The 288,358-nt window shown below is 39.7% G+C and overlaps 1 protein-coding gene and 1 long non-coding RNA gene across 7 annotated transcripts; both read left to right on the top strand.

Moving 5' to 3' along the window:
• The first annotated feature begins 61,018 nt into the window (after positions 1 to 61,018).
• LOC113123303 (partitioning defective 3 homolog B-like) lies at positions 61,019 to 267,422 on the top strand. 6 transcript variants are annotated; one of them, XM_026295230.1, is made up of 27 exons: positions 61,019 to 61,279; positions 61,971 to 62,197; positions 72,428 to 72,529; positions 117,927 to 118,080; positions 125,236 to 125,330; positions 132,467 to 132,537; positions 140,207 to 140,290; positions 142,329 to 142,454; positions 146,263 to 146,521; positions 147,458 to 147,566; positions 149,099 to 149,238; positions 149,465 to 149,593; positions 158,897 to 159,088; positions 159,625 to 159,783; positions 161,546 to 161,699; positions 165,595 to 165,697; positions 166,248 to 166,357; positions 173,117 to 173,161; positions 181,155 to 181,370; positions 183,200 to 183,425; positions 191,457 to 191,567; positions 192,043 to 192,420; positions 209,662 to 209,782; positions 247,773 to 247,849; positions 262,716 to 262,931; positions 263,200 to 263,343; positions 263,530 to 267,422. In XM_026295230.1, the coding sequence occupies exons 2-26, from the start codon at positions 62,081 to 62,083 to the stop codon at positions 263,312 to 263,314; spliced, it is 3,609 nt and encodes a 1,202-aa protein (XP_026151015.1). In that variant the 5' UTR covers positions 61,019 to 61,279; positions 61,971 to 62,080; the 3' UTR covers positions 263,315 to 263,343; positions 263,530 to 267,422. The 6 variants fall into 6 exon arrangements, with proteins under 6 accessions (XP_026151015.1, XP_026151014.1, XP_026151013.1 ...); XM_026295229.1 differs by having other exon boundaries at positions 166,248 to 166,384; positions 209,665 to 209,782; XM_026295228.1 differs by having other exon boundaries at positions 166,248 to 166,384; positions 263,200 to 263,310.
• Positions 76,939 to 77,664, top strand: LOC113123304 (uncharacterized). Its single transcript, XR_003294951.1, has 2 exons — positions 76,939 to 77,019; positions 77,197 to 77,664. It is a non-coding gene; the product is annotated as an uncharacterized LOC113123304 (long non-coding RNA).
• Positions 267,423 to 288,358: the final 20,936 nt, after the last annotated feature.

The following is a 288,358-nucleotide window of genomic DNA, read 5'->3' as shown; positions in this document are numbered from 1 at the left end:
GTCTGATTTATAGGTCACAGGATACTGGTGCTGTTTATGCTGTGGATAGCTCCCTTTCTCATATGAGAAAACCATGCCTGTTATGACTCTGACACTCATTCTCCTATTTGCAGATGGCTTCATTTTATCAGACTCCAGACACACACACACACACACACACACACACACACACACACACACACACATATCCAGAGAGGCATATGGAAGTCCTTATCTGTGTCTGTGCTTATGTGTGTTGGCCTAAGGTTCAGTTACATGCTCAAGAAGGCCATGTTGAATATCTTCTTAACACTGTGAGGATCAATAATTGTAGTGGACCACAAGAGTTAATGCTGGAATGAATTTCAAACAGGGCACATATGCTAAAAAGGTATAGCAAACTAAATGCTAAATTAAGCTTATCAGTCAGAAATTCATCATTGGTACAGTCCTTGTGAAGTCCAGTACAATCAACCAACAGATGACAATGCAACATAACCTTTGGAGAATTCATTTTTATGGCATGTTTTGATTTTATAGATTTTGTGACTATGTCAAGAGAGCAGCTTTGTTGCACTTTTCACATGACTGCTTTGAGCAATAACAATGCTACTATTATTAATTGCTCTATAAAGAATATTAATTCAAGCAGAGGAATGTTAATTGACGAGTAAGGATGCTTTCTGGGGGGTGCACAGAAAATCTTCGGTATTTTTATGGTTAGATTTTAACCCTGGCTTTCATGTGACAAGATTGCTGCAAAACATAGTGATCATTTTGATGGGACAGAGGTCATATTGACAAACACAGCAGGTACAGTTCATGTGGGCTTACATTCATTAAGTAATTTAGAGGCAGCGAGGTTGACGTCTTGCAAACTAATTGCAGTGTGATAAATTTATCTTGGAACAACAAGCAGCATCTCAATGCTGCCTTGACTGATTATACTGAACTACCTCCCCCATCATCCATCAAGCACTTTTATTGGCTTCTTTGGGGCATAGTTGTGAATAAGTACAGAGGTTGTATGTGTTTGTTTGTAAGGGTCTTTTTGTGTGCAGACATTTCTATGTACATGTGTTGGGTTCTTCTCTAGTAATTGTGTGTGTGTGTGTCAGGAGAGGAGTGGTCAGGCAATTAACCAGCTGTGCTAACGATCATCTCAGTGCAGAATCACACAGTGTTTTACAGCGCCATACAGGCCTTTACTGCCTTTGTTGTCACGGTGATATAGCATTCTCCACCATAAAGTGCTGATACTGGTTGATTGTTTTGGCCTCTTCAGGCTAGTTCTTTTACGTACATGCATGCACATACACAGTGCAAATTTATTCTCTGTCTTTTGTACACACACACACACGCACACACAGACACATTACCATTCTTTTATGGCTTGTGTATTTTTTATGGCTAGTGTCTACTGGTCTGCTCTGGGACCAATCTCAAGCCGTAGATCTCCCTTATCATAAAATGAGTGTAGTGTGGCCAGTGTAGCCATGCTGGAAATCCTCCACTGTGCTTCTCTTCTGCAGATATTCCCCATTAATACTGTCCACTGCAGCCCATTTATTTTGAAATGTTGATAGGAACAACGGTAAAGGGACTCAAGTCCCACTTCACTGTCAAGCAAGTTTTTTGAAGTCATAACGTGTAGCTGCTGATGGTATAAACAGCTTTTTAGAAATGGTGAATGCAGCTGAACCAGGTTGGTGCCTATAGAATATGGAATCCCTAATAAGGAATAAAGTTTAAAAGTATAACAAATAGATGCACTAAAAGAATAAATGAAGTTATGTCATAGAACTTTTCCCCTCTACAGTATGGATATATAGTTGTAACTGGAATCAACACTGTATAGGGTTAGTAATGTATGTTTTTTTAACCTTGTACTTGACACAGGATCGTAGCCACACATGCTATAATTGCCAATAAACATGATATACATTTTTTGAGCAGTGAACCTTGCAGGTAAGGACTTGTCTGTGGCTTTTTTTAGTGCTCTTATTGTGAAGGTTTTTTGTACATCAGGCCATGTAAAAACAAGGTGACATTTTAATACGTACAATCTGAGTGTACTTTAAGAAATCATTCTCTTCATACACACACACACACACACACACACACACGCACACACACACACACACACACCCTCACACACTTATATATACACACACACAAGTGCAGCTGCTTGAGCAGTTGGATATGACCCTTTTGTTTTTCCATACTCACACATGCACACACATGCACACTTGGCATGCTGCAACAGATTGCTACCCCTAACAAACCATTACAGCATCATAATCCCTACCATAAACAAACCCTCATAGTAACATCAAGAAAAGTTTGCTGACAAAGGACTCCTTAATGTTGTTTGTTAACTTCTTGTTGATGCAGTTTACTGTACATGTAGCTGGGAAACTCCTTCTTTATCTGCACAAACAAGAGTTATAAGTCAAAATATTCCCTTCCTACTCCCTCACCTCTGGAGTGGGTGCTAACAACTTATTGTGTGTCTGTGCATGCATTTGTGTGTTTGAAAAGTGTGTGATAGAGCAACAGTATTTTTGTCTTTGTGTGCATATATTGACTTCCATCCATGTGTGTGCATGTGGTGTATGCAATTATGTGTTTATGTTTTTTTCTGCCTTTGGACGTGCATGTTTTGTGTGTGTGCATGTGTGATGCATGGTGGTCTTAATTAATCTCTGTCATTAATAATTTAATCACGGCTTTTTGTTTAATAAACAGTTTGGCAGTGATGTATTGCGGCTGGATCAGGTAATTTGATTGGCGGTGGAAATGAGCTAGGTATGCATCTCTCTCTCTCTCTCTCTCTCACTCTCGACCAGAGATATTACTGCTGGCATTCAGGACTGGTGAGTGTGCACACATGACAGGGGGAGGGCAATTACACTAAGATGCCATAATGATCAGTGATGGATGCAGAGAGAGGAGGTTCTTTTAGAGCACATTTCAGCTAATGGAACAACACCGTGAGAAAAACAGCAAAGAAATTTTTCAGAATTACTTTATATTACAAAGTACATTTCCATCAGTGTCTCTTCAATTGCTATTCAGAGACACAAAATGGGGCTGTGGATTCCCTAGTTTGCCCAAATAAGTTTAATGAATATGGGTCCTTATTCAATGTTTCTGCCTGTCAGCACTAGATGGCACTCTTGAATAGATAGCTTCAAACTGAAGCACTAATTCACAACTTCCCCTGATGTTTCTATACTTCCTGTCTTCATCCATTCATCCTTCCTGTCATGATTTTTTCAATAGTTATTTATTTTCTGCCACGTGCATCTGATGTAGCCAGTAATCATGGCGTGAATGCAACATGAACACCTCTGCTAGTCAACTTGCTGTTTGGGTAAGTACATTAACCTATTGTAAGATCACACTGAAATTTTCAGGAGCCCATTCACAGAAATACAATAAAGGAGATAACATTGTATGGTATAGTTGCTGGACATGATCTAATTTAAGCAAGTCCACCTTTCAAAGACTAAACACTGCCTACAACCAGGGATATCCATCAGTTTAATGCTTTTTTACCACTCTCCTCTCCATAATCGTAGCCCATGAGTTTGTCAGCTGTCGTTAGAATAAAATATTGAAATAATGCAGAACAGGACAAAATTGGTGTAGCAGGCCTCCATGTGTCATTTTAACCGTAGAGCATAGGAGCTGTGCTATGAACTAATCTCACATTTATATTCTGGAGTTCAGCAGACACTGAACACTTTATGAATATTTTATACTACTGTTAAAAAGTAGCACAGTGGAAATTAGTTTACTTGGTCTTATTTTGTTAAGCCCAGATAGTGGCAGCTACAGTGACGTGAACTTAGTATGCATCATTTTCTGTGCCCAGCCTCCCTCACTGTAGAACCTCAACTATTAATCAAACATACAGTCTTCAGTCTTTCTGCTGACCATCTATCCATTCTGCAAAGAACTGTGTATCGTGTTTTGCAAAAGTTGTGATAGAAAAACACAATGAAAGAAAAGGAAAATATTGTTTTATTTCAGTAGAGCTACTTTGGCATCAGTCTGGGTTTCATTGCATTGGAGTTCCAGCACCAGCATGAGTGTGTAATAGACTATAGGGAGGCAGATAGGCATGCTATGCCCTTGTATGGTCCATTTGACTTGCTAAGGTTGCAATACCGTGGTGTATGAAAGTCATTCTGTGGGTTTTGTGTGCATCCTTTTGGGAGGTGAGTATAGCTTAAACGTGTGTAAAGACACAGATAGTAATAGGGAAACCTGTGTGTAAAAAAGGATTAGGATTGCTTGGCCTGGCAGTTATGTCTGTGTATATGTATGTGTTAGATATGTTTATGGGACCTACTTTCATAGCAGCACAAAACCAGCACATTTGTTTTTTTTCCTTTGCTATTTTAGTGCAGGGAAGCCCCAATGATACAGAGGCAGAGAAGCAATGACATAAAGTTCCATGTAGATTTTATCTTGAAGTTGGTTAGATCACTGAAGGCAGCCAGATAGGTTCACTACATGTCCAAAAGTATGTAGACACCTGGGTTTTATACAATTATTCAACATCTCTAACATCTGTGATAGACCGTCATAACAGGATCTAACTTGTAGTTGGTATTCCAGTTTATCCCCAAGTTATTGGATGGGGTTGAGGTCAGGGCTCTGTGCAGGTAAGTCAAGTTCTTGCACACCAAAATAATTGCCTCCATTGCTGTGGCACTGTTAATATATAGATAGCCAGAGTCTATGTGCTGATACATATTCACCATTTCTTTCACTAACCTGCTCTTACACACAGGCGGAGACACACACAATCACACATATGCATGTACAGTGTGTGGTGGCAAGAGAGAAGAGGCTGAAGCAGTGCATGAATTTAATATCTTCCATTACTGGAGTTACTGTATATTTCACTCAGGAAAAAAAAAAAGTACCTAAATCTATTTAAAAATGTATTTGACTATGATCTTATTAATATGCCTACAGTTACCCTATCTTCCAGACTATAAGTCGCACTTTTTCTACTACTCTGGCTTGGAGTTCGACTTATATAGCGAAGCGACTTATATGTGTTAATTTACAGTCATTCTGTCAGGTAGTGATTAGCATTAGATGCCACTCTTGACTCAATTAAAGATAATACTGTACCGCCGAAAAAGTAAAAATGTCTAATTTTCAGGCTAAACTATAACTGCTAGTGTGACACAAGCGAAAATGCCGCCCAAAAGAAAGAGCTATACTGCAGACTTCAAAGTGCAGGTAATAAAGTCTGCAGCTGAAACAAAGTCTGGAGTGAGTTTCAGCATTCAGACAACCTGAGAGAGGAGGAGGACACACCATTTCACCTTCTGCCCTAAGTAGGCGGAGTTGTTTAACGTTACTCGAAACAGATGATTGAATTCGGTAATGCAGTTCTGCTTGTTGTTATGCCTAACCTATGTTCCTCACAGGCTAATGTAGACTATAATTAGTATAATTAGAAATGTGACTTATACACCAAAGCAACTTATATATGTTTTTTTTTTGTTCATCAAGGCTTTTTTTGCTAAAAGCAAATAATATTCCAGTGCAATTTAAATATACAGTTTGAGAGCAGAGTGTGACTCAAAAGCCTGCAGAAATTGCACCATGCCCAACAACCTAGGACAACTACAGACATGCTCATGCTGTAATGTGGTACTCTGTAATTGTTGCTTGGCAACACACACATCAGGGCTTTTTAAGTAATATATTTTATGTTTAAAACAGAAAATCCTAATCAAAAATATCTAAGTAAATCTAAGGATATTATAATTATGGATTTTGCTGAGGCAAAGTGAAGGTTTCATTATGAAGACCTCACCAGGTATGTCCACTTATTTAACTGAGTTAAGGTAAAGGTAAAGACACTTCGTGGAATGGTGCATAAAGGAGTTATTACTTTACAACCTCCTGAATAATGTTTGTGAAAAGATGGCAATATCAGCTATAATTATCATAAAATACAGGATTGTCCGCACAGTTATTTTCACATCAACAATCCCAGTCTTTTTTTAAGTGTGACAACTGTCTAGACTGGTGTGTAGCTTTGTATAAGATTTGTTATCATACCCATTTTTTCCCAGAAATTATAGGTCTAACTTTTGGAAATTTCTCTGTGTGTGTCTTTTCTCTGTGCAATTACACCTTGTCCTGCTAGTGGTCAACAATATTGCATTATTATAAGTAGTAAATCTGAGCCACAATTTGATTAATTTAATAAACTTTCACTAATTTGGCACTTTTTGTCATGATCCATGTTCTGGACTTCCTATGTTGGGGCTTTTATTTTGGTTCTATTTCCTGTCTCACCTGTTATTAGTCTCAGGTAGTTTTATGTTCATTTACTTGATTAGTTTCACCTGTGTATGCTCTGCACTGTAAAAAGAAATCCTAATTTTACGGTAAATGAGTGAAAATCTTTAGAGCAGTTTTCTGTTTTTTTGAAATGGTGTACAAAATTGTAAATTTACCTTATATTATTAACAACCAACATTTTCTTTTAGGTATTAATTCAATAATGACAAAAAAAGTTTATTTCTTGTTTTTTAACAATAAATTTACTATATTTATTTTACATAATATTTTTCCATTTTCTTAAATTACAGAAAAATGTATGTAAAATTAAGCTGATTAACAGAAATTAAATATGCTGCACATTATATAAGGGTTTATATCCATACTAAACATCTAAAGTTTTTCTTATTTTAAAGTAAATCTGATTTATTTCACATTCATGTGTAATTTTACATTTAAACCATAATTCAATATGTGACACATTATATAAAGGTTTATGTCCTTAGTAAAAATCTAAAGTTTTTCTCTGTAATTTTAAGATAAACTTCATTAATTTGATATTTTTTTCCATAATTTTTTGTTATTCATTTTTTATTTATATGTGAGTATCTGTATAATTTACAGCAGTCGCTATGTTGGTGACACAAGTCCGCCTTAACTCCCTAATAACCCAAACAGGCGAAGAGGGGGACCACAGGGCAGATACAGCAAACTTACAGTATGTGTTTGTAATTATGTATTCAGATGAGAGTGAGAATTTCTTCTACATACAAACATGGGCACACATATCCATACCCTGAGGAAGAATGTGTGAAAAAAAAAAAAAAAAAAAAAGTGACGTCAGTCATTTTGAGGCTTACACTAGCCAGACAGAGCAGAATACTTTTAGACTGAAGGCCAATTTATGTTGTTCATTTTAGGGAAAAGAACAGAAAAGAGATTTTTCTTACTGAATTACTATTGTCACGACGCCAGCCCTCTGCTCCCGTGGGCCTGTGTCTGTGTGTCTTGGTTTCCCTTTCTAGATGTTGCAGGTCCTGGTTGGGGTGGAGCTGTTGGCACCTGGGCAGACCTGGGCAGTCCTCCAGAGGCCTTAAAGCTGGGCTGTGGCAATCAGCCCGGGCTCTCTCTCTCTCACCGATGGCAGCCACGTTTCTTTGTTTGTTCTCTTTTGCACCTCTCCTTCACCTGACATGCAACACTTCTCTCATCCATCATCATTTACAGATAAACACTGATTCATACAGCTCATTACTTAAGTTGGAAAGTTAGTCTGATTAAACTTTCTTATTATTTGAACTTCATCCTGGTCTCCCCTTTGTTTGTCAAGGCCATTAATGAGCCGGTCGTGACACTGTTCAGATTAATATTGATTAATGTTCACCAGTTCATACACTTTATCATATCATTTTTACCATTAAAACACAATTAATATATATTTTTTGATAAATCTGAATATTTTGTGCAAGTCATACAGTGGGTGTGCTCAGTGCTGTTTCTCAATATACTAACTCCTAATTGTTGGTTGAATGTTGTGTCTTCATGCAATGCTATTATCAGTAATTCTTATTGTTATTGTACCATTAATTTTGGCTTTAACACCCAACAGGTGTGTATTAATGAAAAGCTAATGGCCATGTTCTAACAATGACAGCTCTGGGTCTGCAAACAACTGGAAAATGCAACACATGGAGATAAAATTATATATCCCAACATGTACTGTGGAAAAGCAGAGTTAGTCCATCACAGAGCTAACACACCACAGACTTGAAAAACTATAGATACATTAAATGAATTTGATAAAACTTGGTTTGAAGAAGAATCCAGGTTCTTCTTGGTCTGAGCTGACATTGCTCATCATTTAGACATCATGCTGCTTTAAGCACTAATACATATGATATTCAAGTATGTTACTACAGTGTTGAAATGAATGATAATGCATGCATTATCAAACTACAAATTGCTGCAGCAAGGCCAAACAGGGTTCATGGCACCCACCCACCCACCCAAGCATATAGACCAAATACAATTATAGTAGGTCATGGCTTTGCACAAAAATTAAATATAAACCCAAAGATTTTGATTTTGATCTCCCAATCTTGTTAATCTCATCACAGCTCACTCATTACTGCCCTGAATGATTTTGTATTAATATGCTTGCAACAAACACGTTTCTAGATTCAATTTATTATTTGAATATAAATAAATATTATTAATATTATGTGCTTGTTTTGTGCACTAGATATGTCCTATTAAGTTCTAATTCATGCATGGTAAGCATGTTGATTAGAAATTGAAGTGACAGAGAAAGGAAACTATGGATATTGATAAAACTCATTACATTATTAGATTTTAATATTCACACTAAAGCATGAGAAAGTTCAAAAAAGTGGGCAAAACAGTTACTCTGTTGAAAGAATTGCTATTGGCCCTCTCACCGTAATCCTGTATAATATATAATAAACTCCAACTGAGCTCTGTGTTAAGTTCCATGTACTTACATAATATATACATCGACTATACTTATTCTCATTCCACAGACATGCTTATCAAAGCAAAGGGATGACAATGGCAGAGGAAAAGTAAGTAAAGAAATATATAGCCCATACAGCTCAAGTCATTCTGAGAAAACAAAAGGTGTAAAAGCTTTCTAGGTATTTGTGAAGCTATTCGTGAAGTTTGTAGACCAAAGACCATTTCATAAACATGACCCAATATATCTTTGTCTCTCAGCATTTCCAAAAGAGCAAATACAGCATCTGCTGAGATCCAGAACTTTGGAGTTACGTTTTGTTCAACAACTTCACTTCAGGCCTTGATTTTGCCTGCAGGTAGCACGCGTTTCCTCTTTTCACAACACCCAAACAGATATTAACACATAAATTGATTAATTTACTCAAAGGTATGAAATATTTTCAGCTTGATCTGAAGTTAATGTAGGCATTGGTGTGTGTAGGGTAGATGGAAGATTACATAAGCCACACTAATAAATTAAATTCACATACTTGGTAACCAGTGCTACCATGTTCAGTGATTGTTATGCTAAGTAGACAGTCACCGCCTCAATAAACTGAATGTAAAGTTTTACATTATATATAATAGTCTTCACTTTGTGTCCATCTGTACTTCACACAAAAAAGGACCCACAGCTGTTCATCGACATCATGTGGGATCATGAGAAGGCTGAATAACATGGGCTGGCAAGATATCACTGCTTGGTGGGGTGCAGAATTATACCCAGGTACAGGTAAGCAAACAGTCAGAGATTGGGTTTGTTGCATGAAACCAAGTTTAGATCGGTCATAATGATAATGTTTTGTGTGAAGCTGTTGAGTAACATTTTGCATGCCTATGTCACTAGAATTAAGCCACTGTTTAATATTGTTTGTGTATATTGTGCATTTTACCCTTTATGATCCAGACTTTTGGGATTAGGAATGAAAGTCTTCAGAGAATGTGAGTATTAATGTTATCCTGATATAAATAAATTTCTATTAAATATAGTTCACTGTAAATGATAATCCAGTCATCTAATCACTAATGTAAAATCTGACTTTATTTAAATTCGCACACACTCCTGGAATTTTACATGAAAATGACATGCAAGCTCCTCCCAAACAACTGAAGTTGAGCAGCTTTGTTCCAAACTTTAGAGCACAACTTTAAATTGTGTTGTTATTGTTTATTGACTTGGAAGTTGTAATTATGTCTGGTGTCATGGACAATTTTCCTCCAAACTTTTGACAGTCTCACTATATTGAAGGTGTTTGACAATAATAATACTGGTGAAAACCGTAAAATAATATTTTCCAGAAGAACTTTGGGCATTGTCACTTTATTTGAGGTGTTTAATAATTTAGCAAAAATCTTTAAACTAATTGTATTTTACTGCAGAAATTTTGACATTGTCACTATATTGAAGGTGTTTAATGATAATAATAAAGGAAAACACAGTGTTTTCCACCAAAACCTTCACTGCAAATTTCTGTAAATTTATTGTTTTTGCACATTATTTGAATTAGGATATTCTACTTTAATTTCATGTTTTTTTTTGGCAGCCATACTGTTTTTTTTACAGATTTTTACAGTGTAGATTAGTAGTCAGTGGCAGGTGTATATATATATATATATATATATATATATATATATATAAGAGCTTTGCCTGCATTTTGTGTCAGCAACTTAATTCAGAAACCACGTGACACTTTTTCCTCTATATTTAAGTTCAGAAGTTGCCATGCATCTTCCCATCTGGCTATTTCTGAGGGCACTCAGAATCTTTGAACTGCACTCAAAAATATTTTCTTCCTTTTGCAGAGACACAGTACAAAGATTGTCACAACAGTAGCAAAAGAAACATCCCATGGTCAGTGAATTTTATCCACTGAACTAGCCAGAACAGGGGCCTCTGTTACAGCCCCTGCTTTTTGGTTCAGATGTGCTTTGCATGGCTGCATATGTGTTACCAGAGCCCAAGTGCCTATATATTTAGGCACCATATTTTGAACAATCCTGAAGGAATTGTGCTATGACTCGCTGTACAAGATACCCACTCTTAGCCTCATGTGCTATGTTTTTATGTTTTTTGCCTTTTTTGCACTTTGGAGTCCAACCACAAATTAAAATCTCCAGCATTGCTTTCAGAAGCGTACTTCTCTGACCTTGACCTTTAAGCACACACTTCAAACTTAAAAGGTACTCTATGCATCAAAACACTGGCAATTTCAGTCTGCACTTAGCATAACTGCGGTGTCAGCTCAATATAGTATCTTTTCTCACTTCAATTTATGGAGTGTAGCAGTCTTATGCATGTACAGTAACTTAATTATCCTTATCTCCGTACATCCATTTCTCAGTTGTCACAAACTAAGCACAGTAGCTCTGAGATACATTTTGTCAACCATATCCTCCATGGGGACAGCCTGCAGCGTTTCCAGACCATATGCGACATGAAATCCCAGTGTGTGTTCTGGATCTGCCCCAGGATCTCCTCTGTGTGGGACATGACTTGCATAACTCCACAGGGAGGCATCTGGACAGCATTGTAATCGGATGCCCAGAGCACCCTGTTAATGACGGTGTTTCATTGAGTTGGGCCAAAGACACTGAGAAACACAACAGTTTGTTCCAGTGTCCCTGAACTACCCCCCACGTCCATTTGCATGCACCCACACCCCAAAAATGGTTGAACAACCTACCTAGTAGGCCTTAAGGCTTCCTTAGAGATTACTGCCAGCTTGGACAGCCTGCTCAGCAGCAGAACAAACTAAGCTAGTATCAGAAAGCTAACCTATTAGCCCTCAAAGCCGGTCTTATGCCCAAACATTATAATCAAATATTTGCTTTAACTAGGATTGCTGTTGCTGCTTGAACAGCTCACTCAGCAGCATAGAAAACAGCACAAACCAACAGCCAGACCTTGCCCCTTATTCTTGCCCCAGTGACACACCTTTATTCTCTTCCAGGGACATTCACTGGAGCTTGCTGCACTGTCAGTTTAACCCAAAAGACTTTGCTGTGTCTCCAGCTATTATAATGTGAACTCAGGAGCAAGCAAACAATATACAAATCACTGGATACAATATTAATAGTTATCAGTGTATCAGTGTTAATTAATTAATGTGGTTCAAACGTTAACACGGAGTGCACCATCAAAGGAAATGCTGCCGCTATAGATTAGATAGGTTAGAGTGCACACATACACACATACATCACATATAAAATACACAAAAGCATCACAATCCAGTTACACAAATGACAACTGTAGGACAGCATCATCTTTACTTCTCTTATTGTCACATGCTTAAGTGAGAACAAAACAGTGTTAAGGGAAATACTTGTTCTGGCTGTATTTGTCACAGCTGAACAGATTAAGTGACATATTCTTCATTCCCTCAAGTGAGTTGACCCGGTTTGTTGAACATGTGATTAATTAGACACATAGTGCACTGGAGTTTTAACTCGATGGTGATGATGCTGCAGAATATATAATGTACTGATAGGTGGGTTTTCTCCTACAGAAAGAATATTTTCTGAAGCTTTCAGGGGATTGAACATGCATATGATTACTGTAATATGCATCTATGTGTGTATAGGACTGTGTGTGTGTGTGTGTGTGTGTGATATAAACAAAAAAGCACATCATTTCACAGTCTTTTTTTTAAAAAAGAGCACAAACAGTATATGTAGCTAATATTACCATTTTGTAGAATATTTCAATATTCTTTCACCTTTACTTGTTCCCAAGTCCTAGTGGGTCCTGTGGTGGCTCTAATATAAAAGATTAAAGTGATTTTGAAAATGTAAAAAATTAAAGTGCATCATATATACTGTAATAAGTGATAAAAACATCTAACACCGTCACTACTTAAGCATTTAATTTGTCTGCAGCTTTTTGCCAACCCTCTCTCCTGGCTTTTGCAGCCATGTTCTCTGACGTTTTAATTCAATCTTGGAACCCGCCATAGCCCTAAGAGTTCTTGTTCTATCGCTGAGAAAAAGTGGGCACGGTCCCTTGGCCATTATGGGCAACCAATAGCACCTTGGCTGATCGGTGTTTTTACTATTGATACATAGCCCCATATCTAAGCAATGATCAAAGTGCTTTACAGAAATGAAAGACTAAAATACGACGAGTCAATAAAACATATAAAAGACAAAATAAATAGGTCTTAACTCTGCGAGTTGATTGAAAACTGAAAAGATGCTTTCGATCGCTACACACATGCTACCATGCTAACTCAGTGCAGTGTGATGATACAGAGAAGGCATAAGCTTAAAGTCAGCGTGCTCAGCAGCTGCCAAACTGATGATACTGGCAATATTCCCAAAGCCAATACAGGGCACTGCAGCAACTGGTAACATAATGATGCCATTAGTCAATGATATGCTAACTTGTTAAAGCAGATAAATAATAAACCTAATTATATTTACTTAGATTTAGTATGTTAAGAGGATAATTACTGTTTGGATGAGGATAAAGAATTTATCAAATGGCTACTTGGCAACATTTGTTGCATTGTGTTCATGGTTTTTCAGAAATGCCAACTTTTCAAAGCGTATACAAACAGACATTGGCTGACACAAAGATAGAAGGAAAAAGAAACATCTCACTTTGCTTAGTTTTGTTGTTACTGTTCGATTTGTTTAAGTTCTTTCACTAATTATATAGATTTCTTGGAAATGGTTTCAGGAACTTATGCAGGGGTTCATTCCACATTTTGGCCACAAAAACTATGAAGCATATGATAAAGAGAAGGAAGAAAATTAAAACTTTGTCAGCAATTTCAGATAATTAAGTCATGCTGCTGGGTCATCGCAAGAGCTAGTCCTCTGTGCTCTGATTGGCTTAATTAGCTTTTGAAGTAGGAAATTACTCCTTCAATGAGATTGTGTGATGTCTGAGAGCGTGAGGAGAATGACTTCATCAAATACAATCAGAATGGAAATAATTAGGATTTATCTACAGCATAACAATGCATGGAATAATCTTTACAATGAGAAATATTAGCTTATGGATCTGAGGCTAGATCTTTCACGTAACGCTTTTGAATTGACTGATGCCTGTAATATATATGTTATGCTTTTTTTCTTCATATGTTGAACATTGTCTAAAGTAGTTTAGTGTGCATCTTCATCTTTGTCACATATGGAAGAAGTCTCCTCACATTCAAAATGTGAATATTGAACTGGTATTGCTTTAAAGGTCTCAAATGAATTGGCAGCTGCTCTCACAAGACTATTGAATATTGAACAATAGAGACCAGCATAGGAAGCCTGGTGAGTGCACACAGACGCAGCCTGAGTCAACATCAACAGTGCCTTCTCAAAAATGGCAGCCACAAAATAGATTCAGATCTCTAATACATGTACTACATCACACCAGATAATAATGACAGCAGTTGCACTGGAAGAGTGTATTAACAGGTGAATGAGCAAGCCTGCTTGCACACACACATACACACACCTCAATGGTCCTGAGTACCCAGCTACATAAAATAACCGTTGGTCTTTGTTCAAAAACCTGTACTGCCCTATGTCTCATATTTTTCTGTATTCCTTTGTCTTTTCTTTATTTCCTCTCACCCTCTATCACCTCATTCAGCCACCCTTCCACAGCTTCTATGCAACATTAGCTTCACAAACTATTGTTCCCACCTCCATACTTCTTTTTTTCTAAATAACTTATTGAACTGGACTCACCTATTTCTGAACACTCACACGAAAACACGAGCTTGTACATACACACTTTTAAACACAGAAATAGACACAAGCCACAAGCAGCGCACACACGCAGCCACACACACACAATGAGGACACACAGAGCAAACACAGTGCCAGTCCACTTAACCAAACTACTCTCTTCCTGAAAACGGCTGATTTGAGCCCCCGCAGCCCTTAATCATCCAATCAGGAGCAGAGCAATTTCCTCCCCACTGGGCCTATCAGAGCCCTTCATTCAGGTTCCACTGTTCCTGCAGCGATGGCAAGACAGAGTCGTGTTCAGAGCGTCCTGCCACTCATTCTCGGCACATTCAAAGGGGCTATCCCCTTGCTAGGACTTTTCAGTTCATTTATATAGTTCTCTGAGGTGCACCAGGCTCCTGTAAGAAGTGCACATTGCCACTGTTCAGCCAAGATCACAAATCTCCAATCTAACAGCATCACCTCCCAAATACATTATATACAATATGTAATTACCTGATTCTCAAGCCTTATCACAGTTAATATATTAGGCTAATTGCTAACTGAGAAAGAGTTTGAATATGACATATACATTATTTTGTATGTTTTCAAATATAACTTCAATGCAATCTCTTCTTAGTAAAATCGACTAAAAAAAAGTTTCTCCTGAATATGTACATATTCAGAGCAAGTAAAATTACCTGTACCGAAAAAAAAAAAAAAAAAAATTCTCACTTTGCTAGCAATTTCAGGTTGGTGCATGCAGTACATGCTGGGTCATGGCTACAGCCATTCCTTTGTGCTCTGATTGGCTTAATTAGCTTTTGAAGTAGAAAATTACCCCTTCAATGAGATCGTGTGATTTCTGAGGGTGTGGGGAGAAAGACTTAATCAAATATAATCAGAATGGAATAATTAGGACTTTTATCTGTAGAATAGAGTTACAATATACTATGCTTTTTAATAAGAAATGCCCCAGTTACAGGGCTTCTTATGCACGGTGGTAATATTATGCTTCATATTTGAAGCTTATGAATGGAAACAGCTCAGAATTTGCATTGCATTTGTGATATCTTACATCTGTACATTGTGTTTCAGTTTACTTTAATGGTATTGATCAAAGAGGTGCCTTTATAAATGACCAACATTCTGTATCTGTCTATAACCAAAGGCAGCATAGATGCAAGATGATGGGCTTTTAGCTACCACTAATTACACCGACTTCGACAGAACAGAAAAGTACACTGTGCACTGTATAGTCAAGGGGTGTTGTCACGGTGATAGCAACCCCAAAATGTCTCTTTTGTTTGGGCTGATATTGCTATCTGTTCATTTCGGTGTCATGACAACAGCCTCTAACATGCTTCATGTGAAAGGGGGTAAAGAAAACGAGTACAGGCTTTTAGAAAAAAAAAAATAGAGATGAGAAGGAGGGCCACTACAATTAGATTTATATCTGGCTTTGACCATGAAAAGGGACATAATTAAGGAAAAGCTATCTCCCTTCCATATCTCTGTCTTTCTCTACCTGTACTTTCACTCAACCCCCATCTCAATCACTCTCTCTCTGCCCATCTCAGATGTTTTTGTCCATTTGATTTTCTCCTTTTAATGCTCCATAATGGCACATTGAGAAACCTTCATTCACCCTCATTTCCATTCTCCTCTTCTCTTCCATTATCCCGCTTTTTATCCTATACTCTTCCTCCTCCTCCTTCCCGCCTGTCCTGTCTCTCACTTTCCACCTCTCTATATCTCATTACTCCAAGGGTGCCACCATGCTGTGATCCTGGCCATCAGTAAAGGCTCATGGCCTAGGCGGATGGAAGATTGCAAATGTAGCACAGATGAAATATTAGGTGGTGACTGGGATTGTGTAAATCAGTGGCTTATGAAGGCTGACCAGGCTCCTTCATCCTCTCACACATACACATCAGAAGCTAGGCCTGTTCTTCCCATTACTTCTCGCTCCATGGGTGACTCTCCCTTTCTGTTTGTTGGTAAATCACTCCTTCACTATTCTTTCTCTCTGTCGGTTTATCATTAACATCATGGTATTTTATCTCTTGTGCATTTCATGAAAACACCCTCGCTTCCTCTTCTGTCTCCCACTTAGTCTGTTTCTCCCCCACTGATGGGATTTGATAATGAGGGGCAATGACTTAGTCTTCATTTTTAGCCTCCTTCCTCTCTTTCTCTTCCTCCTCCTCCCCTTATCTGCCTCTCTTTGCCGCTAAAGGTAGATAATGAGGATCAGAGAGTGTGTGTCTCTTCCATTAAAGCCCCTGCAGGTTCATAAACCAAATCACAAATCAAACAAAAGTGCAGAGCTGGAGAAGGGAAGGACTCCAGATTATAGCAGCCAAGGCTCCAAACAGGGTTTAGTAATGTCTCCATGAAATTAGTGAGGGAACCATCAAAATGGCATTTAAAAATAACTACAAGGGGCTCACAAATGGCTTTAATGTGGCTGTTGCAGTTCTTGCAGTAATTCGTGCAGGTTGTATATTTGAAAACCAATAGCCGTGTATGTAAGTAAAAGTCAAAAATCATTTGTGCCTTCCAGTCCAAATCCTTTTTTAGAATTGAATAACGACCAAAAAACCTTTTCTCATTTTCAATTTAAAATACAAGAAAAAAGAAAACATATTTTCTGTTTTATCCATTCATATACTTGACAAAATTAGCAATAGCATTTTTCTATTTTGAAATTAAAAATCACATTTTTGAATGAGGAGTTGAATTTTGTCATCAATGTGCATAGTTTCATTTTTGTCAATTTTTTGTCAGAAAATTGAATTCTTCGCATTCAACACTGTTTTTTTTTCTTTAAATAAAAGGAAAAAATACTATTTTGCAAACTACATCAGCAGTTGAATTAAACCAGAAAATGTTTCAAAAGTGAAATTTTGACTAAATTTCAGATACAGCACACAGTGCAGTGTAACCCTCTGTTAAGGTCAAGCTCTTCAATGCAAATCTGTAACATGCCTGGTAAAAAAGGCAACAAAAAAAAAACTATGGGAGCTGCCTTCTAAAACAATGATTTAGCAATTAGTTTGGATACTATAGGCCACTGGGCTTACGTTAGAGATAACTGTATTATTTAATTAATAAGAGAATCATTAATTGTACATTTCTGGCTGTCTTTGTTCTGCTAGTCAATAAAAAAGGTTAATTATACTGTGGAACATGCTTTGCATAATAAAGCAATTGTACAAACATACATTACATATTCATTATTGCAGATACACATTCAGAGGCAGAATTGGTTCAAACATTTCTAAAAACAAAGCAGACAGGGTAGCTAAACAATAATGTCAAAGTAATGCATGTGTGCCATTGTCAGATACTACATGCTGAAAAAGGTTTTAAGCACCTTGGCCTCAGTAAAGCTGCACTGGCATCACACTGAACTGATTAGCTCAACGTGTGATTGTACAGGTGAAAAAATGAGAAAGTACCACTTTGCAAAGATTTGCATTGTTTAGGAGTCTTGGGGCTGAGTGTGTGCTAGCGTGCCTGTAGCAAATGTACTCTCCTCTTTTAATTACACATCTATTTTACCTGTTCTTATGTTAACAGATTTAACTTTATAATAACTTTTGTGGCCCACACACCTTTAAAATGCCCCCAATCTACTCCCCTCCCAAATAACAATCAATATGTTCTTATTGCACAGTAGTAAAAGTTTAACAATACTCTCGTAAGAATGAAATGTCATTGTCCAAAAATAACTTTAGCATTCTCAAATGTCACCATATATTTGTGTTAGTATTGCTCTATGTTCAAATCAGGCTAAATAGTCACAGTGCTTTGTGTAGTTAATCAGCGGGCAGTTCCCAGTCTTTGTGAAAACTGTTGCACTTTAGGCAATTCACAAAATTCCAGGCACACGCAATTATTGATTCCCTGGAAATGTCAAGAAAAGGCTATTATGATTGCATCCAATGCTTCCGCAAAACACAAAGAGCCTGTGGCCAAGGAGAAAATTTTAAACTACTTATTGACCGATCTTAAAAAAAAAAAAATTTTAAACTAGACTTTGTAAATAGATTAAATATTTAAGGGTAATTTCAAAGTAACAAGTGTTCATCATTGTTCATTAGTGTCATATTTAGTGGTGAAGTCCATAATATCCTGGATGAAAAACTCCAAATCTATTTGGCTTGATGACTATATATCTGTGTAGTTGCACTTATATCCATTGAGGTTTTCAAAAGCTTCATTAGCCTAAGAGGTGGGAAAATTACATCCAAAGAAGCATTTATATCATTCAGCTTTTTTGTAAATGTGAAAACCACAGTGGAGTCCCACGGCTGAGTTGGGATACGTTCGCGACATAAATGAAAAGCCAGACCTCCACAGAGGCCTCATATTGAACAGTGGAGTCTAACAGCTATTTTTGACGATGGGCTCTTAGTGCCTGTGTTTCCACATGGCTTTCTAGACACAGCATGGGAATTATTTTAGCGGTGGCTGTGTTTGTTGTTGATGGTCTGTGAAGATTCCCTGTAGTCAGGACACTTTGTGTTAAATTTGACATTGGCTGGTGTCTGGGTACAACTAAACCAATATTATTATATACTATATAATAATAATGATATATTACAAATATCAGCAATACATTCTCAAAGTCAGAAAACAGTTTGAAGTCTTCACCTGAATTTATGTTTGCTGAAATACATGACCAGTAAAGTCCAGCCAGAAGTTGTGAAACAACTTAATAAGCCAGTTGAGAATATGCTGGTGCTAAGTGGTCACAAAACCTGCTTTTTTCTTCTGTAGTCATGTTACTCCACCCCTGGCATGTTGTTGTCAGGCTTCAAAATTCAAGAAGATTTATTTTTTGTCATATAGTAACAAAAAAAAATCTTCTTTGATGCAATTCAACAGAACAGTAAAACAATGAAAGCATCACAGTTAAAAGGCAATATGAATGCTGGCATTGTTACTGTTCAAAAACAACTTTGGAGGTATTGGGTATTAATGGCTAAGCAGATGAACATTTTATAGTTCCTGTCTCAAAGACATCCTGTCTCAAAATGATGCTGAAAAACTAGTCCATGCGTTTGTTTCCTCAAGGCTAGATTACTGTAACTCATTACTATCTGGATGTCCTAATATCTTAATAAAAAGCCTCCAATTAATCCAGAATGCCGCAGCCAGAGTCCTGACAGGAACTAGCAAGAGAGATCATATTTCTCCTATATTGGCTTCTCTTCATTGGCTCCCTGTAAAATATAGAATAGAATTTAAAATCCTTCTTCTCACATACAAATCCCTTCATAATCAAGCTCCTTCATACCTTAAAGACCTCATAGTACCATATTATCCCAATAGACCACTTCACTCTCAGAGTGCAGGCCTACTTGTGGTTCCCAGAGTTCTCAAAAGCAGAATGGGAGGCAGAGCCTTTAGCTATCAAGCTCCTCTCCTGTGGAACCAGCTCTCAGCCTGGGTTCAGGAGGCAGACACTCTCTGTACTTTTAAGGCTAGACTTAAAACCTTCCTCTTTGACAAAGCATATAGTTAGGGCTGGCTTCAGGCAACCCTGAACCATCCCTTAGTTAGTTATGCTGCTATAGGCCTAGACTGCCCGAGGACCATTGGTGCACTGAGCTCCCCTACCCTACCCGCCCCCCCCTCCCCCTTCTCTCCGACCTCATGTATATTCCACCATTGAATGTTACTAACCTTGTGCTCTCTCTCTCCCCTAGTTTGTGCTCTCTCCCTCCCTCTCTCTCTCTCTCTCTCTCTCTCTGTACCTTCTGCAGGTGTCCCTGGTCCTGGAGCTGTTTATCGCTGATGTGCAGTTACTGGCCCCACCAACTTGCAGTGTCTATTTGTTGTTTATTGTTGCTGTTCTTTTCTCTCTGCTCTATCCACTCACCCCAACCGGTCGAGGCAGATGGCCGCCCAAACTGAGCCTGGTTCTGCTGGAGGTTTTTTTCTTCCGTTAAAGGGAGTTTTTTCCTCTCCACTGTCGCCAAGTGCTTGCTCATAAGGGAATTGTTGGGTTTTTAGTTTTAGTTTTTGTAAAGTGCCTTGAGATGATTTGTATTGTGATTTGGCGCTATACAAATAAAATTGAATTGAATTGAATTGAATAGTCTTCCTTTAAATGTACAATGTTTAAAATTCAGAGCAATCTATTGGCAGAAATTTAATCTAGTATTCATAAATATTTTGTCATTAGTGTGTGATAACCAGAAAATACCCACCGTGGCACAGTTGGTTTTTTTGGGGTTTTTTTTTATTGGCTGCTTCTGTTCGGAGGCACCACAGTGGATCAACTGTTCTGCATGATTGATTTGGCACATGTTTTATGCTGGATGGCCTTTGTGGCGCACCCGCTAGTGTTCTAAGGTCCAAGCACGAGTCTGCTTAGCTTCTGCTAGCAATCGTGCTATGGTGTGGCCGTGCGTTCTTAATCTTAGTGAGCCTTTTAATACATAGGGAGCAGGTTTCCTCACAGAGGCAGACATGTTGGGTCATCATGTTTCTAAAGTAGCCCAGAAAGGACAAACCAAACACAGGCTCTAGACGGGGTGTTGTGTTTTGTTTTGAAGGTGATGGCCATCGTACCCTCCTGTTGTGTCTGGAAAGGGGCATGGGGTGTGAGGGGTGCTCAGAAGGTTGCAATCTGCAAACTCACCACCAGATGGTGCATACTCTTTCACATTTTACATATTGTACCTTTAACCCTCTGGGGTCTGAGGGTGTTTTGGGGCTCTGGACATGTTTTGACATGTCCTGACATTTGTGCTTTTTTTAGTTGCTCATAAACATATTACACGAAGTGTTTATGCATGGTTAGTGAAAAACTGCAATTTTTAAGTCACTGAAATAAGGCCATAAAACACATTCAGAACATTGGTTCCCAAGACTTTGGAGAAATGCATCTTGTAGGTTAAAGTGTTTGCTTCAAAATGATCTAAAAGTCATCTTGTTCACTCATTCACAGTAAACAATACACTGATTTAAATTTTCTAAAACACATTTTGTTTAGAAAAGAAATATGCAGGAAGGTGTGTCTGAGGATGAATAGTCATGTGATTTACCTGAGAAGACAAAGACCTGCATAAAGAGCCTTTCAGTCAGGAATGTGGCTGAGAGGGAATTAGTGTAATGCAATGCAATGCTGATGCAAACGTTCATTTGAGTCGCAAGGACAAAGTAAACTCTTGGTCAGTGTCTGGAACCATCCGAAACGCTTCTTCACCTGCGTAACGTGCCATCATCCAAACGCACAGAAAAAGTGAGTAAATTCTATTATGAAGCTTGACATTTATGTCATTTCTCGGGGATGTGTACAGAACCACCTGGATCACCTCAAATTATTTCCATCTGTACACTGCGCTCAGTGCAAGGTGGGATCACATTAGCTATAATGAGGTGAGACAGGAGAAACCGTACCGCTCCTTACATTCATACAAATTAAATAAAATGTGCTGATTTTTTTTTCAAGCTTTCTAGCCATATATTTCTCATTTTTATGAGGCAAGTATTCGCTAAGATTCAGGTTGTTTTATTTACATGTCTGTGAAGAGAGGTGACAGAAACAGAAGACAGAGAGCGCACCCTTTCTGCTTTCTTTATTTTTCAAAAGCATAGCATTTTCTTGTTATTACGAGTGTATACAAATAAAACTAAACCCTTTACAGAAATGATATATTGCTTTTATCTGTACGATCAAAACTGACAGAGTAATTTATGTTAGTTTCAGCGTTAACAGGAGAAGATGCCACAAAACGCACCAGCACGTTCGTTGACCCCTGAGGGTTAATATAAATGTTTTTAAGTTTATTTTAGTAGGTGAAGCCTCTGTTAAGCTTCTTTACACCCTGAGTCAGCATGCTAAAAGAAGAAGAGGAACCGTGTTTATTTCCCAGGTTTTTAAAACTCTCCCAAATGACTGCCCTGCCCTGCCTGACAAATATCCCCTGCTTCTATAACAGCTCTTTGCTCTTGCTTATGTTAAATCCAGATTTGGTTGTTCACCGACTGATTGTATTCTGACAGCAGGTTTGTATCAGTACGTGGTGCCACCACCATGTCGTCTGAGTATTTAAAGAGAGCCATTTCCTCACTGCTGCATTATATTCCCCTTTTGTAGATGGAAATGAAAACAGTATATTCAGCCCATATCTGTATGTAAAACCACTTCATGCTGCATGTTCATGACTAAATTACCATCAACACATATGACGTTAATTTCATTAATTGCAATGCGGCTGAAGTTGAAATTTTCATTTGAGATCAACATGTTTAATCACACAAATCATCATTGGAGTCACTGTGCTGACAGCCAGACAGATGTAGTTTTTATAAGACAGTTTTGCATGCTTGTTGCACTATTGCAGCTGTGATAATTCCAGAGGGATGTGCCATTCTGAGTTCTTTAACACTGGGAAAAGGTGTAGTGTTGTGTCTTTGTTTTCTTGCTGAAAATGTAATAAATGACGTACTAGGCAATCTGTTAAAAAAAAAAGTATGATGAAAAAGTAGTTTTTTAAATAATGCCATTTTACTCACACACACAGTATCTCTCACACCCTCTTATGTTTGTCTCCCTCGCTCTATCTCTCTCTCCCCTCCCTCTCTTCCTATCCCCAATGTTCATTGCCACATTGAGTTTTCACAGGAATTTGAGCATGAATCTTTAATTAGCAACAGCTGCTGTTCTTGTGTGCGTGTGTGTTTATGTGAGCGAGTTTGCATGTGTCTGGTTGGTGCTAACTATTCTCACGGGCTCACTGTCACGTCAGTCACAGTTTCACCCAAGTACCCTGCCAAACAGCATACACATTCACTCACACACACACAAACTTACCATCCAAATTCACATATATATGCACACCCACACAAGTGCACATGACACTTGCATCCATCACCATGCACACAAATGTTTTCTATGTATATTTTTCAGCCTCCTTGGCCCTCGTCCTCTGTTCTTTTCATCTCTTCCCCTTGTTCACTCTGTCTCTCTTTTTGTCCTCATTTGCTCAGCTGTTAGCTATGAATTATGTATTATATCCTTATGGAGTGAGAAAAGTTAGCTCGGGGCTATCATTCCCCACTTAACGATCATTAGTTGTGTCTTTGCACCAATTAGAGCTTGATGGCAAATCAGGTCCTTTTTTCAGTGATCCAGCTCCTGCATAATGCAGTTCTTTGCACCTGTTACTGTTACAGACTCCACTGAAAACAGTGTGCAAAAATGAAGATTAACTTCTGATTCAGACCAAGTCAGGCTGGGTTTTCCATATCATTGATGAAAGAAAGGGTGAGGTTGTGAGTATATCTGTACCTATGACTAACCGTGACTAACTCAATGAGAGAAAGAGATGAGTGGATTAATTCTTGCCTCTTAAATCTCAACTTTTACAAAAAAAGTAGTATCCACTCACATAGGCAAACTGTGTTTCTGTCTTCTGTCATCAGTGCATCAGCTTGTCTGGTTTGACTTGTTTAGCTGGTCAGCAAGTCATGCTGCACTTCAAAGTAAAGACACTGAAAACTTAGGTCGTCTTTTCTGGCAATCGCACAGATACAAAAATCAGCAGTTCTCAGAGTTTGACTGTCAATACACTGATTAGATGAATTTGATTGATTTAGAACAGCCTTTAAACACACTATTCTTCCAGTGCCGAAATAAGATTCTCATTTTTGCTTATAATCAAATTCCCAGCAACTACTAAATTTCAACACTTTTGAATTTGCATTATTATCACATCAAATTTTAAATCTGTCCAGTTCTTTTGGTTTTTTATTCCCTCAAACCTCAGCTGTATGGTGGTAATTAGCTAGTGTTTACATGAACACATTATTAAATCTGATCCAGTACTTTTACTTTTGGTACTTACTTTTATTTTGGTACCTATGTATTCAGCTGCTAATACTTTTGAACCTTTACTTCAATGAAATATTGAAGACTTGTAACAGTATTAAGCCTGATACATACTGCGTGAGAACAGAGAAATGTGTTCGATTCCTTGAGGTGGCGACATCAAGAACAAAGTTAGTTCTCACCAGGACATTTCATACTCCACGAGAACCTCAAGTGCAGAACTCCTGGGAAGTCCCTCCCACTGCAGCACACGCATGCTAAGCATTGTGGGAATCTGACAGAAACTATAATACAGCGGATAAGAGATCGGATATCTCCATCTTTTACAATAGATGCTCTCCTCCGTACACAACGGTCGGGCTATTATGACTTATTAGCCATTTGTGGAATTATTTACTAGGAATTATTATCCATTTGTGTGTTTTTATATGCCTCAATAAAGATGTTCATACTTCATTGTCTCTGCCAGCTGTTCCTCAAAACTATCCACATTAACCACACCCACTTCAAATTTCTGACCAATCACACAATAGTTGTCGGACACCACCCGAGAAAAGAGAGGCGAGCAGAGCAGAGCAGGGCAGAGGGGAGGAGGCACACTGTGGCAGAACAAAACACAGAGCTATCAAGATTGCAGGAAACATTAACAATTGGAACAAGTTGCTTTGTCAGCTGGTGAGGTGGCGTAGAAATATTACAGTTATTCACACATATTTCTATAGCCACCATCCTGTACAGGGATCAACAGTATCTCTTGGCAGCAAGAACCCTCCTGCATGATATACAACTAAGACCATGAAGGTGTTAGATGTTAAAGATATAGTACCTACGCTAGTCCTACAAAGGTTGGATTGAACCTGTTCAGGCAAACCTCAGAGGGTGACACTGGTTGCATATGTCCAGTTATAATTAAAGAGCACTGTCTTTGTAGGAACCACACTTACATATTTACAAACACCTCATAGAATTTCTCTGTCTGCTTCCAAGTAAAGCAAAGCAGAGAAAAATCAGCATAATGTTGTATTATAATGTTGTATGGATGTGTGACGTATAGATCAACAACAAAGTCTGCAGCCATGTCACTGGGTCTCCCTCCTCTCCTCTCCTCTCCTCTCCTCTCCTCTCCTTTCCTCTCCCTGTTCTCCTTTCCTCCTCTTGTTTCCTCCTTGTTCTCCTATCCTCTTCTTTCCTCTCCTCTCCTCTCCTCTCCTCTCCTCTCCTCTCCTCTCCTCTCCTCTCCTCTCCTCTCCTCTCCTCTCCTCTCCTTTCCTCTCCCTGTTCTCCTTTCCTCCTCTTGTTTCCTCCTTGTTCTCCTATCCTCTTCTTTCCTCTTCTTTCCTCTCCTCTCCTCTCCTCTCCTCTCCTCTCCCTCTCTCCTTTCCTCTCCCTGTTCTCCTTTCCTCCTCTTGTTTCCTCCTTGTTCTCCTATCCGCTCCTCTCCCTCCTCCTCTCCTCTCCTCTCCTCGCCTCGCTCCTCTCCTCTCCTCTCCTCTTCTCTCCTTTCCTCTCCCTGTTCTCCTTTCCTCCTCTTGTCTCCTCCCTGTTCTCCTCTCCTCTCCTCTCCTCTCCTCTCCTCTCCTCTCCCTGTTCTCCTTTCCTCCTCTTGTTTCCTCCTTGTTCTCCTATCCTCTTCTTTCCTCTCCTCTCCTCTCCTCTCCTCTCCTTTCCTCTCCCTGTTCTCCTTTCCTCCTCTTGTCTCTTCCCTGTTCTCCTCTCATCTTCTTTCCTCTCCTTTTCCCCTCCTTTCCTTTCCTCCTCTCTGCTCCTCTCCTCTCCTTTCCTCCCTCTGCTCCCCTCCCCTCTCCCTGTTCTCCTCTCCTCTCCTCTCCCTGTTCTCCTCTCCTCTCCTCTCCTCTCCTCTCCTCTCCTCTCCTCTCCTCTCCTCTCCTCTCCCTGTTCTCCTCTCCTCTCCTCTCCTCCCTCTCCTCTCCTCTCCCTTTCCTCTCCCTGTTCTCCTTTCCTCCTCTTGTTTCCCCCCTTGTTCTCCTATCCTCTTCTTCCTCTCCTCTCCTCTCCTCCTCCTCTCTCCTCTCTCCCTCTCCTCTCCTCTCCTCTCCCTCCTCACCTCTCTCCTCTCCTCTCCTCTCCTCTCCCTGTTCTCCTTTCCTCCTCTTGTTTCCTCCTTGTTCTCCTATCCTCTTCTTTCCTCTTCTTTCCTCTCCTCTCCTCTCCTCTCCTCTCCTCTCCTCTCCCTCCTCTCCTCTCCTTTCCTCTCCCTGTTCTCCTTTCCTCCTCTTGTTTCCTCCTTGTTCTCCTATCCTCTTCTTTCCTCTCCTCTCCTCTCCTCTCCTCTCCTCTCCTCTCCTCTCCTCTCCTCTCCTCTCCTCTCCTCTTCTCTCCTTTCCTCTCCCTGTTCTCCTTTCCTCCTCTTGTCTCCTCCCTGTTCTCCTCTCCTCTCCTCTCCTCTCCCTGTTCTCCTTTCCTCCTCTTGTTTCCTCCTTGTTCTCCTATCCTCTTCTTTCCTCTCCTCTCCTCTCCTCTCCTCTCCTTTCCTCTCCCTGTTCTCCTTTCCTCCTCTTGTCTCCTCCTGTTCTCCTCTCATCTTCTTTCCTCTCCTTTTCCCCTCCTTTCCTTTCCTCCCTCTGCTCCCCTCCCCTCTCCCTGTTCTCCTCTCCTCTCCTCTCCCTGTTCTCCTCTCCTCTCCTCTCCTCTCCTCTCCTCTCCTCTCCTCTCCTCTCCTCTCCTCTCCCTGTTCTCCTTTCCTCTTCTCTCCGCTCCTCTCCTCTCCTTTCCTCTCCCTGTTCTTCTCTCCTCTCCCAGGATCAATTTCTTCTTCACCAGACAGCCTTTTTGCCAGATTTTATTTTGCTGACTTCAAGGCAATTTGTAGTATAAATCTCATCCTTTCCATTATGCTAAGATTGCTGTCCTTCTTGCCTTGCCCTACACACACACTCACACATGCACACACACATATTCAGACACTGAATGCATGTGAGCCTGTTCCCTGTTAGCACCCTAGCCAGATGTATAGTAGGTGTCATTGTGATGCCATGGTAACAAACAATAAACCAAGACTTGTGTCTTGCCTGTACTGCTGTCATGTCGTCTGTTCTCTGTTCATCACATGCAGCAGTTTTTTAAAGATGAATCAGAGAAGAAAACGCCCTGTAATCCACCATAATATTGGACATAATTTAGATATAATGTTGCAGCATCTAATATTGTTTGACATACTGCTGCTGGATTGTTGAACAGTGAAAAATCCTCATAGAGTGACAAACAGTCCTCTGTAGTTAAATACAAAAGCCACCCTGACATTCTATAGAGACTTTTTGTAGGCTACTGTATCATCCTTCAAGCTTTTCTCTGTGTGTCCACACTGTACCCCACCGTGGCTTACAGGCTTAGTGGCTTAGCTCATTACACACCCAACTTGGCACTCCCCTAGAAAGGGGAGTGTAGCATTTCGAGAGAGAATTTAATGGAAAGATTGGTAAAGAAGTGACAGATAATTGATGAATTTAATTTAATTTAATTCATTCATGGAAAGAAATTTAAGGAAGAAATGTGAGATAATTTAGGATGAGAGGTTGCTATTCTTACAGCAGGACAAGCTGACACAAGGTGGAGAGGGAGAGCTGTAGGGATGTATGCAGGGAGAAAAAAGCAGTGAAGAAAAATAGTTTGAAAGGTCATAGAGAGGCTAGTAACCATTCTCTCCAAAGATAAATGTGAACAAACCTTCAAAAGAAGAGACCTGATGCTAAAATAACTTTTTTTTCTTCTTTGCGGAAGGTATGTTATCATTTTTATGTTCAGGGAAACTAAAAAAAAACTCAAGAAAATCATATTTATCTCTTATCTTTTCACTTCTTTTATTTATCTGCTTCCTAATATCCCACTTCTCTCCATATTTGATTCCTTTCTCCTTTTCAAGAATTTATGTTACCAAATTGTTATACAAACATGACAGCAATAGGAAATTAAGGTGAAAGAATAATATTTAGAAAGTTAGAAACATTAACTGGGCAGAACAAGTTTAGCATGAAGGTAAAAGGACAAGGAAAGGGTGGACTAGAGAAAATAGAGCTGTAATAATGACAGGAAATGAAGGGGTAAGGGAGATACAGAGGCTCGCCAGTCTATCCACAAAACTTCTTTGGAAGCATGTCGGTTATGTGCTCATCGTCATGTGTTTCCATGTGATGCTGTGATGCTGTGGGAGGTCAGCCTCTCACAGTTATTCAAGGTCAAACTGAAGTTTCTTATCCATCCATCCATTATCTACCGCTTACCGTGGCACATCCAGGTCTGGAGCCAATCCCAGCTGACACTGGGTGAGAGGGGTCCACCCTGGACAGATCACCAGTCAATTACAGGGCTGACACATAGAGACAGACAAAAACTCACATTCACACCTACGGGCATTTTAGAGTCACCAGTTAACCTAACCCTAGCCTGCATGTTTTTGGACTGTGGGAGGAAGCTGGGGTACGTGGACAAAACCCACACAGGTACATACAAGCTCCACACAGAAAGGCCCTCAGTTGAGGGGTTTTATCAGTGACTAATTTTATTTCAAGCCTACAAGTTATGCCTAAACATTGCAGAAGTCTAGCTAAAAAAAACCTATTATTGCCAGGAGCTGTTTCCAGGCAACCAGCAAAGGCCTTAGTCTTACTTTCTGCTTAGTTAAGCTAACCAGCTGCTGATTTCAGGTATGTATTTAGCGTGCAGAAGACAGAGTGCTATCAATATTCCCAGCCAAGTCTCAGATAGAAAATGAATAAACATATTTCCCAAACTGTCGTAGAATTTCTTTAAGTAGGGTTAAAATAAATCTTCTAAAAGCAAATTCACATTTACCATGGCTAACAAAAATAATATACGAGGTGAGTGTTTTTCTTAAGGTTAAAGAGAGAGATACGGGTTTGCCGATAATTCAAGACTTTTCTTTCTTTCTACGTAATGTTAATTGCCCTTTCAGTAAAAGTTAGGAGGAAATGTCAATTTGCTTTACGGAAAATGTAGTGCCTCTATTTCTTCTAGAAAGTTAAAGGGTCAAACTCCCAGAAGAAACTATTGATCCGTTGAAGAATTAACATTCATGCTGATCACTTTAAAATGCAATGCCTGTCAGCAAAATATACTGTATGCCATAAGGCCACGCTGGGACACAGGCACTTGGGCATAGAATTACAATGGATGAATAGGACATTTTCTGCTGTAATGATTGTCATCTTCTGTACTCCATTTCTAAGAGCTGCTTCAAAATGAATAGGTTTCTTTTCTTTCTCTCTCTCTCTCTCTCTCTCTCACTCTCTTCTCTCCTGACTCCTAACTCCATGTTTTTTTCATCAGTATTTTGGGTGTGATTTAAGGAAAATGACCCTCAGCCACAATGAAAGGAAAGGAGGGGGTGAAGACCACATTATCAAAAACTGTGGAAAACTTTGAAAGGTCAGTGTGTGTGCGTGCGTGCGTGCGTGCGTGCGTGTGCGTGTGTGTGTGTGTGTGTGTGTGTGTGTGTGTGTGTGTGTGTGTGTGTGTGTGTGTGTGTGTGTCAGGCAGCAATCACTGAATGCCAGATAAAATAGATGTCTCTTTTTAGTTATTTCATTCTCTGTACAATACAGCTAAAATCCTTCATTTAAACATCATGGTCCTGTGACCTGTTCAAACCATGGTCCAACCATGGTGCCATGATGTTTCTCTCCATCCCTACACCCCACCCCTCATCATTACTACAAGCTAAAAAGTTCACAGACCAAACCTTGACTCAACACACACAACAGACTGCAGAAAAAGAAAAATGCTTGACAAAAGGACAATTTGACAAAGGACTGTAAAGAAGGAGGATATGATTTCTGTGGTTTCAGGGTTGCCAGAGTCTCAGGCCAATCATATATTATTCATTTTCATGAGGCACACTGTAATATCTCACACACTGTGGAGCCAAGGTTTCTGTTTCACCAATGTGAACAGAGGAATGGAATTTTATATGAGGGGACTATGAAAATATTGTTTCTAATAAAAAGATCAGTTGGTGTTTTATAAACTTGCTGTAGCTTTGTAAAACCACACCACCACAAAAAAAAAAGATTTCCCTTCCTTTCACAGTAATTTCCCTTCCTTTCACAGTAATCTCATTGAATAATTTTCTCTCTTGTATGTGTGTATGTACCTGTATGTGCATATATGGGAGAAAGAGAGAGAGAGAGAGAGAGAGAGAGAGAGACTTAAAACAACATTGAAAAATCTCTTTTCTGACAGAAATACTGCCTTAGTAACGTTGTTTTCAAACCTCAATGTTAAGAGGTAGAGAGTGAAACAACTCTGAAATAACTCTAGGGGGAGCGCTTAGCACAAAGCACAAGACATTCACACTGAAAAAATCAAGTATGTAATGTCCTATGACTTGATTTTAGTGGTAAATTATTTAGCACCCTATTTTTTGTTGAAAAAGAGGGAAGGTGGCATGTTAACCATACAATGATTAAAACGAGAGAGATTGAATTTGAATGTTATACTTACTGTACATGCATATGTCTCTAGCCCACTAAGGTTTTAGCTCATCTGATGATTTTAAAGTCAAAGGAAAAAAACAGTTGTTACATGTGTAACGTAAGGCTAGGTTTACTTCATTTTATGAATTACCCTTGATATTACCAGCACAGTCTATGAGAAATAGGCTTTTGTGAGTGTTGTAGATTCCTGGGATTATTCATTTGAACTCATGTTGGAACTATGAACAATTACAGTCACACTTGAGAATGCATTGATTGTTTAGCAAGTTTATTTCTTGAATCATACAACCAGTATTTGACCCAACAATGGCAGTAGTATTAAATAAAGATGATGTGATTCCTCAGGGATCTATTTTAAGCCTTTAACTTGTAGATCGACCAGAGAGACATAGAGATTTTGATAAAAAAAACAAAATATATTTTTTTCCCTTGTTTTTTTTTCTTAGTGGGGATGTTAAAGGGTTAAGCCCTCTGCTTTCACTCTCTACATGCATGTAAATGTCTGTCTGAAAGTGAAAGTTCGGCATATACAGTGTACAGTGTGTACATATACAGTACTTGTACATACTCATGTCCTAATTTGACTTTCATGTTTAAATAAAACAAACACAAAATATGTGTATAATATGGCAATTATATAAGATGTATCGTAAATAAGTGTAATTTTACTCAAGGTCATGGTATATGTACAGTTATTTGGGTTGTAGTAGTCATCATTTTAAATGTAGTGCTGTTATGTACTCCAAACAGTGAGAAGCTAACAGAGATCACGCACGTGAGCAGCTGACTTGTTTTTACTTCAGTGCCTGTTAACAAAGCCATTCTCAGCCTTCGTACTGTAGTTCCGGTTTGAAAAGAGACTTACCCCACCCGTTTTGTGAGGGAGAAACATATCACCTGCACTTAGTTGTAAATCAATGGTGTTTTTGGACAACAATGGAAGTCTACAGCACAAATATATAATTTAAACCAGGTTCCCAATCCCCAGACATGAGGGTGAGTACATGAAATCATTTTGGTTTCAGTGTCAGAATAGGTTTTCTGGGAAATAAAAGCAGACAATAGAAACATTTCTGGCCTTATTTTTTTCATCTAGTGCTTAAGCTGGACAACACCACCCTTTTCACCAACTGTCTCATTAGGAGTACTAATCCAGGAAATGCTCCCATGGCCATTTATGGGCAGTTTACTGTAGGATGGAGTACTTGCTGGTAAATTTGATATTCAGACTTCCATTAGCTCTGTTCCACCAGTCTGTGAACAAATATTTATAAATCATATTGTTGTACTTACAGCAGTAATAATCTTAGGACATACCCATTCTTGTATTCAATAAATGCATACATACTAACCTTGTGCTTTTTGAGATGAACTATTAGGTGAAAGTACCAATGCCTGCAGTGGAAACACACTGTACTTAAACACATTTTTGTTGTGGATTTAACTTCAGCGCTGCACGTACTGTATATGCTTTAATACTTTATATACTTTAAATGGAGTGTTCTATTTGTATATAGGAAAAAACGATTCCATGTAATGGCGGCTGTTACTAAGATAGCTTACGGTAGGTGGATATCTAGAAGTGCATATACATAATATTCTCCAGCTTAAGAGCATCAGCACATTGCATTCTGTGTAAAATTCTCTGAACTGCTTTGGGATTAATCCTAAGAAAGAGTCTGTGCCAATCTACGCTATTATTCACAATGACAATGTTAGGATGAATAAAGCTGGCAAAGACGTTTCTAGTGAGATGGCATGTTTAACATAACAAAAGGATGTTTTCCCTGCATCTTATTCTGTTTTCTGAAAAACCTTGATTTCATTCGGGCAGTCAGTCAGTCTGCTCTCATCTCTTCTTTTTATTGTCTGATTGTGGAAGCCCACGTATGCCCTGATCTTTTTACCATTCCCAATATTTCTTTTTTTAATTTTTGTCTTATTTTATTTTTCTTTCTGTCTTTCTCATCATATTTCCTCCTCTGTCTTTTTTCTCATCTGTTTCTCTTGTTTCTCTCCTAGGATTTACCCCAGACGTAAAATGCTTGTATATTCAATTAATTATTTGTTTCTTATTTGCATAAGGACAGGAGATGTGATAGCATGCACATGTGTGTGTGTGTGTGGATAAAAGAGGTCAAAGTATAAGGATGATGTAGTTATGGGTTCGCAATTAATGAATTTACATACGGTAATGGGGAATGTTTGGCAGGCAGAATGCTGCTCCCAGATGGGAGCAATCCTGACCTCTGACAAATGGACTGATCATAGAAGCAGAGAGAGAGACAGAAACTGACCTTAGAGAAAACAGAATGATCTCCCACTTAATTTCACAGACACTCATTTACAGACGTTTTCATAAGAGAGAGAGAGAAAGAGTGAAGGGAAAGATTAAATTGCTTCATGCATTGATAATATCTTATATTTTGTATTAGAGGGAGACAGGATAGAACCAAAGAAAGAGCCAGGGAGAGATTGGCAGACTGACCAATCTTCGGGCAATCTTCTTAATTTCATAGACACTCATTTAGGGGTGTTTTCATAGAAGAGCAGGAGATTAAATTGCTTCATGCATTGAAAATGTCATATTTTTTGTGAAAGAGAGGGGAAGAAGATAGAGGGCATGAACCCATTGGTCTTTTGGTCTGTGATACCACTGAATCCAATTCACTGTCAGACTGATTCCAATTCCATAATCTTATTCATCAGTTCACATAAAATTCTTATTGCACTGAAAAGGCAGATATAACCAACCGTAATAATATTCAGCATTTCTCTCATTGTAAACAAAACCCACAGAAAGACTTAAACCAACTATTAGGTGCACACAATTATTGTTTATGTATCTAAAGTCTGATGTACTGTAGAGTTTTCTACTGGACAATTACAAACTTGTAAAAATGAACCATTCTTAGTTTTAGATCATTTGCACCTTCTACATACAGTATTTAAAGTTACAATAATGGAGTACTGTGTACTTTTTTTGTCAGTAGACTGGCTTTGAATACCTGGAATGGTTGTTCATCAGATTAGTGTTAGGAATGCAATGCAGTTATGCCCGGGTAAACAAGGTCCACATCAGGTGCTAGGAAACCAGGGCAATCTGGTGAGAAATGGGCTACTGGAACACAACACTCATGGATGAGGGCTGAGAATTGAGAACTGTTGGAATGCTACTACATGAGTAACCCCAGGTGTATGTGGAACCTATGAAAACTTCAAAACCCACCATCTAGACTAACACTGAAACAACAAGTAGCTCAGTGTTCTAACATTCACAAAAGGCAACTGTTATCACAACTTGAGATTGAAGAGACACAACACAAATGCTACTGGAAGGGGAGCCAGGACAAGAGGTCGGGGTAAGTAATGCTACCCCCACGTGAGAATGGGTACCAAGCCCCAGTAACAACAAGCTCCCACACGCTCAACACAAGAGCAGCTGACCTGAGATTGAAGATCATGAATAAGCTGGACACCTGGAACCTCCGTAGCCGGTTAACAAGACTAAGTGATGTACCCTCTGAAAGTGTACTAGATACGAATGCAGCATTACAAACAATACCCACTGTGACCATCACTGAGACCAACAAGTTGATATACACCACAGAAACAGTGATACTTGAGATTCTTGGTCACAGGATAAACATTGTGACGTCCCGGCCTACTGATTTTCAGGATCATGCTCTTATTTTGAAGAAATAACAGGATCCACTTGTTCTTGGCTGTCACGCTTAAATTAATTCCTAATTGAATTCACCTGTCTGCTCTTTGATTTCAGATAAGTAGTGTGCCTCACTCACAAACCAACCGCCAGGTTGTCTGTTGCTGAGCCCACATCAAGACCGCTGTACTTGGAACTTTTCCCGCGACCTTCTACACCAAGTGTTGGAAACCTCGCCAGGGGAACGCCCTTTTTGTTTTTGTGAACTGAGACTCATGATGACTTACAGATAAGTGCTACGGACTTGATTTTCTTTGTTTTCGGAGAATGGACTAACTCATTTTTGCCCAAGGGGATATCTCTAGGAATGATGCTATGTTGAAGGTTCCTCGGAAGATAATTCAAGATATGAAACCGGAAGAGGGTTTCTTATGAATTTTCTCTACCGGATAACGAGAAGAACTGTTTCTCTCTAGATTAACCTTGTTGCAAGATCACCACTCTCCTGGCTCAGGTCGGCAATAAACGGAACCCTGTCTCATGTTCATGTGGCTGCCCGATTAATTCTGTTTTTCTCCCCTCTCCCTGAGTTCCCGTCCAGAAACAAGAAGCAGCATCCTCTGACCAAGGAGAAAAAGTTTTCCGCCAGATTTTGCTCTGCGGGCACACCCCGGATCTTTAACCTACGTCATCTGTGATTACCACCGCAGAATTACCGCGCCTGGCCTTCACTGGAACCACGTTGACAATAACTAACCATCTGGCTCTTTTGGACCACCAACTGGTCCTCATATCATCACCTCCCTCTTCAGAACTTCTTAAAGGAAAAATAAAGAGAAAGAATAAAACTCGGTCTTTGACTCTTTGAAAATTGTGTGGATAATTTTGTGATCCAGACTTCTGATTCATGACAAACATCACCACTAAGGAGCAGTGGTGGACCTGAGAGTAGACCACAGCAACCTCCCAATGGCAGATATCCATGAAAGGGTCTCTAGCATGAAGAACTGGACAGCAACTGGACCTGACATGATCCACACCTACTGGCTAAGGAAGCTAACTTCACTCCATGAGTGCCTGGCAGCTCAAATGAACCAGCTGCTAATGGATGGGACTCACTCTGAATGGCTAACTGAAGGCATGACAGTCTTGATCCAGTTCTGATTCTGATCCCAAAAGGGAGCCGTCCCATCCAGCTACCACCTGATAACCTGCCTCTACACCAGGGGAATTCAACTAAAATTTAGAGAAAATTTCTTGAAGCAAAGGTCCGGAAGATCATAATGTCTAACTAGTTAGTGTGATATATATTTAAGTAGCCTAGCAGTTTTATCAACATCTGCATGTAATCAATACCTGACTGTCAAATCAAATGAATTGATAATCTTTACATTGTGTCTCATAATGGTGTTTCACATTGGCACTTTTAATAAGTGCCACGGTTTCTGAACATATGAGACACACTGGTTTAGTGTTCCCAGTGGGAAGTATGAACAGAAATGAGTCTGTCCATTCCAGATTAAATGCTCTATTTTTGCAGTCCACTTTTCTTTTTTTGGTGGGCGCCATTTGTTCCTTATTTTTCTCCCTTTCTCTGTCTCACTCGCCTGTTTCTCTCCCTTTGTTTTCTACATGTATCGCCTTTTTTTCTTTTTCTTTGTAACCGTCTTTTCATGTGTAACTTGCCTCTAGCTCTGTTTACACTGTAGAGTCGCAATGTTTACCGCCTGGAATGCACAGACTTGATTGGCTGAGTGGTATCACGTGGGATGGCTCAACTCGCATGCAATTGGTCTGTGCGTTTCCACTACTGTAAAGTCTACAAAAGCTGGTGGAAATAAAAGCGCAACTTGAAGTGCTTATAATCCTACCACCATGAAATGATAATATCTACAGTAAATCTGAAAAGAATTCAACGTTGTAGAGCGTTTAATGTTGGACATCAGGTTTAAAAGACGTCAGAAGGATGTGGCTAAAATGTAGTCTGACAATATGTTTATTGTCATCAATTTAAAATTCATACTATTATTCATTTATTTTTAGAGAATAAAGTAACAGACTCCTGGTAAAGGGCACAGGAAAAACAACAGTTATCTGTGCTTTGTGCCACACTGAAATCGCTTGAACGAAGCTCTTTGAAAATGAAAATACACACAGCGATAACTTTCAGCTGCAACAAAATTCACACACACACACACACACACAGAGGACACAGACAAACTTACTGTCATCACTATTGTCTTCAAATTATATAAGATGAATTCTCATAAATAGTTTACTGTGAACTGCAGAATTGGGCGGTAATTATCTGTACATTTGTCACTGTGACTCATTTACATTTACAGTAATCATGTGGTCCACACCTGAGGCACGGTGTCCCCCACCCAAAATAAAAAAGTAATAATAATAACAAAAAGAAGAAGTATAGTGAATAACATATAGTGTGCTCCTGTGCATTGCTTTGAAATCTCTAAGTGCCTGTTGTCGCTGATGCTCTGTTCAAAAGGCCAGAAACCTTCTGGAAGGGTCAAAGATCGGGGCACATATGACATCCTGTGTGGCATCACTGTCAAGCTGCTGTGAGATGAGAAATATTATAAATAAATATTATAGTCTGCGGAAAAACTGCTCTTGTTTGTGTTTCACATTGTAAACCAGAAAGATGCTTGGACCTGGAAGATGAAGCCCAGTTTTTCAGTAGAGGAGCAGCACAGAACCCATGTAGACACTAAGTTACATCCCCAGCTCCTCAGCTCCTACTGGGCTAAGGCAGCTGCTTATACACAGATGCAAATGATCTTACCTTACTTCCCTATTCTAATACAAAGACTATTCCCTAATATAGTTATATCCCAACAACATCTCATTTGGCAGTCAGCTCTGTATCCTGGGTGTGCACTTGTCTCCTTCTCACACCCAGTCTCCTACATCTCCTGAGAAACCTATTCCACAGATACCACACAGATACAGGCATACAACCTTGAAACCTTTGGGTACACCGTGCTCTGCATGTACTAGATAAGACTGGGTCATGAAGAACATAAAACAAAATGATGAATAATATAAGGCACTTTTTCCATTACAGCTTACAAAAGGCTCACTCTCAGAAAAATATCCCTTGTCTTTCCACAGAGAACCAGGACACTGCTCCCTTCAGTGTTTGACGTGGACAGTGGTGACTGCTAAACTTTCTGCTCCATCAGCACCCGAACAGTGGAGCGGTGCAGGACTCAGCACAACCACAAAGGATGGTGGTGCAGCCTGGGGAACCTCAACAGCTGTTGAGATGGACAAAACCAGTGCTACCCAGTAACATTGTCTCTGTGAGTAGGTAGTGCAGATACAAGCAGGTTCTGTGCAAACACTGGGGTGAGAAATGTGTAATTGAGGTGATTTAAAATTGTTTGAAGAGACTCTTCGAGCAGTTCCTGTAGATCCAAAGACTGTTGGTCCTCAGCTGTAGTGTCATCCACCTTTTGACTCCGTTTTCTGCCAAACACTTTCTTCCATGCTCTCCTAATCTGTTTGACAACCATCTTCTTGGCTGCTCTTTTAGGTCTTTATTAGAATCAATGGCCTCCAATGTCCTGACGGCCTGCTCAGTTACATGGGAGACGGTCCTGTTTGCTTCCTCCATGATGGGTGTGGTGATACATGAATCCCCTTCCCACACACACGCACACACACACACACACATACACTGACTTTAAAACTATGAAAATGTTCAGGTACCAAATGTAAATGACCAATATAGTTTCAACATGCAAATTGGAAATGTGCAATAAAGTTTGATCATGCATCAAATGTGAATGTGCAATAAAAGAAACAAAACGCACCAGAAGCTCTGGAAAATGATGTGGTTATGGAAAAATGAAATGGCTGATGCCACAGGCAACATATATCTTAACATTATTAACATATTTTCGTAATACCTCTATAAGAAAATAAGAAAAGTTTTTGTTTTTATTTATTTATTAAAATAGTCCATCAGTTTATAATTTAGGTCGCTGAATTGCTAAATGGGTTTTAAAACCGGAGCACCCGGAGTAAACCCACACCCCCCATTCGACAGTGTGTGAACTCAACAGTCAGGTCAGAGATTCAAACCCCTGTGTTACAACTGTGAGCTCCCACTGCTACCCCCTGAGGTGGTCCATGAAATCTCAAATCCTGCCCCGTATCTAAGTGACCTCCTGCTCCTCCAGCCTCTGTGCAGCAAAGACCAAAGGAGAAGGAAGTGACCTGGATTTGAGGCAGAGAAAAGCCCCAGATCAACAGCAGAGATGCTTCGTATGTGGTGTCTTTCTGAAGGGTTTTGTAATGACCCTGCTCACACTGGCGAAAACCCTGCAGATGGTGCTGCTTTTTTTTGGTGGGCTCATGAGGTGGGCTTTGAAACAGGAGGCAATATATTTATCAGCTGCTGGATAATCCAAAAACAGGGCAGAGAGCACAGTCTCTGCACAACCAAAACTGTTGCACAGCTCTTTGTAGATGGTCTTGTCAAGGTGTTTTAACATCTCTGTGGTGATGTTGAAATCTTCACACTTGACTTGATGCCATATTTTGTCAACTAGCCGCTCACTGATGGCGTAGTGGTCTTCCAAGGCTACGTCTATCTTTGTTTTCTTTAAGAGCCGTGAGTATAGCTTCTTGACAACAGTCTTGACTTCTGCTTTCCTGTACTTGGTTCTTGTGTTGTTTTCCCAGTTTGCAGGTACTGAGGAAGACACTCTTGCCCATGAGTCCTCCTCAATACATGCTATCACCCTCTCAATGTGGCTGTCAGCCTGAGTGTTCAGCCACAGCCTCATCTGTCCAATGAATTCCCGCAGTCTGAACTCTATGTCAGCGTATATGGTCGTATGTGGCGCAGTGACGAACACTCTGATGGGCGATGGGCTCTTCACACTTGGGTCTGTGACGTTCTTACATGCCAGCTCATCAACAAAGCTGATGAGTATATCAGTAAGACACCTTGAGAACTCCAGGTCTTCACCACTGGAAATATCTTGTAGCCAGTTGACCTCACTAACGTTGCCCTGTTGTCCCCCATCCCGATCTATTTGCAGCAGAGAGTCAACAGAATCCATGTGAGACTGCACTAACTGCATGTTTGCTGGGGTGTGATCGAAGAACTTGTTCTTCAGTTGTTTCATTATTTCAGAAACCGAGAAGTTTGCTAACATCTTTGCAAAAAAAATCTTGATCATTTTCATGAGTTCATGGAGGGAAACTGTAGTGGTCTCTACCTCTTCAAAACTTCTAATGTGACCAACAATGACCTTAGCAATGTTTTCTGAAATTAATTCTATCTGTTCAGAGACAGATTCCAGCTGCTGAAGGTCTGAGGTCTCATCTATATGAATCTTAATCATTTCCCCAACCTCCTTCTTGATTATCTCCTGGACAGACTTAGAAACCATAACCACCGTGTTGTCTCTGTCCTCTGCTGACGCCATGGACAATTTCTTCCTGGAAGGTAGTTTGTGCAGCGTTTCCACGCAAAACATCCGTGTCTGTCTGGTCTCATCCATAGTGTTCGCTAATCTTTAGCTAATAAATTCGCTGCTGTGTGTTTTCTGAGAGGTGTATTTGTCACGAAGTGTTGTTTTTGGTGTTGTTTCGCTGTGTGAGCTCATATACAATTGTGTGACTGTGTGACGTCTCTAGAATTTCACGCGCATCAAAGTAATTACGTCACCCTCGTAACTGTTGCTACGTAACCACAGCGTCATTTGACGCGTAAGTGGTTTTTCATTTTAATATAGTCAGCCAGGAAAAATAAATAAATAAATAAATAAACAAACAAATCTTTAAAAACACACAGTTACAATGCCGTGAAGTCTATTTATGTTAACAAGTAATCTGATGTAATGAAAAGAGAAGTGAACCAATACAGATCAAAGCTGTCATTAGCTTCCATACCACCATCCAAAATTAGCTTTTATTGTACACAAGGATGAAATGAATTAAACCTGAGGAAGAAAATTAATTTCAATGTCAACATATTACCTATAATCACTTTTTGGCAAAGGGGAATATTGAATTTTAGTGGTTATAGTGGGTGTTTAAAAGTACTTAAACTGGTACAAAGATGATGGTTGATAATATTTAAAAAAATATACACGATGAAATAAATGTAATCTGAGGCAGAAAGCTAATTTCAGTCTTATCTATCTTATCTATCACCTTTTGGCAAAGAGAATTTTACTGAGTTTTTACAGATACTTATATTAACTGTTACAAAGGTACTGGATGGTTTAGTCTACAGCAAAAAAAAATAAAAAAATAAAAAAATAAAAATAAATGAAAGAGTCAGTAGAATAATTTCAAAAGCTTTCTTTTTTCTTTATTTTATACCTAGCTCACATCTTTGTCGTTATAGTGTGGTGTCCATATAAAAAAGGCCATATACTACACAATGCATAAACTATAGATAAGCTTTACATGAATAAAGTGGTTAAATGTTTGGCTTGTGAAACAGTAACTACAGTAGAAAGAAATCACAGACAGACAAATGATGCATATAATTACCTCTGTGCAGACGAGAATCAGAATCAGTTTTATCGGCCAAGTTTGTGCACACAAACAAGGAGTCTGACTCCGGCTCACTAAGCTCTCTCTCTATGTACAGGAATTAAAATAAAGTTAAACTTTTTTAAAAAAAAGGAGGATAGGAGGTTAAAAATAAGGACAGCAAAAGATAAAAAAGTATATAACTGAAGTAAAACTTTGACAGTGGTGTGACCCCTCACATGAGGTAAGAACAGATATGCAAATATGAATACAATGTTATTTGTGTTATAGCGACAGGAACCGTTTCCTTCGCCATTATCACAGTTATCCACTAACAATCTTTGTAAAAATCACATTTCTGAGAAAATGGCTACTGAATAACTGTAGTAATATTTAATTTCCATCCTGATGGGGCTATAAACCCAACAAGACAGGAAATATTGAGCTAAGTGAAAAGGTTCTCAGTTTTGCACTGTTGCATTACCAGAAGAAATAATAATAGTATTCCTAATAATAACTAGGGGTCAATGTCACTTCCTGAGAATGATCTTCAGTGGAGCTGTAGTTTTTTGGAAGGTGGGTAAGTATACACTAACAGGGTGGAAGATGTAAATAAAGAAAGTGACCCATCCACACAGTTCATGTTTAAATGACTTCATAGCATCAATGCTAAAACAAGATGTAGTTAACAATCCTATGACATTATCAACAGAAAAATAAAAGGAAATAGGTCAAACTCATACTCATTTCCAGACCCACACACTCTCCTGTCTGAATGCTAAAGTGCTCAGAATCAGTTTCTTCAGCATTTAGCATTGTTTGAGGTCATTGTGTGTAATGTTATGTGGCCTGGTAAAAAAAAAACTTAACTTTACTTGATAATGTTTCACAGACAGCACTGACATGTGAAAGCAAACATTTGAGATTTTAAAAATCTTCAATCCTAAAAATCTTACCTGCACAGAAAACTGCTTCTCACATCTGTTATAATAATGTCTTAATAATTCTAGTTGTGGTTTAAGCCTCTCCAGGCTGGACATAGCATGTTTTTTTTCTGTAATACCACCAAAAACTAATCTTTTCATAATTTAAACAATACCAGGTCTCTGGACTGGGCAACCAATCAGAAAGAGTAACTAGCTAACAAACTACCAAAAAAAACTACAAACTACAAAAAAAATTTTTGTTGAATGAACGTAATTTAATCGTGGCACCCATTCTGCATCTAATCAAATCAAATAAACTTAGTTTGTTTTGAACATGTTATATGAACACAATATACATTTGTGGATAAAATATCATTTTAATGTGTAAATCTGTGTAAATGTGTAAATTCCGACTTGTTACATCAACTAGTTACTTTCTAGTCTGTTTTCCTAATGTAATTTTTATTGACTGAACTTTGGTAAATGTAATAATATCTTGTTTCAATTAGATTTGTTTTCGTTGACAGGACTCAGAAGCATAAAATGACTCAAGGCCCACTGATATACATGATAAGAACAGGAAAACAATTTAACATTTAACAATTGAACATTTTATTTTCACATTTGGCTTTTACAAGTTTAAATTGATTTCTTCCCTTCAGCCCTCTCACTCTATTTATGATTATTATTACTTATCCTCTTAGGCCACAAATTAAGACAACCCGACCATGCAAACTGTCACTATTGTTACCCTTTCTGTTCTAAGGAGGGATGATTTATTCAAATTTCAAGTTATTAAACAGCTGAGAGGGCTGAATAGGAGTTTAGCAAATAACAAGCAAGTTTACAACACTTTGATTCAAAAGGTGCACTACAGACAGGCACTACAAAACATGCAACATGAACTTTGTCAAAGCCACTACATGTAGGACTTCAAATTTGGACACTGAACTCAGTCCCCTTGGACATGCATCGCACTGCCACATACATGTCACTGAAAGAAAAATCTAATTTGGTAGTCAAAGATGGTTAGTTACAAGTTATGAGTGTTTATATAAAACTACTTACCATATAATATAGAGGAGACACACAAACAGAGCATGGGGACAGCTTTATTTGGTCATACATTTCTGGTAAAGAAAAAACAGAAATTCTAAATGAATTCAACTGTGGTAATTGTGGTATTTTGTAAACCTGACAACAATGTCTATGCAACAAAAACGTTTTTATGTTATAACTATATGGTTGTCCCGTGCTCCGTTCTAACATACAGGCCAAAGTTAGTCTGGCGGATAACAACAACAATACAAACATTGTGGCACACTAAGCGAATTTCTAATCGGCCATTGAACGTTAGCTTGACTGAAAAGACTTTGGTCATGATGTAAGTCAATGTACCCAGAGGACAGTCATAGACACATGAAGCTAACTGTAAAATAAACGAATAATAATGGATAATGCTACCAACATGTCAGAATATTTTTTTGTGCAGTTTATATTAAGCATTTACATTGGTGGGAGGGAGAGGAAGACATTTGGGACCCCTGGAGGACACATTTTTGGACTGATGTTGATGGCTCTAAAACAAAAAGTTTGTATTTTAGCATACAAATAAATGCTCAAAATGATATGTAGCAGATTGCTATCCATTGCTATAATTATTATATTTGAATCATCAAATACTCCTAAGCGTAAAACAGATATAACTTACGGTCTTCGGAAAACATGGAGGGGGGGGACACAATCTCCAGTAGGCAGGCTCATGGGCGATGGTGTGCTGCTGGGGGCAGGCAGCGAGGGACCGTGAGAGGTAACAGAGGGGGCCGTGTGGGCTGAGGGACCGACGATGGAACGGCCGGAGCTGGCAGCTGGTGCTTAATTGATTTCAGCCAGGAGGTGGGCCAGGTCTGCCGATATCCTGCCTGATGCTACCAAGGGATGGATCAGGTAGGGATTAGATGAGGGAGGTGGAGAAGGGGGGACAGTGGTCTGGTGGGCGGGTACACAGACTGTTAGGGGATGGGCAGCAGGAGAAGGATGAGAGTGGGGTGAAGATGCAGGGGCAAGTGGGCCTGAGGGTGGGGCAACACTAAGGGGGGAAACAGTACATGGGTGGGTAGCATCAGGCGCGGCCCAGGAAGATGCTGATGGGGCTGGCAGAGGTGGTGAGGTCCCATGACATGGCCCAGATGGCATGACCCGTGACCAGTCAATGGCCAATGGGTCCAGAGGGTAAAGGCCACACCTCCTGAACCCAGCCACTACAACCCTGCGATCTTTAAGCCTCTGATAAGAGTTTCTCAGGACCCTTGAAAACTCTTTTTTTGGAAACCAAACTGCCGACAGATCTCCTGTAACACCAGAGAAATCTGCCTTCAAGGGTCCGAAGAAACTCACATCAAGAGGCTGTAGGATGTGAGAAATGTGTGGTGACAGGCAAAGGAGAATGACCCCCTCCCTCTGTGCCGCCCGGACCAGCTCTGGATCCAGGTGGGACTGATGACCATCCATGACGAGCAGCAGCGTTCCAGGGTGGCGAACTTGAGGAAGTGCCCGACAAACCACTTCCTGAACAGCTCTCCGTCCATGTACCCTGCTGGCGACTTCCCATAAAGGGCATCAGGGACCCCTTCCTTGTTAAAGGGGCCCCCTGGATATCCCCCCTTGTAGATGATGAAAGGGGGGACATCCTCCCCAGCCGCGTTAAAGCAAGCCAGGACGGTGATGTGGTCCATGGTTCCCTGGGCCTGCCGGTATGTGTGTTTGGTCCCCCGGGGCACGATGACCTTTCTTCTTGTCTGAGCCAGCTGAAACCCCGTCTCATCACAGTTGTAGATTTGACGGGGCTTCTCTCTCAACCCGTGCTCCTCCAGGGTAGTGGTGAGGAGTCTGAAGTACTCTTCAAAGGGCCCCCTCTTGGCACAGGATGCCCTCCTAAGGCGATGTAAGGCGATGGTGATGCCGCTCCCTGAAATTAATCCACCATGTCTGGCCAAGCGCCGTTTTTGGTGCCTCTGGGTGGCGGAGGTTGTAAATGGCCAGAGCGTGGGCCACAACCTGAGGCTTTGTCAGAGGAAACCCATGACTGGCAGAATACAAACAGTACTCCACCAGGGAATTCTCATCTTCAGGGGTTAGAAGTGTCCTCTGACCCGGCGCACAATCAGAGGACACCCTTCCACTGACTCTGTTTCTCAGGGTGGTCTTGGGAATTCCCAACTGTTTGGCTGCCTGCCTCACACTGAGCCTGCCTGCTTCCACCTCCTGTAAAGCCAGTTCCATAGCCTCCAGGGTCCACTTCCATGTCTTCCTCTCCCTTTTCCTGAGCTGACAGATGTTGGGCATCTATAAATTAACAATATAAATTTTGGTGAAAAGACAAAATTCATGTACCAAACAAAATTTTAAATGGTACTAAACATAGCCACCCATATTTACCACATGAATAGCTATTGGTATTTACCTTAAAAGGGGGTCCACAGTACATTTTCTACATGCAGTTTTTCTAATAACATCTTGATGCTTCTGTGAAAAAAATAGAAGACACACACCCTCTCATACACACACAAACATACCTACCTTTCTCTCTTTTTAGTTTTGTTTCTTTTCTGTCTGTCTCTGTCTGTGTCTCAGCTTTTCCTGCCTCTTTTCTTTCTCTTTTTCTCTATTTAGTTAGAAACATAAAACAATAACTAGAAATTTAATGCATCTAAATTCATACAGCCTGATGTGTGTGTGTGTATATTTATTATCAGTGCTTCAGTTTTATCAAATGTTCACTGTGAACACACACAAAACATTTTCTTTCTCCTCTCACTCTCTCCTACCCACCCATACAAACACACAGCTTGTTATTTCAATTCAAATACCATTAAAAAAAGCTGTATTTGAGCATTATTAAGAACAAATTGTACTGGCTACTTATATCAGCTATATTATTTAAGGTTGGATATTTGTTCAATAGGCCTTTATGCTTCAATGATCGTTAAGAAACAAAAACGTCAAGTGGATTCTTTAAGAGCTTTTCCCGCGGCTGCAACTTTCCTCTTGTCATCCTACTTATCTCCTTCTTTCCAAGCAGGTTTATGTGACATTAGCTTGCGCATTAATTAGCAAGACAAAATAGCGTCAAGCTAGCTACAAAATGCACTCGTTTGAGAGGAGATCTTCCGAGTATAGCAAAAATAAAGGCACACTTTAGCCGGGAAAAGAGCGTCGCCCAAGCGCGAACTAGCTAAGCATTCTCGCGGCTTTTAGCCGTCAGTCACTTTAATATAAATTTTAGACAGTTAACTAAATATCGATAAAAACATATGAAATTTGGCATATAGTTAAATAGTTTAATATGTGTAGCTAAATTACTCCCACTTACCGGTTAGTTGTAACCGTTGGTGTCAATGCCAAATGGAAAGTGCATTAGACCGGATGTGGTCACAATTGGACAATAGCTGCGAGGGACGATCCGAATTGGACACAGTCACGCTATACATTTAACTAACGCTACTTGCGCGCATGTCCTCCATAACCTCCTGAAATTCGAATCCCGCTCGTTTGGATCTGCGTATTTCCGGGGCGTTGAACATGCGCAGTAGCTACCGATAGTAGAGTCATTGGTTTGATGCGCTTCATTCAAACTAGATCAACAGGTGTTGATCTAATTCAGGGGTAATCAACTAAAATTTAAAGAGGTCCAGTTAGAGAAAATTTCTTGAAGCAAAGGTCTGGAAGATCATAATGTCTAACTAGTTAGTGTGATATGTATTTAAGTAGCCTAGCAGTTTTATCAACATCTGCATGTAATCAATACCTGACTGTCAAATCAAATGAATTGATAATCTTTACGTTGTGTCTCATAATGGTGTTTCACATTGGCACTTTTAATAAGTGCTACGGTTTCTGAACATATGAGACACACTGGTTTAGTGTTCCCAGTGGGAAGTATGAACAGAAATGAGTCTGTCCATTCCAGATTAAATGCTCTATTTTCGTAGTCCACTTTTCTTTTTTTGGAGGGCGCCATTTGTTCCTTATTTTTTTCTCCCTTTCTCTGTCTCACTCGCCTGTTTCTCTCCCTTTGTTTTCTACATGTATCGCCTTTTTTTCTTTTTCTTTGTAACCGTCTTTTCATGTGTAACTTGCCTCTAGCTCTGTTTACACTGTAGAGTCGTAATGTTTACCGCCTGGAATGCACAGATTTGATTGGCTGAGTGGTATCACGTGGGATGGCTCAACTCGCATGCAATTGGTCTGTGCGTTTCCACTACCGTAAAGTCTACAAAAGCTGGTGGAAATAAAAGCGCCCCGTTAGGTTTTAAATCATAACCTTCTCTTTTGGCTGTAGGTACGGGTCTGTATGGGGCAGCTTTTGGGTCCTCACCTGGACCGCAGTCCGCCTGTTAGTGACCTAGGCTCTACACCAACATGGAAGCTCCTGTCAGGCATCATAGTGGCTATGATGAGTAAGCACATGGCTCAATACATGAGTGGGGCCCAGAAAGGAATGGGTAAGGACACCACGGGAACAAAATATCAGCTACTGGTAGATAACTGTAAGACTCGAGACTGTAAGACCAGACAGACCAGCCTGTGCACCACCTGGATTGACGACTACGACTCAATGCCTCACACATGGATCCTGGAATGCCTATAAAATATCAATAGGACTCTAAGAACCTTCATAAGGAATTCAATGGGACTGTGGAAAACAACCCTAGTGGCCAAGTCTCCATCAAGTGTGTCATATACCAGGGAGATGTTCTGTCCCCGCTGCTGTTCTGCATAGCCCTGAACCACCTGAGCCAGATCATCACTAAGACTGGCTTTGGATACCGACTATGAAATGGAGTAACCATCAGTCACCTCCTGTACATGGATGACATCAAGCTGTACACCAGGAATGAACGAGACATTGACTCATTGATCCACACCACCAGGATATACAACAACAATACTGAAATGTCATTCGGACTGGATAAGTGTGGTTGAATGATAACGAAGAGAGGGAAGGTTGTCAGGACTGAAGGAGTTGAACTTCCAGAAGGCAGCATAACAGATGTTGAGGAAAGCTACAAGTACCTTGGAATCCCACGGGCAAATGGGAACCAAGAAGAAGCCACAAGGAAAGCCGTTACAGCCAAATACCTACAGAGAGTAAGACAAGTCCTAACAAATCAGTTAAATGGGAAGAACAAGGTCCAAGCCATCAACACCCATGCCCCGCTGATCATCAGATACAGTGGGTACGGAAAGTATTCAGACCCCTTTAAATTTTTCACTCTTTGTGTCATTGCAGCCATTTGCCAAAATAAAAAAGTTCATTTTATTTCTCATTAATGTACACTCAGCACCCCATCTTGACAGAAAAAAACAGAAATGTAGAAATTTTTGCAAATTTATTGAAAAAGAAAAACTGAACTATCACATGGTCATAAGTATTCAGACCCTGTGCTCAGTATTGAGTAGAAGCACCCTTTTGAGCTAGTACAGCCATGAGTCTTCTTGGGAATGATGCAACAAGTTTTTCACACCTGGATTTGGGGATCCTCTGCCATTCTTCCTTGCAGATCCTCTCCAGTTCTGTCAGGTTGGATGGTGAACGTTGGTGGACAGCCATTTTCAGGCTTCACCTCAAATCCAGCACCCTGAGACTGTACACTAAGAGGAAGGAAGGAGGCCGAGGACTGGTGAGCGTCAGAGCCACTATCCAAGATGAAACAGCAAAGATCCATGAGTACATCACGAAGATGGCCCCGAGTGATGGAATACTTGTGGTTAAGAAAAAGTTGGAGTGGAAAAAGCTGGACTGAAAGACAACACAGAGGCACTAATCGTAGCAGCACAAGAACAGGCCCTGAGTGCAAGATTGATAGAGGCTTGGGTCTACCACACCAAGCAGGACCCCAGGTGCAGGCTGTGCAAAGATGCCCCTGAGACAATCTAGCACATAACAGCAGGTTGTAAGATGCTAGCTGGCAGGGCATACATGGAACGCCATAACCAAGTGACTGGTATAGTGTACAGGAACATCTGTGCTGAGCATGGACTGGAGGTCCCAAGGTCAAAATGGGACACACCTGCTAAGTTGGCTAACTTCTCTCCGCGTTGCCCTTATTTTTGCCTCTAACCTCCGTCTCCATGCAGAGTACTGCTCCTTGGTGGTGGAATGTATTTTGTGGCCAAGCATCTCAAGGATCACTGTTGCCATGGTGTATATCAGCTTGTTGGTCTCGGTGATGGTCACATTGGGGATTGTTTGTAATGCTGCATTCACATCTTCTAGTAGACTTTCAGAGAGTACTTCACTTAGTCTTGGTAACCGGCTGCGGAGGTTCCAGGTCTCCATCTTGCCTACAATCTTCACTCTCAGGTCAGCTGCTCTTGTGTTGAGCGTGTCGGGGCTTGTCATTGGGGCTTGGTACCCAATCTCGGGTGGGGGTGGTGTTGTTTCGCCCCTGACCTGGCGTCCTGGCTCCCCCTTGCCGTAGCATTTGTGTTGTATTTCTTCAATCTCTAGTTGTGATAGCAGCTGCCGTTTGCGGATGTTGGAACACTGAGCCACTAGATGCTTTGGCCCTAGTGTGGATGGTGGGTTTCGGAGTTTCCATAGGTCCCACATCTTCTTCATGTAGCCCCTATCGCTGGGGTTACTCATGTAGTAGCATTCCAACAGTTCTCTGTTATCAGCCCTCGTCCACGAGTGTCTTGTTCCAGTAGCCCATTTCCATATATATATATATATATATATATATTTGTATATACTGTATATATATACTGTATATATATATAGTTTCTTCAATTATTGGTAGAGATAATCCTGCCTTCCCAAAATATTGGTAGGAAAATGTCCCTACCATCCATTTGCAAAACTACACCTACACCTGTCAAGTCATTTGAAAAAGGAAATAGTCTAATAAAATGAAAATGTGTGAAGAAAGGGAACGTATGTAAGGTTTGTCTGTTCCACATAAAATAAAATTATATTACACTACTTTTCATTTATGTTCTTTACTAAACAGGCTGAGTGATATTCAATCTAAAATAGATTAAAAAAATAATAGAAAAGGAAATTACACACCTGATCCCTCTGAAAGATCTAACTCATAAATGTCCAAAAGATATGTGCCTATTACAGCACAATCTGTAGATATTTGATGTAATGATAAAACATATTAAGTCTATGTGGCATTTCAGAACCTCTATAACCTTCATTTTCACTGTGGTGGATGTCTGTGTACTCAAATAAATGGCTAAATAAATATTAGTAAGTATAATTTAAGATAATCTAAATAGTTCCAGCTCTATGTTAGCTGCTGGAATTCCCTGTGATGTTTTGACTGACCTAGATTTTGCTTGGTGTACCTAATGAAATACTAATTGAGTGTACAGTATATCTCGTTCTTTTCGTTACAGCAGTCTCTACAACAGATGTAACCAATCTGCTTGTGATTAAAAAAAACTCTGCATTCATGCCTGTTCTGATATCCCTATCTCCACTGGATGCAAAGGAGCCAACACATAAACTAAGTAACTGATGTATAGCAGCTTTGCTTTGTAACATCACTAGTGAATGGAGAGATCACAGCGCAGTCACATGATAAAATATACACATACAAACTCACTTAGACACACATTCTCCCCAAAACTAATAGGTCTGAGGAGCTGTCACAATAATTCTCTGCTTGTTATACACACATAATTAGTTTTCAAAGTAGCTTTCCGTGAATACACTATCAATTACTTCTTCTCTCTTCTCTGTCCTCCTTGGAGACAGGTGGATTAGTGGGCTTGTATTTTCTGATGTGGCAGTGTGTTAATTGAGCTATTAGCCAGAGGTGTGACTGTATGCCTGTGAAAGAAAGAGAGATGCAAACTAAAGGTGCATTCAGGTTGAATTCAGTGTAGGTGTGTGCAGCTTCACAGGTATTTTTGTCGTCCTGCCTGTCTGTTCTAATTAACACCTGCTACAGATAACATAAAAATAGGTGTGAAATACAGAACCTTACTATTTAGCCAGTCTATTTCTGTGAAAAAACGGAAATGTACATGTTATTTTTATGAAAAGAGTAGTTCTGATGACTTAAAATATTTTTAACTGAGGTGTTTTTTATTTCCCTGTTTTGCTCTGATATTTGCTTGTTTTGTAGGCTTCTCTCTCTTATGAACACTAATGAACATTGTCTAAATGTGTAGTTGCCTGTCCTCATAGAGAAAAACAGGAGTGTTGATGGGATGTTACCCATGGACATTTGCATTTTAGGCTGCCTGTAATGTAAGGAAAATTAAATTGAAGCAAGTAGGGTTTTTGAGTATTCTCTGATGACAAGGCTATTCCTTGAACAACGTTTTTTCCTAACCATGTTTTCTATTTAATCTGTATTATTAATCGGTATTATTAGTCAAACACTAGACATTGTCTTATTTTCCCTTGGTTCCTTAAGTATTTGTGTCAGTCTTTCCTTCTATTCTGTTGCATTTCATGCTACACAATTCCCAATATATTCAGGCATGTACAAAGGAATAAAAAAACAAACAGTTGTTTCTAATGACTGAGAACACCTTCTCTCAGAAAAAAAGACTGTAATATGCTAACCAGCCTGAAGAGTAATATGTGCAAAAGCATTTAAAAAACAGTTTTCAAATGTGGAGCACAAAAATTGCCATCTGAGTTAAAAATGTAGATGATCTTATTGTACAACATTTTGCACACATTATAGTTTACAATGCATGTATTTTTGAACCATCCGTCAGAGGCAGGACATGTTTATGCTTTAGTATATCTGGGTTTGATGTAGAGATACATTTTTATAATATGGTATTATAACATAGGACTACATCACTTTAATATGATTTGCAGTATTGTCATGATTACTGATTTACTTTTTACTTTTACTTTACTGTTTCTGCCCTGATGACAATCTGGTGAGGTTAAAAGTGGTCAGTAGTTTTACTGGTATATCCAAATAAATAAAGGCTAATTAATATGTTTAGTCTGTGCTCTGCCTAAAAGCACCTGAGGACTGTTATCATTTCTACAAAATTAAACTGTTCCCAAAATATAGTAACAAAAAGTTGCAATTTAAATGAACAAATCAACAAATAGTGCTATTCACTAAATACTATGGATTTAAGTTAAAAGACACATTAAAAGTTATTAGTTGGATCTGATAAAATTAGTCGGAACTGGTTTAGATCATTATTTAATTGCCTAAACCTAAATCATTGCACTCCTCTTGCACAATAACTCAGACCTGGGGAAAAGGCTATTTAAAATCCCTTTCATAATAAAAAAAAAAAAGAACAGGTATTGCAGTCTGGAAAATAAACACATTAGGCCAACATGTTTACTTTGGTGCAGAGGACCACTGTATTTTTCAATTTTCATTCATCCATTCAGTATAAGTCCAGGGTTCCTAGTGGTATTATAAATGTTTTGACTCTGCCCTGGGTAGCAAGACTAATACATACTGTATGTGACACACTGAAGATCTCTGTGGGGACAGGGATGATTGACGAGGCTACTATTACTGGTGTGTGTGTCAGAGCATGTAGTGGAAGGGTGTATTGACAGCCTGCTATTCTTTTCATTATGTAGGGGGATAATGGGTTAGATTGTTTGTGTATATATGTGTGTGAGGGCTAGGCTGTAGGGGTGTGGATTGAGTGTAGTTGATTGAAATCTCCCTGCTGTCAAGTCCTAGTATCGATCTGTCTGTATCTGTGGCTGACACATACCCCCCCTCCCTCCCACTGCAGGGTGTAGGAAAAATCTTTCAGTAACATATAACATGTTGAGCACTAGGGCAGGACATTCTGTCTGGGTTGGATTTATTTTTTAAATGTAATGTATGGGGGGGATCTGAACATTTAGAATATAACACAGAGCAGTCACAATAAGGTGAACAGGCAAAAGCAAAATGAAGACAACAAATAGGTACAGCACAAACAAAAACATTAAAATCACAAAAATGTCGACATAGGGCCATTTGATGGATCCTGGTTACATAATCCATTTTAATGTGCAGAGTATTGCAAGTATGTCTATTATAAATGCTGTATTTTTGCATACATGGAAAAGTACATTCATATATATAATTTATCATTTATAATTCTTTCTACGAATGTCTCTAATGTCTACTTTTTCTCCTTGTACCTTGTTTGCAAGTGGAAGCCACCTGTAAAAATGAATTTGGAGAGCTTGGATGGTCAAATGCAAACCCCAAAAAACAAGCCATCAAGCCAAATAGCTGCCCTCATAATATAGCTGGAAAACGAGCATTTGTGGGTGTTATTGTCTGTCTTATGTGTAGCAAACCAAAGGCAGGAGAATATGATCACATTCCTGAGTGAGGCAGGAAAGATATCCTCTGACAATTTATGACTCTGAACCACTAAGGTAAACAACCAGGGATGGTACAAGTACTGCAATGCCAAGACTCCACTTTTTGACAAAAAACAGGCCAACCGCCCTCACAAAGAGAACCCCTCTTAAAGAACAGACTCCCCCTACTCACCTCCTAAACACCTTAAGACTATTTACTTCTCAGGCAAGACCTGAAACCTATACAATGACTTATGAACCGGTCTTCATATCCTGTCCTTATATTCCTGCTTTGGTTGATAAACATGTAACATGTGTGACCAGACCTACAGAGCATCATTGTCAGACTACAGTGTGATACAGAAGGACTACAGTGTGATATAGAAGCTGTGCTATTGTTTATGTTATTCCTGCTTATAGTTAATCTCTATATAACTATGAAGTTTTATTGATTTCCATCTATGTTGTGCTGAACTATTCTGACTGACTCAGATTAGTTACTAAGTTTGTCATATGTTTAAATTTTGCTGGGTGGAAAAAGAAATTGTGTTCCCATCTTAGGAAACTTTAAAATTCTTTAAAATTACAACACTTAAAGAACAGGGTAATCTCTTGATTCACAGAGATTAGTGAGACTGCCCATCACAGTCAGGAGACTGAGCCAAATATGGAGCACTTCCTGGACCAATCACATCGTGTTATGCACAATGAAGGATGAACTAGATGGATTCCCCCGTCCAGCGCAGCAAGACACAAAAACACATTACACAAACAGACACACCCAAACTGAGAAAAAGAACAGAGAAAAGAACAAGAACTAAACCAGAACTGGAACTTGAAGCAGACTTGAGAATGAACACTTGGAACTGAACTCTGGGGAACTGAACACCCTAGAAATAGACAAAGTTCCAGACAGGTTCAAAGAAAGTTAAGAGATTTCCAGACTCTCAGGTCCCCTCGCTTTGAGAAGAAAGACTCTCAGAAAAAGAGCTACAGGAGAACCATGAAGTAGAGATTGTTTTACTGCCCAGCAGAAGAGAAACAAAAACATTCTCCTTGCATGTGGCTCTCCTCCAGCTGACCATTTCACATAAACCAACTCCATGAGACGACCCTGCAGCGGCCAGAAGGAGAGCGAAAAAGACGACAAGTGGACTCAAGCCACAGGAAGCCCAAGACTCTGGGGGAGCCCAAGACTCTGGGGAACGCCTAGTCTCTTCTACTCCTGCCAACAGACTGCAGCCGGACCAGCCCACAGACGAATGGGCCGAGCCTCAGTAAACCCGAGGACAAGCAAGTAACCTGTGGCTGTGCTGGTTGTCTCACACTAATCTCAGTTGGTCTCCATAATTACTAGAGCTTCCTCCTAAACTAACTTTAGACCTCAGACTCAAATACAGAACCTAAATTAATTTCAAGATTTCTTTTCCACCACTGCAAACAACCTGCTATTAGACTGTTATAATGTTTTATTCGTTAATTCAGCTAATTTCTCTGATCATTTCTCCCTCCATTTCCCCCAGTGTAAATATTGTAAATAGCTGAATAAATCTTAAAAAGAGAACTGTGACTGGCATCATTAATGTTACTTCACACAGTAAATACGTCACTGAAGCGGGAGAACTCTCTCTCAGATTGTAGACTGATATCCTGCATGATTAATTAATTGACTGGTTGATCCGCCAAAAAAAGTATCTGGTGCCCCAAATTATTCTGATGGTTTATGATATTCATAATTCATTAGCTAGACATAATAAACCTTCATGTTTAAAACATGTATATATTTAAATTTGCTATATATGCCAGATGTGCCTCTCTCTTCTTCTCACATCTGGTAATACATTTAATCCAAAACATGATGGATGATGCATTTGAAAAATATTGCTACATGCCTCTCAACTCAATATTGAGTGTTGTTTAAGCAATAGGGTATGATGGAAAGCCTAAATGAAGGACTAAAGATGCATATACAGTATTGTATGGGTCCCTTGTATATGAGTGTGTGTTTCCATCCATCCTGTGTTACACCAGCATTTTATAATGCCCCTCTCTTCTACTGCACCCACTTATTTTCCTTCTCTTTTTTATTTTAAGTAAGACATGTTCTACCACACATATCGATTTGTTTGCCAGGGGCCAGATGCACCTGGCTCAACAGCAGGGGAGCATTCACACCATAGCATGTTCACTGTGGTTTATAACAGTTCATAATGGAGAATGCATGACACAGAACACTGCTGGGGTTAGGACTTTACCATATGGGGTGAGGAGAGGGAATTACAAACATATGGATCAACTGGGTTGGACTGGAATAAAAGTGTCTGTGAGTAAAAAATCCAATTAAAGTACAAATTTATCTTGCCTCTTTGTTTGAGATTGGTTGTAGTGTTTGACTAGAAATATAGCATATGTTTGTCATAGATCAGTAGCAAAGTACTTTTTAACAGTTTTAAGATAATGTTATGTTATGTGAAGCCAGTATCTCAGTTTGGTGCTTTTATTTTGTTACTACTATACTGTGTTCTGTTGTTGTCACTATGATCAGTGTATGTGAATGTATCTAATGTGTAATTGTTTGGGAAATAACTAACCATATGTTGTTGTATCATAACTGTGACAATAATATGAAGTATTTGACATGGCGATAACTTAGGACTAAGGAGGGATGGGCCTTTTTGTGTTGGCCACCCCCAGATGTGACACAATGCCAGATTTATGCAAAATCTTCACCACCACTGTTGCCCCAGGTTCTTCACAGATGAGAACAGATTCACGCTGAGCACAGGTGTGAACTACTCGCCACCATGGTGAACGATATTCTGCCTGTAACATCATTAAGAATGACTGGTTTGGTGGTGGGTCAGTGATGGTATGGGGAGGCATATCCTTGGGGGGACCACACAGACTAGGATGAAATCCTCAGAGCAACTGTCAGAATATACACTGGTGCAGTGGGCCTTGGTTCCCACCTGGTGCAGGACAATGCCTGGCCTAATGTGGCCAGAGTGTGTAGGAAGTTCCTGGATGATACATTGATGCCATTGACTGGCCCTCACATTCCTCTGGCATAAACTCAGTTGAAAAGCTATGGGGCATTACAGTATGTCTCAGTGCATCCGATGCCACAATGTTCCACCACAAACTGTCCAGGAGCTCACTGTTCTACTGATCAAGGTCTGTGAGGAGATTTCCCAGGATACCATCCACTCATCTGGAGCGGCTCAGACATTGTTAGGAGTACATACAGGCACATGGGGACCATAGAAACTTCTGAGTCCCATTATGAAAGGCTGTGATGAAATTGACATAACTTGAAAGAGGCTGTGATTTCACTTACCCACTTTGATTTTCAGTGTGATTTTGAATACCATAAATAGTGGGTTGGTGGTTTTGGTATCCACTGAAAAAAACAGAATACAATGGACAGTATACAATTTCAACTTGAATAATTCATTCATCAGGCTCTACTGTGTAATTTAAGTGTTCCCTTAATTTTTGATCAGTAAATTCTTAAAGATTGTGTTACCTCCAAATTGGACTAAACCCAAGACTATCAGAAATAAAGAAACTCAAAATGTGGGTGCAAAAAGAGAAAAAGTTTTATTGTAAACTTGAATACAGGCTCATAACAACAGTACCTAAGTGGTGGGGGGAGGAAAGGGATGTTAAGGTTGTGCCAAATAATTGAAATGAACAAAACAAAACAGTACCTGACTGGCTGTCTCTCTCAAACAGACAAAACAGAACAAAGAAAATGGCCTCTCTGCTTAATCTACCAAAAGAGCTGTGCAAAACCATAGAGAGGAGGCATCATCCAATAATCTACTGTGTCTAGACAATATTCAACTAATGTGAGTGTAAAATGTAGGGGTACCCCAACTTACCTGTCCACAACCTCCCCCACCCCAGAGCATGTGTCACAAACAACCCTAAACCTCAGAGGACGCTACTCAGAGCCAGGCTAGTCATTAATTAATTACAGTACTTATTTGCAAATTTATATATAGAATTATAAGATAAAATATGAATTCCAAAGATCCATCATATAGCAATGTAATGCTGATATAAATATTTTAAAATTCATATCCTAAATAAGTTGTTATGAGGTGGCAGAATGAACTGGCCACAATGGACCCAGCAGATTCGCCTACGGAGACGTCTGCAAGCAGTGTCTTGCTCCACAAAGCACTGACCCGGCAGAGAGTGCTCTTGGGAGAACTTTGGGGTTTGGCACGGACCTGCCATGAACTGACATCGCAGCTGGTTAGCCTCACGGAGTTCATGCGGACACTAGGCTGAGTTCCCAGGAGTGGTGGAGACGGGTTCGCCTGGGACTGTGGCAGATGACATTTTTTTTAGACTGCACACGTTCCTCCGCGTGTTCGTGTATTTAGCCGACATCTTGGTGTTCTCCTGGACCCGGGAGGAACACCAGGAACATGTGCATTGGGTCCTGCAATGCTTGCCGGAGAACAAGCTCTATGTTAAGGCCCAGAAATGCGAGTTCTATTGCACCTCGGTTCCAATTCCCGGTCCTATTACAGAGCGTGGTAGAGTAAGGGCAGACCTGGAAAAGGTGCGCGCTGTCGCTGAGTGGCCACAACCCACTAACCGCCGCAGGTTACAACAGCTAGACTTTGCTAATTTCTACCGCCGCTTCACTAGGGATTTCAGCAGCGTCGCCCAGCCCCTCACCACACTCACTTCAACCAAGACCCCATACATCTGGTCTCCGGAGGTAGAGGGGGCGTTCAAGGAGCTGAGGGACCGCTTCACTACAGCACCCGTTCTCATCCAGCCGGATCCACAACGACAGTTTGTGGTCGAGGCGGACGCTTCGGATGCTGGTGTGGGGGCGGTCCTTTCCCAGCGGGCCGAAAAGGACAACAAGCTGTACCCTTGTGCCTTCTTCTCCCGGCGCCTCTCACCCGCAGAGAGGAATTATGATGTAGGGAACAAGGAGCTCCTAGCAATAAAGCACGGTGGGCCCTTTTTTCTTTAACTCCTTTAATTTCATGGTGACTTATCACTTGGGTTCCCAGAATCTGAAGCCAAATGAACTTTCACGCCAGTTCACCCCAGAGCCAGAGTCTGAGCCGGAATCCGTCCTGCCTCCCAGCTGTATAGTGGCTGCTGCACACTGGAAGATCGAGGAGCAGTGAAATGGGCACAGAATCTCGAGCCAGGAACGGGTCCCAATAACCGTCTCTTTGTACCTAAGAGTGCAGACGGCCAGATTCCCCTGCCACCTGGGAATCGCCCGCACCACAGATCTGGTTAAATGGAGGTTCTGGTGGCCATCTGTGGACCGGGATGTCAGGGACTACGTCTCAGTCTGTTCAGTCTGTGCCCAGGGAAAATCTTTGCATCGGCCAGCAGCGGGTCAACTTCTGCCCCTACCAACCCCTTCTTGGCCTTGGTCCCACATCACCATGGACTTTGATGGGGTTGGCCCCGTCTCAAGGTAACACAATTATACTCAACACTGTGGACCATTTTTCCATGGCTGCCCATTTCGTTCCTCTCCGTAAGTTACCCACCACGCTAAAGACTGCACTCTTGCTGACCCAGCATGTGTTCAGGGGGATCCTGCAGGACATCGTCACAGACCGAGGCACCCCGTTCACGTCTCAGGTGTGGAAGTCATTCTGCCAGTCACTGGAAGCCAAAGTCAACTATCATCAGGGTTCCACCCCCAAAGACCGAGCAACTCAGCCAGGACCTGGAGGTGGCCCTCTGGTGTGTCACTGCGAGCTGCCCCTCTTCCTGGTGCACGCACCTGGCTTAGATAGAGTACGTCCATAATTCCCAGCTCAGTTTAGCAACTGGGCGCACCCACTTCAAGGCCTCTCTAGGGTACTAACCCCCCCTGTCCCAGACCCAGGAGCAGGAGGTGGCCTCACTGCAACATCACCTGCGCCGCTGTCAGTGAGGCGAGTCACATGAGCGGTGCTGCGGAGGACAGCAGAACGAAACGGGCAGATTGCAGGCTGCCCCCGAGTTTCGGCTCCACCCTATCATCCAGGCCAGGATACTGTCATAAGGTGGTAGAATTGCTCTCCTAGTTCCTTCTGTCTCTCTCTTCATCTTCCTTGTGTATATTGTCTGTCTACCCTGTTATGTTTAATTAGCAGGTGCAGTAAGGAGATCAGGCAGCGTGGATGACTTGCACCTGCGCATAATCATTCACCCTGAGTATAAAGTGTCCAGCTTTCCTAGGATGTGCCACGAGTTCGTCCGTTTACCTCACGCGGTAGTGAAGTGCAGTATTTCTTTGGGCCAAAACCTATGTTTGACACATTACTTAACTGTGATCTCTGTGTTCTCAACTCAGCTGCTGCATCAGTGGATAACCTGTGTCTCATCTCTCAAGACTCCCTTCTTAAGGATTTACCTGGTGGACCCAGCGATTTTGTGTTACTTAATAAACACTTTACTTTCACCTAATCTGCACTTGGGTCCTGTCTTTCAGTCCGTAACATAAGTGCATTTCTAACTTCCATCAAAGAAAGACAGAAAAAAATACAAGGATACACAATATTCCTACTGTGCTGGGATTTATTAGTACCAGTGGAATTCAGTGACCCAGAAAGTAATCCAAGCCCAAATCAATTAGCAGACACACATATGCATACATTTGAACTGCTAATTACACAGCCTAACTGCACCTCACAGGGAGGGGTTTCCCCTTTGAAGATGAACCACACTGTGAAAAGCTAAAATATTTTGTAAACACAGTATTTCTGTTGGCTTCAGCATTAGAGGGCAGAACCCTTGTCAACCAGAAGAAGATGTTCAGCAATTGTTGAGACTTTCACACAGTAATGTAACTAAACATATTCAAACTTACAAAAAGTGAAGCATTTCAGCTTGCATTTAACTTAGTAGAGAGAATAGTTATTTGATCAGTCAGTCAAAAAGAGAATTAAAGTGAGCTTGTTTTAAAAAGACATTATTTTTGCCTATGATCCCTTAGTGAAAATGATTAGTGTATTTAAAATGATTAGTGTATTTAAACATAATTTTGTATTGTTGGCACATTAGATAAATAGGTCTATTCCAGTTTTATAGAAAGATAATATTCATAATAGACAGGTATATTATGTACTTTATATTGTCTTTCAGACGTATCTATTCCATGGAAAAACTACAACATAAAACATTGTATTATATTGTTTGAGTTTAAATAAACATAAAGTCTACCGAGGAGAGAGGGCCTTTTTTCATAGCAGACAGTTTTACTTAGTAGAAAAAGTACAGGAACAAGTACATAACATTAACAATGGCTCTGTTCCTCTCAAGTGTCCCAGTAAGTTATGATATTGTAACACTGGGCCAGCATGCACAATACTACTACTCTGAAAGCAAAGCATCTACATTCATTTTATTATTTACAGAGTACTATGCCACCACTATTTAAAAATAGTACTCTGATATTTGAGCCGGACAAAATTGAATGTAAAAGTCACAAATAGCAAGTGTAACGTGGGTTTAGGACGCCTACTGAAGAAACCCCCAACATTGCAGTTTAACCAGGGTATTAGCTAATTTCAGCTTGGATTTAGGTTGCTAGAAACACAGCTCCAAATGAACGCTAAGGTTGCTTTGTGTCTACTAACAACTTTCTATAGATAAAACACGTTCACGTTGTTCCATTTGCCCCAAAAGACCTAAAAAATGTTTGCTGGACTAACTTGAAGAGTGGGTCCATGAAGTAGGGTTCACTCCAGCAGTAATTGGAGCGCGTCCCCTTTAAGAAAGTGACAGCACCGAGTGGTGGAGGAGCTGGTCAGGAGCTGGCGAGGAGTCCACGGCAGTGAAGGCATCCCAAAACTTTTACAATACACACTTCACTGGTTTGCTTGTTGTTTCGCCTCGCCTCCAGTTTGTCCCCGGGTGTGAATACAGACTCTGTGTTGTTTTACTTTGTCTGTCGTTGATGAAGTGGATGCTAGTGACCGCTTGGGAAAAGGGAAACTTGCGAGAGGGAAAACTTATGGAATGATGCCCGAGCGACTGCATCCCTCCCTCCAAAGTTCAGCTAAGGTGGCTAACGTTAGCTAGCGTAGAGCTCAGCTCGTTTACTGTGATGGAAAGTTTGGATATGAGTGTTTATAGCTGTCGGAATAAGTTGTAACATGTCACCTGCTGTAGTGGCGAATGACATCAGGGTATTTAATGCTTGTGTCAGCATGAATGCTTCCACTACTGGCTTGTTAATTTAGCCCGGCCAGGTTACAATGTCAAGCTAATCAGGTTTAGCCAGCTGCAGCTAGCTGCAGTTAAGAGAAGTTACCAGTTCACTCTGTGAGAAATGGCACGACACATAAGTTACTTCTCATTTACTAGCTACAACTCGTTTTCAACGTTAGTGTTTATACATCGACCTGCTGAATAGTACGACCACTTGTTGGATGTTACCTGAGGAGATGTGACGAGATAAGAAAGGGAACGACTACCTTTGATAACCATAGAGCTGGATGTACTTAGTCCTGACAATACAGTCACTTGCGTTGTGGTTGTAAAATTTGGTAGGCACGGCATGGACAAAAAAGTAAACACATTCTGGGTCACTTTAACAAGCTGTGTGACTTTTTAAGAAGTTGCTTTGAGTGATGAAAGTTTTATTTGGATATGTTTTCAGCGTTTGACCCCAATCCACTCACTGCCTGTCCTGCTTTTCTCCCACTGTTCTCTGCCTTTTTTTTTTTGGTCACATCCCTGCCTCCTCACCAAGACTTTCTGGGGGGGTGTTCTACAGTTTGAAGCCTTCCTGCATTATCTTCACTGTTGTTCATCACCCACATCCAGAGCGTCTGTGTCTTGGATGAAGTGAAGAGTGCTATAATGAAGGTGACGGTGACGTTTGGGCAGACAGGTGTGGTGGTGCCCTGCAAGCAGGGCTGGACTGTGAGGGACCTCATCCAACAAGCAACGCAAAGATACAGAAAACTCCTGGAACAGGTACCACTCAGGAGCTTGAAATGTTCCTTTCCTTGTACACTAATTGTTAGCATCTTGGGATAGGCAGAGTTGGGTTATAAAAACTGTGGTGAATATACTGTAATTGTTTTATGTAAATGCTGTCTATTTATTAGAGTTTTGTAGCTGTACAAAAACATTTGAGTCATTGATATCAGTGCTCAAAAAATGAACAAAAGCAAGAACAAATGTAATTTATCTCTCTTTCAGTCTATCTGAACTTGGAGCCACCAGTTAGCTGCATTATTCATTGTATGAAGTAGTTTTGTAATAATCTGCGAAGATTTTTATGAAGTCCTGAAAGACTTAGAAAAATGGCAGGATAACTTTTATGAAACAGCACTTTCATAAGATTCAAAGTTTTCCCTGAAGTCTTTGAATGGTAGTCAAAATGTCATTTTATATCATGAAAGGGCCATGTGATTTCCACTTCTCAAAGTCTTGGGAAATTAGACAAAGCCAGGAGGTCCAGTTCCTTGTAATTGTTGCATAAAAAATGAAAACCATATCTGATGTGAGTTGTGATGGTTTAGACAGGAGTTTCCAGTTTTGCTGTGAGTGTAAAATGCAAATTACTCCTCCTTGTGATTCTTTTATGACTGCAGTTGATTCCCTGCATGGCTCTCAGGGCAGGAACCCTGTGACCCCCATCAGGCGACCAAATCTTCTCAGTGACTCACTTTATATTGGCTCCATTATTCAAAGAGCACACCAGTCATGCATTCATTTTCCACCCTCCTCTTTTTCTTGCTCTCTACCTTTTTTGACTGTCTGCTTTTATCTACGCATATACTACCCCTCCACCCTCCGCACTCTTGTGTTTTTTGGCCCCTTCATTTTATTTATCATCCTTTTTTTTTCTCACTAGTGCATCTTTTCTTCATGTGCCTACTAGCTCTCTGCATAGCAGCAACATTTGCTTCCCTTTTGATTAAACCTGTCTTCCTCTTTAAATGCTTCCTCCTTCACCTTCTGTTCCTTGTTTATGAGGTAACTGTTCTGCTTAGAAGTAGAGAAAAAAATCTGATCCAGCTAGTGTTTTTTTTATGTAGCTGAACTTAAAAATTTAAATCTTACTTTTTTCTGTAAGGAAACAGTTTTTTTTTGTTTTTTTTTTTCTACACAGTGGATATTTTGGTATCACGAAAATTACAGGTGAAACTGCTGACGTTTCAAACAACTGACATGGTATCATGAGCCATCATTAAATTTGTTTCAAGTGAACTTTCCGTACGATGACTAGATTAGATGTTGGATGTGAAAATGGACTGTTGTCTTGTGAGGAGATGCATTGGTAAATTCTGTGGTGCGCTGCCAAATTCAGCACGTTATACTGTGTAGGATACTAAGCATTCTTTTCCATTTTTTAATAAAGCACTCAGTGTTAATTAGTCAGTTGCAGTTCAAGTTAAGTCTCCCTTTAAAATATTGAACCTGTGGGGGGACTCAGTCTGCTGTTTAGTTTGTGTTCCACTTGGAAAGTGGAAGCTAGCAAACTACACTAACAAGCTTTAAATATGGAAGGTAGTAATATTTATCACTTGATGTCACTTTGTTCACTTCATTTAATCTACCTGCACAGACAAATTAACCTTCCACAGTGCAGCCCTAGTTCACATAAGTGTGAACCCATATATTGAGTTTTATATTGCATCATGCTAAGATTAAGGTCGATCTCGATGATAAGGGTTAGCCTTTTTTTTTTTTTTTATTCTGTTATGTACGGTTACCACCCACTTGTGATATAACTTTGCTCTAAAACTCATTCCATCATTGTTTTGACAGAAAGCACGAACGGCCAGTGCTGAACCTATCGTGGCTGGAAGAGAGTTAGGGCATGTTAGGTTGATGCACATAGCATGGAGGAGCAGCCAGCAGCACCTCACATGCTAATGTTTGGGCTGCTGTCAATGTTTAAGCCAGGATGTCGGGAGTGGGGCCTGATTAAAGAGAAGATGAACAGAAAATGTTGATGAGAACTCGAGTGTTGACGATGCAAACACCCAAACAGACACAGCCCAGGGCTCAAAAGAGGAGGGCATTGTTGAGAGCAAGGGTTTGACGACTTTTGTAGTGTGGAGAGATTTTGGATATTTAAAGTCTGACACGAAGCAGAATACCATGCACTGCAAAACATACACGCATATTTGACAAGAATATACAAATGTTCCACTAAAAACACTTAATGCCACTAACCTTTTTACCACCTAAGACAGTGCTGTCCTCTGGAGCACATAAAATGCAAGACTTTACAATCCCAGACCCAAGCAAGTGCTGTGGTCCCTTAAAACAAGTGTGACACTTGATGCACAACAACAGACAGTTTATTTGGAACTGACCAAAGAATTTAGAAATAAGATTTTATTTATTTGGAGTTGACCAAATTTAGTGTGTTCTCCTGTAACACTTCAGGCTTTTGACTGTTCAGAAAAAAGATTTTAGTTTATTTCAAATAAATAAAATAGTTATATATAATACAGTTGTATAACGTAATGTTTGCCATCTTCAATTCTTAGAAGAAAATAATGTTTAAATCAAAGTTAACGCTGTCTTTACGTGTCACTTCAGAGTAAAAAGGAACCTTTTAGTTTGACTGAAATTGAGCTTTGGTTTATATCATGATTTTTGAGTCACGAATCGGACCATTTTTCAGATCAGCAAAAAAGGCGAGGAGACAAATGTAATTTGCTACAAGAACAGTACAGCAATAAACTTTTGGTTTTAACAAAAATAGACTTTAGAACCTATGATTGTAACAAAAAGATGTTTTCAGTGTTATTACCATTAATTGTGAGACAAACTACGTACTCTAGGAGTGGAGTTTTCCTCCACTTGCAACGTATGTAATGCGCCTCTCTGTTCTATCGATTAGATCTCTGAATGTTTACATTTTTTTTTTTTTTTTTTTTTTTTTTTTTTTTTTTCTTCCTTTATGAAATGGCTTGTTAAGCACATACAGTGTGCGCTTTGGCCCACCCTCCCACGCCACTTCTAGTTTCTCTTCTTCGCTTTCTGTTTTGTTTCTCTTCCCACACCTTTTTCAGCACTTTTTAATCTCTCCTCCTGTTGATGTTTGTATCGTTACTTCTCCTTTCATTGATTTTCTTCTTACTTTTTGATAGTTTTGGCTTCTTTCTCATATTCTTGTTTGTTGTTTAGTATATTATATATTCTCACTTTTTATGTTCGCTTTTTAATGTCTGTTTTAAAGCAGTCCAATACCTAATCCTCCCTCCCAGTGCTGAGCAAATAATACTTTTAAATTGTCACAGACAACTTGCTCTTTGTCTGTCCCTTTCTTCCTATCTGATTCATCTGACTTAGAGAGTATGTTGCTTGTATTAAAACATTTTGTTATCTTGTGTGTTCCTGCCTGCAACCACTGTAGCTAACTTAACACAGGAAGTCTCATTTATCAGCTGCTTTGTTAGGAGTTCCCACATCAGGGCTTAAAAGGAGTTAACACTAAGAATAAGCATAAGCATTAAAACTCCATTTTGTCGATCATGAGAAGAGTTGGGCATCATTGAGGTTTAGTCTTGGTTTCAGAGAGGATTTATTTTGTGTTGTGATTGAGAAATTAATACTCCTTTTGCAGGAATCACAACAAAGACCATGAATAAAAAAAAAAAAAAAAAAGAGAGATAGCTTAAACAACAGGGCGAACAGGGAGAATGGGAAGAGAAAGAGGAGTAAAGGAGCTAAGAAGGGGTTGTTTTTGTGAGGGAGTTATCAGGAAGTTATCAACTTGTTGACAGAATTCTTAATTACCCTCAGCCAAACAGACAAGTGTGCAGCTGTGTATTTATAGATGCCTGTTTGTGCTTTCAGGTTTTGTCTCAGCTAAGAAATATGCAGCATTCCGAGTAATACCAACCTGGACAATCACATGAGCATATCGCAGTTGATTCCTTCAGTTTTAAGTGTGATTTGAGCTTCCTTTCTGAGTCACTTTTATTAGTCATTATTCAGACCTACCTTGTTGGTTGTAAATCTAAACTGAAATGGACAAAACTGACATTTTTGCCCATCAGTCTACATGTAACAAACCTTAATGACAAAGTAAAAATATGTTTTAAGAAATATTTGTGAATTTGTTAAAATCCAAGCACTAATTTCTGATTTACAAAAGTATTTAGAATCTTATATCAGTATTTGTGGAAATCCTTTTGGCAGCAGACAACAGTTTCTGGAGCACATTTTCTTTTCACATTTTCATGAAGGACCAGTTTCCAGGTTCTCATATAATGATGCTACCACCATTTGGCAGTGCAGGGATGGTGTAAGCCAGGTAATGGTCAGCGCCTGGTGACATACTGTTGGATTTCTGCTCAAAGGGTTCAGTTTATGTCACATCAGACCATAGATCCCCTTTACACATATTCTTAGATTCATATTTTCCTTTAAGTGCTATTTAGTAAACTCCAAATGAGCTGTCATGTCTTTTTCTTAAAGTGTCGTCTTTCATTCCACTCTACCATAAAGGTAGAGATGGTCGTGCTTCCAACAGGTCCTCCCGTCTTTGAAGGCTATAAAGTTCTTTCTGCACTAACCCATGGTGATGTCTGAATCAGTGTGAACAGGATGCACCTGAACACTGATATTTATTTTTTTTTTCTGTATGAGATTCGGGCATTTGATTTGTTAACGAAACATGTTTTCACTATTGTCATTATGGGGTTATGGTTAAAAATGGCATTTGTATGTATTTCAAATTATTTTAAAATTGAAACACAAATGTGCATCAGCTTAAGAGCTTTGGATACTTCGCAAAGCAACTCTACATACAGTGTACTGAATGTTTGTTAATCTGTATTAGGCTATATCTTATTTAACACAACGTTGGTAATTAATTGTTGTGTGCATAGCGCTGATATGTGCAAAATAATGAAAACAGTGCCCTTTCCCGGAAACCAGTTCCTTTTGTCAGCTGGTGCTGTATAGTATGGTATGCATGTGTGCTTGCACATATAAGTTGACGGGTGGACAGGGCTCCTGTCTATGTGGATTTTGTGGTGTAGTTTCATTAGCCAGGAGAGGAATGCTGATGAGGCGTACCCAAACAAGCTGATAAAATGGTATAACATTCTGGCCCCATGCCAGAGCACAGGCAATTACTTGTAAGGAGGAGGGAGAGACAGGGAGGTGTCTCGGACCACATTGTCTGCAGACAAACTGCAGGGCTTTGTTGATGAAGCTTTACAACTTTTTATTCAGTTTTCACACACAGTGTCACACATACTTACAACAGCATGACTACTTTGCCAAACCAGGCCATCAACACATAATGCATATAATCTTTGTTGATCAGTTCTAAAATTCTTTAATTTTACCGTTTTATGTTGTTCAAGGATATCTGCTTGCCAGGCAGTGTTAAAAAAGTTAACACATCCATTTTATATGACTAGAAATTAAGATGCTAATCTCATTTTGAACCACTGAGATAAACCTAAATTTGCTTAATTAGATGAGTGCAGAATCAGCTTGTGGCCATCTGAAAGGTTGACTCCTGAAATGTTAACATGGTGAGCAATGGTTACCATAGTGATTAATGGTTACCATGGCATTTTCTAGAAACAATTTTCTAGTTTTTCTTGTCATAGAAGATGAGCTTTGTCACTGGTGGGTCACAAGATGGGTCAAGGGATAATTTCGACTTTTTTTTTTTTTTTTTTTCACTGAATTGTGTGTTTAATCAGTAATTGCCGTTTCTACAAAATGGTGTTTGCTGGGAGAGCTTAAAACAATTTGGCATATTTACTTATTGTACTTTCTTATATTTACTGGCATATACGAAATGCTTGATGATGCCATAATTGCAGACATCTCAGTCTTGGTCTTGGACTGAAATACTGGAGATGTAGTTTTTTAATAGTGGATTTCAGTTGTCAGTTGTCTCAAATTCAACCTGTTCCAACTGTGTGTGGAATGAATGCCTTTCACATTTTGTGAAAGTTGGTCTAAAGTGAATCCTGAATCATTATTTTGCACTGTACCCATTCCTCTTCTTTGCAGTGCCTGCAGTTTTGACAGCAGCATTCATACCAGTTTCTTGTGTCAGCTGGCTAGAAAGGCTTACTTTTTAGAAATACAAAACTGGGGAGAGAGGGGTGAAGCACATACTTTACACAAGTAATCTAAAGTATTTTGACGATGACGGTTTTCTCTAAATTAATAATCATATCCTAAGTCTCAAATACCTAAAATTGCCCAAGATTATCTGTAATAGTATCGAGCACAACACTGTATTAGGTGCTAATCCCCATGTTTTTCAGATTAGATCAGTGTGTTTACAACTCTTATCTTTAGTCTTGTAATATCTAACGTCCCTCTAGATTTTTAAACTGGTAGACTTGAGGTACAGGGTTTATGCAGTTTACAAAAAAAATATCCAACATATTCATGCATTCCCTCTGAATATCAGATTAGATGTGTGCTCACAGCTCTTATCTGTCTCCCCATCTCATGTTCTTAGCTGTGTGCCGTTCGTGTTGTCACAAGGGATCAACTGAGGATTGTTGACCTAAAAAGAACACTAGGTTATAAAGGAACAAGACTGTTGGATGTTGGTATTCTGTGAACACCTTTTCTCTTCACCATCATTTAAGGTGTTTAATTTGGATGATTCCTGTGTTCTGGCTCAGATGAACAGTGGTCAGTTTTAAATAGAGAGAGAAAATATTTTTTCTCAGCGTGTTTATTCTTTAGTTTAAAATTATATTAAATGGGGTAGCACACACCCTTGCATTTGGGATTGTGTGCCTTGTTGTTTAGTTTATACTTTGTAAATGACTAATATGATTAGAATCAACTGCTTATGTCAGTTGACTAGAAGCATTCTGCAACATTGTGAAACAACATGCTGAATTACTAACATTGCTCATTACTCAAGAAGGGAACTGCCTTGAGCCCTTGGATTCCCGGATTCCATGCAAGCTCCATGTTCAAGGTTGTCAGTCGACTTGTTCATTTAAGTTGATAATTTGTTTTGGACCTTGCACCTTACACAATATTATGAAATGAAAAGCACAAATTATAGTTTGCCACTGGAATTGTATTGAGGGGCCACAAGGTGTCTCATTTTTGCCCGACAGCCACCTAAAGGCTTTATTGTGGGCATGGCAACTGAAACTAGCGTTGACATAAGACATTTTCTTACTTTGAATTGCAGTAGTTTACAAGCCCGTTTTTTTTTTTTTTTTTTTTAAATGTATATATTTTTTTTCTATATATTTTTTTATGGTTTGCTGTAGCCTTGTTTGTATTTTGTTTTTATTTATTTATTTATTTTTACAGAGAATGTAAAACATGGTAGAGACAGAGATAGAGGTCTTGTCTTTGCATAGCATAGTCTGTAAAGTTGCTTCTGCAGTAGTCCATGGTTTGCATTGAGATGACAAATTAAGGCATTTCTGTTAAACCAGTAAAGATAAAACTTTGGATCTATTGTAAATCCTGAAACCGAAGCGGTAATAAAATGCTGGAGTGGAGAAATGTTATGTACAAAGCCGAGATGAAATATAAAAAATTTTACGTCACACTTTGTCAGACAAATGTTTCCTAAAAACATTCCCTTGTTTTCCTGCAGTTAATATGCCTTCAAATCCTGATTGTTAGTGGCTAGGCTAAACACTGCAAAAGAGGAATCCAATGATGTAAATGCAGTGTTTGGCTCACTCTCTCTGTCTCTCTCTCTTTCATCTAACCTGGGTGTCGGCCAAGTCACTATTGCAATGGAGCTATACAATGAATTTCAGCAGAGAGGAAGAGGGAGGGATAATTTAACAATATAAACAGCCACTGTGTCAAGGTCCTGTGTTACAGCATTTGTTAAAATGCTTCTGAAATGTCTTAATTTGTCATAATTGGGGGGAAAAAAAAACTTTATGAACCCAGACTATGTTTAAGTACGGGGAAATATTTTATGTGAAATCAGCTAAGATGCTTACATATATCAGTCTAGACCAATTGGCAGTGAAGGGTGAATAAACTGAAGGTTGCTGTATGTTGAAGTGTATTTTTGTCATGTAATCCATACCATATTTTTCAGCCTGTAAGACACGTTGCTGGAGCTACGCTAGGCTAACTGGTCACTGGCTCTGAGCTACACGGCTAGCAGGGAGCTAGCAGCTACCGCCGTTATTAGTTTTGTTGTAGAGAGAGAGAGTACTCGTGCCCCATACACCGCATGATCCCCAGTGTCTCTGTTAGCTGGAGCAGTTGCTTGGACAAACCAGCAGGAGGCAGTGTTGTCTTCCAACACCTGATTTATTACACAACAAACAAGCATAATTTTCCTCCCTACATGCATGTGCTGTCACCAAGCCCCTTCCCCCACGCGTCTCTCTAAGTTATGGTGACAGCTACATTTTCAATAAACCCAGCATGAACACAAACCCAATTCCCACAACATAACTCAACCTAACACAATAACACTGTACATAATGGAACACAAACACTGTGTCAACCAACAACTAACACTTAACAACTCCCATAATGCACCCGGCCGTCAACTCCGACTGCTGGGTCATTACAATATATGTATGTATATGTCCATCTGTCCGTCCGTCCTTCCTTCCTTCCTCTCTCGTATTGCCAGAATGCCAACACTCACTCCAAACTTTGTTCCATCTGCATACTTTACCTGCACTTTGATGTCCACAGTATATCTTTCTCTTGTGTTACATTAAGAGTTAGAGTTTAGCGTACATAAACATTTAGTTTTTTGACTTACAATATTAACTTAAACTAAGTCAAGAGAGCCAGATTCAAATTTTCTGACTTTATTAAAGTTGCTGACCATATTGTTCCTTTTGGTTTATTTGTATTTACAATAGTGCTGACCGATAAATCATATTTTTATTTTTATCAGAATATGAACACGTATGATAAATACATTACAAAACACTGTCTCAAATGTGATAAATAAGAAACCTCATCCTCAATCAATTTTTGTTATAACGATAAAGTACCTTTTGGCTGCTTTGTGCTGTGAGTTTCTGTGGATAGGTATGGACCCACATATTTAACTTCACTGCCTAGATTACCAGAGTAATTGTGTGTGTAGTCACTTCCTCATCTGAGCAGCTACTGTCTGTCAGTTGTACTGCATTGCTGAGTTTTCTGAACTGTGTACCAATTAAAGCAGAAAGACATTGCAGCTTTATAGCTAAAATACACACTTAAATATTTGTCACTAGTTGTATCATTTGCAATATTAAGCTTTATTGCACATTGCAGATTTTCCTCATCATGCAGGCCTAATTTATTACACAGATCAGAAAGCAAGACATAATTCTGACCAAATGTAATGTAAAATGACAAAGATTGACAGCTCATGACAAATCTCATTTACATTGTCAGATTAAATAAAAAGTGGAAAGTAATGAATTTCTTGGAAAAAGTTTTCTTGCAGTATATAAGGACTGGTATTGACACTGACTTGTCAGACCAGAGAAACAGAGTGGCACGCTCCATCTTACATTGCTTTACAGAAGAGTTTTTGTAAAGCACTGACAAGCACCTGACCCTGAAAAAGTGATTTAATGGAGCGCCACCCATTAACATTTTGAGTCATACCGTTCCTTCGACTGTGTGTGGTTCTGTATTTGTGTATGTACTTGTGCGTATGTCGACTCAATATGTTGTTGAACAACCAGCTTTATGTAGTCATCTGTCCAGTGCAGTGTCGATGTCATTAATCACACACTCAATGTGGCGGAGAAAGGGAGTGAGCAGGGAGAGAGAAAGGGCCAGGCTGGGGTTGTAATCTTTACAAGGCACCTAGGGAGAGATGTGGAAGGATGTGTGAGGAAAGAAAGAAAAGAGGGAGCAGAGATGGGAGAAAAGGGGAATCGGACAGAGGGAGCTATATATATATATATATATATATATATATAAGTTTGTGTCAATCACAATGTATATGTGTGAAAAAATATAAGATATATAGACTGTAGTTTGTTTTTACCCTAAATGATAACGGTAGGCACTTTTTTTATTATGTAGTAAACTCAAATAAGTTTCATAAGGAATTGGTCAAACTGACTACAAAAATGTAAACGGGGTGTATGAACTGTCATGACATTTACAGCGACTCTTTTAAGGACTGGACACACATGTATGTTGATACATTTGTACACTGTAAGCAAAGTGTTGTGAATGATGGTTTTCACAAAGGAGGTTTATTTACATTGGTTGCATCCTGTGTTTTAGGAAGGAGATTTCCTGGTTCGGACTCACCATGTTGAATACTGTGATGGGGGGATTCTGGACCCAGATGACATCCTCAGTGATCTTGTGGAAGACAAGGACAAGGTAAAAACCTCTCAGGGCAGCATTTTATGTTTTGTGTGTTGCTCTTTTAAGTGTGATAGTGTGAATAAATAGAAAGCTTTCATTTAATTTTCTTATATTATCAAACCATCAGCACTTTGAACAGGTTTTGTCTTCTTCCCTGTCACAAGCAGCCATTTAACATTTATCTTCTTAATTATTGCTCATGAACTGGAACCTGAGCGTGTGAGGTTAGAATTTAACAACCATTAATTCAAATGGCCCGTTTCCTAAATGACCAACAGTTGACAGAGTATACAGACATGCTGTGACTAACCAAATATTGAGCCTGGCTGTTCATAAAGAAGAGGAACAAGTGCCACACACCTCGTGTTCACATCATAGAGTTCCAAAATAACTGAATTTATGTTAGCTGATTTTATTCCTTAGATTTTTTTGATGATTCTTATATAGTGTATATAAATCTTTTGATTTATACTTGCAAATTAGTCTTATTATTGTGAGAAAGGTATAAGTGCTTTTTTTAAAAGATTTGAACACTAACTTCTATTTTGTGTGTGTATGTGTTGTGTGAGTGTGTATGCTATATACTCTAGTGTATTGAGCTGCATTGGCCTATAAGCCACTCCCTTGGACAGAATATTGCCTCACAAGCAAAATTCAAAGGGAAAAGGTTTTAACTTGCCTTTAGCATAAGGCAGTGTCATTAGCAATTCACTTTAGGAGACTTTGCAAACTCATTCCATATATTCCCTTTTTTTTAATTTTACCCTCAGGAATGTGTCATTTTTAATTTTCTGCTTTAGAAAGTCTTATTTTTTCATATTCTTTTAGACTTGCATTGTTACAATACGATAAATGGCATAGTTAATTGCATTTTGAACCATATTTTGGACTTTTAATGAATATTGAGCCGTCTGTTAGTGGCTATGCACATTAAAACAGTATCAGCATGTTTTAATGAGCCCATTTCCTATGGTGAACAGAATTTTTCATTTAGGTCACAGTTGAAGAACCTACTGGCAAGAAAATGTTATATACAGTGTATTTCCCTGTCCTCGGCTCATACTGTATGCCTTTAAGGATGTATAAATACTGCAGGATTTGTTGGGGATTCTCTGACCTAATTAAGAATAAAGTTGCATTAGTTGGCAGTTTTTCTTGAGGCCGTATGAGCCTTCAGGACAAAATAAAGTTGTGCTGTAACCAAGACACAATCCATTGATTAGTGTTGTAGTCAAGATGACCAAGACTGAAGCGAATACAGACCAAGACTAAACCAAGAGCTTTACAGGCTTGAGAGCAAGTCAAAACCAAGGCCATCTGTGTGTTGCCTTGCCTTGTAGTCAATGAACCTAAAAATTGAGGAGGATGAACTGGAAAAATACCTTTTTTATATGGATTATGAACATCAATCACTTGAAATGGGGCAATCTTAAAAATAATTATTTAAAATGCATCGAAAGCAAAAGTATCAAAGCTTCAATACATTAATGTAAAATCTGTGCATTTAGAATACATATGTAGATCAGCACAGTTTTTCAAATGGTTGCACAATGTGGAACCATAGTATCGATATGGTGCATAGTCACATCAGTTAATTTTATTACAATAGACTAAACTAATCTTTTATTATTTATTTAAAAAAAAATTCTATATGTATGTATTTTTTTTTTTTTTTAAGTATCTAATAATTAGGGTGTGAAACACTGAAAGACCGATCAAGCTTACAACACTTAAAGCCCATGGGTTGAGTAGGTAAAATTATATACAGTGGGTACGGAAAGTATTCAGACCCCTTTAAATTTTTCACTCTTTGTGTCATTGCAGCCATTTGCCAAAATCAAAAAAGTTCATTTTATTTCTCATTAATGTACACTCAGCACCCCATCTTGACAGAAAAAAACAGAAATGTAGAAATTTTTGCAAATTTATTAAAAAAGAAAAACTGAAATATCACATGGTCATAAGTATTCAGACCCTTTGCAGTGACACTCATATTTAACTCACATGCTGTCCATTTCTTCTGATCCTCCTTGAGATGGTTCTGCTCCTTCATTGGAGTCCAGCTGTGTTTAATTAAACTGATTGGACTTGATTAGGAAAGGCACACACCTGTCTATATAAGACCTTACAGCTCACAATGCATGTCAGAGCAAATGAGAATCATGAGGTCGAAGGAACTGCCCAAGGAGCTCAGAGACAGAATTGTGGCAAGGCACAGATCTGGCCAAGGTTACAAAAGAATTTCTGCAGCACTCAAGGTTCCTAAGAGCACAGTGGCCTCCATAATCCTCAAATGGAAAAAGTTTGGGATGACCAGAACTCTTCCTAGACCTGGCCGTCCAGCCAAACTGAGCAATTGTGGGAGAAGAGCCTTGGTGAGAGAGGTAAAGCAGAACCCAAAGATCACTGTGGCTGAGCTCCAGAGATGCAGTAGGGAGATGGGAGAAAGTTCCACAAAGTCAACTATCACTGCAGCCCTCCACCAGTCGGGGCTTTATGGCAGAGTGGCCCGACGGAAGCCTCTCCTCAGTGCAAGACACATGAAAGCCCGCATAGAGTTTGCCAAAAAACACATGAAGGACTCCCATACTATGAGAAATAAGATTCTCTGGTCTGATGAGACCAAGATTGAACTTTTTGGCGTTAATTCTAAGCGGTATGTGTGGGGAAAACCAGGCACTGCTCATCACCTGCCCAATACAATCCCTACAGTGAAACATGGTGGTGGGAGCATCATGTTGTGGGCGTGTTTTTCAGCTGCAGGGACAGGACGACTGGTTGCAATTGAAGGAAAGATGAATGCGGCCAAGTCCAGAGATATCCTAGAAGAAAACCTCTTCCAGAGTGCTCAGGACCTCAGACTGGGCCGAAGGTTCACCTTTCAACAGGACAATGACCCTAAGCACACAGCTAAAATAACAAAGGAGTGGCTTCGGAACAACTCTGTGACCGTTCTTGACTGTCCCAGCCAGAGCCCTGACCTAAACCCAATTGAGCATCTCTGGAGAGACCTGAAAATGGCTGTCCACCAACGTTCACCATCCAACCTGACAGAACTGGAGAATATCTGCAAGGAAGAATGGCAGAGGATCCCCAGATCCAGGTGTGAAAAGCTTGTTGCATCATTCCCAAGACGACTCATGGCTGTACTAGCTCAAAAGGGTGCTTCTAGTCAATACTGAGCACAGGGTCTGAATACTTATGACCATGTGATATTTCAGTTTTTCTTTTTTAATAAATTTGCAAAAATTTCTACATTTCTGTTTTTTTCTGTCAAGATGGGGTGCTGAGTGTACATTAATGAGAAATAAAATGAACTTTTTTGATTTTGGCAAATGGCTGCAATGACACAAAGAGTGAAAAATTTAAAGGGGTCTGAATACTTTCCGTACCCACTGTATATTGAACGGTGTATTTGAACTCAAAATTGGAACCTTAACCAGTGTTTCCTCCCAGGCCACGCAGCCTGTTTGTTAGGTAAAATAAAAGCTTTCTTGCCCTCCGCTCTCTACTGTTAAGACATTGGCTGTTGATGGCTGATGCAACAAGTATACCCGCCGGGCGTCATTGATCGATCTCAGCACACATTGGTTGAGTCTACAGGTTCTAAAACCAAAAACAGAGAGCGCTGCCATGACTGCTATAACATGATTGCCTGTTACTGTAATGACTGTGATGACAAGCCATCCTTATGTGTCTTTTAGTGTCAAATTTTATCTCTAAATCAATATTTTTTTTAAATATATAATTACTTAAACATTTTTTTTGAAGTTTGACCGAATGACAGCCGAATCTGTGACACACCCTACCACACTTGGAAAAGATGAAATTAACTTAAACGGAAGAGAAGATTTTAAACTTACCTCCAACTTATTCCAACTTACTCATTAGTCTTCAGGGGTCTTCTGATTGATGTCATCACGTCACCTAACTCAACCCATGAAATTATAGCTCAAAATGACCTCTTAGCTTTGTTTTGCCAAATGACATTTGAGGAAATAGATCTTTGCGGAACAATTGTGTTTTTAAAAGGTCTATCATGCAAATAATTTTACAGGCTTGAGTCTTTAAAAAATATGCCAAAGAGAAAACTAAATTATTTTTGATAATGTTTTATCTTTTTACCAGCAGTTGTCTTCATTAACTTTAAGTGAGTTTTACCAAATGACATTTTACCACTTTAATCCTACGATATTCTGCCAATTTTGTGTTTTTCATACGATTATGAACAGGGATCTTGAAAATGATGTGAAATTAACCTTTTAAAACAATATTAAGCCGTTTTTCTTCAAAAATAGAAAATTAGTTGCTTATGGAAGTAAAAATCTAGGTGCCACGTCACTGTCCCATGTGTGGTGTAGCATGTTTATGCAGGTGCATCTTTGAAGTCTGAAAGAATAGTTTGCAGCCTTGTCTGGCTGGTCATTTCTCCAGCAGACGGCCACGAAGAGAAGCCTGAAACCAGAGGAGGTTCTTGCAAAGGGGCTGTTGACCACCTAGACCAGGTAAGCACAATTATACATGAATTATTTGCCAAATAATTTACTGTTACTCATGATTTATTATTGTCTGATATAGCCATAGACTTACTTAATTTTATTCTGTATTTTTGTATTTATCAAAATAAGAAGGATGTGTATAAATGTATTCATGTAATCTGATCATTCCATTTTCTTTTACAGGTTTGTGGCACCCACTCCTGCCGTCAGCAGACACACAAGTACTGGCCTGTGTCTACTCTACTACAATAGACATATCATGCTATAATGCCTATGTCCTGTTCACCTCTGTGGACCCCAGCTGGAACAGTGCCTATTGCTTTAGGTGGCGACTTGGAGCAGGTTGGCAGAGCTCTTATCATTTGCCCAGAAAACCGACTGCAGCCAGCCTGATTCTACAAGCCTAGGGCCGGGTCCATGGTCAGGAGGGGGAAGAGGAGAAGGAGGAGCCACAGCCAGGGCCCACCAGAAAGCGGAGGCAGGTGTCTTGTGCCCACAGCACAGAAGGGTATGGAACCAGTGTGCCAAATGTGGAGCACATGCATATAAAATGCACCCCACAGTGATCTGTGCTTTATGCCTTAAATTGTGAACACACAAAAGTGTGTATGAAAAGTTTTTTTTGAATAAACTTCCATTGGGCCTGAAAAATCAGTGTTATCAATTATTGACCTAGTCAAGGCTGTAATAACCTTATCCAGAATATTCCACTTTGCACCTCTTTTTTTTGGAAAATATTGCATATTCTGTGTTTTTTCCATTGAAAAAATCAGGGGTTCTTATGACAAAGGGCCTAAAAATAATAAAAAGCTTTATTGTTGGGTCTGAAGTTGTTGAAAAGATTTGATACGGTGAAAGTGAAAAAAAAAAATGTGTATAAAAGATTTTTATTACACTCTTATGAAAGCAACTGTTTTGGTACACAAGAGTAAAAAGTGTAACTTAATTTTTAAGGTGCCTCAAGGGTTAAAGAAAGTGTGCTCCTTTCAGCTCAGCAAGACTAATTTTAACTGTTTTGTTTGGCAAATTATATTTTCTAGAAAACTGTATTTGGGCTGTATTTCCAGATGTATTACCAAAGATCGTCGGACAAATTTGAATAAAGTTCAACATATCCTATATCATATGAAAGCAGAAAGTCTCACGATTCAAAGGGTATAAAGCAATTTAGGATTGAATTATCACAGTGACTACAGTTTCTTAATGTTTAACAGGAGTAAAACGCTAAGAAAAACACCACTTCTTACGTTTGCTGATGTGTACAGACCCACACCTGTACTGAAACAGCAAGTGTTGCATATCAGTTTTTTCACAAGAATCCAGGGAACATAAATGTCTCCAGGTTTTTAGTCCAAAAGACATATTATCCTTGAGTAAAAGCCATAAAACCATCGTCCTTCGCTTTTCAGTTCTCATTGAAAAGTTTTAATCCTGTTTGTTTTACGGTTGATTTTGCCGTTTATTCACTACAAAAAGACAAACAGACGGTAGATCTACATTCTGCAGGCTTCTGTAAATTACATGAGGTCAAAACCAAACTTGTGCGTTGCGTTTTACAGCTTAAGTCAGTATGAAAACCAATGGGAGTCACGACTCACAGGCAAAACCCACCCAGGGGGAGAGAACAACTTCTGTCAGTAAAATCAGCTAGCTGCATTGTTTATCATATGTCAAATGACTGACATATGTTGTAGCCAATGAAAAACTGTTTCCAACGATGTATCACACTGTAAGCTTTGACAAGGGGAGGGGGGATTTAAATAACCCCCACTCCTACAGTACTGTTTCCCTGACAACCCTGGGCACGCAGTGGGCGCAGCTACAGGGGAAGGGGAGTCTTAAGTCATAAGTCTAGTACAGTATGACCGAGCCATATTCTGACCTTTTCACAATAAACTACAAAGTGTTTCCTTTCCAGTGATACCAAGCTCATCAGTATAACCCTTAAAATGTAATGACAACAGCTAGTTTAATTTGGGTATGCATTTTTCTGCTTTTGCACAAAAGGGGGGGGCGGCTTTTATTTTTCTTTTTATCTTATCTTTTGTTTGCTTCATGATAAAAATATTTTGCATCTCAGAATCAATCCATTTCAATTCCAGGTTGTACAGTAACAAAATAGGAAGAAGGCAAAGGTGGGTGAATACTTTTGCGTGGCACTGTAAGTGCTCCACCTCAAAAGAGTCTTCTGCAGCATATATGCCCTGTGATTCTGTGTTGCTCTCTGTTTTTCTCTACTTCCTCACACATTCACACCTTGACCTCCTATTAACCCAATGCCCACCTTATTGACATTTTTCAAAACTATATGCAGTGGGTGAAGTTAGGATCAGACCAAGGGGGTTATTTACACTTTAATGAATCCAAAATTGTTAGTCCAACTTAGAATTGACTCCAAAAAAGAACCAGGAGCACATCCTTGGTTAACACAGACCATGACCTATAGAATTGAAGATATACAGTACAGCACATACTAAACCACAACTCAGGGGCCAGATGACTCTGTAACAGGAGTAGTAACAAAGTCAGGGGACTGGCAACTGACCAGGGGATTGCCGTTATGAGAGGCTGTTGCCATGGCGGTGTAGCAGTTAAGAGAGCAGCATGCACTGGTCCTGCTGTTGGCTGCTGTGCCACAGTGATCTAGTTTGTAGTGCTTTCTTAGTGGAGGTGTTACAGTTCCATCTGTAATCAGTCAGAGCAGCATGCAGATTGTACTGTACTGGTTTTAAGGCCAAAACAAATCTGTGGTTTGTAAATGAATCATTGTTTGATAAGTATTGTGCGACTGTTTTCTACTAACAATCTCACAGCAGAATGCTTCATATTTTATAGAAACAAGGTGAACAGTCAAGTGCAACAACACATTCATCAGTTACACCTAGCGTACAGCCCAAGTGTTCTCTTGCAAGACTTTCCAGGGAAAACAAATAACCCTGCCCCTAAGGTAGCTGTTTGTGCACTTACTGTTTAGATGAAGTGTTCCAAGCATGCCAGCCAGGTAGCTAAAATTAGTGCCAGCCAAAGTTATGGATAGCAAATGGGGCTACCATTTTAATTAATGGAGTCGATTCTGATCCACTAGGTCTCGATACGATTTGATTCAAAATTGACTCATTTAATGTTATTTCCATTTCCAAACCAATTCTGCTTGGTGATGTAAGAGACTGATGTTGAGTAATGTCTATTAAAAATGGTTTCGGAGATTTGTGGTATTTCCGCAATATTTTAACTGTGGTTGGCATAGCTTGCTTATGGCTTTGCTTTTTGTCCCACTCTTCTTTGTCGTGATACTTTTTGAATCTAAAATGCTGCTACACGTCTGCCTTCAGGCCTGACATGTCACTGTTGTAGCTTCTGTCATGTTGTGGTTCTCCTTCACAGGGGGATTAAACTCCTTGCGCAAGTCTCGCAAGCGTTGTGTAATGTGATTAGTCCACAGAGCATGCCGGAAAATATTTTAAAATCGATTCATGAATTTTATGAATCGATATCAAATCTTTCAATTGAAGGTCAATTTGAATCAGAAAATCTTTTTTTTTTTTTTTTTTTTTTTAAACCAAGCCCCAACACCAAATGGTAAATTCACATTCAGACAACAAAGAGAAAATTTATAGTAAAAATTAAGATTGAATTATTTTAGGCTGCAATTTATTTTGTTTTTTGGACTTTATAAATGGAGAACAAGGTGAAAATATTGACAGTGACATTGCTACTGTATAAACATTTCATAAGAAACATGTTAGCAAACACTTGTTCGTTACTTAATTCTATTCAGTCACACGTAATAGAGTTAGTCAACACAGTAACAGCAACAAGACAGTACTCAATTCATTGGCACCAAAAAGGCTCAGACAGAAGCAAAAGCTTATTAATGCTATCCTACTTCAACAATCTTAGCTACACTTCAAAAGAAGAAAATGGTAATGGGGAAAAAAAGTCAACATACAGCAGACACCTAGCAACTGTAGCATTCATGTCAAGGTGCAAATGTAAACCAAAGCTAACTCTACTTTTTGTTCAGTTTTGGTGATTCCTGAAGACAGTATTTAAAAAAACAAAACAAAACAAACAAACAAAAAAAACAATCCACGGAGTGCTTGATGTCAAAAAGGAGGAAACGAGTCAGTGAAATTATTAGATAAGCATTGGCTCATTTGAATAGTAGGTCAGTATTTAAAACCTGTTTAGCTGGTTTTAATATCGAGTTATAATGACTGATAAATATATTCTATATTTTTAGATATTTTGCATTTTTATCTCAAATATATCCAATATCCCTTTTTATGTCCTCAACTCTCATTACTAGTTAAATCATTTTAACATCCTGTTAAAATTGAACAAAACTTTGCTGCATAAAAAACAAATATAAAATCACATGCATACCACATTTTAATTAGCCTGGCCAGCCAGAGCCACCCCTTTCTTAGCAAGAGAATGTGGGTCTGGGCCACAGTCGTCATTTGCGTCATATTGTTCTTTTCTCTGATTGGTTTATTCTGCCTCCATTGGTCCGCCCCCTGGAAACCCATGACACTCCAGACTAATTCTTTGTATAGAATAGAAAAAGAGTTAGGCCAGGCTTCATTTTAATACTGGGATCAAATAAAATGCCATAAATGAATTCCCCAAAACACACATGGTGAGACGCACACACAGAAATAAACCATTTTTTCAGTTTGCTGAAGATCAGTACAAAATGATATTCAGCAATACACACCTCTGAGCACCAGATATTGCACATGAAATGAATGTGTGAAATATTCATTGAATTCTGAGGCAAGGCTCTCACAGTATTACTGAGCTGAGATGAATAAATGGCCCCTAATCCTAGATGAGTGTTTTACTGCAGGCAAACTCAGACTGCCTGGCTTAGGTTTATAAACACAAAGAAAGCAGAGAGGAGTTTTGAGTTCTGCTGAAGACAGAGGTCAGAAATACAGTTTCAGTAATCCATAGTTGAAATATATTTAGATGATGCAGTGGAGTGTGAGTGCTCAAATTTATGAGCTAATATTGGTGCTCTGAGTAAAGAAACAGCCAGCAGCACAGCATGTTAAGTGATTTCTTGTGTTTATTTACCATCATTTTACCTTTGGATGAAAGGGTTTTATCAATTCCATCTCTGTATGCTGAGGCCATAGATAGATTTAAATATGTTAAGCTTAGCTTAGCCCAAAGACTGGAAGCACAGCGAAATGTTTAGGTTTGTTCTTTTCCCAACAGTGCAACACTGGATTGTTGAAACTGATGGAATTAGTAATGTATTTGATTTGGAAATAAAATATATAAGATACACAGACTTTTTAAGACACCATTATGAAACGGGCCACTTAAATGTTGACTTGGAGGTTTGTTGTTTGCGTGTAAGTTGTGTCAAACTGTTCTATAAAAATATACACCTGCATATTTAGGTAAGAGGTGAACAGTAAAGACTGAAAACTGTTAATCCTTTTTGGAAATGTAACTTTACACCTCCCCTAACTTGACCCTTAACTTTATTATCCTAATGTCTCCCTTGCATGTTGTTTTTCAAGCACACTTGAACACAGCTTTATGCAAAGGTAGACGAAAAGTAAGCAGTAAATATGGATTCCGTTCATCATTTTCTGTGGAACTAGAAGGGTACTTCCTAATGTATTTTTCCCATTTTGTAGATATTGCAGAAATGGAGTTGCAGTGACTAGGCTTTGTTTAAATGGTTAGTTGTAACACTTTGTTTTGGACCATTAATATCTCATAGTCTACATTTGATCTAACACACCCACACATTTTACAGTCATCAATGCAATCATCAGTTAACCCTAAAATCTGAGTCATAACCCTCACAGCCCTTTGAAGGTGTGTCAGAAAATGAGGATCAGCTAAAATGTTGTCACTCCCATGATCTAAAACAGGTCCTCATGAAGATGGCCATAAAGGTAGTGGTGTAAAAACATTTTTCACAAATTGCCACTGCTTTGTGCAGAGTGCAGGGGAAATGTGGAAGTGTAGATTTATATGCTTCTGCATTTACTGACATGTTGTCTGGCCACATCGTGCAGCATTAGATGAGTCTAATAAACATAAATGTTAACCATACCATGCTCATTACAGAGCGTATCAGTTTCAAGAGTATTAATTCAAAAATAAAAGCTGGGTGATTTATTTATTTAATCCTAAACTCAATATACACTTATAAAATTGAATGGCACTCCATTAACACAGTGTGTATATACTTGAGGTCTCACAACCATGCTGTTCCCTTTGAACCATGCTGAAATAACCTTGCCATGGATTAGTTAGCTTTAAAGAAAGAAACATCAACATGAAGACACAAGCTCTTTGGGGTTCCTCCACCAGTTCCTTCTTCTGAGACATATAGTTTATTTAGGCCCATAATGGTACACCAGTGTAATTTGCTCAAGAACTGTTTGTAAGTTGTCTTGTAAATTCTGTTAAAATACACTTTGAATTGATCAAACTCAAAGCCTGTCTGGTGATTATACTGTCTGGCTGGCTGATGAGATGAAACAACCTTAAATGATCTGACTTGGAGACATCAAGATGGACAGTTGGTGTACATGAGCCAAGTCAGTGGAGGATTGTGTGTGTGTGTGTGTATCTTTTCTGTCTTGTGTGTGTCTGTGTCTTTCTGTTTTCTTGGCCTATGTTGCCTTCGCTTGACAGTTGAGTGGTTAGGAGTGTCTCAGTCTGAGGAAGTGAAATATTATCTGTATTGATGCTTTGATTGTCTCCAAATAACATACTTCTGTTTTTGTTTCCCCATTTGAATGTCTTACTCTAGCCTACATTTTTAATCAAAAGTGAGAACTAATTATTCATATCTGAATATTTGTAATCTCTGCTTTTATAATTTTAGGAAAAGCTGCTCAACCTACTTTAACAATCTAATCCTTCTTTGAAATGATTTATCTAGTAAACCTAATTAATTGAAAGGTCACCACAATACTAGGAAAGTAGCCAAGTCTTTGATAATGAGGAAATTATTCAGAGCAGGTTCTCTGTCATCAGTAGGCCCTTCCTTCCCTTCTGTACTCCCTCATGAATAGTTCTCTAAATCTGTGATCATACGAACTCTGCTGATCAGTGGTAAATAACAGTAGCTGTTGTTGCTAGCAGGTCTTTGTCTCTTCCTTAACTTAGGAGCATTCATGCACATTAATGCTATATTTCCATGATATTATAGTTCATGTTACAGAAGAATTAATTAAGGGTTTGCAAAAGTTCATTTAGGATGTGTGAGTAAAAAATGATGATGTGGAGCTGCTGTACGTTTTTTTTTTTGTATGTGCACATACACAGACATAAATGTGCATGTCAAAGTAGTGTGGCCCCATTAATGTATGTGTTGCATCATTTCCAGATTGATTGCCATAATCACTGATTATGTGAACGTGTAAAAGCATTTGCAGTGGAGCTGGAATTATAACTTTTTCATTATAAGTAATTTTAGTTGAACTTTTTATAAGGCAATTAACTGTAAGTTTAAAGCTCATTATGTTTCAATGCACATTTTTAAAATTTAAGTGCAGTTTTATGTTTGGAAAGAATTACAGCCAACAATGTACTAATATTTTGCCAAATGTGTGTTTATGTATAGTTATGTACTATATATACACTATCAGTCAAAAGTTTGGACACACTATACCATTGAATTGAATGAGAAATTATGGCCAAACTTTTGACTGGTACTGTATATAGTCCATGCAATGGATTTAACAGAGTCCATTATTTAATGCTTTAATTTAGATATTAATGTAATTCTAATCAATGCATGACAGGGAAAAAAATTACTTTTATAATTTACTGTCATTTAATTGGCTTTTATAATTGAGTATTATTACCAATTTCTCATAGTTAGAAGTTAGGATTTCTCATAACAATGAGACTAAGTACATCAGTATGAAATTTAAAAGTCTCCCTGGAGAATAAAGGTCTCCCTTGAGATAAAGTGCTCACCAGCTGGTCAAAGAAGGTGTGTTTTTGCTTCCTTAAGTGTAGTTTGGAAGGTAGTACCTGGTCAAGAACAGATTTTGCTGATCTAAAGTATGTTTTTGTTTGAATTACTAAACATAAAATCAGCAGGATTGATCTAGACAGTGTGGTTAATCCTCAGGGGTTGACGAATGTGCCGGCGCATTTTGTGGAATAATGCCAAAACAAACTTAAATTACTCTGTCAGTTTTGATCGCACAGATAAGAGCAATACATCATTCGAATCTGTAAAGGATCTAGTTTTATTTGTATACACTCATAATAACGAAAAAACACTGTGCTTTTGTAAAATACAGAAAGCAGACACCGTGCGCTCTCGGTCTTCTCTGTTCTCTCTATCTGCACTGTTCATATGGCGAGCCAGGTAATTATGTGCACGCCCCTGAGAAATGGCATCAAATGTCAAGCTTCATCATAGAATTTACTCACTTTTTCTGCATGTTTGAATGATGGCACACTTACATGGGGGAAGAAACATTTTGGATGGTTCTGGACAGCAACCAAGGGTTTACTTTGTCCTTACAGGGAAAATGCGACTCAGATGACGTTTGCATCTGCATTGCATTGCACTAATTCCCTCTCAGCCACATTCCTGACTGAAAGCCTTATTATGCTGCTCATTATGCGGGTCTTCTCAGGTAAATCACATGATTATTCATGATCAGGCACACCTTGCATATGTCTTTTCAATTCAAAAAAGTGTCTTTTTTGAAAATTTAAATTAGTGTATTGTTTTCTGTGAATGAGTGAACAAGATTTTCATGTCATTTTGAAGCAAACACTCTAGGCTACACGATGCACTTCTCAAAAGTCTTGTGAACAATCTTCTGTATGTGTTTTATGGTCTTATTTCAGTGACTTAAGTTGTAGTTTTTCACTAACCATGCATAAACACTGTTTTCTCAAAAACACAATCATGTATAAACTTGCTGCTCACATATTGTTTGTGCTGATTACAGTGTTATCACACTTTAGCTGTTTAAAAGCAACTGAAAAAAGCACAAATGTCAGGGCATGTCAAAACTTGTCCAGGGCCCCAAAACACCCTTTAGACCCCAGAGGGTTAAATTGGGCTTGCTTGGTCGAGAAAACATAGATTTCCAATTTGACAGCACAGTGAGGAATTGAGCAGCATAACAGGCAAGTTGAGTAGAATAAGTGTGTTCTTGTTTTTTGTCTGTACAATGTAGTAGTTGTCCCACTAGAAATCAAAATACAACTACTGTTGGAATTTGGGTTGGTAAAGGCTTGAGGACTGTTGTTGCTTTCAGAGGCTCACAGTGTGTTGACACAGGATGGGTTTCGACTGTGTTTTTCAGTTGTCTGATGGAACTGATATGCTTCTATTTTAATTACTACAGCTGTCTATGCAAGCTGCCTAGAGGTTTGCGTTCAGCTGGTGCTATACATATATAAATGTGCCCAAAAGCACAATTTTACACTTCAGGCCTATTTTCTTCCATCAGTTAGTGATTGTACATTGGGCTTGGAGTGCTGCCAGAATGCAGTGCCTGAGCGCATCCTGCATAGACACAGGGCTGCTCTGTTACTCTGCTAATACGCTGCTCTTGCCTACAGTGTAGATATGGTGTAACCTCAACATTTATGGTAATTAAAAGAAATTAATTAAATAAAAGAGAGAAAATGACCAGGTCTTTGCTATTGCCATTAGACCTGTCAGAAATTCATGCATACTGTATGTTGCATGTAACATGTAAAATAACCACTGGATATGAGTGGATGGGTGGAATACATGCGTACAGCACAGAGATCTTGCTGGTAGGCAAGCATGATTAGAGAAATACAGATTCTCCAAGGACAGAAAAACAAAACAAAACAAAAAAACCCAACAGAAACAAAATGAAACAAAAAAAAACCAAAGACTGACAAAGACAGGTGGATGTGGGTTCTGAACGTATCAAAAGAGCCCCAGGTGAAGAGTAAGTGAATTATTCAAAAAGCTTGTGAGATTTGGCATTTCTTGAGCATAGAGAAGATGTTTCGTTATTGCAAAGATGTTATTGGCTGGGTTTGGAGAGTTTTCCTCCTTTTACCCCTCTGTCTTACAACTATCAAAACACACTCTCTAGCTTTACCAACCCTTTTCAGTCTCTCTTTGTTGTGGTTTTTCCTGTTTTCAACTTCTTATCCAACTCTCCCACTGCTATATGTGTTTGCCCTCTTTTTCTCTATTCTCCTCACTCTCTTTCTCTTATGCATCTCTTCTCTTTTCTGCTCCACATCTCACCAGCTTGGCACAGTCATTTTGGGGAGCCAAACACAAGCCAATCTGAATGAGGCAATTATTACCCTGCTGAAAGGGTTATTATGCATAATGCCCGATAATCCTCCTCTGGAGTTTTCATCATAAGTGACATGTACATTAAGTCTGTGCAGTGCATACGTTCTGAAAGAAACTTCCTAACCTTTGATGAAGAGCGGTTCAGTCCTGGTTTTGAAAATGGCAGACTTGCAGACAGATATACAACCACTGAAGCATTGATCACTAGAGCTGATGCAGTGACAATGTGAGTATTCATAGCTGATTACTCTTGTGTGACAAGAAAATAAGGACAATAGCACAGACAGCCAGTATTTGATAGAAGTCTTATGTACACCACACTGTGTAAGTTATGTGCTTGTGTATGAAGGTACTTGATAAGGTTCTTGTAGCATGTTGTGTGTGTGTGTTGCTGTTTAACATGTCGACATTAATTGAACCGTGACCCAGATCAAAACATTGAGATTGAGAGGAATTATAAAAGCATGCAGACATATTGAGAAGCAGAACTTGCGTGGGTGGCCTCTGAGACAGTCCACCTTTAATAATGACATTTTAATCACAGGCAATTTACAAAATCCTGATACTTAACTGAAGCAGACAGCCATTTAACAAAGCCCATTGTTCACCTTTAACCTATGTGTTAAGCTAAGAAATCATATTAATGATGTGTTAAGTATTAATAAATGATAATTGTGTTTTTTTTTTTTTTTTGTAGCTGTGCTGATAGCATTAAGTCTAAGGGGATGAGGGACTTTTACTATAAGCTTTTAATAAAGAATGAATTCTTCATTTCTATTTCCTAGTCCAATAACAGTTATATGATTTATTTATTTATTTATTTTTTAATGCTTAACCACAGACTCAGTGCATCTGATAAAAAAGCGTACCTATTAAAGAACCGTGCTTTCTGTTGATATTTTACTGGGCCTGCACATCCATCCATCCGTCCATACCCGCTTATTCCTTAACCAGGATCATGGGGATCTGCTGGAAGGCAGGGGTACACCCTGGACCGGTCACCAGTCCATCACAGGGCCACTTAGATACACACACACTCACTCTTTCCTGGTCAATCAACCTAACACCAATCAACCTAACATGCATGTTGTTGGACTGTGGGAGGAAACCACAGTAAACCCATGCAAGCACAGGGAGAACATGCAAACTCCACACAGAAAGGCCGCGTTGTGAACTGAGGCAACAGTGCCTACCACTCAGCCACTGGTCCTGCACATTTAATGTGTAATAATTATATTAATTTTAAAGTGTAATTATTGATTATAGGTTAGATAATCTTAACCACTGAAAAAAACACATTGGCCTCTTGCAAGTAACTTGTACTGGCGCTTGTGTTTGTACCAGACCTTGCATTTCACCATTAACCTGACACTGAAATCAGTTATAAAGTTCATCTGGGATGAAAGAAAAAAAAGCTTTTATATAGTCCTGTTTCTTTTCTTTCAAATTTATAAGACCTGTTTGTTGTAATCTTAAGACATTTTGTGATAAAGATGCTTTATAAAACTATTCTTCTTTATTTCTCCTTTCTGTTGTTTTTCCAGCTGATCTAAATCATATTTATCAGTAGAGCAACTGAGTCCAAACATATTTTCCTTATAAAGTTTGGTGTCATCATGTTTCTCATACATGCCCGACACACACAGTGTGGTCATGCAATACTAACCGTTTTCTACCCACCTTTAACCCCTCAGCCCTGCATATGGCGTGGCAAACGGCCCGGAATAATGTTGACCTTCCATTAAAGAAAGCAGCGCAGCTTATTGCTTTCACACATTTCACTGCTTTAATTTACTGCACATCCTAGTGTGTAGGTATGTATAGCACCACACATAAGTAGAGGTGGGATTTATGTTTCAATGGTGTGTTTGTTGTGGTGTACCTGATGGCAGTGGAGTAGGTGTGAATGGTTTGATTACTTGCTTATTTTGGTCTTTTTTTTTTTTTATAAGTAACTGCAAGCACCCAGATTATCTGCTGTGCTTAAACAATATAAGTCATGATGAAAAATGGGGAAAAAAACAAAACTGAGGTTTAACTTGCAGAGATCAAGTTGGGTAACTGCCCTGCCTTTTCTCCCATTTTGATGCATTTCTAAAATGTAAAATTTTCAAGAGTTGTTTCCAGGTCTGAATTTCTTTGAAATGATAGTAATAATTCTATGTTATAAACATCGTTGCAGATCATAGAAGTATGACTTTGTAACACAAAAACATAATTTGTTCTAAATAGATCATCCTCTCTCATTAAAGGCATTCATACCAACAGAAACCTGCTCCAGGCACTATTTCAGCAAGTTTATGCCGTGACAAACATCCATAGCCAAAGCACTAAATAGATCTAAATGTCAGCTTGTGTGTATGTATGTGTTTATCACACATTACCATGTATGAATGTGATCACTTGCTCTCCTAGTCCTTCAAAAGGGCACAAAAACCATAAAATCCTCTGCCAGTCTGTTGGAGGTGTGACTTGAAAAATAATTAGTGTCATTTTTCATATTTAGCCGACATTTCTCATTGTGTAGTAATCATATATGTTGTTTTTTCTTCCCCCCATTGACGGATTGTCTTCTGTGTGTCTGTGTGTGTGTGTGTGTGTGTGTGTGTGTGTGTGTGTGTGTGTGTGTGTGTGTGTGTGTGAGAGAGAGAGAGAGCGAGCAGGTGTATCCTTGAGAAGGGTAGAAAGACGATAAACCTTCTTTCTACAGGAGCTGAGATATCTGCTATTACTTGAATTGTGAATTATATTTGATGAGGCTATGGCCTCATTGGTAAATTGTGGTACACTGACACATATATCAGTCTACAGTGACAGTCATCATATATTATGAAAGGACCCAGAACTATATGTGCATATGTGTATGTAAGTGTGTAGTGAATCATCAGCTTTTAGTGATATGTCTTATAAAACTGTATGTGACATGTTATGCAGTGATTTACAGTGGTGTTGGGCTGTCTATAAAATGAATAATCCTTTCTGTTTCTGGTGAAGGATAAAAGGGGATATGGTCATTACTGAGGGTTGAACCGGGATCCATTATAAAAGATAATGCTGCTTTTGCGTAATAACTGCGTCTGTGTGTGAGTTTGGGGGTGTGGCCTGTGGTCAGAGCTGTGGAGCGTTTTTAAATTTTTTTTTTTTTAAATCTTAATCTTGTCACTTAACCTTAATGGAGACTTTTCTGTGTGTGTGTGTGTGTGTGTGTGTGTGTGTGTTTTGGGGGGGGATTGGGGGATTTGTATCATGTACAGCATGCTGCTAACAGTGGCCACTTCCTGTATGTTACACACGAACCAAACCTCGCAACGCTTTAAAAATAGCCGTGAATGGTAACGTTGTTACAGATGTTTCACCACTGGGTAAGACAATATTACTTGTGTGGCATATTTTGAATGGCCCCATAATGTTCCATTAGTTTGATTGCATACAACCCGTCACACGTGATGGGTAGAAACGATAAAATCAGAAAAGAGCAATGCTCAATTAAAGGCTGTTTTATGTTTCAATTTAATGGTTTAATTTTAATATTGTTCATTTACGACACAGGTGATGCAAGTAGATCATTCCACTTAGACACAGATACATGGAAATTAATGCTCCACACACAAATGTACTTACAGACACACACTTACATACACACCCTCACACTCTTCAGAAGCAATGAAGTGGAATAATGGACAAGGCAATAGAATAGTGGGCAGATTTTATCATTCACACTCTCTTAACCACTGGCCATCTGCTTGCTAAATGCACGCATTCTTGTCTTTGTGTCTATGGATGTGTGTATGTGTACATGTGAAGGTGCATGCCCACATGCATATGAATGGATGAGTCTTTGAAGGCTTCGATGAACACTGATCATGTTAAACTGGGTGATAACAGTTAATTCACCAGTATAGTTTCATTCAAAGGGAAGTGTGTATAAAAAACAGTCAAACCACATATGTTACACACCTGAAGTTAGTAAATAACCCAAATATAAGCCAAGTATGCACAATCAGTGTGTATGAACATAGCAGTGTAGTTGCTTCTCATGTATGATCTTCTAAATGTGTAAATGTATAAATTTGCTCATTATAAAAGTAGAAATTGTTCGAAAGTATAAATTTGGACTCCACGAAAAGGGCATTAAAACAAAACCAAGGAGTATTTTTTTTATCATAAGATATGTTTAGTCATTAAGAAATGAATCAATCAAAAAAAAACAACAAAATAACCTAAAAATTGCGATGACTACTAGAGCAGACTTAAAAGCAATGGACTGATGTTTTATGATATGTGGGGGTCTGCCTCAAGTTTCCAATTAATGGAAATATTTCATAAAGGTCATCCAGGCTTGGCTTATGTATCATTATGTGTGTTATGTAGAGAGCTTGCTCATTATGGCAGGACAAAGAAGAGACAACAGAGAGAGTTCAGCCATAATGAAGCTAAATGCTCCCTCTCACCTTCACCTCATCCCTCTGTTTTACCCATCCTCCACCTCAGCTCCGACTCTTTGCAGCAGTCATCTTCTGTGCACTCAGTCTTCTCCTGTTTTTATCTCTTATTTTCCATCTTTTGAGCTTCTTTTCAATTTGTCCATTTTTTGGCACTTTTCTCCTGTTACCTCTGTCTTAATTAACACCCCCTGTCAATCTGCTAACACTGTACACACACAGCTGATAGCAAGCTTTGTCATTTTCTTCTCTGCAATAATTTATATACCTTAATTTTTTTGGCGGCTTTTGTTTTATCTCCTTTCATTCATCATAGATCTTTTGTCCTCTATGTATAATAATACTGCCTCTTCCACTCCTCCTCCTTTCACCCCTTCACCATGTACCTGTTTCTTTCACCCTCCATCTAATGAATCCAATCATTTCTGAGTCACACCTTTGTCTGCAAGCATGTGGAGTCTTTATTTGTCAAAGGGCACATAGAGATCTGATCCAGACCTGATACATATGTTGACCCTTAGCCAACAACCAGGGGGGTTAATTGAGCAATGCCGTCTCGTAAAGAGAATGAGAACACTTGGAGAACCGAGAGAGAGAAAGAGAAGGGTGAATGAGAGAAGAGGGCAAGAATGAGACAGATAGATGCAATTTGTAAGACCACATAAGGGGGGGAAAGGAGGGTGTGAGAGAGAATGGGGTTAATTGCTAGAGTGAATAAAATGAAAGACAGAGGCAGTTGACAATTAAAGAACTGTGAAAGACAGTGAAATAAAGACAAATGATGGGTTAATAATTAATGTGTTTGATGTAGACATGAGGGGACTGCATTAGGAAACCAACCAGCAAGTTATGGAAGATTGATTTTAAGTGATAGAGAAAGGGTTAACACAGGAATTGAAATTAAACAGGCAGGATGAAAGTGTAAGGGTTAACTGTGATTATAATATGTGATGAAGCCTCTTAATTAATAAAACCAGCTGCACCTGGGACCCACCTAGAAAAGATTGATACACGGTGCAGCGTGAAATTGTGGGTGTGGGTGTTACTAATTATTATTCTTATGAAGACCACCTCCTCATGGATTCATTGTGCTGATAAATGATCTTAATGAAGTGCCTGAATGTAGGGCTTGTTAGGGATAGACTAACTAAATGACCAAATGAATAAGATCTGGTCTATCATGTGCCTGTCAAATTGTGTGCAAAGACACACAGAATGATAAGGTGTATTGGGCAGGATGATAAAATGGAAAAGCAAAAAAGCACAGAAAATCCTTTTGGAGTAGTAGATTAAATGCTCACATTTTGATTACCCCTTCATTGCTGTTTTTTCCTCCTGTTCTTCCTTTTTTTTCTCTCTCTCCTCTGCTTTCAAGAGCTTCAACGGTTTGTTGCAAGCTTCTATGATTTAATGACATTTTCAGGGATTAAAGAAAAGTAGCTTTGTGTTCTGACTGATTGAGTGGCATTTTTGATACCATATTAGAGGACTTCAAATACAATTTTGTGGGCTCCAGATCATGAAACTAAGGCTACACATCAGTCACAAATTTCATTTGGCAAAATGTGAATCAGAAGCATTAATGCATTAGCATATTTGTTCGTATAATTGGACTTCATGTTAGGATGCAACTTTTACACATTCATTTAGCAGTAGATTTTTAACAGAATCAACATTTCCTGAAGTTGATTAAAAAAAAAAAAAAGATTGCTCTTGAAATGTCAGAAATATTTTAAGTCAAAATAATATATTTTTTCCATATGTGACAAGTTACATCAGCTAAGACAGTACACAGATTTATGTGGGTGAAAAACAGCTTGACCTGTCAGTTTTATTCTGTAGTTCATTATGGTTAGATCCTATAATGAAACAGCATAATTTGCTGCTTGATCCAATGTCTTAAAACGCATTAAACTAATCTTTGAAAGTAATATACATTTTTGCTACAACAAAATTGGGCATTTGTTTGAAACATCTGAAACATTATCTGGAGACTGTAGCTATGTTATATGTATTAATGTGGGTTTTCCCTTTGAAGTACACATAATTCAGTGTCAGGATGGATTTGATTCATGGACTTGTGGAGAGATATGATCTCTTAGGAAGACTAATGTAATCACTCTGTGTTGGCCATGAGCTTTACTTTTCACCTCAATCATAGAGATGCTATAAGGACCACCTCTCATGTCAACCTTTTAAAAAGAAAAGCAGCCTGTGTGATGTGTTCTCTGTGTACTCTAGGTAGTCTGTGTGTGCATTCCAAAGAGAAATTTTGCATACATATGTTGTCTTTCCCAAACACACACACAAAGCTACCAGCCGTTAGCAGAGATTTACATACATTAACAGAGTAATGTTCTGGATGTGAGAACCTTATAATGGGTGAACCTGTCTCCGAATGTGTGAGTGATGATAACAGGCTCATTTAATTGCCTAACCCTTACACACACACACACACACACACACACACACACACACACACACACACACACACACACACACACAGATCATCAACTCTCTGAGTAGGTCACATAATTTCTGGCATTCACCTTGAGAAGGTGGAGGTAAGGCAGTATGATGGAGGGGTGGGAGAAAGGAAGTACAACCCCAATTCCAAGAAAGTTGGGACGCTGTGTAAAATCCACATAAAAACAGAATGCAAATTTGCAAATCTAATAAACCCATATTTTATTCATAATAGAACATAGAAAACATATCAAATGTTTAAACCACTAATTGAAAATATTTGGCGCATCTTGAAACAATAAACATGACATAGAAGAACCAGGACCGTTGAGCAGTTAGTATACTATATCATGCAAGAATGGGACAACATTTTCCCAAAACTCCCGGAACTGGTTTTTCTTAGTTCCTTGACATTTACACTGTTGTTAAAAGAAGAGGGGATGCTACACCGTTATAAACATGGGCCTTTACCAAGTTTTTTGAGATGTACTTATGCCATAAATGTTAAAATTTGCTTCTTTTTTTTTTCCTTAAAATGGTACATTTTCTCAGTTTAATATCTTTTGATTTGCTTTCTAGCTTCTATTATGAATAAAATATGGGCTTATGAGATATCCAAATAACTGCATTCTGTTTTCATGTAGATTTCACACAGTGTCCCAACTCTTTTGGAATTGCAGTTGTAAAAGTCAGACGGCAAGAGAGAGAATTGCAGTCAGAGGTAATAAGAATTGTTCAGAGATGTTTTCATAAACTGTGTCAGAGCTTTATTTTTGGGAAGGAAACTAAACCTAGTTTATCTTGTCAATTGTCTTTGCAAGACTCTCACTTAACACACAAGGCCTAGTTATTGATACTTCTCATACAGTTGAAGTTCCTTTCAGTTAAAAAACATTTTTCTCTTCTATTTGCCGATTGCCAGAAATTTCATTCTTCCAAGCTTCATTTTGGCCCTGTTCATCCTGTCAGTGGTGGTTTAGAGTTGCAGTTAAGACAGCAACGTGTAAGACAGAGACACTGGAACTATTTTATTTTAGAGGAGTGCTGGATTTTGCTGTGAGTTGGGTGGTTGAACACATTGGACAGAGCAACATAGCAGTAATTATTATCGCTTTGATTTCACAAAAAAATGTGTTTATTCTCACCACCAGGTGGAGAAGGACAAGTACTGATCGCAGCTAGCTGCAGCTGCCTCCTCTGGGAGGGTCAGGGGTCAAATGTTCACCTGCTGTTTCTGTTTCTGTGCCTCTCAGGCATTTAACTGGCTCAGGGTCAGAGTGAAAAGTAGTTAAAAATATGTGCTTTTGTGCCATTGCTACTGCTAGCCTAATTTAACCGCACACCCTTTGTTTTGATGATGTTGTTTTTTAATACAACTGCCAAACAATTTATTTATTTCTAATTGGATAAATGCTACTTCAGGAGTAGGGATAATATTGATAAAAATGGCACAACCTCACTTGGACTCACTCTGCATTGGATAAAGTTCAACCATTGAATTATAGGACATCAACATAAGTTTAATGCAAGCTACTTGGACTGTAAGCAGCAATTTTGTATAATATAACATTAGGCCATATTATTTAATTTATAAAGATAGGCCTATAAGAATGTGAAAGTCAGGCAAATATAAGCTATATGTAAAAACTAAGTTTTGTATGGTAAAGGGAATTTGATGGAGGTGGGGCTGCACCCCCTGTGCCACCCTTTATAATGTCTATGGGGTAAGACAATATTTTTTTAAATAATGTATGAAGACTAGTTCAGTTTTGGCTGATGGCACTGAGCTGATGCTTAGGTGAAGTCCTGGCCATCTCACATGCTGTTGCTATGAAACTGTTGAATACTGGCTAGAAGCAGAGGTTTTATTGTCCACATATTTTTACAAACTTGACACATGCTGCTAAACCCATGTCCAGCTCTGCTGTGAAATACATCCAGCGGCAGCATCATTCCTTTTTTTCTTTCCCGTACATCCTTTGTTGATAGGACTGAGAATTCAAGTTTCCCTGAATAATATGGAGTCACCCTGGCCCGGAGGCAGAAAAGCAACCCCAGACCTTCACATTTCCACCACCATGCTTAACTGTTGGGAGGAGGTTCTTTTCCTAGAATTCAGTGTTGACTTTTCTCCAAACATGGCGGCTTTGATTATGACCAAATAAATCTATTTTGGACTCATCTGTCCAAAGAATGGACTTCCAAAAGGCCTCTGGTTTGTCCAAATGCTCTCTGAAACGGGCAGCTTTGTTCTTTTTGAGAGCAGAGGCTTCGTTCTAGCAACCCTCCCATAAATGTCATGCCTGTTCAATTTTCGCCTGATTGTAGACACATGTACATTTACCCCAGATGCTACCAGAGAGGTCTGCAACTCTCTAGAGGTGATGTGTGGGTTGGCCTTTACCTCATTTATTATTTTTCTGGTGCTTCTTGATGATAATTTTGATGGACATCCACTTCTAGGCAGATTTGTGTTCATGTTGAATACCCTCCATTTGTAGATGATTTGTCTTACAGTGGATGGATGGAGTTGGAATCTCTTGGAGATGGTCTTATAGCCTTCCCCAGACTGGTGGGCATTCACCACCTTCTTCCTGATGTCCTCGGATATATCCTTTCCTCTTGACATTGTGTGACTCCTTGGCACCACAGTGGTTTGGTTGGTTTCCACACTCTTTTAATCAGTGTTGCCCAATCACTTTCCTAACGATGTCTAATTTGATTGGTCTGCTTAACTGATTAATTAAGCACCAAAATGTGTTTCACCTGAATCTGTTACTCACTGGACTTTACCAATGCAGCAGGGGGTTCACTTACTTTTGCACATACAATAATTCAATCTTTCATGTAATTTTTTGGCTACTTACAAAATTCCCTCTAAAAAAACATATGCAATTGATCAACATACATCTGACATTTAATTTATAAAAAGCAGGTGATGTAAAAATAAGAAAATTATGGTAAAACAACAGAAAACTCTGAACAGCTCAAAGGGTTCATAAATTTTCAAGTGGCAATGTATGTGTATATTTACAGTAATTTTGTTGAGTAGTCACTAGTGTTAGATGACACTCTATGCACCTGGAACAAAGTTTATAGTGACTTGGCATTCAGGCAACCAAAGAGATGCCCCACCCCAATGTTGGGGCATTAACATTACTTAACATGGATGAATGAATTTTGTAATGTACTTCTGTTTGTTGTTATACCTGGTCTTCGTTCTTCATAGGCTTATTTAGACTATAATTAGTATAATTAGAAACATGACTTATATACCAAGGTAACCTTTTCTCTTCAAGAAGGTTGTTTTTGCTAAAATTTTTGGGAAAGAATGTATTTATCAATTAGTTAGACCTTGTGATGCAGTTGCTTGCAATGCCACACCATGACAGGGTGAGCAGCTGCAGAGACGAGTGAAGATCTTATTTTATTACATGGATAGTGGTAGTGCCTTCTTCTAGTTTTGTGTTATGTGATCAGATAATCAACCAGTATACTGTTCATGGTTCTCCGCAGTTGACACAGTAACTTGCGCATCTCACTGAGCAGACAGACTTCTGTTTTATCTAATGTCCACACTGACTCTGTCAAGTCTAAATGGGACACACACACACACACACACACCCCATTGTTCCTCTGACTGATGCAGTGTGGCAAACTATTTTTTTTAACATTAATATTTTGACAGTAAGATGTTGGAAACAGATCTCTTAAGGTATTCCCATACAGCTGAGGTCTTTGGCATTTTGCTTTCCCTTTAACTAGAAGCGTGATAGTGTGTGTGAGAGGTATATTAGGCACCCATCTGAGAACTGCAATTAAAAATGTGTTGGTGTTTTGCGTTTTGTGAAAGTAGCATACACTTAATACATTTCATCATAGTTTTCATTTTCAAAGTTTTTTTTTTTTTTGATAAGTAGGTTGTGAATATTTACCATAGTTTTTAGCAATTGAAAAATTAAAGTAAAAGTGACTTGTGTAGCCAAATATGGTGACCCATACTCGGAATTCGTGCGCTGGATTTAACCCATCCCAAAGTGCACACACTGTGAACGCACGCCCGGAGCATTTGACCCTCCAGGCACTGCTGCGCCCGGGGAGCCACCTGGGGTTTGGTGCCTTGCTCAAGGGTCTCACCTCCGTCGTAGTATTGAACACTTGGACAGAGCACTGTTCACTCCGCCCCACCGACAATTCCTGCCAGTCCTGAGACTCAAACCTGCAACTTTCGGGTTACAAGTCCGACTCCCTCCTGTATCCATTAGGCCATGACTGCACATTGCACATTGTTCTCTTAAGTCTAGTGTGTTTTCATGTTTGTGCGTATATCTGTGTGTGTATACGCATGTATGTGTATACGGCATGGATGCAGGTTTAGGACTGTCAGGTGACAGTTATTAGCCTAATGCTTAGCTTTTTGATGTGTCAATCCTCACATAAGGACCATCAAGACTTTGTGGGTGTGAACAGATAAGCCAGAACACTGGCCTTTTTGTGCGTGTGTGAGAGAGTGTGTGAGTGCGAGTGTGTGAGAGAGACATATGACAGATAGCAAATCCTGCGTCAAAAGCCACTCAGGCATCCATTGTTGTCAATTAAATGAGATAAGATGTTGAAAGGAAAGAAAGATGATGATAAAGGAAGGAAAGGCTGGATAACTAACTTATTATAGGATGTTAGAGCTGTAGACTAAGCTTTTGTTTATGGTTTCTCAGAATTGCTTTTATATACATGGTGTCTGACCATGTTGAAAATTAAATGTGTTTATAGTCGGTCCGGACCACACTCTTGGAAGATGGGTGAAAAAAGACCTGTGATAGAAAAGGGGAGATGTGATATTGTTTTATACACAGTGATAAGGTCTCTTATTTTCAGACAGTCTCTCCAGGAAGATGTTCATGATGTTTTATTTGGCCATGTAGATAACATAAATAATCGTGTAACACATGGAGAAAAAGAAAAATTTTGTACCTGGCTTTTTTCTCACGTCTGCACAGCTGGCTAGTTGCAGCGTGAAGTGGGTGTGAATCATGCGACCATAGGTTTCTGAAACTTAAAAATAAAACTAAGCCGTCTGTCTCTTAGTAATAGAAAAAGTTAGATGTGAAGTCAAAACAACTTGAAAAGCAAAACATCTTTTTTTTAAAATTATCCTGTTTAGAAAATATGTCTGGTGTAATTAGGTTTTAAGTAATAGATTTAATAACACTTTTATATGTTTAATGTGGTTTTCTTGTCTTTTATTTCTGTAAAGCACTTTGAATTACTCTGTGTATGAATTGTGCTATATAAATAAACTTGCCTTGCCTTTTCTATTTTTGGCCTACCCACAGATTCATGCTACAGTGGGGAGAAAATGTGAACCCTTTGGAAAGACCTGATTTTCTGTAGTAAATGGTCATAAAATGTGTTCTGATCTTCATCTACATCACATGTATAGTCAAACACTTTGTACTTTAACTAACACGCAATCAGGTATAATTTTTCATTTCTTTATGGAACACACAACATTCAAAATGCAGGTGGTGAAAGTAACTGCAGCCATGGATTTAAAAAAAAATAAAGTTGAACAAGGTCTTTCAAGTACTGTGGACCGTCACAACATTCAGGAGCAATGTGGGACCATTCTTTCTTATAGAGATGCTTCAGCTCAGACATAATAGGAGTATGTCTGGTGTGAGCAGCTATCTTGAGACCTGGACCTCATCTCTTTGAGTTGAAGTGTGTGTGAAGTGTAGTGCACTTCAAGACTGTTAAAGTGAAAAGTGACTGACTGGGGGAGGGGGGGTCACGTAGGCGTAACTGGGGTATTGTTCAGGAGGCTGACTGCAGTGGGGAAGAAACTGTTCTTGTGGCATGAGGCCCTGGTCCTGATGGACCACAGTCTCTTGCCAGAGGGCTGGGACTGGAAGAGTTCTTGTCCGGGATGAGAGGGGTCGGCTGCGATCTTTGCTGCGTGCCTCTGGGTCTTGGAGATTTACAGCTCCTTGAGAGATGGGAGACTGCAGCCGATCACCTTCTCGGCAACATGGATAACACGCTGCAGTTTGGCCTTGTCTTTGGCCGTGGCTGCAGCAAACCAGACCGTGATGGAGGATGTCAAGATGTTTTCATTGATGGCAGTGTAGAGGTTCACCAGCATCTTTGAAGGGAGGTGAAACTTCTTCAGCTGCCGCAGGAAGTAGATCCTTTGCTGAGCCTTCTTGGTGAGGGAGCTGATGTTCTGCTCCCATTTGAGCTCCTGGGTGATGGTGCTGTCCAGGAAGCGGAAGGATGACAGAGGTCACCAGAGTATCACAGAGGATGAGGGGGTGGAGTTTTGAGGGAGTTGAGCTCCAGGTTGTGGGTGCTGCACCATGACACCACATGGTCCATCTCCCTCCTGTAGGCTGACTCGTCCCCGTCAGAGATGAGGCGGATGAGGGTGGTGTCGTCTGCAAACTTCAGGAGTTTGACAGACTGGTGAGCAGATGTGCAGCCGTTGGTGTACAGGGAGAATAGCAGTGGAGTGCACAGCCTTGGGGGGATCCAGTGTTGATGGCCCGGGAGTCAGAGACATGCTTTCCCAGCCTCATGAACTGCCAGGAATTGTCAGGAAGTCCGTGATCTAACTGCACATGGAGTCAGGCACATTCAGCTGCGAAAGCTTGTCTCTGAGCAGAGCTGGAACGATCGTGTTGAAGGCAGAGTTGACGTCCACAAACAGTTTCCTGGCATAGGATCCTGGGGAGTACAGATGCTGGAGGATGAAGTGGAGGGCCATATTCACAGCGTCATCCACAGATCTGTTGGCTCTGTAGGCGAACTGTAGGGATTCCAGGAGAGGGTCTGTAATGCCCTTGAGGTAGGACAGGACGAGGCTCTCACAAGACTTCATGACCACGGAAGTCAGGGCGACGGGTCTGTAATCATTAAGTCCTGTGATCCTTTTTTTGGGGACTGGGATGATGGCTGATGTCTTGAAAGCAGGCTGGCACATGGCAGGTCTCCAGTGAGGTGTTAAAAATGTCGGTGAACACTGGGGACAGCTGATTGGCACAGTGCTTCAAAGTGGAAGGAGATATAGAGTCTGGGCCCTGTAGCCTTGCAGGGGTTCAGTCATTTATTCAGAGGTTTAAGGTCCATGGGACTGAAGCCAACCTCTCTGGATGTGGCCGTAAGAGGAAAGTTGATGACAAATTGAAGAGATGGAAAATATGAATGATAACCAAAGACCCTGGAACATCTTCCAGAGAGATTAGAGGTGAACTCCATGGTCAAGGTACATCAGTGTCAGATCTCACCATCCATCGCTGTTTGAGGCAAAGTGGACTTAATGGAAGATGACTGAGGAGGACTCACTATTGAAAGCAAATTATAAAAAAATTAAGACTGGAATTTGCTAAATGCATATTGACAAGCCACAAAGCTTCTGGGAATATGTCCTCTGTCCAAAACTCGAGCTTGTTCTGGGGCTGCTTTGCTGCATCTAGCACAGGGTGTCTTGAATCTGTGCAGGGTACAATGAAATCTCAAGACCATCAAAGGAATTCTGGAGTGAAATGTGTTGCACAGTGTCTGAAAGCTTGGTCTCAGTCGCAGGTCATGGGTCCTCCAACAGGATAATGACTCAAAACACACAGCTACACCACCCAAGAATGGCTAAGAACAAAACACTGGACTGTTCTGAGTGGCCTTCTATGAGCCTTGATCTAAATCCTATTGAACATCTGCGGAAAGAGCTGAAACATGCAGTCTGGAGAAGGCACCTGAGTGAGCCAAAATTCCTGTCAACAGAAGTCTCATTGATATTACAGAAATGGCTTGACTGCAGTGACTCAAAAGGTTGTGCAACAAAATATTAAGGGTACCTTCATTTTTGTCCAGGCCAGTTTCATTAGTTAGTTTTTTTTTTTTTTTTTTTTTAAATGCTTCTGTTGAACTATAATTCAATAGCAATGTCTGATGAGGCTGTGATAGCGTTTAATAGTTTGTGCGATCACCCTGCTGATGGAAGGTTGTGACAGAAGTCATCACTACTGCACTGTTGGATTTTTCCATTTGCCAAATACCTCAGTGTTGTAATGTCTTTCATTTCTGGCGTTAGGGCATTACTACGTTGGGAGAGAGAGAGGGAGATCTAATAAGTTCAACCACAAACATCCCATCGTAATCCAATCTGTAGCGTTTAATTAACTCACGATTGTTCAGTGTTTGGAGAATCTTTCTTCTTTCGGCCATTTTGTCCTATGCTAAAGAAATTCTTAAGCCTCTTAAAAGTACTCCTCTCTACTCTTAACAATTTTTACCTTACGAGCTGTTTTTAGGGATAAGATGTTTTGTGAATTATTTTTATCTTTACTAAGATTTAGTCCTAAATTTAAGGGGGAATTCTAAGAAAATGTCATAATTCTAAGAATTTTCCTCAGGATTTCATCACTAGGAGCAACTTTTAGGCTTAGGATGCTTGGTGAATATGGGCCCAGATGATTCACTTTTTCTTGACATTTCATGTTGGTCTGCAGCTATCGATTATTTTTTCAGAATTCTACTGAATATTACTTGAGTAATGGATGAAATGGACTTTTGCATTTTTAAACAATAATACTAATGTGTAATGGATGATGGAAACGACAGGTTATCTTGAAATGTTGTTACCTTGTGTCGGCTCAGCTGAGTGAGCCGGTCTGGTTCATAACTGGATGCTTTTTGTTCAGATGTTGAAGCATTGACGAAGTGCTGTTGTAGTATGCCACTTTTCTTTACAATACACGCATTGCACCATGTTATCATCTTTTTTAAGTTTGAAATGATCCCAAACTTTGGACATTTTCTGCCTTTTAAAGACTGTTTCGCGCTCTGCCATAGCGCCAACTTTTGATACTGAAATGCCTTGTGCGACAGTGATTATGGTCCGTGTGGAACAATGATCCCTAGGTGGAGCAGGTCTGTTAATGAAAGTGACAGTAATTAAACACATTATTTGTAATTAAATTCCTCGATTTCCTCAAGGATTCGTTGCAGCCCTAATTTCTTGTTCTGATATTGGAGATCCCGAAAGTGATACCCATTACTTCTCTGAATGGTCTGGTCAGAGAGTAGATTGACTTGCAGTCATGCAGATCACAACCAACAGAAAGAAGAACATGTCTGTGTATGTTGCTGGTGCTGCTTAGTGGTGTGGAGTGGTTGATGTCTGATGAAGATCTGTCTTAAATTGAAACGCTGATATAACATTTGCTCAGAGTGGAGCTTTTGTTTGACTTTTGACTCAAGTTTGTAATAAAACATCCTTAATTCTGATGCACTTCTGCACTCAGAGTAATAAACACAAACATTTAACTTCATTTAGCATGAAATGAGTGAATGACTTTTCTGAAGATTTGACATTTCCTACTGTTGTTAGCCATCAATATGTAGATAAACCTTAAGCCTAGATGTTACTGTGACCTGTTTTGTACTTTAAGTAAGACAACTGTGTGAATCTCAAAGTTAGAATGTCAAAGAATTAAAATCTGAGTATTTATGTCATGAAGTTTGTTGGTATCAAGAATTTTATTCTTTCAGACAAAAGATGTGAAGAAAGGAAAAACTGGAGCATTTTAAGAGCTTAGTATAGGATCAGACAGACAAGAAAACATTTCTCAGGAGCTACATTTCAGAACTATGAGAAATTGATCAAAGCCCAGTATTGGTGTTAAACATGCTTTAGTATGTCTAGAAGAGGCAATCTAAACAAAGATAAGATCTTTCGAATATTCCTCTCCTCTGGGAGAGCCTGTGCAGTTTTCTCTCATTAATAGACTCCTCTGGTTTATGAGTGCTGTCGCTTCAACCGCTTCTGGTGGATCATTGAAAATATGGCCTGCACAGAATGTGTCCATCTGTGTCACTGTCTCTCTCCATAATGCTGTTCCATATGGCCAAGTGTGGTCTACATGCAGCCTCAGGGAGACAGTGGTGGATGGTTAATGTACATCCACGCTTGTACTCGTCCCCATGCTCAAGCATAAATCCGCATATCTGTGAATTCAGGGACACAAGCATTCACACACATACATGCAAATATGAATGAAGACAAGTACACACACCATCTGCAGGACTGAGGAAACAGAAGTTGTCATTATATTTTGGCTGTGTGACAGACACCAAGTTCTGTCTGTCTGAAGTTCACAAAGTCACTGAATAGTTGCACTGCTGGTGCTGATGTAGGCTGATTTGCTTTTGACAACCGAAATTGTTTGTGCTTTCTAGAGCTAAATATATAATCTATAATATCTGTTTCTTTGTGCTTTTTTGCTCTCTGCTGTCTTCATGTAACTGTCTGTATTGTATGACTAACACCCCCCGCGTCTGTCTCATTCTTCACAGTATTTCTGTGTCCCGTTCATTTTTTTCTTGTCTGTTCTGTCTGGATTACTCTATTGAGAGGTAAGATGAGTGGAGATCAATAGAGGGTCAGCACACACAAGCACAAACACCCCCACACACACTTGAAACAGCTGAGCAGGGGAATTTCATTCATCCGTATTCTCCATACGGAGACACCACCATCCTGGTTATTGATTAGCACTGCAATGGATCGATTGCTGCAGAGGTCATAGTCAGAAATGTGCGTGTACTTAAATCTTTGTGTCATTGTGCCTTTATGCGATGTTTTTGCGAGTGTATTTATAGCATATGTACATCTCTTTGTGTTTTTTTCTAATCTGTACATAAATTTGCTGTTGCTGACGTTTGACTCTTTCTCACCCTTTCTCTGTATAAGAATTGTATGCATTATAAAAGAATGGAACAAGAGATAATGGGAGTGGCTGGGAGAACAAAACATTGGAATAGAATGGAATGGAACAGAATAGTGAAATTATGTGTATCAAGTCTGACCACGTTTGTATCAGGTTTATGCGTTAATCAATAAGCTCTTTGTTGCTTTGTAGATGTATCCGATAGACAGGGTGCTGGAACATGATGATTTACATCAGCTGATGTGTAAGGAACCTTCACAACTCAGGGGAGAGGAGGCCAGCTAAAGAGAGAAGCTTTGGAGAAAGTTATAGAAGGCAAAACAAAGAACAGGAACAGGAGAGAAAAAGAATCAAAAGGAGGCAGGGAAATGAGATGAAGCAAGATGATGAAGCAAGGAGGCAACCGGAAAAGAGGAAAGGCAAGAGAAGGCAGGGGAAATGAGTGGAAGCAAAAGAGAAGAGGCCAAGTAAAGCCAGAGGGGAAAACAGGGTTTGCAGGAATATTTGCTGATGGAATACGAAAAGGCCAACTTGTACATAGCTTAACACAGAAGAGCTGACCTGCCTCGGGCTTCATTCAAATTCTTTTTGTGATCTGCACAATTATTTTTATAGGCGTCACCCTGAAATGTGCAGTGCTTTTAAAAATTACCTCTCATGCTAGCTTTACAGAGTGCCTGTATGCCTAATCAAATGATGAGTTCTTGCTACATTAGCAAACCTTCACTGAATGAAAGACCTCATAGTACCATATTATCCCAATAGAGCACTTTGCGCTCAGAGTGCAGGTCTACTTGTGGTTCCCAGAGGTGAAGGTGTCCCTGGTCCTGGAGCTGTATATTGCTTATGTGCAGTTACTGGCCCCACCAACCTGCAGTGTCTATTTGTTTATTGTTGCTGTTCTTTTCTCTCTCCTCTATCCACTCAACCCAACCGGTCGAGGCAGTGGCTGCCCAAACTGAGCCTGGTTCTGCTGGAGGTTTTTTCTTCCATTAAAGGGACTTTTTCCTCTCCACTGTCACCAAGTGCTGCTCATCAAGTGATTTGTTGGGTTTTTCTTTTTTGTAAAGTGCCTTGAGATGATTGAATTGTGATTTGGCTCTATACAAATAAACTGAATTGAAACTGAATTGTGGTTTTAAAACAGTCTGGTGACAAAACAAGGCACAGAGCCATTTCCTAATCTTCTGCTGTTCTTTCTTTGAGTTGAGACAGTCAGGCAGGTATAGAGGCAGATAATAACAAAGCATTTGTTGCACTTTGTCTTTTTCTACTAGACAGAAAAAAATTATTTTGTTTACTGTGGATAGGAAACATGAATGACAGTAACAGACAGTAGGGACTGGGGGTGAGTATAGAGGTGTTAGGGTAGCAGCAATTTGAAGATGCACCTAAGATGCAGTTTATATTGTGTAGAGCTAGGTGGTGCTGTCATTCTATCCACTGTAAGTGTGTGTGTGTTTGCATGTGTGTCTGTGTCACTGAGTGATCAAACCTGGTCTTATGAACAACAGTTATGCCAGAGCTTTGTGATTTTAGATCTCAAAGACACTTTTATTATCCTCAATTTATAGTTGTATTTAGATCATTGGGCTTCACTAATAACGCTGTTTTTTTTAATTAAAAGACACCATGAAAAGCTGAAGTCACATATAGTTGGCAGTTATTTAGGGAGGGAGCAAAATTGAAAACTTGTTTTAGTACACTATCATAGCTTTCCAGAGTTTTCGAATGTACTTCATGAAAAACCAGTTGTTACCCTTAGAAAATAATTTGTATAAGACAGCATGTCTTAGGTATACACAGGCCTGCACACACATTTTAGAGATGATGGACAGCAGTCACCATGTGTGACCTTCTTCACTCATTCAGTTTGTTAGGGTTATGATGATGGATTGTCGACTGCTTAGGTGGTAAATACACAGGCACACATTTGAACATCATAGATTTTTTTTTTTTAATGGTAAGTGATCATGAGTGGAAATCAAAGCTCATTGGAGTACTTATAGCTTAAGCATGTTTAAAGATTGTGTGCCGGTCAGACGGTGTGTGTGTGTGTGTGTGTATGTGTGCTGTGAGCTGTGTATATGTTCGTGCATTTGGTTGGTTCTAACATTTTATTGATCCACTCCAACTAATCAGTCAGGCCCTAATCGACCCAATTAAAAGGGGTATGATGTGAAAAGATGATAGTGGTGAATGTGTGTGTGTACTTTTGCCATGTTATGAGCTTAAATCCTCAGTTGCTATTAATCTGCCCAGTTCAATTTCATCTGCTCTTTTAATTTTGCTAAAGGACACAATCCAACTCTGCAGTTTTTCTTTCCTGTATCTAGACTTGTATGTTGCAAGTCTAACATATTGCATGATGCATGCTACATATATGAAATGAGCAAACTATTTGATGAGCAATTTTTCAATTTAGTGGTGTATTTACTAACGTTTGTCATGTAAATGAGCACACCTGCAGCAGTGTTAATTTGAAAAAACTGGTGTTTGTATTGCACACGTGGACTAAATTGAGTGTAGAAGAAAGATGAATAACGTTGGTGTGCTGACAGCAGAACCGCAAGTTTTAAACCTGGTTTCTCCTGGTGTTAAATATCAGTTGCCGTTCCCTCTGCTGCAGTGACGGTAATTCAAATTCTCAGGGTATTTGAATACATTTACATTCTTTCTTTCTATATTTTGTTTCCCTGAATGGGAACGCCTTGAAATACATAATGGTTGCTTTATTTAGGCAGGTGCATTTTCCTGTTTATAGCACTTGTGTGGGTGAGGGGCTGACGAACGCGCCGGCGCATTTTGTGGCATCTTCTCCTGATAACACCGAAACAAACTTAAATTACTCTGTCAGTTTTGGTCGTACAGATAAGAGCAATATATCATTCGAATCTGTAAAGGGTCTAGTTTTATTTGTATACACTCATAATAACAAAACCCTGTGCTTTTGTAAAATAAAGAAAGCAGACAGAGTGCGCCCTCGTCTTCTCTGTCACCTCTCTTCACAGACACAAATAAAACAACCTGAATCTCAGCGAATACTTGCCTCAAAGACATGAGAAATATATGCATAGAAAGCTTTAAATGTCTTCTTTTAAATGAAACAATTCAAGTCAAAAACAAATAATCTCTTTTTATGGAATCCATATGAAAGTAAGGAACCGTACAGTTTCTCCTATCTCACCTCATTATAACTAATATGATCCCGCCTCGCACTGACCGCACTGGAAATAAGCTGAGGTGAGCCAGGTAATTATGTGCACGCCCCTGAGAAATGGCATAAAACGTCAAGCTTCATCATAGCATTTACTTGCTCTTTCTGCGCGTTTGGATGATGGCACACTACGTTGGCGAAGAATAATTTTGGATGGTTTTGGACAGCGACAAAGAGTTTACTTTCATGTCAGAGGAATAACGCGACTCAGATGATGAATGTTTGCATCTGCATTTCATTGCATTGCACTAATTCCCTCTCAGCCACATTCCTGACCGAAAGGCTCATTATGCAGCTCATTATGCGCATCTTTGTCTTCTCAGGTGAATCACATGATTATTCATGATCAGGCACACCTTACATATGCCCTTTCTACAAAAAAATGTGTAGAATATTTAAATCAGTATATTATTTTCTGTGAATGAGTGAACAAGACGATTTTCACATCATTTTGAAGCAAAAACTCTTGGCTACAAGATGCAGTTCTCAGAAGTCTTGTGAACCAATGTTTTGTATGTCTTCTGTATGTATGCCTTATTCAGTGACTTAAATTTTTTTGTTTTTCACTAACCATGCATAAATGCTATTTTCTCAAAAACACAATCATGTATAGCCATGTTTCTGACATATTATTATAGCCCAGTTTGTGCTTATTACAATGTTACCAGACTGTCATGCATTACCAGCATGGCAAAACTTGTCCCTGGCCCCAAAACACATTTAGACCCCAGAGGGTTAAATTAAACTATTGTTTATTTTTCCCCTTTATCACTCTTAGTGAAACAATGAGTAATACGGATGTCAAGTTATTTCCAGTAGAACTCTACCTGACAGTAACCTGAGGTCTGATCAGCTGGAATGATTGAAAAAGAGAAAAAACATCTTCTATATGTGGGGTTTTAACACATCACATCAATATTTTAAGATCATCACCTTAAGATATCAGTCTGTGTTAATAGTCTCGAGATTATCTCTGCAGAAAATGTAGCTCTAGGTAATTGGTTCAGTTTTCTAGCTATGGATGAACTTGACTCTTTGTAATGTTGAGTTTTAAATTAAATATTGATTAAATATTTATCAGTGGTGCTGTTAAGGTTCAGTGGAACAAAGAGGCACACATCCACTGTAGTAGTAACTCTGTGTTTAGTTGTTTTTTTTTCTCCAGTTTTACTTAGACAAGGTAGTAAAAGCTGGGCTGTTAAAGACTGCAAGTCAGTCAGTGTTCCACAGTTGTTCTCCGCCTCTGTGTGTTATCCCTGATCTAAAAAGCTTCTGAGATTCCCTCATGACCTGGGAATACTTATAGTTACTTGTAGAGCTAAGTTGGCTGATATGTCTAATATCAATTCTCATATTTTTTTCACAATATGCCAGTGGAGTATTCCATACACACCACCAGTTACCACCCACTAGCCTAAAGTCAACCTTTTACCGCCCCAAGAGCAGAAGAAAATAAAAAGAAACTCACTAAACTACCATAGCCAAATGACACAACAGATCCACTTTTGTATTTCAGTAGCAATATTTATTTTAGTTACTACCAAATATTTGTTGCAAGAGGCAGGCTTGAGGCCTACTAGTTAAGCCTAGGTTTTTCTGTAACTGAGCAGGTTGTCCAATCCAGCAGCAATTCTTGAGGCACGCTTAAGACCTACTAGGTTAGTTTGTCTGAGCGTGATGGTGGTGTGGGTGCAGGCAAAGACAAGAGTGGTTCTGGGACAGTGGAACACAAAATTGAGCCTTCTCAGTGTTGTGGGCCCATCTCAATGAAAGACCATTATTGAAAGCTTGCCTGCTTGATGATAATGCCAACCTGTCTGTGCTCCCACACCCACGCAGAACCTTCAGAGTGGTTGTGAACTTAGTCCAAAGAGATTGCTGTTTGTATTTCTGCTTAGGATAATGTAGCTCGTAGTATTAAGCCTGATACATACTGTGCAAGAACAGAGACATTTGTTCTTCTCTCGTGGTGGAGAAAACAAGAACAAAGTTGGAATATTTTGGCTTTTAAGGTTAATCAATGTCATCTGTCAACATTTGTTTCAAAATTTTTCCACTAGCGAGGTACAAATGCTTTGAAATCATCTAAAACTTCATAATGTGTTGTTTCCTTCTTTATTTTCATTATTTGTCAATTAATGAAATATTTTAGACATTTCCAGAAAATTTCAATGTTTTACTGTACGACACATTTTGTTTTACCAAATGACATAGTGCAATTGCAATATGCACTACATAAATCTATTCATAACATAAATATACATAAATATATTGATTGAATATAATTCTGTACAACACAAAAGATACAAAAGTGTCAACCTTTCATTCACTATGTAACATTTTCTAACAATTTTATAATGTCCTCCATCATACAAACAAACTAGCATTTTAGATTCAGTTCTTTAGTAAAACAGTCCTCACTTAAAGTTAATGAAGAAAACTGCTGGTAAAATGATAACCTGTGTCCAAATCTGTGACACACGCTACCACACTTGGAAAAGATGAAATTAACTTAAATCGAAGAGAAAATTTTAAACTTTCCTCCAACTCCATTGGTCTTTAGGGGTCTTCTGAGTGATGTCATCACATGTCACTTAACTAAACCCATGAGATTATAGCTCAAAATGACCTCTTATCTTTGTTTTACAAAATGACACTGAAGGAAATAGATCTTTGCGGAACAATGTTCGTTAGATACTAAAAATGTTTTTAAAAGGTCTATCATGCAAAAACTTTTACAGGCTTATCTCAAGACTTTAAAAAATATGCCAAAGAGAAAACTAAATGATTTTTAATAATGTTTTATCATTTTACCAGCAGCTGTCTTCATTAACTTTGAGGACAGTTTTACCAAATGACATTTTACCATTTTAGTCCACAATATTCTGCTGTTTTTCTTCAAAAATAGAACATCAGTTGCTTATGAAAGTAAAAATCTAGGTGTCACGTCACTGACCCAGGCCTTTGGTAGGATAATGAGGAGATGACAGAAAGCAACTTATGACATATACACGCAAGTAGTCAAGGTACCATGACAACCCGTGTGGCTGAACAGTGATAACACTGACAGTCATTGCTACTACGGGGCTTGAGCTGTCCTGTTGACACGTCCTTGAGTAGATGGGTACATGCCCAGCATTTTGCCCATTCTGTACTGAGGCCTATGAAACCATTGCATGCGCATTTTATCATAGGTTATGGTTGGAAAGTGGTTGTCATGAGGCCCTGAAAATTTATGATGGCATGGCCTGATAACCCCTGCTTTTTGGGCTACATGATAGGGTAAGAGTAGCTAGAGAGCTTTCATGGAAATGCTCAGTCATTTCTTGGCACATTCCATTGTGTATATTGATCTGTGCCATTGTTACTCTGTTTAAGACTACTTATTAAGCCCAACTTAGGATGAAATGAAACCTTATTTTTTGCTCAGGTTCATTTTTGAGCTCAAGTATTTAAGCACACTGATGCATAAAGGCATGTCTACATGAGGTTGTCAGCAATGTGATCAAAGTAAAATGTGTGTTTTGACAGTAAGCTGAAAATGGAAAAATAGGGAAAAAAAATAGAGGAAAATAAACAAAAAAAATAGAACTTTACTACCATCTTTATCTTTGAAATTCTCAAGGTTGTTGACAGCATAGCTGACAAGAAGGTTAAATGTTACATGTAATGACATGACGGTAATGCAGAATGGTAGCAGTAGACAAGAAATGGAAGTGTAACAATTATCTTATTACTCAAGCTGAAAAACAAGAGGTTTCTACTGTACCTGGTAACATCTTGTAAGCTCACAATATACAGTGGGTACGGAAAGTATTCAGACCCCTTTAAATTTTTCACTCTTTGTGTCATTGCAGCCATTGGCCAAAATCAAAAAAGTTCATTTTATTTCTCATTAATGTACACTCAGCACCCCATCTTGACAAAAAAAAACAGAAATGTAGAAATTTTTGCAAATTTATTAAAAAAGAAAAACTGAAATATCATATGGTCATAAGTATTCAGACCCTGTGCTCAGTATTGAGTAGAAGCACCCTTTTGAGCTAGTACAGCCATGAGTCTTCTTGGGAATGATGCAACAAGTTTTTCACACCTGGATTTGGGGATCCTCTGCCATTCTTCCTTGCAGATCCTCTCCAGTTCTGTCAGGTTGGATGGTGAACGTTGGTGGACAGCCATTTTCAGGTCTCTCCAGAGATGCTCAATTGTGTATAGGTCAGGGCTCTGGCTGGGCCAGTCAAGAACGGTCACAGAGTTGTTCCGAAGCCACTCCTTTGTTATTTTAGCTGTGTGCTTAGGGTCATTGTCCTGTTGAAAGGTGAACCTTCGGCCCAGTCTGAGGTCCTGAGCACTCTGGAAGAGGTTTTCTTCCAGGATATCTCTGTACTTGGCCGCATTCATCTTTCCTTCAATTGCAACCAGTCGTCCTGTCCCTGCAGCTGAAAAACACCCCCACAACATGATGCTCCCACCACCATGTTTCACTGTAGGGATTGTATTGGGCAGGTGATGAGCAGTGCCTGGTTTTCTCCACACATACCGCTTAGAATTAACGCCAAAAAGTTCAATCTTGGTCTCATCAGACCAGAGAATCTTATTTCTCACAGTCTGGGAGTCCTTCATGTGTTTTTTGGCAAACTCTGTGCGGCCTTTCATGTGTCTTGCACTGAGGAGAGGCTTCCGTCGGGCCACTCTGCCATAAAGCCCCGACTGGTGGAGGGCTGCAGTGATAGTTGACTTTGTGGAACTTTCTCCCATCTCCCTACTGCATCTCTGGAGCTCAGCCACAGTGATCTTTGGGTTCTTCTTTACCTCTCTCATCAAGGCTCTTCTCCCACAATTGCTCAGTTTGGCTGGACGGCCAGGTCTAGGAAGAGTTCTGGTCGTCCCAAACTTTTTCCATTTGAGGATTATGGAAGCCACTGTGCTCTTAGGAACTTTGAGTGCTGCAGAAATACTTTTGTAACCTTAGCCAGATGTGTGCCTTGCCACAATTCTGTCTCTGAGCTCCTTGGGCAGTTCCTTCGACCTCATGATTCTCATTTGCTCTGACATGCACTGTGAGCTGTAAGGTCTTATATAGAGAGGTGTGTGCCTTTCCTAATCAAGTCCAATCAGTTTAATTAAACACAGCTGGACTCCAATGAAGGAGCAGAACCATCTCAAGTAGGATCAGAAGAAATGGACAGCATGTGAGTTAAATATGAGTGTCACTGCAAAGGGTCTGAATACTTATGACCATGTGATATTTCAGTTTTTCTTTTTAAATAAATTTGCAAAATTTTTTCTTTTCTGTTTTTTTCTGTCAAGATGGGGTGCTGAGTGTACATTAATGAGAAATAAAATGAACTTTTTTGATTTTGGTAAATGGCTGCAATGACACAAATAGTGAAAAATTTAAAGGGGTCTGAATACTTTCCGTACCCACTGTACCCTGTCCTAATGCCAGAAAAGGGGTTTTCGTGTAACATAAATAGCAGTAGAGTGGGCAGCCTCTAACTTTTGATTTTCTCGAAAATGGACACGTCAGTGTACTAGCACTTGACATGGTGACACTCTGAGACAATCTTGAGTTTGAGGTTTGCTTTTTGTGCTTACTCTGACATTCCAAAGGTTTTTACACTACAGCACATCTGTCGGTCCTGTTATTATTATCATTATAATTTTCTGTCATCTTCTGTCTCTTACATGCTCCATGACCATTTCTCTCTTTTTTTTTTTTTGGTACTTTCAGTCTCTACAGTCGCACCTTTCTCTCTCTCCCTCTCCTCTCTCTCTCTCTTTTTCCCACATGCTCAGGCTGCAGTGTCATTTTGTTTGGCAGGTCTTTGAGTCCCCCGTCGGAGAGAACAGAGGCAAAGTCCTCCCCTCTGCTATCTTGCTGTCTTCCCTTTCTTTCCACTTCTGCTTTTTAAGTGACTTGGCAAGGCTATGTTGAATTTGTCTGCCCATTTTTCTCCCTGTCATTTTTTTTTCTGTTCTTTTTTAAGTTTGTTTCTATGGTCTTCCTATTGTCTCCTCTGTAGCCAAACTTTTAGTTTTGCTAGTTTAATTGCTATCCCTGCATGTACTGTAGCTGCTGGACAGTAGTTGTCAAAGGCTTGCACTTAGGGTGTACTCACACTAGGCATGGTTCAAATCGCCTAGTGTGAGTAAGCCCTTAATCAACTTGGCAGTAAAGTAACAAATGTGAAGAAATCATCAGATGAAATGTACTGTGGTTACATAGCCAAGGCCAAGGCTTTATTCTCCAACAATGAACATGACAGAGGTGTATATATGGAGTAATAGAGAGTTGGTAAGGGATGAGGAAGAAAAGGAAGAAAAAGGAGTTGTCTTGCTTTTACAGTAGCTGTCAATGTATGTTTTTGACATATGCAGTAAAGTTTTTTAATTTGTAAAATTGGAATCCTGGTGTTTTTCGAGTGGTTTTTATATTCCTAATTTAAAAAAATGAAAAGAACTATGAACTACTTTAGGTGCCTTTAATATAAAATGTTGGTAGTACTTTGCCTTTTAGAATTGCCTTTTCAAAATGTAATTGTTTTTATCTTGATGTGCACACGAGACAGCCAATAAATCAGTGATTTCGAGAGATTTTCATATCTATTGCGGCTGTTTGTAGCATGCACGTGTATTCTGATTTCCATTGTAGCAGGAAGCCTCTGGCATTACTGGCAAAGTCCCCTTTCTTTACTCTTGACCAGTATAGACACATCCCGCACATACATACACACAGGTCTATTCAGGTTGCGCGTGGAGGCCCCTAGAACACCGTGCTGTGTTCTGTGATGGGCTAAATGCAGACTCAATGCAACACTCAATACACATGGATTTTACTGCTGTATATAACAGTTCTAGGAGGGTGTCACACGCATGCAAAGGAGACACCCGAATGGAGTCAGCTGTTAATCACTAGACACACATTGTCAGAGGAATGCTCGGCTCCTTGGACATCCTTTATAGCGTGCTCATTCACAAGGTAACACATGATGTACATGTTAACTAGTTGTTAGTTACATTTTATTTCTTACTTTTTCAAGGCGCAGAGCACTTTATTTTGTTGTTGAAGTTATTTTGTTATGAGAAGATCCTGTGGTGTTTCTAAATTTCATTGAGGAAAAGAAGATTTTTGTTAGTATAACTGTATACAGGAACTCATACCTTTTTCAAGGCACAAAGCACTTTCTTTTGTTGTGAGAAGATCCTGTAATGTTTATTAATTTCTTTTATTATAAAATAAAAAAATTTGAGGAAAATATTTCTGTATATGCTTTCATTACAGTTCTTTAAAAAAAATCGGAATTGGCAGGTCACATTTACTGAAAAATTGGAATCGGCCAAGAAAATTGCAGTCGAATTGCAATCCAAATAAATATAATCTTAAGTTTATTAGACGTGTCTATACATCTCACCTTTTTCTCTCCACCTTACTTTGCCACTGTTGAATCAGTCATCTCATTGGCTATGCACACTGTTAGAAATGGAGTTGCGTTTGTGCTGTTTACACCCACCATACATCAGCATAGACATGTTTTGAAGAATCATAAAGTTGAAAAGATATGTAGGTTTCTGGTTGTGCCACTCGTGGCAGATTGACTGTGGTCATATGATTTCTCCTTGGCATTAAAAGCATTCATACCACGAAAATAATGTGCATATGTCAGTGTTACATTTATATATGCTACAAAAATCTAAATAAATTGCATGTAAGTTTTCTTACATTCAAATTCACTTTACAATAAAAAGTGCCTTAAGCTTCATCTTTATTATTTATGTTCAAGTAGCTACAAGTCTTTTCTTACTGAACTAAAATGTAGAGTTTTGTAAAAACAACACCAAGGCTGTGCTGGACTAAGCAGTCACTGACTCACAACTTACAATTTGGAAAATTCAACAAATCAAACTATAGCAGCTCAGGAGAAAAACAAAATTTCCAACTATGTTGAACACTAAATAACAATAAAGTGTATGTACAGGTTAGGCTTACATTCATATTTACTATAAACAAGAAAAAAGTGCTTTAAGCCTCAGCTCTTGCACAGAAGATTACAGATTTGGTGGTCTGTTTATTATTTCTCAAGATCTGCACCCTTATAGTGTTGTTGAAAACCCAGGCTCTATACCCTCTCCAGGGTGCTCATAGGTTCATGGGAGTTTGCCCAGCCGGTTCACATGTGCTTTGTGGAGTTGGAGAGGGCATTCGACCATGTCCCTCATGACATACTGTGGGAGGTGCCCCAGGAGTATGTGGTCTGGGGCCCTTTGCTAAGTGCTATCCGGTCTCTGTACAACTGGAGCAGGAGCTTGGTTCACATTGCCGGCAGTAAGTCATACCTGTTCCCAGTGCATGTCAGACTCTGGTAGGGCTGCCCTTTGTCCCTGGTTCTGTTCATTATTTTTATGCACAGAATTTCTAGACGCATCCAGGGGCCGGAGGGAGTCCAGTTCAGGGATCACAGTATCTCATCTCTGCTTTTTGCAGATGATGATGTCCTGTTGGCTCTGTCAAGCCAGGAACTTCAGTGTGCAACGGTTTGCAACCGAGTGGGAAGCAGCCGGCATGAGAATCAGCACCTCCCAGTCCGAGGCCATGGTTCTCAACCGGAAAAAGGTGTACCGGTCTGTCGTGGTGAAGAAGGAGTTGAGCCGAAAGGCGAAGCTCTTGATCTACCGGTCAATCTATGTTCCTACTTTCACCTGTGGTGAGCTCTGGGTCATGGCCGAAGATCTCGGATACAAACGACTGAAATGAGCTTCCTTCGCAGGGTTGCCAGGTGCTCCCTTAGAGAATAGGGTGAGGAGCAAGGGGAACCTGGGAGGAGCTCGGTCACCTGGGAGGAGCTCGGAGTAGAGCTGCTGCTCCTCCACAATGAGAAGAGCCAGCTGAGATGTCTCCGGCATCTGTTCCAGATGCCTCCTGGGACCTCCCTGGGGAGGTGTTCGGTACATTTCCCACTGAGAGGAGGCCACAGGGAAGATCCAGGACACGCTAGAGGAACTATGTCTCTCAACTGTCCTAGGAATGCCTTGGTGTCCCCCCCGGAAGAGCTGGAGGAAGTGTCCAGAGAAAAGGACGTCTGGAGATCCGTGCTTGGGGTACTGCTCCTGTGACTTGGCCACGGATAAGCGGAAGAAGGTGGATGGATGGATGAAAACCCAGGCTTGTTATGCCGGGTCCTTCACCACCAAATCTGTAATCTTTCATGCACGAGCTGAGGTAGATGTTAGCTTGTAGATGGCATTTGCCTCAGCTCCACAGATTGCGTGGTGGCTCCTAACTTTTCAAACTTGTCTTTGTAGGTGAACCCGCATGTTGGTTGTGCTACCTGAATGCTGAATAGGAAAATGGCTTGCAAATGACTTTTTTGTCCATGTCATTACTCCCATCTTCAACTTTAAAGCCAAATATAGCCAGAGATCTCTTTTTAAAGCCAAAGATGCTGCTTAAATCTTCAACATTTCACACATTCACTCATTTCGCCTTCTAGTGTGAAAAGACAAAGACATGCGTTGTACAAGGACTTGCCCCATCTACTGCATTGGCATGGGAAACTATAGCAACCCCTTATAGATGGAAGGAGTATCGATATTGGGGGAATATTGATATTGTATCTTTTTAAAAAATATGGATATATATATAATTAGCACTTTTTTCCCAGCCTTAGGAGTGTAAACTTTCTGATCAGATACTGTGGTCATTATGAATGAAATGAATAGAAGAAATTTAAGAATAATCAGCTGCATTGTGGTGTTTATTTTAGCTGATGGCGGTGTATGAGGAGCAGGAAGCCCAGCAGAGGGGTGTGGCTAACACATGTCTTGCCCCGAGTCCCGATCTCTACCAGTCCGAGCTGTCAGCCTTCCAGCCAATCACAGGAGGAGAAATTGAAGTCAATTCATCAGCCCTCAAGTCCAGTGAGTCATTTTTCTTTTTTTCTTTTATTAGAGGTTATTAAAATTCACAGCAGCATATTTAGAAATTTGATGAGTTATGTGTTGACTTGTGGTCACTTTGTTTTTCTTCTGATATTGTTTGCATATACTGTACTTAAAAGATAATTTATTTTTTAAATATTTTAAAAGCGTTATGATGTTATTTCCTAGAATGTTTTTACATATTATCTAAACCTACAGTATATACAAAGTTAATGCAACCACAAGGGGACAGAATCCAGTGTCTTCATGTGCCGGTCCCAAGTCCGGTTAAATGCAGAGGGTTGTGTCAGGAAGGGCATCCGATGTAAAATTTAAGCCAAATCAAACATGCGAATCACAAATATGACTTCCGTACCGGAACGGTCACGGCCTGGTTTAACAACGACCGCCACTGGTGCTGTTGACCTGCAGGGTGCCAGTGGAAATTGGACTGCTGTTGGTTGAAGAAGGAGAGGAGGAAGGCTGATGGGTGATGAGTCTGATGCTGGAAGTTGAAGGTGTGATGTTGAATGTTGTCAGTGGTTATGCCCCACAGGTAGGATGTGAGTTAGAAAAGAAGGAGAATTTCTGGAGGGAGATGGATGAGGTGATTCAGGGTATTCTTAGTGGTGAGAGAGTGGTGATTGGGGCAGACTTCAACGGGACATGTTGGTGAGGGAAACAGAGGTGATGAGGAAGTGATGGGTAAGTTTGGTATGCAGGACAGGTGGTGGTAGAGGAGAAAGGCGAGTTGGTGGTAAAATGAGGAAGTTCAGGAGTGTGTTAAGAGGAAAGGTTAGCTAAGAAGAAGAGCCAGAAGGACACTGAGAGGACAGATGAGAACAGACAGGAGTACAGGGAGATGCAGCATAAAGTGAAGGTAGAGGTGGCAAAGGCCAAACAAAGGGCGTATGAGGATTTGTATGATAGGTTGGACACTAAGGAGGGAGAGGTGGACTTGTACAGGTTGGTGAGGCAGAGAGACAGAGATGGGAAGGATGTGCAGCAGGTTAGGGTGATCAGGGACAGGGATGGAAATGTGTTGACAGGTGCCACAAGTGTGATGGAAAGATGGAAGGAATACTTTGAAGAGTTGATGAATGAGGAAAATGTTAGAGAGCACAGAGTAGAAGAGTTGACTGTTGTGGAACAGGAAGTAGCAAAGATCAGTAAGGATGAAGTGAGGAAGGCGTTGAAGAGGATGAAGAGTGGAAAGGCAGTCGGTCCTAACGACATACCTGTGGATGTATGGAAGTCTTTAGGAGAGGTGGCAGTAGAGTTTTTGACTGGGCTACTTAACAAGATCTTGGAGAGTGAGAGGATGCCTGAGGAATGGAGGAGAGGTGTACTGGTGCCCATCTTTAAGAACAAGGGAGAAGTGCAGAGTTGTGGAAACTACAGAGGAATAAAGCTGATGAGTCACACGATGAAGTTATGGGGAAGAGTAGAGGAGGCTTTGCTGAGGTCAGAAGTGAGCATTTGTGAGCAGCAGTATGGTTTCATGCCAAGAAAGAGAACCACAGATGCAATATTTGCTTTGAGAATAACAGGGAAGGCCAGAAGGAGCTGCATTGTGTCTTTGTAGATTTGGAAAAAGCGTATGACAGGGTGCTGAGAAAGGAGCTGTGGTTTTGTATGAAGAAGTCTGGAGTGTCAGAGAAGTATGTCTGAGTGGTGCAGGACATGTATGAGAGCTGTAAGACAGTGGTGAGGTGTGCTGTAGGGGTGACAGAGGAGTTCAAGGTGGAGGTGGGACTGCACCAAGGATCGGCTTTGAGCCCCTTCTTGTTTGCTGTGGTGATGGACAGGCTGACAGATGAGGTTAGACAGGAATCTCCGTGGACCATGATGTTTGCAGATGACATTGTCATCTGTAGTGAGAGCAGGGAGCAGGTGAAGGAAAATCTAGAGAGGTGGAGGTTTGCTCTGGAAAGGAGAGGAATGAAGGTTAGCCGCAGTAAAACAGAGTACATGTGTGTAAATGAGAGAGACTCAAGTAGAACGGTGAGGTTACAGGGAGTAGAGGTGAAGAAGGTGGAGTATTTTAAGTACCTAGGGTCAACAGTCCAGAGCAACGGAGAGTGTGGAAAATAAGTGAAGAGACGTGTGCAAGCAGGTTGGAACGGGTGGAGGAAAGTGTCAGGTGTGATGTGTGACAAAAGAGTGTCAGCAAGAATGAAAGGGAAGGTGGACAAGACAGTGGTGAGACCAGCAATGTTGTCTGGTTTAGAGACAGTGGCACTGAGAAAAAGACAGGAGGCAGAGCTGGAGGTAGCAGAGCTGAAGATGTTGATGTTCTCTCTGGGAGTGACGAGGATGGATAGGATCAGGAATGAGGACATCAGAGGGACAGCTCATGTTAGATGTTTTGGAGAAAAAGCCAGGGAAGCCAGATTGAGATAGTTTGGACATGTTCAGAGGAGGGACAGTGAATACATTGGTAAAAGGATGCTGAGGTTAGAGCTGCCAGGAAGGAGGCCTAGAGGAAGACCAAAGAGGAGGTTCTTGGATGTAGTGAAGGAGGACATGAGGATAGTTGGTGTGGGTGAGGAGGATACAGAGGATAGGGTTAAATGGAGGTGGATGATTCTCTGTGGTGACCCCTGAAAGGAGCAGCCGAAAGGAAAAGAAGAAGACAGTATATACAAAGTTGCTACATCTTATGTGTAATTCTAGTGTTGTATGGTGTAAAAGCTGTTTCACAAGACTTTCTTATTTAAGAAAAGGAAATATCCTTTGGGAGCCTCTTTAATTTTTAGGTGCAAAATGTAGGTCAGTGCTTACACAATGTCAAGGCAGATTTCTAATGTTTTTTAGATTTTTATGTTTTGTAGTGGGACACTGGTGAAAAGAAGATAAGGACAATGTTGGTAGTACTTTCTTTGAGATGTAGAATGAGATGGGGTTAAAAGAGAATCAAATGAGGGAAAAGAGAAGACAGGAAGTGCATGTGTTCTGTCAGACTGTAGAGTAAAAACTAATGTCTATGTCTGGTTACTGTTACCTGAACCAGACATATCCACATGGCCTTTTTGTCTCTGTATCTCTTTCTTTGTGCCTCTTTTTCTCTCCCTTCCATCACTTCTTTTCTGTCCTATTTCAAGTGCCTGTTCAGTAGAGGTACTGTAAATGTGTGTGTGAGAGGTCTTACAGCTCTCACAGTAACTTGTCTAAATTTAATTTGACTTTAACAAAACAAACCATGTGGATGATGGATTGTGTTTACCTACAGTTAGCTTATGTGTTACTTCAAAATACCTCCTGTCAATTACAGGTTCCACTTCCTTCCATTATGAAATGTTGTCTCTCTGTCTTCTAATACAAGAATTGTAATCTCTAGCTTTATTGCACACGTTGTACTATCCTTGACATTCAAACATAATCTGTCAAGGATGTTTTCTAAATGTCATTAATATGTCATTGACAAATGAAATGTGATAATGCTCAAACATCTATTCTAAGCTAGCTTCTATTAGCAGATTTCATTATTTGGATATCAAGTTCATTGAGCTCAAAGATTCCCACACAGAATTAGAAATCATTATAATTATGTTCAGTGGATTATGTGATTCATATTACACTGAAAACCACATGTGTTGTGTCTAAACTACTAGTTTTAATTCCAGCAGTAATAACAGTATTGACATTTCACCTTGTATGGCCTTCCTAAATTGTGAGAGTGCCTTAGCTGTATGATCCAGACGCTGTTAAGACAGGAAGTTTAGTCTGTTTCAGTATGGTCGCCTGTCAGTAGAGATTAGTGTTAATGTGTGACTGTCATAGGAGATTATAGTTAACAGAGCTCTGGAGACTATCACTGTCAGTGTGAAAAGGTCAGAGTTATGCCTCTATCATTGTCTAATGTTTTGCCTCTCGCTCAGACCAATTGTCTCTTTCTCACTGTCTTTCAAAGTCCTTTGCCATGTCTCTTGCTCATTGTTTTTGCTTCATGTCACCCCTGTTCGGTTTCTTCTTTTGACTTTTATCATTCTTTTATCCACACCACTTTCTTTTGTTACTTGCTTCCATTTTCTTAAGATTTCCTTCTTTTTTATGTATTTTTATTCTTTTTTTAATTCTAGACATGATGTTTTACACTTGAATGTCCATGAAGGACTGAAAAACAGGGGTATTGTAGTGTTGATGAGCAACATGCCTTAAAGTCAAGAATTAAAGAGCTGAAGTGATACACGATCAGTATTATTAGAAGAGATTGGAAGCCTGATTGCATTGGTCTTTAGAGTGCCGCACTTGCCATGAGTCATTTAGCTGCCTTAATTTTTTATCATGGCTACAATCATCTGCGTAATGAAAGGGCTGGATCCCATGTACTTTAGCTGTGTCTTCGGGATGCTGGAATTGTGCCTGCTGGCTCACTGTCACACTGTCATGACTTACTGGGACACTTCAAGTAGAGCAGAGCCATCAGTAATGCTAATTGTACCACCTGTGCCTTTGACTGCAAACATTGCAGAAATACTTATCTAAATACCTACCTAAATACTTATTAGTATTAGAAGTTGTTTTACCTTAAAGTGTTGACAAAATTATTAAGTTGGTTGCAGCAGTTTTTGTTCATTGAATATAAAATACACAGAAAAAGTACTGCTGTCTTTAAACAACAAAAAAACAATTTAAGGTAATATTTAAATAACAAAATTTGAAGACAATACCCAGTCTCATATATTGCTGTCAATATTACATTGTCCTTCTTTGTACTGTACAGTTGTATCACTGCAGGGAAATGGAGGGTAGTTGGGGATTTCTAGGCATTCTAAAATTGACTTTGCAGTTTGAAAGATCAGTGTGGTAAAATTTATTGATCTTGGAATCCCTACAGGCATAAAGACACAATAACAGCACTTTTAGTCCCCTGCATGGCTACTGTTATCCATCTTAATGCGCCACTGGACATGGAGAGCATATCCATTCATACAATGGAACATTTTTTTCACCACCTCATCTCTGGTTTTATGCCTTGACAGACTTCAACGTAAAACTGGGAGGGGGTATTAAAGAAGTGAAATGTAATAGAAGAGAATAAATCTGTCTTAACTCTTTTGTTATTTTTTGTGTTGTTTTATCCTCCTTTTCTCATCACTGTTTCAATGTCTTCTCTTTTAGTCCCTTTATTTATGTATCTCCTTCCCTTATCTCTCATTTTTATCTATTTTGGCCCTCTTTCATATATCCCCATTTCATTGCCTTTCTTTGAAGAGATGAATTGATTAGAGGTTTGATGTAATCCATACCCCCCGGCCATTCTTAAGAGCACCAAGGGTCCATTTTGTGATAATCAATATGTGACCTCGTAAATATAATTTGGCATGTGTTCTGAGTAGTCCACTCCCCTTATATAGAGTTGCCTCCACCCTCACTGCTACCTTTCTCCTTGAATTATTGAAGCTAAACTATAGAAGCTATCATGCCAGTGTTCTTTATATATGTATATATATATTGGGAGTTTACCACATAGATCACAATAATACCTCCAGTTATAAGTGGTATTTATTTGAATAGCTTTCTGCAGTTTTCTCTCCACGTCCAAGTTCCAGTAGCACAATATTTCATCTGCTGCTGTTGATGAAATTATGATTTTATGCAGTGGGCTGACTATCATATGCTACCAACATGTGCAAAGAGATCCACAAATCAGCCACTTATTGGCCATTTCAATGCAGGAACCAGCTCAGTCACAGAAAGTGTATTTAGGGAAGGGCCCATGCATTAACTTCATTTTCCTTTCCAGCTTTCAGATCTGCTCTTTACAGACCTATTGAGACCTAGAGACCATATTTCATTCACAAGTTCAATATTTTAGTCAGATGCCTTCTTTGTTGTTGCTACTTTATTTCTTGCACTATTGTTCTCTACAAAATGTCCACTGAGCCCTCTTTATTTCATTATTTTTAACTAGCTTAAACTTGCAGGCAACTCTCCATGGAGCTGGCTCAGTGCCAATTATGGCATCTGCTCCACAAAGCACAATCTGCACAGATAAATGTATGTCTTGGCATTTTAACACAACCTTCTGAAAAACCCAGAAAATTTGACACACAAAAAAAATCTTGTTAAATTAGTCCTAAATTAGGTTCAAGATACTGGAACTGCATTTAGAATAGAATAGAATAGAATAGAATTCCTTTATTGTCATTGTATGTAATACAATGAAACTTCTAAGCGCAAGGTGAAGGCACATCTCTTAAAAATAATAAAGAATAAAATAATAATAAATACATAGGCAAGATCCAAAGTCCTCAATAGTGCAATGAAAGCAAAAAGAAATATGCTTATATATGGTATTTAAAACCTGCTGCTGCCCCATTAATGTGCACACCTGCAAATACAGACATATTTATACATTTATGCTTAAGTGCACACATACTCTTTACTCTTTTATAGTTTCCATTTACACTTACACTTTGACCTCAGCCAGATGTTATATGTAGATTGGAACCACAGAGCAGAAATTCATTTAGTCAACTCAACTACATAAATATACTCTTTGTTCATCATCTTTGACACTCAAAACTCCTTTCTGTAGTGTGGCATGACTAGCTTAGGCTCTGTATCTTGTCACCTAAAATATTATTAGACATGAATTTTGTTGAACTGTGACTGTCTTAAGATAGCATTAGCAATTTTAAGAACAAAGATTTAATCATGTTTTAGAATTGGAGGTTATTAATATTAATCCAGGTCACACACAAGTTATTTTTCTGCATATTTCTCTAAAACTGCTAAGTTGTACCTCATGTACTGCTAAGTTGTACCTCATTAAAGCATAGACATAAGAAGAACTTGTTGGTTTACAGGCTATCAAACATCTGCTATAACATTTTTAGTAGTTATTCATTGTGTGCATGCATAATTTATGCACACACATCTCGGGTTCTGCTTTAAACAATCATTTTATTTCTTGCTGCAAAACTAACTGTAAAAGGCTGTAGTAAAATGTTCATATACTGTAGAAATGACATTGACTGGTATAAAGTTTGCATGGTGTTGATAATGGATTTGTGTCACAGCCGGAGAAGAATATATGAGGAGTACACACTATCACATTGCAGTTGATATTTAGGTATCTGGAATAAAGTTAAACACTTATATACGTGTCTGTGTCTGTGTGTCCGTCCGTCCTTGTGTTTTCTATAGACACCCCCCTCCTGGTGAGAAGCAGCAGTGATTCAGCCCTCAGCTCCCAGCCAACAGAGACTGAACCCTCCCTCAGTGAAGACACCACTGTGATGGTAAGAGCCTAAAGCAGCTGCATGAAAAGACAAGTGTGTCTGAATTTGAATTTGAAACACACAGGAAACGCAACACAGAGGAGCACTGCACCCATGTAATGGACACTTCGTTTTTGAGAACATAATGGACAGACACAAATACTTATAACCAAGTAATGATAATATGTGGTATCAAGTATATATAATAACCAGTTTTGAAACACTTAGAAATGTCTAGAAGCTCCTTATTTCCATAAGAGCCTGTAGTTTTTGTCTGTCCTCACAATAGAAAAATACTTGATGGAATGAACAGCATAACTAGTTTTAGTTTTAATTAACTGCCCTCTTTAAATATTTTACTGTATTTTGTCCCATTAGCAACAGAAGTGGGGTAGCTCATATTTTGTTAGTCCCTCATAGATAAATTATTCTTTTTGACATACATATTTTTTTGAGCTCCTGTCTTTGGCCAAAATTTCCACTTGAAAAGGAAAACAAGACACTAATAGTTGACATCCTATTAACTTTCCTCTAATGTGAGAAGGAAATCCTAATAATTGCTAGCAACACCATCCACCATTTTTAGCTGCTTATCAGTGCAATAGAACTTTGTGTAAAAATGTGTTGCTTTATTTTTGTGTAACCCAACAAACAGCATTTTTACACTCTTAGGTAATCATTTTTCAAGTAGTGTACAAAGCAAGCTGATTGTGTCATGTCATTTCTTTCATAAAGGTTTATGTCAGCTTCTCATGTTATATAATGTTCCTTGTTTTTTGTAAGATATTGATTTAGTATGATGAACCACCACTGACACTGCGCTATCCTCGTGTTTCTAAGGCTGCTGTAATCTAATAGGCAGAGTTTCATTAAATATGCTAAAGACATTAAGACTCCCAAGGGAATAGACATTTTTTATGACCTCATAGTGTTTTTTCTAGCGGTATTCCCAGGATTGGAAAGTAGAAATTCAGACCTGCCAACCTGTACACATTTAGTGTAGCATGTTACCATATTGATAGAGCATCGGTATTTTACAGGCCTTACTATGTCTAACCTGCTGAAAAACAAAAATAGTGGTGCCAGATTCCTTACCCTGGCCTTCACCAACCTAATGTTACATAAAATGTGCTCATGCAGGCATAATGGGAAATTTTCCTGTTGGTCATTGCGACTGGCTGGTTCATAACACCTCTACACTGACTTAAGCTGATGATCTTAAGGATGCCAAACTGACTGAGAAGGAGTGACTCTATTTTACTCTGTAATTTCCCTTTATGTTGTTAGTCCTCAGTTTTCCTCTTTTACCTCTGATAACAGTTAGGAGAGGGGTACGTCATTGTCATGCACAAATATTTACTTTCTGTTCTTTGACTGTAAATACCTCATCATTTTCTGTTTCCTCCTCTGTTTTCCTCTTCAACTATTTGAACATTCCCGTAAAATACTAATTGCTTAGTATTTTCTTCTCTGAGGGGGGCTTTTTGTATATGCAGTATTTTACATAAATACACTCCATTTTACTAATGCAGTCAAATCCTACACATGTAATTGCTTTTGAGAACCTGGTAATAACTGTTATTATAGTACAGTGGGCAAGTTGCATTGAGGTGCAGATTTGATTACTTGTTATGATAGTGTTACGGTTTCAAATTCCCTGTAGATGGTTGGACGCCACAAATCCCTCATGTTTACTGGTTAAAGGAAGTCCACAACTGATTGGACTCTTGAGTGGTGAGCCCACATCCACTGAGATTCCTCACTGGACAAACATCCCTTTTAACCCTTGCTGTATTCCCCATAGAAGAACTTGTTTGCATTGTTCAGTTCTTTTGGGGGATATGATTGGTTCTCAGAGGTGTCTACAATTGCTTCTTTATGCTGCTGAGGGTGATCTAACATGTTTGTGACTATCCAACATACTCTGTATATGTTCTGCAAAGTTGAACAACACATTGTATTTATTATATTGTTAACCACTGGTTATTTTCCACAATTATACTGATGCCATATAGGCCACTTCCTATGATGATCCCCCAAAAATAGACCTGTAGCATATTTTGATTTGTAACCTACAGCTACATGAAACACAGTTTACCTGAAATGAAACCTGGGGGCAGTTGTCACTAATAGATGTAAACTGCCAACACTAGGAACATAGATCATGTTGTTCTGAGCTCACCTTCCACTCTTTAAATCACCATAACACTATCACATCTGTGGCTGTCAATATGAAATATTACTCGGTGTCAGTTATGCATTAGGCCTGTCCACACTGTGCATGTCTTCTGCTGGTGCACCTGCATGACAGCATGCATATATGTGATCTCAATTTCACCAGCTGTGGCTTCTATTACAGTTCAGGTCAGCACCTCAGCTTTCCCGACTTGCTCCTTTCACATTTAACACTACAGCTGTGATCTTTAAGTTTCATTTGCCTTGGATTTACCTTGAACCAAAACTACTATCACAGTGTTTTGTTATAGTGAATAGTATAATGTTGTGTTAAATGGCTGTTGATTTTGATTGAAACATATTACTATAGCTTCACAGTACAAGAGGGCAGTTTTGTCCCATAGAAATGCATGTAGATATTTTTTTTGTTTCCTTTACAAATGAATTTTCACCATTGACCAATTGCAAACCGGTTTGACAAAGCTGAACAGTGAAGAAACATAGGAGATTGTAAAGCTTTTGGTCTTGTTTTTGCTGCTGTTATCATGATTGACCTATTCTTACATTTGTTTCTTGTAAAGAAATGGCTGAAAGGGAGCAGCAGGTGAGACAGTAATCTTCCCATGTTTGCTACTGAATACCTTTTATCAGTTACACAGACAACCAAGGCTGACAGCAATCAGATCCTTCCTGCACAGACCTCCACTTGAGTCATTTTAACTTGGACCAATTTTGTCAATACATGCTTACCATTCAAGGCAACAAGAAATCTGTCTTGACATAAAAACAGAATTTTTTGATAAAAAATTGCTAACATCCACTATTTACAGTGCTAAGGAAGCATAATATATTTTGGGACCAAGCCCTTTCATTTAGTGCATCTAATACTGACTAGTTTTACATTGTTACACTAAAAACTATAAAAAGCAAAATAATTTACATTTTATAAAATCTGTATTCTGATCAGTGTTTTTATTGGTAATGCTGATTTATATTTAGAAGTTGATTAACAGCTACATTTTATCTGTGGGAGAAAATGGCTTTTTACAATTTATAACATTGCAACTCATGTGTAAAAAGATGCCCCTCTACTGTTTTGCCCTTTCATCTTTCTCTCTGCTTGATGGTTTTCAGTGACAAATAACTACCATGTGTTATATTAGTACAAAGCTATGTGACTAAAAATTATTTATCTTTTTGTGTTTACTTCTCTTCTTCATTTTCTTCGTTTCTTTCACCGTCCCTCTTTCACACATGTACTCACTCACACAATCACACACTCACTCCCTCATAGGTCCATATCTTCTCAACGAGCCAGGTTCAGATAGAGGTAATAGCTCCAAGTTCAAATTGTCACTTGGCCTTTTGGGGAGAGCAATGAGGGGAAGAAAGTACTCTTCTTGCAGTAATTCTCTTTTCTTTCCTCTCTCTGTCTTTTCTCCTACTCCCTGTCCTCTCTCTTTATTTAATTCCAATCCAGAAAGATTTACAGCTCTTCTGTTCTAAATGCCAGGCACAGATGAGTACAGTAAGCCACAAAATCACTCTTTCCTTCTTTCACTTTTTATCATGCACACACACCCACACACACATATATACAGGGTAGTTATAATATGATAATCAAGCTGGGAGTATTTGTTTTTTCTGGAATACCACTGGGGCTAATAAGTCAGTACACTATTTACTCTTCATGCCACACCCGGGTGTGTGCACGTGTGTTTTTCTGCATGTGTGTCAAGGCTTTTGTTGTCTCACCTTGTATGAGTGTTTGTCAGTGACGATTTTATGTGCTTGGACATCTGCATTTATACTGGACATTAATGTGAGCCTTTTGCGACCCTTTGTGGTTTCCCCAGTTCCTATGTGTGGGATTTGAGAAGTTAACTTGTATTCATTATGTATGCCAAATGACTTTGACATGTACTAAACAAGGCTGTAACATAATAGTGTGCTGTTTTCATTGAGTCATGCTCTGGATAGCTGAAGAAAGTAAATGGGAATATGTTGGTGTTCATTTCCCACTCAAAGAATGCATTTATTCATTGTAACTTGGAAAAAAGCAAACAAATACATGGTACACTGACATTGTCATTCATCCTTAAATTTTAGGAAGTAAGTCCTGTAAAGAAGAGTTTTAACCATTGTTATTCTAAACAGTTAAACAACTAAATTTATTTAATAGAGAAATATGATATATTTTGACTTCTTTTTTTATTTTTCTGTTTAGTCATCTGTGCCTTTGACATGGTATTTATCAAAACGCATACCCATGCCCATTAATCATCCACATCTGCAAAGAGATATTTCAAGATAGATTACCTTCGGTTTATCACCTTCATACAGATGAACACACACACACACAAACAAAAAACACATACATATGGATAAGGACAAACGGTTTAGTGTGCATTTATATTGTTTTATCATACTGTCTTTGGGAGTGTTTTCAGGGAACACTTAGCCTGATTGGTTATTCACTAATTAGTAATATCATTGATAGGTTACTTTTTTAAAAATCTGCTTTTAGCAATTATTAGATTGGACTGAGGACTACATCCTTGCAGCCCATTTATTACTACCATAGTTATTCAAGGTGGGATTATCCATCACTGAGTTAAAATGGAAATTCTTCTTCTCTATTCCCCAGGTTTTGGAGGGCAACTAATGCTCACATATATTGATTGAGCTGTCCAGGGTTTGCAGACTTGGGAATGATTTTTCCTTTTTTTTTATTTCACACACGCATGCATGCACACACACACATACATACATATACACACATATATATACATATACATATATAGTCTTTTAATCATTCACTTATTCTAGTCAGTGTAACCAAAATTTTTGTCTATTTACTCTATATATTTGATGTAATTAATAATTGCTAAAAGCCATTAGTGACTGACAATAATGAGCAACCTTTGAACATATTTGTATTGGCATTTTGATTTCCCTTATTGTTGAATAAAATGTGTTGTGCAGTTGAACTACTTCATTAAAATAATAGCCACACTGGGTATTGACTTCTGCAGTTTCCACACTGTTGGAGATGGTTGTGGTCGGATGACCACTCAAATGTAATTTTTTTTTAATGCATAGAAAATGAAAATAAAAGGGTTGTTGTAAGTATTTTCATTCAAAACAATAGCGAACTAGCTGCTTTACTGTTTAACCAACTAAAATACTGTTGTATTAGCTGTGGTGTTGTAAGGTTAATATGAATAATGAGACATATTTTTTCGTTCAGACTCATTTACTTTTTCTAAATTACCTTTTTGATAAGTAATTTGTGATTAATACGTCGCTCTTCCAAATACAGAGAGAGACTATTTCTACATGCCGTTATTAAGTGAGACATACGATTAAGCACCACGGACTTTCCAATTAATGTATGAGTGGCTGTTGTTATGACAAAGCGGTTAGGATAATTAATGGTACCTGTCATCTCGTTGGTAATTAAGCCCACATGACAGCCTCTGCATCTAGGCCAGACTAATTGATTTTCAAGCCACCAAATCCTGAACATATGTTTACTGTATCAGGAATCTGTCATTCACTTTTGAGTTTGATCTCACCTTGTTTCTCTTCTGATGAACCATTGTCTGTGATTCATTTACTTTATTAATCTTTTTTTCCACTTTATCTCTTGATTCAACTGAAGCATCTTCAGCTCTCAATCTTTCTAATGTTTTACTCATCTGTCCTACTCAGTTTCACTTCTCGCTATCTGACAGGTGGTGTAAGTCATATAGCAGTAGGGTGAGAGGTCAGAGGTTAAAGGCCATGCTAAGAGCCCATTATTGTGTACTACTAACCTTGAGTCTTATTGACCTGCTTGTATTAGTCTGCATATACTTACGCACATGTACACCCAAGCTCAGATGTCCACGTTCATATGTGAATGTGCAACATGAAGACACATACTGTATGCAGATATATACAGATTTGCCCAATATTTTGATGCAATATTCAAGACAAATTTATTTACATAGCATACATCATAAATAAGGGATGTTATGATGCCTGATATCAGGAACAGAGGTGCTGTAGTGCTGGTGATCTATTTTTGATATCCAGATTATTTAAAATGTTGGAGAGTATTTTAATATTATCATCACATATGGACACAATCAGCCTTTATAACGATGTAAAGGTGGGATTTGTTGCAGGGCTGTATATTTGTATTAACCTGTACAGATTTTCATGATACTCTGTGGACTCACAAACAGACCTGTGGAGAATGTCCTACACATGAGAATGTGTACACACTGACATAGTCACATGTTAAATGTTAGGTGATTCATCACTACTTAACCCCCTGGTATGAAACCTTGTCCCTGTAGATCTCACCTTTCTGTCACTAACACAAACACACACACACACACACACACACACACACACACACACACACACACACTTCATGCAAGCCCTGTGTCATTGTATAAAGTAAAATTATTACAGGTCCCTTGGCTCACATTTATACTCTTCTTTCTCACACTTCTGTATGTATCTCCCAGCCACCTTGAGCATTGACAGTGTTATTTCACTGCTTAATAACAATGTCTTCTTGCTTTCATATATTGTACATCATCAATTTAGCAGCTCCTTCATTCTTCACTTCACTCATTTATTTATTCATTCACATTATGTATTCTTTTGTTTTTCAAATTGCAATGACTTAACTTGGTGAGCTCAGGATTTCATATGGAGTACAGCACATTAAAAGCCAGTAATCAAAACAGTGTGAGTCCCTTATTCCTCCACTTAGCCAGTCATTCACAGTTTTTGTTTATTTATGCTTTTTATTGGTTGATACATGCACATGTTCCTTAGTATCCATAATCCCTATTTAGTTTGGTCTCCCATTAGCTCTTCCATTTTCGGACAGTTGGACCTTGTTGTTTTGTTCTTGTATTGTCTTTTCTCGAAATGCCAATCACTGACTAACAGGAAAGCTGCTCTGTGTGTGTTCTCTGCAGGCAGCCGGTCCTGCTGTGGAGAGGCCTGTAGGGGTGGACCGAGCCCTTGGCAAACACACCTTCAGTGGCAGGTGAGTGCATGTGTGTGGGTTATAACTCTTGTACTGAAATCCACCATCATGTGAATTTATTCTGCTTTGATTCATTGTGCTGATAGTTTATTTTTATTATCTACCATAATGTTGATTAACTGATTTAAATAAGTGACTCTATCAGGAACTCCATGTGTTATGTAGTTGAGGATTCATCTTCCTCTGCATTCATGTTTGTGTTTGTGAGTACGATACTGTCCTACTTTCCCTTCATTAAAGCTGTATTCTAATCCAGATCAAGGCCCTTATAGATATAGTTAGTGTAAAGAAGATGCATCATTAGTCCCACTACAAAAGACTAAATTACGGTCAGGGTCATGCACACACACTCAGACACACACATAGACTTTGTGGGCTGCTATATAAACAGCTACACATCAGTTGTTTTTTTAGAAATGCAACTGAACACGACACACATGCATACACTAATGAGTGCGGCTTAATTAAGTGTTAGGGTGCAGAATGCCCTATAATGCCCTATGGCTCATGTGAGCCTTTTAAGTGTGTGTGCACACACTTATTTTGGCAGGGAGGTGTGGGACAGGGAGATGTGGGGGAGATGCTCACAAGCAAGGACAGACAATATCAAACATATCAAGCTGTTTGAGTAATTAAAATTAGTCGTTAATCATTTTAAGATATTTATATCTGCTTTTTGTAAAACCTGTTAATATTCCTTTTTATTTAATAGCATAGTGTAGTTTAATACAGTGCCTCTACATTAGGGTTCACCATCCAAATTTTCCTCTGGTCTTTGCATCGAAACCTGGCATTTTTGGTTTTGTTTGCACTTAAATAGCTTATGATATGTTATTAAAATATAATAATTTGACACTCTATGACTGAAAATCTCTGTAAAGCTTTCAGTATGATGTGACTTACCTAAGCAACCGAACAGTTAAGCTTGTTAGGGAAACCAGCACAAGTGTTCAGATTATCCAGTGTTTTTGCCGAATCCAGTGTTCAGCTTTAGTTTTTAAACAAATCCAACCAAGTATTTTACTGTAAATATGAAGTTTTGACCAGTAAGAAGCCAGTATAAAATAGATATATTTCATCAATTTTTATTATTCACTGTTTAACTTATTAATAGGTTGTTGAAATAGTTTGTTGATTTGTTTTTAACATTTCATACATACAGTTGTCTGAGTAGTTGTGTTTCTAGCCCTTGTGGACTCTGTTGTGATATTACATGCCACAAAATGAATGCTTAAAAGAAATCAATTTAGATGTGACCCCAAAGAGTTATTTCCCAACCCCTCCAACATTTCCATTAGTGGCCCTGGCACGAAGGTACATTACTGGATGTAATTTGAATTTTTTTCATTTATGTGATGTAACCTAAAGTGTATCTCAGACAGAAAAAAAGCAGAGTTGTCTACTAATGAACATACTAAGTGCCCGCATGACCACAGTAAGGCCAGTCTTTGATGTCGCGTGACTAATATGAAACCAAGGCAGTGAATGTGTCAGCTATAAATTTGTGAAAGTGGCTGTTGCATCACTGACCAGTGTGCTGCTCTGACCTCGGTTAATGGATAGTGTATTGTCAGTGTTTCACAAAATTAATCTGCAGTTAATTCATAAATACTAAAACAAAATAATATGTTGTTAACCTGTAAAGAGGACGTGTGGAGAGAGAGCTGGAGCTATGTGGAGAGAATAATTTTGACCTCAGTCTTGGTGGTTTTCGCCTCTCTCCATGGCAACCATCAACAACCGCAGGCAGCGATTAGATCACCCACACAAGTATTCATATACACTTGTATTCATTGTGTACTATATAGAGCCACTCTTCATGCAGGGTCTGAGTTATATCGTGATCACATTATGATATTGACTTACAGTGATTGTGTCACCTCAGTTACTGATGACTAACTAAAATAACTAAATGGAGCATAACATCAAAATTAATTTTACTTGAGTAATATAGTTTATGTAAATTTTATCACACAGTTTACAGTTGAAAACAGTGAACATAACTTCTTACTTTCTCTTATACATTTCCTTACATGTACACACACACATAGACCATCTCAGCTGTGAGTAATGTAAAAGTGATGTAATGGTTTTTGTGGTCCCTGGGGAAATGATCCTTGAAATTGCAAAAAAGTTCAAAATGAGTAGAGTAATGCAGCTATAAATACTGGAACAGTAAAGCACATGTTCTAAGAATATGTGTGTATGGCACTGTATGTAAGTTTCTCACTGTGTAGGTTTCACCCTATATGTGCCTTTGTGCATGTGCATGCACCTTTGAGTGTGAAGCTACACCTATAAATAGAGTAATGGCTCATCGTAATTTTAACCACACAGCATGCTCACTGCCAAACTCATTACCTCTGAATCAAAATGTCCTTTTTATACAGGAAAACAGATTTACTGTAAATTGGTTTATTGAAATAGCACTGCCAGCATATTATATTTCTTTGTGAAATAATGCACTGTATTGAAGGTGTTTTATAAGACAGGAGGTGAAAAGGTAAATAGTAATAACTGGATGCCACAAGAAAAGCCAAATGTGAAGGAGGTTTTCCATGGTTAATAGAGTTTATTCATATGTTTTTTTAGGAATGTAACGCTCCCATTCATCATCAGTGAGAAGCCCTGTTGTGTTAGTATGGCATGTCTTTCTCTGCCAGTCTTTCATGTTAGTCTACCTGGGGCTGGGCGATATCACCTGAAACCAATATAAATAATGATTGCTTGTCCTCAGAATTGTTCCATTCAGTGAGCGGGAATTCACCACCTATATAATTCCTCATGGGTCAGCTTCAGCAGTAATGTGGATATGATTTGCAGAAGGGTGAATAGTGCTAGTAGCCTGTAAGAGCACAGTGTTAATGTGCCGTGGTCTGTTAGTATCATGTTGTAACCTTGTTGCCTTTTCACTTTAATACCAAGCAGTAAATATAACTTGTCTTTCTTACGTACTCTAGAAAGATTTGTGGACAGGTGGGCCACATCACCAAAATCTAAATGTGAAATACAAACTTAATTAATAATGTTGTGAATAAAGTGAGATGGAATTTTTTTTTAATCTTTTGACATCTAATAACATACCACAAAATTGAATGGGTGTATCGAATAGTAATATAATACAAAACAGTTATTTCTTAAACAAAACTTTAAAAATAAATAATTTTTTGTAAGATAGTACAGTACACTAACTTATTCATGAGAAACATGTTGGTTTTAAATTTCATGTGTAAATATGTTTATTTCCGTCTTTGCATACATCAACCTCTAGCATTACTGTGTATTTTCCTATTTTGCCTTTGTTCTCTTTTTTTCCCCTTTATCCTGTGCATTCTGGTGCACTGTACTTTGAAGACCAGCTTAGAGAGAAAGATAGAGCGAATGGGAAATAATGAAGAAAAGGGATGAGAGGGTGAGAAGCAGTGAGAGGAAGAGTGGTTTGGTAATGCACATCCTCCTTTTTTGTTATTTCTCTTCTGTGTTTCTGTCTTTCATAGTGAGGATCAGTGAAGTGGCAGGTGGATAAAGAGAACACCTGCTCTCTTCATCTCTCTGCTTCTCTCTTTCTCCCTCTCCCTCTGTGTCCCCTCGCTCTTCTCACGTCTCACCCATTTTGTCTCTCTCTCACCCCCACTTCATTTTTTGCAATGATGCAGACTGTCAAACATCTCACACAGAAAATAATAAAAGGAAACGCAAATGGATCTCAAGTGCTCTGTGTGTGTGTGTGTGTGTGTGTGTGTGTGTGTGTGTGTGTTTGTGTGTTCTACTGGGAATGTTGGAGATCAGAGGTGCAGCAGCGGGAAAGAATAGAGGGAGGGCTGGATGTTATTTTTCCTTCCATATTAATGCTATTCATTAGCCTTGTCTAATTAATTCAGTGGCCCCTCCTCCTTTCATTTTACTGTATCTTGTTTCCAGACATCACTCACTACACAACATTATTTTCCCCTCTCTGTGTTTTCTTTTTTCTTGTCCTATGTACCACATACATGGGTTTTGCCATGCTAGTAGCTAGTCAGCTGGTGAAGACTGAAATGTGTCCATGAAATTGGCAGATGTTGAAGGTCTCCAGAAGAAGTATTCTGTTGATCTGTTGACTTTTCCTCTAATGGAAGTGTGAAGTCAGTCTTTCATTATTCAGTGTGAGGGCCAGACCTTGTTCTTTTATAAATGTGATCATTTTGTGGCTTGTTCCTATGTGCATTCAGATAATTTTCACTTTGTTAAATCAGTTTGTTTTATAAACCCAGCTCTGCCTTGTGTTTAATGCTAATAATTAGCAAATGTTAGAACACTAACTGGCTAAACTGGAGTCAACATTAAATCTGGTAAACATCAGCATGTTAATCTTGTTACTATTAGCAAAATGCCATGCTGACATTAGTGTTTAGTTAGAAAACTGCCTTAGTCTACTGCACTTTGTATTACAATAATTGATAAATACTATTTATAACACTCATTTTGAAAGTATTCTCACTTTATTTTCAGTGACTAGACTTTTTGTCCCCTGCCTATATATTTTTGCTAGTAACAGTAACAGTAACAGCTGCCTTAGTCTACTGCACTTTGTATTACAATAATTGATAAATACTATTTATAACACTCATTTTGAAAGTATTCTCACTTTATTTTCAGTGACTAGACTTTTTGTCCCCTGCCTATTTATTTTTGCTAGTAGCCCATCCAGCTGTCCATGTTCCACCAATCATCCTCTTTTGGTGGCTGCAAGCTAAAAAATGTTAACCCAGTGAGGGATTCCCAGGGGGTTCTAGGCCACAAGGAATCTACAAATCCTCCACCAAATTCTGTATCTGCTGCATGGTTTCCACTCACAGTCCCATCTCAACTGACTCAGAGGGGTAGTGGTTCTAGCATAAGCCCCTTCAGGAGTCTGTGAGGGTGAATCTGTGACGGTGAGGCCAACCTGGGTATAAAAATTTCAAAAATTTCTTTCCGCTTCCATGATCTTCAAGTCTTTACTCAAAGCTCTTGACCATGGGTGAGGATTTGTAGACTGACCGGTAAATCAAAGGCTTTGCTTTCCAGCTCAGATTAGTGGTCCAGTATAGTGCATGCATTGTGCACCTACTGGATGTTAGTCAAGGAGCAACTTCAAATTGCTGTTGCCACTTAAACTTCACAAAAAGTAAGCAAAATGTTTATACACTCACAAATATGATGTTTCACTCTAATATATATAAAATACTGCAGGTGTCATGTACAGCTCACTGAAGTATTTTCTCCAAAAGGTCTCTGATGACTCTGTAATTGTCAGCCCAATATCAGATTAGGGTGATGAAGAACAGAGAACAGATCCAGGACTTTTTGGACTGGTGTCTGTGAAACCACTGCCAGATCAATGCGGGAATGACCAAAGATCTTGTGGTGGACTTTTGCAGGCGAGACACTCCTGGACAACACTGGTGAACATTCAGGGGATGGACATTAAGTGTAACTGCATGTTCACCTCAACAATAAACTGTATGGGTCAAATAACACTGATGCAGTTTACAGGAATGGCCAGAAGAGACTAAGGTTGTTTGGAATGCAGGGGACACTCCTGAGGATCAACCATCTTCTGTAGAGTGGTCTGCTGGGACAGTAGCATCTCGACAACAGACAAGAAAAGACTGGATAAACTGATTAAGACGTCCAGCTCTGTCCTGGGAAGTCCCCTAGACCCAGTGCAGGTGGTCGGAGACAGGAGGATGTTAGCAATGCTCCCCTGCATGTGAGCACTGGGCACCTCTGTCAGTGCTACAGACTGCTACATCCCAAGTGTGTAACAGAGTGTTAAGGCAGAGCCTTTCTTCCTGATGCTGTCAGACTCTACAGTCAGCGCTGCTCCCAGTAGACCCTCCAGCTGACCTCACACAAATGGAAATATTAATTCCTTGTTTTTACTTTTTCACTGCTGTTTTTGTCACGTGCTTACTCTTTCCTGCTGTGACAATGTGAATTTCCCCATTGTGGGAAAAATAAAGATTTGTCTTATAAGATAAACTTTATTAATCACTGAGGTGAATTGGAGGATACTGATATACTGACTTAGATTTTGTACTGTATATAGTGTGGGACTAGAAATTCATCCCTGTACCACAGCAGTATCTTCTCCCCTTCTACTTTGCTCTCTTTTACTACCATCTCCCTTTTCTTCTCCCTCCATTTTTCTGCCTTTCTCCCCAGATATGCTACACTTTTCACTTTCCATCTTGCATTCTTCCCCTTCTGTCCTTGCTTTCCTCTCTCTCCCTTCTTTTGCAGTCCCTATTGTCTGAATTAACCCATATTGGCTGAGTGGCATTGAAGCAGCATCAGCTTTGTGTTTATGGGTGTGGGAGAGAGGGAGAACTTGTTTTGCACTTTGTATGTGTCCCCTGCTGCCATCCACCACCAGCCACCCTCTCTGCGGTGTTCATCGGCATCTGTACTCCTGTCAGTTCATGGAAGTTTAGGGATGGATGGTTGGTCCACAGAGTCAAAACGAGCAGACGTAGAGACAGTGTGAGAGAAATGAGGTTAGATCTAAAGTGCACAAAACTAAGTACAGACAAACTCACTTTGAAAAAAAAAAAACACACACACAAGGACCAGAAAGAAGGTCAGGGGAGGATTAATGGCTGTGCTCTGATAGATAAACTAATCAAACAAACAAAGACACACATTAAAGTGCAGACAGAATGTAAATCAGACACACATTTTAATAATCCAGGCTCGGCAGAGACTGATATTGCAAGAGAGGAAGAAACCCATAGAGATGAATGGCACCAAAATGTTTTGGCAAACATGCACACACACACACACAGTCAGTTTGTAGTTTTGTTGACTTTGAATAGTGTCGGCACTCCCTTCTGTATAGGTTTGGGTCACAGACATGGATTAAGTCCATGACCAAAACGCTTTTTAGCACAATTGATGCATCCAGGGAAAATAATGTGTCAATCTAAGATAGCATTTTTCAGAAGTATACCTCAGGAGACACATTTTCCAAACTGCTTTTATTCTCATATCTATGTTTGTGTGAGATATTTCCTATGTCATCATGCTTTCTTTCTTTTTTTGTCTCTACTACTCCCTTTGTACTTCATCAGTTTGTCTCTATCATGTTTTATATTCTGTGAATCGGTGCACAAGGACTGATCAGAAGCATGTTGTTGTAACATGTTTTCCAGGTAATTTTAGCTTGTGTCACAGATTTGTCCCTGGCAAGCTGATCATTATGCAGTGTGTTTCTGGGAGCAAATAGAAACTAAAAAGGAAAGATAAGTGGGGTTAGGTTGTTGACAGAGTTCCCACAGGACTAGAAAATGCTTAAAATGTTGTGGGATTCAGAATGCAAGGTTTCTTTTTAATGAATAGCTCCTCTTCACAGTACCTGCATTTCATCATTATGCCAAATCTTTGTCTGGATCCTGGGATCCACACTCCATAATTACAAAAGAACAGCCCGAAAATATAGTACAGTATATACTGATATAAAGATAATAAATGCCTGTTTTTTCCTCTGTCTACCATTGTCCAACACAGGCAGCAGTGTTAGTTTATCATGTTAATGCTGATTTAAAGCTGCTCTTTGTTTTAGTGTGACAGAACCTGTATTTTAGTTGACTAATATTTCATATCATATTTTTCTCCCACTGATTTGATTTTTGTGCTGTGTGTGTAGCTTGACCAGAATAGTGGAGATTGTGGGAGAGGACAGTCCCCTGGGAATCCATGTGATCCCTTACTGCTCATCACTCAATGGAAGGTGAGTTGTTTGACTTGCGCATATTCTACAAAAATGCAAGAATATGTTATGATTTAGAAATGTGGGCCCAAGTGTGGATTTGTGGATTCAAACAGAACAGTTTATTTTACTTAAACAACTTAAAATCACTGGAAAGGAACTGAGGAACAACTAAGGACTCCAGGACAGGACTGTAGCGAGGAAACCGAGGACTTGACTTGGTACAGGAGCTAGAGATGCCAGAAGGTGAGGCAGGTAGCAGGTGACCAGCGGACCAGACAACTGGGTGGATAAATGGACGAATTGGTGAAGAGAGGAACTGAGGCTCTTATTGGCGTGGTCAGTAGATTGGAAACAGGTGGAAATTTTTAAAGGGTGTCTGGTCTCCCGGGGGAAATGACACACAACATGACAGCACAACAGACTTGAGGGGAGGAGGGAGGAGAATCTGGGAAGTCAGGTACCTCCATTTCATGACAGAACACAGACAGATCTGCATCTATAAAAGCACAGATTCTGCTCTTCGAGAGTTTTTTTTAAACCAGTTACAGTATGGTTTAGATTTAACAGTACATGTTTCAGGCACTTCATGTTTGGAGCTGCATTTTAGCAAAATGAGTTGAGGATTTGGTCAGAATTAATTGTCTCCTCAATACTTAGAAGTACAGGAAAATTCTTATCCATTACACAATACCCTCAGGAACTGATGCATCCTGACTCATTCAGCAGCATGACACCAACCCCAAACATAAAGTTTTTCACAAACAACTGACCTCAGCAACAGACAGCATGGCACAAAGCCCTGATCTTAGCAGTGTGGGGTCATTTGGGTTTTACATGAAAAGTCATACAACAGTGATGCAGCCTAAATTCACAGGCGAACTCTGGCAAGTTCTCCAAAATGACTGGAACAACTTACCTGCCAAGTACTTTGAAGAAATTGTGTAAAAAAAAAAAAAAAAAAAGTGTACCTAGGAGAACTACTGTTGTTTATAAGGCAAACAGTATTTATGCCATAATATATATTGATGAGGTTGATGTTTTGTTTTTTGTTTTTTTAATTGTACTTTGCAGATTTTTTTTTTTCAACAGATAATTAAAACAGTCCTATATATTCTTGTAACCCAGTTCAACACTGCTCCACCAAACCTGGCAACCTTATCCACATACCCACATGTAATGGAAAAAAAAGAAGAAAAGGGAGATAAATTGTGCCCCATGGTGTTCTCCCACTAACCTTTTTATTTGGGTGTGTGACAGTCAGACTGGATGGGGGATTTCCTAAAAGAAAGCAGGATGAATTTTTATGGCTGTTCCCATGACTCACCTGACCTTACCTCCTCCTTAGATTCCTCTGCGTGCGTGCGTGTACACGTTTTCTGTTTTTCCTCTTTCACTTTTGTGTCTCTCCTGCCTCTTTCCTGAACACTTCCTTGATTTATTTCCTGTAATTTCTTTCATCCCTAACCAAGTTTCAGATTGCAGGTCCAGTTGAGGTCTTGCTTGTCATTGTTGTCATTGTTGTCCCCTCTGCTTTGTTTTGGTGAGGAAACAGTGGAGATTGTTGACTGAGGGTAGTAACATTGTTCTCAGTCCTACCATCTTGTTGTCTGTCAGTGAATTCGTGTGCCTTTACATCTGTCTCTTTATCATGTGTTAGTATACGTCTGCCTAACTTTTTTTTCTTATTTATAAATGTGTATGTATGTACTTGTCTGTGGTGACTGTGTTACTCTACCTCTTTGTCTTGTTATCTACTGATCAGATTGTGACCACTGTGCTCCCAGGTTGGCTTTTATCAGTTAGTGGTGGGTAAGAAAAATACTGATAGAAATTTCACATGGAATATTTACAGAACGTTTCTGTCATGACTGTGTAGCCGTATGATGATCTTTGCAGACTGCCTCATCAGTCTTCTGTGACACATACTGAAGGTCACTCTAAGACAATGTGTGCTTGTGTATGTGTACATGTTATAAGGAATGTAAAAAAAACTACACAAATGATAGGAAGACTCACAACTATCTATGCACATTAACCTCCCTCTCTTTTTTGTCAGGTCTCTTGGTCTGTACATCCGTGGAGTGGAGAAGGAGAGTCGCTCAAGAAAGGAGGGCTTGTTTCAAGAGGATGAGTGCATCGTCAAGATCAACAACACTGACCTCATGGACAAGACATTTAGCCAGTGAGTGCAACACTGCGTGCCTGTGCTGGATCTAGGAGGTCAACAAAAGCCTCCTGTTAGAGAGTAAAGTAAATGTACCTGTAGAGTATTTCTGATGTAAGTGCTGGAATTTTTAGATTTTGCTTCTCTGATGAAAATATATACTGTATATATACAGTGAGAAATGGCAGTACTATGAGCTATGAGTACAGATGGCATAAGGATTCATTTTCCATAGAACAGAAATAAGTTTGAAGAATTTAAGTTAAATTCAATTCAGTTCAGGCCATTTCAATTTTATTTGTACAGCTCCATCTCACCATAAAAATGATCTGAAGACTATGTATATAGTAAGGAGAACCCCTGAAAATTATATAGATTAAAATCCAACCCAACCCTCTTGAGAGCTTGGTGACAGTGGGGAGGAAAACTCCCTTTTGCATAAGAAACCACCAGCAGAACCAGGCTTAACCATCTACCTTGACCAGTTAAGGTGAGTGTTGAGAGAAAAGGACAGCAAGAAGAAACAACAGACAAACACTAGAAAGATTGGTGAGGCCAGTAACTGCACATCAGAAATACACAGTACAGCTCCAGAGAAAGAGATGCCTGCAGAAACCTACAGCGAGAGATCACAAACCACAGGAGAGAAAAGGCACAAAGATAATTACATGTAATGGTGACATATAAATGCATGGAGAGTGAAGGGAAGAGAGGAAAGAAGTAGTGTTCAGCACAGCAGCATAACAGAGTGATGGTTCAGGGTCATCTGAGCCAGTCCGAACAATGAGCTTTGTCAAAGAGGAAAGTTTTATGTCTAACCTTAAAAGTAGAGACGGTCTCTCCCTCCTCAACCCAGGCTAGGAGATGGTTCCACAGGAGAGGAGCTTGATAACTAAAGGCAAACAACTCAATCTGCAGTGTGACATTGAGAAAAAATATTGTAGATTAGACTTGAGCCTTAAATATGTAGATTTAGCATTTAGCAAATCTAAAGGAATGTTAAATTAAATTAAATTTTCGGGTTTGTCATCTACTGCAACTCTTCAGTGTAATCAGAGAAAGAACATAAAAACACGGTCAATATGTGAGTAGTTGCCGTTCATATGTAAAAACCTTTTGAAATCAGGTCTGGAAGGTCTTTTCTTACCCCCTGCTGTCTTTCCCTCTGTGTCTTGTTTCCATTGTCAGAGGACTTATTTCACTGTTGTACTGCCATCACAGAGAACAGCAGAAAAGACACTTGGCAGATGTTTGGAGAGTGCTGCTTCTAAATCATCTCTATTTGTATGTGCGTGTACATGTATGTGTTCGTGTGTGTGTGTGTGTGTGTTACATCTCATTCCTCTCAGGAAAGATTAGTTTCATTTGAAACCAAATGTTTCTAGGCAGACTTTTCTTACTGAAGCACCTGAAACAGACTACATTAACATGAAAGTATTTAGAAATATAACATGATTAGACACCTGTAAAAACATTTGTCATGGATTATAATGACTCATTTGAATGTTATGTTTACAACACATTGCAATGTCTACATAGTCCAGACATTAGTCCAGTATTCAGTGTGGTAATAAGATTATATGTGAGGTGCTTGTACCGTAGGTAAAAGGATGATCACCGGAGGGGTTTGCATCTATTGTTCAAAGACAGGTGTACAGGGACACACACTGACAGAGTAAATAACTCATAGGCAGTTCAGTCTAAAACACATATCATTCATGGACATGTAAACAAACTAAGATAATTCCAATAACAGGAAAAAATAGTAAAACAAACAAATCTTTTACTTGCATGAGATATGCCATATCCAGGCTGTTTCTTAACACTGACAGTGTTCAAACATACAAGCACACAGATATCCATGCCAGTTTTGTTTTGCTGTGGCAAATGTATTGAGATATGTGGTTTGTTCCATTGAAATACGTGTAGATAGTCCACTGATCCTGTGAGTGCACCGTCTATACACAAACCGACACACACACTGCCATTGTCCCAGCTTGTCAGAAACCTGCTTGATTGGAAAATCTTTTTTATAAAGATGTGCTGCACAAGTTGTCTCATCAGGAACAAGATAAAGATATCATCTAGACACTGCTCATGTTGTGGTCCAAATACAATGAAAATCACTTCAGTGGGGTGTGACACAGACACTTGATCAGACTGCCTGGCGTGTTTAACGATTTCAGTATGCGGAGAAAGAAGAGATGACCACTCATCCCCAGACACACACACTGATTCTTGCTTAGTGTGTCATTCACAAAAGTAACCCTTTGATTTACATGTGGAAAATTTCAATTGATCACTCAACACTGTGTGATAGATAAGCAGGTATGAGGGACTTTCCATAGTTGATGCATACAATTTGGTCAGACTCAGTAGTAATTTGATTAGACCTGAACATACATATTCAGTACTTTAGGCACAGTTCATTTCCTGTTGTGATTGAGATCGAAGCTGTCCTACAATGTCATTTTATCACCAGATTTATGTCAGTAAGTGCCCTCCTGTCTTAATGTTAAATTATTATTTATTATTTTAAATGTGTATATCTTTAATACATGACTTTCTAACCATAGTCTCTAGTTACGGAAACATTATGATCATTATACATGTAATAATAATCTAGGAGGGGAACAATAGGAGTGTAATCAAATAAAGTCTAAATAAACTGGATTTTCTCTGTCGTTTATCAGAGTGAATGATGGTGATCTTGATGCGATGGTCCCTCTAACTTACTTAGTATAATCTGATATAAACTAATTATCTGCAAAATTATCTTTTTATAGGCCAGGTGGCTATAATGGCCTGCTGTACAGGTGTCATGGTTCTGTGCTGCGTTTCCCTTTCTGTCTTGGACTCGAAGATAAAAACAGCAAGCGACACAGTGATTCATCACACATAACCACTGACAACTGGAAAAATAGAAAGTATAGAGAATGGATACTGGGTCTTTAATTAAACTGGATATTTGTTTTAATCAGATTCCTCTTAAATGTCTCTTAGTTCTTAGGGCATACAGTGAATCACCAGATGCCAGACAACATTACTAATAAGTTCCTGCAGTGCAGTCAGTTTTATTGGTCGTGCTCAATATTCACTGCTTAGTCTACACAGGTACTCCAGAATTAAAAGCCATATAAACTTTATCCAGTCCACCAGAACCCAGTAGAACATAACTGAGGAACCCACTCAACTAAATTTAATCACCAGATTCACAAAAGTTGAAAGAAGTTGAGTTCTTGCCTCTCACAAACAAAAATGTTTTTCAAATCACTGTGAACTTCAAGTGGGATTAGTTAATAGATAAATAAACACATTTAAGCAGCTTTTCATTGTTCTGCTAATAAAGATACTAGATAATTAATTAATTAATTGAGAATAATTATCTAACATTTAAAGCAATGCTAGTTGTTGTTGTAGCTCCTTTAGGTTGTGAATGACAATCACTTAAAATCAGTTTAGTGAAGATATATGAGCCTAAGATATGCTAAATATGCCTCAAAGTGAACACCCCATTCATAATAGGTACTAGATACCTGGAACTTTTTTAATTTGTCATTTGTAATCAAATGTATACCATGTATCTTTTATTATTATGCTCTCCTAATTGAGTTATATATCCTTTGATAATGATTTTTTTTGTAAGAGATTGGCACATAATTAGATACACACTGTATCTAATTGTGAATTATGGTATAATTTGTTTTACTGGTACACTACACATTACTCAATATTCCACCCACTTGTTGCACATATCTTTTTCTCTACTGCTTCCTCAAACTCACCCTGTTTTTCTATTTGTCTCTTGATGCCTTTGCCCTCGTAGAGCCCAAGAAGTGTTTCGTCAGGCAATGCGTTCTTCTGTTGTCCGCCTGGAAGTAGTTCCTTCTTCCAGCAGAGAACGCTATGAGAAGAGTTTGATCGGTCATCTGTTTGGCAACAGTGCCAGTCCAGACAACAGCCTGCAAAACACCAAGACCAAAGGGCCACCTCCGCCTGTCAAAGCCAAACCTGTGTTTAAGCCCACTGAGAATCCAACCACACGACCGGCGGAGGAAGCTGCCCCTCTGGAAGCTGCTGTCACTGTAAGTTGCTCTGTTCTGAGTTAAGATTAACTTGGATTCACTGAAAGACAGTTCAACTTGTGAACTTTCTGAAACTGTTTTTTTTTTATCTCACTTCCGGAAAGGATGATTGCAAGAATGGTTTATTGGTTGTTATTGATTTATATGAAAGTAAAGTTCACTTTTTGAAAATGCTGTAGAGATAATTCTGATAGACGTGTATCACATCCATTTGCAACAAGAATATGTTGGACAAGTTTTTCTTGTTTGCCCTAGGTGTTCCTGTCACAGCTAAATAAATGTGGCCTGTAGCTATTTCAAGATGTGAAATGCCATCATTCTAAATTTTTGGGCCACATTATTTCCCATGGCAATTTACAGCCAGTCTTTCAACACTGCACATAGTGTAAATATATTTGTGCTTTCTTTATGGCCTGTGTTCTGTCAGGATGTGTTTTAATTTGTAGAAACGGTATAAATCCTACTTTATTTGGACTTGGTAGCCACCTCTTTGCTAGAACAATAAAGTCTCTTTTTTTTATTTTTATTCAGACACGTAATTGTAGTGTCAGCATCACCATGGTGACACAGCTGACATTTTAAAAACAGCTGGCATAGAGGCAGCAGTTACTAAGCAACAGCTGATTATCATCTTATTTTTTTAAAGATGTGTTTGTCTGTGATTATTAATGCATATGTTGGAGCAGAGTTTCATAACATTTGGAATAGTTTTGTTTCTTTCTGGTGCTTCCAAATGGTTATTGTCTAAGTTTGGCACTGTGCATCAACTTTCTTAAATTACCTTTTTACTGTTAATAGTGTTTGTTTGCATGCATTCAGTTTCTGAATTTAATATTCATACATTTGTACTCACCAGTCGCTGAATAACACCAGACTACATTCGCCGTTATAGAAAATGATGTAAAAGTGTCTTGAATGCTGTAATTTTCCAACTAGAGCCCCAAGGGGAGGAGTGAGAGCCCACTCCTTAAGAAAAGTCCTGCCCTCTCCAGCTTGGTGACCAATAAAAGAGGAGGGCGAAGATTAAGAATCGATTTGAAGAAAGGTGAGGAACTTCTGGATTTAGAGCCTTCACTCGTACTCATTCTGACTTCTTCCTGGAGAGGCCTTAGATCAGCGTTGTTCTGTAAATGTTACTTCACTGTTTTAAGATTCACTGCTCTGGTATAATCACATCTGTTAATGCAGTTCCACAGTAGCTGCAGTTACATGATTAGTAGTTCTTTAATCCAGTTGATTGTTCTAATAGCAATTCTAGTGTAACTGTGTACATGCACACTAATCAAATTAGATGCGTGTTTATATGCTCACAGTATTTAACCAAATTATAACATGCATGAAGTGGTTTTGCAAATTGAGAAGTGTTCAATCTGTCAGAAATATCAAAAAGGAATGAGTGTTTTCCAAATTTGATTCAATAGTAGATACAACCAAAATGGATCTACACTGTCATCAATACTTGTCTTTCTACTGTTTCTTTTAATTGAGCAACAACCTTAGAAGCACTTACTGCCCCTGCAATTTTAAAAAAAGAATCACATGGCTCAGTGTGCAAATGTCTGTTCTGTAGTTATTTGGGTAGCAAATGTTATATATTCTAGACTGGTGTGCTGTGTGTTTGTGTGTGTATATCTAAGCAGCAAAAGTCACATCTGTTCTTTTTATCTCTGTGTATTGTTCATGTACATTTTTTTCCTTTCCCCCTCATCTGTCATATTAATAACCCTTTTTATTTATTTTTATTTTCTTAATGTTTGTACTTTATATAGTTGAACCACACTATTTCTCCTGCTGTTGCCCAGCATTGTGCTTATTTCTATAAATCTTACTTTCTCTGTTTTCTGGCCGACTCTCTTTCCTCTCACCCTTCCTCTCTCCATCTTTCTGATTCCCTCTCTTCAGGGTCTATTAAGTCTTTATTGATCTGTTCATTTCTGCTGATATGAATTCATACTGGACCAAACTGCTGACATGGCTCTGCTAAAGAGACCAGACTAAATGAAAACACATAACCATAAAACCATAAAACACACCGCCAGTCTCTATATCTGTGTGTGGGGGGTTTTTTTTGTGTGCACCCATGCATGTTTATGAGCACTTTCAAACACATTTGTGTGTGAGTGCGTGCAGGTTTTTCACTGATCACTATTTTAATCTTCATTACTTCTCTTTCCAGAACTGCTTTGGTACACTCATCCGTTTTACCTTTTTCTCATCTCTCATCTCTCTTCTTTTTCTTTTTCTTTTCTTTTCTCTGCCCCACATTTGAACCTGCTAAAGGGTTTAAAGGGACACACGCTAACAATCTTCAGAGCTTTATGTGATCACACTTACTGTATGTAGCAAGTGAAATTAAGTCAGCAACACTGTGTTGGAGGTCTCAAGAGTAGTTGAGGATGAATATGAGATTTTTAGATTCAAAACCTGTCGAAGATAAATATAGAAGCAAAGAGTAAATGCTATACAGGATATCTTTGTATTTAGATATGCTTAGGAGTGTTGCCTTTGTTCTGTTGTGCTGTGTCTGACATCATTAGTCACTAGTCATTAGTTATTTGTTTCTGTATGCGTGTTCAGGTCCAGAAGGACTTGGATTCACAGTTGTAACCAGAGATTCTTCAGTCCATGGTTCAGGTCCAATTCTTGTCAAAAACATTCTGCCGCGTGGAGCTGCTGTCAAAGACGGACGACTGCAGTCTGGAGACCGTATACTAGAGGTACAGGCAGCTGATTTTGTTACTGGTAATCATGTTTAAAAAGGGCATCTGTTTCCATTTTTACTTATTAAATTATTATTTTAGCATGGTACATTTTAAGAGACTACACAAAATGTGAGGCATTAACGTAGCATTATACAGTCATGAAGTCATGTAGTGGGAAAAACGAAAAAAGGCCATTTATGTTGATGGTAGTGGTGTCTTGGGTGTGTGTTTTTGTGTGTAGGTAAATGGTGTGGACATCACTGGTGTGGGCCAAGAAGAGTTGGTTTGTATGTTACGCAGCACACGCCAGGGAAAAAGTGTGAGTCTTGTGGTTCTACGGCAGGAAGACATGTTCCTGCCCAGAGAGATGGTAAGAGCCAATCACAATTCTGAAAAGACGATTTTCCATTTAAATGGTGGCCACTTATAGTCAGGATAATGGCACTTCTTTTTCTAATAAATGTAAGAGGGAGACATAAAAATTCTAGTTCCCTCTAATTTTTTAAATTCTGGTCCAATCAACAGGATTGTCTGGATGATGCACAACCCAAATGATGATGCACTTCCCTATAAAATATTCTGAGTTTTAACTCAACCAAGCAAATGTGTAATATAGTTTTTAATCAAAATGGCCCACTATGAAGCTTTATATCGATATTAATAATAGTAATATTTTGTGCCTGTCATTCCTTGCCATACTGTTTCTGCTGCATTTCAACTTTATTTTAATTAATAAACATCTCTAATCCTTGATCCTTGATTTGCCATGCTTTTTCAAGGTTTTGTGTGATTGGCTGCTGCACATGAAAGTTCTCTTCCTGTGTTTTCTAACTACACATGCAAGTGACAAATTGTTTATTCTTTAGCAAGGCTTTCCTTGTAATATTTTCTTCTTTTTCATCTGCTTCCACATTTGTTACACAGTAAATCCTTAACCCTTTAGCCATATTTTTTTATTAAATCTCTGCTCACTAAGGTCATTTTTGGTAATAGCATTAGTAAAATCACTAAATCACTCAGATGTTTCGGTGCTGACTATCAATTTTCCATACAACTCTGAGGTGCCATTTGTTTTGCTTCATGCACTTTCACGCTAGCACAGAAATAAATAAAGAACTCTTACTTTTTTGCGGTATTATAAATGTCAAGCTCCCGTTTTCATTTGGTGTAATTTGTTTTTGCCTCCTCTTGACCCATGATTCAAGTCTAGGTTTCAGTTTTTTCCATTTTTCACTGTATCTTATTCTCCCTGTTTTGTTGCCTTTTGTGATTCTTTCCGTTTGTATTGACTGATGTTTCCTCAGTGGCTGCCAGGAAGTCCCACGCACAGATGTGCATGTGACCCTGAAGCCGATAGGAAATTCTGTTTCTTCAGACAGGAAAGGGAGCTGTGCTGGAGTGTGTACATGTGTTAACATTTAAGATCATTTGTGTTTTATCTCATATAGAGCTTGCCCTTGTACGTATGTAACTTCATGGCAGTTCTCTTGGCATGATGACGACTCTCTTGCTATGTGTGTTCACTCAAAAAGGCTCCACTACAGCAGTAATAGTCTTCTAGACAGCAAAATATGCCAGAATGGTCCCTTGTTAGCTAATTCTGTTCTGTTCTATCCCCAAGATTTATTTTTGTTGTAAAAACAGTAGATTTTATGAAAATGTACAACTACATTTTCTGTTCCTTCTTGTGTTCTCACTGAATTTTTAAAAAGAACTGTAAATAAGAGCCTATACAGTGCTTTCACACTATCTCAAATCAGACCAGATTAGATGTGAAAACATATTCTTTCCACATTGATGACTTGTTCACAGCATTTTTGTGGGTTTTATGTTTTGCCACCTTTACTAACACACTTTCAAGCTGCTTGCCATTAAACCTGACCACATAGATACTAGATGAAAATAACATTGACCTCCCACTGGTCAAGTATTATTCCCATGCACACTCACTCAGTCACACTCGGAGCAAGAAAAGAAATGTCTTAATATTGTTCAGTCTGGAAAACTATGCACCAAATGTTTTCCATAGATGAAATATTCAAGGACACCGCTTCTGTTTATATGGAGGTACATCCACCTGTTTATGGATATGTGTCTGCAATTGTGTGTTTGTGTTAATGTACTGAAACATATTTTGCACTTGTGAAGAGAAATTGAATCTACTTCATGAGCCTTTAGATGCTCAGTGCTTAAACTGTATTTCAGCGGGGGTGTAGTGTGAGCAGCAGCAGCTTCAGAGGTCTGTCTGTCCTTCCAGGATATGTTCAGGCACAGGATTGAGTGTTGGTCACCTGCGCTTTGGCAGCACTCAGTCCCCAGGACACTATCAGTATGCTTATGCCAAAACAGGAAGAAGGATTTGAAGTTTAAAAAGCAGTCCCTTTTGGCTTTGTTTATACCTGTGTAGACAGCTATTTTGATTCACATCGAAGTGTGTGTGCTCTGTCAGATGCACCTGAGATGGGCTGTTGAAAAATTAGGCTGGAAGGCTTTCTTTGTAGAAATGCTAATAGACCAGCTTCAAAGGATGATTCCTCCTGATATATTTTGTTTATAAATAAAATAAAAAGAAAATTAACTGGCCAGGATAGTCATTTAATGCATAAGGCCTTTACATTTTCTCTCCTGTGCAAGGTTTATGGGGATTATTTTTGTCACAGACGATTATATTTTTGTGTATTCTGTACAGAGTTAGTCAAGAGATACAGGCACTCTGTAAAAAAAAAAAAAAAAAAAAAAAAAAATACAGAAACATTAAAGTGATTAAAAACACATTCTTGGCTCTAAATTGCACAGTTTGAATTTGTTTATGAAAGCATCATGAAGTCTCCGCAGTTGAAATAATCAGAGCTTTATTAACAGTCTCACAATCAGATCTGTATCTTATTCACTTAATGCATGTAATTGTGACATTAAGTCAGTGTTTATTTTTCTCAGTTCAGATCAAGAGATCCAAGGCAGTGTGTTGTAATGATTTTTGTAGACTTTGCTGCAGTGGATACTCTGGATAGTAATGGATCCATGGTAAGGTGTGTGTTGATATCCCGTATCACTCTTCAAATGGGAGAATTGGAGCTACTGTAGTTGTTGTTCAGCTTTAGTGAATTGGTGTTGTGGATTATATGGGTAAACTAGGGCAGTTGCAGAGCAGTATAAAGGAGTGTTTGTGAAAATGCACACTGATAATGTTTTAGAACCATCACGTAGAAATAAAGGATGAAAATGAAATATTGATGTTTCAGGTGTTTATTACAAATATCTTTAAGAACTCAACTCTGAATATTATTTGTATAGCTATCATAACAGTGTGTTCAAGTGGGAATCTAACTAGTTTTTTTGTTTGTTGTTGTATGTAAACATTTATTTGCTGACAGGATTTCAGGACATTGCCAGCTGTTTTAGTTGTCAGCTGGTGGCCAGGTCATGTCATACCCTCCTTTCCGTTTCTCCCAATTCTATTAGCTGTTTAGTAAAGCCAGATGTGCCTTAAAAATTAAACACTCATGACTATTGCACAGTCTATGAACTGCACATTTACTAGATGCTGTCTGTAGTGTGTTTGAATGTTGATGGACATGTAATAGCTTTCTGAGTCACATCATCTTTGCTTGACATTGACATTGAAGCAAAAGGTTTCTCACCATGTTTGTATTTTCACACCTCAAACATCAACCAGAAGTTTCTTTGTGCTATCACGTCTCAATAACTGGCATGTTGTCCAGATTTTGTGGTATCCATATAACATTAACAGCACTCACACAAACTTGCACACAACTGCCATTTTTATAGATCTCTCACTGCCTGCAGAAGACAGGGGTGTATTTAAAATACTGTGTTTTCAGCTGATTACCAGCCCCATTTACAAACAACACCTCTATTCGTTAATAATGCATCGCTTGGGGCAGCTACTTGGTCCCAAACAAATGGACACACATTTTTCTAGCAGAATATTACAGCCTCAGATGTGTTGCTGACCTGCATCTCCACTGCTTCATATTTGGCAGTGTACAGACTGTTTGTGACAGTCTGTTTGTAGACCTTTACTTATTTTGGTGTTATATTGTTGATAAGTATCTGCCTGTGATGGCCTCATTGATGACTTTCATTTCAAATATTAAACCAAAATTATCCACATAGTGATTTAAATGGATACAGTATTTACTTTAGAATTCGCCACCATGTCTAACTTTTTGTTTTTGCTTAGTGTGAATTTTCATTTTACATAATTTCTTTTCACAACTCACAGAGATGTCTAATTTTTCTCTTTTTTTTCTCGATCATTGTAAAGATTCGGATGGGGATGTTGTAAGCATTCGCCATTTCTTAAGATTTTTTAATTATGCACAGTTCTAACAATGTTTATACCACTTCTAATTTTCTTTAAACAGTGATATGGCTAGAGTTTCTAAGAAGTTGCTCTATAATTTGATGCAAAGCTTTATGTCAGCTTGTTTTTGTTTATGGAGAGGAAGCAGAAGATGGATGATGATGAAATGATGGAAGGTTCTTGTCTATCTTCTCCTCCCCCTCTTCCGTTGTCTCATTTTAGCCCACCATCTGGTGTTGTCTGCTGAAGTGTGTGCTCGCTGTAGAGCAAAGTCATTACACCACCTCTACACACACAGACACGCGCACACACACACACACTCTTCCTGTAACATGTAATTCTGTTTATATATATTCAACAATATACACCCACCTGCTGAGTTGGATCTCTGTAACATCAATTAACATTCATTTGGTGTCTGACTATCTGACTCACGCATACAACATATACTGACATTTTTTTCACAAATTTTCACACACAAGTGTACGCCTGCTGAGTTGGCTAGTGCTTTGAAGCTAACATTTGAAACAAAGATGCTCTTTTCTGCTTTCAAACATTTCACACCTCTCTTTCTCCCTGTTTTCTTGTTCTTCTGTGCAGTTCAGTTCTTCTTGCATGTCACTGACAACTCCCATCTTTACCCCTACATATATAAACTATTAAAAGCTTCCAGGTTTCCAAAGGGGAACAAAATTTAAAAAAAACAAAGCCCGAAGTGAGTTCTGAAAGCGAATGTGTAAAACCCATGCAGTTTTTATTTGGTTTTGTCTGACGAAATTATATAAACATTTGATGTGATCCTTTTCCTGGCATGATTGAAGCCATACACCTCCAGTCAAGGGTTTGGACACAATTGACTTGACAATTAACTGTTGCTGTATAAAGAGACAGTGTTTTAAATTATCATTTTCTGAGAAGCTTCACAGAACATCCTCCTTGTGTGTGCACTGTCGGCTTCAGGTTCGCATATCACACTTTAGTAAGTTTCTTACTGGACCACAACTGGCTCTCAAAATAGTTGGGGTGTCCCAAACTATGCTATATGTACACATACTAAACTAAGATATAAGATTAGGAATAAGAAACCTTCCCCTTTCAGCAGATGACTGTGAAACAGCCATCAAGACAATCTTCTCAGTCCTTTTCCTTCTTTTTTTTCCACAACAGGAAATATTCTTCTTTGTGCCAGATGCTCCTCTCACTCTGACATATTAAGTCAGTAAGCAGTTGGCAGCTGGTGACAGAGCAAATTCAAAACAAACCAACTTTATTGAACAGTTTCTTCATTTTGATTATCCCCCATCCATCACCGCTGCAGCCATTATGTGTGCGTGTGTCCATGCACCACTTTGCAGTCTGTGTCTTTGTGTCTTTCTGTGTGTATATGTATTTGAAATCTCATTGATATCGTCACCAATGTGACCTCACAGAATCACTATAGTAGATCCCCCATCTGTTACCCCCTCAGAGACCTGTGTATGCATGCGCGCACACACACACACACATACACACACAAACTCCTTGGCAGCTTGGCGTCTCTGCAGGAGCTGCCATCATCCCAGTGGAGAGCAGCCGAGAAGGGTATCATGTCTCTCTTCTCTCTTTTTTTCTGGCCCTCTGTTTCATATCTCTCCACTGTTTGTTGGAGGTTTATTAGCTCCTTCATTTCCTATCATCTAAAATTGTGGCTCTGTCTTAAAACCCTACGTCTGGGCGTCGCACACTCTAAAACATATCAGGTGTTCAATTCAGGTTGCTGGGGGATCAGCATGTTGTTGTCATAGCATGATGTTGTAGCCAACAAACCTATATTTAGAAGTATCAAACACATGGATACACTATGTAAAGAAAATGATCTATTTTTAAATTACAAAATGCTTTTGAAAATATCCTTTGACTTTTTTTTTTTTTTACCAAGACAGTTGAGAAGACTAACAACTAATATCTCGATCAAAAGATTTATTTCAGCGTGTAGAAGGCAGGTTATGATTTACAGACAGCTGCCAATAAGCAATTTGGTCTTCATGTGAAGGGGCTTTGGCACATATGAACAGAAGGCTGCCCAGTCTGCACAGTAACCCCCATATCACATTGTATGCTTGCCACTGACTATTTTCAGCCTTGGAAAGTTAGCCCTGTGCTGCCAACATCTGTTGTGGATTTCACAGGGACTGCAGTCTAGGCTACAGTTCTAGAGGCGATTATAAAATGACAGGACTAGTACTGGACTGTTTTTAATTACAAAGGACTGTAGATGTAAATAAGTCACAATATGGAGCATTATATATGTATACCTTCATATAACTCCCTCGCCATTTTATCCACAGTACATGAAGTAAGTCGTAGAAGTCAACCAGTTCCTTTTCTCCTTTTGCACAGAACACAACAGGATGTGTGGGATTAGACAACAGGGGTCTATCCTGAATGATCAGTGTGGGATACTTGTTTTAATCAGTCAAAAGCATATCCCATTATGCCAGGTTTTGTCTCTGGGACTTCTTATCTCACCCAATTGTGTGTCTGTGATTGTGTGTGTGTGTTATCACACTTACTGCTGCATTTAAGCACAGCGGTCACTGTTGTTTGGCCTTGTAAAATGAATCCTTGGACAGTCATTCTCACAGCAAGGGGCTTGCTACACACACACACACACACACACACACAAAGACACATTCACATAAACAGTGTCAGTGCATAAACTGTGCATGGTTGGGTGGAAAGGCACCTGGGAACTACTCATTAAAAGAACATGTTGCTGAGAGCAGGTGTCCTTACAAACAAACAGTAGAGTGACTGCAGAGTTTACAGCAGTCGTGTACACAGCTGATAACTGAAATTATGATCATCAGTCTTCTTATTTTCTTTTTCATATTATCTTTTTTTTATGTTTTTCTATTTCCCTCTCTTGCTCACAGTTCACCTGACCTTTAGGGGCTGTGTTAGCAGTTTTTTTTAATCTGTGTATGTAAGTTGTAGTCAGCTTTTGCATAACGTCAATTTTTTTTCTCACACACAGTTTCTGGCTCAGGTTAAACAACACACATATCCATTCACATATACACAAACAGACACCGAGCTGTATTTTTTAGTAGCGTGTCCTTCTGTTGATGCATCATTGTGGCACCCCATTGAAATGTTAAATGACCAGCATGAGGACGCTCATCTATACAAGCAGCCTTTTCTATAACCTGATGGATTTGATCGAGTTTATGTCGCAAAGATACGAACACCTTTTTATTGCCACAATCTGAAAACACAAATGAAAGCACATCGGTGTTTATTATTTTAGTATTACACACAGATGTAACCACCTATCATGGCAATGAGGCTGAAATAATAGAAATGTTCCATGAAATTGCAGTGTGCACTTACTGTACAAATTGTTTGTGTCCTTGTCGGCTCCTGTGAATGTGCGGTTAAAGCAATTTTGGTTAATGAAAAAGAGAGGCCTTGTTTAATTTTGTCTTTTTTCCGAGTTCAGCCAATGAACACAGGCAGGTTTCTTTTGTTCTCCATTGGTTGCAAAAAAACCCCAAAAAACAATAAAAAAAAACACAGAACAGTCAGACACCAAACAATGATTTTTGTACTTCGCTCACGGGCTGTTTGTTTGTGTGGTAAATTATTGGTGAAAGCCTGGAGGCTCTGCTTATTCATTGTTTTACAGGGAAATTGAATTCATCACCCAGAAAAACAACTTTACATACATTTGCATATTTTTGTCAGATTCGATAAAACATCTCACAGCTCTGTGGGTGGCCCTGACCCCAAAGCTGAAAACTGCTGGTTCAAACTTTTTTACTGTACAACGCCTGTCCTCTGCTCTAAATTCATTCTGTTATTGGTTCTGTCTTGTGCTGAGCGCAAGAAAAAAAATCATAAATTAACAAACAGGGAAGTTAAATCGGATAAATAAAGGACAGTGGCGCTGGCAGAACAGCTGATAGGTTGCTAAATCTTGAGTTTTCCTTCAGACAGAATCTCATAGTCTAATAAATTCTCAGTTCTCAATTTTGCACAGAAAGAAGCTCATATTTCTCTTGTGGGTGGTTTGAAGTTCTTTCCAAGGTCGGAGAGTTTCATATCAGCTCTGGACAGTCAGTCTGATTGAGGGAGTGTGGGGGGGATTTTTCCAGCAGGGAAAAGAGTTTTCTGCAGAGTAGTGGACTTTGAGCCGGCTTAACGTTGTTAAACCTACAATCCTCACAGACAAACAGCACCTAAACCTGATGCTGCTGACCCACGCAAAAACACACACACACACATTCTGACTGAATTAATTCCCGTGCATAGACAGTATAAACACAGATATGGACTTTTTACCACAAGTATATACAATCATGAATCTGTCTGGCATACACACAGCACTGTGTGTGAACATACAGCAGACAGTATTAACATGCTACAAACACACACACACAGCTTCTTTTGATTTACTGGTTTGTTGTCAATGTCAATAATTCTTTTCTCTATCTGTATGAAAACACTTCTTCAGCATAGCTTAACAGTTCTCTACTGTCTCTTTTCTGATCCAGATGCCTTTTTTAATGTACTACTAACACGTGGTTCATGGATATTTGGAATATAGACTCAGCCATTCTTTCAAAAGAATTACAGCCTATGTTTTCACAGCATCTTCCTCAGAGTTCATTGAATATTTGAAAAGAAGAGTGCTTTTGACTGTCATTCCATTTAAAATGAGCATAATTCATAGCTAGTGTGACTGCCTCTCCCATTCAGCCATCACAAGCTTCAAACAGACGGTTTCGTCTGGCAGGATGCACTTTTTTTTTTTTTTTTTAAACCAGTATTTTCCTCTCTGTCTCAGACTTAGTCAATTCTGCCATACCTTTTTCTTGATAATATGGTATTTTTTCACTGTCTTCCTGGCTTTATAATCGTCATTTTTATTCATATAGTCAGTGTGTGGTTTCTCTGTCTGTTGAGCAGTGTTTCTTTCCTCTTACTCTCTTTGCTAAGTACTTTGTTCTTGCTGGCTCTCTGTGTTTGCTGTATTCTAGCCCATCTAATGCACAGGTCATTTTATTGATATTTCAGAGCTAGGAAAGAAAAAAAAAGCTGGATATATAAATGCAGCCAGTCTAAATGGTCTTTTTTTTCTTTCAAAACTGGACTTTGGTGGCAATTTTTCATTCACTAGAGAAATTTAGCTGAAAAGCTCCTTGTGATGGTTTCTCTCAAATGGAAGAGCTTTTAGTTTAGCTTTTGGAGACCGTTTGGGCACTATGAGCTGACCTCTGTCTGCTTATCCTCACCCTGTTCACCCCTGTCCCTCATTGATTGTCCCTCCCCTTCTACTTTCATTACTTTGTCTCCTACTCCCAGAAGGAGGAGGTGCCCCGTGTGCCCGGTATTGTTTTGGAGAACGGGAAGGAGCAGCTTATGTTTGAGGTACCACTCAACGACACTGGCTCAGCTGGGCTGGGCGTCAGCCTCAAAGGAAACAAGTCCAGGGAGACAGGAGAGGACCTGGGAATCTTCATTAAATCCATAATACATGGAGGGGCTGCATACAAGGTGACAACATCCTACAAAAGTTTTTAAAGCATTCTGTTCAACAAAAGCTTGTTTTGAAGCCTCAAGTTAGTGCTATGACCTCCTTGTGAAAAGGAGAGCCAAAATTTTTTGCACCAGATATGAGTCAGTAGAATGTCAGATAAACATCACAGAATTCATCATCGTTTAAAGCACTGAAGTGGAACGTTACAGAAATTAATCACTACCATCAGAGCAGATTTTTGTATGGGAGACAGTCTTGTGAGAGCTGTTGTAGCCACTTCAGCTGTCTCTGCTTCATTGCTGCCACAGGCTGCTGCTCTTTTAACCTTTGATATCTTACTCACCAGGACACACTTGACCAGGTGTGCTGGAGAGGTACAGCCCTGTAAATAACACACCAGGGAGGTCAGACTGAGGGAACTGACCGGGTCTGAGTGGAGAGTCATGGGATTATGTGTGCTCTTGGTATTCTGGATTTATGCTGGTGTGGAATCCAATGCACTGAAAAAAAAAAAATGCATTATGTATTAATGAAAATGGCGTGTGTTTTACAGGATGGACGTCTTTGTATCAATGACCAGCTGGTTGCCGTTAACGGAGAATCGCTGTTGGGATGCTCTAATCATGTAGCCATGGAGACACTCCGCCGCTCTATGTCACAGGAGGGAAACATAAGAGGAACCATCCAGCTAGTGGTGTTGAGGGCTTTAAAGGTACAGACACAGACTGTCTCTGTCTCTGTTTCTCTCTCACACACACACACACACACACACACACACACAAGTTCTTATAGCTGACTGCTGTGGAGAAAGTGTACACTAATGGCAGATACAGGAGTGGCTATATTTAACTGAAAGCGTTGGATTTGGGAAAACTGTTTCTATACATAAATCAATTATTAAATCTATTCCTACTTCATGTCTTGCTTTATTGTCAAAACAGAATCTAGGTTGGGATGCTTGGTGTACGAATAAGAGCACATGTGTGCCTCTTTCACTTAGCCAAGAAGAAATCAAACATGAATGCATCTTTTACTGTCTTCTCTCTGTATCTTCTGTCTCATCTTTTGGCTCTCAGTGACTCAAGCATTTTTTTTCCCTGTGTATTGCCTTTGCTTCTTTCTGCATGCACATTCTGACTTTTGGCCCTTCCAGCCATACTTTGCATACTTGACACTAGTCTCCATGATCTCTTCCCTGCTCTCAACCAGCAACTGCAAAAGAGCATTTATACTTCAGCTATTCAAAAATTTTGTCTTTGTGTGTGTGTGTGTGTGTGTGTGTGTGTGTGTGAAACAAAGTGTTCTTCACTCAGCTGTATCGCTTTTCTTTATGAGTGAAAAAGATGCTTTTCTTCTTGGCTCCTTTTCATGTGATGCTATTTACACGACTGCGTTGAATGTTCATACAGAATCAAAGCCAGGTTGTTGGCTCAAGTGTGAATGGCTCGTTGCGTGGCCTGCTGGTAGGGGAAAAAGAGCTACAGCCTGTATGATACGCTCACATACAAACAGAAATACAGGGACAGATAAATGGATTAACACAGAGAAACCATGTTGAGTAGTCTACCTTGAAGGTAGGGTATTTTTGCATAGTGGTACTGAACTGCGTTAGTTTTAGGTAATTGTACCAAATAAACATGCATACAATGTGTGTGGTGGCCCGCTAGGGTTTGTGGGACTCGGGGCATCCCCTATCAATAGCTTGATGTGGAAAGCTGTTAGCAACATCAAAGAGTCGGAGACCTCTTTGTCTTAAGAGTGGAAAAGACAGGATTAAAAAAGAGGAAGATAAAGGCAGGTAAATAAGAGACTGTACCTTAAAAGCCTTTTTGGACTTCAGTATTGATGCTTTTAACATTACAGAAGTGGACCACTTTGCTTTTTTTCCCTCTGATGTCTTTCTTTTTCTTGTGTAGTCCCTTTTGCTCACTCACTTCTTGTATTCATCTCCAGACAGCTCTCTCTGAACTCTCCTGTTACCCAGCTGCTCTTTTCATTCAGTAAATTTACACACAAACGCCCTCTGTTTCCATGTTAAATAAGTATGGCACTGCATAGGTGCCATGGTTATAATCTCATGCTGTTCTTTAAATATCAGCAATGCTGTTGTCACAGTATTTGAATTTACAACAAGGTTTTACAACATTAACGCTGTTCAGTATTATTGTTGCTACTAATCATACGGAAAAAACTGACAATGCTTTTTTTGTTTTGAGGAAATTGAAGAATCCTGACCATAAGGTGTGCAATTAATGCAGTTTTTTGTGTAAAAGAAGCATTTGGTTCTGAGAGTGATCTCATTGCACTATGACACTAGCTAATGAGATGTGTCCTGGGAAGGCAAGGGAAGGGAAGGGGACCACCTCAAACACACTGAAGACTGATGTGTCCTGGTTGGGATCAGGGAGAAAGGAACTTATGATATGAATAACTTACTGTTATATACTATAGTTTTTGCTTTCTTTGTGTCTTAGGATCAACCTGGGCCGTCACCCAATCGCTCATTTGACAGCTCTTCTGGCCTCTCGGGATTGATGCACCCAGTGAACGGTCAGACAGGACTGGTCAATCAGGTCAACGGTCCCATTCACCCTCCCATGGTAGCCAACACTCTCTATGCATCCAGTGGTGAGTGAGGGTTTTTTTTTTTTCCCCACATCCACGGTAGGTCAGCAGGCTAACAGACATGTTGTTTACATACAGCACAATTAATTTCTTTACTTATGATCCTGGAATGCGGCCGCACCCGAGTGCGTGTGCCAGATAGTGTCTGATACCAGAAGCTAAGCAGAACCGTCTCTGGTTAGTACTTGGATGGGAAACCAACTTGGAAGACCAGGCACTGCTAGCTTCAGCTACTGAGGTTGCTTCTGGAAGGGCATCTAGCGTGAAACTTGTGCCAAATCGATCATACGAATAAACTGATCCACTGTGGCGACCCCGAATGGGAGCAGCCGAAAGAGGGGAAAAAAAAAAAAAGTCTGATCCTGGAACATGGAATCACCCTTTTCTTTCCCTTAATTCTCTGTGTGTACAGTATGGAACATAGGTTCATGTAAAGTCACAAAAAATAATTTCTGAAAGAAAAGAAAAGAAACCCAAGGTCTCATTTGAAAAATATTTAGCTCATTCACCAAAAACATTCTTCTGACTCTAAAGGCAGAGTAAAGTAAAGGCAGAAAATCAGGAATCCTCTGAATACAAGAAGAATATTACCAGAGCTATGTTACTCTGGCTCTAGTGTCAACAAAATAATACTGCCCAAAGGTGATGTGAATAGGAAGATATTAGCTTCTTCCTATTCCTATACACTCTACTTTTATGGTCTGGCAATGTGCAGTAAGTATCAATGGAGCTAACTGAGTCAACTCTGTTATAACTGCAAAAATCTACATTTAATAGGATTTTATTCTATTGAGGAAATTGGTCAGTTTTCAAAACATTTACTTTTTAGTTTTGTTACTAGCTGATGGAGACATGGTGCAGTATACACAGGCACTAAATACAATTTTTATAGTTTGCACTTAAAGATGTACATTAAAACCAAGTGGTTTCTACTTGTAGCTCTGTCCACTTTTGAGGCAGTGGTAAACATGGTCTGAATTTAGTAGGGTAACTCTGCATGCATTTATGAAATCCCCTCACCACTAAATACTTGTTTTTGATACATTTTCATGTTAAATACACACATGTACGGTGTAGAGTAGCTACACAGCTATTTTTAAAAACAGCTGGAACACTGTCCTGCCCTGACTTTTCTTTCGTGATCGTGATCTCTGATTTTATCTTTACCTAGTAGCCTTTTTATTTTTTTATCTGTGTTTTTTTTTTGGCCATTGAAACATGATCAAAGAGAATTAGATGCCCTCATCATTTGCAATAAGCTCAGTAATACACTGAATGAGTAATAAACATGGAAAGTAAACAGTAGTAAGACAAAAAGAAACAAATAAAACAGATATTGCCATCTACACTCCAGCCTTAATTAGAGACTGTTCTGCCCATGTTTTCCCTTGAATTTCTCTCCTTGCTCTACTTGTGTTTTTCAAGATTGTTGTGTTTGTTTGTTATTGCAGGGTTCAGCCTGTTTCAGAGAGTTATTTTAGTTCTGTGTGCTTCATATCGGTCTTCCACACTAACTTTATCTGCTCCCACCCCCTATATTATCTGTATGTCCTTGTGTGTGATCTGTGTGTGCGCATGTCTGTGTTTAACTCTGTGTTGGTGTCTGCCTGTGTGTTAAAAGGTGTTTTTCTGTGTGTCTGCTTGTTCAGAAATGTGCTCTCTGTGTGCGTGTGTGCACATCTTTCCGTGGTTGTGTGGACATGTTTTACTCTGATACCATTCTGTTGTGGGCATTTTGGCCTTGTGAGGTCATTTTGACTGGTCCTCACAACTTCAAATGGTTTTGAGGGTTAAGACTTGGTTTTAGGGCTAGGGTTAGAATTAGGTTTAGGTTAGGGTTAATTATGTAGTTGTAATGGTTAGGGTTAGGGTGTAGGGTTATAGGTGCCAATGAGTTTCCTCATGACTATAGTAAGACATGAATGTGTGTGTGTGTGTGTGTGTGTGTGCGTGTGTTGATTCAGGGATTTTTGACCAGTATCAAACAGTGTTGTTGTTGTTGGTGTGTGTGTGTGTTTACATTGAATCTGGTCAACAGCTCTAACCTTGAAAATGCCGTGCTGTGCTCAAATTCACCTCAGCTATGGTGTCATTTACATACACACATTACTGTGTACTGGTGTGTGTCTGCATAAGGGTTTCCCAGGCACATTTTTCAGGCTTCCTGAGTTGTTGTTGTTGTTGGTGCAGACACTATCAGTTGGTGTGTTTACATGTGCACTTGCTAGTATTTTACTTGCCTAATGAACTATTTCACATGCTGAATCTATTTTATTTAGCATTGAAGTCCAAATTAAAATGAAGAAATATTTTTCTTGTACCGTTCTGTGCTTCTGCTAAAGAATAAATTGAGTTTAATCATTCCCTACATATGTATTTATGCAGATGTGTTATTTTCACATTTATAGATCTTTCTCTTTATCTCTTATCCAACTTTGCATCTCATTATGTTTAATACTGAGTCCTCCTTTTTCTTACTTTTTTCCCCCTTTCTTTGCACTTTATCTTTGTATTCTCTCTGAAGAGTTAATCTACTTGGATGGCTGAGCTAAAATAATAGTTTAGAGTTTTAGTCAAGCTTCAGATATTATGTGGTCTTCCCCAGTTTTTCCATTGGGTCATCTAATTTGTTTTTGGGATGGAAAACCAAAATGTATTACAATAATGACCCATAAATTGCATTGATTTTGTACATGAAGAACTGTTTACTTGTCACAGTTAACACTACACAGCCTTTAAAAACAGCTGCAGTCTTTTGTAGCTCTGAAGAACCTTTGTCCAGTCAAAGTAAGTCAAAGATTTTGAAGTAAACTCTGATCATAGAGTTTATGCAGATTGATACAGACCCCTAAGATTTAATTTATAGGATTTATATGTAATATTCTTGAGACGGGAAAGGGAAAGGGTTGGAGGTAACATACGTGAGAGGGGGCAAGATTTGATTAAACAGACACACTGTAGACAAATATAGACAACAGGAAAGAGCAGGTGAGGGCAACAGAAGAGAATTCATATGTCTGCTATTGGAGCAAACTACTACTGATCTAGGATCCACACAACAAATGCCCTTTTCACTTCAGATAGTGGGAGTCAGTGAGAACAGATTTGTGTGTGTGTGTGTGTGTGTGTGTGTGTGTGAGGTGAAACAAGAATGTGGTTTTGACAGTTCAGCTGATTAAGGTGCTGGAAATGAGGAGGAGGGAAGAAGTTTTGAAAAAAAAAGGTTGAAAACTGAGTGGAAGATAAAATGATTTATGGGAGATGTGAAAGAACAGATAAATGACAACCAGAATATCAGAAGACTGCAAGAATGGGAGCAGAGGAAAAATAAAGCAAGTGATTAGTGTAGAGGGAGTGTGAGAGAGAGAGGATAGAGATGAGAGGATATGATATCTTCAGATGCTGTTGTTTTTCTCTGCAGCTCCGCACATCACTCTGCTTTGAGTCACATGCGTGGGTGCAAGCACATACAGCCAAGGACAGACAGTGTGGATGGTACAAGAGTCCCAGCATGTGTTGTGTGGCACCTGCACACATTGAGAAATGATGGCTGCATCTGCATCTAACTTGCGCTCGTCTAAAGTTGTCAGAAAGTTGTTTATCATGCAGATGCAGCTGTGTCACTAGGATCCATCTGCTGCAACTTCTGCAGGTGTTGGGCGGCTCCATTTGCGTATGTGGCTTTCATCATCTCTGTGGTTCCCTCATATCTTTCCCCACATTTTTTGAAAAGCATGACACTGATTCACTCACTCGCCTACTACACCTTTTATCATTGTGTTTGTTCTTCAATTGTGCTCCAGAAGAGGTGACCATGGTTATTCAATATTTTTCTGATTGGCTCCACCCTACCACCACTGCTTTTTTCAGTGTCGATTGGTGCTTTTTTTCTCTCCAGTGACCAATGGAAGCTATTCTCACATGGATGAGGAAGAGGAGGGAGAGCTGTACGGACATGAGGAGTTCAGTAGCTCTATTCAACACACCTATCTACAGGAAAGGTGTGTATTAGTGTGTTTGATTGTAATTAGTGTGTTTTAGCTCACAAAGTAGCCATATACAATACTATGGAAATGAATGATATGCAAAGATCAGTTATAGGTTAAAAAGTACTAGGAACAGTAGTATTATACAGGAGCAATGGGAGCACCTTGCCTTTAATGAGTATTTTGAACAATTTTGTCAACAGTTTTATCTAACACGTTTAAATTTGAAAAAAAAACTTTTTTCAGTAATATCTGTCACTGTGGCTTTTGCTGCCAAATATTGTAATTTGTCAATTTTCATGTAGTTATTCAAAATGCAATGCATTATGGCTCTGCTTTTAACACAGAAAATGAGTCTCAATTACACGAAACATGGATGCAGTATAAGCACACCATTTGCATGTCGACTGCATGAAAGTCACACAAATCAGTTTAGAAGAAAAATAAAATATCTAGTAACAGATGTCTCGAAATGTCACTGGACAATAAATAAGCTGATTGCTCTTTCTGTCAGCACTCTGTCAACAACGTTGTCTGTAGTTACTGTGTCCTCAATTTACTCCAGGGAAAACTCTCACATCTCTAGTGCGGCTCAGCCCCAGTCACCCGGCCGGAACGAGAACCAGAACCAGCGGGACTTCCAGCATATTAAGGCCTCTAAGAGCATGGACCTGGGTACGACTCAGAACCAGCAGAACACTGGTGGGGGTGATTTTATTTCTGTTTAGCAGTTCTGCATGGTGGCTGCATGCATCTTATACTCACAGAAATCACAGTATTGCTGCCGACGCATGGCTGCTGCACCAAAGGCATGCTCCTCAAAACCACATGCAGACTGCCACCTCTGTTCTCCATTCTATGCAGGCATATATGCGTTATGCCTGTTGCATGATTCCTGCAAATGTCATCAGTGAAAAAAGTTATTGTTTATATGTGTGCATTTCTATCTTTGAGCATAGTATTATCAGAGAGGACATTTTGGCTGGACCTCACAGAAAAAAGGTTGTAGAATAAGAAAGATACATATGACAGATGACACAAAGGAGGTTTAAGTTGACAGGGAGTGTGAAGCAGTGAGAGGTGAAGGAAAGACACTTTGTCATCTTTTTGCCTTGCAGTAAATTTCTTTGTGACTGTTAAATCTCTTGTGGCTTGAAAACAGTCTGATCTGAGAAATGACAGGCTATTGCACTTTTTCACAGACCTGAAGTTATCCAACCACTCCTTCTGCTCCTCATTTGTTTTTCTAACAAAGAAAGAGAGATATTAGTCATGAATTCTGTCACAGAATTTTAAATCAGGTTTATTATGTTTTTTTTAATTTATGCAGATAACAAAAGTCGGAAAAGGTGCTTTTCCCACTTTCCTCATCACCTTTTTCACCTGTTGGTCTCTGATTGCTGATATTCTGATCCGAGGGTTCAGTGACATTTCAGTGACTGTTAAAAAAAAAAAAAAAAAGTCAACTTTATAAATATGTGTCTAGTTATGTCTGTGTTCAGGCATGCATCTGTGTAATATGTCAGTGGATGCAGCCACACAACAAAAGCTTATTGTTTAAAATGTCACTTCTCTCAGTACTCCTCCTCAAGCTGGCTCCACTGCCAACACTGCGTGCATGTATGTGAGAGAGAAAATGAGACAAAAGAGCAGAACACTGAACTACATATACATTAATTTCTGAAAATAGAACAGGCTGGTGGTATGTACTGCACATCAGTTCCTTTGTATTTTTTACATACTTAATCATTACAAAATGCAAGACAATCAAATTAGAATTGAATTCATGGTTGTTTGAATGGTGTGACATGTTTTCACTGTCAAAGCATCAAGCAGCAGTAATAACAGCCTAATAACAAATGTCTTTTTTTTTTTACTGACAGCCAGGAAGCAAGGTTTAGTTAGATCCCTCATTGCTGCTTCTCTTATCCCCAGCATGCCCTCTGTCTCTATAAAGTCAAGGAAAACAGATTGCTCACATCACAAACAAGACCAGAAGGCTATACATAAATTGAAACCTGGATGACAGTTCATTGGAAAAAAGATAGCAACATTGACTTAGTATTAGTGAGATAATTGTATATACTTAGGGGTTGTGTTCAATCTTTTTGACAGAACAAGGGGCAGGTAGTTGTAATAGAAACAATTACACATCAGACCAATAACACAAGACACTTGAGCCTCCTGAAGTCCTGCTATAATCTCAGCATAATATGAACCATAAGCAGGATCCCAAATGACTTAATAAAGTAAGGTAACTCATTTAGCTAATATGTGTTTGCCAGCATGCTTGCCTTTGCATTACAATATTGAAATCAGATTATATTTATTAGTACTAAATGCTTGCAGTTGCAGTGTTTTAAATTATATCAGACCTATCGTGGGACTTCTGGTGAGTTTCTGTTGTGTAATTTTAAGAATTTCCACAAAATGTAAAATAATACTGAGACACACACAAATGCCACCTTAATAGTAAGGCTGCCTTTAATGCACAAATTTGGGACAGAATTATTGTAAAGATATTTTGTTTTTTGCATCTATGTTTGATTTAAAGTCCCTTCAAAATTAAGTGGTAGTACATAGCTTAGGACAAGTCTATGTAAGCTAGATGTGATTATTATTTTACTGTCAGTGATTATTGAACAGTGTCTACAGCTTGTGTTATAGAAGAAAAGAGAAGAATAGTGTTCATATTTGATTCTAATCGTCTTGTTTTAGAAGTGTTTGTACTTGACATTTTAGTTCATGGAAAACACAAACACTTTTGGCCATTGTAGTTGCAGAAATGCTTGATGTAATTTTCACCCTTTTTTTTGTCCAATTTGTTTCAACCGGTCGAGCATTTAATGTATGTAAATACGTCTGCTAAAAGTGCATAATTAGTTCATGTCAAGTCAGTGTCACAAAAGTGCTTTATGTGTTGTAAGAACTAAATTTAAACAACATTGAAATAATATTTTTATGGTACTGTTTGGTTATGAGTCTATGCTGTTTTTAGGCTGTTGTTTGTGTGAATTTTCAAAAGAAAAACGCTAGAAAGAGAGGTAGAGACAGCATTCTTAGCATTTCAGTCATGGGGATGTGTTATGTTTAAATGAGGAAGGAGGGCCCAAATGCAGATCACAGTTAGCAAGACTTTATTTGACAGTTTTTTAATTATAAAATGTTAAAGACGAAGAGTGTCTGGATCCTGGAGCTCTTGTGTCCGAGTTGGCGGCAGCCCACTGGTGACCGGAGAAGATAGGTCCCGACGGGGTGAGCTCTTGTGTCCAAGTAGACGGCAGTCCGCTGATGACCAGAGATGATAGATGACAACAGAATGCCGGTAGCGGACCATAACCCTCCCAATCCACTAGGTCCTCTAGTGACCAACCCCGGCGCCAGACATCTAGCAGTCGGTGAATGGTGTAGGCCGGTGTATCGTCAATAATTCAGGGGGGTGGCAGGGGCTTGCAGTAGGGTGCAGTGGAGTCGTGGCCACTGGTTTCACCTGGGACACGTGAAACACCGGATGGATCTTCATCCTAGTTGGTAGAGTAAAGCGTACCGCTACCGGATTGACCGTGGCAGAGCATACCTTTGAATTTTGCAAGTACTCTCGCTGGACACTCCAAGAGGTGGGGTTGGAGGCAGTGAGGCATCGTAGAGCAGCCTCCAGGTCCTGATTTGCGCGCTCGCATTGGCCATTGTATTGTGGGTGGAAGCCAGAGGAAAGACTCACCACTGAACCCAGGGCCTTGCAGAAAGCTCGCCAGAACTGGGATGTAAATTGGGCTCCCCGATTGGACACCAGGTCCACCAGGAAGGCGGAAGACATGCTCCGTGAGGAGCCAAGCTGTTTCCGAAGCTGTGGGCAGTTTAGCGAGAGCCATGAAATGAACAGCTTTAGATAAACGGTCTATGATGGTAAGTATTACCTTTTTTCCATGAGATGACGGCAGTCCAGTAATGAAATTCAGTGTTACGTGTGACTAGGGCCTGGAAAGTATGGGCAGGGGCTGGAGTAGTCTGGCAGCCGGTCGGTGCGAGGACTTCACCTGGGCACAGATGGTGCATGCAGAGATGAAACTCTGGATGTTGGCATCCATGGCCGGCCACCAAAATCTTCGCTGAATAATGGTATGGGTTACGCCTGGATGACATGCGATCTTAGAGGCATGGGCCCGCTGGAGCACCTGCAGACGCACAACAACAGGAACAAAAAGAGTGTTAGCAGGACCCACCCCCTCAGATCCAGTTCCTGGTGTGTGCTGCCCGGACCTGTTCCTCGTCCTCCCACGTTACCACTGTCACTAAGCGGTGGGACGGGAGGATTGAATCAGGAGGACTCTCAGATGTAGAATGGAAAGACAGGCGGGACAAGGCGTCTGGCTTGACATTGCAGGACCCTGGCCGGTAAGTCACCGTGAACTCGAACCTAGGGCCCACAGTACCTGGCAAGAGTTCAGTCTTTTGGCTGTCCGAAGGTACTCAAGGTTTCTGTGGTCCGTCCAAACTATAAATGGTTGTGTAGCTCCCTCCAACCAGTGTCTCCATTCCTCTTAAGGCTAATTTGATAGCTAGCAGTTTTTGGTTCCCTACGTTGTAATTGGCCTCTGTGGATGACAGACATCGGGAGAAGAAGGTGCAGGGATGGAGTTTGTGGTCCGTTTCAGAGCACTGGGAGAGAACTGCTCCTATTCCTACTGTATGTCTGACACATCCACTTCTACCACAAACTGCCATTGAGTGTCCGGCTGGACCAGGATGGGAACTGAGGTGAATCATTGTTTCAGCTTAGAAAATGCCTCCACGGCCTCTGGGCTCCAGACAAAAGTTAATTTGACTGAGGTAAGCCGGGTTGGGTGAGACCACTGTAATTGTGAATGAAACAGCAGTAGAAATTTGCACAGCCCAAAAATTGTTGAAGGGCCCGTCGGCTAGTGGGTCACGGCCAGTCCACCACCGCTGGGACATTGGATAAACCAAATGGCATCACTAGGTATAAAATATGCCCTAATGGAGTTTTAAAAGTGGTCTTGAACTCATCTCCTTGGTAGGCACGATATGGTAGGCATTTTGGATATCCAATTTGGTGAATATTGTTGCCTCCTGCAATGCCTCGAAAGCAGAAGACAACAATGGTAAAGGGTGGTGATTTTTAGTGATGAATAATGCCTGACGCCAGGGATTCCTTTATATAAGTCTCCATTGACTCCCTCTTGGGACGAGACAGATTATATAATCTGCTTGGATGGGAGGGATGTCAATAGAGTAGTCATATTTATACCGCTCTTTGTCAAAAACGGCACCCAAATCGTGCTAGCATTTTGGGACCCGAGAGAGATCGGGCGAAGGATGAGAAGGAGACTGGTTTGGACGGAGGAAGAGCGGAGACATGAGGCATGGCAATAAGGGTTCCACCCAATTACTTTGTCCCTAGTCCAATCTATTTGTGGATTGTGGAGGCACCAGCGTGGTTAGGAAAGTCAAAAATTTCTCTAAAAAGAGTCAGATATTCCTCAAACGTACATTCTTCTAAGGACCATGTAGAAAAAACGGCCTAAGCCTAATCCAAAGTCCAAATAAAAAAATTAGCTTGGCTTCGTCTATAGAGAATGCTGCTGGGCATGACTTAAAAACATTGGTGCACATTAACAAAAAACCCCAAAACTTATCTGGTTCTCCACTGTAGGGCGGGGGATCCGGCACATAAAAATCTCACTGAACTGGTGAAAAGGCAATGCCGTCAAGCCAGGAGGTTGGAGGAGGAGGTGGTGTGGCTGGAGCCGAGGGGGCTAGGCGAGCCGAGAGAACCTGCACATGCTCAGTGAGCTGAGAGTGGTAGCTGGTGATTGGTGTCCATGAGTGATCGGAGAGTGCGGTCATGATCCCCGAGGAGAGCACCTTGTCGGGATAAAGCCTCACGGAAGTCCGGCGTACTGAGGGCTGCCTCGGGCTTGTGATCTGCTGGGTCCATCAAGGGCCAGTTCTTTCTGTTATGTTTAAGTGAGGCAGGATGGCCCAAATACAGATCACAGTTAGCAAGACTTTATTTTACAGTTCATTAGTTATAAAATGTTAAAGACTAAGAGTGGGAGGGAAAGAGACACACGAGGGAAAGGGAGAGGCGGCACTGCCGCCTCATGGCAGGAGGCTGATACTGCCGCCTCATGACAGGTTGGTTACATAAAGTAATTTTTATTTAATTTTGTCCTGATTTCATTTTCTGCCCCAGTCCAATTAAACATTTAACAATAATTTAATATTGGTTCTAAATGATTCATTCCTTCCCCTGATTTTCACTGCTCTGGTTACTTTTTCTGTCTCCGAATATGAACAACTCTACAACTCATTTTTGAATTAGATCACATAGGTTATGAATGATTTGTGTGTTTGTGTTTATTTTTAGTTCAGATTTGATTTTTTTTAAACATCAGGCTTAGTATGTGTATATGTATGTGTGCACGTTTGTATTTTTCCGAAATATTTTTTTCCCTAATAATGTCCCATGTGACATGTCTGCTGAAGTAGGCAGACATACATGCACACCGTTCCTCAAGGCACTGGGCTGCTGAAGCTGTGATGTTGCTTCACCACAGACAGATGCTGCTGGGCAGGCACACATGAACACACAGACACAGCTAGAGTTATATTTGGTCAGCCTTTTGTTTTTCATAAGAAAATATTTGCTGCGAGAATCCTAGTTGCTGCTTAGTTTATATGGTCTGAATTAGTGTGTATGTGCATTTAGCTCAGTGGAGCCAGTCAAAGCTTTCCTTAGGGGAACTGGGCTGCTTTTGACTTTAGTGAGTGAGGAAAAGTAACAGAAGGACTGGAAAAGAGGTACAAGTTTAAAGGAGGATTAACAAAGAACAATGATTCAGAGGAAGAGCGATTAAAGGAGGGAAAGAGGAAGGAGACCACTGCAGGATGGAATGAGTGTAACTGAAGTAAAAATAAAAGACTGAAAATGTACCGCGACACATGGAGTCAAAGGGCAGAAGGTGAAGGGTATAGATTGAAGGGCAATGGGAAAAAGAGAGAAAAGACATGAGAGCCTAAAGCAGAGAAAGGGAGGGTGAATGACAAATGAAAAGAGAGGAAGGGAAATGACTTCAGTAGCAGTAAAACGAACTTAGCATCACAAGAAAAAAAAAGATCCGCTACTTCACCATCTTGTAAAACGAGACAGAAAGAATAATAGTGTGATAGAGAATGATGGAGACAGATGGTGAGGCTTAGAAGAAGACAGGATTTAGAAGTGCAGTAAGATTAAAAAAGGACTTTTAGAGGATAATGAACACCTTTGCACAGTTAGCAAGTCCGTAAGAAGAAATGGAAAATGTAGAGATCGAGGGAAGGGAGAAACTAATAAAGAAATAAATAAATAAATAATAAAGAAACTTGAAAGGACGTGTGTTAATGTGTTTTGTTTTTTTTTTTTTTTTTCAGTGGCAGATGAGAGCAATGTGGGATCCCTGGCCGGAAACAGTGCAGGTGAGCACAGACAGCCTACACCAGCACAAAACCAAAGTCACAGAAAGACATAGGAACACATTGTCACACACTTGCTGACAAATTTTCAAGGATAAAAAGTTATGAAATGACGACAACAGCGGATGGTAAAACGACAGTCAGAGATATGTGATTAAGAAAAGCAAGACTTAACTAAAGGAAATGTTTGCAGTGAACTGAAGAACAGCTCAAAGAGCCACCAACACAGTTTTGTCAAGCCTTTTGTTACACTTCCTCCAAACTGGGGTATGATAATGGGAAACATGAACTTTTGCATATGTGTTTGGGTGTTCAGGTTCTTAACACTCAATTTCTAATCAGATTGCAAACAAAGAGTATACCATATACATACAAGCACTTTAGGAGTACAGTGTCTTCTGACTTGTTATAGATATGCATGGACGGGCTTGCTCTTAAGGGTATGAGAGAGGCAAAATGAGAGAGAGCATGTTCATCTAAAAGTAAAGCACAAGCACAGAGAAACAGGGCTGACTGGTGCTTCAAAACCTCTCACCTCAGTAGCTTGCACATACTTCTTTGTTAAAAGTTTGAAGATTTCAAACTTTTCTTTTTTGCTTTGCCTTGAAGTCTGCCCTTTTTCATTTGCGGCTACCTGAATGTAAGAGCACTCTACTTAATTCCACTCTGTGTCTGTCTTGCTTTCTGCCACTTTATTCTTGTCAATCACTCCAGTCTGCATTCTTCCCCGCATCAGTTTTTTATGTACGGTGGTACAGCATTGACTTTTACTATGTAGCTACTAGGTCCATAACAGATCTAAGGGGAGCAAGCAAGACAATAGGAGGAGAATAAAAGAGTAGATATGGAATGAATGCAAGCCTGTCTTTTAACATTTATGAGTATGAAACCTAATAAAACAAGTTATTTTCCTCTTTTTCTAGCAGCTGAAACCTGGGAATCTTTTCTTTTCCCTTTTCAGTTTCTTGTCTAATATTTGGAGCTTAAGTGTAACCTTAGCCCAGAAAGTATACTGTAATGAACTGCAACTTGGGACTGTGGTTCAATGCATTCTAGACAAGATGTACTGATGTAAAAAGGCAGGCGACGGAACGTTTTGTACAGGAAAAGAGGATTGCTTCAGAGCGATTGAAATGGTAATGTTGGAGCGGTAAGGCCATGTGTGAAGAAACAAGACAGAAACTATACAACTCCACTGTCATAGACTGTAATATCCCCTTAGGTTTCCAAAGCAAAGCTTTGATTGTCAGCAAACGGAATCTGAACATATGTTTATCTTAAGGCTGTAAAATGGAAAAACCAGGACTAGCTATGAATTGCTCACATGTTGGATCATGGAATCAGTCTCATTATCATTGACTGTACTTTGAATTCCAGTACCTGCAGAAAGCAGTTTCTCTCAGTGACAGAGCTGAGTGACTGAAGTAAAGCAAGCTTGAGAGCTTGTTGTTTGGGATGAGCAGTATGTCAGTGATTCAGTTCATGTGTTAATCCAGCCTTAATGTGGATCCATATAGGCAAAATGTATGTTATTGTAGGCGACAACAGCTTGCTTTTGAAACTTTTACAGAACATGTAGACAGCACGGTGGGGCAGTGGTTAGCACCGACCCCGAAGCAAGAACCTTTGAGCTTTGAATCCCGGCCGACCCTGGGGTCTTTCTGTGTGGAGTTTGCTTGTTCTCTCTATTTCTGAGGTTTCTCTGGGGACTTCAGCTTTCTCCCATAGTCCAAAGACATACTGGTTAGATTAACAAATTTATAAATACATTTTAAAAAATCACTTCGGACCAGATCCAGGACCAGATCAAGCCAACTCGACACATATACACACACTTTTCCAAAACCATGCATAATATTACACACAGCTTGTACAGCACAGATACTGTCATCAATTATTTAAATCTTTTGACACAACACTGGGATTTAACGGTTACCTTGTGTGCTGTTCTGACACTGGGGAGCTGTGCTGAGAAAGTCACAGTTTATATAGTTTGATCATTTGTGGAATAGCAGCATACTAGCAATTCTCCAAGCATATTATGTTGTTTTTGTAGATTTAAGAACTCCTAAGGACTTTCTTTCTGTTATGTAAGATAGGGCATAAGGCTTTTTTTCCAAATAAGGAAAAGCTGCAAAGTTCAGGATCTATTGTTTGTTATTTACTGTACCGTCTGAAGAATTACAGCTGGCTGCCTGTTCACTGTCACAATTCTGTGTTGTTTCTCCTCCTTCAATATTTAAACATGACATTAAAATATTAATAAAAAAAAATTAATTTACATGTAATACATTTGGATGCACCTCATGATCTTTGTGCACTGCCTGCCAGTTCTAGTGGATAGTGTTATTTCATTTCCTTCCTCCAATGGATCTAAATTGACCAGGATTTTGGGTTGAAGTGATATCTGAAAGTTACCAAGTGAAAACTGATTTTCAACTGCAAATCTGACCACAGTTCCAGTCTTTCTAGTTTGATTTGTGTTCTCGTCAGTCCTTTGCCTGTTGAACGTTAAAGCATCTAAGGCCACTATCTTCTTCCACTGCTTCAGTTCCTGACTATTTTTTTAAATTACTGAAACCTATACACATTTGATATAACTGTTGCTTGTCTCCTATTTTATAATGACACATAGTCCAGAGAGTTGTTAAAGAGAGTGTGTGCTTGGCAAGCATGGGGTGTTTGTTTTTTTGCCAACCCACTTTCTTTTGCTCTAATGTATTTTTTATAACTGAAATGCTTCCAATGCTGCTGTGCTGGGATGTCAGACAGCTGCATGGATGGGAGAGTGGCTTGGGGTCCTAACTTCTGGGAATTCTGTTTGCACTTCCAGTAATGGTGTTTCCCTCCACACCCCAAGTAACCACTGGGCAACTACACCACAAGCACCCAAACACACACAAAACTGTTAGGGGTATGGTAATGGAAAGTCTCCATCGTTCTGTGGAAAATGTGGACCTTGGAAGATTTTATATTATATTAAAATTTTGTAGCATCTGAGATGCAAAGTGATGGAAATTATAGACCATATTATGAAGTGTGTGTGTGTGTGTGTGTGTGTGTGTGAGTGTGAGAGACTAATTTCATTTCCGGTATGTGGAGGCTACAGTTGGGGTACCTGTGGAACTCTCTTCAGTAATTAAAAAAAAATGTATTTATGTTTAATATAAATAGAATTCTTTATTTTGCTATTATAAATTTATAAATATTGATCCTGAAGATGTAATGTGTGCTTTGTGGTCTCACATGCCAGATGTTTCTGTTGTGGCACAGGGAAATAGGAGCCCAGTGATTCCAATAACAAATCAAATCAGCAGCAGAAGAGGAAATGTGAAATACATTTAGAGTGACAGAAAAGATGCTTCAAATTAAATTCAAGCTAGATATCATTTAAGTCACTGTCATAATACACAATGTTGCTGAACAGACATACACAGTGTCATAGTGAAGCAAATCAAGAAAAAAAGGAATATTATCATCTTGCGTCTTTCTCAAGTGTAGACAGATTCTCCACAAACTGCTTTAAATGGGACATCACACACACACACACACACAAAAACTGCTGACAGGACATAAAACAAACGGTTGCAGCTGTGTTTTTCTTTGGTGATGGGGACAGCCTGGAGCGCTCCCTGTGTGTGTCTCTTAGAATCAGTGTAGCAAAGATGATTCCTTGTGAAAATAAATGGTGAGGTGAGCAATGAATATCCACAGGAATGATGAAAAGCTTGCTATCTGGCTATCTGTATCGGGGTGTGTGTGTGTGTACCTAGGGATTGTACAAACATTCGTCAGTTATGCTCTTCATAGAAAGGGTTGTTAAATCTACTGTATGTGAGAGTGAAGTCAGAAGTGATGACTGGCAAAATGATCTTGTTTTGTGGGATTTTTCTCACCTGTTTCCACTTTTGAAGAGACACTCCTGCAGTATACACAAACACACCCAAGTCGAGTGTTCATGCAGTGTGCTGGTATTATAAAATGCCCCGTAGTCAAAATGCTCACCAGCTTTTGTTGTAGTTTTATGTCTTTGTGTTGCTGAATTTTGATTCTTCCACTCGCCACCAGGTCACTCACTCTCTTTCTTGCCAACGCCATTCAGGCTTAGACACTGACAGACAGAGGAGCTTACATCTTTCTGAAAATGTGTGTGTGTGTGGGGGTGGGTGGGGTTAGGGGTGCTGAGGGAGACTGGTGCAGTCCATTGTCTGAATCTCTCCCTGGTGCAACTTTGACTTTGACAACAGTCGCACACTGACAAGCTCTGCCAAAACTGCATCTTTAGAGAGCCACATCTCTCTATATCCCCTTCTGTCTCCTTCTCTCTGATTGTCTCTTCATTTCTCTCTTCAACTCTCTTTTTTTCTGGGATTTTTTTTTTCTTTCGCTTTTTTTCCTCCATTGTTTCCCCGTCTCTCTGGCTCTTGAAGACTTAGCTGTGGAATTAACCTGAAAGCCACCTGTTTAGGCTGATGCGGATTGATGGATTAATTTGTCACAGTGAGAGCTGCACTTTCTGTTCGTCTGTGTGCAAACGCTACTCGATGCCACCACACATTAGCTCTTTACACCCATTCTTTGAAATTTAAAGAATTTAAACAAATTAATAAAAAGATCCCTGTTATACTTCACTTTGTGTGTGAATATGTGCTTTTACTTGGACGTGTTTTACTCACAGCATATCTGCCTGTCTGTGTTTAGCACACTGATGGTCTTTGATGATCTTTGTGTGTGCTTTTGGCTGCCTTTCTGTATATTGAATGGCCTTTGACCCCTCTCCATCGGCTCCAGTAACCCAATAAAGTTGAGCAGTAATCAGGAGATGGTCAGTGCTGTCGTTTCCTGCTGGCAGAGCCATTCATCTCTATCAGGCTCTACCCACTGATCACTGACATGTGCTATACTGTATGTTGTATGATGCTTGAGAGAGAGAGGCACAGCAAGAGGGAAGCCATTTGTTTCTGTCCTGGGCTAATATGTTACATTCCTTGTGACGGATTCACTTTAGAAGAGTGTATGTTCTTGCTTTCATACATGAGAGACACTACAGCCGTCTCTGCAGTCTACATCTGAAACCACAGGAGACAAGTAGAATTAGCAAAGTTTCTGCAACCATCCACAGTATAATACAGATAAAACGATGACTGTGCACTGAAGTGATCATTAACAACTAAATTTAACAAACACAAGGAAGCTTGCACTGATGAGACAGTAAGAAAGGTTGAATATTCTATTGAAAACCCTGATTTTTCAGTGTAAATTTATGCAGAGACAGAACACAGACATTAAGTTACATTTTATTTTTCTCCTTCATCTCAACTTCTGAAGCATGATTTGGTGTACTAGTGGTTGGTGGTGGTGTTGAGTCCACTAGTTTTGCTGCAGCAGCCTGCTGCTAAGCAGCACCTCAATGTAATTTTTGACTCTGCTTTGCTGCCTGGGATAGCTTGGTTGTTTTTTAAATTTTTTTAAATTCGTTTTTCTCTATTTCTCTCTCTCTTATTGCCACTCCCATTGTCTCTCTATCTTACGCAGACTTTCTCTCTGAAGTATTTTTCACAGTATGTGTCCACCAGTGCCCCCTTTCTTGCTTTCTATCCCTCAAACCCCTTTGTTATTCTTGTTGTGCTTGTCATTTACTCTGTGTCTCTCTCTCTCTCTCTCTCTCTCTCTTGCTCACTCAGTTTCTCTCTTTAAAAGCAGCTTAATTCTATCATCTTACATTTGGACAACAATAATTACATCTATGATACAAATCCTGCTACTCACAGCAAAATACTCCATGCGTGAGAGGCCAAGTGGGTGTTTGTATGTGTGCGTGAGTATGTGGATGAATGCTCATCACTCAATGTCTGTGTAGCTGTAGTTATTATATATATGTGTTTCTGTGTGCCCGGTGCATTCCCTGATAACCCAGCCCAATACAGCTAAGCTATTTATTATAGTGTTTATTTCATTCTGCTAAGAGGAGCCCTGCAAACAGAAAAGACACATACACATGTTGTGCACTGTCAGACTGTGTATTAAACATACTCTGACTGCAACTGCCCTCAAACTTCGTAGATCCTTGACCTGACTCCCTGCACTGGGTTTCAGTGAAGCACAGCTCAGGCGTATTTCATATGGAATGTATTAATCTACAGAAAACAATGCTTGGGTAAACACTGATGTGTATACTGTAACTCTATGCATGTCTTTTGAGCAGACATATGCTACATTGTAAAATTATTGGAAGTGAAATGAAAACATCAGATGTTATTGTAATTATAAGGGTGCTTGTTTTTGAGAATGTTGTTGGCAACTGCAAACATGTTGGCTTGAAGAGGTTCACATAATAAAATGAATACTACATGAAAAAGTCTGGTTGGTTCATGTTTAGTTTATTCATGCCTTTGGGAACCTTGCTTCAAATGTTACTGGCAACTCTAATCCACTGTCTTTAGAGTTTTCAAATAGTGGATTAGTATTGAATTCAGCGTATGTAGACTTTTTTCAGCATTACTCACCACTGTCAGCGCTACACTTTTTGTTTTTGGATATATTATTCATATATACATGGTGATAAGTACATGCCCTGTGGTAGAACTGTATTGTTTATTATTGTCATATGTGCTAGTTAAAAGAAAACTTTAATCTTTTGTGGATCTCAGCTGTGTCAAAAAAATCTGCAACACCAGTCCGTGGTTAATTCAATACAGATTAATCACACAGTGCTTGTATGATGTTTACTGCTTCAGTTTTCATTAGAATGTCATGTGGACTATGTTTATGGATGGGAGTGCCACATGTTATGGGCCCCTGTCCATCCCCTCTCCCAGCAGCTTACTTGAATTATGCATGTGCATGCATTCTCTGTGTTATTACTCTGTGTGTTTGTGTGTGCTTGGTTAATGGTTGTTTAAATAGATGTGGAAGTCACATCAGTCCTCTCATAGCTTTTGCTCTGAGGAAAAAACATACACACACTCACTAACATACACACACACAAAGTGCAGTAGTGTGTGTATAGGGAATCATTAGCTAAAGTGATGCAGGTCTAGCTATCATGAATCACAGTGGCATCATATTGACAAGCCAGAGCCAGCAAGGAATCCAAAATGTGTGTGTATGTGTGTGGAAGGATTATCAGTGTTTTGAGCTGGCAGCCAGCCCAGCCTTCCTCCCTCTGTCCCCATTTTTCTCTGTCTCCCTCTCTGCCACTGTGGTGTTCCCTGGAGGAAACTTAATTTGCTCCCTCCCTGTCACTGATCCTCGTGTCCCTTTTCTCCCCATCTTGCCTGCCATCGGTGTCTCCCCTGTTTTTGGTGGCACACGGCGATGAACCAAATTGGAAGCACACATTACCCCCTCTCCCTCTTTTGATTTACAATCAGCAGTCCTCCCAAGTGGTGGAAACGTCACAGTGGGCTCAGGGGTGAACTTGCTCTGGCTTCAGCAGTCAGTGTGTCATTAGCTTTGGCTGAGCTTGTGCAGCAGAATAGCAACAGTTGTTAGGCCTCCTTAATGGAGAACATGCAAGCTTCACATCTTATCTTTGCAACATGTTTGCTGTCTGCTTTCCTCTCACTTCCAGTGCTCTCCTCTTCATCATGCTTTCCTCTGGTTCCCTCTCTCCCTCTGTAATATCTCTCAAAGTATACTTGTGATGATGAATGGAGAACCAGTAGCAGTGAAGCAGACTTCACATCAATCATAAACTCAACAACAGCATAGCTAACTGCATCACTGTTGGGTTTTGTGGCTGTGCTGTCCAGATTTGTGATATGTTGTATTTCTTCCAGCTCCCAGTCTGCCAACCTGCCACAGGATTTTTAACCCAATCACAGCAAGGATAAACCTATTTGACAGTCTGATTAGACCTGGACAAAAGTGGCCATTTCCAACCATACACACGCTTTTCAGTTTCTTTGTTTTTGTTGAAAGAGTATTTCGGATGCATTCATGTTCATTTTAATAAAACTATGTCTACCTTCTGTGTCTCTCTCTGCCTCCTCAGCACCATCTACTCCCGTAGAACTTGGCCCTACACTTGGCTTGAAGAAGTCCAGTTCTTTGGAGAGCCTCCAGACGGCCATGTCAGAGGTTAATAAAAAAAATGAACTCCTCCCATTCCACCGTCCACGCCCAAATATGGTCAGAGGAAGAGGCTGCAATGAGAGCTTCAGAGCAGCTATTGATAAATCCTATGATGGGCCACCTGAAGACGATGATGGTAAGAGAAATGAATGTGTCAGCCTGTAGAGCTGATTGCATGTGTGCTCTATTTATTGTGTATATGTGCACAAATTGCTACACAAATAACATAGTCAATAATGTATCACAAAGATCAGACAAAGCCCAAATTACCTTTTTGCTTATGAGTATGTTGGACTTTTTGCACTCCAATCATATCCTGAAGGTTAAAACACACATTTAAAAAAAAGCGCAGAGTGCTGTAACATCAGGAACTGTTTACTGAGAGTGTTTGGGTTGATCCCAATGGGATGTTTATGTATTTCACATGCTGTTTTTATTAATTCTGCACTCCATATTTCCAAAATTACTGTGATTTTTTTCATATTATATTTTCAAATCTAATAGTCATATTTAATGTTTTCAGTGTCACTGTTTTTTTTTTTAAAACATGAAGACTGAAGTGTGTTTTCTCAATTACACATTCTCAATCAAAATTAGACAAGGACTCTGCAATAAGTGACTGAAAGTGGAGAAGGACTTTCGCTTTAAATATTTATGCAGGGGCGAAATGGTAGCTGCTTGGTTAGTTTCACTGAGAGGTGCACTTCAATTCCCAGCTGTGTTATTAGCAGCAAGCTCTTATCAGTCACCACCAGAGTAATGAGTTGGGCTGTTTCAGATCACTAGTTTCACACCGGATAGGACTAATAGGCCATGTCAACACCACACACACGCAGTGGCCACATCTGTCACCATCTTTCCAAAAGTTCAACACTTTGAGAGCTGCTGTTAATTGACAGAGAACAGTTCTCTGAAGTGCATTGAAGAGATGTAGCTTCCTTTCTTTCTATGTATGTCTCTCTTTCTCTACATTTGTACATTTTTTGTGATTTTAAATTTCAGCTTTCATGTAAGTTAAATGTACATGCTAAACAGTTAGTATCTGAGTTTTTGAGAGGTTGATTAGCAGTTTTGCCTAAAGGTACAAACAATGAGGAAGGCTAACGATGCTAACATTTAACAGTATCAGGAACAGGGGATATTTAGTCTGCGTTCCCATGTAACTGGCGCATTAAAGGGGATCCCTAACAAATCCAGCTAGAGTAACTGTGCTTCACGGTTTCCAGGGAATTCAGCTGTCAAGAGGTTTATTCAATAGAGACTTTGAGTCACTGGCCTTGATGTCTCATATAAGACTGAATGGACTGTAGTGATGGATAATTGTTTCTGTTGTTCTCTTTCAGTCTTCAGATGTTGTGCTACCTTGTTGACATTTTGTGAATTGTACCTTACTTCTGTTTCATTTCTACCTCTAGCTCCTTTCTCACGCACCTTCTGGATAAGTGTCAGGGAGCAATTGTTAACAGAGAGAATTCTTATTATGGCGGTATGTGGTGAGTTAGAGTTAGGTTTTGGCAAGTAATAGGTGTAGTAAGGTTGGGATAAGTCTCTGTGAAATGAATTACTCTGTGAAATAAGTCAACGTAAAGTCACCAGGAGGAATGAAAACAAATGCTTGGGTACGATCATTGTTATTCAAGGCCAGATGCCCAGTCTGTCGAAGAAGTAATGAGGCATCAGAGTTAAGCTTTGAACATTTTCACTTTCTTGTTTCTAAAAGTTAATGAATTCACTGTAAAGTTAATAAACCTACTGTGGAGGTGTGGAGTAGACACACACACACTGTGTGTATGTGGACTCCAGTTATTATCGTGATCATTTTGTCTCTTGTTTCATTGATTTAAATCTAACACAAAACGCTTAAAAAGGATCCAACTCAGTATAGTTCTTTTCTTTAACTTCCACTACTTTTTTAAAACTGTTCCTTGCCCACTTTCTGTAATCTTCTTCTTTCATTCCCTCTAGACGATGGTTCAGAGCCGAGTTCAGGCCGGGACACCCCTGCAAGTAGTTCATCCCGCCAGGGAGCGGGGGATCAAGTAGAGGAGAAAGGAAAAAAAGAGAAGAAAAAGAAAGCAAAAACAAAGAAAAAAGAAAAGAACAAGGGGAAAGGGAAAGAAAAAGAGAAAAAGAAAGCAGAGGAGCCTGAGGAGATGGAGAAGAAGAAGAAAATAAGTTTTGGCCTGCTGAGGTGAGTGACTGTGTGCATGGGAGAGAGACAATGGGAGAAAGAAGGAGAGACCATGAAGTTTTAAAACTGTTGGTGTGAAGTGCATATGAATAATTGTCTTTTGCCTGTTTGTGTTTACTTATATGTACTCTGTGTGTGTGTGTGTGTGTGTGTCTGTGTGTGTGCGTGTGTGTGTCTGTGTGTGTCTGTGTGTGTGTGTGTTCAGCATCATTACCTCATTGGCACATTTTCAACCTGGTCATTAACAAGTTAACATAGAGCAATCCTGTCTTTGTTTACTATCGGGAATCTGTCATCTGTGTACACTTTGTACAGGTTTTGTGACACAAATTTGCAGAGTCTCTGCACACCTCATACATTCATATTATCAGACAAAAATAGGCTTTAATCATGAACACTGCGGCCCTTTTTTCCTCATGAAACACTATCACATGCTCACAAAGACCTTACTAAGAGTGGTGCACAGTTTCCTTTAGACATGCTGAAAATAATCTGTCCAAACTATTTCATGTAATTAGCTTTAACACTCTGCAGTATCGCTCAGTGTGAATGAAGCAGAAGTACACAAAGCATGAATGAGGAAAAGTGTTTCAAAGAACAAATTGTATTTTTTTGCTTTAATTCCTACTTAATTTCAAGGACTTGCCTTTCCACAGTTATTGCTGAAGTAGGATTTCTCAAGACTGTTACATAGATACAGATCTTAAGAAAAACATTTGTGTGCAATTTGATCTGAAAATACACAGGCAGCCTCTTAAAATGTGCTTTCAAAGGTAGTCTGTGTGAACCAGAACACTGAAAAAGGTCCAGATTTCAACGTGACATTTTTATCGCAATGACTGTATCTCAGAATTGCAGGTTGTTTGTTAAGTAATTAGACTAATATGCTTAAATTGACTTAACTGTAAAGGTTCAGTGCACTTTCTTTGCAAGTCACCACCTTTTTCTTTACCTCTTTTCCATTTTGTTTTGCTTTCTCATTTCGGTGTGCATGTTCTTCCTTCTCCTCATAGAGTCTAGTCAAAATTACCTATTACATTACTTTTTTTTTTTTTTTTTTAGCTAGTTATTTTTTCACAGTTAGACATACTTACCTGCTTGTCTACCTGCCTCCATCTTTATAAAGCCCACCTGAAGTGTCAGCCCATTAGCCACTTCACCACATCAATACACAAAATACAGCTTTGGGTGCATGACGAAAATTAAATAGGGCATCAGTGGCAGTAATTACTTGGCCTTTAGAGTCCTAGATTTATAAAGAAATTTATATTTAGCTTTATAATTTAGTTCTCCAAGCCTCAAAAGAAAGAGAGACCTTGCAAGAAGTAACAAATGCCTTGATACTGCAATTCAGACTTGATAAAGAGTTGGTTCACCCAAATCCCAAAAGATCTTGTTAGGAATATGTTTAATTGGAAAACTGTTTCCTACCAGTTGTTAAAAAAAATAGTGAAAATTGTCCATAGCAGGGTCTTTGGATTTGTATAAAGACATTTTGCTGTTTCATTTTCAAAGATTTCAAATTAAATTTTGCTAAGTTTTCATTGTCACCAATAAAATTCTATTCATTTCTAGCAGTCGTACCAGCAGACCACAGCTCCTTGATACGTGATCCTCTTTGTATGATGATGTAAATACTGTATTATTCATTAGTTTAATTTTATTTAAAATCATTGTTTAGCAACAATAAAGTGTGGGTCCCGTTATGACCTAAATTATGTAGATATAGGGAGTCTCCATATCTCCATGTTCTTGATGCGTTTTGCTATTTGGTGTAAATCATGCTTGTTTTGACATTAGTCCATCATAATCATAGATATATACTGTTCTGGTGTCTGTGTCTCCATCTCTGTCATCTGTCTCTTACCATGGCAATATATAACCCAATATATATCCTTTTTACATCCTTCACTCCATCAATTTGTCTTACCGTCTTAGCATTGGTTTAAGTGTTTTTGTTGAATAAAGGTTACACCCAGTCCCTTCTTTTTGTATGAATCTATGTCTTTTCTGTTTATCTAGTGTATCTAGTCTGCACAGCCTGTGCGGCACACCCAAGAAATTCTCCAGTTTAATTCCAACCAATACTTTCCTATATATGCACTCATCCCTCCATCCATCCTATTACCATTTCCACCTATTCCCCCATGACATCTTCCCTTAACTACCTTAAGAAACCATATAATACATCCAAGGATATTTTAGACCTTTCCTCTACACCACATCTGCCATTGCCATAATAGAGTCTTGATTATAGCCCAGTGATAATCTCAACCTTTCTCTCCTTCTCCTCTTTCTGACCATATTTTTATAACCTCTCTCTCTTCAGCTCACACCCTCCTAATCTTTGCATCATTCTAATTTTTTTCTCTTGGTCTGGTCCCTCCAGCTCCAGCTCCCTATCTGCATTTGATTGCATGTAATGGTGGTAGACTGAGAAGGCAAATTGCTGCTATTCAGTACAGTTCAATCTAGGCTGAGCTGCTGATTTGTCATATTCATCTAAGGCCAGCTTTGATTGGCCTAATGGCCTAACGGTCTGAAGGAGAGGTGGTATGGGATACTCAACCTTGCTTCATTTATCATTGGTTGGCTCACACTTTTCTTATACAAGATCTCTTTACCAACTGCTACATTATGTTTCCATCCATGCACCAGCTGCAAAGACTCAAAGTGGTATTAATGTAGTAAATTTCTCTCCAATAGGAGGACTCCCTTCACTGGTTTTCCCCAATTACACCGTAATTGCCAAAATAGTTGATTACAATTTATTCAGCACATTAATGCTTCATTCACATTGTTAATCCGGACATTAAAGTCAGACTCCAAATGTTTGTTTAAAATGCCCTTTGAAATAGACAGCTGGCTCCATCAGCACAACGGCTGCCACCTGCCAATCAGATATGCCAGTCATCTGTGTTCTCTGTGTATGTATGTGTGTGTGTGTGTGAGAGAGAGAGAGAGATTGCTCAGTAGTAACTATTCTACCGTCATGAATATTCATATGGTGATAAAAAATGATTAGTCACAGAGTCAGATGGTTGTCATATAGTAGGCACACGGTTACTGTGAGTCCTCCTCAGATGTGTGTGTTTGTGGCTGGGGAATGTTTACTGGTGTTGCTATACCATGGGAGTGAGGACATTTTGGCCATTTCTCAATTTCCAATGCACCTTCAGAGGGTTAAAACTTTGTTTTAAGGTTAAGATTGGAATGAAGTTAGGATTAGAGTTGGAGTTTAGTTGTGACGGTTAACGTTAGAGAAAGAGTCTGAAGAATGCATGATGTCAATTAGTATTCAGACAAAGGTAACTTACAGTACCACTCTGCAAGCATAATTAACAGAGATTGAGAGTAGTTTACTCTGAGCTTTAATCTGTGCATGTGGCTGGCTGTTAAAGAGACAGGGAGGGACAGAAAATGTCTGCACAAATGAAAATATGGTAATCTATTAGGTGAGACTGGGAAAGGACATGTTCTGCCAGAACAAGAGTGTGGCAGGCACTGCTGTTGCCAGTGCAATGTGTTTATGTGATTGTTGTAAAGTATGTGTGCATGCTTTTCATTTGAAGTGGTATAAATTTATGAGAATCTATGAATGTCTGCTTATCTGCTTGTTTAATTGATCTTGCACTGCTGTATGTACGTCTGGCTTTGTTGCTCTGTGTTGTGTGTGTGTGTCTGTCAGACATATAATATTAAGTATTTTATTCATGCGAAATGTATATTTTGAAGTCTGCCACCAACCAAAAACCTAATGCATAAAGGAAAAAAAAGATTTTGGGTTAGGCAGCATGAAAACTTCCTTTCTTTGTCTCATTTATGCCTATAATTACACACTCCTCTATATTTGCTGTGTTTTTTCCCATTCATTCACCTCGTCTTCTTTCTCTAGCTGGTCATAATGCAGCACCTATGTTAGACTTAAAGTGCTCTACTGCTGGGACTATTAGCCCATCTCGACGGCAGGGCCCATTAGGACTGACTAACTCCATTGTGGGGTCTATAATGGTTGAGCTTCATGCTAGACCTATTAGCCCAAATCTGTACATAGTGTATGCTGCTGTGTGTGTTTAAAATGCGCACATGGATAAAAGGGTTGATGGTAGAGAGTGGACTTACTTTGCTGCTGCAGGATAATTTGCTGGGTACTTGGCAATTGTTGGAGCACTCCATCAAATCCAAATCATTTGAAAATAGTATGTTTTATGGGGTGTGTGTTTGGGTTGTAAAAGTGTGTTGAATGGGTGTACTGTTTGCGTACATGTGTTTTAAAGAAGCTGTCTAGGAGTGTGTGTGTTTGTAGTCCAGTTATAGGTTGAGATGTAATGAGCAAACCGTTCCGCCCAACCCACCCCTAACCATTATACTTCAACCAGCCCTTCACCTACATCCTTGTTGATACATGATCAGGAACTTGCATGTGAGTCATTAATAGGGACGTCTTCCAGCGGTAGAAACAGTATGAAAATGAATACATTAAAAATGTCGAAATAGCCAAAGTAATATACTCCCAATAAAGGTTAGAACTGTCAGTCTAGTTAAAAAAAAACATGTTCAAATTAGTATCTTATGTATTTTGTATTTATTTTTATTAACTAGCACGTCATTGTGCTGAGTTTTCATTTTAGCTGCGCTCCAAACAACAGGTTTTAGTAAAGGCAATGTGAAATTTGTGCAGGGAAGCTTAAACTCTCCACACGAGAAAAAAGGACATTCTTCTGACAGGACATTGCCTGTCATTGTTTCATAATTAGAGAGCACATGCTTAAAGTGGGGAAAGGACCCACCAGATGCCAATCAAACATCATGACAGGAAGTCATTGGGGTGTCACCGACTGATGCCATGCTTGCCAGACTTTTGTGTGTATGTGTGCGTGCATGTACTCGTTATTGCAGCACACTTGTCAATCACGCATTCCCTCAGGGATCCACTTGTCAATGATCGCAAAGGGAGGCGTGTTTGAGGAGGAGGAGTGAAGAGAGTGAAGAGAGAGAATAGGTGAAGTGAGAGTCACAGATGTTTGCACTCGTTTTCTACTTTTTTTTTAGGGAGTTGTCTCCTCACGGGCTAGTCAGAGATACACGTGTAGAACGGCCCTCTGTACTCCGCTGACTATTCACCATTCCAATTTATTCAAAAACCTGCATCTGTCTCTTGCAAGCTAAGCTTAGTTAAACCCAAAGTGGCACAGCAATCAGGCTCTGACCGAGCATCGATGGCATATGCAGTAAAATTTCTGAATTATTTGGAATATTGACAGTGTTGACACTTTGATAAAATGTTATACCGTACCAGTGTTACTCTTTTTAGTGAAGCTGATATTTAAAATATATTCAACGAGACTGACTGGGAACAGGCTGACAATGATTTTTAATCATCCTCTTCTGTACTATAGATTTTGCCTTGTGTGCACACATCAGTGAGAAATTGCTTGGATATAGTGTGCAGATCAGATTTGTGGTAGTACCTGCTGTTTTTGCAGCTGTTGGATATCTCAACAAAATCAACCATGGAAAAAAAAAAAAAAAAAAGAACAGTTCCCAAAGAAACTTTTTTCCCCCCTTGGTCAATCATCCTACACAGATGGAAGCTTTAAAAACCTGTGTGTATATTTCTAATTCAATCTTTCTCACATGCAAATCAGTAGCCATAGACTTTCCATACAGATTGTGGTGATAGGTCATGAATATTCATCCTGTTCTGACACAACAAGAGGTAATGTATTCCTCCTAACTGGCTGATAATCAGCTGCCAATCTTTCTCTGATATTCTATGTCAAATGATGTGTATGTGGTAATGTTGTAACGTAAATTCTGAATCTTGTTCGGGATGTTCCTACTGTGTACAATTGTGTATGATGGAGGCCTCCAGCCCCTCTCTACGTTTGTAGTATCCTTTGTGATTTAACTGGTTACCTTTTTCGGCCACAGAGCTTACATGAAAACGAAGATGCTGACAGATATAATATCTATATCTATATAATTAATATTTAGAAAAATGAAAAAAAAAAAAGAGACAAATGATTGTTTCCTTGCTTCTCAGCATAAAGCTGCCAAGAAAGGTAAAAGGTCAAAAGTGAGTGTCTTGACATCATAAGATAAGCCAGTTTACTTTCCATTATACTTAAAGTAGATTTTCCCTTTTCCTTACGTAGTGTGTTACGGCTCAGTCTGTAAATGTACTGTATTGTTTGTTTGTTTTTTACTGTATCCATTTTCTATTGAAATGGTGATACTGTAGAGGGAAAAGAAATGTCATTGAAGCATAGAAAAAAAAGGAGTAGGAGGTGTGGTAAAGGTTTAGTACCATAAGAGAAGCATTTGATAGCAGGGGGAAGGAGCGAAACATGAAAAGAGACAGCAAGTTGAAGGGGTGAAGGTGAGGTAAGCTATGGAGTGAAAGAAACAGAAATGAGAGCAATGAAAGGAAAGCTGAGAGTGTGCTCAGGTAAAAAAAAAAAAGACAGGAAAGGTTAAAAGGAACAGAGGTGAAAAAGGCGTCAGTAAGGATAAGAGAGACAGTTGTTGGAAAGGGTAAGCCTCTAACACTGGATGTAGCAGTAATTAGAGCAAGGCTTGTCCCCCTGTGAGGCACACACACAGACACACATTCTGTTAATGCACACACAGTTGTTGCCCTTCATTGCCCATTGAGTTCCCCTCTATGGGTGGTAATTAGGCCTCTTTACCCCCCCAGCCCACATTAAGCATTTCAAAGAAACTTATTACCTCAACCCACATGCCACGCTACACCATTTTTTTTAAGCAACGCCCAGACACACACAAGCGAAAACAACAACACAGTCACACATAAAGTCACACACTTTTAAATGACCATGAGTGTTCTTTTAAATAATGCACTAGCAGATATCGTGATACTTCACAAACATCAGCAGCGGTGGGTAATGGAAGTGGAAACAGAAGGATTACACATCAATAAATTCACATGATAAATAAAACATGAGCCCTGTTATATGGTCATAACTTCCATGTTGGAGATATTAACTATTTAGCAGGTTTAACTGACTCAGTTAACCATATCTTGCCTATTGCAAAGCTGCTGCGATGCAAAGTTTAATAAGTTTCCGAAAGTAGAGTTTTCTTTTTCTTTTTTGCATCAGCTTGTGAGCAGCTTTTGCATTCTTCCTATTGATCTATTCATCAATTATCCATTGATCGAATAATTGATAGATCTATCTATCTATCTATTCGATTGAACAAGTTATCTCCATATACTCAGTGGTTATACTGTTTCATCTCATTCATTCACTAGCAAATCCCTATCTATCCACAAAGTCTAAAACCAACATTGTATATACATTGTTACTTAAGTGTTTTAAAATTTTGTCAGGTGTAGGCATGAGTGTATGTGTGCCTCTTCTCCAGGTAATGACTTGTGCAGTATTCAGGAGTGCTGTGTATGCTGTTGATGGTGACCACACACAAACAATATTAACTGGTGTGGTTTGAGTATTGTTATGTGGCCACTTACAACAGGCTTCTATTGTGTGTGTTTCTTTTAATTTAGATTTAACGAACACTGTAAAAGCAGTTAGCAATCACTAATCGATATACGTAGCCCTGTATATATTCTCAATGCAGGCAATATTTGTCAAGCTGCTTATTCATTAGCTGTGTTTTAATACTGTTCATATTCACATTTTTGTGTGTGTATATTTATGTGTGTATGTGTGTGAGTGCAAGTGAGAAGTTAATGCGAAGCGAACACTCTAATGGTCTTGACACTCAATTACAGGATGTACCAAAAGCTCTTGCACTAGATAAATGTGTGTATATCTGCATTTATGTCAGTATGTGTTTGAGTATGTGCATGATTTACGTAATCCATGTGTGTTTGTAGTATAAAAACAGAGTTAATTTGGTGTTATTTCCTTATCTGCTTCCATAGTACCACTCAATGCTGTAAGTTTTTGAAATCTCCTTAGAGTCATTATATTATGATGTTTTCTCCAGTTTTCTTTTTTATTTCTGATGCCCATCTTTCTGCCACTGTTTCTCTCTGTCCAGATTTGGGAAGAAAAAGGAAGAAAAGAAGGAGGCAAAAGCGGCTCTGCAGCGACAGAAGTCTGACATTCTGAGTGACCTTGAGCTTGAGAGGATGAAAACAGAAAGGGAGAGGTGAGGAGCTTTCTTGGGATGAGATATGTTTTTTTTTTACCCTAAATTTGCTGACACATAGACTACTTTTCAGAGGAGGTGTGAGTCTTTCCTCTGAGGAAAGTTCTGTAACCCTTTTTGGTTTAGCACCTTGATCACAGCACATTGCACTCGTTATTCTCATGTAGCACATTTTGATTCATACATCTTATTATTTTATCTGCCATTCCTTTTTTGTGTTACTTGTAATTTTCATCTTACTCCTCTCTACACCATGTTTGTTATTCCTAAGTTCAATACACCTGGTGCCATTCTTTTTTTTTTTTTTTAAGATATTTTTCTGTGGTAGTTGTTAGTAATCTGACACACAAGAACATGCAAAAACTAATATAGTCCCATGTATACACTTATTTTTTATCTAAGTCTTCTTTCTTACTCAATCTGCATTTCAGTAGTATTTGTAGATGCGTGAACTAGGTCCCCCTCTCTCTATCAGAATTGAGGCAGGGCATCCTGAGCTGAAAGAGAACCGGTCCAGAGGCCAGCAAGATGGAGGTGGTGGGTCTTCATACCCAGATGTTGAGGATGATGACATGGACCCTAACTATGCCCGAATACAGTCCTTCAGGGATAGAGACATGGGTTCCTTGCCCCAGCCCCTGCCTCAGTCACCTCCCTACAGTCCAGTTCAGCATCCCCACGGCCGCACCCCTTCCCCCCAAGGCCCTTCTGCCTTTCCAGGACACATAAATCATGTCAGCGAGCATGGAGCACTCCCTGATGATGACCCCCTTGATAGGCTGTATGCAAAGGTCAACAAGCCACGGGGATCTGGAACAACATCGCCCCTTGCTTCTGCTCCTACAAATGACAGGTAAGGCACTGTGACTTTCTCAAAATGGACATTATAAAAGTCTGGAAAAATCTTTCAATTGACAGTGGTAGCTTGATCAGTATTTTGACACATAGTAACAGAACTACAACAATTTGAACATTCCTGCAAATAGAGGTTAAGCATATAAAAGATTTAATGAAGTGCTTGTATGGTTTTTGCACAATGTGTGGATAAACCTGGGCCAGGCCTGGAGGGGGAGTTCCCAGGTAAGCCCCTGTGTGCAGCACCAAACCATCAAAGTCACTGTGTGGGCTCACATATTTGTAGAGTTAAAACATGTTGTAAGAAAGTGGCTGTGGATAAATATCCACCCACTGTTACTTCTTTAAATTCACCTTCTGTCTCCCTGCCCCATTCCATTCCCATCCCTCTTCAGCTTTACAGTGCAATTTTATCTTGCTGATGCTTCAGATTTATCTGCCACAGGCCTGTTTGTGTGTCTGTGTGTGTTTGTTGGAGAGCAAGAGAAAGAGACAATCAAAAGGAAAGATAGAATTGTTTGTGCTTCCTTGAACCTAGTGAAATGCCCACTGACAGAGTACTGTGTGTTTCTGTCTCTGTGTGCGAATGTGTGTATGAACTCCTATCTTTGTGCAGACCATTATAAGTAGGATACTATGAGAGTGAGGAGGGGTAAGAGTTAAAACTGATTTGAGGGTTATGGGGAGAATTAGATTTAGGGGTAAGGGCTATGCTCAGGGTAAGGGGTCAGGTTGTGATAGTTTAAGGTTAGGGTCAGGGGGTTAGAGAATGTGTTATGTCAGTAACTGTCCTAAGAGAGATAGAAGTACAAGTGTGTGTCCCAGTCAAGAAATACAACACATCACTGCAGGGCCCAATGTGTTCCTCTCTTACCTTTATTATGTCAGTCTGTCAGTCACAGTCAACTTCTGAATATAGCTACGAGTACATATATTTTCACACACGCAGCCACATCTGCACATTCGCATCCAACTTTTTCTATATCTGTCTTCAAGCAGGGAAGTAAAGTAAGCAACAGTCTTAGTTATTGGTGCAGTGATTATTTAGTTTAATTCATACAAGATGGATTTTCTTGTTTTTTCATTGTTTTATTCTTAAAAGAAGTACACCGTTTTGATTTTTGAAACCTATATCCATGGCAACAGCAATTCTGGCTGATAGTGCTACTCATTTATCATTACTTCCTGGAACCTGATGAAGCAGACAGAAGGAAGTCCAGGAATTGGCTGACAGTAATCGATGGTGCCAAAAGAGGAAGGTAGTGTGTCAGCGATGTCTGTATGTGTGCACCTCTGTGTTACTGTGTGTCAAAGGGGACTAGAGCTGCAATATGCATGTAGGAGACGGAGATGAACAAAATTACAAAGGGCTCCTTTCCATCAGCACTTCACCAGAGCAATGAAGCACAATAATTTACACACACACAATAAGACTGCTGCAGTGACAAAAACACCACCAATGCACAACTCACAAAAGTACAAAGTTTTGTGTGCATTTATATATGCAGACAATATTTAAGGTATAGATTGCCCCGCACTAAAAAGCAAGCTGACTGTTGAAAGCTGACTGTGACTTGCACCCTCTTTTGGAAACCAGACAATGAATGATGCTGAGCCCCATACAAGCACACATTAACCATTAGTTAGCTACGTAAAAATACTGTATTTTCCAGACTGTAAGTCCCACTTTTCTTTACTCCTGTGGTTTGTCCTGCGACAGCAAAGTGTGTATATTTACAGTCATTTTTTTGAGTAGTCACTAGTGTTAGTTGACTCAATTGGAGATAATATTGTACCGCAGAAGAAGTAAAAAAGAGCTATACTGCAGACTTCAAAGTGCAGGTAATAAAGTCTGCAGCAGAAACAAAGTTTGGAGTGAGTGTTGACATTCAGACAACCTGAGAGAAGAGGAGGAGGGACACCACTTTATTTCCACCCACCCCGATGTTGGTGATGTTGGTGGTCGTTACTCGACACAGAGCACTGCACTGTCAAGACTCCATTTGATAAAGAGCGGATCACTGTCTCTTCACAAAGAAAACCCATTTTTGGTGCTTTACACCCTGCCATAAATTGCTTTAGAACTACTCCTTTTTCAGGCAAGACCTGAAACCTATACAATGACTTATGAACTGGTCTTTATATCCTGTCCTTATATTCCTGCTTTGATTGCTAATTTTACGAGCCAAGCTGATCCAGGAAAGTTTTAGCACTGTAACATAGAAAGGGATGGAAGCAAAAACAAGAAAGAACGAAGAGTCTGCGCTGAGGGGATACCAGGGATTTATTAACAGAAAAAAACTGTATAACATTATGTTTTCCTCTAACCGAGCATCAAACAAAAAGTATCTAATTAAACGGAGACATCAGGCAAAATGTCCTGACGTGAGAATGGAATCCCCCGGCATGGCAAGTGGTGGCAGCTCCTGCCTTTTATCTTCCACTGATCGCAACTGATTGCGAGCACTGAGGTGCTGATCAGCTGGTTGTCACCTGAGGGGCGAAGACAAAATGTTACATGTAGGTCTGTTACATGCTAAATATGTAATGTGTGACCAGGCTTATACAGAACATTATTGTCAGACTACAGTGTGATATAGAAGCGATGCTATTGTTTATCTGTTATTCGTGCTTGTAGTTAATCCATATAACTATGTAGTTTTATTGATTTCATTTATGATGTTTCTGACTCTGGTTAGTTACTAAGTTTGCCATTTGTTTAACCCTCTGGGGTCGACGCACGCACTTTTTCTGTGCGTTTGGATGATGGCGCGTCACGGACGTGAAGAAGCCCTTCTTATATTCCACACAGAGACAAATAGTTTAGTTTGTCCTTAGAGTAAAAACACTTTTAACTCAAATGAGGACCGTTTGGCTCCTTATTGTTTTGTATTGTGCTGCTCTAATCCCCTCCCATCTACATCCATCTTTGTCTGGACGTTCAGTGCGTCTTTTGTGTTCTCAGGTAAATCACATGACTATTCATCCTCAGACACACCCTCTTGCATATGGCCTTTCTGGACAAAAAGTGTCTTAGAAAATTTAAATCAGTGTATTGTTTTCTGTGAATGTGTGAACAAGATGACATTCACAGCACTCTGAAGTAAACACTTTAGCCTACAACATGCTGGTCTCCAAAGTCTTGTGAACCAATGTTCTGTTTGTGTTTTATGGTCTTATTTCAGTGAGTAAAAAATTGTAGTTTTTCACTAGCCATGCATAACCACTTTTTTCTCAAAAACACAATAATGTATAAACTTGAAGCTCACATATTATTGTAGCCAATTTTGTGCTGATTACAGTGTTATTAGACTTTAGACATTAATATGTTTAAAAGACACTGAAAAAAGCACAAATGTCAGGACATGTCAAAATTTGTCCAGGGCCCCAAAACCCCCTCAGACCCCAGAGGGTTTAACTTTGCTGCGTGGAAAAAGAAATTATTCCCATCTTAGAAAAACATTCTTAAAACTTCCAACACAATAAGTTACTCTCTTGATTCACACGACCAGTGAGCTTTAAACCAATCACCAGCAAGGATGCAGGACTTCCTGGACCAATCACATCGTGTCAAGCACAGTCATGGCACGAACCAGATGGATTCCCCAGCCCAGCGTGGCAAGACACAAAAAGACAATACACAGACAGACACACCCTGAGAACTCTGAAAGAATGGAACTCTGGAACTGAACACTTGGAACTGAACACTTGGAACTGAACACCCCAAAGAGAACTGGAATGGACAGAGTTCCAGACGGATTCAGAGAAAGTTAAGAGATGTTCAGGCTCTCCTCTTGCTCTGAGCAGAAAGAGGCACAGAAAGAGAGCTACAGAAGAACCATGAAGTAGAGACTGTTTTACTGCCCACGCATAGAAGGAAGGAAGACATCCTCCCCGCGTGTGGCTGTCCTCCAGCTGACCATCTCACATCAACCAACTCCATGATACGACCCTGCAGTGGCCAGATAGAGAGCAAGGAAAGGCAATGAACAGACTCCAGGCCTGCAGTCCAAGACTCTGGGGAACGTCTACGGACCGAGCCTCAGTAAACCCGAGGACAAGCAAGTAAACTGTGGCTGTGCTGGTTGTCTCACACTAATCTCAGTCGGACTCCATAGTTACTTAGTTTCCTTCAAAACTGTGTTTAGACCTCCGACTCAAACATAAATTACTTTCAAGATTTCTTTTCCACACGGCAGACAACCTACTGTTAGACTCTTCTAATGTTTTATTCCTTCATTCAGCTAATTTCTCTGATCGGTTCTCCCTCCATCCCCCCCTATGTAAATAGTATGTATATATTGTAAGTAGCTGAATAAATCTTAAAGTCACTAAATCGGGAGAACTCTCCCTCCGATATAGACTGATATCCTCTATTACTAATTAATTGATTGGTTGAGCTGCCGTTTAAAGGATATGGTGCCCCAAATTATTAAGATGGTTTATGATATTCATAATTCATAAACTAGACATAATAAACCTTTGTGCTCAACACATATATTTATATTTAAATTCGCTCCACACTCCTCTGATAAACTGCCAACCTGTCTATGTCAATGTTGTGATTTTACTTTGGGACTGAGCTTCAGAGAAAGCAGACAGGGCACTTACATACTGAAAGTATGTTTGTGATACAAACACTAAATCAGTTGTTGGCTGTGAACATGATGCTTTAATCTGTTAAAACCAGTGATGTTAATCCATGTTAAAAGTCTGAAATAACAATGTTGAAGAAAAGAGAACATTACTAGTGCAGGTGGAAACCTTTGCACCCCAGTCACCTCCGTACTGAGGGATACATCTGATTGATTTGTGTATTCCTATGAACACAGCTGGCATTGTGTAAGGCTGGCATTTCCATTTCCAGTGAGCAATTCAAGTGTATAACAAGTTGCACACAGCTGTTCATAACAGTCCCACCTGACGACATCAGTTTCTTCAGACAGCTGACACAGGTAGCATTGTGTGGAAATGTAACTGTATAGATTTTAAAATGCAGTCAGTTACATTTCTCAGTGTGTATTTATGAGTGTTTGAGAGTATTAGCAGATGTATTTATTTATTGTATCCGTGGTTTGCTTTAAATAACTCTATCATGGAAGGTCAGTTATTTACCCACACAGCACAGTGAGAGAGCACACCACTAACTTTAATTCTAAAGGGCACAGTAAGCTAAATCCCTTATGCATGGCTGCGTTTAATGCAGACTCATTTAGTAAACCTATTGCACATGCACATACACACTCACACATAAAGACACAGACATTTGATAAAAAGTCTCTCTCACATTCCTGCTTATAAAGACAATCTAGAATTTAATTATCCATCACCCTTAATAATTCACTGTATAACTGTCTTAGTCTAGTCTCTTTCCACAAAGGAAAGCAGTTTTATGTGTTTTTTCCCTTTGCTGTTGTACACTCACACATCTTCTTCACTTTATTTGTTCACTTCTTCATTTGTCCATGCTACACTGTTTTCAGAAAATCCTACTAGTCTAGCTCCATTTGGTTAGACCACTAAAGCACAGTGAAAAAGGATACATTTTCAAATTCTGCCTGGTTAGTATGGATATTCTTCAGGTGCACAGTCTCCTCCTACTCTGTTTCTCTTCCACGTCAGATGGACAGATTTGAGGGCTTTATGTGGGAAAGGAAGTAGCAAAATGAAAAGGACACCCGAGCAATGAAGCTCGTCACAAGATTTTCAAGTGGAGAACAGAGTTTTTTTGCAGACACACACACACTTATAGTATATCTGCTATCATTCTCCCTCTCTTCCTTTCACTCAAACCAATTTTCTCTCTCTTGAGCACTCACATGCTTAGGTGTATGTATCAAACTGAGGTATTTAGGCTGTCTCTCTCTCACACACACACACACACACACACACGCACACACACACTTGCTCGGAGTCCATTTTCTGAAGTAACCGCCTAAGCCTTGAATGAGTACTGCCCTCAGTTTTCTTGAGTGGGTTCCCCCTCCTACCCTCGCCAAACAATCACCACCACCTAACTCTTCCAAGTGCCCCTTGCAGGTTACCATAACAACCACGACCTCTGGCACTTCACCAATTAGAAAACAATCAGCCTGGAGAGACCAGAGTGGAGAGAGAGAAGCACAGTAGCACATGACTGAAAGATAGCTAGAGAGCAAATAACATCTAAAAAAGGAAGAGACATTACAGAAAATAGACAGACCCAGAATGCATTTGGTTGATATTTTACAAAAAGGTAGTTCCTCCTATTCCAATACAAGACCAACCAGATACTTAACATGAAGATAAGATGTCTGATAAGCTGTTTTGTTAGGCTTTTAGACACTACATGTATTTAATGGTCTCATGCCAGTGCAGATGTTGCACTGAATGATCACCTGCTTGATTGGTAATCCTTAAATATTCTTACCACTTTTTGAAAAGACAGTGTTCCTGCTCAGCCACTCTCCCTTTTTGGTATTGCTCCATTTGTGTTTGTTTTGGGTTTGCTCGACTAAAGAGGATAAACATGCTGAAGTGATTTTGCCATTGGCTTTTAGTCACCCCACCATCTGCCATTGCGAGAAACTCTGAAAACTTTATCTGTTTGCACTTGAAGAGCAGCCGTCCTCTTACTGCTTTATGTGGTACAGTAATGGTGCTTCCTTCTGCGGAGCAATCTACCAGATTTCCTGTGAGATACTTGTAAGTGTGACACACCATAGTGTTTGCTAGGCTTCTTGATGATGTTTTTTATCACAAATACTTGACTGCTTAAATGCTACATAAAGGCATAAGGCGCAGAGTTTGCACAGCTGCAATATACATTGTAATTTACCAGACATATGAGCAAAATGTATAGATTGTTCTGGGATTATTTCAGAGTACATGAATGTAAACAACATACATTACAGAAAAAGAGAGATAAGCTTTTAGCATTGCTTGGCTGGTCACTGAAGAGGCTTCCTTTCCTCCATGTTAAATAATCAAACATTCTCTCAGCTCATTGACTGTCTCACATACACACACACACACACACACACTTTAGGTGACCTTTTTTACACAGCAATATTATACATACATCTCTTTATGTGAAATTCTCACATACAGTACACACACTCTGCTGTAAGGGGGCTTTTAGTGGGTACCAGATTGATTTGTGCAAGTGCTGCTTTCCCCATGACTTTCTTCTTGTAGGTAATTAAACCTGGTTGGTTGGGGGCTTTGGGTGTGTGTGTGCGTGTGTGTGCGCGTGTGTGTGTGCGCGTGTGTGTGTGTGTGTGTTAGATACATGATTGTGGTACTAATAAGCATTAAAGCAGCTAATAGGAACCACAAGGAAAAGCTCATTAGTGAATGAACAGCTGAAGTTATATGAAAATAATATTTTGGGAAAATAGTAGTGGCAGGAGCAGTAAATTTAAGATCACATTTTGAACAGTTCTGCAATGTACCATGTAACATCAGCCCATTCTTACTCTTCTGACATGCATTTTTTTCTAATGTATTTTATCTCCACTAAAACAACAGCATTGGTTTTTGTTCACAGAGCTTAAACAACATCTGCTCAAGTTTAGTGGAAGAGCAGGAAACAAAATGTTTTTACATTATGGTGAGAAGTTTTAGGTGGTTGGGTTGGCTAGATAGCTGTCTATGGTAGAAAGCACGATCTTAAGGCATTATTTCGTCTCATTCTTTCTTTTTATACCAATTAGTTAATGTAGTTTGTCAAAACTTTACAGTAGTACTTCATGTGTTTATGTTTTCTAAATGGATCAGGAAGATCTACAGAATACTTATACTCTTTTCATTTAGGTCTGAAGAAAATTACATTTACATTACATTATAATGGGAGATCTGGAAAGAAATGTGGAATGTTCAGCCAGTTTAAAAACTGAGGGAAACAAGTGGATACAAAGACCATGGTGAGCTGTGAGAGGTAAGATGGAGGGCTAAGTGGGATTAGGAATGGAGGAAAGGACACTAAAGGAAAAAGATAGGGAGTGAAACAGAGGAGAGGCATAGAAAAGAAAGGCAGAATGAGTGTTTGGTACTCAATGAACAAGTTAGTGAGAGGAAACGATGAAGAAAAGTGGAATTTAATTCTAAAAGCAGGAAGCGGGTTACAGAGTAGAGACAGGAGGGTAAAGGTCTGGGAAAATGGGAAAAAAAAGACGAACAGAAAAAACAAGACTCAAACTGGAGAAGTGTGGAGAAAATAATTGAGGGTCAGTACATGTTTTTGAGATTAAAATAATGAAAGAGAGGAGGCTGCTTTGGAAGGGAAAATAAGGGCTCTAATGTTGTGGGCTGAAAGGAGAGATGAGTGGCCTCGAAATGCAGAATTGGGAATAGTGAATCAGCTAGTGAAGAGAAAAGACGAGGTAGTGAGGGATAGTAGAGATAGGATAAGTGGATGTTTGGGGATGAAATCAGGAACAAGGTGGACAGAGTGAGGACATGGAAAAAGAATGAGGAGCAGATCAGTGAATGTCCGAGCCTTAAAAGACAAATGAAACTGAGTAAAGGAGATGGGAAAGTTTAAAAAAAAAAAAAAGGTAAGGAAAAAACTGAACTAGAGCAGAGAATGTGAAGAGGACTAAAAGAGCGGAATGAGAAGAGGTTGGGGGAGTGGGTTGGTGGGGTTGTGCAGTTGAGAAAAGGGCTAGAGTTTAGTGTTTTCCGGACTCAGAAGTGCGTGATTCAGCCCGTCTAATAAGGAAAAGCTCTCAAGAGGCACTCGTCTACTCTATCCCTTCCTCCCCCCCGCGCTCTTTCCTTCAATAGACCGTTTCTATGTCTCTGTAGTCCCTGTTGTACTCTCTTCCTCTCATTTATGATTTCCGCTTCTCATATTTGCACAAGTAGATCTCAATGAAAAATAAATTCCATGCAAAGGACATCCGCCTGTGATGGAGCACATACACGGTAAAAAGGACACATGGGCTCATACAGTCAGACTCTTGAAAGGACGCACACACAAACAGATGAACACACTAAGTTTAAAGATACAATCGGTATACTCACAGGGACCAAATAAGCATTCTGCATCTTTCATCTTATGTTTCCATCTATATAGAGTGATGTTCATGTATTCCAGCTTACATTCTTTTCATACAGTAGAGAGAAAAGGTGAATTAAAGTGAAACTTCTGTAGTGGCAACCTGTAGCTAAGCAACCTACGTTTTTTTTTTTGTTTTGTTTAGTTTTTAGTTTTTTTTTTTCCTGTGTGCACATCATATGGCTATTTGTGGTAATTATTTTAATTAAAACGGAGACAAGACTGTGAATAAGAGCATAAAAATGGCAGAAGTCTCTTGTAGAGTAGTAAGACAAGCTAACGCCTCCCTTCATAACTGTATATCACAAATGAAACACCAATATAGCCACCATGAGGACAGTAATTAAAGCACAATGCAGCCTGATCATGTACAATACATCTGTCTATTGTTGCTGCGGTAAAATCAACAATTAACCCCCTGTATCAAGTGTAAGTACAGCTTCAGTGAGGCGCCATTTTCAGCTATTGTTGTCAGAGGAAGTAAAGCTTCTGCCACTCACACACACACACGGCTGTTAATGTCAGAGGGGAATGTTGATCCAGACAGCCTGCCTGTGTGATTTTATGCCAGCCAGTTTACCACCTGTAACTCACTTTTTGTCTGTCTCACACCAACCCATAAACGTCTGCGTACCGAGGGGGTGTCTAAATGATCCTATGCTAGACAATATAAATTCTGTACAATATACACACAAATTCACAGACACTGATTGTCATGGTGATAGGCTGCCAGCACCCTCTGCCACCGTGAGTGTCTGTCTTGCACATGCATACATTTAGACAGCTAGTCTGATTGATGTCATGGCAGTCGATAGAGTGCTAATTACTCCCTGTGCTTAGACGCCACCTCATAAGGAGGACTGTCATATCCTGTCAGCGGCATTTTAAAAACACATGCCACTTCCTGTTAGCCTACTGAGGAAAACAGAGCACCAGAGTGACCTGACGGCACATACATGTGCCTGCTCCACATTCACAGCTGCAGTGTATTAGTTTCATCCACACGCCATCTCTTCCACTATTCTTGCCCCTTTCTTACCCCCCTCCCCCTCCATCTGACCCACATGCCAGAATTGGTGATCTTTTGTTGTCAAACTTCATTAGCAGAGATGTCAGCTAATTAGAGCCAAAGACAAGCTCAGGAGATTAGGAGGAAGAAGACGATGAAGGAGGGAAGGCGGAGGACATGGAGGTGGGCAGATGATGAAGAGTAAAATGGAGTGGGAGGACAGGGAGAGATGGGTGGTATCAAGGTAGGGATGGTAATGACACCAGAGATAATACTGCATGAACTGGAAGGTAGGAAGAAGTGAGAGAGCAAGAAATGGATGAATGGAGGTGTGAGAACTTGAAAACAGATCAACGGAGTGACAGAACTGTGAATATTTACTGCACTAAATGAGAGCCAGTAAAGGAAAATTGGATACAAAATTGAATACATCACAGAAATGTCAGAATGATGGAAGATATACAGCAATGTCAAGAAAGCTCATTTCCAGGTAAACAGATGATGGACAATAACTCACACTGATTGAGTTGTTTTCATTACTTGCAAGTAGTCCAGCGTGTGTGTTTGTGTATATATGTGTGTCTGTAAATGAAAGCAAGCAGCTCAGTGAAACGGAGATACTAGATACAGGGAGAGACCGAGATAATGCATTGACTTGTGTCTGTAGTTGTGGTCTAGTTGATCCCTGGAAGACACAGCTGATAACGATCCTTTACTCTACAACCAGACACCAGGGAGAACGTACACAGATCGGCATGCATTTGTGGACTTGTGTGAAAAAAGAAAAAAAAAACCCTACAATTCCCTGTGTCCCCCTTGTCATCATCAGTCAATATTTAGCTTCACTTCCTCTGTTGTGCTCCCTTGCTTTTATCGACTGTGGTTTGTATCCTGTCATTGCCAAGAAATGTTAACAGCCTAAAAATAATAAAACTATGTTTAGGCTGGTTATTTATGAGTTCAAATACTTACAATACTAAATAATAATTTCTTGGGTGTGACAGCAAATACAATTATATTAAACATATTGAGTTATGTGATTGTGTATAATTAAAATAATTCATGCAATTTGCTGCAAAAGTTTTTACATCTTATTTAAATAGGCAGTCAGTGTTTATTTACTGTTGCAATGAAAAGAATAAGCCCATCTCTGGTGGCTTTAATATTCTTTAAAGCGGCAAGAAATAGTGATTGTTTGCTGCATTGATCATCCTCAGCAGGATGCAAAAGTCACCAATGTCCTACTTTCTTCAAAAAAAGGAAGGAGCCATTAAAATACAGTATGTACCATCTCTTAAGCTTTTGAATCAATTGCAGTTTATGTTTTCAAGCTTTATTGATTTTACAGGATGGCTAACATGACTCTGTGGGAGGCAAGTGCTAATGAATGGAAATCTAACTTTGTACTTTACTTTTTTCAGAAGGTCACCAGCTCTGCCAGATGCTAGCATTTTAAACCTTTTCTAGCATTTTAAACCTTTTCTAGCATTTTAAACCTTTTCTTTTGCCTGTTCTCTACAAGAATGCAAGACTGACTCTGTCTCTCTCTCTCACTCTCTCTCTCTCTCTGTTTTACACCCCCTTAAACACACGTTTAAGATGTTAGTAGATGTTAGTAGATGTTAGTAGATAATCATACAAACTTGGTTTTAACAGATTGCTTTGCATTTTTTAATGTATTTACATTACATTTTTTATGCACACTGTAACACATTCACAATACAAATGTTTGTATAGATATAATACATCAGACTTGAGTAACATATTTCCCCTGTGCCACATCTAAGAGGAGACCGTACATCACCTGTGTGTTTTTCCATTGCTGAATATATGCGTCTGTGTGATTACATGTGGCAGACTACACCACAGTCCTTTGGCAGTTTTCTATCAACCTTCTGAAGGCTCATAGTTATTTATCCGAGGGAACTAAAACATTTGTTTGACTTGTCCTTTCTGTCTGTCACTTCTTTTTTCTAGTATTCGCTATCCATTTTTTCATGTGTGACTGTCTTCTTTTTGTTTATATCACTAATTATTTTTTTCCGACAGAAAGAAAACAGCAATAGCTCTTCAGATAAATTTACCAAATCACAGCATTTTCGTTTATATCAGCACTATTGTCGGTAATGGATTTTTAATTATTGATGATTTTATTAAGCTAAACATTAAGTAATGCCTTTTCAAGGTACACTTAACATGGCAGTAAAGTTTAAATAAATAAAACATCTTTACAAGAATTTAACCCATGCATAGCAGATTTTTCCTGAATGGATTGCATTGGAATTGACAGATCCTACATTATGTCATTAAAAATTCATGTTAAATATACATGACCGATGACCACATGCCACACCTCATACTGGCCTCAGTGGTCGGGCCTTCCTTTTAGATGGATTATATGATAAAGGTCCCAAAAATGATTTAAAACAAGCCAGAAAATACATTAAGGGTGTAATTTTAGTGAAAGAAATGGCACAACAGTCTTGTAAATATTTATAGGATTTTATGACAAAGACAAATTCCTTTACTGTGGACACTGAGATATTGTAGGGTATATTTCACCATGTTATTAATGGAACAGAAGTCTTAATTATTAATAGCAGCATTATTAACAGCTAGGCCAAGCTTCTGATTCTGATTTTAAACATTTATAGAATTATTATTGCTGTGGCATAGAAAGAGCAAAAGATTGATCCTTCTATGCTTGTGTGTGAGTGTGTGTTGAAAAGGAATCTGTTCTTTCCTGGGCAAACCCCTACTTTTTTTTTTTTGAAATGGGTAAGCCATAAGTATGACTTATTTTTGTAGACTTTAACCAGAATGTTCCTAAATGAGTTATGTAGTTGTCTGAAGTTATTCCTGATATGAAAGTGTATTTTATTTACAAAGACATAGCGGATCTACTGTATCACCCACAAGCACAGAACAATGCAATGCTATTTTACCACGAACCAGTCTTATACTGGTGTTCAATGACTACAAGGTAGTTAGAAAGTGAAGTAATGCAGTATTGCTTACTTTACTCTCCAAAGCTTATCAATAGAGTCCTCACTTCCTCTGGCTGTTTGTGTGTGTGTGTGTGTTTGTGTGTATGTTTGTCTGTGTTCTTGAGCCTACCCTTTTCCTTTTATATGCAGTCATAAATCATATAAAGTCCATTTTGTGTGCATGTGTTTTTGTTTAGATGTGTGCATGTGTCTGCTGACAGAAAATGAATGTCGTGTACATTTTACTGCACTGTCCTTCTGGGCCCAGAACAGAGGGTGAGGGGTGTGTAGGCGTGCGTGCATGAGCACATTTGCATGAGGTGTGTATCATCCTGTGATGCATAAACATGAAAAACCACAGCAGAGGATATTGTATAAAATAGAATAGAACTGAACTGAATTTTGACAAATTTGACCATAGCAATATCTGTGCAGTGCATTTTTCCAGAAACCGCCCAGGGGTGATTTAATCTTGTCATAGGCCCTTGGACTTTATTAAGCCAGTAGATCCTTTTGTTCCCTGCAACAACATATCCACAACCACCACCACTGCAAATAACCAATTTGCCTCTTTAATGTGTGCCTCACTATGCCAAATATACAGCATGTTTTCATGTTATTTTGACTTCAATCCATTGTTCAAATCGCACACCTTACTCCAGAACTAAATTCTAGCACAACTGTAGACCCCATCACCAATACATTCTGCTTCACTGCAAACTCTTCCGCCAGGCATTACGACCAGTATAAGACTGCGCTGAACTGAGTTGAGTTGATTTGATTTAATCTGAATTTAGTCCAGAATATATCAATACCATAATAAGAATTACTGTTAAACACTGGTTTAGCCTTGGAAGTGTCTGGGCCTGGTATTCTTGGCAGCAAAGGTCTTGATTAACTCCATGAAGTCCAGTTTCTGAATATTGTCACTGTCAATGGACAGCTTATTCTCTCCTGATACATGCTGAGTGCATTCTTATCCTGACCCAGCCAGCAAGCTTAGAGAATGATCACTTATCATGAGCGCCAGTCTTCTAACATCATGCTGGCATTAACACTGGTTGCACCACCTTCCCCTGCTGCTTTGTCATTTTGATCTTTTTTGGAAAACCCACTGAACTTCTGTAGGCCAGAGTAACTCCTTTTCTTTTAAGCCTTTTGTTTTTGAGCACCATGAATGTTTTCAGCATCATGTCTCCTGAATTCCACCATAGTTGTCACTTTTTTCATTTGTGTAAGTCTGCAGAGCACCTCATTACATTACACTCCCCTGACGCCAAGATGACCAGTCAAAGTCAACCCAGCTACAATAAACTGGCCATTCAATCAGTCTTCACTTTTTATGACATTAACCAGAGGTACTCAATGCAGTGTGCCAGTTTGTGTTTGTGTGAGACTGATGGCAAAACCTACCACAAACTTCAGCTTTTCAGCTTTTCTTCTCCTTTATTCTCATTCCATGCATGAATTCATGCTTTGGGAGAATTGGATTATTATTTTTTTTTTTATTTTTTTTTTTTTTTGAGAAATGCTTTGTGTCGTTTTGCATCCTGTTGTGCCTTTCTACTGACTTTACAGGCAATCCCTTGTAAAATTTACTACAAGTTCTGTTTAAACACATTGTGAGCTTTACTTTCATTCTTCACATTTAAACATCTTCCTAATTTCAAATCCATCCAAAGTTTGCAGTGGCAGAATAAACAGTACCACTGTACAGTACCAGAAATCCCTTACAAGGGTGTTAAGAGCCAACCTGTTTAATCGTGCATTACCACTCTCCAGTGTTGTAACTTTTCTTCCTGGTAGCCCTTACAAGTATGTTGTGGGAAATCTGTTAAGAGAGACATGAAGAGGGTTAAACAGTCATCTCTGTGTGTTTTCCAGGAGCACACACAATCATCAAGGGGTGGTTAAAGAGTGCAAGAGCAACATGGAATAGAAACTAATGAAGAGATTTTTAAATGGTCATTTTGGAGTGGCCAGTCAAAGCCCAGACAACAGCCCAATAGAGATGCTGTGTAATAAACTCAAGACAGCTGTTCACACTAAACATCCTACAAATGCAATTGGTGCAATTATATGTACTTTGTCTCCTATGCCCTTAGTTAAACAAATGGGATATCCATTTAAGACAGAGGGAAAGTAGAGGAAATTGGCTGGATAGACATGGTATGAAAAGGGCATTTAAAGAAATTCATGGTTTCTGAGAGCATATGCAGTAAACATGATTTGTGATGTAAAGTATAATTCTATTTCAGAGATGCAGATATTACATGCACTCTCACAGCACCCTGGGTTCATAGTTTCAAAAACAGAATGGGAAACCAATGGGCAGGGCAAATTAAAGGGGCTGACTGGAACATTTTTGCAGCTGCCAAGCTAGTTTGAATCTTCCAAGAGTAAAACCTAGAGTGGAACATACATTTTTTCTCACTTGCTAATCTGTTAATAACCTAAGGTACCGTGTAATTATCTAGCATGTGGCTAACCCTTTTACTTTGCTTCTGGTATATAATATGATGTAATTCTGTTTTTCCCTACTTCACCATCATCACTGTGGAACATTTTTGTCTCACAATGGCTGGACATATATGGACATGAGTAATTTTTTCTTCTTAGCTACTCTGTTTTTATGGGCTTTAAACAGTGAATCACTGAATGACCAGCCAGAAAGAAAGACATTACTAAGAGGAAACATACTCACAATCTTCATTAAGGGAAGTCTGTCTCAACAAAGGCAAATATTTTCTTAGGAGAACTTTAGTGTAAATATGCTTTCCAATGTGTTTACATATGTTTCTGTATGTGCTAATATGTACTTGAGCTTACCTAATACATGTTTGTTCATTTTATGTGGGTTTGGGTGACTTTGGCTCCTGGCTAATAAATATTTTCTGAGTGTCTCTTAGTTTCTCACCAGGGATAAAACTCCTGTTATGGCTAGAATATTCTGAACTGTAGCAGTTTATCTGTGAGTGTCAGTCGTTTGGCTTACACGCATCTGACACAACAGACATGCTCCTGTTTTGATCAGCTAAACCCAGGCCCTGTATTGGCTTAGATTTCACTCTTCTTTTGTCCTGCATTTACACATGTACAGAGGTTTTCCTTAACTGTACAGTTATGCTAGTCAAACTCTATGGTTAGAGTTAGTGCTGAGATTTTTGTTTGTGGAAAAAATGGACTCTGCAGATTTCCACTTCCACAGAAACAAATACTTACAAATCTAGAACAGATCCAGATTCATGTCACATTATGTGCCACAAGCTGAATATTGGGAAAGCAGCACTATTGCATGACCTCTCAGATACTTGATATGTTTTTTAAAATTTTCATAAAAAACCTGATGATGCATCGATGTGTTTTTCTCTTCCCACCAACTTGGTTTCATCCTGCAGTTGCAATGGTGCATACAGGAACATACATATGTGTATAACGTGGCTGTTCATATTTACATTACTTGTGGGTACTTGGATATGTGTGTGCATGACTCACATTGATGCCTGGGGATCAATGTTGATGTGCTGCATATTTCCTCATATTTCCTTTAACAAAAAGAAAGAGTATTCATGGAATGATTGATGTTTTTGCTTCCTTGCCTTGTGCAAGAGAAAACTAAATAGATGTGGAAACAAATATAGATGTAGGCAGTCAGAGTATTGAGAGATCGGTCTTGGTGTGTGTGTCGAGTGTGCTTGTGTGCACATGTGCTGTACTGTATGTATGTCTAGTCTTTATCTCTGCAGTCAAACTTCTTCTGGCTGATGGGGTGAAAATTACTGTTTAAATAAACAGATGGCTCCTCTTCGCTGGCTCATCATCAGGACAGCTGTTTGGTGGTAATATGAGAGTTCTCAAAGTGTAATACTGATGTGAGTCACTTGTGAGGGAGACATATGTATGACAGAAACATAAAACAACCTAAATATGGTCTCTGACTTGATTCTTATAATCATTACCGAACAGGCTTGCTCTTAAGATTCTTAATCCGAAAGTAATACTAACTTTACTCCATTGCTGTCACTATGGGGTCTGAAGCATTTACATATTAACCTTACCCACAGATGAGAAGCAGCTTATCGAACTCGCTTAACATTTAGTTTTTTTCACAGTAATGTAAATTATTTTCTTTCTTAAAACACTTTTGTATGCTTTTTCTTTTGTCCCTCTGTATGCGGTGTGGATGTGTGTGTCTGTGTGTAGCAGTGTGGACAGAATCCAGAAGCTAAGAAGAGAGTACCAGCAGGCAAGGAGAGAAGGCATGGTCCCAACTTATGAAGAACTGGACCAACGACGCAGAGGACACGAAAATGACGCACACAGGGTAAGTGTGACATCCATCTATATTTGGGCACACAAGGTACTACTCACACAACATACAGCAAAGCTGTTGCACCCTTGTTCTGTTCTCCTTCATATTTAGCAGCAGGTGCATGGTCTCTAAATGAATATACATAGCAAACAGATGAGATCTGTGCACTTGCATGCAGGCACAAATATCAAAAGATTCAACTTCATTTACTTACTCCATTTTTTTACACCATGTGGTGTGGTAACAGTGATTACATTGAATATGATATGTAAAGAAGCACAACTGGACAGAAATATATACAGAAATGTAGGTCATGAACTGTAGGTAAATAGCCTCATAATGAATTCATCTGAACCTCTATCTATCCATACATTCATTAAACCTTTTTTTAGTCGGGTTTTCTTTCTATATGATAACCATTAATAGTGTCTGCTTGTGTGCACATACCAGCACACTGTGTAAATACACAGAGCCTATCAGCCTAATCAGTCTAATACAAGAATCCTGCAATAAATCCTGCCTTCTTAAAGATGACAAAAAGGAGGAAATACAACTACAAACAAAACTTACATAACATTATCATCTTCATGAGAGGAGGATTGATTTATTACACTGTATTAGTTTCAGCTTGGTTTACTTAATATACTGCCAACTGAGTTCATCCAGTATTGTGTGATTCCTCCCCCCCTCCCCATATAAGCTATCACAGTGATCAGTGCTTTTATTACTTCTGTCAAGTGATCAAGGCTCTTTAGCTGTCACTCTCGAGGTGCTCTTTGACGTGAATGGCTCCTGCAGACACTGTGCTGATAGTACTGATGTGTTCTACTTTTCACAGAGGAGATAAGTAGAGGTTTTACTTCCTTGTCATCCTGCAGATACTGTTTTTCAAATCACAGAATCATAATCACATCCTCGCAGATTGACTTCTGAGCTCGGGTTGCCTGAGTCAAGCTGTAAAAAGCTGAAAAACACATCTGTGATGCTGTAAAAATGTGAAATTATTAATACCTTAACAAGAAATCCAGTCACGCTGGTACCAGACGTCACCCTACAGTGACTCTGTTTGTTGGTGCTGTTGAAAGTCTGAATGCTGCTATTGTAAACACATTGCAAGGAATCGGATTACATTATTTTTTAGTCAGACAGTGCGAGAGAATGAGAATTTTTCATTACTAGTTATTGTCTGTGAGTGTTAAAATTCTGTAGAGATAACCAGTAACCCTTATTTCTTGTCCTGTTAGTAAGAACAAAACTTAATGGCACTCCTTCAGAGACACAGTAAACACTAGTTATCACTTAGTGTAAGTCTGCTCAGCACACACACACAGTCTCTTTCCGCCTCACTTCTAATCCAACTTCACTACTGTTAAATCAGGTGCCTGCTGGATTTCACCTTGCCTCTTTTCGTCACCTTGACATTTAAGCTTACATGGCTTGTTGAGAAAATGATACTGAACTGAAGTGCGATGAGTTCTTCACCATGGAGCTGAAATTAATATTCTGTGACAAATGGGCGAGTTTATTGCAGCAGCACATCGCAGTTTAACCACTGCACCATGATAAACACTTAAGTTCAGCTCAGTTGGACAGAGGCAGAAGCTTCACTGTGGTGTACCTAGATGCCATAATGATATCATTATGAAAGCAAAGTTACCAAAATAAATAATTCACCTATTGGTAATCTGTGTACAATCTAAACATTTCATAAATTATTATTTTTACAAGGTTGATGAACCGGGTTTAGTCCAGGGCCTTTCTTTCTGGAGTTTGCATTGTGAGGATTTTTTCAGGGCACTCCGGCTTCTTCCCACAGTCCAAACACGTGCAAGTTTAGTGTGTATAGTGTGTTTGTCTCTACGTGTCATCAGTGTTATAGACTGGTGATGTGTCCAGGTTGCACCCCGGTAGAGAGAAATATGCGGTATAGATGAGGGATAGATGATTTTCACATCTAAGCAGTAATTTGTGCATCAGTGTGCTTGGATGAATCTTACACTTTGTGCATTACTTAAAAAAGATTTAAAACAGAAAAAGTAGAAATAATGAAAATCTGAGTAAGGTACCTGAAAAATAGAATTTGATAAGTGATTTAAAAGAAGACACTGACTGTACTAAGTAGATCTCATTGTTCTATTTTTCCAATTTCTTGGTCCAGTAAGAGAAAAGAATTGGCCCTCAATGCTCTTTAGCCTTGACTATGGAATAGCTAAAATGCCGTCAGTGTAGACTTTCAGATTTAACAGTTCACCAGTGAACCATGCCACATAGTGCTTTAAAAGTTTATCATAAGATTTTGAGGTCTGTTGTGTGTGTAAAGGCTACAACAGATCAAATCCATTACAAAGTTCCCTCTAAGCCCGTAGGCTGTACAGGGATTTTTTTAAAAGCATCTAAAAGCTTATTGAGAAGGGAGAAAATGAAGTGTTCCTTTAACATGCACCATACTTTTGTTGACTGAAAACGAAGCTCATCTAGCTTAGCTTATTAAGCTAAGTTTCGGTGTAATGTTACACCAGGGCCGCCAAGTCTCACACATTCGCCGTGAGAGTTACACAATTCAGCCAGTTCACACTCTCTCACATCATCCCTCCGATTTCCAGCTCTAGCTTCTCAGCTGTGTGGGCAGGGCCACTGTTGTTATAACTCCACCCTCAGCATAGGGCTAGAGTGATTAGAATTATAGAGTGAGTATAATGAAAGACATTTTTCAAGCACATAGTCACAAGCGCAGATTTTGTCAGTAGTTGATAGTAGATTTCACCAGTGTGCTAAAGTGGTGTTAAGTGACTATGTGTTTTATATGAATCACAAATGTAGTGCATTTTTCAGTGTATCCACAGTGTGTTTATATAAACTTATACCTGCCCCGATTTAATTCCCAACTAAAAGTCATTTGGTTTGTGACCAGCCAGGGACAATCTCCTTTCCCCTTCGATCGATAGCTGCACATTACACCGTTCTCTGCCCCCAGATGAGAAAATGTTGTTGTTGTTTATAAAGGAGAGAGTGAGAGCAATTAGCATGCTTCAGAGATGGAAATTAAGTTTGAAAGTTAAAACAAAATAAATACCAGCTGAAAATAATCAAAAGAAAAACAGACTAGTAGCAGTAACCACAGTGCCTAACAAGCCCCTCTCATTAAGGATGATGCATTTATTAATTAAAGAAGAGGTGATTTACCTGACTGCTGGGAAGGGTAGAGGAAGAAGTAATGGTTATGGAGGTGAGCTGACGGCAAACTAATCCACATTTCCCTTTTATTGGTTTGTTTGTTTCTCCTTAGGACTTTTTTATTTGTTGTATAGGATTTGCTGGATGATGATGATGAAACGTAAAAGCAATGCGAGCTTAAGTATAGAGGGAGGGAGGAAAAAAAAGGCTGACAGGAAGGGAGAGAGAGGAAAAGAGAGAGCGTTCCTCATGTAATGTTGTCACGGTATACTGAGTGTGTCTCCCCCCAAACCCCACCCCCCCATGGGTCCATTACCATCTCATTGATTCATGGTTATGGGTTCGCTGTCTCCACTTGCAAAATTATGTTTGCCTAAAAACAATTATCAAGAAACAAAAGCCACACCACAAGTTTGTTTCCAAGTGAGTGCATTGTGTGCTGGGTGGGTGTTTGTATTTTGGAAGACAACAACAGACTTTCTCCCTAAGGAGAGAACTGAATCAACAGGGCGCTGTTGCTGTTGTCACATGCACACATATTCACACATAGTCCTACACAGAGGGTATGGCAGCCAATTGTTATGGTGGGCGGTGTGACACAGCCTTTATCATAGGATTTAATCTTCATTAAAAGCTTTGATCTGGTTTTTTTCCTGTACTTTAGGCTTAAATGTCTGTGTTCGTTCGCAGTTAGTAATTTAATTATTCATGCAAAATTGTGATGTAAAATAAAATAGCATGTTAACTTCATTTAAAACACAACTGCAGTTAATACTGCTACATTAACCTGTGCATTCATTGTCTTTCAAGGGAAATGGCAGAACTGCTGACTCAGACTGCTCATCCATTTGTAAAAGTGTCTCTATCATAGTACATCAGACAGTAGTTAGTGATAAATTGTAGAACATATACGGTACATTATGTGTAAAAGACCTGGTTAGCTGTCACATTTCCAAACAAGAGCAAATACATCTGCTTATCTGAGGGTGGAATTGTTTTATACCTATCCCAACATATAGGACTCAAAATCAGGACAAGACAGTGTTTCATCTGTTTTTGCACTCCTCCAATTCATTCTTATCTTTGTCTTCCTGTGTCCTCCTTATAATTCCTGTTATTTCAGTAACATATTGTTAACATATTGCAAATACAAATTTATGTTTGGTTGAATTTGCACTTTTGAAATTTTTTGGGGGGGGACAAGATAATCATGTACAGGTGACATTTGAAACTTCCTTACTTCCTCCAGCAAACCTAATGAAACACATATGGAGCTCATTCAGTTTGGCTGTCACTGACAGTGAAGGCCAAAAATTACTTGGAAATACACAACACTGTCAGATTTCTCTCCAAATGTTGCCCATTCATGGTTATAAAGGGGTCTTGTATCATATCCTGTTGATTAAAGCTGAATTCCCACTACTGTCAGAACTATGTCTGGTTCTCTATGTCTCTATGCACACGGTCTTGTTTGTCTGCTTCTGTTGCAGTGCATTTGTTTGGTAGTGTGTGTGTTTTTGTAATTTCTCTTTGTAATCTTTCACTATGCTTTAGTGTACATAAATCAGCCTTTACAGATAGTAATAATTTCAGTTATAGGTTGACCTGGAATGAAATAATGCTATAAATTTTTACCCTCATAAATATGCCACAAACCTCGAAAATTAGATATTTTGCTGAAACCATTGTATCATACTGATCAGACACTTATATTTGTCATTTTAATGCCATCCAGAGGCAGACAAAACCCCATTTGACCTCCCTCTTTCCTGAATCACACACACATATATAACCTCTTCCTTCATGACCTTGAAACTGTTCATGTGATTTTAGCCATTGTAAAACAGAAATAGCCATGTTACCTTGGGTGTTTTATAGGTGGACAGGCAAGGAATCGAACCAACCCTCTATTAGTAGGGACGGCAATAAACCTTGTAGCTGAGTGCAGTTCTTTGTTATGACAGGGTTAAGAGAGCTGTTTGTGCTCCACATAAAATTATTTTTTCCACTGATTTTTTTTTTTTTTTTTTACTATTAAATATGACACTATAGAAAATGAAATGCTGCTGGTTGGTATAAATGATCCATGTGTTTATACATCCCATGCATTAAGTTCAAACACTTGCCACAAAGGAGACAAGAAGTACATGTAGATGCACAGAGAAAAGCTGTATCTGATAAAGAGAGAGAACAGAAAAAAATGAGGATGTTTCTTCCTCAAAATGCCAACTGTACCAAGTAAAGCCATACTTCTCCAGTCTTTATGATAAGTGCTTTGAGCGATCTATCCATCCACTATCTACACCCACTTATTGCTATTTAGGGTCCCAGGGATCTGCTGGAGCCTATCCCAGCTCTCTCTGGGTGAAAGTCAGGGGTACACCCTGGACAGGTCACCAGTCCATCACAGGGCCACATAGAGACAAACAACCTCACACACTCACACTCACTCCTATGGGCAATTTAGAGTCACCAATCAACCTGACATTAGAGCTGCAGTGAATCCTCGAGGAAATCGAGGAATTCGATTACAAAAAATCCTTGAAGCAAATTCTTTCCCTCGAGGATTCGTTTAATTTCTATCACTTGCGTTATCGGACCTGCTCCCCCTAGGGATCATTGTTCCACATGGACCATAATCACTGTCGCACAACGCATTTTCCGTATTAAAAGTAGGGGCTATGGCAGAGAGAGAAACCGTCCGTAAAAGGCAGAAAGTGTCCAAAGTTTGGGATCATTTCAAACTTAAAAAAGGTGACAACATGGTGCGATGTGTGTATTGTAAAGAAGAAGTGGCAAAACACAACAGCAGCTTCAACATCTGAACAAAAAACATCCGGTTGGAAACATGAAGTAGTGAACTAAAGTAATAATTCCTGTTAAACTGCAATTAAGCAGTGCACCAAATAAGCTGACTCCTAAAGCATCAACCGGCTGAGCCGACACATGGTGACGTCATTGCCCGTGTGCTACTCGACTTTCTCAGGTAACGTCAACATTGATGTTTGCATGATTGCTAATTAAGATAAACGCAGCAGCGCTAGTTAGAACGTATGCATTTGTGGTAGTGTACTGTTGCGAGTCAGTATGAATGACTAGGTGTAGCCTAGTGGAAACATTTTTAAAAGTGCAAAAGTCAATTTCATCCGATTTCTCGATTAATCACTGAAATATTTGGTAGAATAGCTACTCGACTCCAAAAATTATCAGTAGCTGCAGCCCAACCTGACATACATGTTTTTGAACTGTGGGAGGAAACCAGAGTACTTGGAGAAAACCCACACAAGCTCAGGGAGAACATGCAGACTCCACACAGAAAGGCCCCTGATTTCAAACCAGGAACCTTCTTGCTGTGAGGCAACAGTGCTAACCACCAAGCTACTGTTCCGCCTTGCTTTGAGCAACCATAAAGACACACACTATATATAAACCACAGATTTTCTCATGGAAAAACGTATCTGTTGTTTGAAAGTATTGCTTAGATTGTATTCTCTAATTTTCTGTCTGATTAAAGTGTAAATTTATAGCCAACTGCAGCTCAGCCGTATATGAGTCTGTGAGGACTTTCCCTATGCTCTGCATTTTTGCTGAAGAAGCCTTTTATTTACTTTACTGACAGATTTGACCAAGGATTGAATCACATCACAAACACACAGACGCACTCGCATGTACACAGTCACGGGTCTGCAGACAGATACATATTTTACAGTTCAACAGTGGTGTTTCCTTGTGTGATCATGGGATTGAGCCCAAAGCTCCTTTCTTACGCTCGCCTTATAAGGACAAGTAGAGCATTGGAGCGGTACAAATGTGCTGATTCTAATGGAACAGAAAGCTAACTGGGCTTATACTGATGGTCCAGAACAACTGCAGAATGGAGACTAGGATGGATCAACTCAGAAAAAATGAGTGGAGAGAGGGAAAGGGCAAATACAAAGCGATTAGAGAGCAGATATTTTACATTTCATAAGCTATTCTTTTACTATGCAACATTCTTTTTGCCATTTGAAGTTATTTTACGAAGATCCTTTAATCAAAAAGATTAAGCATGACAAGACAGGGAAGAAGTTATTGACTGAATATACCTTAACATTCCTCCATGTCCTTTATTACTGCCTTTACCACTTTACTTTCCATTCTCCTTCTCTCATATGTGTGTGTGTGTTGATGTATGTGAGCATGCCCAGCAGCAGGTCAGGAGGTTGTAATCCCCAAGTCAGACATGATGGGATCACTGCCGACTCAGTGGACCCAGACAGATAGCTAGGTCTACTGGGGCTAACTTAGACATTCTTCTCTCTCTCTCTTTTTATTTCTCTCTCTCTCACACACACACACACACATACATGCGGATGTGGTATACATCCTCTTGCTGTCTCATTCAATAATGGAGATATTGTCAGGTTCAGACATTTATTGTTCCTCTGTCTTGACTGCATTCTCTTTTTTTCAGTCCCCATGGACTACTGCAACACTGAGTTAAATTCACACACACACACACACACACACACACACACACACACACACACACATGCACTTCACCATGAGGTAATCTTCAGCAAGGTTCAGTGGTTATGACTGACTGCAGCAGTTAACGACTGACTCAGAGATTTCAAGCCATTAACAGTTAAATCATTCACACCGACCGACAAAGGTAATGTACATGTGGGCTTGTGCATTAATGTGTGTATGAGTGTGTTAGAGTGGGGCAGTATAATGACACATGTAGGAACTGAGGAAATAGAAAGAAATCTAAAAAGTGAAGAATAGTCAGAACCATGCTATAGTGGAATAGAGGAGGATCATTATGTATACGTGTGTGTGTGTGTGTTTTAGGATTTAAAGGTCAGCTAATGTGAGAGCCGCTGCACAACATCAAGCTAAATGCATAACCCTTTTGAGTCAGACTAGTTTAAGCCAAGTCACACAGGCTCAATTTGATTTGGCCGGAGAACAGCAGAAGCAAACCAGGTGTTGATAGAGATCTCCTTACACACATACATCATCTAACCTAGTAAAAATGTGTAATGTGTAAAAATAACAAAAAACTGACCCACAGTAAGCACACTGCCATATGTGCTTTTCTTTTAGGAGCAGAAATAGATGTTCTTTTTTTTTTTCAACCACAGGATCTGTAGTGAAAGTTCCTGTTGACAGTATGGTATTGTATAGTTTTAAGCATTGGATCATACTTTTGTAGCTTAATATTTTCATTTTTCAAAAATGTACAGTAAAATTTACATTATATTAAAATAATCACAAACACAGCAAAAATCTATTCTGACTTTAAAAAAAGTTAATCTGATCATCTTCCCTTACAGCCTTCTCTTAGTTCAGGGTGACAGCTTTAAATTTTTTGCTCAACCAGCGTTCCAAAACCTAGAGATTCAGTTTACGATTATAATGTATCTAATAGAGAAAAGCAGCAAATCCTCGTGTGTGAGAAGCTGAAACCTAAAATGTTAATTGAAAAGTTACTCAATTAGTGGATTGTCAAAATGGTTGCCAGTTATTTCCCAGCGGTAAACTGATCATTTACATGACTGTTTTACATCTAGTTTAAGCAAATCTGTGTGGTTTTAAGCTCTGGTGGTAAATAATTACTCCAGCTTTTACAAAAATATATTCATAGATTCTTTCCCATTTTTAGTTAGCTTTCTATTTAATCACAGCTTTGAAGCAGTCTATTTGTATTGTCTCAATGTAAGTGCTATAAATTAATCATTTTTCATTTCCTGATGTTTTATAATGGTGACTCAGATGTCAAAAGACATGATTGTTTAGAGATACATATGATAAATTAGTGCCATCATAACAAAAAGCCACAGCCATGCTTCAACAGTGATGTGTAATGCCAGCTGCTGCGGTGTTGGTGGAGAGCCTCGCCAAAAACTCCGAATCAGTTAAACAGCAGTTTGTCTTTGTGGTTCTTCGTACTGACAGGTCTGAGAGGCGGATCATGCACTAGTATTGACATACAAGTGGAATGGAAATTTTACATCGTTTTATGGGAGCTTTGGGAGTAGACATTGGATTCAGGCACGTGGACCCAGTTTAACAATGACTGACACACAGATGCAGGCTTACATATGGTTTTATACATTGAGAATAATGCATTTGAATTTTGTGCAGATGCACATTTTAGTCATGAATCTACAGTTTTATGCCTCAGTTTAGTCCTCAGTTTATTCAACTCAGAAATGAAAAAAATTATATAATGATCATGTTTTCTCTAAATTAACATGTGAAGAAAATAGCAATCAAGGTACATGCAAACTTTTAATGCTGTCTTGTCAATATTCCAAAAAGTCAAAATGTTATTACCATACTTATTCTTTTTCACAAGAAACTCATTATTGTCAATGATCATGTGCTTTTAGGATGAAATTGGTGACCTGTTGCTGGATTAGACGGCATCAGGCATCAAAGCCTTTTAAGTGGAAAAAGGGGGTAGAAAAACAGGCGAGATGCTTGTTAATTTGAGGAAATGAAATGAGAAAGAAAAAAAAAAGGAAAACAAAGAAGTAAAGTCAACAAATGAGAGAACATTTGAGGGTCAAAGATGGACTGAATAGTTAAAAAAAAAAATGAGGTGATGAGGTAGGTGATGAGGTATATAAGCCCAGGAAAGAAATGTAGACCAAATGGAAGGGTTGAGATGGAAAGCAGGAGTGAGGCAGATGGATGAAGGGAGATAGAAAAAGACTGAAAATGGAGAGTTATGCATTGGGTCATTATTGAAGAATGTTAATGTGATTAGTGAATGACTCTGACCTTGCTGTCTGGGACTGGTGCCTGGCTGGTCTGATGACCTCTGAATGTCTGAGCATATACACACACACACATACATACACACAATAGAATACAAGGATGAAAACATGCATCAGACACATATGCCAAAACAGGCAGACACATGCACGCTACATTCGTAATGAACACACGAGGTCACATTAAGTCAGAAGAACAGAAGCATGTCTGGATACACATATTTTCTTTGAAGCACATATACACATACACAGGCTCTCTCACTGGCGTGTGTGATTTGTGTCTTCTTTCTGCCAGCCGGGCAGAATGAGTCAACATGTCATAACTTATTATCTGTTTTTAACATGCATGATTCACTACAGTCTGGCCTCATAAAGTTTGGGTTGTGATCCAGAACGGTTCATGGATCTATGGTTTTTGGGTCCCCACATGACAAGCCCTGTAATTTCTTTATGCCTGAGTCACAGGGTAAGAGACAAAACTTATCATGTGGTGACTGTAGGTCCTGACATTAAAAAAACACATACTCCTTAATTCCATGATTCCACCTCATTTTAGTTCCAGATGCAGTCATTGGACAGTGCAAGAGGGAGTGTTTGCTTCTTTTCATTGTCTTCAGAGAACCGATAACCTCTGGCAATTTTCCAGGTTTCCTTCACAGTTCTTGCCTTGCAGTATTTTGCCTTATCCACTTAACAAATTCCACTTACATGGAGGCAAACACAATAAGGAAAAAAGTCCTGAAAGATGAGCATGGCAAACGTTTTCAAAATGGCTCTTTTTCTCTAGTCACCTCATGTCAATGTTAGTCAGGACAATCAGTTAACCAAAATGACAAAGCTCAGCTGTGGGTTGAGCATGGCATAAATGGCATTTCAGTGTGCTGTGAGTGCACGGTGGGATTGTTTAAAATGGCAGGACCCACTGGGTGCTCCAGTTCTCCCACAGTCCAGAGACATGTAGGATAGGTCAGTTGGAAACCTTAAGTTGCCCATAGGCGTGAATTGTGAGTTTGAATGTTTGTCTGGGCTACATTATATTCACACAGGATTTTGTTTTCCCTTAATAATAAAAACCTTAATTTAAAAACTGCTTGATGTGTTTACTTGTGTTATCTTTGACTAATATTTAAATTTTTTGATGATCTGAAACAAAGTGTGACAAACATGCAAAAAAATAAGAACTCAGGAAGGGGACCAACACTTTTTCACACCACTGTATATGTTCGAGGGGCAGACACAGTCTTTATGTGGTTTGAGGGGGGTGACGGTTCTAAGGAAACTGCAGAGAGGCGTTTTAGAGTCTCTGCGTCCCAGTCCCCACTCTGAATTGTCAAAATTTAGGTTGGCTAATAAACTCGGCCAAATTTCTAGAGATGAGAGCTGCACCATTCAGAGTGGGATGGATGCCGTCCCTCGCTACCAGACCGGGTTTTCCCCAGAAAGTGGCCCAATTGTCTATGAAGCCCACATCATTTGCTGGACACCACCTAGACAGCCAGCGACGACATGCGAGTAAACATGTCATCGCTGGTCAGACTGAGGAGGGGTCCAGAGAAAACTACAGAGTCCGACATTAATTTAGCAAAGTTACACACCGACTCATCATTAATTTTAGTGACCTCCGATTGGTGTAATCAGGTGTCATTGCTGCCGACGTGAATAACAATTTTTTCATTTTTCCGATTAGCCTTAGCCAGCAGCTTCAAGTTGGACTCGATATCGCCCGCTCTGGCCCCAGGAAACATTTGACTATGGTCGCTGGTGTCTCCAGCTTCACGTGTCTGACTGTGGTCGCTGGTGTCTCCAGCTTCACGTCTCTGACTGTGGTCGCTGGTGTCTCCAGCTTCACGTCTCTGACTGTGGTCGCTGGTGTCTCCAGCTTCACGTCTCTGACTGTGGTCGCTGGTGTCTCCAGCTTCACGTCTCTGACTGTGGTCGCTGGTGTCTCTATTTTCACGTCTCTGACTGTGGTTGCTGGTGTCTCCAGCTTCACGTCCCTGACTGTGGTCGCTGGTGTCTCCAGCTTCACGTCTCTGACTGTGGTCGCTGGTGTCTCTATTTTCACGTCTCTGACTGTGGTCGCTGGTGTCTCTATTTTCACGTCTCTGACTGTGGTTGCTTGTGTCTCCAGCTTCAGGTCTCTGACTGTGGTCGCTGGTGTCTCTATTTTCACGTCTCTGACTGTGGTTGCTGGTGTCTCCAGCTTCACGTCCCTGACTGTGGTCGCTGGTGTCTCCAGCTTCACGTCTCTGACTGTGGTTGCTTGTGTCTCCAGCTTCAGGTCTCTGACTGTGGTCGCTGGTGTCTCTATTTTCATGTCTCTGACTGTGGCTGCTGGTGTCTCCAGCTTCACGTCCCTGACTGTGGTCGCTGGTGTCTCCAGACTCACGTCTCTGACTGTGGTCGCTGGTGTCTCTATTTTCACGTCCCTGACTGTGGTCGCTGGTGTCTCCAGCTTCACGTCCCTGACTGTGGTCGCTGGTGTCTCTATTTTCACGTCTCTGACTATGGTCGCTGGTGTCTCTATTTTCACGTCTCTGACTGTGGTCGCTGGTGTCTCCAGCTTCACGTCTCTGACTGTGGTCGCTGGTGTCTCCAGCTTCACGTCTCTGACTGTGGTCGCTGGTGTCTCTATTTTCACGTCTCTGACTGTGGTTGCTGGTGTCTCCAGCTTCACGTCCCTGACTGTGGTCGCTGGTGTCTCCAGCTTCACGTGTCTGACTGTGGTCGCTGGTGTCTCCAGCTTCACGTCTCTGACTGTGGTCGCTGGTGTCTCCAGCTTCACGTCTCTGACTGTGGTCGCTGGTGTCTCTATTTTCACGTCTCTGACTGTGGTTGCTGGTGTCTCCAGCTTCACGTCCCTGACTGTGGTCGCTGGTGTCTCTATTTTCACGTCTCTGACTGTGGTCGCTGGTGTCTCTATTTTCACGTCTGGTGTCTCTAGCTTCACGTCTCTGACTGTGGTCGCTGGTGTCTCCAGCTTCACGTCTCTGACTGTGGTTGCTTGTGTCTCCAGCTTCAGGTCTCTGACTGTGGTCGCTGGTGTCTCTATTTTCATGTCTCTGACTGTGGCTGCTGGTGTCTCCAGCTTCACGTCCCTGACTGTGGTCGCTGGTGTCTCCAGACTCACGTCTCTGACTGTGGTCGCTGGTGTCTCTATTTTCACGTCCCTGACTGTGGTCGCTGGTGTCTCCAGCTTCACGTCCCTGACTGTGGTCGCTGGTGTCTCTATTTTCACGTCTCTGACTATGGTCGCTGGTGTCTCTATTTTCACGTCTCTGACTGTGGTCGCTGGTGTCTCCAGCTTCACGTCCCTGACTGTGGTCGCTGGTATCTCCAGCTTCACGTCTCTGACTGTGGTCGCTGGTTTCTCTAGCTTCACGTCTCTGACTGTGGTCGCTGGTGTCTCCAGCTTCACGTCTCTGACTGTGGTCGCTGGTGTATCTATTTTCACGTCTCTAACTGTGGTCGCTGGTGTCTCCAGCTTCACGTCCCTGACTGTGGTCGCTGGTGTCTCCAGCTTCACGTCTCTGACTGTGGTCGCTGGTGTCTCTATTTTCTCGTCCCTGACTGTGGTCGCTGGTGTCTCCAGCTTCACGTCCCTGACTGTGGTCGCTGGTGTCTCTAGCTTCACGTCTCTGACTGTGGTCGCTGGTGTCTCTATTTTCACGTCTCTGACTGTGGTCGCTGGTGTCTCTATTTTCACGTCTCTGACTATGATCGCTGGTGTCTCCAGCTTCACGTTCCTGACTGTGGTCGCTGGTGTCTCTAGCTTCACGTCTCTGACTGTGGTCGCTGGTGTCTCTATTTTCACGTCTCTGACTGTGGTCGCTGGTGTCTCTATTTTCACGTCTCTGACTATGATCGCTGGTGTCTCCAGCTTCACGTTCCTGACTGTGGTCGCTGGTGTCTCTAGCTTCACGTCTCTGACTGTGGTCGCTGGTGTCTCTATTTTCACGTCTCTGACTATGGTCGCTGGTGTCTCCAGCTTCACGTCTCTGACTATGGTCGCTGGTGTCTCCAGCTTCACGTCTCTGACTATGGTCGCTGGTGTCTCTATTTTCACGTCTCTGACTGTGGTCGCTGGTGTCTCTATTTTCACGTCTCTGACTGTGGTCGCTGGTGTCTCCAGCTTCACGTCTCTGACTGTGGTCGCTGGTGTCTCCAGCTTCACGTCTCTGACTGTGGTCGCTGGTGTCTCCAGCTTCAAGTCTCTGACTGTGGTCGCTGGTGTCTCTATTTTCACGTCCCTGACTGTGGTCGCTGGTGTCTCCAGCTTCACGTCCCTGACTGTGGTCGCTGGTGTCTCCAGCTTCACGTCCCTGACTGTGGTCGCTGGTGTCTCTATTTTCACGTCTCTGACTGTGGTCGCTGGTGTCTCTATTTTCACGTCTCTGACTATGGTCGCTGGTGTCTCCAGCTTCACGTCTCTGACTATGGTCGCTGGTGTCTCCAGCTTCACGTCCCTGACTGTGGTCGCTGGTGTCTCTATTTTCATGTCTCTGACTGTGTTCGCTGGTGTCTCCAGCTTCAAGTCTCTGACTGTGGTCGCTGGTGTCTCTATTTTCACGTACCTGACTGTGGTCGCTGGTGTCCCCAGATTCACGTCCCTGACTGTGGTCGCTGGTGTCTCTAGCTTCACGTCTCTGACTGTGGTCGCTGGTGTCTCTATTTTCACGTCTCTGACTGTGGTCGCTGGTGTCTCCAGCTTCACGTCTCTGACTGTGGTTGCTGGTGTCTCCAGCTTCAGGTCTCTGACTGTGGTCGCTGGTGTCTCTATTTTCACGTCTCTGACTGTGGTTGCTGGTGTCTCCAGCTTCACGTCTCTGACTGTGGTCACTGGTGTCTCTATTTTCACGTATCTGACTATGGTCGCTTGTGTCTCCAGCTTCAGATCTCTGACTGTGGGCGCTGGTGTCTCTATTTTCACGTCTCTGACTGTGGTTGCTGGTGTCTCCAGCTTCACGTCTCTGACTGTGGTCGCTGGTGTCTCTAGCTTCGAGTCTCTGACTGTGGTCGCTGGTGTCTCCAGCTTCACGTCTCTGACTGTGGTCGCTGGTGTCTCTAGCTTCACGTCTCTGACTGTGGACGCTGGTGTCTCCAGCTTCCCGTATCTGACTGTGGTCGCTGGTGTCTCTAGCTTCACGTCTCTGACTGTGGTCGCTGGTGTCTCCAGCTTCACGTCTCTGACTGTGTTCGCTGGTGTCTCTATTTTCACGTCTGGTGTCTCTAGTTTCACGTCTCTGACTGTGGTCGCTGGTGTCTCCAGCTTCACGTCTCTGACTGTGGTCGCTGGTGTCTCCAGCTTCACGTCTCTGACTGTGGTCGCTGGTGTCTCCAGCTTCACGTCTCTGACTGTGGTCGCTGGTGTCTCCAGCTCCAGCTTCACGTCTCTGACTGTGGTCGCTGGTGTCTCTAGCTTCACGTCTCTGACTGTGGTCGCTGGTGTCTCTATTTTCACGTCTCTGACTGTGGTCACTGTTGTCTCTAGCTTCACGTCTCTGACTGTGGTCGCTGGTGTCTCTAGCTTCACGTCTCTGACTTTGGCTGCTGGTGTCTCCAGCTTCACGTCTCTGACTGTGTTCGCTGGTTTCTCTATTTTCACGTCTCTGACTGTGGTCGCTGGTGTCTCTATTTTCACGTCTCTGACTGTGGTCGCTGGTGTCTCCAGCTTCACGTCTCTGACTGTGGTCGCTGGTGTCTCTAGCTTCACGTCTCTGACTGTGGTCGCTGGTGTCTCCAGCTTCACGTCTCTGACTGTGGTCGCTGGTGTCTCTAGCTTCACGTCTCTGACTGTGGTCGCTGGTGTCTCTATTTTCACGTCTCTGACTATGGTCGCTGGTGTCTCTATTTTCACGTCTCTGACTGTGGTCGCTGGTGTCTCTATTTTCACGTCTGGTGTCTCTAGCTTCACGTCTCTGACTGTGGTCGCTGGTGTCTCCAGCTTCACGTCTCTGACTGTGGTCGCTGGTGTCTCCAGCTTCACATCCCTGACTGTGGTCGCTGGTGTCTCTAGCTTCACGTCTCTGACTGTGGTCGCTGGTGTCTCTATTTTCACGTCTCTGACTATGGTCACTGGTGTCTCCAGCTTCACGTCTCTGACTGTGGTCGCTGGTGTCTCCAGCTTCACGTCTCTGACTGTGGTCGCTGGTGTCTCCAGCTTCACGTCTCTGACTGTGGTCGCTGGTGTCTCTATTTTCTCGTCCCTGACTGTGGTCGCTGGTGTCTCCAGCTTCACGTCCCTGACTGTGGTCGCTGGTGTCTCTAGCTTCACGTCTCTGACTGTGGTCGCTGGTGTCTCTATTTTCACGTCTCTGACTGTGGTCGCTGGTGTCTCTATTTTCACGTCTCTGACTATGATCGCTGGTGTCTCCAGCTTCACGTTCCTGACTGTGGTCGCTGGTGTCTCTAGCTTCACGTCTCTGACTGTGGTCGCTGGTGTCTCTATTTTCACGTCTCTGACTGTGGTCGCTGGTGTCTCTATTTTCACGTCTCTGACTATGATCGCTGGTGTCTCCAGCTTCACGTTCCTGACTGTGGTCGCTGGTGTCTCTAGCTTCACGTCTCTGACTGTGGTCGCTGGTGTCTCTATTTTCACGTCTCTGACTGTGGTCGCTGGTGTCTCTATTTTCACGTCTCTGACTATGGTCGCTGGTGTCTCCAGCTTCACGTCTCTGACTATGGTCGCTGGTGTCTCCAGCTTCACGTCTCTGACTATGGTCGCTGGTGTCTCTATTTTCACGTCTCTGACTGTGGTCGCTGGTGTCTCTATTTTCACGTCTCTGACTGTGGTCGCTGGTGTCTCCAGCTTCACGTCTCTGACTGTGGTCGCTGGTGTCTCCAGCTTCACGTCTCTGACTGTGGTCGCTGGTGTCTCCAGCTTCAAGTCTCTGACTGTGGTCGCTGGTGTCTCTATTTTCACGTCCCTGACTGTGGTCGCTGGTGTCTCCAGCTTCACGTCCCTGACTGTGGTCGCTGGTGTCTCCAGCTTCACGTCCCTGACTGTGGTCGCTGGTGTCTCTATTTTCACGTCTCTGACTGTGGTCGCTGGTGTCTCTATTTTCACGTCTCTGACTATGGTCGCTGGTGTCTCCAGCTTCACGTCTCTGACTATGGTCGCTGGTGTCTCCAGCTTCACGTCCCTGACTGTGGTCGCTGGTGTCTCTATTTTCATGTCTCTGACTGTGTTCGCTGGTGTCTCCAGCTTCAAGTCTCTGACTGTGGTCGCTGGTGTCTCTATTTTCACGTACCTGACTGTGGTCGCTGGTGTCCCCAGATTCACGTCCCTGACTGTGGTCGCTGGTGTCTCTAGCTTCACGTCTCTGACTGTGGTCGCTGGTGTCTCTATTTTCACGTCTCTGACTGTGGTCGCTGGTGTCTCCAGCTTCACGTCTCTGACTGTGGTTGCTGGTGTCTCCAGCTTCAGGTCTCTGACTGTGGTCGCTGGTGTCTCTATTTTCACGTCTCTGACTGTGGTTGCTGGTGTCTCCAGCTTCACGTCTCTGACTGTGGTCACTGGTGTCTCTATTTTCACGTATCTGACTATGGTCGCTTGTGTCTCCAGCTTCAGATCTCTGACTGTGGGCGCTGGTGTCTCTATTTTCACGTCTCTGACTGTGGTTGCTGGTGTCTCCAGCTTCACGTCTCTGACTGTGGTCGCTGGTGTCTCTAGCTTCGAGTCTCTGACTGTGGTCGCTGGTGTCTCCAGCTTCACGTCTCTGACTGTGGTCGCTGGTGTCTCTAGCTTCACGTCTCTGACTGTGGTCGCTGGTGTCTCCAGCTTCCCGTATCTGACTGTGGTCGCTGGTGTCTCTAGCTTCACGTCTCTGACTGTGGTCGCTGGTGTCTCCAGCTTCACGTCTCTGACTGTGTTCGCTGGTGTCTCTATTTTCACGTCTGGTGTCTCCAGTTTCACGTCTCTGACTGTGGTCGCTGGTGTCTCCAGCTTCACGTCTCTGACTGTGGTCGCTGGTGTCTCCAGCTTCACGTCTCTGACTGTGGTCGCTGGTGTCTCCAGCTTCACGTCTCTGACTGTGGTCGCTGGTGTCTCCAGCTCCAGCTTCACGTCTCTGACTGTGGTCGCTGGTGTCTCTATTTTCACGTCTCTGACTGTGTTCGCTGGTGTCTCTATTTTCATGTCTCTGACTATGGTCGCTGGTGTCTATTTTCACGTCTCTGACTGTGGTCACTGTTGTCTCTAGCTTCACGTCTCTGACTGTGGTCGCTGGTGTCTCTATTTTCACGTCTCTGACTGTGGTCACTGTTGTCTCTAGCTTCACGTCTCTGACTGTGGTCGCTGGTGTCTCTAGCTTCACGTCTCTGACTTTGGCTGCTGGTGTCTCCAGCTTCACGTCTCTGACTGTGGTCGCTGGTTTCTCTATTTTCACGTCTCTGACTGTGGTCGCTGGTGTCTCCAGCTTCACGTTCCTGACTGTGGTCGCTGGTGTCTCCAGCTTCACGTCTCTGACTGTGGTCGCTGGTGTCTCTAGCTTCACGTCTCTGACTGTGGTCGCTGGTGTCTCCAGCTTCACGTCTCTGACTGTGGTCGCTGGTGTCTCTAGCTTCACGTCTCTGACTGTGGTCGCTGGTGTCTCTATTTTCACGTCTCTGACTATGGTCGCTGGTGTCTCTATTTTCACGTCTCTGACTGTGGTCGCTGGTGTCTCTATTTTCACGTCTGGTGTCTCTAGCTTCACGTCTCTGACTGTGGTCGCTGGTGTCTCCAGCTTCACGTCTCTGACTGTGGTCGCTGGTGTCTCCAGCTTCACATCCCTGACTGTGGTCGCTGGTGTCTCTAGCTTCACGTCTCTGACTGTGGTCGCTGGTGTCTCTATTTTCACGTCTCTGACTATGGTCACTGGTGTCTCCAGCTTCACGTCTCTGACTGTGGTCGCTGGTGTCTCTAGCTTCACGTCTCTGACTTTGGCTGCTGGTGTCTCCAGCTTCACGTCTCTGACTGTGGTCGCTGGTTTCTCTATTTTCACGTCTCTGACTACGGTCGCTGGTGTCTCTATTTTCACGTCTCTGACTGTGGTCGCTGGTGTCTCTAGCTTCACGTCCCTGACTGTGGTCGCTGGTGTCTCCAGCTTCACGTCCCTGACTGTGGCCGCTGGTGTCTCCAGCTTCACGTCTCTGACTGTGGTCGCTGGTGTCTCCAGCTTCACGTCCCTGACTGTGGTCGCTGGTGTCTCTAGCTTCACGTCTCTGACTGTGGTCGCTGGTGTCTCTAGCTTCACGTTTCTGACTATGGTCGCTGGTGTCTCTAGCTTCACGTCTCTGACTATGGTCGCTGGTGTCTCTATTTTCACGTCTCTGACTGTGGTCGCTGGCGTCTCTAGCTTTACGTTTCTGACTGTGGTCGCTGGTGTCTCTAGCTTCACGTCTCTGACTATGAAATCGCCAATTATCAGAGTCGGTTACTCAGCAGGTGTGTCGCTGAGCGGGGAAAATCTTTTACAAACGTGAACAGGCAGGTGATGAGCCATGGGCTTCTGCTTAGAAGTATGTTTCCGTCGGACCATCGCCCAGGCTAATTCTCCGGAGCTGCCCTTGGACCGCTAACAGACCCTGAGCTTGGTGGCTCCACACCTGCTAACGGGGCTAGGCTACCTGGCTTTTGTTCAAAGGTGAGGAGCCGCGCTTCCAAATCAGTGATCCTCGCCTCCAAAGCTACCAGAACCTTACACTTATTACAGGTATCATTATCACTAAAGGAGGCAGAGGAATAACTGAACATATGGCACACCGAGCAGGAAGAGAGCGTGAGGGAGGGAAACGCCATTTTACTAGTCAGCTAAGCTAACTGATAGGCTAAGGAGAGCTAAGTCTGGGAATAGCAATAAATACCGGTCAAAATAGAAAAGTACTTGACTAGTACCGGAATGTAGCGGTTAATGAATTGTTTAGAGAGTTTTGTTAGTTTTTAGGTGTGTTAGACTAAAGCTAGTCTGTTCTGTTCTATTTTGTTGTATTTTACATGCATAACAGTGATTGTAAAATGTGTGGGTGACCTACACCTGCCCACTGTACCTGAACACACTCTTGTGTAGACACACATTGGAGCTGTTGCTGCCCTATTAACATGCTGTTCAGGCAAACCTTATTTGAGCTGGGTTTACATCAGTATAGAAATACTGTACATGGTAGATTTACTCTGTTGAACTTACTGTGTCTAAATTTTAAGGGTTATATAAGTAATTGTATACACTGCTACTTGGGCAGTTGATTCTGATCCTAAACATACAGCAACCAACATGCTTTTCAGGGTGATGCTGTGGAATGTTCTTGAGTGGACGAGTCAATAACCTGATCTCAGTACAATTGAGCTGCATTCCAGTTGGTGAAGGGTAAAGGCAAAGAGACTCCACAACAAGCACAAGCAGAATGTGGCTGCATTGAAGACCTGGGAGAGTATAATCTGGGAAGATCTACTGAGGTCTGTGGGTAAAAAGGCTCCATTGACTGCCAGTGACTTTCCACAAAATGTTTAGTTTAACTTGATGTTAGGGCTGCATGATACTGGAAAAACATGTGATATACGATATGGGTGTCAAGTATTGCAATAATGATATTATTGCAATATTTTACTTTCACCTGAAGAAATGCAATTTGCATTATCCACTTAAAGAAAAATACATTTCTAAATGTAAGGATAATGTTAAGCTGTACAGGCTGTATGCATTTTGACCCAATTAGTTATCATTTAAACTACAAAATATATGAAGGTACAAATATTCCGACTTTACAATTATTGTAAACCGTTGCAGACATTCTGTCTTAGTGCCTGGGGTTGCTGTTACCATAAGCCTGCAGACAGATAAAAATAAAAAGGCATTACCCTCAAATATTTTGTCAATTTATTCACATATAACACATATGTGTTCATGTATATATGTGTATGTAGTAGTCATGTAATTGCCAAGCATCTTGAAGCAAGAGCTTAAACTACAAAGCACTCTTGAAAACAAAACATTCACTTGCTTGCCTGTTTTTTTTTTTTTTATTTAATAAAATCTTTAAACATAAAGTGACCAGGCCTTAACTAAATTACTGTTTTGGTGGGTTTTAAACAAGTGCGTTGGCATATAACAGCATTTCCTGATGTACTAAAAAGTCTCTCTGAAGGTGAGCTACTTGCAGTTACACAGAGGTACTGCCTAGCTAATTTACTCAGGTTTGGGAAGTTGACCTGATGGAGTTGCCACCAAGTGAGAGGGTCCTCCTCACTGTCTATGGTGGGAGACACCAGATACCTGTTGAGTTTGGCCTCCACAATGTGTGAGATGGTACCATAAATGTTGGAGCTGGGAACGTCTTGAAAAAACTGCCCAGAGCCTGCTTTTGGCCTGCTTTTGGATGGCTTCTGATGTAGACATGTTATCACCTTGATTGACTTGGCTTTGCTCCTAGAATTCAGAAATTTAGAAAATGTTATTAAATACAGTTAGTGCATTTCACAGTATCGTCTCTTTATCATAACATCAATATTAAGATTTACGTTTGGTACAATTGCTTCAATGTCAGTCTGGCTTTGATGTCGAGCACCTTGTCACTGCTGATGTAGCCAGCTTTGAATCTGGGGTCCATGGAGCAGGCCATGTCCAGGAGTTCTTGAGTGGCTAGGTGGCCATACTTTGTGTTCATGTAGTCCAGGATCTTTTTCTTTATGGATTTGGTCACGTTGCTGTCTTCTTCTTTTGCAGCAAGAAATGATGTGTTGAGCAAGTGAACTGTTGAGCAAGCAACTGGTTTCACGTACAAAACACTTAAGTAGCTTTCACATGAAAGGGTGTTTGTGAACTCTTGCAGAAGCTGCAACACCTGGTTTATAGACTCCAGGACATCCAGGTCCTGCCAAGTCAGAAGTAGTAATTTCACAGAATAAACATTGCAATATTAAATGTCACAATTCTAATTTACAGTCAAATTGATATAATTTAATATGGTTGCCAAATTATTAAAACACACATGTTGAATTTTGTAACGTTAAAAAGATGAATATTTTAACAAAATATAAACCATAAACACTCACTGATAGCCAGATGCAAGCAGTGGCCAAAGCACTGTAGTCTGACCCCTGACCCAGTTGTTGAGTTTGGTAGCCTTTACCACATTAGCGCTGTTGTCTGTTGTAATAGACTCTTGCTTCTCTTCCCGCAAACTCATTGGCTAAAACATCCCGCAGAGCTGTAGCTATATTTTCACTGGTGTGGGATTTGGGAAAAAAGGCAACTTCCAGACAGCGTGTTTTTAGTTCAAAGTCTTTTGTGTGAAAATAAACAGTATAGCTCATGTAGGGCTCAGTGGTGCGACTGGACCATAAGTCCAGGGTGCTAGCATAAAAATCCACCTGACGCAGCTTGGTCTTTACGGTCCCTGGCTGCAGTAATAGCGTTTTGAAGGAGACACTTCATAAGGAGTGACACTTGCAAAACGTTCATTAATATTTGTCTGTGGATGTGCTTTTCTCTTACTTGACCTCATGTTAGGAGTTTTAGATTTCATACGTCATATAGACGTCATATAGCTCCTTGTGGTTGAGTTGGCTATGGAGATTGGTTGTGTTTCCTCTCGACGTAGCCACTATTTTTTGCCATGACTTGCACAGTACCTCCGTCTGTGACACGTCTTCTCTCCTGAAGCTGAAGTAGTCCCATATTTGAGATGTGCAATTCTTTTTAGGCACAAGTTGTTCGCTGCTATTGTCCTTGCTCATCTCTTCGTCTCCCGCCATTGCTTCAACTAGTGTTATTTTTTCCACTCTGCTCTAGCCAATAGGAAAATGGTTCCTTCGGGGGCGAGCATTAAAGGTCGCATCTGATTGGTAAAATTAAAAAGAAGCCCATGTGTGCAACAAACGCATGATTAATACATAAAATAATTAGAATTTATTGCACATCTCTGCGATATGGATATCGCACGTTATTATTGCGATAACGATATTTTTTTTTTATATATTGTGCAGCCCTACATGATGTGTGCCTTGCTATTTTCTAAATTAGTTTTGAATCCCTAAACTTTGGCCTGGGCACTGTGTTTTAATAGGGCTAAAACACTCCCTCAGTTCATGCTCAGACTTGGCAGTTTTTACTTGGCACTCAGTGTTGTGAAGCACAGAGCCTAAAGAAATGGAATGCACATTTAAAATTTTGTGGGCGTGTGTGTAGACCAGGCTGTGTACAGTAGACATTTCTCAACACATACGTACCCAGACACACGTATACAATGCAATTGCTCTACTTCTGGTCCTTTGGCAGATTCAGCAAAGGGTCATATCAATATCACATGCAAGTGTAGAAATGATTTTTTTAATGTAGAGTGATAGCTTCTTGTTGCAGTACTGTTGGCAGAAGCTTTCGGAGCAATATAGTTTTGTATGTAGAGGTTACATTCTTGGAAAACCCTGCTATGCATTTAACTGTGTGAATGTGTGTTTTTCCTTTCAGGTATAGCTCATAACTCTTCGCTCCATGTTATCAAAACTAGATTTCCGCTTAGCTCTCATGACTTCCATTCAGCCTTTGAGAAAGATGCCAGCAGGCAAACATACAGGCAAACACACAAAGCTTTGTCCAGGTATGTGTGTAAAGAGTGATGAGTTTTGGTCCAGTGGAGAGTGTTATCGCCACTGGCCACTGCTCTGTGGACAGGACAGATAGCCAACTGCCATGTGTGTATGTGATAGTATGTGTGTGTGTGTGTGTGTGCATTTTTTTCTAGTTGTTGGCTCAGCTGTGTTGTTGTTGAGGACATACACACCTGTATGTGTCAAATGTGTACCTGTGTACACACTGTATACACACTTTTGTCAGAGTGTCAGTAGAGGATAAAGTGCATGCACATGTGTGTATTTGGAGAGTGTCAGCGATTCCTAAAGCAGCATGCGGTTCTTGAGCTTCTGAGAGAAATATCTGACGCTGAAATATGGTGAGTCATCTGGTGGTAGATAAGAAATACTGAGAGATGGAGGGAAAAGGATGGGGAGGGAAAGAGAAGGGGATTTAGAAACATACAGTAGTAAGAGTTAGTGAATTTCAAAATAAGAGCTGGTTTTAAGAAACTCAAGAGGTGCCAAAAGAGAATGACTGAGGTAGTGGGAGAAAAAGTCACAGAGAAAACAAGAGTGTGCTAGAAACCCAGAGAGAGGAAGATGTTGAGGCGCATCAGGAGCATAAACATGCCCTTTTAACCTCCTGCTGAATGCTTCAAAGCCGCAGTAGGAGTATTTCTGTTTCAATCAGCTCCCCTTGCTAAGATACCACAATGATTATTTTAATGAATTTTCAAACTTGGAATTATGGAATATGGAATTGTTCTAATGCCTGAATTTTCCGGTAATGAACGTCTTCACCTCTGTCCCTAGAAGGATATAATTTGTCTGCAGTATGAATTAGTCCTGTGGTGATCTGTCCATAACATACCCCACCTCTTACCCATTGTGAGCTGGGATAAGCAATAATGCCCTATTTATTTATGTTGATCGTTTTACATTAGTTATATTAGATTCAAAAATTTAGATTTTAGTTCTAATGACCACTATTCAAGCTTGGAGAAAGATGCCAAGAGGCAAACACACACACGCAGACTGCTTTGTCAGAGTGTGTGTGCACAAGAACAGGGAGTAACATTTGGATGGATTCTGTATGTTGGTTTAACACTCCAGCATGCACAGAGAATCCAACCATCCACCAGTTTCTATATCTCTTATCCTGAAACATCCGGGTGGCAATACGAGCTGAAGCCTATCCCAGCAGACATTGGGCAAGAGGCGAGGTACACCCTGGACAGATCGAAATAGAAAAAAATTCATATTAGATTCGGGGAAAAAAAGTTCATATGCGCTAGCACAAATCATACATGACTTATATATGATTTTTTTTGAAGATTTAAGATTTAGTGTTGTTCTGTTTTCTTTTTACGTCTTTTTTTATTGTGTAGCTATGTTGTATTCCCCTATCACCCCAGATCTTTCATGGTAATAAAGTAAACTGAGATTGGAGAAGAAGAGAGAGAGAGAAATCATATTTTCAAAAACTGAAGTGTGTGTGTCTAGGAAGGCTTGAAAAAGAATTGCAGTGAAATCGAGAGAAAATTCAAGTCACTCTGAGATACTGAGAGCGAGGAAGCTTATGTAACTGTAGCATTTCAATATAGCTGTCCAAAATGCTGACTGAAAGAAAGTCAGTTTCACTTAATGTTTTCTGTGATAAAGAATATACATGCTGCTAAAATACTGGGAGAATGTTCACTTCAAATCAGTGTAACTGGTGAGGCAGGGAAAGTGTTTCTGTTTCCCCTGTGCTCTACATTTTATGATACTTCCTCCACTTTTTTTTTTTTAGATCCAGTAACATTTAGGCACTTCCATTTAATGCTCACATTTTCAAAGTTTGTAAACTTTACTTTAAAGAGCTTTAAAGAAGCTTCATTAAATCATAGCCTGCATAGGTGATTTTTATTTATTTCTTTTTTTAATTAAAGCAAAGAGAAACAGGTAAATAGTTAGTAAAAGAAAGTAATTTGAGTTGAAGGTAAAAGTCACACAAGCTACTGTACATTACAACCTAGTTAAAGCTGGACAAATACTAAAGTGTAGTCATCTTTGGTGACTTCATCATAAGCTTTGTTTTGTAAATAATTAATTATCATCTTAGATGCTTCCAGTATTACAAAATTAAACATAAGAGGCCGTAAAATCTTCAGATCTGGCAGGTTTGTAGTTTATTTCCTTCTTATTGCTTCTACTAGCAGTGGAATTTTCCCATTGGTCGCTTTTAAATGGAGAGATTTGTTGCTAATTCAAAACTAGCCAACCTCTTCAGTGAAGATGTCTCAATAGGGTTTGGAAATTCAGGCCAAGTTCCTCACACTCTATGTCTCATACATACACTCTCCCTCACTGTCCTCCCATCTGTGAGTTCAGATGAACAGAAGTCTCCCGGGGTTTTTCATTGGCTGCGCTCCACACTAAGAGGCGAGCTAATTGGCCAGCTGGGGCCCAGCCGGTTGTTGGAGACAGGGCATTGGCCGAGAGATGGGTCAAGTGACATGTCATTGGTCAGACTGGCTGGTAACCTGGCAACACTTCAGGCTTTCTCCCCTGAGGAAAGCCTGGTGAGAAGAAAAAAAACAGGGGAAGACTGCTGAACATAATTTGGCAACAGCTTTTCTGAAAAATTGTCAGTTAATTTGCAGCTTTTTAGTAACATAGTGTGTATTTGTGGGAGTTGAGTTACACATCCCTACAGTCCTTGTATGAATTTGCAAATAACCCTCAATCACTAGGTCCTAAATTATTGGAGGCACTTTACCAATTTATCAATCCAAATAGGCAAGAAGTCACAGCCAACTTGTTACCATGATAAGCATGTGTGTGTTTGTGTTTGAATTTTCTTTGTGTGAGCATTTGGAGTTTATCTTTTGGCTTTGCACTAAGCTGAGACAAGATACTAATAATATAAAAACAGCACTAAATGAAATCATCTTCTCTTTGCTGTCTTTGGTTATCGTTCAGCCTCTTTGTGATTGAATCCAAATCCACTGTGTACCACTGCCATGCATGTTTGTGGCAGTTCAACAAGTTCTCAGAAGAGGTTGTCATTGCCTTCCAAAACGACGTTTTCTGATCTGGCACCCCTGTCACCAGGATGGCATTGCACTCCTTACAGTTACAGAAATGGTTAATAATAGTGTTTTCAGAACTGACACCGATTATGTTTGGAAAGACTAATGCACTGTACTGTACTGTACTGTAAGGCTTTTACTTTTTCAAAAGATCAAGCTTGAACAAATTCAAAATAGGATTCACTCCAATCACTTAAAGCTCTTTAACATTTTGTTTTCAATGCCTCTGCTATTAGTGAATAGTTCATATAATTAATATCAAGGCATGTATTTTACTGAATAGCGAAGAGCCTCAAATTTATCACACTTTTTCCATCCATGGTTTCAAGTCCAAAATGCTTTTCAACATTACGTCGTGATTATCTGCACACTTTGCTGGTTTTGTCCATGTTCCATTGATGATGGAGCATGTTGGTAGCAGATGTGAGGCAAACAGCAGTCTTCCGTGCTTTGGCACCACAATATGACATTACTTCCACTTTTGCTTCTCAGAGACAGTGCTCATTATTCACAAAGCCACAGGGGGGTTTGTCAGGAATGGGTGAGTTTAAGTGTTTTAACAAATGGCAAACATTAATTGTAATTTTTTTGATGAGTGTTTCACAGTCAGAGAGATGCAATCTTTCCCTCACTGTAGGTTAATAACAATCCACCTTCAACTTTTTTTATTAAGTAGCAGAATGAGCTAATCCAGAGGAAATGAGAGGTGAAGGTTAGTCACTAAGGATTACTCTGGTCCCAGGACATGAAACGTTCCATTCCAACCCAGGAGATAATCATAGCCAGGTTAGTCAGGAAATTAAGTGAGTGCCTTTCAGAGGGTTTCTAATCCCCTGTCTTGCTCTCTTCTTACGTTTCTTTCCCAGCCGTCCTGCTTCTCTAATTCTGTTTTCGTCCTGTGCCCATCCCCCTTCCACCCCACCTGGTCCAGAGTTAAGTCCATATACTGGCCATTCTGCAGCAGACTGCTTGTGTCTGCAAAAAAGCTTCCGTCTTCCTATTTCTAGCAGGATATGTGATAGATAGCACTGTCCTGATTCACCATCCTTGTACTGCAGCTAATATCTGACCCTTCAGCCAAGTCAGAGCTTTCAGACAAATTGTAAACCATTCAGTGATGATTCTCATTTCTTTGTAAGATTTTTGGAGGAATGCACAGAGCACTTTTTGTGCTGTATATGATCATTATCACACTGTATGAGCCCAATAATGTGTATCAAATTTGTTGTGTATTATGTGAGATATGCATTTTTATGTGAGTAAACAAGCAGTTTGCTCGATGTCGGGAATAAAGAGAGGTTTTTTCAGGGGTTATGCAATATAGTCAGGTCATGAATTGAGGTCCACATGCTGAACAAAAGCTCAGTGTAGCAAGTGGATTTCTGCCTCTTTCCAAAGCATGTCATCCAGCACAAAAGCAAATATTTTTTTCCACACTTCATTAGTTTTTTTCTGTGTGCCCAGGGTGCATATATACATGGTTGTGCATACTTATATGCAAATAGTAGTCATTATTAACCTAACTTGTTTTTGTTATTCTTTCAGTCTTACCTTATTCCTTATTATTTCTCTCTACATTTTGTACAGATCTGACCTGTTTTTAAAGGTTTAAAGAACTTCATTTGTAAAATCCATGGTTAAGAACTTTGTGTGATTCTCATTAAATGGAAATCTTAATTGTTGGATCGGGATAGCAGCATCCAGTGCATCTACAGTTAATAGAAATTTTAGGTGGGAGCGATTGAATAAATAACAGGACATCCAGAGAGGAAAAACGGAGATGAGAAGGGAAGATGTAAAAAATTGAACAAGATAAAAACATGTTAACACTAGAACAGTGTGACAAAGTAGACAATAGGAGAGAACAGTTCAAGACTCATGAGATTAAAAGATGTAAAAATATAGGAAATATAGAAATAAGAATCAAAAGACACCCTGGCCATTACTCCCCCCCCCCTCCAAAGAGTAAGGGAATGAGTAGGGAGCCAGGAAGAGAAAGTGTCACTTTCATCCTATTACAGCTCCATCTAACCTTCCACTGTAGCCACCTGCTCCCCATGTCACACAATCACACACACTTGCAAAAAAATATATTTTCAGCCTCATATTCAAATTTTGTATGTGTATGTGCCAACGTATACGTTCACTCTCAGAGCAGAAAGGTGCCTGTGCTGCTGTTATACGCTTATACTAAGTCCTGCTCCTAAGATATGATAGAAAAATAAATAAAAAATACAAAAATCCACAAGGAAAAAGCCAGCACAGATTTTCCTACCTAAGGCGCTGACATTCTCAAAAATGGTAGAAGGGGTAAAAATTTACACCATGCTCTCATCTTTGCTGCGTCTGTCCTCTGTCCTGTCATCTCTATGTCTGTCAAGTAAATTGTCTCCCCTTTACCCCCTACGTCTCTCCACTCTCTCAGTCTCTTTTTGGCTTCCTTGGAATTCACCTTTCTTTGTTCTCCATAATCCTCAAAGGAGAACTTTTTTAAGTCGGGAAGTTTGGGATAGAGGGAAGGAGTGAGAGACACAGATGGAGAGTGGGGAGTAGAGGGATATACTATCTGGGTGGCAAATAGGGGGCTTAGAGGAAACCAAATTATCTACCTTCACTTGTTCGTTTCCTTTTCTCGTCATCTTCCTCTCTCTCCCTGAATCTTCCCTTCTCTCTTTGTCCCCTTATCAAGTCCCCATATTGCACTTCCAAGGACAAACTTAACTGTTAAGAACACTACGGGTTGGATAAACTTGTGTCAGCAAGCATATGTCTTCATTTTAAATGTATGTCTGATTTTTTTTTTTTATTTCATGTTACCGAATGAATAGTATGCATTTCTGTCATAGCATGAATGTATGCTTGGTATGATGTGCACACATGAATATTGTGTACGCGCGCGTGTGTGTGTGGTGACTATTTCTCCAAAGGCTTTGCAACAGAGACTAATCCTATCTTTGCTATTGCCTTACCGTCATTCTTACTATCATTTATTTATCCACATTGCTCTCAACCAATCTTCCCCAACCACACTCTGTTTTCCTTTTCTTTTTTTTTTTACACAATTCCTTCCCTCACTTTCCTCACAGTTTCTTCCCAAAATATACACCCTTACAAAAATAGCTTTATTTTGAACTAAAGTCCACAGTAGCTTCTAATTCACTGTTTTGCTGATTTTTTTTTTCCCTCATTATTGTTTGTGTTTTTAGATGTGTGTGTCTTTGTTTAGTTAATGTTTTTGTTGTGGCACAAGCCACATTATTTTAATAGAGATCAATGTAGGCACAACAAGTTAGTCACCCCCATTAGATTTTCCCATGTGTGACCTAGTGTTGCTGATGGCGATTCAATCAATGAGTAACCTTTCACAGACTGTCTTCATCTTTGCTCCAGTTTATGAAAACACACAAAAAATCAAACTAGAAAAGAAACAACATTATTATTTTTTTTTTGAGCCAAGACTTGTTTCTGGTTAGGGTTAGAGTTAGGCATGTAGTGGTTTTTTGCTGAAGTCACATCAGATTTCCAGTTAATTGTTAAAAATCAATGCAATGCCCTTGTAAGTGACAAAAACAAATGTGTGTGTCAGCATGTGGGCCTGCTACATGTTTGCCAGGATGCCACCTACTTCATAACTTTTAAATGCCATTTTTAAAAGAGGAATTAATTTGATTGCTAGGTCTATGTACTGATACACATACAAACACACACCCGAACCTAATATGCAGTCGCTTCCACCCCCTCACAGACCTACACTAAATAAACAGGATATGCTTTGCATTAAGTAGTGTTAATCGTTATATTCATGGGAGACGCTCTAAGCTGTGTGCTTTGGGGAAAATTGACCTTCTGTGGTCTTAATTGTACCAGAGGCTCAACAGCGCTGTGACATTTAACTGTGCTCCAGTCTTAATTCTTAGCCATTTATTCTAGTGCTTTGCTGACATTTCACTGGGAAGAAGCGTCTTTGGTGCTGTAAACAAATAAGCAGATTTGCTCATGATGGTTTTATTGTTTCATTCTCTCTTTGCTGCTCTTACAGTTTTGTCAGACACTCACATTTACTGTCTGTCACCCTCAGCCCCTGTCTCTCTCAGCAGGGCCAGTTGCACAAACTGACTAAAATGCTGTATGTCTGCAGAGGTCTCATGAGGTTTGTTGATCAATAGCATTTATTCAGTGATTACTTCACCAGGTGCTGAGATAACTCCTTGTGAATTTTACTCCCCAGCCCACAGCTTTTACAGTGTATTATAAACAAACAGGAGATGGTTAGCTTATCCTAAGCATAACAAACTCCACCTGTAAGCTAGAGGTCTTCATTGATCCACTCCTTTATGGAGAACCCAGCCTGGGATCCAAGCCTGGTTAGGTCCAAATTCAATAAACCCTGCACAAAAAGTGTCATTTTTACAGTTTCTCCCTGGTTTCTGTCTTTTGTGCTGAGGTAACTGCTGGCTGTAGCTTATAAACAGGCAGATATTGGAGTCATAACAATCTGCTAATCTTAACTTTCCACTACTAATCATTTAGAGTATTTAACAAAAAAATCCTTTGACAAACCCGAAATCTTGAAAAGGTTTATATCACTGAAGGAAGATAGAGGTTGGGAGGCTTTAAATGAGCCACTGCTTTGATGCTGATACATATCTGACTGCAAATAGAGCAATGAAGGCATACTGTAGGTTTCATTGGCAGATGCTTCTATGGTCAGCATGGACATGGTGTATTAAAGGAATGGTAAGAGTGTGGAAAGACTTTATTAGAATAACTGTGTGTGTGTACAAAGGTGAACTTTCTTGTGAGTGTGCTTGTCAAGTCTCTTTCTTTTAGTGCTACTTTGTTAAGAGGCTGTAGTAATTAGTCTGAGAAAATGGATGGCTCTTCACCAGCAGCTGCAATTACTGCTTTCTCCAGAATGAATGAATGGAGCGATGGTATACATTATTAAATGAATGGATGCAGAAGAAGAAATAAAGAGTGGGATGCTGTATGGAGGGCATGAATCAATGAACTGAGGAAAGTATGCATGGGACAAAGCAAGATGGAGTATTTGAGGAAGGACAGGGTGAATGGCCCTGTTATACTCTTGTTTTTTACTGCTTGAGTGACAGTGGATGGTATCACCACTCATTGCATGTGAACAGGAATGGCAGAGAGGTTATGACGTGTATAAGCTAAATTTGATGTGAGTTTGGAAAGGAAATGAAAGAGATGAAATTACAAATATGCATCTGGTACGGAAAAAAGGCCGGTGTTAGATTTCTCTCTGGTGTGTGACAAGCTAAAGCATAGCTCACTTCACACACAGGAGACAGGTGTGATCTTTTTTCTCCCTTGCTCTTGACTTAAGATGACATATTACCAGTATTGTTTTGATTACCAAGGTGCATTAATTGAACACATTATACACTATAGTGTGGATGTAGACAGTGTAGTTGTCTGAGAGGGGGGTCTGGGTGGTACTTTTCTACAGGTTATTGCTCCACCCAATAGGTGGATGCTATGTACAAATGCTATGTAGTCTTCTTAGGAAATAATGACCAAGTTCTTGTATCACATCTGACATTTAAGATTGTCTGGACAGCTCTGTTGAGCTAATGTTAATAAAACCTATAATTCAACAGGACAGGCTACTGCTCAGTCCTGAATCTTCAAAGATTCTGATTAAAAGTCATAAAGATGTAGATATGAGCTTCTGAAAAATCTTCCATCTATTATCTGCTGTCTGCCAGTTTTAGCAGATGGTCTTCATTGTCAGAAAGACATGGACCTTACTAACCATTTTAAAAACTGAAACAATAACGCTATAATTGGTAAGCTTGAAATTCACCAGGTAGACCAGTTCCACTGTAAAATGCACATTATCATTGCAGTAGTTAATTATTTAAACTTTTGCTGTTTTCAGTAACAGATGATATTTTTCAGGAAGCCTCAAGACACCGAGCTACAAGTGACTGCACACTGACATACACGTGTGCACACGCAGGCATTAGAAATTAGGTATATCACAGGCAGCAGTAAAACATACACACACACAGGAACCACAGGCTCTTCAGAGCTGTCTTTTAATTGAGTCAGCCCAAAGTGCTGGCTGTGCAGAATGACATGACTGATACGAATTAGAGCCAGCCTTCTCTTATTCGTCCATCGATTTCTGTTGGGGCGGGAGGCTGGGTGGGGCCACGATGGAGGGAGGACAGAAAGGGAGCAAAATCTTTTTCTATTGATTTACAGACAGAGAAGGGAGGTGAAAGAAAGACACATGAACCAAGAACGATATATCTATATTTATCTAATCTAGCTATCTCTCTCTCTCCTCTCTCTCTCTTTGTTGATTGGTGTAACAACAACTGTCTAAAGTTCAATATCAAGAAAACCAGAGAACTCGTGGTGGACTTTAGGAGGAGCAGGAAGACCCCAGTCCCTGTCTCCATCCTTGGAGAGGAAGTAGAGATTGTGGACTCCTACAAATATCTTGGAGTCCACATTAACAACAAACTGAACTGGTCAAACAATACAGATGCACTCTTCAAGAAAGGACAGAGCAGACTGTTCTTCCTCAGGAGACTCTGTTCTTTTGGTGTGTGCAACAAGCTACTGAAGATGTTCTATCAGTCTGTAGTAGCGAGTGCACTGTTCTTTGCAGTTGTGTGTTGGGGAGGTGGCATCAAGGCTGGTGAGGCCAACAGACTAAACAAGTTGATCAGGAAGGCAAAATCTGTTGTTGGACTGGAACTGGACAGTCTGGAGGCTGTGGCAGAGAGGAGGATGGAGGACAAAATAAACTCCATACTGGACAATCCTGCTCACCCACTTCATGAAGAACTGTGGAGAATGGGAAGTTCATTCAACCACAGACTAATTCCTCCTAAAGCCAAGACTGAAAGATTCAGGAAGTCTTTTGTGTCCATGGTCATAAGACTCTATAATTCCATAATATAAACAACACACACACACACACACACACACACACACATACATGCACACACACACACACACACACACACACAAACCCCCAAAAATAAATAATTACTTTATTACTTTTCTACATACAAGTTAATTATTTTATTACTTTATTACTTACTATTAATTAGTATAATTTAAATAATATTAAATTGAATAACTTTAAATTAGAACAACTGCTATAACACTTGAATTTCCCCTTGGGGATTAATAAAGTACTTCCATCCCTGAGGGATGGAAGTATAAAGAACAGAGCAGGAAAAGGGAGAGAGGAAAAAAAGAAAAAAGATCTCAGGTAGGGGATAGGTGAGGGTATTTAACAGTAATGAGGAACCTTTTATTTCACTTAAGGAGAATTGGTTATTGAGGAGCAAAGATATAGTGTTGAGAGGGATAAGAATGATTGAAGAAGAGTGGATGATAGGGGGAGGTGACAAAGAGTATGGTGAAATGAAGAGGGGGAAGATGACAAAGAAATGTAAAAGAAGATAACCAAAAGCGTTAAACGGAAGAAAAGACATGCTTTACATTTGAGCTAAGGAGTCTCATTGAGGCAGTACGCATCTACCAAATACTCCATGTCGATCTAAATCCTTTTGAAATCCTTGAAACAGCTCTAGTGGAAAAGATGGGGCATTTGAGCCATTATGTATGTGTGTGTGTGTGTGTGTGTGTGTGTGTGTGTGTGTGTGTGTGTGTGTGTGTGTGTGTGTGAGGGTGTGTGTGTGTGTGTGTGTTAGATAGGCCAAGAAAGATTAAAAAAAATCCCAGAAAGAGACTTGTGTGTGTCAGTGCTAAAGGTGATAGGGTGGTGTGTTTTATGGGTAAATTGAAGGGTCTGTTGAAAGGAGAGAGATGAGTCCTTCTTATAGTGTGTGCCTGGGTAAGTCAGCATGTGTGTGTTTGTGTGAGTTTCAGTGTGTATGTCTGCTCCCTTTGCCTTCAGTATCAGTCTCTTCTGCTTGATTTCCGCGCTCTCCTACTTGCCTCTCCTCTGCTCGCTGTGCCGTGAAATGGTTTTTCACTAGACCATTACCCCAACCAGTGTGCTACACTACTGCCACCGTCTTCTGCAAGTCTGATAGTGTGTGTTTAAATTGTGTATGTGCGCCTGGAGAAAGAGACACAGAGTCTATGCATGTTTTGTGTACAGCACTTGAAAGAAAAAGATCATCTTTGTGTATGTGTGGGGAAGATGAATTTTCTGGGCATGTAACTCTGTGTGTGTGTGTGCGTGTGTGTGTGTGTGTGCGTGTGCGTGTGTGTGTGTGTGTGTGTGTGTGTATGTGTGTGAGAGAGAGATAGAAGGGCTTGTGCAGTATATATGTACGCAAGCTAAGCTGTCATAGTGTTTGCCCCTCACTGTACTCCTGTCAGAGTTGTGAATGCTGACAGTCTGCTACCATCTGTCTTTTACTCAGACACATGCACACACACCAACACACACACACACAGCTATAGACAGAGTAATAAATACAGCTGTAGTTGTTGAAGTCATTCAGCTCACAAACAAACCAGAGGATCTTGTAGCTCTGACTGGGTTGTTTTGTGATTGTCAGCTTTTCAACTTTAAGGATCTTTCAGTGGAACTTTATGTCTTTTATTAGCTTGGCTAAAACGTTTCATGAGAATTATTTTATATTTGAATACATTTTTTCGTGTGCCTCATGAGTGTTTTGTAAATCAAATACTAACTCTTGCATTTGCCACAATCTAATGTTGCTGTTGTGTGTTTAATTGCAGCACACAACAGCAACACAACGGTGTAACTTAATCACAATCATATGTAACGTAATTAAGAGAAAAGGTACTGCCAGAACAGGCTTATTTGTTTTTTATGTACTTATATCAATATATACCATGATTTCAACATCCTCAGTACATGTCATTTTTTGTACATGCATGTGATTGGGTTTGTTTTGATTTCCATACATTTCTTTGTGTTTATTTGACAAGTGCCATCACACAATGATCTGCCAGTTGCGTAGTTTAGTATCTACTACATAAGACCAAAACCCACAGTAAACTGATCCTGCTAACAAGTATTACCCCCATAGCCAAAACCTGATATACCTTATTCTTCAGCACTGTTTCACTCTGTTGTACGGTAATTATGAAACACAACAATCAGCCACAAAGCAGCACAGGAAGACCGGTACCTTTATCACCATAAACACAGGAACTATAGCTTTAAGTCAATCCAACATATTACCACCAATAATACTTTAAAAATGAAGCTGAGTATTTATCATGAGTTCTGTCTTTCAGTAGGTTTTGCCTGAGAGCTGCAGTCATGGTAGGGAAGTTGTAAGGTACGAGCGAAACTAAATCTTTGTTGGCTTTGGTCTTTTAATGTGATTTTTTTTTAACAGGAGGCAAAAAAATAGAATAACACCAGCCTTATTCACTAAGGACTGTTGTATCACTACTACTTTTCAACAACTGTCCTTCCTGCATCTCTCAAACACTTTCCTTTCTTTCATTCATTTTCATCCACTGCTCCATTCATGACTCTTTGTGTTTTCTTCACCCCCTTACTAATCCCTCTCACTTCTCAGTTACCGCCAGATGCTACAGTCATTCCCCTCTCATCCCTCACCCCTCTCGCTATCTCTACTTCGCTCTTTTAACATCTTGTTTAAATCACGTCGCTTATGTCCTTTCCACCTCCCCATTTTGTCTCCATCTTCACCCCATTCACCCCCTTGTTTTATAATTCACCTCTCATCTCTTCTCTCCCCCCTGTCAGTTCTCAATGGCTTCATAATATCCCTCCTCCTCTCTGTGTCTCCCTCACCCCCTCTTCTCTAACTCATTTACTCCTCATTCTCTCCGTCTTTCTTTCCTCCTTCTAATGCCTTTTCATTCTTTCATTCCTCCTTGCTGTTCCCTTCTAATATCCCGCTGTCTCTCTACCTGAGATATTGAAGCTATAAAGACAGGTGTTCAAAAGAAAGCAGGACCGGCAAATCTGTTTTATATGCCTCCTGGCATCATTCCCTGGTATGCAGAGAGACGAGAGAAGAAAAGCTGTGCTCTTTAATATCTAATTCTCAGCACGTTTTGCGTTGACAACATTACCTAGAGTCAAGGAGAGAAGAAGAACCTAGTTTTCTATAAGACCTTTGACCTTTTGTCTTTTCCACTTGGGACACACATGTACACATCACTCTACTTCCATTATATTCTTTTGGATCTAATGTCCCTCTTTTACTCTTTCGCATGTGGGGACAAGGTGTACGCCCTACTTTTATAGGAAATGATGGCTCCAGGATGTGCAGTGGACATACAGTAATGTCCTGTTAGAGGTACAAAAATGAACTTAAGGTATGTGTTTTGCTATTTAGTCAGATAGAATCAACAAAAGAACCATTTCACAGTGACAAAGGTGTGATAAATTTCATGGGTTTTGTTCACAGACTGTAATTTGCATATATCCTAAAGGGACTATATAATACTCCACGTAACTATTTAACTGAATCAGAGCTCTCTCTATCACCCCACATTGTAATAAAATAAGTCTCATTTACAATATTCGGTGTGGGGGTTTTTTCTGCGCATGTGTGTGTTTGTTTGTGCATGTGTGCATGCATGTGTGTGTTAATGGAGCTTGTTGACGTTTAGGGTTTAGTCGACTTGTTTAAGGAGCACCGCAGCAGCTGGAATCTCCCTGCTGAATAGACTGGGATAATCTCAGTGAGAGCTTGTGTGTGTTGGCGTGTGTGAATGAGCATAAAAGGAAAAGAGAGAAATGAGAAAGTGGAGGAAGAGAAAACTAGATATGAGGGCGAGAGAGTCAGTGAAATGATGAGAAAAGACGCACGAGAGATTGAACTGTCAGCAGCTTGACTTAGTCTTTTTTTTTCTTTTTTTTTTCAAGATGGAGATGAGACATGACTCCATGTATGTGTGACTCTGTTTATGTATGTGTGTGAGTTGACTGCATCCTGTTTTGAAGTAACCTAATCTAGGGGGCAGACTTCCTCCACCCCTAAAACCCTCAGAAGACTGAAACTCTTAAGTCCTTAATAACTAGCCTTTGTCAATCCTAAATTACCCGTGTATCACAAACACACATTTGTACTGCTATCTTTGTGAGGACACTCTTTGACATAATGCATCCCTCAGCCCCCTAACCCTAAACATCACAACTAAATGCCTAGGCCAAACGCTTATCCTGACCCTAACCCAAAACTTATTTTCAACCTTAACACTCAAAGTGTTAACCCTCTGACAACCTTTGGAAGGCATGTCAGAAAGTGAGGAGCACAGAAAATGTCCTCACATTCCCAAAATGTCCACACTGTCATGGTATTAAACTCAAACTAGTCCTCACAACAATAGCCAGATAAGTGTATATTCATAAACACACTTGATACAGGGAAAACTCTAATTTAGACCTTTTTTTACAAGATAGTGAAACGTTTGTGACCTAGAGTGCATGCACAAACTAACCAATTGTGTCACTTTACCAGATTCCAGGCAGAGGGACAAATCACCGGTTGACACCACGTTATGAAGAGGTGGAACGACAGTATGCCTCCTTACCAAGGTACTACTATTACTACTCCTGTTGCATGAGGAGATCCAAAAAGTAAATGGTTTTAGAATTATCTTCTCTTCTTTTCTATTCACTTCTTTGAAGCCTCTAATTAAATCTGCGTCTTTTTTTTTCCTGAGTGTCTCTGGACGTCTCTGTCTCAGGATTGACCTTATTCTCCCTGGCGAACACATGCTCAGATAGGGGTTGAAAACTGATCTGCTCCCCCACAAAGACTTACTGTGACTTTGGCACAATTAGTAGTTTTCAAAGTCAGTGATTTAGTCTCCAACTTCAAACATCCAGTGTTATACTCTAGCATTTATTTCATTTGTTTATTCATTTTGATTTTTGGCAAAAAGAAATTCCAAGTTTTAGGGTAAAAATTACTGCAAATTAAAGAGCTCATCATGGATTAATTGACATCAATTCAGATATAATATCATGTTTTGTAAATGAGCTTATATTACAAAGGCACTCAATTTTAGTTGGTCTTTAGTGAACTAGTTGTTGTAAATGCACATTCACATCCTAGCGTCCTGTTACAGGTTTTTAGAAACTAAAGATTGTTTTTGAAAACTATTCTCATTTGCAGGGGTATTCAACTTCTCAAAAAATCATTTGCAGTTCCAAAGAGATAACGTCTTTTTTAACTGCGATCATCTTATGGGTAGATTTTCAGCTTAGTTATCAGTAAAACATTTTTAGACAGCAGAAAATCCAGGTGAGTGGAGGATACAGAAGAAACAGCTGTGGTCAGAGAAACATAACCATTCAATTATCTCTGTGCACTATGCATTAGCTTAGTGCCCAGTGCATTTTATTGTTTTCTTCCCTCGCCAGCATAAAATATGACTAGCATTAGCCCACACACACACACACACACACACACACACACACACACAAAAGAGTACTGTAATCAATTCTTGAATGATTATTCCTGTTTTTCTCAACCACTTTGTGTTTTTCATCTAGTCAGGTAAATAACCTTTTCTTGAAGAGCCACAATTGTGTAAAAGGTTTGTTTTTCTTTTAAATTTGCTTGGAATATGTGTAAAACCACAGTTTTTCACTGGACAATTAAAACTGAGAAATACAGTTAAAGGCTTTTTTTTAATTTTTTTATTTGCAATATGGTCACTGTCACAGCCCTGAAGGCCTGAACTCTAATTCTCTTCTCTTCACCTTTCACTGTCTTTACAATCTCATTTACTTTTTCTCCTTCCAAGTCTCTTGTCATAATTTCTTCTCTTCTCTCCCCTCTTTTTTCATCCCTGTCATCTCATTCTCTTCCACATTTTCTTCTTCATTCTTTAGTTACTCTGTACCGTATTTAAGTAGAGGTGTTGTATTTAAATAGTTGTTACTACCTTCTTCTCACCTCATTTTATTTAGTGTCTTTCAACACCTCAGCAGACTAACAAGTCAACAACAAATGTTTGTGAGTGAGAGAAGTCAGTAAGTGGAATGGCTGCCAGGTTTGAACGTTAGAAAGTTTATAGCCAGGTTCCCACCCCTGTTAAAATGGTGAGAGTTGGCTATTTCACACCTCTTTTCTGTGTGTGTGTGTGTGTGATGACTTTAGCAGATGGGAGAGAGAGCAGTGATGATAGTTTTGAGCTTTAGTATCTGAAAAGCTTTGGGAAATTGGACACACACACAGTCACATACAGTACACCCTGTCTCTGTTTCCACTTTCAGACATGCACTGTAATGTGGAAGTGCTGTGCCAATTTTACACGTATGCCTTATTTTTTAAAAGGGTCATTTTTCCATAAAAGGCCCTCTGACAATCTGACTACTTACAACCTGGTTTACAACCTGTAATCATTTTCTACATACAGTATTTGAAGTGTGAGTTGCATCACCAGTAACACAGCTTCCTTGCATATGGTGCATACTATATAAAGCAACACTAGGCAATGATGCTTTATATGCTGTAACTTTTGTGCAGCTGGAAATTAGAGACCAAAATACTACGTGAACATTGCACTTCTGTCCATAACCACATTTTATATTTGAAGTGAGTCATCGTAAAAGTTTTCCACATTGAACACACCAATCTGAGAGCCAAAAAGTTACTAAATAGGCAGATTAACCTAGAAACCTTTCCCTTTCAAGAGATTTTATGTCTAGAAGAGGGCTCATCACTTTCTCCATCTGACTTCATCTTTCTCTCTGCCTGTGTATCTTTGTCTACTTTATTTCTCCTGCTGTCAGGCTCAAGTTTAAGAAATATTTCAGCATCTAAAGAGTGAGAGAAAGAGATCATGTTTGGAAACTGCATCCAGGCTGTTGACCTTATGAAAACATATTATTTTGCTGTTAGCCCAGAAATAGCTGGCAGGCTGTGTGTATCCTGTGTCTGCATTCCAATATACCTGTTTGTGTGTTTGGGAGGGACTGTGTGTGTGTGTGTGTGTGTTTATGTGTGGTTTATGTGTGTATTTGTGAGTGTGTTCATTTTATTTCCAAGTGAGTCCAAAAATAGCTGTACGGTTGCTTAGTCAGGTACTGTACGTTTTACTCAAAACCAGTTAACACTGCGTATGTGTGTGTGTGTGTGTGTGTGTGATAGTGTGATAGTGTGAGTGCATGCTATCACCATGAGACGAGAGTTTGATGGCTCTAAAATTAAAACATGACCCAGCAGTGGATGATGTTTGCCTGCCTCAAGCAGAAACACTTTACCTAACAAACTGTCAGCAAATGCCACTGCATGAAATAGAAACAAGCTTGTTGATGCGCTACTGTATATTTTGCTACTCAAACCTATTCAGTATTTTGAAAATAAGATATATTAGAAAATGATACACACTACACAGTAAAGTAATTTGAGGCCAAATTAATTATTGAACCACTTTATGACACAATCTTTGGTCAGTTATGAATACTGAAATGTGTACGTAACACCCCCACGTTAATACCCCCAAGGTTTCTCTCACTGCCATTTCCTTGAAATTACCTCTCCATCCTTTACACACCCCCATGTTCCACACCTCTCCATCTCCACTTCTGTATCACTTTCTCAGAGTGCTGCTGTTATACAACAAAGGACCCAGTTAGGATGAAAATGTCCCTGCACCCTCTGCCCATATGACGACCAATTTTAATTTCAAACATTTAAAACGTTGAAACTTAATAGCTTGGTTAAGACTAAGATTGGAATTTACATTTGTGTGCTTTAAGGGCAGACATGTAATAAGGCTGCACAGTTTTCATTTCATTAAATACTAGTGCAGAGACCTGAAACCAAAATAAAGAGAAAAGTGTATTTTAGAAAACATTCATGTCTTCAATCAAACCTTGAAAGATACTTTAACCCAAAGTTTCAGAGTGGTAAAGGACTCTCTAAGTCTGGGTTAATGTTTGAGAATCAGTCTACATCTGTTGGAAATAACGTCCTTGATTTGTTTGCATGCATGCTTATTATACTATGTATGAACTATGTGTGTGCACCTGCATGTGTCATTCTGGGGTCAGTCAACTGTTACCTGTTTTTGGTCAACATCAGCAGGTCGTGCAGTGCAGTTACCACTGCAATAAGAACTAATGTCCATGGGATTACATGGTATTGTAAACTGAAACCCTTCTGTGTGTTCTTCTAATGTTAGGTAGCAACTAACGTGTTGTTCTTGTGCTTGTTGGTTTAAAGCACGTAGACTGGATAAAGATGACTCTGATGAGAGACATGATTCTTCTGTCTATGGATTCCCGTTAACAGCGATCAGTCGTTCGAAACACAGCCTTTAAACAATTGGATTAGCCAAACACCCTTTCCCATTTGTCCTTGTTATTACTGTTATTGGATTAAAAGAGCCAATCAGAGTTGTTGTTCAGGTTTCTGGAAAGACTGTCACTTCCTCATTACAATGATAATTAGGTGATTAGTAATTAGAAAGCAGATGTTGTACTGTGTCTTACACTGTGTCTCTGATTAGTTGTATTTCCTCATTTATTTCCCTCCACGTTCTGCCTATCTGCTTTCATTTCTTTTCTGTCTACCCCCCCACCCCCATTCCTTTTTTCTGAAGTCGGGGTGAATAGGACATTGTTGAATATCGTTTCACTCTGTTGAGGAGGAAAATGAAATGGGAATGTCTCTCACTTCTCTTTCTCCCCCTCTCTCCATCCATCTCTCTTGAGAAGACCTCCCAACCAGGCCTGAGAGTTTCCCAGACCACTTTATAATGGCTGCACAAACCAGCCCATTGTCCACTTGTTTTTCTGTGCGTATCTGGACTCATCGAGACCCTGCTTGTTTTTTAGCGATGTAGGAGATCCCAAGAAAGCCCCTGCCTCTCATAGACTGCCTCCCCTCCTCAACCCCCTTCTTTTCTCTCTCTCTCTTGACCCTATCTTGTTCCTTACGTCTAGTATTTCTAATGTCTTCACCCGTTGCTGCTTTAAAGAGTTCTGGTCACAGCTTTGATCTTGATCATGGACTCCAAAATGTTGGGTTACAACCCATAATGTGTTGTAGGACCAGTGTATCCTGGCATGAGTATGCTGTCCTTTTGTATGTCTGGACCCATGGTGAGGGTGGAAGTCTTTCTTTCAGGTTCCACCCAATGAATGGTTAACATGTTTCTACTTTATATCAGTTAATTAATCATCAAATGTGTGGGAAATACATTAAGGAGTTAAACATTGTTTTTTTACTTCTATTCAAAGTACAAGAAGATGCACTGTGCTTAATACATTTCAACAGTTGCAGCTGTGAAATGTTAACATCTGGCAGCCTAATGACCATCTGTCGTTCCTGTACTGCTATAAGCATTTTTTAGTTGTATCGGGTGGTTAAATGATAATTACATGTGGTTTTGCGTGCATGCAAACTTCTTTTACCCCATTACTGGAATGGTGGCATGTAACGGGACTAGTGTGTGCACAAATTGAGCTCATATCAGATTCTGTGATACCAAATGGAATGCACCATGAATTGTTATGATGATTTATGAATCTGTTGAAACAGGAAACAGCTCATATTACTTCAACAGGCAAGGGTTTGACATTAAAATAAAGCACTAAGTGTGTGGCAGTCAAGTCAGTGAATGAACACATTTACTTTCAGATTTAGCGTCTCAGATTCATGTGTTTGATGAAACTGAAATTTAATGTTTACCATAGGTTTGCCAGCTGCTTGTGCATACGTATATTGCAGCCCATATGTTTTATGGTTTATGGTTAACAAATCATAAAAACACGCAAAACTATATGTATACTTTATACATACGCATATACTGTATCTGTGTCTGTTTGTATTTCTCTGTAAACATTCTTTCATATGACCATACTTGTGTGTGTGTCATGGCCTATACAATCCCCCATCTCCCTGTTGTGCAGTGTCAGGCCTCTTCTTTATGTACCAAATTAGTGGCTATTGAGGGATCGTAATTTTGTCAGCAATTTGTATCCCATGGTCATGCACAGAGCAAAATGTCCCCAGCCTGAAACCATTACATCTTGTTGAGTGGAGCCTTATTGGCTCAAGATGTGATATGATGGGGACTATTTGAATGGGATATAGTGTCATCGGTAATGGATTTCATAGTGTCTTAGGAAGTCACCCCCTAAACTGCCTGTAAGTGGTTATGTATGGTGCTGCCATAACTAAATGTCATCTTTAGTTTGCACAATTTCACTCAGTATAAATACACATGGCCCATTCAAATACTTACAAGGTGCAGCCAATTCACTGCCAATGCGATCGATGTGTCTTTCTCTGTCGTTTTTATGCAGTGGAGAGCCTAAAAGTTGATATGGCTGGCTGCTCCATTTAACATGACTTGGGGGCTTATTTTGATGCAGCAATTATAGGAAGTTTCTCACTCTGTCTAGAGTATCATTTCCTCTGATATTGAAACTTTTTAATACATGTAGTTTGTGGAGGTATATTTCAGAGTAGCCAAAAGTGTATATTTCCTAACAACCATTTTGTAAAGCTGTTTTGATATCTACACTATTTTCTCTACTTGGAGATTTTCCACAGACCACTGGAACAGTCTTCCTTTTTAGTGTTTAAACACTCGGATAAAATATAGTCATTTTGTGTTTGAAACCACGAACATTAATTCAAAACTGTCTAAAATGATAATAATCATGGTAAATGATGTTGTAGTTATTTGTTATTGTTTATTTGATATGATTTCATTTAATTGATTCAATTAAATTTTTTTGGCTGCTGTCACTATTTCTCCTAAAATAGGTTTTCTGTCTTTACATCATCTATTCAAAGGTAAAATATAGTTGATCACGTGTCAATAATAATAATTAATTTTAAGATGCTTTTGTGTGCACACTTTGCTAATGGTGTGGTTTAAGTACAATATGGGAGGTATAGTGAGAAATGGAAAAAGAATTGAAATGACATGAACAAAGGTTTTAAAGGCTATTCAGCCATGTTGTGTGATAGCACAGAGCGTGTTTCATGATTTGTAATCCCTCAGCTTATCTCTCATTAGAAATGTTGATCAGAATTAATTTTTTTGGAGCTGCCTGCAGTAAATCATCTTTTTGATTTTTGGCTGTACCTTCATCGCTCAGTTTCCAAATGGCACAGCCATATTATGATGGGATACGAAACACCACTCCAAATCCCCATTGTTCTGCCCTCTCTGTGTTTCCGAGGCAACAGTCTCCTACCATCTGGAAGGCCCTCATCCCTCAGTTCTTCTCACTTCCGTTTAATGGGTTTCTCCTCTGTCCTTTCTCATTTTCTTTTTCTTTTTCTTTCAGTACTGTTTCTCTGTTCTCTCACAGATGTCTTTTGTTTTATTTTATTTTTACTTTCTATGCTCTAACTTCATTTTCTCTCCTTTCTTTTTTCTTGCTGTCACTTTTTCCTTCTGCTTTTCACCGTAAGTACTTTACTGTATTACCATACTCTTTCATTTTCTCTCTGCTGTTCTCTTTTTAACCTCCTGTGTTCTTTTTCCATCATTCCCTGCCTGCCTTTGTCTTTTTTTCCTCCTGACCCTTCAACTGCGTTCTTTAATGCAAGTACTTTGTATTATGCACACTCACACACTCACAGTCGCACACATTCATACACTGATACACAAATGGCATATTTCCAAATGTGTATCCACATGCACTCATATACACAGAGTAATGTAATCATGTTAGTTTCCTGGACCGGTTAGTTTGTAATTCATGATATCCAGGCGGATTAATCATATTTGACAAAGAAGGATAGAAAACCCATGAAAGGTGTTTGGTTTCATTCAGATGTGAACTGTACGAACACACGTCTAGCTGTGTGTGTGTGTGTGTGTGTGTGTGTGTGTCCTCTAAAGTAGGACCCATTATTCTCAGCAGATGCTGACCTTCAGCATGGCAGCTCTCTGGAGGGCAGCACTTGATTCCCTGCCTTTTTCTCTTCTCTTCATCTCCATTGCCCCCTATGTCTGCTCCTTTCTTCCTTCTTCTTTTATGCGTTTCTTCTGTTTTCATCTGAGAGACTCAGTCTCCTGTACTTGCTAATCATCCATTTTTTCAATAAGCTTTCAAATCTAAACTGGCTATTTATGACTATTTCCTTTCATTCTACACCAACGTTTTCCTCATCTTTCTCTTCAAACGTATCTCCCTTGTCTTCTCTGTCAGAGCCTTTTCAATGGCTTGTAAACTTCATGCCTTCCCAGGCTAATGTAGAGCTTCTTGGAATTCAGGTTTACTCCTATACACCTTCTTGTCCTCATCTTTGTCTTTTCTATACTCTTCCTCCTTTTTTGCCTCTCCTGTCTGGTTCAACCCTCTGCAGTCACACCTCTTTGTCTTCTGTTTACACCGACTTCTTATCCTCTTTACATTCATCTGCCTTCTCTCTGTCCTTTTTTTCTTTGCATGTTTGAAAGGAATTAAGATGAAGATTTTAGACTTTAGTGGTCTGCTCTTTGCCTGTAAACCCCTTGTTGGATAGTCGTATTTAACACTAACTTGCCCCCACTGTGAAGCCGTCAGTAATTAAATCTTTGGCACGTAGACCAAACACACAATTAGTAGGCAGATTGAGAAACAAAAGATTGAATCTTCATTGTAGTTGATAAAAGAATCCCAAGTGAAAGAATGTCTCATCCTAATTTTTTTCAAGCTCTTAACCCTCCACCCAAACTTTCTTACCAACTGAGTGACATAAATGTGCTTGGTATTCATGTTTGTATTTCAGTGTGGCAGGCTTGGACTTTCTTCTATTCTGTTCTTTGATTAATAGCTGCTCTGGGCTGGTCCTTTGTTAGGTTTGGAAAAGTTTATACTCCATCAACACCAGTCAGACTAGTGTTAGATATGTTTTCCAAACTTGTTATTTAGTCCTCATCCATGAGCTATTTTGTCTTGTATGAAGGTTTGAAGGTACAAACATTCAAGCGTAAATCTTAACTGCTGTGTTGCATGTCCAAGAGACGTTCAAGCTGATTGTTATGGTAGAACAAAAACAAAACAGTGTAATTAACATTATTGTATTTGTAATGCTTTAACCCTGCTATTATTACTAGGGCTAACTCACATCCTAGTGTTTACAGTAGCCTACACTGGCTAGCAGCAGCTGGTCTTGTTTACTTCAGAGTTCAGTCAAAGGCCCACAGTTTCCAGAATTCTAGCAGGAGAGATTTTAGCAAGTTTGGTATAATTTTTCTTTCACAAATAGTTTCCTAAATCTAGTTTTAAGTGAATTTGTAAAAACAGGCACCTCAGATTTGGCCAGGGGAGTGTAAACTCTGCCCTCCTCAACAAGGCTGTGATAAGACCTGCAAATTCTGTTTAACTCTCATCAGTAACATGCACAAGAATAAAAACTGAAGTTAGATTTGCTTTCATTGAAGTTTCAGAGTTGTCAGTCACCCTATCCTCAACCAAATGGAAATGGTACTGAGGTTTTGAGTGGCATATATGGTATGCCCCCTAATCCTGGTTGGTAATACCCTTGCTTAACCTTTGACCCCATCTTCTAGGTGGTGGTGGGAATTGATGGAGTGTCATGTGACTTTAAGAGGTCAGGAGTCAAGGAAGGTTTAGGGGTCTCTAACCCACACACATGTACACACACACTCAAGCACCAATACAAACCCCAATGACAGCTGAACCAACAGAAGACAATCTCTGCCATATACACACCTTCAGAGACAGTATGTAACCACTTAACTATAAGTAGTAAAAGAGCTTAGTGTCTTATTGGGCTTCTCCTAATAAAACTCCTAATAAAAAACTTCATCTGCTGCTTAAAGTGTCACTCTTAATGACTTGGCTCTGTTTGAGTTTGTTTTTTCACTACCCATGGTTAAGACCATTCCAGATGCCATAAACTGTACCTGTGCAGTGTGCTCACCCAGCAGCTCAGAGGGATTTTACTTAGCCAAACAGAGACAACTGCTAATCACATGGAAACTCTTACCTTCCTGCTTAATGCCTGAGAATTGTGGTTAACTTCTTCTGAAAACCACTAATTTACGATTGTAAGTTAAATTTCTACATTTGTCGTGCATTTACTCTTTTCTGTGGCACCACTGTTGTATTGTTGCAAAGGTATTTTATGCTTGCTTGGCACCTTTCTGCACTCTAGTAAACATGGTAATTAAGAACACATAACAGAAACTTCAGAATTACATCTCAGAATCCCCCTAAGGATCAGATGATATAATTGGATTTGAAGTACTTCGGAAGATAAATGTGCATATTAATGAACAAGGATTTTTTTTCTTGAAACTTATCCAATGTTTTAAAGCTTTTTATTTATTGAGTTAACATTAAAGTGTCCTTTTTAATAAGTAATGTTGTAGAAGGAGACCAGATAGCTCGAGGACCCATTTTATATATATGCTTTTCATGACCCGCACTTTGACAGCTGGCAGGTCCATTAGACAAGTCAAGTCTTATTTCCATGTGTTGATCAGTCTACTTTTTCATTTTCCTGAGTACTAGATGATTTTGATGATGATTTTCTTTCATTAGGCAATTTTATAACTAAGTCAGTGATATAACTTACATTATATCGATGTATTAAACTTGAACATTTTTTTCTAAACCAGTCAGAGCTAATATTTAATGTACCTCGTAAGAAGCCTAAGATGTAGCACAAGCTTCATTTTAATTCTGGTAGAGTCTTCATGCAAATAGACTTTCCTGTCTTTTCGTACCCTTCCTTGGACACATGATAAACTATTTCTCCACCCTTCATTATTTTTCACTTAAGTTTTTATTGCCTCATTGTTTGGACTGTGATGGCTCTGTGATTAAAGCTCCATAATGAAGTATCACATTAGGAAGATGAAACTAAGTTAAAGTTAGTTTAACTCCAGGGACATTACATCACAGCAGCTCCATTTTCACTGTGGCTCACAAAATGACATTATGGCAGCAGTTTGAGCTATTAATCTGTTTTATTACCAGACTGTCAAAATACCCTGACTCTCATTGACAAAGAATCTGACACTGTTAAATGCAATATGAATATATGAAGTACTTTCCCAACCTTAAACCTAAAATTTATTTTAAATGGATATCAAAACAAGGTGAGGACTCCGGTCTGTAAAGACTCATAAAAAATAACTGAATTAAAGCCGCAGTACTCCCTCATTTTCTTTTCGCTCCTCTTTCACTCACTTTAAATATCACTCTTTATCCCCTCACTCCCACGCCCATTTTTTCCCACCTTCACTAACCCTCACCCTTCTGTTCTCAAACTTCCTTTATTCCCATTTTGAGACAGTGTTGTTTGTGTTTGTGCTCTAGTGTTTGGTTTTATTGAGACAATCCATCTGCGATGTGGCTCTCAGGAGTTTTTTAATGTGCGGTGTCACAACACTACATCTTTTCTCTCTTTCTTAAAGATATTTGTGTCTCTCTGAGATATGTTGAAATGATAGATGGCTGTGTATTTGTGTGTGTGTCTGTGTGTGTGTGTGTGAGAGAGTGTGTGTGTGTGTAGCAGCTGTATTCAGCCCTTTTGCATGAAGTAAGTGAAAGTATGTGTGTTTATGAGAGAGAGCTGCAGGTGCAGAGGACATATAACAACTCCTTGTTTTCTCCCTAAATCCATGAGAAATCTCTTAAATATCAGGGAATTGGAAAGGATCACATCACTCTCAATTACTGTCATGCTTGCCATGGAGAAAAGTCTTTCCAATTATCCTTTCAAACACACACTGAGTGTGCTGTTTACATAACTCACAATGTTAAGGAAGTCATCCTTAAACAGATAAAGGAGATTAATTTCACTAGTGGTTCTGTTCATAATGTTTTAGATTGTTTTATGATTGCTGTCTGTTAAACTGGTTGTTGCATGTGCCAAGGGTTTGTTCTTATCAGTAGATTGGTTTCCCTCTTTCTATCTGTTCCTCTCTCTCTCTCTTGCTCTCAAACACACACACTTCTGCACACACACATAGACCACCAGCCTTCTCATTTGGTGTTAACTCTTCTCCAGCTGTGCGCCAATTTGCCTCCTCTAGGGTGTGTGGGGTTTGGGAGGGGGTAATTTGGAGCTGCATTTTAAGTTAAGGTTTTCAATGTGTGTGTTCTGTTTAGTGTGTTTATGTAAAATGTTATGTTGTCTGTGTATGTTCTGAGACTGTACAGTATGTGTGTGTGCATGTGTGTGCCAGTAATGGGGTCCATCCTCATTACTCTGTAATCCCCAGCTGCTGTGCACTGCTGACTGGGTTCCTGGAGGGAGAATTCCAAACTCGCCACCGGATTTACAGTGGATTCCCAAAAGATTCCCACTGGAATTCTACTCTATTCACAATATGGAAACGCTCATAAGACTCTAGGGCTGCAGATAATTATTATTGTCATTACTGATTCGGGTGTTGACTGTTTTTTAATTAACCAATGTTTAGGCAAAATGGCAAAAGCCCGCAAATGTCACAAACTGGAACAAAACAAAAGTTTGGCATTTGGCTAGTCGTGCTAACCAGCACAGTTCTTTATATCTGGGCCCAGTGAAAGATCAGAGGTCCAACAAAAAAACTTAATGAGGTGGAATTAAATATTCAGTGTCTTTTTAAGCCTCTCACTCATCCTTCCTTCTCGTCTCATTTCCTTTTCTTTTTTCATCTCACTATTTCCCTTCTTCTTCATTCATTTCGCATTACACATTTTTCCCATCTTTAACTTGTCTCATGGCCGACTGGTCCTTTCTGCTTCATCTCATTTTCTCAGCATATACTTTTTTGATTAAAAACATCTGTAATTTTGCAAAGTGATCAGAAAGCAGAACACTTACAATAAATCCTGGTACACTCTAACCAGGTAAAATCTAATTAGTGTTTCTTCAGAAAAGCTGCTGTTGTTGATTTAAAGTTTTTTCTTACTGAATAACTTTGACTACGTGTTCAACTTGTCTATTGAAATCCATATAATTGGATGCTAATTCCTTAAAAAAAATGTATGAAGTAACACTGATATTAGGACAGCACACCTCAGGAGGCAGGCTGTCCTAATATCAATGTTACTTCTTTTTTCTTACTCCCTATTGCTCCTTTTTGTTTCTCCCTCTTCTTATTTTCATTCTGCATCTGGATGTCACTGCTTCATTCACTTTCTCCTCGCTTCATTCTTTCTCTCTTAACCCTCTCTTCCTCTCTAACCTGCCTTCTTCACCTCCCCGTCACCTTTCCACTGCTCTTATCACTCCCTCACTGACATTATTGTGACCAAGGTCCAAATGCTGTCTGACGGACTGACTGACCGATATGGGCACAGGTCGTATATACAGAGGCTCAGGGGTAAATAGCAATCCATACAGATTGGCTGGCAGGCAGACTTGTTATACATCTTTTAAAAAGAGAGAGGGAGAGAGAGGCAGACACATGGACAGATGGGGCAGCTGGCAGACTGACGTGTTGGTAGTCTTTCCGGCAGAAGTAGACAAAACGGCTGTGACTATCAGGAAGAGAGACATTTGAGACATGTAGCTGATATGCAGAGTGACTTACAGTAATTGTAGCAGAAGAAATCAAAAACTAGAACACAGATTGCAAATACGCTGACAGTGAAGCAGAAATGTGATGTGCTCACACACATACACACACGCTCTCATGACGGACATGGAGCCAGGAGGGGAAGAAGCAGACATCCCAAACATGATGGGCATGTAGTTAGTTAGACACTTTCCACTGACCACCCAGAATGACACACACAGGCGTCTGAAGGGAGACCACCAGCACTCTGTGTGTGGGTGTGTGTGTGCGCATTCTGTGTAAGTATTGAGTACAAATCTGTGTTTGATTCATTCAGTCTGTCTCCATGGTTATGCGCACATTCACATTATCTCCAGGCAAGAAGCAACAGGTCAAAACTGTGATTGGTTGGAGGTTGTGAAGCCCCACCCACTCAACTCTTCATATCAGTGATAAGTGTCATGACAACTGGTAAAAGTAACATGATTCTAAACACATTTTAACACAAGTGCATTATTTTGAAGAATACAATACAAAGAAATCAGAATCTCCAGTGTACTGGATATTTTGAATAATTGATCAGTTTTACAAGTAAGGTCGCATATGCAAACAAGCATAAATACACATTTGCATTCAAAAACAGATTTGGACTAAAGCAACATTTAAAATGAGAGAATAGAAGAGATTGAAAGTGAGGCAGAGAGAATCAGAAACAAATGTAGAAATGAGAAGACAGAAAGACAGCGAGATAAAATGTAATACCTCATAATGTTAGCAATGTGGACAACATGTTTGTGTACTTGCTTGCCACTGGGCACAAGACATCAATATCTATTAACAGGACTGGACTGGATTACCACAGCTGTGTGTGTGCTTTGCATGCATGTTAACTGAGCCCTAGCCTACTGTCACATGTCACTTAAATTCTGTTGCTATGTGATCTTTGGCTGAGACTCCGTGTGTGTGTGTGTGTGTGTGTGTGTGTGTGTGTGTGCGTGTGTGTGTATGTGTGTGTGGGGAGCGGGCGCCTCTCCCTCTTTTTCACTTCTCTCTCTAGTCCAAAACAAATAGCTGTTAGCAGATTTTCATGAATATTTCAGCCGTTTAGTTGACAGATTTACCAGAGAAACTGACAGTAAGTGAATTTCCTGATATTTTCTTATTAAAACACATGAAAAGAACATCACAAACAAAACAATAAACTAACAGTGCTTACAGTGCCTGCAATTAGCTGATGATTTGTTTCAGAGTGAGCAATTTTAGGCAGAGCGATGAGTTAAAACTGCAACTTTGGATTGTGCGATGCAGGCAAATCACGTTTGTTTTCACTTCCCTAACATTAGCAATGTACAAAAATAATAACAAATGTTTCTTTTCATTGACAACACGGTGTATAGAGTCACAATCTGTTAAAAGATGTGCAGCTCAGTGGAACCTATCCCACTCGTCATGGTGTGATTCAGTGGCTACATCCTAATTCCCTTATTTGATCATTCATTCTCAATCCTTAGTCAAAACGGACTTAGTTCTGGTCGGCCATCTTGAAGACCATCCTAGTGCTGCCATTCCTGAGGGAGTGAGGAGCAAGGAAGCTGCCTGGAGCAGCCATGAGCAATGATACATGAGACCATCCTTTGCAGAAGTCCTTTATGGATTGAAACACCCCTTTTATTGGAAATCAGTTGGTTATTGGACAGTTAAGCATGTTTCCTTGAGTTCTCTCTCTAAGATGCAGATGAGGAAAATTTAGATGCACTTTGGGGAACTGGGATTTACCTAACCGATGTTATAACTGGTAGAGAAAAAGTGACGTTAAATGCATTTTTTTAAGAAAATAAATGGACCTTTCTTGACATGTAACTTTGTGTTTTGCAATGCAAGTTTTTTATTTTCTTATATTTAGAAGCTGACTTGTTAGGTTTCTTAAAACTTTTCTTATGCTATCTCTTGTTTCAAAAATGTGGTCCCTTCTTTAGACGGGGCCCTTTGGATTCTGCTGACTACCCCATGCAGCCCTGGTCTGGCCATTACCCTGGACCTCCCCAGGGCCCACAGGGCTACTCCCAGTCCCACTCCTACTCTAACCCCAGCTCCCAGTCTGGTCCGTCTTACCCTGGCTACCCACCTGGCCAACCATACCCACGGCCAGGTGACCCTCGGGGCATTGATCCAGGCTACTACCCCCACCCAAGGTAAGCATATGCAAGGCAGGTGCTATGTACATTTATACCACATGACTCTACACATAAAGGTCAACCTCAAACATGAGTAAGACTTAAAGTATTTGGAGTCCTTTGTCTGTGTACATGGCCATTATTTCGTTTACTGTATTTATGGAGATATTGACTGTCTTCACACTGTCAGTTCCCTCATTGACACTTTATCATCTTTCTGCTTCTGCTGTTTTCACCCTACTTGTTTTCTGCTCCCAGCATTGTGACCCTGTTTTTATAATCACAGCTCCCAGCAAAGAGGGCCCTTGCGACAAGATGTGCCCCCATCTCCTACCCCTCCTCTTCGTGGACTACGGTACGACACTATGACACGTGGAACTGGGGGTGGAGGCTACAGGTAGGAGCGATTAGTGGATGAAGACAATCCCAGGTAAATTCTGAGACCTAAAATCCTCCTTTGTTTCACAAATGAGTGAGTTCATCAACTTCATTACAAAACAAAATGCATTTTTAAATTATGTCTCACTCTTTGATAAAGAGCTATTTGGAATTTAATTTTACAGTACTAGAATTTAAGTGAGTTCACAAGCCTAAATACATGTTTGATTGGTTACAGGTAACTGATGGACCCCAGTCCAGACCATTATGGCTATACTGGGGACAGAGGAAGACATCAACAAAAACACCAAACCGACCCAAGACAGAAGAACGTCATGACTGCAGCTGTGTAGACAAATCAGGTCCAGAAATGAAATCAAACAAAATGTACAGCCTTTCTGCATTTGGTACTCCAAAAGTAACCTCTTATGGTGTGATATGAATAATTTTTCATTATCAAACGCTGTTTACACTGCTTGGGGTATGTGGAAATACACAGACAAGCAAGGTAAAAGAGGTTAATTATAGACATTTTAATATCTTGTTGTTTGAAGTCATTTTAATTGCTTGGAGTTATATAAAATTAGCAGTTCCTTCTGCTTACTTTACTTACTATTCTTCAAATATATGGTCTCTTTCAAGAGGCAGAGGCACAAAAGTATTGGATTCATTTAAATTAAGCCACTTAAGTGCATACATACAGCTCTACACTCTCAATATTGCTGCTCCGCCAACAAGACAAAAAATGAAATGTCATAAAAAGTAACATGAATAAAATTAACCTTAGTTACGGTACCATTCACATAGATATGTAACATATTTCAGTGTTATTACTTGGTTGTGATTAAGCCAAATTTATTCTCCGTACTGAAGCAGTTCAGGTTTACATAAATGTTAGTTTAGAGCTTTGAATGTCCCCTTGAGAGTGGGTTCAGATGTAGGTTGCTGGAAAAAGTCAAAATGATCAAAGCTGTGATGGACAGCAACAGGTTAGTATGACAATGTCAGTCTTTGCTGCTGAAACACTAAAGTCGTCATTCTAAAAGTAGCATTATACAGTGAGACTATATTGATTCACACCAAACTAACATTATGAGCTTGGACTGTAGTTACAGTATGCTCATTTTTAGGCCTATTGCCAAACAGGGAGAACGCCACTATACCAGTCTTTATGAGAGTACAAAATTTGTCTTGTGTGTTATCACTTTTTGTACTGTCAGTGAATTATGAAAACTTTAATAATTGAAGTGCACAGTAGAGCACTGTATGTATTATCTTTAAGTGCAATAATATGATTTTAATAATTCTTTGGTTGCGTTGCATAGATATAATCTGAAACCCTGCCTGTCTGTTGGTTTCCAATGACTGTTGCTGCGTTAAAGGGGTCCCAAGATAATGTTTCAAAGCCCGTAGTAGCAGTAAAATCTCACATTCACATTTATTCATATTCATTTCGGGGCATATTGCCATTATATGACTTGAGTTTATCTTTGAATAGTCATCTTTATATAAAATGACTTCAACTTAAATGTATGATAAACTTGAATGGATTTCATTTTGACATTCACATGTACGCAATCCATAGAGCCATCTTCTGTTTATCGAATCGTTCCAGCAACACTGGTGTTTATGCTTTTTGGTGATAGTTTTTGGTTTTCTGTCAGACACCCAATTCTTATCACTATGCTAGTATCAAACTATAAACGCTGACATTCTGTAAGAAGCACTGTTAGGACCAGGGAGATCATTTTGTAATAGGCAGTATACACAAACCAAAGCTTTTTAAAACTCCCTTTCTTTCTATTGGGACTAACTTCTAGTATTTAGACTGCATCTCTTTCAAAACATCTCCTTTTTAAAACAGCTGAATTATTAGGGATGAGCATGTATGTCATAATGGGGCTGAACTTAACAGTGTAAGGTGAATAAAGTTAATGAACAAAACTTTCAGTCTTTCAAACCACTGCAATGTGCTGAAATGGCTTTTCTTTTTTGGGGCAGGTGTTGAGTTGTAGAGCTCAATTTCACTGTGTATTACTGACCAGCCTCTTTGTCTCTGTGTTGTCTGTGTACACTATGTGCTCTAGCTTGGATGTGAAGGATTCATTGCACATCTCTGTGACCTGGTGGCGTAGGCATCACTGTGTGATGAAGTGCACACAAGGCCTGTTGAAACATGAATTGGGTTTCAGAGTACTCTTCTCTTTGCTGCACCATAGTGTATATCCATTAAGCCACTTACTAAACCATCAATTAAGCGAAACTAAGAGAGTGTAGCATAGCATTTCTGTTTCATTCTACAATGCTCAGCAGTATTAATTTCAATGGAGATTAAATGTTTAAATGACATTTCAGGAATTGGCGAATTGAGTTTATGTTAATACTGAGGATGAAATGCCACTAAAGTGAATGGTGAGACTAATCTGACTGAAACCCATATGAAAGAATGTGAAGTATGTGTTGTATTGACCATTTCATTTACCTGCTTGCTAGAAAAATCTGGAGCTTGATTAGATTAGATTAGATTAGATTAGATTAGATTAGATTAGATTAGGTCGTCGGGCAGAAAGAAGGAATAAGGATTTAGACAGAAGAAGGGAGAAAGCAGAGAAAGGACTGGACGTGATGAAAAGAGAAGCAAAGATGGAAGACAAACAAAAAGGGCTTAGAAAAAAGGGGGAGTCATAAAGAGAGACTAAAGAAATGAGTAATAGATTGAAAGTGTTGATGGGGGGAGGTTGAAGAAATGGTAAAAACAGCTGCTGTGCAATGATGTCTTTGTGAGTCAGGCTGGTTTGATTGAGGAAGAAGAGCAAAGGAAAGAATAAAGGTTCATAAAACCTCAGACGGCAGTTGTTCTGCAGTAGGAGGTGGCTTACAGGGGTGAATTGACTGAATACTTACAATAATTTCTTTCTGTTCTTGCTGTTGTCACTTTTTATCACCACTATGGAATTTAAACTTACAAGTCTAACCATCACAGTCTTACTGAAAAAGCAGTTATTTGTTTTTAAAAGATTGCTGTGGTGGCCGACTCACCTGTCAGACACAGAGCCCAGGGAAACAACAATGAAATCATTCATATGCCCTGTTGGATCAGTCACTCTTTGGCTGAGCTGTAACACTGTAGTGGACAGAAGTTGTTTTCCACTACCAGGATGTTGTGGGTGATGAGCGATGAGGCATTGCAACTAATAATCTCCACTGCTGAGTTAAAATGTGTCAATGCTTAGCCAGTGCACTAAAAACAAAGAGTTCTGTTCACCACCAAATGGTCAATTTTATTACTTTAGGTTAATCACAGTTTTCTATGAGTTACAGTATGTTAAAGAGTGGACATGGTGCTCCAGAGAGAGAAAATGATCCGCCGGGGTCAAATGGATGAATTTTGTGTCGTCATTAAAAGCAACACTCATCAGGACAAAATGAACAGGAAGCCAAGGTGGAAGATACTGGTTCAGTGCCTGGTGAAGCTTGTTTGAGCTAAATTATAAGATGTGAACATTACATGAAAGTGTTTTTATTGTTATTCCTCTGATATTAATACACAATTCACATGTATGTAACGTTTCGCAAACATTTATTTCCCATGTATTTCTCTTTAATGATAGTTGGTGTTGCTGGTATATTTTACGTTGAAGCCACAGAGTGTTTGGCTACTGTTACCATGCTACTACAAGAAAGTGGTACACTACATAGTTTTGATCAGTTTTTCTTCCCCCTAAATATCTCTAATATGTGCCATTTACATGAAAAAAAGAAAAACTGTGCAAACAGTTTTCAACTTTCCAATTTTCAAAGTTTGGAAGAATAATATAAAAAACATTAACATAGTTTGTGTAGCATGAGTAAACACATCAAACATCCTGTGAGCTCTTTGGGTTTTGGCAGTACAGTATAAGTTGCACAAGATGAAGGTACTAACCAGAGAACAATGTATGAAGGAACCAACTAAATAACCTCTGTCTTAAAAATATATATATGATTTTAATTACACTGCTTCTATCCAAAAAAATCAAATGTCATTTTATAATGTAAGAATAGCAATAATTTCTATTACTGTTTTCCTACATTTTATATTTGTGTATATAACATCTCTCTTTTTTGCATTAAAATCTTCGTTTTAAAATACCAAAGATGTCATACTTTTAATGTTTTAAAGATTAAGCTACAATGCATGCCCAGCACATCTGCTAAGGTTAATTAAATATGAGTCAGGAGAAATCATTTCCCTCATGTCCCCCATACCCTGCAAGGTGAATCATTAACATTGCCAACCCAATTTAGTCCATCATTTAAGCAGCTGATAAATTGTACCTTTGTGATAAGAGATAGATGTTGGCCCCAAATTAATGCAAGAATATTTATCAATTAGAAAAAGGAGATAAGGTACACTGATTGCAGCACAAAGTTTTCTGAGTTCTTCTGGCATAGTGCCATTCCACTGCTAGGTCATATCCATCCGATTAATAAGCATTTAGTCACAGTCTGTGGCATAAGGTGCTTTCTTATTTATTAGACACCATGGGTGCTGGACTTGGGCTGCAATCAGAGAAGTTAGTAATAATGAGACATAGAGGCCAAGGGAATGATTTATCAGTCTAAGCTTAATTAGCATATCCCAGACCTCTCAGCCAATGAAAAGCTGGAAAGGAAAGTAATTAAATTCCCCTGAGTCACTGCTGAGGTTCATTTTGTGCACAGTGTTCAGTATAGATCTAAGTGTGGGTGTGTGTGTTTTCAGCATTCACTATTCTGATTATAATGTGAGTGTAAGTCCTGGTGTTTGTATTCATGCATGTCAAAACTTAAATTGGTTACAGAGATTAATTGCAGTGTACTTTGGACTGTTCTCACAGTCTAGAGATGTCACTGAAATGGAGCAAATGAAGAGAAGGTAGAATGACTTGCTGATTGATCTGACCTTAAATCCATAGCTTCTGTTTTTTTTGTAGCTCTTTGGATTGTTATCTGAATGAGTTACCAGATTGCTGGCTCCCTAAGTCACTGTGAAGTATTGAGTTTTAATTTTGCCACTGCATTGTGAAATGAACACTTCCTGCTACTGATGATCTCATTGAGAATTCGCATCATGCTTTGCAGGTCTCAGCAGCTTTAAGTTTAATTTTGCTCGACCTTACAGTATGCATGAGTCTTAATGCTTATCACAAGCTTTTCCTGAAACTCCACCTTCATCGCCAAGTGGCCGATGAAGAAAATCAAATGTCCGACAAGCTGGAAGATTCGAGGTCTGTCCAAGAAAGTGAATACACACCTTAAAGTGAAGAAAGGTTGTTTATCAGGGGAGATATGCTAAGAACAGGAAAATTACCAGTCTTGTCCCTCTGCAAATTCAGGTTTGGAGTTTCAGACAACAAATGTTTTATGGAAAATCAATTTTCAAAATTTTGTGACAAGTAGCAGCTATACATAACCACAGTGTCCATGATATTGCCTCTGGACCTTTGATGAATTAATTGTAAATGAATGAAACTAATAAACACACTGGAGAATTAACCACCAACGTGTAGATATGATACACAAGGTCAAATGTCAGTGTTTCATCACATTTTTCCCTCAGACTATATTTATCTATGTGATATATCAGATTTGGTTAGCGGTTTCTGTGTGACTTGTGTTCAAATGGTCACTTAATGACACAGATTTGATTGACATGCAGTGTGTGCAGATTATGGATAACCCTACAGTCACGTCCTGGGATTTTTGACAGCTTAGATGAGTGACTGAGTGTCCTGGTGCTGTGAACGTTTTGACTGATACTGTGTTTGAGAGACTGTCTGGTTGACTCACTCTGACTGGGTGTGTAACTGCTCCATCCTCCCTCCCAGGGCAGGTTTGGCATGCTGTAATTATTAGCAGTTATTATTAGTAGTTTTAATAAGAATTGGAAACCATTTTAATTCAAATTTCCTATTATGAGAGGCTGCTAGTTTGTGTGTGTGTGTGTGCATGTGTGTGCTTGGCAAGGTATTGTTCAGTTGTAGCTATTATTGGCAGCCTGCTTTTTGTTCCCATGGCTTCTGATTGTTTTTCATGTATACACTGTGTTTGAGGGCCGTCCTTGTAGCTACCAGACCTCCCACAATTCTCATTAATTATTGTCATTAAAATTGAGGACTCATGACTCCAGTGCGACAAAGCATAGATCACGTTGGTTATGTTTTGATTGTTTTTGTTTTGTTTTTTTTTAAAGATACAGTTGTGCACACACACTTCCCTTTCGATCATGTTAATACAAAATGTCCATAGTGTTCATGTTTTTTGCCTTTAAAGAGTTCAAATAATCACTAGTGAAACTAATGATGTACCTCAGTACTGAACTGATATGCAGAAGTGAAACACAAGGTCAAATGTCAGTTTTTCGCCATTTCACCATTCAGCACTTTGTGTGCACTTCAGAAAAATATAGGAAACTTTGGAGGTTGTTGTTTCAAAGGGTTTATGTTCTTTATGAGATCTTATTTCAAATACAGGTCAGTGCAATGCTCACTTTTTACTTTGTTGTTGAGTGCAGGGAAGTAAAGGTAAGGTAAGTGCAGGTCTGGTAAATGCATCCATGTCACATTCTCCTGCAGTGTGTGTATTTGGGAACCAATTTCTAACCACTTTTGGTTGGTTGAATTTGTGACCAGCTCAACCAAAGTCTGTTTATTTTTCTGTTGTGATTTTTCTTCAAATCAGAAAGTGTAAAAACTATTTTCTCTCATAGAAATATAGGTTTACAGTTCACATATTGTTGTGATCTCACGTCATGACACCTGCCTTGGAAACTGCTGTTCTACAGGAAATGAATTTGAAATGAAAAACATTTGAAATGTAGATACTTGTGCTTTGACATAGTGTATGAGCAAGTAACCACTGGCAAAGCAGAGAGAGCAGAAGTGGAAGTAGTGATCACAGCAAATTCGGTTTTGTTTATGTGTGTGTGTGTGTGTGTTGACATCCTGACAGGGTCATGGGCAGTGTATTAAGAACACTGAGTGTGTCTTATTAAGTGTTTGTGTGTAAAATTACATTTCCTATATCCCCTGTACACAGTAATGACTTGTGGTAAGCTTCACTGGCAGCTGTTTCCTCTTTTCCCACACACAGAAGCACACACACACACACACACACACATACACTCCAACCTTGAGGCATCTTGCTAGCACAAAAAGTCTGAATGTCTCTTTTGCTGCATCCTTCAGGCCACTGAGAAGGCGAGGACGATGGTGATTTCTGGGTGTATGCGCTGCTGTGGTTCGGCAGCTCGCCAACGTTGTCTCATGATGTAAGTTCAACCTGAGATTTCCAGGACAGAAGAGCGCCGTCACGAGTTATACACAAACTGAATTCCTACACAGGCACATTCGTCCACACGCTCTGTGCCGTGAAGACTAAACAAAGACGTAGGATAGTGAAACACTGTTTATCTATTAAATATAGACACACACAAAGACCAGTGAAGTTTTTGCTATCTCCATAAGGTAGCTGAGGTGGCTGTGTACCTGAACCTGCTTCATGTGGGTTTTTTAGTGATCACACAAAGACACTGCAGGAAACTGAAAACCACAGCACACATATTTTCAGGTTTGCTTTTTACCACATACTTTCTTCCATAACCAAAACTTCTGAAACTCTTTAAAAATGACTTAGGTTCAATCTGTGCCACACTCACCCCCACTTGCCTTACAGTTAGATTATATTTTTTGTTCAGAATACACCACTGCAGCGTTTAGTTTGTGAGGAGGAGATGTTGAAAGAACTGACAGCAATCAGACACAAAAGCTGTGAGAGCTGCTTTTTCTTTAAGCAGGGAATGAAGTACTTTTATTCATCACAGTAGTTGTCTTATTTTGTTTTTCTTTTTTTGCCACAGAAAACTTAGAAAACTTACTCATCTTCTCGTTAATATAGCTTGCCTTTTTTGACTCTGTTATATAATGACATCTAAATGGGAAATGTAACGTTTTCTATATCTGTAATCATGTGAAGTACAAGATGTGAATTTTCTTTAAATGCTCGTAAATTGCTGAAAGTTTCCAGTGCAGTCTGACTCTGCAGTGAAGAAACAAATTCTGCACACATGCTCACATGAAATTTCAATTAGGAAAAAAAAACTGTCATTCAGCAGCTGTGACAGGACTGGCATTGTTTTATCTGACTATTCAGTCCTTTTGTTGATAATATTTAGTTTTCGAAAAATAATTACAACAGAATAAGCTGAAAAGAAAAACAAATCATACAGAAATGACTAGACTCAATAATTACACTTGACTTGTGGAGTCAGTGTATTCATAGAAAAAAATTCAAAAACAAAAAATGTTGACCAAAGTAATCACAGTTAAACTTCGTAATCCATCGTAATGAAAGCCTCCAAAAAAGTGGGGTGGAAAATAATCATCTTCATACTCACAGCTTTAGCTTAAATCGTTGGACCACATGCTTCATGGATTGTAAAATTTACCTTATTCATTGGACAAACTGAAATTGCATTCAAAGTACTGTGCAGCCTTTCTTTAAAAGTCACATTTTTTGAAAGGCAGACCAACTTTACCAAATTCCACCCTTTTTACTACACAAAATACCACACAGAATATTTCCTAATGGAACACTCAGTTTAAGGTGCTAGCCATGGAGCTTCAGGGACCTTGTTTTGTGTCATCTGTATGAAAAGCCCCAAAATATTATGAAAAGGTAGTCTGATAACATGTTACAATAATGATTTCTGTATCTTTAGTCAACTAGTCAAAATGCAAGAAAGGTGCATTTGAAGAGAGACACTATTGATGAGCTTTTTAAAGGTAATTTTATGGACTTTGGTGCTCAGTCAAGTGAGGTTTGAGGCGTTGCTTTCCCTGAGTTTAGCTTCTAAGCTGCTGCTTACGTCCAGGCTGTGTATGAACCCTAAATAAGGTCCACTAAGCAAATTGTTGCGTCTCAGTTGTAGATGGATAAGGTCTGGGCTCCCAAATAGGCTGATTTTAGGGCCATGGAGCCTTAACTCAGTGCATTTAATCAAACTTTACTTACTTTAAAACTATATGGATGAATAGACAGAACTGCAACAAGGGGAAAATTCTTAGTTCAAAGCTCTTCTGTTAGAGTTACTACTGTGTCACACACACACACACACACACACCCTCACACACACACACACACACACACACACACACATACATGTAGTTCACACAACCCTAGAGAGTTTTCATCCTATATAGGCTACACACACAGTCAGTTACAGTCAGTCACAGGGATGGGACCAGCATGACATGGACAATTATAATCTTCCAAAAATACATCTTCCTCTTTACACAATCCCTGTCGGAGCTAATAGACTCTGTAGTTGAGGATTTGTGTTGAAATCGCTTGAGGATAAAAAGCAGGAAAAGGGACAGTGAAAGAGAGTGAGGGTATCAACCTGCACGCACTAATATATGCATGTTTAGCTCCCAGTCCTGAGCTAGTAATTTGCAGTGAGCACAAAACACTGATAAAGCCTCTTTAAATACATTTGGTTGAGTCACTAAGTTTGTAATTTCTCTGTAGGGCAGTAAGTTAGACAAGGGAACCACAGATTCACAGCCATGCCCTGTTTTGTTGCAAGAGAAGATACTGGAAAAAAAAAACAAAGAACCTAAACAAGCAGATATGTGTGAAATAGGAGGAATGATTTTGCCCAAACATTTCACAGCAAAGTACCCCCGACACACAAAGGGAGACTTTAGGTAAGGAAAAGGAGACTAGGGGATGAGGGCTGAAGGAGAGAGAAGGAGCTTTGTTCAGTGAGGGCCACACAAGGACAGGGAGCTCCATGATGACAGGGGAATGAAAGATGAAGATAAGTGGCCAGAAAAGGATATTGCACACTTGTTTATGTTTCTCTGTGTTATGCAGTTGGCCTACCAATCAATCATCTCGTCTGCTTTTATTAGTTTTATTACAAAGTGTATGCAACAAGCAATAATATATCAAAGTGTGGATTTAATGTGATGCCAATTCAGAAATTATGAGCTATAATATATAATTTCCCCACTTTTTTCCCTAAGTCTATCTTTAAGAACACACAACATCAACTGATATGTGGATAGTGCTTTAATCCTTGTCTTTAATGTTTAGCAGAGCTCATAAATATGTTCTTTGAATGATTTGTGCTTTTCAGTCACCTTTTCCCTGAGATAATGTCAGGCTTCCCTCTTGTTAGATATTTGTAATTCATTGTGATCATTTTTTAGAGATGTGATGATTGGTGTCAATGATCTTCAATGACATTATACTCAGTGTTATAAAGAATAAAACATGGAAACTTTCAAGTGAGGCATCCCAAAGCCTCTCTACATGTAACACGTTTGTGGAAATTCAAAGTTTTCCAAAAAACTCTTTTAAGGGTAAGTTTACCATCTCTAGTCAACTCAGATATCAGGCTTAGGTATTTGCTAAATCCATTTTCTTCAATATCCCTCTCATGCCATCATTCCAATGCTCCCAGTGCTCCAGATGGCCAGTCTGGCTCTGCTTATAAGTTTCATTTGATACCAGTGTGTTAGCACTGCCATAAGTTGATCTTCTCATGACTGTATGCCACGTGTTGGCATGGCGAACTGGTGGACAGATTCTTTCCTAAAACTCATTTTATCCTCTGGAAAGCTGCAATCCAGCAGGATGGACTGAGAGAAGTCCAAGGAGAAAGTGGGAGAAGGGTTTATCAGGTCGGTAACTTCCAAATGTCGCCCACTTTCTTCACTTCGTCTGTCTTTCTGTAGCTGTTCTCTTTCTGTTGTCAGAGATTTAACAGAACAGCAACATTTCTGCATGTACAAAATGTCAAAAGGGCATGTTTATAGAGTAAACCTGAGCAAACACGTAGGAGTGGAGGTAGTTTCGGAGACTCTTGAATGATCTGTTTTCTCTCTGATGTGTATTAGTGTCACATGGTCAGTGGCTGGACTGTTATCCAGGAAATGGTTTTGAGAGCGAGTGAAGGATGAAAGGAAGAGTTAAACATGGATCAAGGAGTTAAAACGGATAAAGAGTGCAGCAGGATGTGGATTAGCTGTTTGCTTCATGGCCAATGTGGTGTGTTCTCAGACACTAGTGAGTGTCTGTGTTAGTTGGTCTTTTCAGATGTTTTCCTAAAAGTTGTACAATCATCCATCCATGAGTAACAGTAACATTTCGTGATTTGGTACAAAACTTCTTCAGTGTGATTTAAATGGACTTTAGCATTTGGTTCACTATTGGTTGCTGATTTCTATCCAACAGTGGTCACACTAACGGGACGTGGGCTTCTTCTTCACTGTTAGTTCAGATGCTGCTGCCTCTACTGACTTCATTAGCTTGGTTTCCAAACACTTGCTGACTCACAGACATGTAATAACACACACACTCTGCTGTTCTTGAAATAGGAGGAATAATCATTCCTCCTACTTTGCTGGGAAATGCATGGTATCATGCTACAGACACACTGGCCACACTGGATCATTGTAGCTGTCAATAAATCCAATGTGGGGGTGTGTGAACTATAACTATTTAACTATTTAACTATAACTAACTATTTTATATGGACTAATGTCATGAACCATACCTGTCAACGCTCCCGAGAGTTACCTGTATTTCACACCTGCCTCCCAGGTTTGATATTTCTCCCAGGAAACTCCCATCATTTGTAAACCTCGTTATATGAATAATCACATCGATCTATTGTTACGTGATTGTCCAGTTGCCGGATCTTGCATGAAACACACCATACTCACACAATAGACACGTCATACAAACTTCAACCCATCTGTGACCTCGACCTGGCAACCTGCAACCTATTTGCACTGTTGATATCTGCACAGGCAGTAGATGTGGGAAGTTGAATCAAGCACCACTGGTAGAAATGGGAGGAGCAGACTCAGGTGGCGCTCCAACAGTTGTTTGGGGTTAGGATATCATTTTTGTTGACAATCTCCATGTGGATCAACAATAAGCTCTGAGTGTGTGCTTTGGTATGAAGAGATTTTCTGTTGAGGAGGTTTTAGTGAATTCGGGTAAAACCAGCAACAAAGCCCCCTGATTTGTGCCAAACCACGTTTTTGGTGTGTGCTGCAATGAAAGGACCTTGGCAGTGGCCAGAACTTTTTCTCATGGAAAGTGATATGGAACTAATCCTAGGAGCACAAAAGAATTTGAAAGTGAGTGGGCTCCAGAAAGCATTTTAAATATTATTCATCAGTGCTCAACAACACGCTCACACATAGACACTCGCTTACAGAACATTGTCTCCATGGAGAAACAGTTTACACACTACTATCATGAGAGAATTGATAGTGCTAGATTTGCAACAGGCATTTAAGTGCACTGATGATACTGAGAAACCGTTTTTATGGTCAACAGGGACTTAATTAATTTTCCAGAATGCAGCGACAATCGCAGCTCTGCTTTGTGAGCCGATTCTAAAATGCAAATAAGCTAACAAGTAATGTGTGACATTACTCTGTGTCATTTCATTTCAAGCTCTGTAGCAGTTGAGATTTGTTCATTATTCACTTTAATGAATGGTGTAATATGATAAAGGTCTGACTGACCAAAATAATAAAGAGAACACAATAAATTTTGTCTCAACTTTTTGTAATTCTTGTAAAAACGACCAAAATAATGTTTATAATTTGCTTTGTTTTGTTATTTTGTATCTGTATATATATGCATGATAGATTACATAATGTCTACAGTATGGCTTAAATGTAAATTCATAAGTCTTTTCTAGGACACATGCGCTTACACAAGCGTGTGTGAGTTTGTGGGTATGCTTGCATATTTGAAATGTTTTGCACACACTCTCATCACAAACATTTAGACATGCATTTACACAAAGAGCAAAGACAAAGTCCAGAGCGTGAGAGACAGAGGGAACGTAAACAAGCCTGGCAGGTACACTAACAACAACCTGTCCAGTTAAAGGTAAATGTTTTTTAATCCTAGATGTGCCACTACATAGTCACTTAGTTGTAGCTCCTGAAATTTTCAGTTTGTGGCTTTGGGGTATTGGAAATATTCACAGTTGCTGGGATAAACACAACAAGTGGCTTCTAAAAGTAATTGTGTATTGGAACATACCAATGGAAGAAAAGGGGGAAAGAATGTCGTTTGACTAACCGTACCATAACTTACCATAATTGTTGAATCATTCTTGTGGATTAGTGTTAATTTAGTCAGCAAAGAATATCCCAGAAAGAGTGGCTTCAGAAGGTCTTCAGACCCCTTTATTGTGCTGTGGATTTGCCCACAATGACGAAGTAAATACAAGGTTGCAGTGTTCTTTGACAACTGATTAAAAACTGAAATCTCTCATTTACAAAGTGTTCAGACTCTTAATTGTGGCAATTTAGATTGTGGTCAGGTGCATCATGTTTGCTCAACATAGCCTTGAGGTATGTCTAACTGAATTTATTGAACACAGTTTAGGAAAACACACAAATATAAGTTCCTTCAGTTCTACAGGACGTAAAACTACAGAGGTAGTTTACATCTTTACAATGTTTGTGGTTAATGTATAGGTCAGAGCGGGGGTATAAAACCATTTCTAAAGTTTTGAATGCTTCCAGCAGCACAGTGGTTTCAACTGTTGCGTAATGGAAGAATAGTCTTGTCTGTCCAGACAAACTGGGAAGGCTCTTCATCAGGCAAGTAAGCAAGAACTGAGCAGTCACTATAATAGAGATTCAGATATCCTCTGCAGAGATGGGAGGACCTTCTGGAAGCACGACCATCTCAGCAGCTCTCCATCAATCAGGCCTTCATGATAAAGTGGAATGACAGAAGACATGACAGCTTGTTTTTAGTTTGCCTTTAAATGAAGGAGCACAACCAAAGAGTTCCCAGAAAGTAGTTCCTTGGGTAAAAATGCTTGGCACTACTCATCACATGGCTAATACATTCCTGTGGTGAAACATGGCTGTGGCAGCATCATGATATATCTTCTCAGCAACAGGGCCAGGGAGACTAGTTAGAATTAAGGAAAGGATAAATGCAACCAAATAGAGAGAGGTCCTTGAAGAAAACATGTTCCAGAGACTATGGCAACAGTTCCAGTACCTTTCAGCATGACAATGACCCAAATCATACAGTCGAGATAACACTGTAGTGGCTTCAGGATAACACTGTGACAGCACTTGAGTGGCCCAGCAAAAGCATAGACCCTAATTCTCCTAGAAAATCTGTGGAGAGACCTGAAGATGGCAGTTTGTAGAACCAGTGAGTCTGGCCAGCTTGAGAGGATCTGCCAAGAAGAATGGGATCAACTGGTCAAATCCAGATGTGCAAAGCTTGTAGAGATTTGCCCAAGGAGAATTGAAGCTGTGTCTGCTGCCAAAGGGGCTTCTACAGATAACTGATTTAACGGTCTGAATACTTTTGTTAATGATGGATAGCAAATTCTGATTTTTAATAAATTTGCAAAAAAAACCCTAAACTGTTTAAACTGTTTCCTTCATTACCCACAATATCAAAAGTTAACTTGTCCTAATCTTGACAAGTAGCATGTTGTATTTAGCTCAGTAATGTTTTTTTTCTGTCATCTGATGCTACAGCTTCTTAGAATAAACTGGATTACAAGCATTGGTAGATAAATTGAGAATAAGATAAGAAGACAGCAGTGGAGACAAACTACAAAAATGCAGACAGCACGCCAACCTGTGTGAAAAGGTAACATAATTCTGCATTAAGTGCTGTATACTTGGATATGACAATATTATTTTCAATCGGGTATCTTCTGTGTTGCTGTCAAAAGGGAAAAAGTTCATTCCAGGATTAATGTTGGCAGTCTCCTATCTAAAAAATGTCACTTTATTAATGTTAGCTTCCACTCTTAAGCTAAACTCAGGGAAACAGATTTTAGCCAAAATGTGAGTGAGTCCAGTTTCCGAGTCCCTCGCTGCTCTGTGTGTGTATCCACCAACCTTGTGATAGACAAGAACGACACATGTAGAGTAACTACAGTTTTAGCTATGAACCTTTACAATCAAAGATCTTCAACCATCTCACCGACTGCTTACATTTGTACAGTAAAACAAATTTTCTGTCTGTAATTGTATTCCATCTACGTCTGTAAACTGGGTTTGTATGGATGAGATCCCACTGAGCCTATTCTTCACAGCTTGTTATGTTTTGCTGAAGGTTTGGTGATGTACATTAACTGGATCTGTTCAACTGCTCTGTGTTAAAACACAAGACCTCCTGTCTACAGGCTCACAAAGATCCCCTGAGTCCACCTTCATCACATTAAGACACATAAACAGAACATGTGTAGAAATAATTATACACAGGCACAAACACACTTCAACAGACAGGCACACATACACGAGCAGGCGTCTGAGTATTCACTCACATCTAAACATAAAAGCGTGAGAAATGGTTTTCACCTGGCATGGATACAGTTTTATCCTTTCAGCCAGGAGAGTTTATTAGCTGCTTAAAACATAAGCACAGAGGGAGTTTCCCTGCACTTCATGTACACACAAACATACACAACGGGGAAACTAAACCTTTACTTTCCATCCCTTTGAGTCCAATCAATCCAATCTCTCTTGTTCGCTCAGTTAAACCAGCACACCACCTTGCTGTCTCTCCCCCTCTTTCTTTTCTCTGTCTCTCTCTCTGTCTTTCTCCCTCTTTTACTCACTCCCTCACTCACACTTGCAGGCACCCACACACTCCTTTGGGTGTAATGTTACCACGCAGGCTGTTAACATTCCCAGGCAGGTCATTGAAGCTTTCCAGATTGTTCTGTTTAGACAAACGCTGCCACAGAGGAGTTGAAGACAGAGGAGGTGAGGGAAGGGGGACTGAGGCCGCACAGCCAAACGTGACACGTGTGCAGGCACTCGAGAAACACACGTGTATCCTTATACACAAATAAAGCAACATGCAAGACTCTGTGTGTCATGGCAGTGTTTTCCCTTGCATGTATATGCAAACACAGTCACCCATGGTTACCTACATCCAGCAGAAGGACCCTCAAATTTTTCTGTACCTCATTACACTGTTAAAATGTCAGCCTCGTTAAAGTAGCCTATTTAGCTTAATTGAGAAGCAGAGTGTAAATAAATGTTCCAGTCCAGTTTGTTTTCACTGGTCTCTCCAGCACTCTGCTTCCATTCCAAACCAATTCATCAGAGAACTATTCACTCTCTGCGGCTTTCAGATTTTCTTTCTTTTCCTCTTTCTTCCCATCACTTGCCTTCAGTCTTTTTTTTTCCATTTTCACCTCTTGCTCTCCTCTGTTGCTTGTCCTTTCACTGGGGACAAAAATCTGAATATCACCACAATACCCGGAAAATTACTTTAATATTAATTTTAGTAACCAACTGTAACCAGCTGTCCATTTAGGCTGTGTTGTTAGATAGCACCAACACAAAAGTCTGTATAAAATATTAAAAGTGTAGATGAAATAGCCATAAAAGCACCCACTTACAAGTCCGTCCAGCAGCTTTAAGACTTCTCTGGCACCCATACTTCCTGATAATTTCAGAACTCATATTGAGTGTAGAGCTGCAGTGAATCCTCGAGGAAATCGAGGAATTCGATTACAAAAAATCCTTGAAGCAAATTCTTTACCTCAAGGATTCGTTTAATTTCTATCACTTGCGTTATCGGACCTGCTCCCCCTAGGGATCATTGTTCCACACGGACCATAATCACTGTCGCACAACGCATTTTCCGTATCAAAAGTAGGCGCTATGGCAGAGAGAGAAACCGTCCGTGAAAGGCAGAAAGAGTCCAAAGTTTGGGATCATTTCAAACTTAAAAAAGGTGACAACATGGTGCGATGTGTGTATTGTAAAGAAGAAGTGGCGAAACACAACAGCAGCTTCAACATCTGAACAAAAAACATCCGGTTGGAAACATGAAGTAGTGAACTAAAGTAATAATTCCTGTTAAACTGCAATTAAGCAGTGCACCAAATAAGCTGACTCCTAAAGCATCAACCGGCTGAGCCGACACATGGTGACGTCATTTCAAGGTAACGTCGTTTACACAATTGTTTGTTTGTTTGTTTGTTTGTTTGTTTGTTGTGTAGTTTGTGGTGCTGCTGAATTGTTTTATGACAGGCATTTCTGTTGTTTTATCCTCTCCATTTAAATTAGTGAGGTTACGCTAAATAACAAACACATCTGTGTATAATGCAGCAGGGTTCACAAAGTACAGCTTTCAAAACAACCCTTAATTTCATGCAAGGCACAAACAGGCTAGAGTTTATAATTGCAACACGAAATTTTAATGTAGCAAAAGCTCTTGTGGTTATCTTTACGAGAAGGTGATAATTATTTATTCACCACTTGTGGAGCTAAAAGAATTTCCTTTTGGAGATGATTAAGGTTTATCTTAACTTATGTTACCTTATCTTATCTTGTCTTATCTGAAGAAATGGTTAACTAATGAAATGCTCTAAATCAAATCTTTTTTTTTCAAACTTTCAGAACAATGAATAATGTAAATCTCACAGCTTTTTTCTGGGCCCTTGCTAAATACCAACTATGTATATGAAAGATAACTGTAATTAGAATTTGATGGTATAATACCTTTTTTTCCCACTTTACTGTATTTATTTTTCCCTCTCATTTAAAATCTTATTCCATTAATGCCAATCCAATTTCAGTCCTGAGTTACTATTTCTCTTCATGAGAGATGGCCTGGTTTCTAACTATAGGGGTTAAAGTGGCAGCCAGCCACAGTCAGTAGAAGGACCTTTATTGCATGTAGTTCCCAATCACTTTTTCTTCCTGTCATCTCTCTGATGTCAGCTGACTGAGGCATCATTAAGCCCAAAATTATTTCTAAAAATTACTTTAATTAATGCTTACATATTAATCCATGTCATCTCAAACATTTAACCAGTCAGGTTCTTCATTCAGCATCAGTTCTTCCCACTGACTTTATCTTAGTTGCACTTTCCTCCTTCTCTTCTTACCCTGAACCGTTTTGTACTTTTTTTCCGTCTTCTTCCTTCCCTTTCATCCACTCTCATTCTTTTACTCTGTTTATTTCACCTAGCGGAGCTAATGCTGCAGTTCTGACATTACACTGGACCTGCTCTGTCCGACACAAACAATTGCAGTGAAGCAGAGACAAGACTGAATGCTCGATTGGTCGGTCAAACTATACACAGACCAAGTTGTTGACCCACGTAACCTCACAGACCGACAAGGAAATACAGCACACACACAGATGATGTACAGACACATCCACATGCGCTCTTAAATGCAGGCACAAATGTCACGCTCTTCTCTCCCACTCATTTCCTCCTTCCTGTAGCTGGTCAGTCAAGTGTGCGTGACACACTGACACTATCGATAGCAACGGCAGGTTTTGCTGGCTTTTTGAGACACACACACTGAGGGCCACAAGCCACAGAAATCACATACTCGCCAGCACATACATGCACGCAAGCCCACACTCTCAAATCCCTGTGGTCGGTAGAGATGTGGTTCAGATCCTGCCGAGTAAGAATTAACCAATACCAGTGACTGGACCAGGTGTCTGTGTGTTGTTCCTGCATGGCCAATGGTGGTCTTCGGTGCCAAGTGATAATGAGGTCCTGGCTGACTGCACAGACGTGTCGCTACAGAGTTTTATCTGTGCATGTGTGTGTGTGTGTTTGTGTATTTGTCCAGACAGGTCATGGATCGTTGCTCTTTACTGAACCCCATACTTCTCCCAAGATAGTCATCAGAGACAGACAGAGGGTCTGTCTCTGTCTATGGCTTTGCTCTCACACAATCCAGTGTGTCAGTGTCTGAATGTGTGTTTATACTCTCATTTTCTCTTTATAATGTTATAGCTGTTATGTATAATTCCAAGAGATACTTTCTCAGGTGTTGCCTGATGTGAGGTGGACTATGAGGTAGGAAATAAATGTACATCCCTCTAGTTACAAATTTATGATTTTGCGTTTCATAAATCATTAATGTTGATCTTCACATGCCTGTCTGTGTTACAGTGTCTGTGTGATTTGATTTATGCGTCAAGTGGCTGATATCAAAATCTGTGAATCAGAAACTCCTGGCACAGTAGAAGCTGTCAGCAAGACAAATAACAGTTTGATAAGTGGTACAGTGGTTTTATTTTGTATGCCTATTTACATACTGTAAATATTTACATATTTACTGTAGCACTGCACTGACCTGCGCCATGCATGCTACACCCTGACTAATCATCCTACTCTGAAAACACATGTAAAACAATAACAATCACACACTTACAGTAACATACACGAATAGACACTGCATTATAAAATATGTTTACACTATTTTATTTACACAAAGGAGCATGTGAACAAAGAGTAACACAACAAATTGATGAATATGCAGATGTGTAAAAAGGTGACAGAATACCAGTTACCTCATTGTGCAACAATCACCATATTTAACTTTGTCATCTTTTTTTTCACACCTCCATATATATATATACAGTGGGTACGGAAAGTATTCAGACCCCTTTAAATTTTTCACTCTTTGTGTCATTGCAGCCATTTGCCAAAATCCAAAAAGTTCATTTTATTTCTCATTAATGTACACTCAGCACCCCATCTTGACAGAAAAAAACAGAAATGTAGAAATTTTTGCAAATTTATTAAAAAAGAAAAACTGAAATATCACATGGTCATAAGTATTCAGACCCTTTGCAGTGACACTCATATTTAACTCACATGCTGTCCATTTCTTCTGATCCTCCTTGAGATGGTTCTGCTCCTTCATTGGAGTCCAGCTGTGTTTAATTAAACTGATTGGACTTGATTAGGAAAGGCACACACCTGTCTATATAGGACCTTACAGCTCACAGTGCATGTCAGAGCAAATGAGAATCATGAGGTTGAAGGAACTGCCCAAGGAGCTCAGAGACAGAATTGTGGCAAGGCACAGATCTGGCCAAGGTTACAAAAGTATTTCTGCAGCACTCAAGGTTCCTAAGAGCACAGTGGCCTCCATAATCCTCAAATGGAAAAAGTTTGGGACGACCAGAACTCTTCCTAGACCTGGCCGTCCAGCCAAACTGAGCAATCGTGGGAGAAGAGCCTTGGTGAGAGAGGTAAAGAAGAACCCAAAGATCACTGTGGCTGAGCTCCAGAGATGCAGTAGGGAGATGGGAGAAAGTTCCACAAAGTCAACTATCACTGCAGCCCTCCACCAGTCGGGGCTTTATGGCAGAGGGGCCCGACGGAAGCCTCTCCTCAGTGCAAGACACATGAAAGCCTGCATAGAGTTTGCCAAAAAACACATGAAGGACTCCCAGACTATGAGAAATAAGATTCTCTGGTCTGATGAGACCAAGATTGAACTTTTTGGCGTTAATTCTAAGCGGTATGTGTGGAGAAAACCAGGCACTGCTCATCACCTGCCCAATACAATCCCTACAGTGAAACATGGTGGTGGGAGCATCATGTTGTGGGGGTGTTTTTCAGCTGCAGGGACAGGATGACTGGTTGCAATTGAAGGAAAGATGAATGAACTGGAGAGGATCTGCAAGGAAGAATGGCAGAGGATCCCCAAATCCAGGTGTGAAAAACTTGTTGCATCATTCCCAAGAAGACTCATGGCTGTACTAGCTCAAAAGTGTGCTTCTACTCAATACTGAGCACAGGGTCTGAATACTTATGACCATGAGATATTTCAGTTTTTCTTTTTTAATAAATTTGCAAAAATTTCTACATTTCTGTTTTTTTTCTGTCAAGATGGGGTGCTGAGTGTACATTAACGAGAAATAAAATGAACTTTTTTGATTTTGGCAAATGGCTGCAACGACACAAAGAGTGAAAAATTTAAAGGGGTCTGAATACTTTCTGTACCCACTGTATATATATATATATATATATATATACATACACATATAGATACATGATGTTTCCAGACATCTACACTCCACTCCAGGCAAACACACATATGCATGCACAGCATATGTTTATGTGTAAATGTAAATCCCTGAATATAAACACACCCTTATTTTCACATGTACATATACATAATTATTTTACCATGAGACTGCTCATTTAAAACACTTGAAATTTCCATGTTCTGCAATTTTGGGTTAAGTGGCTTCTTGTGAATGTTAGAAGTGGTTGTCACTGGAACAGTAATTACAATGTTATACCAATGCAAAAAGAATGGGATGGTTGGGTGCACAAAGTTTGTAGACCATGGTTGCTTTTAGTTGGTAACTGTCACCAAACGATTTTTTCATTTAGGTTTAAGTTTTTTTTTTTCGTGCTGTTTTTCATATGCACAAATCCTAAATATAGCTTTTAGCATTTGCACTTTTCAAACTCAAATATACACGATTCTTGCTGAACTGTGATGTTATGCAGAAGCAAACAGAAGCAAATATGACAGGTATGGTTTACCACAGAGAACTATGGCCAAGCACTGTCCATGTATTTTACCCCCTTGTGTGATGTTAAAATCTAAATCTTTAACCAGATCTGTCATTTTATTTTTGTTTTGAGCATCTCTTTTAGGGCTGCTCAACTATAGAAAAAATTATAATCATGATTATTTTGGTTATTATTGAAATCACGATTATTTTACACAATTACTCATTGACTTTTGAAATATGTTGCATTTATTGAACAAATTGAGTTCTTCTTAAAACAAATAATATAAAATATATTCACATGTATAAATAACACCACCACGTAGCAAATCTTGCACATAATATGTTTTTGATCCAAACTGTTCCCAAACGACGGAATCGCTTCTACCTCTTTAGTTGACCAAAGACTTCTGTGGCTGCTCTCTCTCCTCCATCTTCACTCGCGCTGATTTTTAAATCCCTCCAGATACCACATACACGACTTGTTTCCCAGACAGCATAGGCTGAGAGAGTCTGGGCTTCCGGAGGGGCGAAAGTGCGCATGCGCGTCATTAAGAAGGCAGGTCAAAGTAACTGGAAAAAGAGAATAATTGTTTTTTCTCCATCACATAGTTTTTGTCATAGTTGAGACCCGAAATCAAAATCAAAATTAGATTAATTGCACAGCCCTAATCTGTTTAGCCTCTGTTCTTAAGAAATCATTAAGACATTACTCCGAGGTTAGTTTACCTTTTTTGACATATATACTACACAAATCTCAGTTAATGCCCCACACTTTGGACACCAGCTGTTAATCACTGTATTTGTATTTCCTGGTTGTTCTGTTTTAATTGGCCAGCTATATCTGCATGTTAATGAAGTGTTGCATTAATGAATGATTATATATGCATTCCTTGTTTTGTAGTTGGCATTACTTTTTGTGTACCAGTGTTTTAGATGCTCTCGGCTTTTGTGAGATTGGTGTAGGTGGAGAGGAAGCCACTTACTAAACCTGCTACTATTAACTGAATGTTAACATGAGAGAAGGTGCAAGAGGTTGTGTGTTTGTGTTTGATTTGCTCAGGTAGATTACTGATTTGTCTGATTTGTCTGTGTTTGTGTGTTTAGGGTCCTGTTTGCATGCATTTCAGCGTGTGTTTAATAAATGAGGAAGGGTAACAAAGGTTGGGCGCAGCTCTTGCTCCCCAGCTGGCTTGGTTGTATCATAGCAACTCCACATGAATAATAATCATAAACACACAGACATAGTAATAATCCATTCTTCTCCAGCTACTGACAGTGAATCCATTCCGTCCTATCTGCCTGTGTTCAAACTCAGCAATCAATGTGATAATTATTTGTCCAGAATTCAAATACACACTTAAGGGAGAGTTCCACTAATTTTACACATAGACATTACGTTCATTACATAAGTAATTGTTAGCACTACTACTGTGGAGAAGTGTTGCCATGTCTAGAGAAATATCTTTGCCTTGGAGACTATATATCGAATTAATAATTCTGTGTTACCATGACGATATGCATTCATAAATCAAAGGTCTAATGATTATCATGGTGTTGCTACATGGTAATTGTAGTGTTCAGTGTTGTGAAGCTATACCTGTACAAGTCAATCTGTTAGCTCATTGTACAGGACATTTTTTAAAAATCTATCGTTAATAAATCCTATAACTTTATGTAAGTGTACTAAGTCACGACATCAATGTCCCAGTCGCATAAATTTAAAAACATTGTCTTGACATCAACGTCATGACAATGTTTTTAAATTTATGTACTCTTAAGTGGAATATCTGAATTCGTGATAAAGTAGTATAGTGTGTTTTTGGATAAACTTTTAACACGGCTCACAGACGACCATTACAAGCATACAGTGGTTATTGCAGTTATCAGCAGTAGGTTGTAATAACGCTTGGGCGTCATTTTTGGATCCACTAAGTAGAGTTTGGAGGAAAGAGAGGGACAATATCTACCATTATAGACCAGATATTACTGTACCTGTGTGTCCCTGAGGAACTTTATTATTATTTATTTATTTATTTATTTGTGGTTGGTTAGTGATGACAGTGATTGTCATACTGAGAATTACCCCTCCGCTCTCTACATTACACTATGGTCAACAAGTATGTCTTCAGGACATGCTTCTGAATGTTCCTCAATATAAGAACAGTAACAACAACCAAAAAACACCAAGCAAAGAAACCACATTAGTGTTTTTGTCAACATTGACAAAATTTAAGTCTCTAAAAGTCATTTCGGAAAGCCAGTGCAGCAGCACTCATACTGTTTACAGTGTATCAATCAGTGCAACACTGCTGGGAAAAAAAGCAATTTAACTGTGTTTTTAAGAATGTGTGTGTGTTGGAATGAAAATAGTAGTTGGATGGAAAGTGTTCTTTTATTGACCCCACTGCCTATCTGTTTTGGCTTTGTGCCAAGCCTGTAAACACGTTTTAAAAGAAACCAAAACCTGAAATAAATCAGCTATTTTAGACATTAAACTAGTAGCTGCAGTTGTTCAGTTCAGCCAGCCCCTGTTTCTGCCAGAACAAATAGTACCTAGTATTAATGCCAGATCTATGGACTGTTGTTGGGTAATGTGTTAAATGGCTCATCGGAATTTTTTTATTCTAAGTTATTTTGAATACACAAATGTATATTGGCAGGATTGTACATTTGTTTCTCTCTTTTTCTGTTCCCCTTTTCCCACTTCCACAATAACTCTCTCCTTTTTAACTCATTTATTCTCAAACTTAAACCGCAAATGGTAGACAATAGTTTCGTCTTGACTGTGTTTATGCCATGATGCTTCCTTCCTCCGCCTTGCTCATCTGGTAATAGCAGTATGCAGCATATATGTGCCTTTCTGTTTCCAAGTCAAGTAAAAAAGAATGGGTCAGAGGGTTGGACGAGCAGTCAACATGACAGAGGGAAGAAAACACAGGGTTTCATAGAGAAGTTAAGAAATAAAGAGGGAGATCAGAGATTGTTTGTCTCTCTATGTGTGTGTGTGTGTGTGTATATGAGATACACACACACACACACTTCCTTCTTTCAAATACTTGACCTTTGCTCATCTCTCTTCTCATCTCCTGCTCTTTCTGTCTCGGCCTTCTCTTCCTCCCTTCTGTCATTCTGACACCCAAGTGACTTCTGCACCTCTGCTCTCCATCACTCTTCTCACTCCGTGCTTCTCCCCCCACTCTTCAGGATGTGATACACTTAAACATGCACACACAAAATCCAACACCACAACCACATTTTGACCCTGTTTAATAAACAAGCAACAGAGGGTGCGAGAGTAAGGAAGCTTTTAGTGGCGCCTCTTATCTCGCTTCCTCTCAACACACCCAGGAACGAACACTGAACTCTCATAAAGTCTGAACGTCGCCTTTGAGCACTATTCAGACTCCTGATAGACACACACACATGGGCTCATTCTTTCACACTCTATCCGCCAACATGGACCGGCTGTTCTGTGAAGTAGCTAAATTAAAAGAACCCTTACAGTAGCATCGGGTCCTCAAATACACACATATGTGAAGACAAGCACAGAGGTCATCTACATATCAAGGTGAAAAGAAAAATCAATGTTGTTCACAAGTTTAAAAAAGCTGTAGTTGTAATGACTGTGCTTGATTTCTAGTAACCACACCTGGGACTCGAGTCAAACTGGTTCCAAATTATATCCAGACAATCTGGGTCTGGGTAGGAGCCTGTTCTGT

The sequence above is a fragment of the Mastacembelus armatus genome, chromosome 21 (genome assembly GCF_900324485.2).
Source record: "Mastacembelus armatus chromosome 21, fMasArm1.2, whole genome shotgun sequence".
NCBI classification, from domain to species: Eukaryota; Metazoa; Chordata; class Actinopteri; order Synbranchiformes; family Mastacembelidae; genus Mastacembelus; species Mastacembelus armatus.
The sequence above is the reverse complement of the archived record's forward strand: the minus strand, read 5'-3'. Positions and strand labels throughout refer to the sequence as shown.

Coding starts and splice junctions, on each gene's coding strand:
- LOC113123303 (XM_026295228.1), top strand. CDS start 62,081: ATGAAGGTGACGGTGACGTTTGGGCAGACAGGTGTGGTGGTGCCCTGC. Junction 125,331..132,466: donor GTGAAGACACCACTGTGATG/GTAAGAGCCTAA, acceptor TGTTCTCTGCAG/GCAGCCGGTCCTGCTGTGGA. Junction 132,538..140,206: donor AAACACACCTTCAGTGGCAG/GTGAGTGCATGT, acceptor CTGTGTGTGTAG/CTTGACCAGAATAGTGGAGA.